Here is a 283,451-nt window from a genome sequence, read left to right on the forward strand (position 1 = left end):
GGTTATGCTGGAGTATAGAAAAACAATCTCTGTACTGTGCACTCTGCTTCATTTTGAACAAAAGTGCTGCAAATGCATCAGTTCTGTCTGATCAATCAGGATGGAGCTTCAACAGAGGTTGGAGGAAGTTGAAAGACCAAATACCATCACATGAGAGTTCAACATCGCATGAATTAAACTATGTTGCATGGAAATCAGCCAGTAGAGCAGCATCAGCTGAACTTTCAGCTGAGAATTTACTCTTGACTGAACTCTCTACAGAAACTTAATAACTGGAAAAAACTTTTTGAGCGCATCCTGAACGTCAGCCTTTTTCTTTCTGAGCGGGGATTGGCTTTCTTTGGTTCCAGTCAACATATTGGTGATCGTGCAAATGGAAACTTTCTTGACATAGTTGAGCTCCTCAGGAAATATGACCCGCTTTTATCAGAGCATGTTAAACGTGTTCAAGAATCGCAAGAGTCAAAAGCACATGCGAGTCCATTATCTCTCCACACGCATACAAAACGTGTCTATTGAGCTATGTGGGTCATTCGTACAAACAACAATTCTTGATGAGGTTCAAAATACCAAGTATTTTTCAATCATGGTTGATGCCACTCCAGATTGTTCTCACAAGGAACAGACTATGGTTATTTGATGTGTTAAGATTGTAGACAGCTCAAAATTTTCAGTTGAAGAAAGGTTTATTTTGTTTGATAATTTCACAAGAAAAACTGGAAAATAAATTGCTGTTCAAGTACTAGCAATTCTAGAAGGTTTTAAGTTAAATTTTCAAGTTTGCATTGGTCAAGCCTATGACAATGGATCTAATATGGCTGGGAAGTACAAAGGTATACAAGCAGTTCTGCTTGAGCATAATTCAAACTGTATTTTCTCCAGCTGTGGAAACGACACACTAAACCTTGTAGGTGTTGACTGTGCTGAATCATGCAAGGAGGCAATTACTTACTTTGAAACTGTTCAGCAAATGTACAATCTCTTCAGTAGCAGTCCACAAAGGTGGGACATTCTGAAGCAATATCTTCCTGTTTCACTGCATGGGATATCCAAAACTAGATGATCTGCATGGATTGATTGTGTTCAACCAGTTGCACAGCATTTGAATTCAGTGAGGAAGGCTTTAAATGAGCTTGAATCTCTCAATCTCACTGCACAGGCTTGAACTGAACTTCAGTCTGTTGAGAAGCACATGTCCAAATTTGAATGCATTCTGATGTCATCTTTGTGGATGAAGCTACTTACAGTTATCCACCAAACTAATTCAAGCACACAATGCTACACTTGATGTTGAGAGGGATAATATTGAAAGTCTTATCAGTGACATTCAACAAATTCATGAACAATGAGATGCGATCCTGACTGAATCCAAATTAGTAGCACAGAATATTGACATTCATCTGAGTTCTCCATCAATCGCAACTTACCTACTGAATCCGATGCCGAGCAGCATTATAGGGTCAATGTCTTCCTTGTCATCATTGACTCTATTCAATCAGGTCTTACACGTCGATTTGAGTCACTGTGACTAATTTGTACCCTTTGGGGGGTTTCTTTGGCAGTTCAACAGACTGAGTAATGAAGATCTACTTTCTGCAGCTGAACAATTCCAGCAACAGTACAACAAAGAAATCTCAAAAGATCTCAGTGACGAGATCATCTTCCTCAAAGGAATATATTCCACAAACTTTAAATTGGATTGCAAGCCAAAGGAATTGCTTCAAGAAATACTCAAACTTGGTCTCTTTGGGGTGTTTCCTAATATCATAATTGCATTGCGTATTTTTGTCAGTTTGCCTGAATCAGTGGCTTCAGGTGAACTCACTTTCAATGTGTTGAAGCAGGTAAAAAACTATCACCGTTCAACTACGGGACAAGAGCATTTGAATGGGCTCGCCATGCTTAATATCAACTGTGACATTGCACGAAAGCTAGATTTTTCCTCAATAATTAGTGCATTTGCACAGAAAAAGACTAGAAAATAAAAAAAATTCAAATTATGTCTCACTCTTTTTTTGGTGCCTTACTTTGTTTTCATGTGTCGTCATTTTTTATTTGCATTATGGCTAGGGGCCTCAAAAGCTGGAAGTGGCCCGGGCCTCTCTGGACCTCTGAGAGGGCCTGTCCAGATGAGTTCTCTAACCACTGGGTATAGGGTATTTGGGTGGTAATCTCGCCTCTTGAAGCTGTTCCACTTTTTATAAAATATTTAAATGTTCATTGGCGCAGGGCTGGGTCTCCCAGGAGAGTGTGGGAACCACTAGGCTTTAGGGCAGGGGTTCTCAAACTGGGGATCGGGACCCCTCAGGGGGTTGTGAGGTTATTACATGGGGGGGTCGCGAACTTTCAGCCTCCACCCCAAACCCTGCTTTGTCTCCAGCATTTATAGTGGTGTTAAATACATTAAAAAGTGTTTTTAATTTATAAGGGGGGGTCGCATTCAGAGGCTTGCAATGTGAAAGGGGTCACCAGTACAAAAGTTTGAGAACCACTGCTTTAGGGTGATTCTCCCTCTCTGGTCTCTACTCCAAACTAGGCTGAATCGGAGTTTTGACCTATACACTCCATGTGTTTTTCCGTAGGATTCATTTGTGAAATGGTCTGTGTGCTCACACAGGAACATGAGGGCATGGGCTACCCACTTCACGAATCACAGCACTGGTGAGAGACCAGTCACTTCCAGGCTTCTACCCAATTCTGGGTAGGAGTGGGTCAGCAGGGGTGAGGCGTGGGTATAGTCTTGGCACTGCCCACTGTGCCAGCCAGCACAGCTGAGCTGGCGCAGAGGGAGGAGTTAGTTGTGCCAGGAAAAGGGCTGGCATAGCTTATTTCCCTCATGGAGCAAGAGGGAAGAAGAGACCATGTTGTGACTCTCTGGATACCCTTACTGATGGCATATTGCAAGGTGCCAATCTAGCCCTTGGGGAATTTTTGTTTGTTTTTTCTTTGTTGTTGTTTTTCTTTTTAATAAATCTAAATCAACAGTCATTCTGACTGAAAATATGATGGAAGTATGGCTACACCTTATGTGTGGAAATGTATAAGATTGTTAAACCAAGATGGAGGCATCTGCCCTCGGTCTGATTGCACTGGACCTAACTGATGTCTAATGCTGGCAACTACCTAGTGTAAACTGAAATATTCTCCTTAAAGGTTGTCAGTAGAAATGGCAATAAAATCCTGCCCACTTGGCCTCTGATCTGGCTATTTGAACCAGCTTTTAGCAGTTTAGATAGACGGATCATAGAAAATCAGTTCACACAATTTATGTACGGTGGGGACAAGAAAGACCAGACAACTTTGATTTAACAAGGATCTTTATGACATAGGATCACAGAATTTAAAACAGAAAATACTTTAGATCGTCCCTGCCATAACAAAATTACTGCATAAACAAGATAGATGTCATTTAGGAGGTAATGTCCTGAAATGCCCTCATATGGAACAGATTGAAAATACACAAATCTGCACAAAAGAGCATTTTAGAATTTGAACTCCAAAGGGTACTTCCTTCCCCATGTGACTGTCAGATGTTGTACCTGGCAGCATCAGACAGGTAGTAAAGAGAGAACTCCTATCAAAAGTAGGATGGTTAAAAAAGAAAGACTGTCTTTTAATGTTTTTAAGGCATGTAAATTAGGATTAAGCTACACTGGGACAGAATCTTCTTGCAAGGTTTCCTTTCCATGCTGTTTGTATGGTATGACCTTTACAAAGAACAATACAAACCTTAAGTACAGTTCTGCTCTGAACAGTGACTGTAAAAATGCCATTGTGGGACACGATGTTTATTTTGTCAGTCATTCCAGATCAAGTGTGTTCAGTATGGGCTGTGATTCAATGCCCATTGCAGTCAGTGGAGGTCTTCCCATTGTCTGCAAAACAGATTTTACCCCAAGCCCTATTTTACTAACTTCCAGCTTTGCCCATGCAACCTGGGCTCTGAATCAAGCTGGGTTCTTTCTTTTTCATGCATCATCACCAGTATTAAAGATTCTACAGGCTAACTTATGCCCTTCTGTCACCTGTTCAGGCCCATTCAGTCGTCAGAGGTGGAAGCGATAGGAACTCAATAAACTGTTCTGTTGCTGATGCACAAGAAGACAATTCAGGTCTGGTAGCTATGTTGGTTGTGCAGAGCTTGCAGGAGACAAAAGTCGTAAAAAATGACATTTGGTCATTAAAATGAAGAGCTCTGACACACGGGGACCGGGCCTGTTGAGAGAGAAGGCGTCATGTTTACATTCACTCTTCAGCGCAGAACCGGATTTTAATGTAACAATCAATATTACGTTTGTATTATTCTTTTGGGTTTATAAATCTGTACACCTTAGAAATGGCAGAAGTGAAGCCAGGAGAAGTGGTCAAGACAGAGAAACCTTACAGACAAAAAATGCTGGAGGTGCCACAAAAGAGCCGTCCCCTTTGCATATCCGTTTGCCTTCTCACTCCTTTGTGATTGAAAAGCAGGCGACCTTCCCCTTTCTCTTCCCCAGCTGTGTCTCTCTGGCTAAATCTCAGTCTTTGTTTTAGTTAAGAACCTTCCTTTATGGCTGTGGGAGTCTTTCCACTGATTTTGGATCCGGCTCTCAAGACACATGAGGCAAATTTAATGCTCCAAAGCCTAAAAAAACAATTTGTGGAGTGCAGGGTTTGGGGGAGGGGGCTTCTGGTGATCCTCCAAGAGCAGCTTTTCCATTTGGGTAAAATTCACCCCTACACCAGGCATCACAAAGCCAATACATCATTTAAATCCCATTTGGGCCCCATATTGAATTGATAATAGGCTTGTGCTGACCCAGGGCACAGGAGTGAATCCAACCTTTTCTCATTAGTCCAGGAAACAGGGTGTTGGTCGCTCCACCCACTGTGAGCTATACTGGTTGTTGGTATGTCAAAAACTACAATTCGTGAATCCCCAGAGGCCCCAAGCAAAATTGGAATCACATGTGTTTGGCACTGTACATATAGAGTAAGAGACAGTCCCTGTCCCGAAGAGCTTACACTATAATTAGATAAGGCAGACAACAAGCAGGAAGAGAAACAGAGGCAGGTGAAGTTAATCACACCAGATTAACAGCCACAGGTGGGACTAGAACCCACATCCTCTAATTAGTAGATGAGGGCACTAACCACTAGACCACACAGCCTTATTGTCATAAAACAGAGAACTTGTGGTACATGACTTCCTGTTCGCTAGCTCTCTCTTTTTTAATTATAAGAATACGTTGATTGGAAAATGAGAGTGAAAGGGGGGAAGGGGCTGTTTAATTGCCCTCGTAGAAGAGTGATATAGAAGAGGTCTGTCTTGGCTGTTTGTTGGCAGACAAGCTTTCCAACAGCATGAATGGCACTTTATCAGGTGTAAGAAGGGCATTTCTGTATTATCTATTTGTATTGTAGCTTTCCTATACTGCATAATTAGGGCATTGTAAATAATAAATGCTATAATTATCATTCTCTTTTGACTCTTATTTAAGGAAGCATTTTCTCAAACTGTTTCTCAGAGGCATATTGCCCAAGAGAGAATTAGTCTATTGTGGACCGAACTATTCTCACCCGGTGAGCTGGCCCTACTTAGATTACCAAAAGGCTGGATATAGTGGTGAACAAATGAAATAATTCAGTGCAGACATACACACATGCACCCTCACAAACCTTTCTGTTTGCTCCGCATTCTCAGACTCCAGCATCTCTGGGAAGGTAAGCTGTACCCCTGTAAGCTGTGTATCAATATTAGCATGCAACCACGCATGATGCTTCATTTCACAGTTCCCATGCCAAGTAATGCCACAAGTTAAACCGAGTAAATATATGAGGACACATGACAAAATAGCACCAAGTTACCATTTCTTGACACACACACAAAAAATGCTTTAAAACCCCTCAAGTGCTCTTTGGAGAACCTTCTTGGTTCACATTTTAATGAAACTACTTTTGGCCTAGATTAAAAATTGTGCAGCTCTGTCTAACCCTGAGGCTCTCATCATTACCCATAGGCATCCTTTACCACACTCACTTGGATGGCAAAACAGAGGGATGACAGCAGCCTTTAACTATAAGTCAGTCCTTCAAATTAAGCACCAATATAGACCCTTGGTCTCTTATAACAGAGGCAGTGTTAATTCTAAATGGAGGATTATTGGGGAAGTGTAGCTGCATGGTTTTGTGCTATATTTACAACTGCTATATATTTGGGTAGCCATTTAAAACTAAGTATCCAGGTCATTACAATTGATGGGTAATTTTGCCTGCTCGGCTAGAACTGTGTGCTGCCCAATCAGACCTATACCCAGGTGTCCACAGCTGGGAAACCACTAATTCCCTACTCTGTCCCTAAAGACACCTAACCTGCATCCTGATGCCTTGTTTCCTAATTATGTAATTCATTATTAGAGAATATGTAGCTTGGAAACAAGTCCTCCAATACAACTGTGTGTTTTAAATTTCCCGCACAGGGGGTTAATCAGCACACATGGAGGCTGCAGGCAGGTCCAGGCTACGAGACATTATCCGTACAGTAGAAGTATTGCTTTTCAGTGTTCAGCATTGTTTTCCATCTGAGTTCAGAGTTCAGGGTTGTTAGTTTAGAAAGTTGATCCCAGGAGGCTCCAATTTAAAGATGTTCATGTTCTTGCTGTGCATTCACAGCAGGAGTGCTTTGATCTTATTATGTGCCACTGACCATTATGTCATCTGTGTCGTGTCCATTTGTATGAAAGTGTTCAGTCACCAGCTACATGGGCTTTTTTGTTGCTGGTGTTCTTTGTATTTCGTAATTATTTTCCTTTCTTCATTAAACATTTTAGTTCAGGTTAATCCCCCATGTAAAACTCAGACTTTGAACACTGAGTGTTGTTTGTTTAGTTTTTTTTTCCTGGGTGGGGTTTTATAATTATTTCATTGCTTTATTTTCATTTAGAAACAAAGCAAATTAGTTTAAATTAGCAGATATGGCTGAATAAAGGGTGGATAAATATCAATGGCAAAAATTAAAACAGACTGGTGATTAGCCTGAAAATTAAAGTGATACAAAAGTAAATGTAATTTGCTGGTGTATTGTAAGTTGTATTGATACTAAGTACTGAGAAAAACTGATCTTTTCCCATCTTTTGTGTGTATAGTTTTGTGTCCATTATATGTCTAAGAACATCACTAATTGACAACTACAGTGTTAGCACCTGATCCTGCAACCCACACTCACATGAGTACTCTTCGTTCCCAGGGACAGTCACAAATCAGTGAGACTCTTTAGACACCCAAGGATTATTCACAGGAGAAAAGAGCTGCAGACCTTTTGTATGTACTACTTCAATTTCATCATTTGCTCCAAAGCTGCAATTAGGAAATGTAAATCTCATTGTACATATAAATTATGTAGCATAATATTCATAGAGAAGAGAGAGACAAAGGGCTGTATAAGTGTATGCACACACACGGGTGTGTCTGTCTCTCTCTCTCTCTCTCTCTCTCACACTCACACACACACACACACACACACACACACACACACACACACACACACACACAATGTTTTAGTTTATTGCAATATGTGCATTGAAGTTTACTTTCCTGTTAACAGCTTTGAAATAAATGATAATGTTGAAGTAGAACAGGTAACACTTTTTTTTGTGGGAATAATCATTGCTCATGCAAATAGACCCATTCACTTTAATATAAATAAGAGCATGTGGAACATTTAAAACTACAGCATCTTACAGGGTTCAGTGGAGCCATTTCCACTTACACTGTCTGAGGATCTGACACTACATCTATGTCCATGTCAGTGTATTCAGGCTGAGAATCTGGTCCATAACATATAGGCTAAGGTCACTCTGAGGGAACAGTGCCACTGTATCACTGTAGGTGGCTAGAGACATGAAGTGAAACACTATTCCCATTTAAGGCGATGGGAGTTTTGCCGTTAACTTTAATGGAGCCAGCATTTCACCCATGATCTCTGATGTAGACATTTTACAGTAACCTTATGTGTTGATATTTCAACGCATGTGTGTTATTTTCATTACAAACAAAATCTTTCCAAAATGGAGACCTTTAAATATACCGCTTAGGCCAGAAGATCACATTAAAATATTATCCTGGTTTACTTGGGAAAATTCTAATAATACATCATTGAAATCTCTGGGGAAATGTTTCATGTGGACAAATCTCTATTTAGGTCATTTCCACAGAATGTACGGTAATCAGATGTATAGGGGAGGGTTTATTATTTTTGCAGAATGTGCATGCATTTGGAATTTGCCATACTCAGACTAAGAGACAAGATGTTCAGCTGTGTGTTTAGCTTTTGCAAAAGGCTTCTCTGTCTGCCCAGGCATGGGCACTGTGTAGCACAGACAGGAAGTATGCCAGACTGACTCTGCAGGAGGCTGCATAGAACACGTGCAGAAAGGAACAAGAAACTGCTTAATGATTAATCACTGTCAACCTTTGTTCTTGTTAAAGACTTGATTGTTGGACAAGGCTAGTAATGAGGCACTGTTTCTGTGTCTGTTGCTATGAGATTGTGCAAGTACTGAATCTGCTCTTCAGCCCATGCAAAAAAGGCAGTTCTGTCTTTGCCCAGGTTTTAATGAGCTAGAGTGAAAGCACTTTCATAGCAGCCCCTGCTAGTGGCTATACTGTCTTTCAGCATTTCACACATAAACCCCCATGTTCCTAGGTTGATAGCAAAAATAGATTTAAAAAAACAACACTGCAAGTGATGGCTCCAGTCACTAGAGGGTCTCTGGGGAAAGCTCTATAAAGGAAAAAATAGAAATTAGAAACAATAATATTTAGTACCTAGCCATATATGCTGCTTTACTTCCAATGGGAGAGGCAGGTGCTCAACTCCACTGAAAATCAGGGCACTTATTAAGGTACCTAACATTAGGCACCTGAGTTTGAAAAGGCTGGCCTAAGTGATTTGCCCAAAGTTGCACAGAAGCCTATGACAGTCTTTTATCTCAGTGGAGTTACACAGATTAATACATGGCCTGTAGAGGGCTACAGGCTACTTTGCAAGACTCCATGAGCTGCATTTTTCCCATTGGCCAACTCTGCCTAGCCATATCAAGTTGATTACATCAGTCCTGTGATTCTACGATCTACAGACACAATAAAGGCTACTTTGCACTGCTAGAGCAGTATGAAGGGGCCTTAATGTAAATGAGACTCAAGCCCTTAATGTGTTTTTACAGGTAAATAATGATCATTTCTTATAGATCTCTGTCATGCATACAAGGCACATTTAAAGCTGCTACTACTGGATGAACGTGCTAGGCTGAGATTTCTATAAGGTAGGGGAATGTCCTGTCATGTCCTATAAATGCATTTGAATCTCAAGGGTGGCATTAAGCCCAGCCCAGTGATAGGTGGCAATACAGAGGTGCACTAGCCCAATAGGTGCTCCTGATGCATTGTGCTTCAGACAAGCAAAGTGCCTCAGGGAGCCCCAAGTGTGGTTGCAAGACAAGACTTGTAAGGTATTTCCACACTACAGGGACTATACCTGCATAGCTGTGGCTATGCTGGCACAACCACGTAGTGTAGACACAGCCTTCACCAATGGAAGGGGTTTTTCCAGTAGGACCACCACTCCTCTCAACCACTCCTTTCCTAGGTCAATGGAAACATTCGTCAATAGATACAGCTGCGTCTGCACCAGGGGTAGGTCGCCATAGCGACATCAGTCAGGAGTGTGGATTTTTCAGTCTGCTGTCCAATGTAGCTATGTCAGCCTACATTTTAAGTATAGACCAGGCCAGAGCAGGGCCGCCCAGAGGGGGAGGCAAGTGGGGCAATTTGCCCCTGGCCCCGCAGGGGCCCCCACAAGAATATAGTATTCTATAGTATTGCAACTTTTTTTTATGGAAGGGGCCCCGAAATTGCTTTGTCCCAGGCCCCCTGAATCCTCTGGGTGGCCCTGGGCCAGAGCACCCATTCTGAGTCAGAACAGTGAGAAAACGTCACCAGAGAGGAGGGCAAAGAAAGAAGAATTCCAGGAACAAGTGGGTTTCAAGAAGGTGATTTGAAGAAGGAGTGGGAGGGATCTTGATGGAATGCAAGTAGGAGAATGTTCCACACACAGGGACCAGGATGATACAAGGCATGGAGCAAAGATGAGTGTGAAAGAACGGTGAAGGGATCAGAAATATGAAAGGCTGGAGAGTGCATTGTAAAATGTTTTGGGTCTTTGTGGTAGAAGTGCTCAGTTACTGCAGTGGTGACCACAATATAAAAGCCTAAACAAAAGAGAATAGAATATTTTATATAGAATATTTCAATATTGTATTACACGGTGAACAGAAGCCCAAGGTATGTCAGATTGTAGGCACCTTTTACCAATATAAAACAAAGGGTGAATTCTTGTGATGCTCAGGGCTCCAGATACCTAGGCAGCACAGTTCTGAATATAGCCAAACATAGAACATATGGAGAGGAGTATGTAAACAGTTTAATTACACAAGTAAAGGGTGACTGCGTAACCCATCTGGAGTGGAATAAAGCTGACCCATGAGTCAGCTGTGCATGGGTCATTGTTTTCTTCCATGTGTCAGTGTTTCCATTATTAACGCCTGTTTCAAGGATATGTAACTTGGCTGTAGAAATCTGGTCAGAATTCCTCACTTCTCAGTATATGTCGTCTCAGGCCAGGGTCACTTGGTGATTTTTAACACATTTTCATAACAATGATTGAGCTGCCTTTGAGTTATAGGTGATATCACCCGTATGGTGATATCAACAAATAATGGTGTTTAGAGCCCGGGGGTGGAGCTGGTTATGCGGTGGGTAGAACTAAATTAAGATCTTCGTCTGGCATTTTTGTTGCATTTTACACCTAATGTACCCATAAGAAACAAAGGAAAGTCTGTTTTCACATTTACGTGTGTATATTTGGAGCCAAATTCTCCCCCTCAATTATACTACTGCAACCCCCGGACCTAAACGGGGGGAGCAGCAGTAGAATGGAAAAGAAAATTTGATTCTGAATGTTTTGATTTTGGTGGTTACAAAAATGTGTTTAAAATTCCTCTTGGTTTTCATGAACAAACCCTGGGAGTATTACTTGCTTAGAGGATTTCTTGAGTTATTATCTAATCTATCCGTCTCTCTGTCTGTCTATCTTAGTGTTTTATACTGCTGCCCATCACTAGAGTAGCTGAGCCCCTTCCCCATAATAGCAATAGCCAAGTCTCTCGTGTACTTCATAGTCTCTGGTTCTTCACCCGTTGATTTGTTTTCGATTTTTTTCTATTTATTTGCTCATTCATTTTGAGGGGAAGTTGTTTGGAGGAAAGGGGTGTCTGTGTTGTGAATGCCATTCTTGCTATAGTGGAAATGTGTCTTTGGAGAGGAAGGTGTTACAACCTGGCCCTGTGCCCCTCTGCGTGATAGCAATCTGATGCAAGTGGACCCAATAGCTGGATCCAACGTGCTTCGGAAGGAAACTGAGTCTGGGTAGAGTCTAGTCACTGTTTCTAGCTCTGGAACCATAGGACACACTCTCAGGCTCAGACCTTTTGTCTGATGCCCTTATTTGGGAGATGGAACTCCGCAGTCCAGTTGCCTCAGACCCCAAAACCAGTGCTTCAGACCTCTGAGCCCCCCTAGTCTTTTTCATGTGCTCTCTCAGAGTCCCACCTAGGCTGTGGGCTCTCTGGGCTTCTAGTTTAACCCCTTTGGGGACAACGCGACAGGGAATCATGGAACACAGGCTTAGCATAGGAATTTGTTCACCACAGTCACTTTACTCTTCAAAGTACCCTCTCCTTGGTATGTTAATAGGTTTCAGAGGGGTAGCCATATTAGTCTGTATCAGCAAAAACAACGAGGAGTCCTTGTGGCACCTTAGAGACTAAATAAATTTGTTAGTCTCTAAGGTGCCACAAGGACTCCTTGTTTTTGTTTTTTTAGGTATGTTAGTATTTCAGGCTTGGCAAAGTCTGTCTTGCCCTCTAGTTCCTGCAAGCCTTTTAGTTTTGTGGTGATGGATGCTCCCCCAGCTCAGAGCAGCAAATTCAGGCCTTGGCTACATTTGCAGATGTACAGCACTGTGAGTTAAACCTGACTTCGTGCAGCTGAGTAGGGAAAGCGCTGCAGTCTGTCCACACTGACAGCTGCCCAGCGCACTGTCGTGGCCACATTTGCGGCAATTGCAGTGCTATTGGGAGCAGTGCATTATGGGCAGCTATCCCACAGAGCACCTTTTCCCATTCTGGCGCCGTGGGTTGTGGGAAGGGGGCGTGGGTGCGGGGCATTCTGGGTCCTGTCCCAATGCCCCGTGATGCATCGCTTCGCATCCCAGAAATCCCTTTGTTTCCGTCCACCTTTGGTGCCATCTTTCAACGGTTTCTGTGCAGTGCGATCTGTCTGCAGGAAATGGAGTCCGAACTGCTGAGGCGTATGCTGACGAGTCTCGCCAGCATGTCACATTTGGCTGTCGAACTATTCCTTAAGATCCAAAGTGACAGAGAGAGTGAGGGTGAGGAGTCCGACGATGCTATCGAGCCACGTAACGCGTACGACACGAAATTGCTTGTGGCATTCACGGACATGCTCAGCACCATGGAACGCCGCTTTTGGGCTCAGAAAACAAGCACCAAGTGGTGGGATCACATCGTCATGCAAGTCTGGGATGACGAGCAGTGGCTGCAGAACTTTCGGATGAGAAAAGCCACTTTCCTGGGACTGTGTGAGGAGCTCGCCCCCACCCTGCAGCGCAAGGACACGAGATTGAGAGCTGCCCTGCCAGTGGAGAAGCGGGTGGCTATTGCAATCTGGAAGCTGGCAACTCCAGACAGCTACCGGTCGGTCGCAAACCAGTTTGGAGTGGGAAAGTCGACCGTTGGAATTGTGTTGATACAAGTTTGCAAGGCCATTAATCACACCCTACTCAGAAGAATCGTGCCTCTGGGTAACGTGCAGGAAATAGTGGATGGCTTTGCACAAATGGGGTTCCCTAACTGTGGAGGGGCGATAGATGGGACGCACATTCCTATTCTGGCACCACCCCACCTAGGATCCGAATACGTTAATTGGAAGGGGTATTTCTCTATGGTTCTCCAGGCGCTTGTGGATCACCGTGGGCGTTTCATTGACATTAACACAGGTTGGCCCGGAAAGATGCATGACGCACGCATCTTTCGGAACACTTAGCTGTTCAGAAAGATGCAGGCCGGGACTTTTTTCCCAGAGCGGAAGATCACGGTAGGGGAAGTTGAAATGCCCATTGTGATCCTTGGAGATCCCGCTTACCCGTTAATGCCGTGGCTCATGAAACCCTACACAAGGAGCCTTGACAGCAGCAAGGAACGGTTCAACTACAGGCTGAGCTGGTGCCGAATGACTGTGGAGTGTGCCTTTGGCCGTTTAAAGGGCCGTTGGCGATCTCTGTATGGGAAGCTGGACTTGGCCGAAAACAGCATCCCCACAGTTATATCCACGTGCTGTGCCCTCCATAATATTTGTGAAGGGAAGGGAAAGCTTCACTCAGGCATAGACCTCTGAGGTTCAATACCTGGAAGCTGAATTTGCACAGCCAGAGAGCAGGGCTATTACAGGGGCCCAGCGCAGGGCTGCAAGGATTAGGGATGCCTTGAGGGAGCAATTTGAGGCTGAAAACCAGCAGTGATATCTGGTGCCCTGCACGGGAGTGAAGTGCAGTAGTTCCAATCTTTAGGAATCAGTGTCTGCTTAGCAGACAAGCAGACTTGCAGTGCCTGTTTATTTCCTGGGCTAAGGAGTCTTTTACCTTATGCAATAATAAAGAATGTTTTCAAAGCCAAAGAATCCATTTATTGAAAAGAAACAAGGGGGTGGAGTGGGGAATGGTACAATCACAGATTCGTGTATGTCCTGTCTGGTGTGCTGTGCAGTGAGTGCTGCACTTCAGGACAGCTATACTGCATGGGGATGGGGGTTGAGTGCAGAGGGTAAGGGTCGTGGTTTTCAGGGCTGGCTGTGAAGATACTGGTGTTGGAGGCAGCGGGTGGTGTGAAGAACAAGGAAGTTGGGGAAAGTGGGTTGGAGGTGACAGTGGGGCACAACAGAAAGAGTTTTGGGACAAGGGCTGTGGCGGGGGTGGTGTTTGCGGTACTGCTCCTCTTTCTGCATGGCTACCAGCTCCTGGATAGCATCTGCTTGGTGCTCCAGGATGCTTATGAGCCTATCAGTGCTTTGCCGCCTGTGCGCTGCGTTTTCCTGGCGGATCCTGCTTTCTCTCTCCCTCCAGTTCTGTGCTTTCTCATTCTCTTTAATAGATTGCCACATCACTTCTTGCAGCATGTCTTCTTTGCTTTTTCGCGGTCTCTTCCTGAGTCTTTGCAGTCTCTGAGCAGACGATAAGAGGGACGGCTGAGGTCTCAAGATTGATGCAGCTGTATAGGCAAAATGCAACATTTAACAGAGGCAGCATTATTTATACCAGACAGAGTAATGATTCCCCCCGCACTTAAGGAGTAGAAAACACACAGGGTCTATACAATAGCATAATTTTCCCATCTGAAACAGAGCACACATATCCCACGGGAGCCTCAAAATGGTGAGTAAGGGGGACTGATTGTTTCAGGGCTGCACTGTCCTCTGGGTTTCTGTGCCTTGGGGAGAGCCAACAGCTTCAGGGGGCACCTACACTGAACACTGTCCCAACATTTTCCACAGGAGTTCGTCCTGGACGATATCTCACTGCTGAGGGTGACTTGGGAAGCAAGGGAGGGTCTTCTACTGCAATGTGGCTTCTGCCCTGGCCCATATGCAGCTTGCCTGTGTGCAGCAATGGTCCCCCCGCCCCTCGCGGCACAGTGGCGCGGACACGTTAGCCTGGCTGGGACAAGGACCACGGTGGCTCTCCCGATAAACCTGCGCAAGCGCATTGCACACGTTCTGGATGAGACATTCGAGGAGATTACCGAGGCCGATTGCTGCGATGTGATAAACCACATCAATGCACTATTCTGCATCTAGGCATGCATGCTTAACCCTCCTCTCGCAAAGAGCCCGCACCGAAAAAATTCCTTCCCGAAAAAAAAAAACGCTTACCGGGAACCTGCTCTTCTGTTTGTCCTCCACCAAGTACCGGCCGCTGCGATTGGCTACCATCCTCCTGGCTCGAGAAGAGCTCCTGGCTGCATGGCTCCAGGGCTTCCGGGGTGTCTCCATCCGGCCCACCACCATCACTCCTGTTTTCCTCCTCCTCCTCCTCTTCCTTCCCCACCCCCCACACCGGCTCTGAAGTGTCCATGGTGGTGCTCGGAGTGGAGTGGGGGGTTAACCCCAAGTATTGCATCCAGCTCTTTGTAGAATCGGCAGGTCGCAGGGGGAGCACCCGAGCAGCCGTTTGCATCGCAGGCTTTGCGGTAGGCACTCCGCAGCTCCTTCACTTTAATCCTGCACTGCTGGGCGTCCCGGTCATGGCCCTTTTCCATCATGTCCTTTGATACCTTCCCGAAGGTATCGTAATTCCTACGGCTGGAGCACAGCTGGGACTGTACAGCTTCCTTCCCCCAAACACTGATGAGGTCCAGCAATTCGCCATTGCTCCATGCTGGGGCTCGCTTGGCACGTGGAGGCATGGTCACCTGGAAAGATTCGCTGATAGCACTCCACGCCACGCCGGGCTGAGCAAACAGGAAGGGGATTTTTAAAATTCCCGGGAATGTAAAGGGTCGGTCACATGGTTGGTTACCTGAGGCCCAGGGAAGTAGAGTTTGAACTGATGACCAGAGTGGCTAGAACAGGCATTGTGGGATACTGCCAAATAATTCTGGAGGCCATTCACAGCGCATTGGGCGGCCACACTGGCGCCGTGCGCTGCACTCGCTATTCCTCTCGGAGAGGTGGAGTACATGCAGCGCTGCAACCACGGAGATACAGCGCTGCAAATACCTTGCCAATGTGGACGGGGAGTGAGTTACAGCACTGGGGGAGCCTTTACAGCGCTGTAACTCACAAGTGTAGCCAAGGCCATAGTCTCTTTTTGCAATATGTTCTGCTGGAAAGCTTGTCCCTTTTTCCTTCAGATCCCTGAGTAGAAAGTCCATTGTTCCAGGAGGGGAGTGGTCCAGCCATTGACAGACCATCAAAGCTGATGGCCCTAGATTGCTTTCTTGATGGCTGCTCCATTATGATCCTTCAACAAGGTGTCAATCATCTTTCCCCGGCAAAGTGGCTATGTGGAATGCAATTCTATAGGCTTGCTTTGTGAAAGGTTAGATATGTTCAGCACATGATACAAGATTAAGGTGACCATATGTCCCATTTTGGCCAGCACAGTCCCCTTTTTAAGCCCTGTCCCGGACCTCCTGACTTTTTTTGGCAAAACTGGGCAATTGATCCTGTTTGCTCTTGCCAAATTGGCAAGAGCAAAGAGGGACAAATGCCCAGTTTTGCCAAAAAAGTGCGCCTCCATAGGGGGACAAGGAGGAACATTCGATAGGGCAAGCAGCGATTCTGGGCAGCGGGGCTCGGGTGGTCAGCCCCAGCCCCAGGCAGCAGGGCTTGGGTGGGTGGCAATGCCAGGGGCTCGGGCCAGACCGGCATGGGAACGAGAGGCCTCAGGCCAGCCCCATGTGCGGTGGGGGCTCAGATGAGCAATAACACCAGGTGGCTCAGGCGAGCCCCATGCGGGAGGAGTAGGAGGGCCTTGGGCCAGGCCTGCACGGTGTCCTGTTTTCACTTGGGGAAATATGGTCATCCTATACAAGATGGAGGTCCTAATAGAAAACAGAATTTACCATTTGATAATGACACATCCTGTTCTGTCCCAAGAAGGTTTGGCAGCATTTCCTAAAAGCCTGTCTGACTTTGGATTTGCCTAATTTCCGCAGGAAGTTCCTTCCACAGGCCAATCCCATCGAACATCAATTTCATCCTCCATTCTGGAAGACGAAATGGTCTAATGTTGCCCAGTATACTTGGTGTCTAGTTAAAAAGGAAAGACAATTCCAGTAAAATATTCGTTATTATTAGATATAAAACATATTGGGCCAAATTCTACTCTCAATTACAGCAGTGTAAATCCACTCAGGCCAGAATTTCTCACTGTATATGTATATTTAAAAAACCATATCTTGTTAGACAAAATCTGATCTCACTTGCACCTGTTTTACAGTGCTGCAGCTCTATGGACTCTTGATTTCTTTTGGTGGAAGTGAGAGGAGAATCAGGCCCAATAGCACCAGTTCTTTAAGGGTCAGTCTGCAGCACAACTAATCCTTTGCATCAAGTATGATTTATTAGGCAATTGCTCACATCACATCGCCTCCTCTGGAACACCAGCAAGTTGGACAAATAACACATTATCGATTCATAGACTAACACTCTCGTTTCATGGACAGCAAAGAAAAATAAAACAGCTCAAATTTCATGATTTACACTCCTCTTGCAGTGTCTTTTTCCCAAATGGCTATTTTTCGTGCCAACTGCTATTCTATATATGATTGTTAAAAATCATTTATTAGGTATCGAGAAGTGAATCTGTCAGCTTATCTGAAAATAAAACCCACAGTTACCTGAGCAGGGGGGGGATAAATCTACATATATTACCATGAATTTCAAAAGCATACATTGGGGAAGTCTGCATTTTCTGTGCAATGAGAAAACAGATGAATTCTATTAATGGATGTAACATGTGGGTTGGGTTTAAGCTAGAGTGTAGTTTGAATGTGGATGTCAAAGCCAATTTATTGTAACATATTTTTCCTTTCAAAATATTTGAAGACATACAAAAGTTTGCACAACATCTTGGCAAGCTGGTCTGTGGAAAGGAATACTTTCTGTCTCACAGCTAACATAAGGGCTGAAGAATGTGGTAGAGGCTGAGCAATTCTGGATTATTTCTTGAATTGAAAAGAATGTGTGCAAGACAGAATTGTGGAAAAGTCCATTAAATTTTCAGAGGTGCAATTGTAATGCTGCCCTGGAGGCTGCAGGTGGCTCCAAAAGAAAGTTGTGGGTTTTATGTCATATTTAGATTGTTAAACACTTTACTTATATGGCCCTGTCTGAATGCCGCAGAATTATTTTAAATTAGAAAGAACAATAACCATCCACAGAGAGACAAAGTGGGTGAGGTAAGATCTGTTGTTGGACCAACTTCTGTTGGTGAGAGAGACAAGCTTTCAGGAGCCACAAAGAAGAAAAAGAGCTCTGTGAAGCATGAAAGCTTTCCTCTTTCCCCACCAGTAGTTGGTCCAGTGAAAGGTATTACCTCACTGTCCCATATCCTGGGATCAACATGACTATAACAATACTGTAAACAGTGGCTGGCAATGTATTTTTTCCTTCCCAGTTGGTAGGAGAAGTAATTGGATTCATTTACAGTTTGTTTTTCATGTATGTTTTGGTTTGGTGGGTGTGTTTGTGTCTGTGTATGTGTGTGTAGAACTTGTTGAGGAAAAGCTAAGTGACAGAAATTAACGTTGCATGTAGTTCTCAAGGTAGCCATTCCTGTCTCTTGTGACAGTGAGTTCTATAGTCTAGGATTGGTGCCTGTGAAAGTTCTGACTCTGGCACTCATGAGTCTCTGCCATTGGTGAAGTATAATTATTCCAGGGGAATGTAGCTGTCATGGAAGATCATAGTCATGGAGGGAGAGGTGGTCTCTCAAGTAGCTAGAAGAATCCAGTGGACAGAATCCTGGACTTAGACTCTAATCACTGGGGGAGCCCGTGCAGACAGTAGAGCACCAGGGTGATGTGCTCTTGGACACCTATGGTGTGGAGCAGACAGTCTGCTGCATACTGTATCAGCTGGAGCTTTTTCAGATTGGGTGGCTTCATTTCTATGAGTTGTAATAATTGAGCCTAAAAGTCAGGAAAATGATGTCCCCATAATTTTAGCTAACTCCCCAGTAGCGCCCATCTGAGCTATAGCTGCGCAACTTTGTGCACGTGGCATTGGAGTGCTCCAGGTTTTTGTGTGATAATACTGGGGCAGAAGTGGCTCTTTTTCTATATTTATGGAAGGGTGGAGGTCTGTCTACTGGGGAAATGACTCAACAGAAAGCATGTTGCTGTCAGCAAAACCTTTTTTTCAGTCTAGTTTGTAACAAGAAAGTAAACAGAACACATATAGCTGAAAGAGGAGGAGCACGGGGTGAAGTCTCAGGGGAAGAGAAAGGGCCAGGGCAGGGCCACGGAGAAGGTGGTGCTCCTGCTTTTGCCTTTTGAAAAGATGTTCACCTTACTCTTACTCTCCGCACTCCAGTGTGGCCTTGTGTGGAAAACTACAGAGAGAAGCCAGACGGTTGGGCCAGAAGCAGCCAAAGCAGGGACCACTGGACATTCAGAGAACTTCAACAGTGTTGACTGGACTTGCTGTGCCTTGTGCTGATTGGCCGTTTGCTCCAATCTCCCCCGCCCTCCCCCCCCCCATCGTCTCTTCACCTCAGGTTCACTCCACACCTCCTTTACCTTCTGACCCCTTTTCCTCCCTCCCTTCTCCTTTCTTCCCAACTCCCCACCAAAAAAATATTCATGGCACTACCATGCTGTTTGCTGCCATCACATTGTTCCCTCTGCTTGTGTATTAGACCCCTCTCCCCACCCTGCATCTGTCTTGTCCCATTAGATTGTAAACGCTTTGCGGCAGGCACTGTCTCTTATTCTGTGTTTGTACAGTGCCTAGCACAAAGGGGTGCTTCTCTTTGTCGGCCCTTAGGCCAGAAGAGATTAAGGTTTCGTGGGGTCCTGGGCCAGAGCAACTGGGGGACCCCTCCCCATTCTGCCCCTTCTGCCTGCAGCACTGTCTGCAGCCCCACCCCATTTTGCTCCTTCCCTCTGTGGCCCTGCCTCTGTTCGACCCACAGTCCCGCCCCATTCCACCACCCCCTCACTGCAGATCCCGCAACCCGTTTGCTCCTTTCTGGTCCCACACCCCACTGTGGTCACAGGACCGGAGAAGCTCTGTCCCCCCCGCCAGGGCCCCAGGTCCGCAGCGAGGAGTGAGAACTCCCCCAGCCCTGAGGCCACGGCAGGAAGCCAGAGCTCCTCCAGGCCTGGGGCCACAACTGGGATCCAGACTCTGTGGCTTCCCCCGCTGCCCAGCGCTTCTACCAGAGAGAGGGATCACGGTGCTGGGGCTCCCCCGGCGCGTCTGCCAGGGAGCAGGGTCGGGGCCCGGGGGCTTCCCCTGCTGCCTGACACTTTTGCTGGGTAGCAGGATCGGGGCACGGGGGCTTCCCCCACCTCGCCCTTCCCACCTGGCGCTTCTGCCAGGGAGCAGGGTCAGGGTGCAGGGGTTTCTCCCACCCATCCAACGCTTCTGCCAGGGCTCCAGGCTTCTGCCGCCCTGCAGCAGCTGTCTGGTGGGGCCAGGGCTCCTGGGCTCGGGCCCCATTGGCTAATCCGCCACTGTCTTAGGCACTACTGGAAAAAACATGATCAATAATAATAACTGGAGATAATTCTGCAGCTCCAGAATTTACTCTTTTCTTTCACCCAGATTGTTCCTGGGGGAACATGAAGGAGCCAATGAAAAGGCACCAGTCATTGCACTGTGAAGTGACTACTAACCACTTTCTTGTTTTCTAACAAGGTTACAAATAACTGTCACTTCTAATAGAGAGTCTCAATATAATTGTTGTTCCTAACCAAATTTTAGGTGTCAGTAGATGCAGTGTTTGTTGCCATGTAATCATATGAATTGCCATGTGTTCTTATGGGAGTTCCCTGTAAAATTCCCAGGACAGCTCAGTTACTTCCTTTGAGGTTCCATAAACTCCTGTTAAAATGTCAAGGTTTCCCACGGAAACCACATGGTAGGTTTTCAAAGCTTTCCATACAGCATTAGAGTTACTTTCTCTGCTTGATTCTTTATATGAGGCTTTGTTGTCAGTCTCTTGTCCTGCAGTTTAAGGAGCAGCATCCCACACTTGATCTTTATTAATCTAAGTGTGTAAAAAGAGTCATTGCCTTTTCTTGATGATTTTTAATTTTATTTTATTCATTTTATCATTCATAAGATGTTTCTTCTTTTTCAGGATCAACACTCTGTGATAGGCCAAGGTGCAGGCCCCAGTCCAAGTTCCAGTACTTGCTCAAATCCAAACACTGGAAGTGGTTACATGAACTCATCCCAGCAATCAACGTTGAATCAGCAACTGATGGAAAAGAAACAAGCGTTGCAGAGGCAGATGATGGAGCAAAAGCAGCAGCTCCTTCTGCAGCAGCAGATGTTGGCAGAAACAGTAAAATTTCTTTCTAATTCCTATTTTATGTCTAATAAATTTTCATCAGATTCATAGAAATTAGAGATGGAAAAGATCGGTTAGGTCACTTTGTCCATCCACTGAACATTCATGATTGTTCCCTATAGAATATTCTTGATGGCTCTATTCAGCCTATTTTAAATTATTCAAGCACTGAAGATTCCACTACTCCCTTTGGGAGACTATTCCACAGTCTTAACTGTTCTCACCATTAGGAGATTTTTCCTGATATTGAGTCTAAATTTCCCTTAGCTCAGTTTCATTTTAATACTCCAGATTATGGCCCCAATCCAGCAAAGCACATGCTTAATTTTAAGCATGTGAGTGGCCCCAATGGACCTGATTCTCAATTATACTGAAGCCACTGTGACCACTCTGGCTATGTAGAAAGGCTTTAAAGCAGGGGTAGGCAACCTATGGCACACATGCTGAACGCAGCAGGCGAGCTGATTTTCAGTGGCACTCACACTGCTGGGGTCCTGGCCACCGGTCTGGAGCGCTCTGCGTTTTAATTTCATTTTAAATGAAGCTTCTTAAACATTTTAAAAACCTTATTTATTTTACATACAACAATACTTTAGTTATATATTATAGACCTATAGAAAGAGACCTTCTAAAAACGTTAAAATGTATTAGTCAAGTATCAGGGGGTAGCCGTGTTAGTCTGTATCTACAAAAACAACAAGGAGTCTGGTGGCACCTTAAAGACTAACAGATTTATTTGGGCATAAGCTTTCGTGGGTAAAAACCTCACTTCTTCGGATGCATGGAGTGAAAGTTACAGATGCAGGCATTATATACTGACACATGGGCGAAGTAACTCCCTGCTCTCCATTTGTCAGTATATAATGCCTGCATCTGTAACTTTCACTCCATGCATCCGAAGAAGTGAGGTTTTTACCCACGAAAGCTTATGCCCAAATAAATCTGTTAGTCTTTAAGGTGCCACCAGACTCCTTGTTGAAAATGTATTAGTGGCACGCGAAACCTTAAATCAGAGTGAATAAATGAAGACTTGGCACACCACTTCTGAAAGGTGGCCGACCCCTGCTTTAAAGTGATATAAGTTATGTTTACACCCACTTTAAGGCTTCTTTACATGGGCAGAGTGTTGTAAAGTGGTCTTGGTGTAAAGGGGAATCAGGAGCATTGACTTCAATGTCAGGTGCTTAAAGTTAAGCACTTAAGTGTTTTGCTGGCTCATGGGTTGGAAAAATCCCATTTCATGTTGTTGACACACCTTTAGATACTAGCAGCCAGTTATCATATTTCCCCGTCGATTTGAGGGAAAGCAGAGAGTTTCTCTTTGTGTGGCAGGATCATCATGTTATGAGATACAGGATGTGCACATGCTGCCTGATTTGTAGTTCTGAATCTTAAGGGCCCAATTCTTTGTTACCCTGTAGCTTGTGCAGCCATTGACACTATTGTAAAGTGGCTGTGAAATCATACCAGTTTGATTGGTAGCTCCTTATATCCACTTTGCACTGGTGTCGATTACTGTGCAAGGGGTGGAACAATGGACAATCAGGCCCTACATGCATCTTGAGAAGTGCTGAAAGGAACGTAAACGAAAGTTAAAGGGAAAATGAAAATAATAACTGCAGGGTGAATCCCTCTGTGGATCAGCTTGTGTTTGTTTTTGTTCTGCACTTGTTATACACACACAAGTGCACAGACATACACATAAAACAATCTCAGTTGCAATTTAAAGGAATTGCTGCAGACCAAGATTTTTATGGGAGCTAAAAGGTTCCTGTTCTTCACAAGGGTTCAGGTTGGACGGTTCATTAAGATGAGCCTGATAAATCTTAATCAGACCACAGGTTCCAAAACTGAAATATGGAAATGCCTGAATACCACAACAAAGAGTGTTCTCACATTGTTTATAACCATGGCTGGAAGCAGAAGAACCAGATTTCTCACAAGGTCTGTTTGTGTGAGATTTCAGGCAGAAGAGGTCGGAATAGTTCTGATTTCTGATCAGCTTCAGATAAACATCCAGAGCCTGATTCTTATTTACACCAAAGCCCCTTTTCACGTTCTGGCAGTGTAAAGAATCTTGAAAATAAATTGTAATTTACATCTGCTTTAATGCCCCTGGACATTGCCAGAGTGGTGTACAGGAGCCTTTGTGTAAATGAGAAACCTCCCTCCTCTTCCCCACCCCAAAGTTTTTGGATACTTAGGCCATGTCTACAGAGTTAAGTCGACTTAAGTTATGTTGATGATCATAAGCCGCTTTAATTACATCGGTTGTGCACATCCACACAGTACTCCTTGTGTCGGTGGAGCACTTCCCCAGTTGGTGCTCTTGCATCGACAGAGAGAGAACGTTGCATCGTAGGTAGCTATCCCTCTATGGAACTCGCCACCCTGTGCCACTGGGAGATCTGGGAACAGATCGCAATGCATGATGGGGGTATGCCCACTGTCCCTGATACAGCACTTTCTGTCCCATCATTCCATGGGCTTCCGATTTTGTTTTGCGCCATTTTTGAACAGCCCTTGTAAACTGTGCTTCTGCCATCTCTGCTTGAAAGCATGGATCCTGAACTGCTGACCAGTCTGGTGATGAGTGTTTTGAACACAATGCAGCTGAGCCTGCAGTATTTCATGAGCTGCGAAATAGAAAGTGAATCTGTGGTGCCTGCCCTGCTGTGTGCAATGGAAAGTAACAATTCAAGATTGCTGCTGGCATTCATGGAGCAGATGCATATGGTGGACCATTGGTTCTGGGCTTGGGAAACAAGCACTGAGTGCAGGATTGCATTGTGATGCATGTATAGGATGACAAGCAGTCACTGCAGAATTTTTGGATATGCAGAGCCACCTTCCTGGAACTATGTGCAGAGCTGGCCCTTGCCTTGTGGTGCAAGGACACCAAAATGACAGCTGCCCTCACAGTGGAAAAGTGAGTGGTGACTGAACACATTAACAGAAAGGGCTATTTCTCTGTGGTCTTGAAGGCACTGGTGGATCACTCTGTTTCACTGACATCAATGCGGGTTGATCAGGGAAGGTTCATGATGCACGCATCTTTACGAACACTGGAGTGTACAGAAAGCTGCACACTAGGGCTTTCTTTCCAGACCAGAAGATTCCAATAGGGGATGTTCAAATGCCCAGAGTGATCCTGGGAGACCCGGCCTATCCCTTGCTCCTGTGGTTCATGAAGCCTTACACCGGAAGCCTAGACAACAGCAAGGAGCACTTCAACAACAGGCTCAGCTAGTGCCAAATGATTGTTGAATGTGCCTTTGGCAGATTAAAAGGTCATTGGCGCTGCCTTTTTGGCAGGTTAGACCTCATTGAGGACAATATTCCGACGGTTATAGCAGCCTGCTGTTCTCTACATAACATTTGCAAAGTGAAGGGGGAAAAGTTTCCCCGGAGGTGAGGTGGGTCAGCTGACTGCTGATTTTGAGCAGCTAGATACCCAAGCAATTAGAGAGGCTCAGCAGGGTGGTATTTGAATCAGGAGGCTTTGAAGGAGTATTTTGATAGTGAGCCCCAGTAATGTGTCTTTATGTGATGCATTTGGCCAGGCAATGTTTACTTGCCACCTTGAGTGACCCCTGTAATGCTTGCTTCCTGAGCTTTAATTGTTCCTGAGCAAATGTTCCTGCCTATAGCAACTGTGCTTTAATTTTTACAGCAACTACCATGAGTCTTGCACAGAGGTGCTCAGACTGTAGTGCTCTGAGGAACTTGAGCATCTCTGTCTGACCCTCCAGTAGCTTTATCATCCACTCCTGTCCATCTGCCATCCACTCCTGCCCCTGCCTTCTCTCCAGGATATCCGGTCTGAGTTTTCATTAACTGGCTCCATCCACCCTCTTGTTTCTCTGTCTGCTGTATCTCTAGACTGCAGCGCTTTGCAAAACCGCCTCCTTACTCCTCTTGGTTCACCTCCTTGCCTGATGGAGGCGCTCTGCTGGTGTGTATGAGTTGGCCCTCAAGGGCATATCTGCAGAAACAAAAGAAACAGTGAATAGAGACAGTATTGTGAGTGAATCATAAAAGTTACATACTCCTCTTTCTCAGTGTCCCTTGGCTAGCACACAAGTCAGCGCAAGTCCCAAATATGGTGAGTTCAGAGGTGGGTGGTTGGGAAGGGGGAATGGGCAAGAGGGGATAATTGGTCTGGGTGGTTTGCGAAGAGGGCCTAGGGAGACTATTCTGAATATTGACACCCTTTTCCATAAACTGGGGTAATCAAACCCAATATCTCACTCCTGAAGGTAACCCAGGATGCAAGGGTGCATCTTCTGCATGCGTGTGATTTCAGACCAGGTCCATGTGCAGCTTACCTGTGTGATACTTTGGTCCCTGCAGAAATAATTGTCAGTTGGCATGGCAAAGTTTCCTACAGTGGGGGGAGAAACAAGGCAGATCTACCAAGGAGCCTTCGGCAGAGGATTGCAGAGTACCTACACGAAAGTTTCCTAGAGATCTCTGTGAAGGATTCCCGGGACATCCCAGTGTACATTACCAACCTTTTCCGCCAGGGCCCCACTGCGTAGCTGTATAGACTCTGTCATTAATTTCTATCCCTTATTCCTCCTCCACCATATAACAAAATAAATGAGACCTCAACCTCCTATCACTGTGCAGTATCAAAGCAAAATGCATGCTTACCAGAGCTTGCCTCTCCTGCTTCATGCACTCCACAACCGGAGTCAAAAACAGGTCCTGGCTCACCATGCCACCAGACGACCCTGTCGCATGTGCCACATCCTCCAACTCCACTTCCTCATCTACCAATTCATCCTCAGGGCTGACTCTGCGGGCTGCTGCCTCCCGTTCCCCCCGAAGTATCCACGGGGCTCTTGGCAGTGGAGGTGGGGTTGCTGCTGAGGATGGCGAGCAGCTCCTCGTAGAAGCGGCATGTCTTTGGCGCTGCACCAAAGCAATGGTTGGCCTCCCTTGCCTTCTGGAACACCTGCCTCAGCAACTTGATCTTAGCACAGCACTGCTGCGTGTCCCTTTTGTGTCTCTTCGCCTGCCTGCCACGAACAATCTGCCCGAGCAAAGCTGCGACTGCACAGCCTCCTCTCCCCACAGACCCAGCAGATCCAACAGCTCCAGGGTATTCCAGGCAGGAGTGCGAAAAGCCGGCATGGTCAGCTGGGAAGATGCTGTGTGAACGGTCCACGCTGAGCAAACAAGAAGAGGAATTTTAAAAGTTCTTTAAACGGGGGAGGGGTGCATGCCCGTGTACCTGCAGGGAAACGGAGTTCAAACTGCTGACCAGAGCGGTCAGGATGGGCATTATGGTCACCTCCTGGAGACCAACTAGGGCAACATAGGCCAAGGCAGTGTCTACGTTGCTCTAACTACGTCACAAAAAGCTCTATGCCGTTCGTCAAGGTGATTTAATTTTGTCGGCATACCGGGGGAGTTACATCGGTGGGAGGAGCATTTCAGTGTGTACACCTCCACAGACGAAAGCTGACTTTTGTCACCAAAACTGTGTAGCGGAGACAAGGCCTTAGTCTAACTGTGATTCTGAAATTTATGCCCTTTGAGGTTTGCAGATTACTACTTGCCACCTTCTTCAGCTCTGATCAGAAAATCTCTGCTTTTCCCCACCCCAAATACAGCTTATGTTTCAGATAAAGGAGAGAGTTTGGACAGACTTTGCTGGCAGATTGACAAAGAGAGCAGGTTGCAGAGCCTCAGAGCTATTTGGATAAGAGGATGTTCAGCTCCCCTTGCTAGCAGATGGTGGGAATCTTCAGAGACCACCCACATGTTGCCTCTGTGAACCTTCAGATGACACGTCCCCTGCTCACTGGTGTGCACGCTGGGTTGTTAGATGTGAGCAGATTCCTTCTGTCTGAAGTTTTGACGACTTATGGAGAGTGTCACAACTTGGGCTTCTGGTTTTTGGCATGTATTTGTTGGGGGCAAAAGGGGGAATATGCCTACCGCTTTTCACAAACGGAGCATTAAGCCAAGAGGCCCAGTTTTTGAGATTATTTTCCCAGCATTTTTTTTGGTGGAGGCTGCTCCTGCTCTGCCTGCCTCAGACCAAGGCCCACACTATTCCCAAGTATGAAACGCAAGTGCAGTGTTTAGCCTGCTGAGGAGAAAGGGTGAGGTTCAGGAGATAAGGGACAGTAAACACAATTCCAGGGACAACTCTGTGTAAATCAATACTGCCGATTTAGTAGTTTATTATTATATACAAATATTATAAACAAATAAAGGTGAAAGCCCAAATCCTTCCTCAGACTTGCCGACGCTGAGGCTCATTCCTGGGAGGAGTCATTGGTTGTGAGCTTATGAGTAACACTCTGGAGACATAGATTTTTGAGTCAAACAAGATTGTATTTGTTTACACACTCCAGGAGCAGTATTAGGCCTGGTCTTGTACCATTAAAATCAATGGGAGTTTTGCCACTGTGTTCAATGTGTGTCGGCTCAAGCCCTTAATGAGGACAACATGATTTGTGCTGTTGACATGGTCAGATTATGAATCTAGCACCTTGAACTTCATGCCTGCAAGGTGGTGGGCTCCCTCAGCAGCCCAGGAAGAATTTAGTGCTGTGGCCAAGTCTCTTTTCAGGCCTTTTCCTCAGGGGAAAAAACAAACAGAAGCTCTTCCCTTGGAGCAAACAGGCTGCATCTCTGGCCTTGTCTTCACTTACCGGAGGGTCCGGCGGCAGGCAATCGATGTTCTGGGATCGATCCCGGAAGTGCTCGCAGTCGGCGCCGGTACTCCAGCTCGCCGAGAGGAGTACGCGGCATCGACGGGGGGAGCCTTCCTGCCGCGTCTGGACTGCGGTAAGTTCGGACTAAGGTACTTCGAATTCAGCCAAGTTATTAACGTAGCTGAATTTGCGTACCTTAGTCCGAAGTAGGGACTCTGTGTCCCTGGAAAATGATACATCCCGCCCTTTACAGCCCAGCTGAATTATGTGACAAGCAGCCCTTAACCATGGCTGGCCGTTCCACCCTAGCAGCGCTCCTCTCTTCTCCCTCTGTCGCAGACATGGCCGCAGTGCGGAATCCTCTCCCCACCACAGGGTTTGGCTTCTTCAGCTCCAAAGACCATTTTCCTGCAGGAGCGGGCACTTCCTGCTACCAGCTTCTCTGCATCATCTCTTACAGCAGGGGCGGGCAAACTTTTTGGCCTGAGGGCTGCACTGGGTTTTGGAAATTGTATGGAGGGCCGGTTAGGGGAGGCTGTGCCTCCCCAAACAGCCAGGCATAGCCTGGCCCCCTCCTCCTATACCCCCCTGCTTCTTGCCCCCTGATGCCCCCCCCAGGACTCCTGCCCCATCCAACCCCCCCACTCCCTGTCCCCTGACCGCCCCAGAACCCCCGCCCCTGACTGCCCCCCATCACCCCATCCAACCCCTTCTTTCATTCCTGACTGCCCCCCCCCCCGGGACCCCTACCCCATCCAACCATCCCTTCTCTATCCAGCCACGCCACCGTGCAGCACAGAGCACAGGGTCAGGCCAGGCTCTGCAGCTGCGCTGCCCCAGGAGCTTGCAGCCCCGCCGCCCAGAGCGTTGCGCCGGTGGCGGGGCGAGCTGAGGTGTGCGGGAGGGGAAACAGCATTGAGCTCTTTGCTCCAGACTGCATGGAGTCAAGCCCATAGTGAGGTGGCCACATGCATCTGAGACATGAAGTTTCATGATCTGCACACCGTTCAGGACCTCTGTTTGCAGAATGCATGTTCTACAACATCCTAAGCCAAATGCAGACAGCTCCCATGAGAACAACAGGTGCACTTCTAATGCGTTGGCCATAAACCCCCTCATCTGTTTTTAGCTTGACAACTATAACTATCACCCTACATTATACTTTCATCTGGGGTAAGATTTAGAATCAGATTTTGTTCTTAGACCATCTCTTCAAACAGAGCAATCTCTCCACTTGGATCCTTATTTTAAACCATTGGTTCTTAAACAGCCAACCACTGGAGAATAAATTAATAAAGCAGATTGTTGGACTTTAAAGAGAGTAGCATGGGTCTGTAATGCTGTTTTCTCCCTTTAACTATATAACCATCCAAGAAGCGCCTGGGCATAAATAAGAGCAGAGCAAGGGACTTTTTACAGAGAGGGTTCTTGTCATTTGTTACATACAGTAAGTTATTAGTTATTTGTACAGCAGCAGTGCCAAAAGGGTCTAGTCAAGGATTGGACCCCCTTCTATTTGGCACTGTACACACACAGAGAGAGCGAAAAGACAGTGCCTGCCCCCAAAGAACTTGCAATCTAAGCATAAGATGAATGACAAGCAGATGCAACAAACTGATGGAGAAGCACAAGGCAATAGTGAGACAGTTTTAATTATCGTGACAAATAGCAGTCACAGCACACCAACTGCGTAGCCATGGTCAGGTTTTTTTGTAGGCACTGCAGCAAAGAGGAGTTTTAAGGAGAGATGTGAAGCGGGATAATGTAGTGGCTTTACGGATTTTTACAGGGAGCTCCTCCCAGCTATAAAGGGTTTCCTTGTCATGCTGTTGCTTGGACAACATAGAGGCTACTGAATACATTATGCGCCACCATGATGTTCTGTCCTGACTCAAATCTGGCACATTACCGTGTAGAATGCCTGTGAAGGATGGGTCTGTGTTGATAAGTATCAGGGGGTAGCCATATTAGTCTGTATCTACAAAAACAACAAGGAGTCTATGCATCCGAAGAAGTGAGGTTTTTACCCACGAAAGCTTATGCCCAAATAAATCTGTTAGTCTTTAAGGTGCCACCAGACTCCTTGTTGTTTCTGTGTTGATGCTGTCCAGCCATCATGTTTCAGGGCTTCCAGAGGGTCTTTTGCTTCCACTGAGTCAAAGTCGAAGATGATTCTCAGTGGGAAGTAGGTAGGCTTTCAGAGCAGATGACCATACCACTGTAGAGAGTGTTGGGCTACTGTTTGAGAGAGCGGGACCTGTTTAGTTAGAAAATGGATCTCTTCATTTGATGGGAATTTATAGCATTTAATGTTCTGATCATTTTGAGATGCTGCATCTGAATGGTGTCCAACTTCTTTCCAACCTTGACTGTGAGGGGCCATGTTTCAGTCCCACACATCAGAATACTGGCTACTGACGCATTATAGATCCTCCACTTCATCTCACCATTTCTCAGGCTGTCCTGGTCTTGATGAGGCATACCATTACTGACAACACATTTGCAGTGCAGGCTTCAAGTTCTTTCTCTATGCCGATGTATAAAGGAGTATATAGGAGAGAAAGCTCATTTAGATGATGAGTCAAAATCCCCATTGCCAAGTGGGCGCACTGAAGCTAATAGAGTTACACTCACTTATGCCGTGGGTGAATTGGACTGAGGCAGAGTTTTCAGAGTTAGTGGTACACAAAATAATGAAAAACAGATGACTAGACTGCTGGAGCTTGAACCAGCACACAGTGATTTTAATGGGAGTAGAACCAGACTCAAGCCCATTGAAATCAAAGGAAAGACTTCCACTGGCTTCAATAGATTGGGCCCCTAAAGAGCAATGTCAACACTTTGGTTAGCATTACCGCTGTGGCAGGGTGGGGCAAAGGGAAGGAACAGCTTCCACTCTGTAAGTGCGAGTAGAAAGTAGAAAGAAAATGAAGTAACATATTTCCATTTCTGCTCTAATTCTCTAGGAGAAAATTACTCCTCAAGATCAATTGAACAGACACTTGACAAGGCCACCACCAGATTACAAAGACCAGAGAAGGAATGTGGTCAGCATGCAACAAGCAAACCAGTATTCTGGTAAGCATACTTAACCAAAAAGAAAACCATGGTTATGAAGACCAGCCAGACAGCCCCGGCAAGATGGGCCTGATTCTCTGTGTAGTCACTTACATCAGTGCAAAAGCACCTGTGCCAAGTGGGTGTAAAATGCCACCACTCTGATGTGGCAACATTGTACACCCACCTTGCACTAGAGTAAATAACTGTACATGGAGTAATGGAGAATAATGTCTTGAAGGTTCCTCCACCCTCAGGAAATGTTCAGGGGGAACCGTTCGGATTGAAACACATCTCCCTCCGCAGGTCCTGCAGGTTGCTTCTATACTGTACATTTCTAAAACCTCAATATTATAGCTATGGCATTATTGAAAAATGCTGATTAATAATAATAATGGGAATTAGCCAGTGTTTCATACAGTCTAGTATCAAGTATCTGACATTGGCCAATACCAGCTGCTTCAGAGAAATAGGTAAGAAACCCCCTTAATGGAATCAGCAGTAGGCAGTTGGTTTATGTCCTGAAATCTGAGGGCCTATATCCCTAATTCATTGATTTTTATCCTATCTGATAAAATTGTGATAATTGTGGATGTTCTCAATAACCATTTAGCCATCTACTCCTTTTTTGAAGCTTTGGCCCCAATGATATATTGTAGCAATGAGTTCCACAGGTCAGTTGGTGTTGTGTAAAAAAAAAAAAAAAAAGTTCTTTTGATCCATTTTAAATTTGATGCCTTTCACTTTCATTGCCCAAACTGTCTAACAGAGATAATTAGCAATATTCCAGCAATATTCTAGAATAATCCCTTTGGGCCAAGTACTTTCTTCAGTGGGAGTTGTGCCTAAATAAGGACTAGAGATGGATGGATTTGGATTTTTATTCTGTTTTTGTCCCCACAGCAATGGAATAAGAAAGAGATACAGGGAGAGGAGGGCAGGATGTAAGGAAAATGCAGCAGAGAGATTAGAGTGGGATTTTATTCTGAAGAATGACCCTGCAAAAACAGGAGTGTGGGATTCTGTAGCATTTGCCTTTCACTGATTTCCATATCTACTGTGCTTAGTTCACAAGTAAAAAGGACTTTATTTTCTAACTGCCTGCCTTGTAAACTTAGTTTGGGATCTGATAGTCCAGCTGGGTTCTTTCCTTCCCATATGTCTACTTCAGTAACAAAGTTCTTCAGGTCAAGTTATGCCCTTAGTGACATTTGCTCAGATCTATTGTCTTCAGCAAGTTTTCACAGGTGTCAGTGACTCAAATTTAGCAAACACTTCTGTCACAGGGTGTACCTGCCCTTTAGTGCCCCCTGTTGGCCAAGTCTGGCGCTGTACGGGGAGGCTCCCTGCTTCAGTTTCCCTTGATGTAATCACTGAATTCACCAAGACTTTACATAGGGAACAATAACCTTTCTGAGGGATCTATTTTATTAACCAAAGACCCAATGAAAATACAAGCAAGTCTTCACCTAATGTCTTAGTGGGTTGACAAAGTCAGTCTCAGTTTATCCATTCCCACCCATATCCACCACTCCCCTCCAGAAGTGTTCTCTCCGTTTGGGTCCCTTCCCTAGAGCCAGGTCTCTTTCCACTATCTGAAAGAATCCTTCCCCAGAGCCAGGGGTCTGCAGAGATGTGTCAGCTGCAGCTCTTCTGTGGGGCAACCTGTAGTTCCTGGCTGGCTGGGCTTCCTGACACTATTTGGGAGTTTCCTGGCGCTAGGAGCACATCCTCTAGGCTCCTTGCTCTGGAGAGATCTCTTGCTCAGCTTTCCTGGGAGCGACTCTCTTCACGAGCATCCTCTAAGCACATAAGAATGGCAATATTGGGTCAGGCGAATGGTCCATCTAGCCCAGAATCCTGTCTTCCAACAGCAGTCAGTGCCAGATGCTTCAGAGAGAGTGAACAGGACAGAGCAATTGATTGAGTGATCTACCCCTCTTGTCCAGTCCAGCTCTCTGGGAACCACCCCAGTGGAGCCCTGGTAACCCTTTATCTGGCTCATTAGCTAATTAGCCCAACCAGCCATGTAGGGATTTAGTTGCTTCCAGGTGGGGCTGGGTTGACTTGTTCTCCCTTACAGGAGCCTGTCACAGGTGGGTTGGTCCCTGAAGGGCCAGCTCCCATGACAGTGACCCAGAAAGAATAGAACCCAGTTTGTCTGTGCTGTATTATCACCTGCAGTGCAACCAAGAGTGAAAACGCCATCAGTTCTTGCAATTTGATTGGGTATCTTGTGATATTTGTTTTTGTTTTTTCTTAAAGCCCCAACTCCTGGAGTCCCATGATTAACTGAGACTCTTTGCTTTTATTTAAAAAAGAATAACTTTCTAGCCCTCATAGTTGTGGAGAAAAGTTTGGACATGTGACCCAAATGCACCCTAAAACTCAAAAATCAGAAGACAAAAATAACCCAAATGTTTGGTTTTTTTAATCTCACAAATGTTATGCCAGCCTCATGACACTTTGGGGCCTGACTCCTTATTTTTGAAGGTTTGGACTTGGCAATACCAGAATCCTAGAAATGTAGAGCTGGAAAGGACCTCAAGAGGTCAGCAAGTCCATCCCCCCTATGCCAGAACAGGATTGAGTATACTGTTATTCTGTCCCTCAAGTCACTAGCAATGATTGAATATACACAGGGGGCAGAGCAGCTTTTCTGAGTACAACAGGAGACAGGGCTTTGCTACGAGCTTGCAGGGAAACCACCAGATGGACTGATTAGGAAACTGTTGCACAAGGGAGCAGCAGCTGGGAATCTGTTGCTTGTTTCTGGGAATAGCTGTGCTCAAGTAATGGAAGAAGGGAAACAGCTCAGAACAGCAAGAAGTTAAATGAAATACTGTGGAGACACCGAGAGACATTATTAAGCATTGCATTCCTGGGCTCTTTTCCTCTATAATACAATAAACCCCAGGACAATGGCAGGTGAACCCGGCAATAAATTCTCCTCAGTACCACTGTGTCCCTTGGTGTTTAAGCACTGGATATGTTGTCTGGACAACACTGTTATGAAAGAAATTTCTTCCCATCTGGAAGAAATTAGAGTGAAAAATATTTTGGTTTAAAATATAAAGATAAAAATAGTAACACAAAGAAAGAGCAAACTTTGTCTATTGGAGGAGATATGGAAGCAAGGTCCTGCGCACATCTGACTTGTAACAATCTCATAGGAAGGCACTTGAGTTGTGGGGTGGTAGTACTCGGGGTTGTTAAAGAGCTGGCATGTTCCACCCGAGGAATGGCTTCAGACCAGCAGTAAGTGAAGTGATTCTGTAAATGTATGAAGGCTCCTTTATTTAACCTGGTAACAGAGTCCCAATTCTCCTCTTACATTAATTCCATCTCTGGGTAATTCTATTGATTTCAGAGGAGCTATTCCTCATTTACACTGGTGCTAATGAGAAGAGAATCAGACCCCAGGTCGTCTTTGGTACTGTTGACAAATGTTACCATATTTCAAATAAACAGTAGGGAAGAAATGAATTGGTAGTGCAGTCAAAGTTGGAGATTAATTATTGAGGTTAGTGACTCAGCACTGATAGTTACTTTGGTTCCAAAAGTATAGTGCAGCCCAGTGGCCTATTGATAGCAGTCTTTGAGACTAGGTGCCCTGGTAGAACCAGGCCGAATTCTCCCAGTCTCTCATACTCCTAGGGCCGCTCCTGCTGTTGAAGTTCAGTCATGTTGGTTTGAAATATATAACTATATTATAAGGCCATGTCTAGGAACCAGACCAAGGGAAGGGGTTGAAAAATAGATGAAGATAATTAGTTTCTTGCTGATTGTGGCCCACTGCACAGATTGTGGCCCAGATACAGAGGCACAGGGATGGTGAGTATATATCCCTATTTTACATATAGAGAAACTCAGAATGGTTAAGTGACTTGACCAAAAAGTCACACAGGGAATCAGCGGCAGAATGAATAAGAAATCCAAAGTCCTGATCCCTGCTCTGCTGTGCTCTAATCACTTAAGTATACTGCCTCCCATACTTAGTGTTGTATCACCGTGCAAATACAGTAAATTCCTCTCTCCTCAGCAGTGGTTGTCAATTTTATTGTCAAGGACCTTTTTTTGGTGTTTCTAATGTTTGGAAGGAGAAGTATTGCAGACTACTGATACTGCAGTCAAGGACTATGGATCTGACCCAGCTCCCGCTTAAGTTAATGGAGAGACCACCACTGGCTTCAATGGAAGTTGGATCTGGTCTTTCTTTGGTTCATATGCATTTTGTAGACCTCGCCAACCGGTAACGTTTTCATCAGTCCACCAAGGGCAACATACACCATTTGAGAGCTTATGCTATAGGGAAACTAGATTTTTAACCCACTGTACATTTTAATGAAACAATTATCAATACAGACCTTTGTTTGTGTTTTCTTTTCGTTTCTAGGTGGTTCTCCAGCAGTGAGTATGAGCTCCAGTCTGTCTTTATCAAATCCTATTTCAACTCATAGCATTTTGTCACAGAATTCTAGCCTTTTGACAACTCCCCATGGAACCAGAATGCCTTCTATTTCAGCAGCCCGGAACATGGGCTGTTACGGAAACATTCCTTGCAATCCACCAAGCTCATACAACGTGACGTCAGGAATGAACCAAGTGCAGCAACACAGAAACCAAAACCAAATCATAACCAGTCAAAATAACCTCATGATGTCTCGCCAGCCAGCCCTGGCACAAGGAAACAACGTAACCGCTTTTGGGACTGGGTCAGCCGTTAACTCTCAGCAAGTGAGAGCAGGTTTAAACCACGGAGCGACAGGTATCCCAGCACAAAGACCATCGAATGTGATGATCGCTTCCAGTGCTGCTGCTCAGAACTGGGCCCCTCAAGAGGCAGCAACAAAGCAGCAGGATGCACTGAAACCTACAGGAGTTCGTTTCCCAGCGAGCGCTCCATATCCTAACCAGTCTCTGCAGCGCTCCATAGGCAACCCGCAGTTTCCTCAGCATGCTATGGCACCTCCAAACCAATTAACAACAGCAGCGCAAATGAGACCTCCTCTAAACCAAATGAACCAAACAATAAACGGACAACCTGTTGGGTCACTAAGAGGTTTAAGTGTAGGAGCTAACCAGATCAGAGCACAGACTGTGCCTAACTTGAATCACCCAGGAACAAGTATGACACCACCATCATCCCTGCCGTCAACCAGTTTTACATCTACCAACCAAAACTCTAGGGCTTACCAAGGAACTGACCATGGGAATGACTTAGCCTTTGACTTTCTTAACCATGGTGACAATATAGGGCCTGCACTCAACAGTGATTCAGACTTCATAGACTCTTTATTGAAAACAGAGCCTGGTAATGATGACTGGATGAAAGACATCAACCTTGACGAAATCTTGGGGAACCACTCATAAGTGACAATGCCGATGATAAAACATACATGCTCTAAGTTCTAAGAGGCAGGATTGACTTTAGCTCTCTCTTTAAAGTCCAACAATCTGCTTTATTAATTTACTCTCCAGTGGTTGGGCTGTTTAAGAACCAATGGTTTAAAATAAGGATCCAAGTGGAGAGATTGCTCTGTTTGAAGAGATGGTCTAAGAACAAAATCTGATTCTAAATCTTACCCCAGATGAAAGTATAATGTAGGGTGATAGTTATAGTTGTCAAGCTAAAAACAGATGAGGGGGTTTATGGCCAACGCATTAGAAGTGCACCTGTTGTTCTCATGGGAGCTGTCTGCATTTGGCTTAGGATGTTGTAGAACATGCATTCTGCAAACAGAGGTCCTGAACGGTGTGCAGATCATGAAACTTCATGTCTCAGATGCAAGTGGCCACCTCACTATGGGCTTGACTCCATGCAGTCCGGAGCAAAGAGCTCAGTGCTCTCCACTCTCATTGAGAGTACTCAGTGCCTCCCAAAATCAGGCCCTCTGTACAACTAATTCTTGTATGTTATAAAAATTGTTTACTTCTACATTGTAGAAACTCTCATTTTTCCTTTCGATTGATTTCATTTTAAACCACCTAACTTGTGTAGAAAAGGGCAAGTGGTTCCTTTCAAGGAAGGAGGAAAGCGGTTTGTGTGAGACACACCCAAGAGTGGTCGATAGCTTTTACTCTCTCTCCTGGGATTTGCTTTGTTGTAACAAGGGGAGGCTGTTTCTCCAATAGGTAACAAGTTCGGTGTAGTTTCTGGTATAAATATGCCATCAGCCATTCTAAAGTTCAAGGGCCAAATTCTACTCCTTTGCTTGCACAGATGGTGCCAGTGACTTGAATGGACAGCTTGAGTGAAATAGAGGTGGAAGATTTGGCCCCAAAAGAATACTTCCCCACTCCGTATCTGAGTTCCACATGTACCCAGCTATTTGCTTCATCCTTGCTCAAGCGCTGGGATATATGTGCGTATGGGAAGACTTCCATTGTGATTCAGTCTGACAACATGCAGCGTGACTCCTGTGGAGAATATCCGTAGCTCTCTCATTCACCAGGTCGAGGGAGTCAGAAGAGAGACACGCTTGAGCACTAAAAGTGCTGATGACGGTTTGATAGATACTCACTGTGGGCCAGATTCCGATCCCTTTACTCAGGTTGAGTCAACCCTTGCTCTCTGAGTTGTCCCTCTGAAACCCAGATGTATAGCTATGTATTGAAATAAATGGGACTACTTGCAGAGTGAGATACCCTTCAGCCAGAGTCAAGGTACCAGAATCCGGCCATACAAACTAGTTAATTCACAGCCTGGTTAAAATAATGAGGAGTCAGACTAACATGGCTACCCCTCTGAAACCTGACAGCCTGGTTACTCGCCCAGTCACTCTCCTAGCAGGAGGATGAGGGAAGGGATTCTGCCAGCAAGGTGAGAAAGATGTTGCTTGCGCTGATGTGGTGAGGATCCTTCAAGAGGTTGTCTGAGTCAGATAAGGCTAGGGAATATAGAGCCCATTTGCAGATGCCTGGAGATGACCAGAAACATATTGCTTCAAAAGGTATCACTATACCACCATTACAGGTTTTAATTGATCCATCATTTCTTTGTGGAGAAGTTCCTTCTTGAGGACTCCTGGCATATATACACACAAGAGCAGCAGCTTCAGCGCCCTTGGAAAGGGGGCAACATGTTCCCACAATGCACTTGCCCAGCTGTGCTGGCCGGGGCAGGTGGGGTCAGAGCCATGGTCCTATCCTGGCCTCTCCCCCTTTCAGACACCACGAAGGTGAAATGGAGGTGGGTGAGGAGGAAACTTCTCTACACCCTCCCTGCCTTATGTGCTTGGGCAGAGCTTAGCCAGGGTCTTACTCTGAGCAATCAGGTATGACTCCAAGAAGGAGAGCTGCTTTGGGATGGTGGAGAGGGGAAGACATGCATGGCACAAGAAGTGCTGATGTCTGGAGGGATTTATCTCCAAGGAGACTCAGATCAGCAGCCTCTTCACACCTTTAGAAAAGGGGCGTCAGCCTCCCAGTGCAGGGGGCCAGGGCTCTGACTACATTTCTAACCCGCCCAGACACTCCCTTTCTGGAATGCGCAGCACTGCCAGAACCAATAGCCGCTCTCCCCCAACCACACCCCTTGGGCTCAGGGAGCAGGGCTGCCTCCTCTATCCGATCACTAAGGAATGGAAGGGCAAATATTACTTAGCCCAAAAAAACAAAACAACTTTTCAGCACAAGTCACGTAACGTCCCACCTTGATTTAGAGAGAAGCGATATGGACATATGGGAGTAGAGCGATACCAGGGGTCTGAGCCTGCGCTGCCTGGCACCTGTAGCAATCAGGAGCAGTTCCATTTCTGCAATGGAGTTACACCAGTTTAAATCAGGTGTAGGATCAAAATCAGCCCACCTCTGTCACCCACACACAGGGTCAATGAGCTGGTCAGCAGCGATGCTAAAGCTCTTGCATGAGTGAGTGATTTCCTGTTCAACAGTGGCTGAGTATGCACTCCTCCTTCCTTGCTCTTATCACAAGCCCTGAGGAAGTGGGCTGGTAACCACCTAACACAGCATATGTACTCACGTGTCTCTGCTGTCCAATAGCAAGGAGCCCCCTACCACAGCCCTGACTCAGGCAAAACTTGCATTTTTTTCCTGAACATTGAAGACCAGATCCTCAGCTGGTGTAAATGGGAACAGCTGAGAATCTGCCCCAAACACTACAAGATTTGGCCCTCAGCCTAATCCAGCATCCGTTGAAGTTAATGGGAATCTTTCCATTGATGGCCAGCATTGGATAAGGCCCTTAATTGAGTCTAAATTCTGTCACAATTGTATTAAACAATATATATTTTAAATAAATTTAAACTCACATGCGGCAAAGGCCATTTACTGTCCTGTTAAGATATACACGTGACATTTTAAATGTGAGCTTATGAATGACTTTTGTGACCAAAACTTGAAACCAGTCTCAGTTCTTAAGAACCCCGGTCTCTTTAAAACAATCTCTCTTTCTGTAACAATGGCTGCATGCACTACCCTTATATTCTATTTTTCACCCTAGACCAGGAGCTCTTTGCAGTATTTGGTTGTAAATATAAAGATTTATTTGTTTTGTAAACTTTTGTAAAAACAAGAAATTAATAATAATATTTTGGTAGGAATAATAAAATCATATTCTTTGGGTTATATTTATATATATGTGAAATAAATATACTATCTACAAAGTTGTATTTTATACAAAAAGTAAATGGTTACCTTTTGTATTCTAATATACAAAGTTTTGTATGGTATGATTGCTTATTTTCATCCTCAGACTTAAACATTGGGTTGTGGGGGAGGACAGAATGGGACCTTTGGGATCTTTCCATTGATTTCAAGTGGCTTTGGATCAAGCCTTTAAAAATACTTCAGATACATTCAAATCTGAAGCTCTCCTGAAACCTCAATATGAAAACATTCCAGGTTTCAACACTTTTTTTATTGTAGCTTTTGGTTTTTTTTATATGTAACTGTCATGTCCTTGTTGCATGTATGTCTGCTTTATACTTTCTCATATTATAAAACAGTATTTCTCTATACAAACTGAAAGGAAAAATTGCTGTACATAAATGTTTGTGTTTTATGCATTTTTACATGTGGCTGTATATACCTCCTAGTACTATGCAGTGACACTTATTCGACTCCATTTATTTTTCACCTAAACATTAATAGTATGTTTTTTTCAATAGCTATCAAAATTCCACCAAGTAAATCAATCAAAATGTTCTGGATGTCTCTTTCCTTAATGTGAATTTCATCATTAATGTCTATTTATTCAGATATTCATTTGTTTCATTAAATTACAGGAATATTTTGATAAAATGCATCCTACAAATTCTGTTTGCTAAGACTGACCATTTGAGAGGAAGATTTGATTTTTCTACAGGTTGAGGCAATATCTTCATTATTATAAATACATTAAACTTTACTGTAGTAATTATCACAACATTTTAAAACCTGGGTCACACTTTATATGAAGGCTCCATTCATAAATAGATTATAAGGCACTTATTATTAAGAGTTAATAAATGATTAATAGACTTTTTAGTAAAGGGTAAATTTATTGTTACAGAACTTAGCTGGTCAATCATTTGCTTATGACCGTATATAATATCTTCCACTGGTGTGCTTATAACCATTTGTAAACACATACAACTCATGTTTATAACATACTTGTAGCATTTATTAATAATTTACTAATCCTTTATAAGCCTTTTATAAATGGAACCTTAATAGAAAGGTGTGACAAAAATCTGCATGTTTTGCGCTATTGGAATATGATTTGACATTTACATGAGTCAGAAATATCAGAGTACTAGAATATTTTAAATGGAACTAACATTTTTTCTCTTGAGTCTAAATTGTGTCTGTTAAGCAGTGATTCCCTTCTAGTTTGATTTAAATTCAGTATCCATGTATCATTACATGTTATCATAATCTCAAAGAATTTCAACATGTACAAGATTATTTTGTATTGTGTGTGATTTCACATGGTTTAAAATATTAATCGTATCCTGGCTATTTTTAGAAGTTCCACAAGTTCTGTGGAATTGATTTCTTGGCAATGACAAAATTTTCATGCACTTCAGCTACTGTTTTAGTCTCTTGGTGGGTTATGAATTAGTTCCCATAAAATCAAGGCTAGTGGGCACCTGTTCTAAGGGGAACTATTCAATGCCAGTTTCAGCAGAAGGATTTCTTGTGCCATTTCAGATTTAGGGATTAGTTAAGGCTTTCTGCCTCTTACCTACTACACTGCTGCCCAACATACCAGGCCTGTGGGTCAAGACACACAGGGTGAGTTTATCCACTTATACGCAAGGGCCAACACAAAGCATATTAACTTCTTGAGTCCCATTTACGGCCTCTACATGGGGTAAGTGGGACCGAAGTAGTTCATAAGTCTTGTCTCAGCACTGCCAAATGTCACGCACCTTGCACAGTACTCATGCATTTTCCTACCCTCCTACAGAGCAACCGTGATTGCATACACAGCCACGGAAAAGCACTATATTCAAGGGACATGATACTGGCCCTTTAAGGGCCCGAGGTGGGAGAGTAGCAGCTCATATTGCCCAGAAAGGAGCAGGCCAAGGAGTGAGAGCTGTCCCCAGCTAGTGAAGGCCCCCCTGACTGCTTCAGCCCAATCCTCCGACTCCCCTTCTCAGCCCTGCACCCCCACCACACTATTCCAGCCATTCTGACCCGACCCCCATGTCCCTGCCCCCAAACTCACCCCCACCCCTCCAGCTCCAGTCACGTGAGCTTCCATGCTTCTGCCTGCCCAATCCTCCAGCCCCCACACTGCTCCAGATACCTTGACCCCCATATTATTATTCCTGACCTTCCCTGCTCCTCCCACATTTTTGCACCACTCCCCTCTACTCCAGTTACTCAGTTGTGGGCTGCTGCCCCCCAAAAATTGCTCCTGCCCCCACTGCCTTAAAATTGCTACTGCTCTAATGTCCATCCCCTCCTAAGTCTAGGGGGATGGCCCAGTGGCCTTTCCATTCGCCCCTCTGGTGTGGTCTGGGAGTGATCGGCTGCTCCAGCCTCATTCTATAAGGGATTGCCCCTGGGGCTCGCTGCCCCCCAGTCTGTCGGGGAACACATCCCCTTGTGCTGGCTGTGCTAATCAGCTCCTGCACTTAGCTGGCTTGGGGAAGCCCTCTCCCTGCACCCACCCCAATAGGATGGGAATTCCTTTGGGGGACGCCCCGACACTGGAGGGAGGAGCCTTTCCCGGGCTCTACTTTGCATGGCAAAGACTGGGCCAACTCTCAGCCCCCTGCACATAGAGTTGGGAATCCCTGTCCCCCACCTCTGTCCATTGGGAGGGGCCCAGCCCTTCCTGCCCCCTCCACCCCCTACTGCTATTGAGCCCTCACCATCACCACCACTGCCCCAGGGACATACCTGTTGGCACAGGGAGGCTTTGCTTCCCCAATGGCTGTGCAGCCGGCCACAGAGTTCAAGGCATTCGTGCCCCAAGAGATCAGTCCCACCTCCACAGCCTCAAGCACCGTCTCCTCCGCTTGCAACCTTGTTCCACTCCAGAGCTGGCTTTCCAGCAGCTGCTCCATCTGGCCAGGGGGAAGTGACGATGGCAACACATTCCCAGTATTCCTGAAGTCTGGCCCAGGGCTCCCTGGTTGGCCCCCAGCAGACACAGCGGCAGGAGCATCAGGATGCACAGATGTTGGGGACACTCATTGACTTTTGGGGAGAGGGGTCGGTAGCTGCAATTGACTTTGTGGAGGGTGGGGGAGACTATGCAGCTACTTGTGACACATCTGGCTAATGCAAAACCATCACCCGCTAGGCCCAGCCCCAGCTGTGAGAGAAGGTGGGCGGGAGAAGGGGTCTCAGGAACAGCCTGGTCCCTGGCTAGCGGGACAGTGACCTTCTGGGGGAGTAGGGTGACCAGATGTCCTGTTTTTATAGGGACAGTCCCAATATTTGGTGCCTATGGCCCTCCACCGCCTATCCCGATTTTTCACACTTACTGTCTGGGGGAGATTGGTGATCTTTTATTCCTTGCAAGTAAAATCACTCACGGAGCTCCACAAAGGGCTGACCTTCATCCATGCAGCTGATTTGACTCGCAAGAACTGCTACTATTCCAGCACTTTAAAGAATGCCACCCTATCCCACTGTAATACTGACGCTACAGGGAAAAGCAACAAAGGGGGGAAAACTAGGATACTGTCAAAATAAAAGTCATATATGTTCTTAGCTTCCGTCCCTGTGTTACAAATAACATTGTGGATAATTAAAACTGAATGACTTTTAAAATTCTCAATTGCTTTACACTGTTTATGCAGTTTGTTTCCTTTTTTGTGAGTTTTGCTCAGTTCAAGCAATGAAACTACAGGTCTGTTTCAGTTTTGTTTCTAGTCAGTTTCATTTCCTGGGTCCCAGGCACTGCCACAAAGCTGTTGTTTCTAGGATCACAATTCTGAAAAGGGAATGTTTAAATCCCCCAATTTCTTTCTTCTTTGCATTTTTAAGAGTCTCATGAAAATAGTGTCATGTGCAGTGTAAAAACTGCAGTGTAAAAACCATCATCTTTTTTAAAAAAAAAAAAAATAAGAACCTGAATGTTTGGTGTAAGCCAAGTTGCTAGAGTCCCTATGATGCCAGCTCAATCAGACTCATAAACTTAAAGGCCAGAAGGGACCATCATGATCATCTAGTTTGACCTGTGAAGCCCAGGCCACATAACCTCACTCGCTCACTCATTCCTGTAATCGGACCATAACCTGTGGCTCAGTTACTGAAGTCCTCAAATCTTGATTTAAAGACTTCAAGTTACAGAGAATTTACTATTTACTCTAGTTCAAACCGGCTAGTGACTCATTCCCCACACTGCAGAGGAAGGCAAAAAAAAAAACCCAGGGTCTCTACCAGTCTGTTCTGTGGGGTAAATTCCTTCTCAACCCCAAATAGGGTGATCAGTTAGGGTATGTCTACACTACAAAATTAGGTCAAATTTATTTAAGTTGACATTTAACCTCCGATTTTACAAAGTCGATGCTGCACGTCCCCACTATGCACATTCCGTCAGCAGAGCGCATCCTCACTACCATGGCTAGCATCGACTCACGGAACGATGCAGTGTGGGCAGCTATCCCACAGTTCCTGCTGCCGATTGGAATTCTAGGTTAGGATCCCAATGCGACAAAAACATTTTTGCGGGTTGTTTTGGGTACATGTCAACAGCCTTCCATGATGCACTTGCTTCCTCCTTTCCTCCGTCCCTGAAAGCAATGCAGACAATCATTTTCATGCCTAAGCCTGGGTTACCCATGCAGATGCTATAGCACGGCAAGCATGGACCCCCCTCAGCTGTACACTGTTGTTGTGAGCGTCGGAAATAGCCGTGCTGGAAGCCATGGAATGGAGCAATTTGCACAGGCTGGCGGCGGCAGCTGGGTTTGTTGACACAGTGGAACGCCACTTTTGGGCCCGGGAAACAAGCACAGACTGTTGGGACCGCATAGTTATGCAGGTATGGGATGAGGAGCAGTGGCTGCATAACTTTCAAATGTGTAAGGCCACTTTCATGGTACTTTGCGAATTGCTTTCTCCAGCCCTGAAGTGCAGAAATACCAAAATGAAACCTGCTTTGACAGTTGAGAAGCAAGTGGTGATAGCCCTGTGGAAGCTTGCAACACCAGATTACTACCAGTCAGTCGGGAAACAGTTTGGAGTGGGTAAATCTACCGTTGGGGCTGCTGTGATCCAAGTAGCCAGGGTAATCAATTCACTTCTGCTAAGAAGGGTAGTGACTCTAGGAAACATGCAGTATATAGTGGATGGCTTTGCCACGATGGGGTTCCCTAACTGTGGTGGGGCGATAGACGGAACGCACATCCCTATCTTGGCACCAGACCACCTTGCCAAAGAGTACATAAACTGCCAGGGGTACTTCTCAATGGTGTTGCAAGCACTAGTGGATCACAAGGGCTATTTCACTGACATCAACATGGGATGGTCAGGAAAGGTACATGATTCGTGCATCTTTAGGAACTCCGGTCTCTTCAGAAAGCTGCAAGAAGGAACTTTCTTCCCAGACCAGAAAATTACTGTTGGTGACATTGAAATGCCAATAGTTATCCTTGGCTACCCAGCCTACCCCTTGCTCCCGTGGCTCATGAAGTCATACACAGACAGCCTGAACAGTAGTAAGGAGCAGTTCAAACATAGGCTAAGCAAGTGCAGAATGGTGGTAGAATGTGTCTTTGGACGTTTAAAGGGGGGCTGGTGCAGTTTACTCACTAGGTTAGACCTCAGTGAAACCAATATTCCCATTGTTGTTGCTGCTTGCTGTGTGCTCCATGATATCTGTGAAAGTAAGGGGGGAAAGTTTCTGGCGGGGTGGGGCCTTGAGTGAGATCACCTGGCTGCCAATTATGAGCAGCCAGACACCAGGGCAATAAGAAGAGTATATCGAGGTGCACTGCATCTCCGAGAGGCTTTGAAAGTCAGTTTAATGAATGACCCAACGCTGATGTGACAGTTCTGTGTGTTGTTCCTTACCAAGCTGCCCCCTTTTTTGCATGTACTGTCCTGTAAACTAAACACCCACCAATCACAGTGTGCACAATGAATAAAGAGCCTCTTGTCCTCAATCCATGCATTTTTATTATGCTAGCAAAAACTGAACAGAGACAGCAATGAATAGCAAAATAACCCGTGCCTAAGGGCCTGATAACACAAGGGGGAGGTGCAAGCACATGTAGCTTATTACAATTGCATTGTCTAGCAGTCAAAGCTGTGGGAATGAGAGCCTTCTGCTCCATGAACTATCCCCTGAAGCTGAGTTCAAGGGATAACAGAGCTTCCCCTTCTCCCCTCCCCCGCATTCTAGGACGTCTGGGGGAGAAGGATATGGAACTTGGTGAAGAGGGCAGCTGGTTCCAGGGCTGGCCTTACCATGAGGCGAACTGAGGCGGCCGCTTTAGATGCCAGACTGTGGGGAGGTTGCCACTAGGACCCAGAGTGTAGAAAATCATGGCTGCTGCTGGCGGATATGTATTCTCTCTGCTCTAGATGCACAGAGATGGTGGAGTGCTGTGCTGGAGGAAGGAGGGCACAAGAGACATAACAGGCAGGCAGGAGAAAAACTGAGAGGGAATAACAGAAAGCAGCAGGAGCTGCAGGGAGAGAGAGGAGGAGGAGCCTCTTTTGTACCTCTCTAGCACCTCCAGGAGCCTGGACTGATTAACACCAGCTTCTCAGGGAGCTTACTGTTTCCTGCTGCTTCTCTGAACCCACTTCAGGAGAACAGGCAGTCAACTGAAGTAGTAGGAGCCAGTTAGGCCCTTAAGACCCTGATATCTTCCCTCATTCAGGCCCTGCTACGAGCCTGCTTATTTGTCCCCTTGAATTGAGTGTTGAGAGCCACTATAGCTTGTACAGAACAGCAGTCATGAGTGAAAGAAGAAAACGCCCCTCTGGGGCAGCATTCAGAAAAAGAAAGAAAGCAAAGGAAGCTTTTCTATCTAAGCAGGAAGGAGCTCTCCTGAGATACATAGACACAAATGTTCACAGTGAGCTTTCTGGCCCCAGTGAGGATGTGAGTAGTGAGGAGATGCCTGATCTTCCAGTTAGTCAGAGTGCAGGTGACCTGGCAGCTACTGCAGCATCCATATCTCCATCTCAAATGGATGTAAGCATGCACGTTCCTGAAGAAAAGTGTAGATCAGAGAAGAGTGTGGTGGAGGCGCAAGAAACAGCTGTTGATGAGTTTAGTTCCTTAAGTCTAGATGATCCAGGACTGTGGACCCACTTGAGCAGTAGCCTAAGGGACTTCCTTGTACTGCATGGGCCACAGCAAGTGAAAAACTTCATGTTCCTCCAAGACAATGAAAATAGAAGTTTCCATCCAACACATTACTGGCGTGAAATCCCCAATCGTGACAAAGTGGAGAGGCCATGGCTTATGTACTCAGAAACCAAGAATGCTGCATACTGTTTCTGTTGCAAACTCTTCCAGTCTAATGTTCCAGCCACTTTGGATTCTACAGGAACAAAGGACTGGAAAAATCTGGCTAGAAATCTGGCATCAAGGGCAGTTTAGGTTGGACATTAAGAAAACCTTCCTAACTGTCAGGGTGGTTAAGCACTGGAATAAATTGCATAGGGAGGTGGTAGAATCTCCATCATTGGAGATTTTTAAGAGCAGGTTGGACAAACACCTCTCAGATATGGTCTAGATAATACTTAGTAATCTGCCATGAGTGCAGGGACTGGTCTAGATGACCTCTCGTCTGTTCCAGTCCTACATGTCTATGATCCTTCTGTTTGCTTAGTTTAGCATTTAGTGATGACTGAGAGTATGCAATAAAGAAGTGAAACCTACCTGTCCCTACCAAAAGCAAGACACTACATAGCCCTGCGTTCAGGTAGAAGATTAGTTCCAGAATTGCTACTTTACATTGTTTCCCAAGCATTCAACAGGTTATGCCTCCTCCCATCATATTATTAGAGCCTTTTATCACCAGAGCCAAGATTTTAAGAAAAGAGGAATCTAAAGTTAGGCGTCTAAGTCCATGCAGTTCAAAAGGGCACCATGTGGCCCCGAGTTATAACCTCAATATTTGGGTAGCAAAATATTCACCCTTCCTGTAATGAGACATTCTAGTGCAGACCTTGAGAAAAGCAAGGGCGATATGTCAAATAGTTTATGCTGTCCTTGCAAATATTAGCCCAAATGCCCCATTTGTGGGGTGGAACCTTAAAAAGAGGCTAACAGAGGGAGTTTGACTGGGATCTGTCCAAGAGGAGGTACGCTAAGTGCTGCATTAGGGGGGCTGTGTTGGTGAGTATCTGAGTGTCTGTTGCGAGGACAGTTTGTCAGTTTGACCATGTGCTTGATTGTTTGAAAAGTGTGAATTGGGAGTGCTTTATTCCAGATAGACCTTGAGTGGGCCTGACTGGTATAAAAAGGCGAACCAGCTGAGCGATGAACAGAGGGAGTTTGACTGGGAGTTCGCCTGGGTAGAGCCCACTGAGGCTTTCATCTTGCAGGCTTCTCTGAGTAGTTACTGCAACAGCTGAGGAAGCTCTTAGAAGGAAGGTAATATGGATGGTGAGCAATCAGCTGTTGTGACCTGCACAGGATGTGCCATGTTTGTCTTTCTTCCACAGGACAGAAGTGACTTTGTCTGTACAAAGTGCAAGCTGGTATCCATATTGGAAGAGACGGTTCAAGGTCTGGAGAAGCAAGTATCGACCCTGCGTTGCATAAGAGAAAATGAAGATTTCCTGGACAGACATCAGGATATACTTCTACGGGCACAACATAATCAGAGCAGGCTGTGCAGCGGGGACAGAAAGATGGTGAAGAAATTTGGCAGCATGTGACCGCCAGAAGAAGAAAGAGGAGTGTCCATGTACCAGCAATGCAGATACAGGTGAGCAACCGTGTTCATGTTCTCTCCACAGTACTAATGCGGAGAGTGGACTAGATGATACATATGAGGGAAGGGAGCAGAAGGAGACTCTACTGATTGGAAGGCATGAGATGCACTGTCCTAGGGATGGGGGTTCCACGATCACCGCTCTCAAGAGAAGGAGGCGGATGGTGGTGGTCGGGGACTCCCTCCTCAGGGGGACTGAGTCATCTATCTGCTGTCCCGACCGGGAAAACTGAGAAGTCTCCTGTTCGCCAGGAGCTAGGATTCATGATGTGACGGAGGGACTGCCGAGACTCATCAAGCCCTCGGATTGCTACCCCTTCCTGCTTCTCCACGTGGGCACCAATGATACTGCCAAGAATGACCTTGGATCACTGCAGACTACGTGGCTCTGGGAAAAAGGATAAAGGAGTTTGAGGTGCAAGTGGTGTTTTCATCCATCCTCCCTGTGGAAGGAAAAGGCCCGGGTAGAGACTGTCGAATCATGGGAGTCAACAAATGGCTACGCAGGTGGCGTCGGAGAGAAGACTTTGGATTCTTTGACCATGGGATGGTATTCCAAGAAGGAGGAGTGCTAGGCGGAGACGGGCTCCACTTAACAAAGAGAGGGAAGAGTATCTTTGCAAGCAGGCTGGCTAACCTAGTGAGGAGGTGTCATAACTATAAAGGGAAGGGTAATAGCTGTCCTGTGTACAGTACTATAAATCCCTCCTGGCCAGAGACTCCAAAATCCTTTTCCCTGTAAAGGGTTAAGAAGCTCAGGTAACCTGGCTGGCATCTGACCTAAAGGACCAATAAGAGGACAAGATACTTTCAAATCTTGGGGGGGGGAAGGCTTTTGTTTGTGTTCTTTGTTTGGGAGTGTGTTCGTTCTCGGGACTGAGAGGGACCAGACATCAATCCAGGTTCTCTACATCTTTCTAAACAAGTCTCTCCTATTTCAAACTTGTAAGTAAATAGCCAGGCAAGGCGTGTTAGTTTTTCTTTGTTTTTCTCAACTTGTAAATGTACCTTTTACTAGAGTGTTTATCTTTGTTTGCTGTACTTTGAACCTGAGACTAGAGGGGAGTCCTCTGAGCTCTTTAAGTTTGATTACCCTGTAAGGTTAATTTCCATACTGATTTTACAGAGATGATTTTTACCTTTTTCTTTAATTAAAAGTCTTCTTTTTAAGAACCTGATTGATTTTTCCTCGTTTTAAGATCCAAGGAGTTTGGATCTTGATTCACCAGGAGTTGGTGAGAGGAAGGAGGGGGATGGTTAATTTCTCCCTGTTGTAGATCCCAGGGGGGTTGGAACTGATTCACCAGGAGTTGGTGGGAGGAAGGAGGGGGAATGGTTAATTTCTCCTTGTTTTAAGATCCAAGGGGTTTGGATTTGTTTTCACCAGGGATTTGGTGAAGGTTTTTCAAGGTTTCCCAGGAAGGGAATCCATTGAAATGGTGGCAGCCGAACCAGAGCTAAGTGGTAGTTAAGCTTAGAAGTTTTCATGCAGGCCCCTACATTTGTACCCTAAAGTTCAAAGTGGGGATCCAGCCTTGACAGGAGGGCTTTAAACTAGGTTCACCGGGGGAAGGAGACGAAAGCCCTGAGGTAAGTGAGGAAGTGGGATGCTGGGAGGAAGCATGAGCAGAAGAGCACAAGAGGGGAGGACTTCTGCCTCATACTGAGAAAGCAGGATGATCAGTGAGTTATCTTAAGTGCCTATACACAAATGCAAGAAGCCTGGGAAACAAGCAGGGAGAACTTGAAGTTCTGGCACAGTCAAGGAATTATAATGTGATAGGAATAACAGAGACTTGGTGGGATAACTCACATGACTGGACTACTGTCATGGATGGATATAAACTGTTCAGGATGGACAGGCAGGGCAAAAAAGGTGGGGGAGTTGCATTGTATGTAAGAGAGCAGTATGACTGCTCAGAGCTCCGGTATGAAACTTCAGAAAAACCTGAGAGACTCTGGATTAAGTTTAGAATTGTAAGCAACAAGGGTGATGTCGTAGTGGGAGTCTGCTATAGACCACCATACCAGGGGGATGAGGTGGACGAGGCTTTCTTCCAGCAAGCAACTGAAGTTACTAGATCACAGACCCTGGTTCTCATGGAAGACTTCTATCACCCTGATATCTGCTGGGAGAGCACTACAACAGTGCACAGATAATCCAGGAAGTTTTTGGAAAGTGTAGCGGAAAATTTCCTGGTGCAATTAGGGGCAGAGCTCTTCTTCACCTGCTGCTCACAAACAGGGAAGAATCAGTAGGGGAAGCAAAAGTGGATGGGAACCTGGGAGGCAGTGACCATGAGATGGTCGAGTTCAGGATCCTGAGACAAAGAAGAAAGGAGAGCAGCAGAATACGGACCCTGGACTTCAGAAAAGCAGACTTTGACTCCCTCAGGGAACTGATGGGCAGGATCCCCTGGGAGAATAACATGAGGGGGAAAGGAGTCCAGGAGAGCTGGCTGTATTTTAAAGAATCCTTATTGAGGTTGCAGGAACATCCCGATGTGTAGAAAGAATAGTAAATATGGCAGGCAACCAGCTTGGCTTAACAGTGAAATCCTTGCTGATCTTAAACACAAAAAAGAAGCTTATAAGAAGTGGAAGATTGGACAAATGACCAGGGAGGAGTATAAAAATATTGCTCAGGCATGCAGGAGTGAAATCAGGAAGGCCAAATCACACTTGGAGTTGCAGCTAGTAAGAGATGTTAAGAGTAACAAGAAGGGTTTCTTCAGGTATGTTAGCAACAAGAAGAAAGTCAAGGAAAGTGTGGGCCCCTTACTGAATGAGGGAGGCAACCTACTGACAGAGGATGTGGAAAAAGCTAATGTACTCAATGCTTTTTTTGCCTCTGTCTTCACGAACAAGGGCAGCTCCCAGACTACTGCACTGGGCAGCACAGCATGGGGAGGAGGTGACCAGCCATCTGTGGAGAAATAAGTGGTTCAGGACTATTTAGAAAAGCTGGATGAGCACAAGTCCATGGGGCCAGATGCACTGCATCCGAGGGTGCTAAAGGAGTTGGTGGATGTGATTGCAGAGCCATTGGCCATTATCTTTGAAAACTCATGGCGATTGGGGGAGGTCCCGGATGACTGGAAAAAGGCTAATGTAGTGCCCATCTTTAAAAAAGGGAAGAAGGAGGATCCGGGGAACTACAGGCCAGTCAGCCTCACCTCAGTCCCTGGAAAAATCATGGAGCAGGTCCTCAAGGAATCAATTCTGAAGCACTTAGAGGAGAGGAAAGTGATCAGGAACAGTCAGCATGGATTCACCAAGGGTAATTCATGCCTGACTAACCTAATTGCCTTCTATGATGAGATAACTGGCTTGTGGATGAGAGGAAAGCAGTGGACATGTTATTCCTTCACTTTAGCAAAACTTTTGATATGATCTCCCACAGTATTCTTGCCAGCAAGTTAAAGAAGTATGGGCTGGATGAATGGACTATAAGGTGGACAGAAAACTGGCTAGATCATCGGGTTCAATGGGTAGTGATCAATGGCTCCATGTCTAGTTGGCAGCCGGTATCAAGCGGAGTGCCCCAAGGGTCGGTCCTGGGGCCAGTTTTGTTCAATATCTTCATTAATGATCTGGAGGATGGCATGGACTGCACCCTCAGAAAGTTTGCAGATGGCACTAAACTGGGAGGAGTGGTAGATATGCGGGAGGGTAGGGATAAGATACAGAGGAACCTAGACAAATTAGAGGATTGGGCCAAAAGAAATCTGATGAGGTTCAACAAGGACTAGTGCAGAGTCCTGCACTTAGGACGGAAGAATCCCATGCACTGCTACGGATTAGGGACCAAATGGCTAGGCAGCAGTTCTGCGGAAAAGGACCGAGGTGTTACAGTGGATGAAAAGCTGGATATGAGTGTGTGCCCTTTTTGCCAAGAAGGCTAACAGCATTTTGGGCTGTATAAGTAGGAGCATTGTCAGCAGATCGAGGGACGTAATTGTTCCCCTCTATTCGACATTGGTGAGGCCTTATCTGAAGTACTGTGTCCAGTTTTGGGCACCACATTACAAGAAGGATGTGGAAAAAACGTCCAGCAGAGGGCGACAAAAATGATTAGGGGGCTGGGGGACCTGACTTATGAGGAGAGAGTGAGGGAACTGGGATTGTTTAGTCTGCAGAAGAGAAGAATGGGGTGGGATTTGATAGCTGCTTTCAACTACATGAAAGGGGGTTCCAAAGAGGATGTATCTAGACTGTTCTCAGTGGTAGCAGATGACAGAACAAGGAGTAATGGTCTCAAGTTGCAGTGGGGAAGGTTTAGGTTGGATATTAGGAAAACCTTTTTCACTAGGAGAGTGATGAAGTACTGGAATGGGTTACCTAGGGAGGTGGTGGAATCTCCTTCCTTAGAGGTTTTTAAGGTCAGGCTTGACAAAGCCCTGGCTGGGATGATTTAGTTGGGGATTGGTCCTGCTTTGAGCAGGGGGTTGGACTATATGACCTCCTGAAGTCCCTTCCAACCCTGGTATTCTATGATTCTATGATTCTAAAAGCAGAATTGGACCCTAGCTACATCCTCTCTGGTGTTTACAACTTTTGTTTAGCAAAAATTAATATTTCAGTGTCACAGTTTTGGAGAAAAGACAGAGCAAGTAGATTCAGATTGAATCATAGAATCATTGGTGCAAGATGATTTTGTAATTTATGAACCATGTATAATAAGAAAGTCTTAAAACATTTTCCTTTGTTCATTGATGTCATAGTTTGAATGCAATCGTTCTACTTCCAAACTACAAAAATACTGCTGGAGTCATGAGCGCATTTGGTCCAGGCTGTTCTGCTGCTGACTTAGTTCTCTTCTTTATATACATATAAGATGAACATAAGAAAACTACTATTCATACCTTCGTGAAAAAGAGTTTTTTATTCAAAGTTTCCCCTTTGTGTTAAAGTGACCAAGGCACATTGGTTAATCATCGGTATGATCAGGAGGTCTGAGGGATGCCTAAATCCAGTCCTGAGCATGTCTAAATTGATGTCTTTGTTCATTTCACAAAACCAAACGAGTAGTTTGTGTGAGGATTAGATATCTGCAATTCAATCCAGATGACTGCTTTATTATGTAAAAAATATCCCACTCCATGCCTCCCAGAAAGATAGTCACCGCGGAAAGAAGTATTACAGGCTTCTGTTCAGATCTGATGAAGCTGCAAACCTAAAAGAAGAGTTAGAGGAAGACATACAGCTTCTAAAGAACCAGGCTTAAAAGTGTGTGAGTGCAATGTGCTTTTGTGGATATTTAAAAGATTAGTGAAGAATTAACTATTTGGCTTTCTTCGCTGTTCAATACAACTTCAAAGCTGTTGGATGATAGTAAAATAACTATTTTCCTTTTTAAATCCAGGATCTGGAAAGATTGAACCATTTTTAAAAAAAGACTCTTGGAAAATGCATACATGATCTGCAGATCTACACATGGATGTGTCAGACATTCCTTTTTGTATGTATTTAAAAAATCTCCATCATTTTATCTGAGCATGTGGGCTGGCAATGTACAACACTAATGAACAAACCCCACCATGGACAAAAAGCCAGCTCAAAGCTTCCCTCTGGAAAAGGTCAAGGAACACAGCAGTCTCCAAAAGAAACCTGAGTGGCTTTGTTGCTACTTTCTCAATAACCTTTTCTAAACAGGATGGCTAGAATCAGAACATTCTGATAGTGAGATTGTCAGCTCTGTCTTGAGTGAAGGCCTAACCAAAGGCCGCTTGAGCAAAGATAGTACCTTGGCCCACAAAGGAAAGAGTTGACAATCTCCAAAACACGGAGCCCCATACCTCTCAACAGATTTAACCAGCCCCGATAGCTGAGGGTCCAATTTGCAGGTCAGAAACGGTAGTTCTCCCAGCATATCTATAGCTTTAGCCTTTAACAAGCCAGACTGGTGGAAACTAAATCAGAAAAGACATTGGGTGAGCGTCCATGCTGTACCTCTAAGGTGGCTTTTAAGACATCTTTGTGCCCTCTCAATCCTACGGCTGCTCTGCAGAACTTAGACTAGCCCTGAGTCCTGGTCTAAGTTATGGCAGACTCCGTCCTGAGTCCCAGTCCCAGAGCTGCAGAGATTCCAGGCAGTGCCATATATATATATAAACACAGCCCCACCCTCAGCATGCCCCCTATACCAAGGGCTTCTGATGGGGTCACGTATGGCTGTTTGCTACAGTGTCTGCACGGGGAAATTCTCTCCCAGCCAGAACTGGGATTTTAGCGCACAATTACACCTTGTACTCAGTGAAAAAGAGGCAGTGTGTGTGTGAGACTCTCTCCCATTGTATTTCTTCCTCCTCTCCCCCTCCACAACCTCTCAAAAAGCTCTGCTACTACTGAAGCAGTCCGTTTGGTCTGGATCCAGTCGCTATTCCTAATGAAAAGATGGTCCCAGCCTGTTAGTGTTCTGGTCCTTCAACAGTGCCTTTTTGGGCTGAAGCAGTCCGTTTGGTCTGGATCCAGTCACTATTGTCCTCAAAGAAGAGAGAACATTCTTTGCAGCAAGGAATATTCAGCTGTCTGTCTGAGCAAAGGCAGCCCAGATTTTCCAAGCTATCCTTTGCCTGCACTGGTTGGGACTTCATAAGTGTTATGGTGGAGGAGAAAACTTGCTTCACCTCCACTACAGCCATGGTGTAAAACCTCTCAAAGTCGTTCTGTTCTGATCACCCAGCGCTGGAATACGGAGCACAGAATGCCGAGTAGCATTGAAAGATTGTCACAATAGGCCCTGGGCTAGGGTAAGTTTGTGATATTTATGCAATGATATTTTATTGCCAAAAGAGACTTTTTGTTTTTAAACACTTCCTTTGAAATATTATTTGATTCAAGATTTGACTTCAGAGATGCATGGACATGGAAGTGCCTACAGGGAGGGTGCAAGGATGTTTCGCGCCCTAGGCAAAACTTCCACCTGCGTGCCGCCTCCCCCCTTACTTGCTGCAGGCGGTCCTCCCCGCGCCCCCCTGCCCCAGCTCCCTCCGTCTAAATGCCGAAGACAACCGGGGCGGCTGAAGATCTGGCCGCCGCTGAAGGACCCGAAATGCCGCCCCCGAAATGCTAGCACCCTAGGTGACCGCCTAGGTCACCTAATGGGTTGCACCGGCCCTGAGTGCCTATATTAACGAAACATATGAGAGCACATCTTCATATTTCCTTTCCTTCATTTTTCTAAACCAGAATAAATGTAGATCTTAGGTGGGCGCTGACAGTGACCTCTGCATTTGGGTGGCCTAGCTCTTTCCATTGCAAAGTATTCTTGTGACCTTTTCTGAGAGAAGCCTTCACATCTCCATTGTTTGCAGCAGACCTTTGATACTGGGCAGGGGAAGTCTGCTCAGGCTAGAGAAATACCTTTTCTTTGTCCAGTGAAAAGCCATTCAGCTTTGGGTGAGTGTTTAACTCATCTTCATCGTTTCCCTTCTCTCACTTCCAGTGTGCAAGAAACGTTTGGCCACATGCCCAGTTCATTGACGATTCCAAGGCTGGGTTCATGCTGCTCCCACAGTGCACTGAGAATGTGTGTGAGCTGCCCCAAGCACCTGTAGCATGAGGGGGGTGGAGACAGCAAGCTAGCCTTCCCTCCAGAATCCCTCCCCATCACATGGAGCAGGAGTGCCCACAATGCCTGCAAGTGGCCAGAAGGACGGCTGGAGGAGAGGAACAGCAAGTGGCCAGGACAACTGGAGGAGAGGCGCAGCAAGTGGCCAGCAGGGCGGCTGGCGGAGAGGGCCAGAGCAGAGCCCTGCAGAGAGGCATGGAGCAATCGGCTGGCAGAGAGAGGTGGCGAGCGAGTGCCCAAGCAGTGGAGTGAGTAAGGCTTCCCTCCTCCCCCTCCCCCCGCTCCTCCCAGGCGGAAGGTGAACTCTGCAGATGCACCTCTGAACTCTGGGTCTGAGGTGACCAAGGACAGCAAATGTGAGTGGGGTGCAGAGACGGGATGGGCACCTTAAACGGACTTTTGGGTTGCTAGACTTAAGAACCTGAGGGGGAAAGGACTCTGTCCAACTTACTTTGGGGTGGGTCCTTTGCTCATGGTTTGTGTTTATGAACCCTGTTTGAGGTGTTTTCCAAAATTAATGCCGAGTTACTTCCCTCCTTTTATTAAAAGTTTCTTTTCTATACTCAGACTCTGCTTGTGAGAGGGGAAGTATTGCCTCTCAGAGGTGCCCAGTGGTGGTGTGTAATTTTCCCAGGTTACTGGGTGGGGGCTCAAGCCGGTTCTGTGTTATATCGATGGAAAGGAACCCCTAGATATTGAATCTGGCCTTGGTTGCTGCTGGCTTCACCTGGCAGAAGGGTTACAAATGTTTTTACCTTAGTCCTTTAGAAAAACGTAGGAAATCACACACAAAAACTATGCTGAAAGAATGTGATTTAGGTTGCAAAGTCAAGCACTCGAAAGTTAAGCAATGCCAGCTTTACAGCTGCATGCGTGACCTTAATTCAGCCCCCTTGTGGGTATGCATCATGATCTAGCCTTTAATTACATGATCACGTATTATATTTTCCACAGAACCCCAGCCTCATTCGAAGCCCAGGTTGGATGCACAAAGGGGGCTGAATGACAGTTCTGTGGGCAGCCATAAATCTGGTATTTCTTAACTTTCAAATGCTTGACTTTGCAACCTAAATCACATTATTTTACCATAGTTTTTGTATGTACAATGTATTATTTGACTGTGCACATAAAACACTTGGGGGTGCTACATAAACAGCCATAATAAGACTCCAAGAAGATGACTCAGTGAGGATAGACTGGGACCATGTACATATTATGCCTGCAAAGGAGCATGCATAATTCCTCCATGCTCACTGGTGGCCTCGCAGACAGCTGTAGAGCAGAAATTTTATGTGCTTCTTCCCAGTGCAGTTGCACACCCACTGGCCAGAGTGTGTTAGGAGTCATGACAGCTAGCACTGCCTCATCATGCCCCCGTATGCCCTTTTTGGGGTAGTCTGTGCTGCTAGAAGCACTGGCCAACTTCCTCATCTAGGTGCCTCAAGTTCACATGGCCAGTGGGAACACTGGGAGAATGGACTCCCTAAGTTCTGTCTTCCCAGCTCCCCCAAATATAATACAATTTGAATGGAATAAATTATCCCCCATGGCCATTTGTATCCTTGTTTTCGCTCCTCTTGTGCATGTTCTCAAGTCTGCAGGCCCTTTGTGCATGTGCTCCTCAGTTTCTTCTGCCTAGAAGTAAAAAAGGGTGTCAGATAACAAGAGAATTTGGCTACACTTCACAGTACTTTCCTGCTACATTATAAGAAAGAAAGAAAGAAAGAAAGAAAGAAAGAATCATAGATTCGTAGGACTGGAAGGGGCCTCAAGAGGTCATCTACTCCAGTCCCCTGCCCTCATGGCAGGACTAAGTATTATCTAGACCATCCCTTACACGTGTTTGTCTAACTTGTTCTTAATAAATTGCAGTAATGGAGATTCCACAACCTCCCTAGGCAATTTATTCCAGGCCTTAACCACCCTGACAGTTAGGAATTTTTTCCTAATGTCCAACCTAAACCTCCCTTGCTGCAATTTAAGCTCATTGCTTCTTGTCCTATCCTCAGAGGTTAAGAACATTTTTTCTCCCTCCTTCTTATAACAACCTTTTATGTACTTGAAAACTGTTATGTCCCCTCTCAGTCTTCTCTTCTCCAGACTAAATAAACCCAATTTTTTCAATCTTCCCTCAGAGGTCATGTTTTCTAGACCTTTAATCATTTTTGTTGCTCTTCTCTAGACTTTCTCCAATTTGTCCACATCTTTCCTGAAATGTGGTGCCCAAAACTGGACACAATTCTCCAGATGAGGCCTAATCAGTACAGAGTAGAGCAGAAGAACTATTTTTTATGTCTTGCTTGCAACACTCCTGCTAATACATCCCACAATGATGTTTAGGGGTTTTTTTTGCCACAGTGTTACACTGTTGACTCATATTCAGCTTGTGGTCCACTATGGCCCCCAGATCCCTTTCTGCAGTACTTCTTCCTAGGCAGTTATTTGCCATATTATATGTGTGCAACTGATCGTTCCTTCCTTAGTGGAGTACTTTGTACTTGTCCTTATTGACTTTTGACAGAAAGCTTAATTTCTTTCAGTATTCTAAGTTTGGCAAAACACCATCAAACAAATCAGTCCTTCTAGAGTCTAGAGCAGGGGTCGGCAACGTTTGGCACGCGGCTCGCTAGGGTAAGCACTCTGGTGGGCTGGGCCAGTTTATTTACCTGCTGACGCGGCAGGTTAGGCCGATCGCGGCCCCCACTGGCCGCGGTTTGCCGTCCTGGGCCAATGGGGGCGGCGGGAAGCCATGGCCAGCACATCCCTCGGCCTGCGCCACTTCCCGCCACCCCCATTGACCCAGGACAGCGAACTGCAGTGAGTGGGGGCCACGATTGGCCGAACCTGCTGCGTCAGCAGGTACATAAACTGGCCCAGCCCGCCAGGGTGCTTACCCTGGCGAGCCGCGTGCCGAACGTTGCTGACCCCTGGTCTAGAGTGTTTGCACCTGCTCTTAAGTTTATACCTCCTCATCCCGTTAATAACGAAATCTGCACACCTTATTGATTCTAAAACAAGTCAGGCAGCTTTGCAAGAACTGGTACCGTGAACCTGAAATCGTTCTGGCAAACGAAGGAGCAAAATGCATCCATTCCTACTTTATTCCTACATCCATCCTCCCCCGGGGGAGAGGATGAGAAAACAAACAACACGTGACAGATGAGTAGTTGCTTAATGCACTATTGGAAGGTGCTCAGGTACTATGTTGATGAAGTTTTAAGAACCTATATAGAATAGAATATTTGTTTTGTGTGTCCTATCTCTGTCTCTCCAGTTTTAAAATCACTTTCTGCAATTAACATCACCGTATGGTTTTGCTTCATGTGAATGTCATTTCCCTCAGAGGGACATGAACATAAGTGAAACAGAATTTATGCATGTTAATTATTTCAGTTGCAGTAGCACTTACATGCACCAGTTGTGGATCAGAGCCCCACTGTGCTAAGCACTATACACACATATAATAAGAAGACGGTCCCTGTCCCAAAGAGTCTGTGATCTCTATATACATTTTGGCTATTTATTTCTTTGAAAAATCAGCGTTTAGTTCTAGACTGTAAGACTCATTCTAAGGCCTCAGTTCTGTGACTCAAAAGCATACTGAATAATAACACTCACGTGGACTTCAGAGGAACTGTTCAATGTAAGGGTGGCAGAATGAGGGCCCAGCTTTTTAGGGATTCACCCATTCCTAATAATTGAGAATGGTACCTAGAATTTTCTTGCTCAAGCTTCTCACAAGCTCTCTGACTACTCTAAAAGTGGTCCTGCTGCAAAGGAACTGACAACACACTTCTAACAATGGTGGTTTAATTTTAATGGGCACATAACTGTGAAACCATGCACAGAATTTCAGTGGGATGTAATGACTATGGACCAAAGCCTACCGGCCTGGCTCATGTGAGAAATCCTTACATGAGCACTGTGATGGGTTGGAGGGGTTTCTCCCTTGGGAACTGCCAACTGATGTGCCAAGACTACTTCTGCCCCTGCTTTCCCTGCCAGCTTGGGACTCCAGCATCCTGTCTTGTTGAGCCAGAGACGCCAGTCTGCTCCAACACAGACCCAGGTTCTGAATCATGTGCCCCAAAGCTGCAGACTTAACTGAAAGCCCCACTTAAGAAGTGTTCCTGTCTTTAACACTCATGCTCAACTCCCATTGGGGTCCAAACCCCAAATAAATCCATTTTACCCTGTATAAAGCTTATACAGAGTAAACTCATAAATTGTTTGCCCTCTACATAGAGAGATATGCACATTAATGCATACTCTGGATTAATTAATAAGTAAAAAGTGATTTTATTAAATGCAGAAAGTAGGATTTAAGTGGTTCCAAGTAATAGCAGACAGAATGAAGTGAATTACCAAGCAAAATAAAATAGAACACGTAAGTCTATATCTAAGAAAACTGAATAGAGATAAAACCTCACCAGTTCCAGTAAGCTTCCTTTTACAGACTAGTCTCCTTCTAGTCTGGGTCCAGCAATCACTCACACCCCCTGTAGTTACTGTCCTTTGTTCCAGTTTCTTTCAGGTAACCTTGGGGGTGGAGAGGCTATCTCTTTAGCCAGCTGAAGACAAAATGGAGGGATCTCCCACAGGCTTAAATAGACTTTCTCTTGTGGGTGGAGACCCCCTCCTCTCTCCTATGCAAAGTCCAGCTCCAAGATAGAGTTTTGGAGTCACGTGGGCAAGTCACATGTCCATGCATGACTCAGTTTTTACAAGCAGCAGCCATTGCTTACCTGCTACCTTGAACGTCCTCATGTAGACTTCTTTTGTGGATTGGAGCCTTCCAAGATTCATTGTCCCTTAAGTGCTTAATTTGGGTACTTAATTTGCACATTCCTTTCTCAAGAAGCTGACCAAATACTTTACAAAAGCTATTTAAAAATCAAGCCAGTACACAGCCAATATTCATAACTTTGAATACAAAAATGATACATGCATACAAATAGGATTAATAGATTCAGTAGATCATAACCTTTACAGAGTTATGTTACATGGCATATGTAGCATAAAACATATTCCAGTTATGTCATATATACAGTCATAAAAATATTTCCATAAAGCCTTATGAGGAGCACTGTCACAAGCACAATTTGCTAGATCAGGCTCTATAGCTGGGGACTATCATGAAGATGGCCAAGTTGCGTTCTGAGCCCTGAGAAGGCCGAAGAGCTGCAGTGAAGTATTTAATCCTTCAGGAGGAACGGTGCTGTATTTTTATTCAAAGCAATACTAAAAGTTGATCTTCTAGTGGGTTGAAATTACATCTTTTAGCAGCATATTACGGTGGCTCTTCCACCTAGGGGCCTGAAGGGGAAATACAAGCTATAGTACCAGTTTCACAACTCAGAAGGTGCTAAGTCTGCAGAGAACTACAGCATGTGTGTGCAGGGGGTTAGAACAGTTAGGGAATTAGGACACCCTCCTCCCAAGCAAGGAAGCCTTGCACAGCCCAGGGCAGCTGGCAGCAAGCAGAATATCCTGCCTGCCAGAAATGTAATGTAAGCCGCTCACTGTAGGGTTACACTCAGAGTAGTGGTGCTTAGTCCTGCGCAGAATCAGCCCCATGGCGAATGCAAAAATCCAAATCTGTAACTGCTGTCATGGGTATGTATTTATTTATTAATCTGTGTAGCATCTGGATGCTGCAGTTACAAAGATGACAACATAAGCTACACACATCATGCAAAATAAATAAGGTGCTAAACATAGGTGTAGTTTGACTTCTATATTTGGGCACGCAGGGGCCAGTACTCTCAGTGCATCTTTCCACTCGTCTCCTGACCCGACCCTTCAGCGCAGCTCCAGGGCACACAGCCCTGTCCACTGGTCCTGGCCACTGGCTCTACCTGACAGAACCTGTGCAGGGTGTGACGGGTTAGATCACAGAAACCCCCTTGGGAGCTGCCAACTGATGTGCCAAGACTACCTCTGCTCCTGCTTTCCTGCCCTGTTAGCTTAGGACTTCAGTGCCCTGCCTGGTTTGAGCCAGACTCGCTGGCCTGCTGCAAACCCACCCCAGGTCTGAACCACATCCCCTAACAGCTGTAGGCCTGACTGAAAGCAGCTTACAGAAGTGTTCTTATCTTTAATACTCAGATGCCCAACTCCCAGTGGGGTCTAAACCCAAATAAATCCATTTTACCCTGTATAACGCTTATACAGATGTAAACTCATAAATTGTTCACCCTCTATAACACTGATAGAGAGATATGCACAGCTGTTTGTCCCCTCCCCCCCAGGTATTAATATATACTCTCAGTTAATTAATAAGTAAAAAGTAATTTGATTAAATACAGAAAGTAGGATTTAAGTGATTCCAAGTAGTAACAGACAGAACTAAGTGAATTACCAAGTAAAATGAAATAAAACACGCAAATCTAAGTCTAATACAGTAATACAAGCGAGTACAGATAAAAACCTCACCAGTAAGCTTCCTTTTACAGACTAGTCTCCTTCTAGTCTGGGTCCAGCAATCACTCACCTCCCCATGGTTATCGTTCTCTGTTCCAGTTTCTTTCAGATATCCTTGGAGTGGAGAAGCTCTCTCTTTAGCCAGCTGAAGACAAAATGGAGGGGTCTCCCACGGGCTTAAATAGACTTTCTCTTGTGGGTGGAGACCCCCTCCTCTCTCCAATGCAAAGTCCAGCTCCACAATGGAGTTCTGGAGTCACCTGGGCAAGTCACATGTCCATGCATGATTCACAGTTTTTACAGGCAGAAGGCATTGCCCACATGGTATCTTGAATGTCTCCAGGAAGACTTCTTATGTGGATTGGAGCATTCCAAGATGCATTGGTCCTTAAATATCAGAGGGGTAACCATTCTCACCCACGAAAGCTTATGCTCCAATACGTCTGTTAGTCTATAAGGTGCCACAGGACTCTTTGTTGCTTTTATTGTTCCTTAAGTGCTTCTTGATTGGGCACTTAACTTTGTGAATTCCTTTCTCCAGGAACTGACCAAATGCTCTACTAAGGTTATTTAGAAATCAAGCCAGTACACGGGTAATATTCATAACTTTGAATACAAAAATGATACATGCATACAAATAGGATTAATAGATTCAGTAGATCATAACCTTACATAGATATGTTACATGGCATATGTAGCACAGAACAGATTCCAGTTATGCCATATATATTCATAAGCATATTTCCATAAAGCCTTATGGGGAGCGCCATCACACAGGGAAAGCAGACATGGCCACGCTCAAGGGCTAGAGTCAGCAGGGGGCCCCGTCCAGCTGGGGGTCAGTACTCATGGGTGTGTCTTTCCACTCCCCTCCTGACCCTGACCTGTCAATGCTGTGGCCTGAGGGCAGATGCTACCCCTCATCCCCAAAGGCAGTGGACCCCACTGATGCCCAGCACCCCTTCCCTTGCAGAGCCAGGAGCAAAAGCTCTGACCTCACCCCCCAAATAGAGCTCCAGAACCCCCCCTTACCATAAGCAAGCTCCAGCTGGCCTCTGTCCCCCGGGGCCTCTTGTCGGGGGGAGGGCAGCTGAGGTCCCTTGGTGTTGCCCATCACACACATTCCTTTCGTCCCTGTGACTGGGTCTGCTGCAGCAGGCAAGGAGAGATTGGGAGGGGTGGGGGAGCAGAGAAAGGAGACAGAGCCTGTTACCCTAATCAGAGAAGAGGTTCAGCCCCAGAGAACTGGGGTAGAGGGTTGAGGGGGGTGACACAGAGACCAGTTTGGTCCAAGATGGAGAACACTGATGACAGATGGCTCATGGGGGGGTGGAGGAGGTGGGGTGGGCTGTGGCATATGAACAGTTAAGGGTGTTTCGGAAGGGGTGGGGCAGCCACATTGTAGGGGGAGTGATGGGAGGTGTGGAGTGGAGGAACCCCAAGTTTGGGACAGGGGAACCCTGGGTTTGTCAGGGGAGTGCCCAGTTGGCAAAACGGGTACGCCCGGCTGCCAGCAACAGGCTGAGGATGCTCCCGCTGGCAGCTTCATGCTCCATCCTGACAAGGGATGACTGGCTGGGGAGTGCACCGTGCGCAGCCTGCAATGGAGGGAGGGGTGGCTCCTAGCATGGACAGCGGAGATGGGAGGGGGGAAGGGGACAGGTCAGTGCCCTGGAGAGAGGGGTCCCTCGACCCCCCCACTGCAAAAGCGCACACCCACACCCTGCCGCTGGCAACTGAGATGGAGGTGACAGCTCAGTGCACGGGGGACGGGGAGTGTCCCCGATACTCTCCACTGCAAAATAGCAACTCCCCTCTCTCGCTGCCTGCAAGCCAGATGCTGAGGAAGGGAGGAGGAAACCTTCCAGTTGCACCTTTGCTGCCCCCCGGCCCCCAGTTCCCCCCCCCCCCCCGAAAAATCCCTCTTTTCCAGATCTCCCCCCCCACCCAAAACTCCTCCCTACACATGCTCTCCACCAAGGCTCTGTCAAGCAGGGCAAGTGGACAGGACTGTGTGCTCTGGAGCTGTGCTAAAGGCCAGGGTTGGGAGGGAAGTGGAAAGATGTAGTTTGAGGGGCAACACCCCTACCTGCCCCCCCAATCTCCACCCCTGGTGCTAAACAAATGAAATATCATACACTGAGGCCTAAAAGCCATTGTATTCTGCCTCTAGTGGACATGCACGGAATGCAAGGCAAAAGCACCATCAGGATGCTGTTAGGACCAAAAAGAACATCATGGTCTTCTCTGGATTTTAGCGTAACTAATCTGCCTCAGTTTGACCTCTTGTCCAGCAATTTTGGGGATGGGAAGACAATCTAAGTGCAGCCTTAGGCACCCATTGCTGGTTTTGACTGGCACCTATGCTGGCAACAAAAGCCATCATGCATGAGCAAGAATTGTTGCACATTCCCCATGACCATCTTGTAACAGGTGTTCCTGAAACCACCAGCAGCTATAATCCCACATTCAATACGTGGCAGCTTGTTCTTCGTCAGCCTCCCTGCGAGTTGTCAGGGCTCTCACTGCTCCTGCTCTGACCCTATATACTGCAATCAGTGATGTAGCTTGACAAAAACAACACATACCGCCTCCAGTGTGATTCAGGGACAATACATCCCTGCGTAGTCTAGCCAGTGACAATTCATCCTTTTTTTCTCAGCTGCCCACTGCCCTTAAACTGTGCAGCAGAGAGACAAGAAAATGTAATAAATCTGAGTGCCATTTTAATGAATCTAAGGGAGAAACCAGGGTGTCTCTGGCTGTGTGGTTTTAGAACAATTATTGGACTGAGTCATGCTGCAGATTTGTTGGAGCCTGATGCAGATACTATAGACGCAAGCACACTGTGTGAAACTGGCAGGGCCATGAACTATTTAATGAGTTGGCTAGAAAGATTCAGCAGTGACACAGGAATTTATGAGTAAGGAGAGGAAATATGGAGGCTTCTAAGAGCTCCAACAGACAGAACTGGTTTTAGGATTTTGCAGGACCCCACCAGTGAAGTTTTTCTTTGGCCATTTCCAACAGCGATCAGGACCCAGTGATGATTTATTTGTGTTGCAGAGAGTAGAGCCTATGAGTTCCAAGCATGGACCAGGGCTGTGTTGCCCTAAGAGAGAGTCCCTGCTCTGAAGCTCTTACGGTCTAAATAGACAGGACAAACATTATCTGAATTTTACAGATGGAAAACTGAGTCCCAGGGTTTGATTCTCCTCCCACTTATACCAGTTTTACACCAGCAAGAGGAGACCCAGACCCTATATGATTTGCTCAAGCTCACGTAGCAAGTAGGAACTGAACTAAGAACCGTTAAAGCCCAGGCTAATTCCCAAAATTCACAAGCCCACCCTTTCTTTTGATCTTTCAGCTAATGGCTGCCATAGGTGCTAAGCACCTCTGAAAGTCAGGTCAAATGTTTTTAAGCTCATAAAAGATGTTACAGATCAAGGGAGACTATGAAGCACAATTAACAATGGGATTTTTTAGGACATCTGACAGTCCTCCTTTTCGGATAGTAGTCTTAGTGAATTTTCTCAAGCAACTTTCTCTCTATCTCTGACTCTTGGGATTTCATTTAACTTACCTGTGTCAACTATAAATATTTAAAGATGAGCACATGATATTGTGTTACTTATTTGATGTGGTTTTAATTTTCTAATAATATTTTCTCTGTTTTGAGTCATTACATCACAGTTAGGCTGTCCTCTCATTAAAGGAACAGCTTCTAATGTGATTTGTAAGACAATAGTAAGGGATCTGGCAAGAAAAACTAGGCTAAGAGACTGAGCTCTGCTCATTTTACACCAGTTATAAAACTGTTCTGGGAATTGCCTTTAATTGGTTTTGGTTACGGTCGAGCCTTTCGTTAATTCTCTGGCGTTTGTAAGAGCCCTGAGGTAACTCACTTCACAGAGAGAAATTCTTGCTGACTTTAAAAAAGGGGTATTGCTGGGCAAAAAGACTCACTGTGCAGATTGTTAGTTGTTTTCAACAGCAGGACAGATCCAGGAGGTGATTAGCTTTGTTCTCATTTACTAAGCATCAGTGGGGATTTCTATAGGGTTTCACAGTCCCTGGGGATAAGGCCAAGAACAAAACAGGGAAGTGAAAAGCAAACAGAGCACTTCATCAATAAACTACTTAGCAATGCCACATCAATGGCAAATTAGGAAGAAAGGAAGGCACTTTAATACCTTCACATAGCAAAGGAGGAGGTATTTTTTGTAATTCCTACTTGACTTTTGTAACAATTGCACCACTATCAAACTATGGTCAACAAAGGCAGTAAAGGTAATATCTAAACATAGATAATTAAAGGCTCTGTATGAAAGTCTTGAGGACAGGAAAAAATTATTGTACATTGCCTTGTGCTAGTTATACAACACTAACTTGGACTCAGGGGTTAACCTTGGGAATTCAGTTCTGAGAAGGGCTGGCAAATGGGCTGTATCATCAGGAATGGGTAACATTTAATTTAATCTCCTACAAAGATGCAAGTTTTCTGCTGTTAGTGCACCCCCTGATGGCTGATTCATGAAGCAATATCAGCATTCACTTTGAAGGATATTTGCCTGTCTACCAAGTGTTCCACAATAGCAGCCTATAGTGGGAAAGGGTGAGTGGGAAAAGGAACAGAATGGGGAAAACAGGCATCACTGGAATGGGAGAAGGAAAATCCACTTCCTGCTGGATGAATTATTATCTGGAGATACTACTTCTACAGGTATCAGAGAAAACAAGAAATCTTGTGACTTAGCTCAAACCTATTAAAACAGGTGATTAGTCACACACATATTAGAGGGATACTGTACAGAAGCCCCGATAGAACAGATTATTATAGTGGTGACTGATCCTATTCTAAGCAGGGTTGGTGTATATTTAAATTTGCAAAAATGCTTCCCTATTCATAAATCCCTGCTATTGCTTGCTCATAAACACTGATATGTTTAGTCTGACATTTTCCATGGATCCTGCCTGACAAAGTTGTAATTTTTGCTAGAAACCTTTGTATGAGTTATGGGAAATATTTTCCCCATTTAAAAAAAAAATTTCTAAACAGACTTTTTTAAATGACAAGGTCACAGCAAGAATGGCTGAAATTAAAACAAAACTTGGCACAGTTTCCTCACTTAGAAGTGGTGTGTTTACTTGGTTTGAAAAGAGAATTGATTTGTTTGAAGGAAGTTATGAGTATGTGAAAACTGTCATTTTCAGCCTGCACAGAAGACAATCTATCAAGACACTAATAATCAGAATTTTGAAGTGCTCAGCACCCAGCAGTTTCTGCCATAAGGTGTAAACATCATAAGACATGAAGTACACCTGTGTAACACACTGGCCTGGTTAGGGTTGCCAACTTTGTAATATCTAAAAGCCGGACACTCCAGCAGGAGTGCTGGAACCTCTCCTTCCCCCTGAAAACCCTCTCCTGCCCCTTCCTTCTAGACCCTGGCCCTCAGGCCTCACTCCTGCCCTACCTCTTCCCCCTGAGGCCCCGCCCCCATTCTCTCCTTTTTCCCTGTCCCCTCATTGCTCACTGCTCTTCCCCTCTCTCGCCCATCTCTGCGCAGGTTGGGAGGGACTTGCCTGCAGAGCTGGGGCTGGGAACTGCAGCCGCCTGAGGCAGGTAGGAGGCAGCCCCTGGCTTAAGGAGGGGCTGGTGTGGGTGATGACTTGGCACCTTCCTGCCCTGCAGTAATCGGGACTTTGGGTGTCTGGTCAGTAGATCTGTCAGGTCCCCTTTCGGTCAAAAACCAGGCACCTGGCCGCCCTAGGCATGGTAAGTAAGGTCTGCATAAGAACCATACAGATTCTTACTTTCTCTTTACTGACAGAGGTTCTCATTTAGCTCAAATAGTAGAGTTAACAGAGCTTTTGCTGTAGAAGGTTGTGGGTTCTATTTGCCACTGATGACAATGAGGGTGTTACAAAGCAGTGACCTATTTGAATAAGCACCTGTGAGCACTGTGAGATGGCATGGCTGCAAACTCCAACTCCTGTTTACACCTACCACTGCAGGTCTTTTTGGTGCAATTTATACTCTGATGTTAATAACAGTGGGTGTTCTTCTGCCAGCAGACAGACATGGTTAGCGGGCCTTGCTGGATTCTTGTGCTGACTCTTTCTCAGTTCTTTGGCTTCTTTCTCTGCTTCACAGGGTCTCACTCTAAACAGTTTTGAATATAGAAGACTCCTTTCCTTGCTGTCATCCAGGATAACCCAAAGCTGCAACTCTGTTATCTTTGCAAATATTTTCTCTTGCATATTGAGGTGTTTCAAGAGGCTGAATATCAAGCTGCTTCTCACACAGAACTATCTAACTCTTGGTAGTGATCTTTTATTGTAGCACGTTCTCTGGCACCCAAAGTGACTTGTGGTCCATGTAAAAAAGCAACCGTTCAATCAGCTTCTTTTTTGTGCTGGGACTCAGACCTGACTCCCTACTTAGTCACATCATTTTGACCCACCATGTTCCATAATACCCATCCCATCTGGTTTTGGGATAACCTTGGAACAATTTTTGAGGTGAGGTATGTATGCCTAAATGTAAGCTTTTGGAGGAAGTGACTGTCTCTTACCATATGTATGGACAGCACTTAGCACAAGGGGGACCTAATCTGGGGGCTCTATCGACCGTGTAGTGTAATTGTTTTATGGAAATAATGTTTTATGGAAATATGCTTATGAGTGTGAATATAATGTAACTGGAATATGCTTCATGCAAAGGGTGTCTTGTAAGGTGCATTACAAAGCTTATAATCTACTGAGTGTGTTCATCCTATTTGTTTGCATGTATTATTTCTATGTCTGAAGTTAGGAAAATAAGATATAAACCTGTATTACTGATGTAAACCTATTAAGTGGAAGCAATTAAGGGTGCTTCAGAATCAATGACCTGTAAATGGCTCTTTACTTGCAAACCTTCCTGGGCATAGGCGCCAACTTTTCCCGGCGCCGGTGGGTGCTCACGCCCTCCCGCCCCTGGCCCTGCCCCCATTCCAACCCCTTCCCCAAAGTCCCCACCCCCTCCCTGCCCCTATTGGACCCCTCTCCAAATCCCCTCCCCGGCCCTGCCTCTTCCCCTGAGCACACCACGTTCCCCCTCCTCCCCCTCCCTCCCAGTGCTTGCCGCTGCGAAACAGTTGTTTCGCGGCACAAGCGCTGGGAGCTAGGGGGAAAAAGCAGACAGGCAGCGCACTCAGGGGAAGAGGCGGAGTGGAGGTGATCAGGGAGCTGCCGGTGGGTGCAGAGCACCCACCAATTTTTCCCCAAGGGTGCTCCAGCCCCGGAACACCCACGGAGTCGGCGCCTACGTTCCTGGGTATGTGTGGGCCAGCCCTGGAAGAATGGAGGCTGGGATCTCACAGGACATGTAAACATGTCACCTGATACTGGAATCCGTCTTAAACCTGGTGCTTTTCCATTTAGAAGGGAGGAGTGGGGACCCAGAGAGACAAAAGATTCCTGCCTTGTGCCAAAGCTATAAAAGGGGGTGGAACAGAACAAAGAGGGCTGCAGTCATGAGAAAGCCCCTGTTTTCCACCTAAGATGTCTGCTGGAACTAATAAGGACTGTACCAGGGAAGAGAATTGGGCCCGGACTAGGAAGGAGTCTAGTCTGTGAAAGAAGCTTATTGGAACATCTCTGAGGGTGAGATTTTATCTGTAAACAGTTTCTTAATGTCTCTCTGTTATTACTTGAAACCACTTAAATCCTACTTTTTATACCTAATAAAATCACTTTTGTTAATTAACCCAAAGTGATTAATACCTGGGGGATCAAACAGCTGTGCATATCTCTCTATCAATGTGATAGAGGGAGGACAATTTATGAGTTCACCCTGTATAAGCTTTATACAGAGTAAAATGGATTTATTTGGGGTTTGGATCCCATTGAAAACTGGGTGTCTGGATGTTGGAGATAGGTGACCTGCTCAGCAGTGTTTGGTTAAAGTCTGCAACTTTGGGGGTGTGGACCAGACCTGGGTCTGTGTTGGAGCAGGCTAGCATGTCTGGCTCAAAAAGGCAGGGTTCTGGAGTCCCAAGCTGACAGGGAAAACAGGTTCAAAGGTAATTCCAGCACGTAAGGTGACAGTCCCAAGGGGGTCTCTGTGACTAAACCCGTCACAGTAATATTACTGCTAACAGTCACCTCAGGGAGTTTTGTAGGCATAAACACTTCTAGGGAATAGCAGGAGAATTGGTGCAGCATTCCATGGCCTTTAGAAGCAGCTTGCATCTCCAAGGGCACTAGACAGGGGAGTTTGGGGATTACCATTGCACCTGACCTTGAGGAAGAGGCACATAGTGGAGTGGGGAAGGTTCCTTGTGAACTCCTGCCCAGCTCTCTGCAGTTGAATAAAGGCCAGGTACAATCTGGTTCTTTGCTATTACCAGTGATAGTTGTGTTTCAACAAGCTCTCTCCCACATGCCTAACTTGTGTGATCCCACAGAACAGTCACAGCCATGCATTTGTCACCTGCGGCTGCAGTCCTGTAACATGGAAATAAATATGCTGTCACTGCATCTGTAGGATGAAGTTGGGAGAGAGGCTGGGAAGAAGAAAAGCCCTTTTTGTTTAAATGTAAATACCTTTAGTGATTAGCACTGGAGAATATACTGTAGGGAGCAATCCTTCCTCCATAACCCTGCTCCCCCCTCCCCCCCCAAACACACACATGAACCCCTTAGGGGCCTGCTAAACAGGGTGTTTCCAGCTTTGCTCTCTATGATCTTATAATAGTTAACAAATGTGGAAGGCAAAAAATGATAGACAAGAATGAAACATGACTGGCTGTTAGGCTGGTGTGTTTTTTTTTTTTTTTTTTTAAGAGATCTGAATGTTTTCCTTGAGGTTAAAATCCTTCTTTAAGGTGTCAGCTGTCTAGTTCCTACTAAACAGATGCCCCCCTCACAACCTCTGCAGGAGGCTATAACACATCACAGATTAAATCCCCAAGAAATGCTTCTGACGGGTCCTTCCAGCAACTCCACTAAGCAGAAAATTACAGGCCTCCTGGGCCTAATTCCTTCTGCTTGTTACCACCATATCCATCCATCTTTTGTATCATCCCTGGGGCTCTCTCCTCTTTCTGCTCTGCTGGGCAGGGAATGATCTCCAGACTTGTGGCCCCCCTCCAGCAGCATCCTACCCATCCCCAGTTCCTGCTGTCATCACCAGCAATGTGTCTCTGTCCCCTGCGCCTTCTGTCTTGGCTGGGAGAGGGGAAAGGCCGGTGGACTCCAGCAACATGTTCATCCCACCCCCGCCTCTTAGCAACTTGATGGTGGCTGTTTATCACCCCCATGGGCCAAGTTAATCCCTTGACAGAACGCCTTTGGTATCAAAGGGTGGTGAAGCACTGGAATGGGTTACCTAGGGAGGTGGTGGAATCTCCAGCCTTAGAGGTTTTTAAGGCCGGGCTTGACAAAGCCCTGGCTGGGATGATTTAGTTGGTGTTGGTCCTGCTTTGAGCAGGGGTTGGACTAGATGACTTCCTGAGGTCTCTTCCAACCTTAATATTCTATGAAAGGCATCAGGGATGAATGGGGCCCCTTTTCCCTCCTCCTGCCTTTCTTCCTGGTCTGCCCTACACAGAAACTGTGATTTTGGGCTGAGGCTGGTCTGGCTCCAGCACTGCGCTGGTCCCACCCACCCTGCGACCACCGCTTCCTTAGCAGCATTATTTCCCCTGACCTCCCCTCGTCCTGCACTGCTGGCCAGGGGATGAGAAAGGGAGGGGGCGTCTTGCACGATCAGGCCTACCCCCACCCCGCTTAGCAGCAATCTCCCTCTGCTAAATCTCTGTTGCTGCCGGACCAGTCCCTTGCCTTGGGCATCTCCTCCGCCGTGCGGGCAATGGGAAAAGGAGGTTGTGGCTGCTCTCCAGCCTGCATTTCAGGCGTCCCGGGCCGGCCGGCCAGCCACCCTCCTCAGGGCCGGGATGGAGGGGCTCGCCCCCGCCCCCTCTCCCGGGGGCTAGCCGAGGGCACTGGGCAGGCGGCCCGGCGGGAGCCCGGCAGCCGGCACCCTGCGGAGGCTGCGTGGTCGGATGGTCCCAGCCTCCTAGCGGCGTCCCGCGGCCCGGCTCGGGGGGCGTCTCTCCTCCCCTTCCCCGCCGGCTGGACTGCGGGGCCGGGGGCTGGTTCTTCCCCCGCCCCCTCGCGCTGCACGCCGGGCGGACATGGCAGCCGCCCGGCCCCACCTCAGCCGCCCTGCTGCAGCCCGCGGGCAGCCAGCCGGCCCCGGGCCCCGAGCCTGAGCGGCTGCCGGCGGGACCCGCCCCTTCCCCATCTCCATCCCCCGCTCGCAGCCGCCGCCGCCCGCGATGGAGAAGAGCTCCAGCTACGAGAGCCTCGGCTCCAGGCCGGCTGCAGCCCGCCAGCCCAGCGTGGACTCGCTCTCCAGGTACCCCGGCTCCCCTGCAGCCACCGCCCGCGGCAGCGGGGCCGGGCTCTGGCTTTGGAGCGGCCGCCCGCGGGGCCTGCCTGGCCGGCGAAGGAAGCCACCCGGGGGGTGTCTCTGGCAATAACCCCCCACCCCCGCGTGTGAGCAGCTGGTGCTGCCGGGGCCGTTTCCTCCCCTGCCCGGGGATATTCCGCCCCTGCTTCGCTTGTGGGCGCCCGGTCTCTAGCAGTCACATCCCTGCCCCGGGGGCTGCTTCATTGGGGCTGAAGTTTCTTGGAGGTGGGGGTGGAAATCAGGTGTCTGGGTCCGTTTGGGGTGGCCCCCGTAAACAGCCCTTAGAAGAGGATATGGGTCCGGTGATTGATGGGTCTTTTTTAAAAAAAAAAAAATCCACTGCCAACAAAGCAAAGAAACGGCGGATAAAAGCGATGGGACTGGTGCAGTTTTTACCCAGCAGGGGAAAGGGATTGAGGTCCCATGTGGGGCAGGGCTCCGTGATTTGACATTTGCCCTTGGATGTGGGTTGAAGCATTCAGCCTGGGTTGATAGCTCACGCTGAAGCTGAAATTGGGGCTCAGGAATAGCATATGTATTTTTAATGTAGTGATTTGCAGTTGAATCTGTGTTGATTTAAAAAAAATGGACAAAGAAAAAGAAAATCCCCTAATAACTAGTTTGAAAACTTCCAATTGTTTTGTGATTACTTGATATTTTGTAAAGGTTTTTGCAAATGCATAATTTTCACTTGTTTTAAAACATAACATTTGCTTGAAAATCAGTAAGAACTCTAAGAATATTGTGTAATTATACAATTCAGCACTTCTTAAAAATCTGTCTGGTTTATCCATTGGATCCCATAAGAAGTGATTGTTTGTGTGTGTTTTGGTGTTTACAAAATTACACTCCTATTGTATAGTTATTGGTAATGATGCTTCTGGGATATGTTGATAGTGATGTTTGACCATTTATTAGTTAGCAGTTCCTAACTTTTGAGTGCTTGACTTTGTATCCTTAATAATTTGCTTACAGTGTTGTAGCTGTGTTGGTCCCAGGATATTAGCGAGACAAGGTGGGTGAGGTAATATCTTTTATTGGATCAACTTCATTGGAACTTCATTCCAACTTTTATTGGAAGTTGGCCCAATAAAAGATATTACCTCACCCACCTTGTCTCTGTAACAATCTTAATAATCTGTTGTTGTTTCTGTATAATTTCCTAGGTTTTCAAAAAAGCAAATAGAAAAAAACAGAATTTCTATCATATGGCATCATATTTACACTCACATGGGTCATCAGCAAGGTTGGAACCTTTAGATCAGTGGTTCTCAAACTTTTGTACTGGTGACCCCTTTCACATAATAAGCCTCTGAGTGCGACCCCCCCTTATAAATTAAAAACACATTTTAATATATTTAAACACCATTATAAATGCTGGAGGCAAAGCGGGGTTTGGGGTGGAGGCTGACAGCTCGTGACCCCCTCTGTGTAATAACCTCGTGACCCCCTGAGGGGTCCAACCTCCAGTTTGAGAACCCCTGCTTTAGATTCTCCCACAAGGACCGCTGCCACTTGAGCTAACTGAGTTACTGATAGAACTAGTAGGTTGTCATCCTCTATTGTGGACCAGCACTAAAAGGGAGTGGGACACTTTGCCAGTGGGTTTTACAGATGTTTGCTGACATCAGAGGAATGGTAAGACTCAGGAATCTTGGGCTCCATTCCAGTCCACCCAGTCTTGTTGCCCAGCCATTCCCAGTTCCCTCCTCCCAGGTCCTCATCTGATCTGTTTTTCCCACCCTGGCTTGAAGTCAACCCCCATGCTGAATCACAGAGCTTCCCCCTCCCCCCCAGCTCCTTGTCAAATCTCTCTCCTCTACCCTACTGGTTCTCAGTCCCAGTCCCCTTGCCCAGCCTGTCCCAGTTGCTCCAGCTCCTCATCTAATCTCCTGACCCCTACCCCAGCTCCCAGTTTACCCCTTGGTTTCTCTTCCTGGATCCCAGTCCCCCCCACCCCAACTCCCAGTTTCTCTCTACACCCCCCCATGCCAGCCTTCAGTGCCAGTTTTGGGCTCCCAGTCCCAATCTACTTCCCTTTCCCCTCCCATGGGTCCAGCTCTTCTCCCCTCTTCATTAAAATCAAGACGCTTTCTCCTCCACGCTGATCATTGAGGGTATGTCTACACTTTGAGCTGGGAGTTTGATTCCCATCTCATGGAGGCATACCAGCCCTAGGTCTGGTGAATTAGATGAAGGTTTCTAACCATCAGAGGAGTGAAGTTCTGGAACAGCCTCCCAAGGGGAGCAGTGCGGGCAAAAACACCTAACTTGTTTCAAGACTGAGCTTCTTAAGTTTATGGAGAGGATGGTATGACAAGACTGCCTACGATGGCATGTAGCTGAGGTGTGGCTGCTAGCAGCAAATCTAATGGTTGGTGATGGGATGCTAGATGGGGAGGGCTCTGAGTTACTACAGCAAATTATTTCCCCATTGTCTGGGTCTTGCCCACATGCTCAGTGTATAACTGATGGCCATATGTGGGGTTGGAAAGGAATTTTCCCTCAGGTTGGATTGGCAGATACCCTGGGTTTTTTCGTCTTCCTCTGCAGCATGGGTCACGGGTCACCTGCAGGTTTAAACTAGTGTAAATGGTGGATTCTCTGTAACTTGAAGTCTTTAAATCATGATTTGAAGACTTCAGTAACTCAGTCAGAGGTTAGGGGTCTATTTCAGCAGTGGGTGGGTGGGTGGGTAAAGTTCTGTGGCCTGCAATTTGCAGGAGGTCAGACTAGATGATGATCCCTTATGGCCTTAAAGTCTGTCTAGGAGTCTGATTGAGCTAGCATGCTAAAAATAAACTGTAGTTGCAGCAGCCTGAGCAGCAGGTGGCGCTAGCCATCCCAAGTATGTACCCATCGGAGAAGCTAGGTGCACATACAGGGCAACTTGCCCCTTCCGCTGGTGGCACTACCTTGGCTGAAGTCTATATTTAGCTGGCCAGCTCAATCAAACCTAGCGTTGGTATGTCTCTTTGAGCTGGGAATCACACCCCCAGTTCGAAGTGTAGATGTACCCTGAAAGCTCAGGAGTGACAGCCTCCCCACTCTCAGTTCAGGTGACCAGACCTAGCATGGTCCAGAGCTGCGGTCCTTGGGCTGGAGCATGCCCTGTGTGGATGGAATCTTTGGGATTTAGCTGCTAAAATCTAAGAAGTCTCTACTAAGCATGTGTAAACTGTGGTCTCCCCCCACACCCTCAAGGCTTATCTCTGAGCCAAATTTGGGTGGATTTTCACGGGGATGGCAAAAATCACATTCCTGACACAAAGGCTATTCCCCATACAAATTTCAAGTCCCTGCTCCGAAGGTCACCAGAATTTTTTAACATGAGCATAACAATATATTTTTCCTTAGCCTTGTTCTTAGCAATGGCTGAACTGCTTTAGGTGGAATTTTCCATTAAAATTCAGCCGAGTCAGACCCCTTGCATTGAAAATTTCATCCCAAGCTGTTAAAGTTTGGCAAAGTTATAAGCAACTGAAAACAGGGTGTTCTAATGGGAAGTGTTAGGAAACTTGCATAATATATGGTAGTACCATCCCCTCCTGTAATTCTAGTGATTCGGTTGCAGAAGGAAATAGTTTTCCTATGGACTAAACAACAGATTTTCTGTTTGCCTGTCTCTCTCACACAGGGTTATTTATTAATTAAGGCTCCAGTCCTGTGAAGATGTGAGCATATATGTAATTTTATGCACATGAGTAGTGCCATTGAATTCAGTTGAATTACTTATGCATAAAGTTACACACACTTAAATTTTGCAGGATTGGGGCCTAGTTTGTAACACCTTTCCTGGAGACAGTTGTGATTTACTTCTTTAAGTCTTACTTATAATAGTTTGATCTGCTAGACTACAGTAATGTTGAGTTGTTACAGTGTGATTGTAGTGATGTGTTACAGTTGCAGTATATCTGCTTGCTAAAAAAAAAAAAAATCTTACATTTTTATGGGGATGGTGTGGGGAGTACAGTGTACTGTGCAGGTGCCATAATTAGTTTTATAAATCTGGCTTTCTTATTTAATAGTAATAATCACCTTCTGAATATAGATATAATTCATTCAAAATTCACAACTCTTACCTATGTAAACATGAAACCTTGTTGGGTTATAGGAGCATGAATATCCATTTTAAATGACACTAAAAAAACTGGAAAAGTGAACGGTTTCAGAGTAGCAGCCGTGTTAGTCTGTATCCACAAAAAGAAGAACAGGAGTACTTGTGGCACCTTAGAGACTAACAAATTTATTAGAGCATAAGCTTTCGTGGACTACAGCCCACTTCTTCGGATGCCTCCTGTTCTTCTTTTTGTGGAAAAGTGAAAGATGACTTGACAGATATGATGCATTTATACCCCACCCTGACATAATTTTATCGTGCAGCTTTCTTAGATCTGATTGCGAAGTTAGGTCAGTTGTGTATGCCTGTAAGTACATAAGATGTGTTTCTGGAAAAACACGTGCATACCCTAGAACTCACATAAGTAAAGGTACTTGCATGAGAAAGTGCTCTCAGGCTGATACTGTAGTTTTTTGGGAGTTAGTTTTTTCTTTGTAGTGAAATGTGTGGGATATATCAGCAATGGTATTTGACATTTTATATACTTTAAAATGGAAGGATGGTCTAGTGGTTAGGGCACTAGCCTAGGACTTGGGAGGTCTAGGTTCAGTTCCTTGCTCTGTCACAGACATCCTGTCTGATCTTGTGCTTCAGTTCTCCATCTCTAAAAATGAGGATAATAAAACTTCCTATCTCACAGGGGTGTTTGTAGGACAAATGCATTAAAGATTGTGAAATGCTTTGATATCTACCGATGAAAAGCACTGTATAAGAGCTAGGTGATCTTATTATTAATAGAACCTGGTATGTGTGCATTTCATGAGTAACATGCAGAAATAACTCTTCATGGGACTAAACAAACTGTTGCCCATTTTCTACCCCAACCTAGAAGAACATTTGAGAACCAGTTTGCCCTCTGTTGCACGCAGAAGGCGATGATGAGCTTGGCCATAAAAACTGATTCCCTTTTGCAGTGTATGAGGTTGAATCTTTGTCAACAGCACAGATAAGGAGTTAGTGATTTTTCTCTCTGTTATGGAGGAGTCTTTCTCCCGTGTCTTCTCCCATGATGATATGTCACTGAATTTGGCTGCTTTCACTTACCACCACTTGTCAATCAGCTGGCTTAGGCACTGATATTTCTCCATTCATTACTCAGCACAACTGACTTTGTCATTGAACAGAAAATGAACACCATCCATCCATAGAGTTTTTAGCTTTGGCTTTAAAAGACAATGCAAAATATTTCCCCCTTGCCTATAAACTTACATTTAACAATCACAGTATAGAGCCTTGGGGTAGAATTTTCAAAGATGACTTAAAGTCCATTGGCTTTCAGTAAAACTTAGGCTCTTAAGTTCCTAAGGGCTAGACTTTTAAAAAAAGTATTTAGACACCTGAAGATGCAGATATGCACCTATAGGAATTAGGCAGTTAATGGGATTTTCAAAAGTATCCATCTGCATCTTCAGGTGCCTAAATACTTTAAAAAAATCTGTCCTTAAGTGCCTGACACTACTGAAAATGGGACTTAGGCTAAGTCATGTCAATGCTTTTGAAAAATTTACTTATGGTAAAATATTGATGGGTTTCTCTTTAGTGTATTAAAAAAAAGTAATAGCCTATTTGAACATCAGAATTTAGATTTCCTCAAGCAATTAAAGATGTCTGACAAAGAAAGCAGATTATAAAGGAATGCAAATCATATATATCTGATGTAGCACACAGTATTTTTAAAAGGTATTTGGAATAGATCTCCAGCTCTGGGTTCTGTTGTTGTGCCAGATGGATGGGGGTGAGACTAGCAACTAATGAGAGGTGGAGTAGGGAGAGGAAGTGTTCAACTATCTCCCACCAAAGAGCATTCACGTGCCTTGGGGAATCATACCAGCTAGCAACCTCCATCAATTCCTTTATTCTAGAGCTCTGTATCTACAGCGTTCAAGTTATTCTTTGCCCTGCTTCTGAGAAGTGATACTTTAAATTCTTAGCTCTTTCCTTTTGGTGGTTCTGCTTTCTTTTCATGTCAATCTGTTTTACTACTTCTTCATGTAAGCTAGCTTACCTGCAAAAGGAAAGATAACTTTAGAACTCGGAACATCTCATTTTTGTGGATGTTGTCTTGAACTGTAAAGACTAGATAGTTTGCATTTAACCTTTTAAAAAAATCTCCTGATTCCTTCTATAAATCCATTTTGTTGTAATAAAAGGCCTTTGAGGCACAGTCCAAAAATGTTGGATGGCCTAGCACAGGTGGAAAGGTTTATTGCTCACTCAAGAACCCTGATCGTTTTAATGGTATTGAAATGTATATATCAACTGAGAAAGTTAGGTCTCATGCTCCCAACAGTGTCTGAGCTCACCATGGAATGTCTTCAGGACGCTGGAATCTGTAGTTTACAATGACCTTGTATCTGAAGTTTTGACTTCAGGAGAATTACTTGACAACTTTAACTCAGAAATAAACTGAATTTGGCTTAACCTTTGTTAAAACAATCGGTTTCTAAAATTAAGAGAGAAAGCCACCAACGAGTGATGTTCATTTTGAAATCAAGCTACATAACCACACAGGTGATGTGAACACACCCCACAGTGAGGATTTATAAAGTTTGTTGTCCCATTGGGTAGCAGTAGTCCAATGCAATACTCAAGCAACAGTCTGTTCTGTCTACTAAGAAACAGATTCAAAGTGCCTGTGGGAATTATGGAGGCAGTTGAATACTAAACAAACCATATTATGGGAAAAGAGGTAACAATTAATGTTTTAACCCTATTTTATGAAGAATACAACTAGTTCTAACAGCAATCGTTTAGCTCAGGGGTTCTTAAAGTAGGGATTGTAATCTCTGGAGAGTCACAATCATGCTCCCTTTTCTTCTCTTTCTTAAAATAATTATACCACTTACTGTTATGATTCCATTGATAACTTTGATAACATGAATTGAGCATAAACAGATGCAGTGATGCCTGTCTTAATCTGCAGACAGGCTGAAACAATAGCTGTAAGTGGTGTGAAGGGCCCCGTTCATCTTGATTATGGCCCTGTGGATACCTGCTCGGACGGCAATTTAAGGTCCTATTTGAAAAATTTTTCCCCAAGGACAAGGCTAACATTGGAAGGAGATGGATTGGGAATCCCTTTAGGGGCTTTCTCTCTGAATTTTAGACACCAAAACCACATTGCTGCCAGATATGTCACATTGGTGGATTGAGTTGCCTTGTGATGACTCATTGACGTTACAGTTTGAAAGAGAAGATTTTTTTTTTTGCCGGTTTTGGTGATCAGTGAAGCACAAATATCCATCACTTTTTTCAAAGGCTGTGAGAATGCTTCTTCCTTTTGATTCCTCATATATATGTGAGGCAGGATTTTCAGGAATGGGTGCCATTAGAAATAAGTACAGTCGGTGGCTGAGTGTTGAGAATGAGCGACTTTTGTGTCTGAGAAACTTCACGCTGTGTCTAGAACCTGTTAACGACTCCAGACAGGCTCATCCATTCTTAATAATCATTAATGTTAATATGTGAAAGACAAATTATTACACTTAATTGAAACAGAAATACATTTGGGTGCAAATTTGTACAACTGTACATTTTTGTGTATGTTGCTAACATAATGAATGGATTATAAAGCCTTATAATTCATTTGTATCATAGGGAAAGTCCATTTTCAGGGGCTGAGGATTTTGGGAATTGTGAAAATACTAGTAGCCTAAAAGGGGTGACAGTTTTGAAAAGTTTAGGAATCACTGACTGAGAAAAAATATAATCTTCCAGGAGCTGTCAAAATAACAATCTTCAACCTACTTTGGTACTCTCTACTTTTAGCTAATGTAGGTTCTAAACATCCTTGGCTGCTCTGACAATTCGCCTCGGCATTTTTTTTGTCAAAGGCATATTTTGCCCAATGATGGTAATTCATACTAAGAACTCTTGGGTTTTGGTCAACATTATCCTTCTATCTTCTGTTTAGTCAGACACCATAAGGGTATCTGTCTTCTATCATCTCAACTATATGTCCACTTCACAGAAGTAGTTGCTTACGTCATTTCTTCCCTTTAACTTATTGTCCTGTTAGCTATGCTCCTTTAATTATGTATAACTTTTACTTCTACTGTTTTCTTATCACTGTTCTTCTTTTTTAAATTCATTTATAGCCTCTGTACAAAGACAGGAACTGATTCTGAAAAATAAGGAAAAGCCAAACACACCCTCTCAGCCTAATCAGCAGGATCTATAAGCTCCTGGCTTCTCCTTCATGATCCTTTTTCTCTTGACCTACGTTGCTGCTATTGTTTATTCAGTGCTTATAGTGTGTCCGGTGCTGTATAAAGAGGCATGAAAAAGATTTGAGGGATGGTGGTGGATAGTCAGCTGAACATGAGTTCCCAACGCAACACACTGGGCAAAAGAGCTGAAGCGGTGCTTGGATGCATAAACAGGAGAATCTCAAGTAGAAGTAGGTGGTTTAGGAAGAGCACAGGAAGTGAGAGGGGAAGTGGGAATAAATGAAATGAGGAATCCTATTACAGTTAAGTTTCACTCCCAATAATCAGTAGTGCATTGTAAGACAGTTAAAAGTGAAAGCTGGGTCTGTTTTTAGCTGCTCTAACTATCACTACACTTCTGCAAGGGTTGGTTGAAAAAATGCAACAAGACCCAGAAAAAAATTCAGTGGAATTTTTCGTGTTCTTGTTCCCCCTTTTGTCTACTACCTCTATTTTATTTTGGCAGATAGTTTTTAGTCCCACCGTTACATGACTAGATAACTTTTTCCTACTTTTCTCTGGTCTTTTACACTCCATTAATTATTTTCCATTCCTTTCCAACTTCCCACCTACCTTATGGAGCGAAAGAGCTAGTGGTTCTCTAATCCACACCCCCAGATGCAGTAAATAACATTTGAAGTGCTGTTCTAGTCAATAAAGTGATTATGTAAAAATGTCACCATTTTACAGATCTCTATATACTCAGTCATCTGTTGACTTCGATGAGAAAAATAAATCCTCATTCCTTTGTATGCATGTTAGTCCTGTAGAGCCAACACAGCTGAGAGAGAGGGAGCTGGATTCTACTCCATCATGTGGCTCATAAACAGACTTATTTATTATGTTTTAGTCAGTTACACCTGACTAAACCAATTGAAGACAAATAGAGGTTGCCCAGGTGGTATTGAGCACATAAGTTAAAGCCAATGCGGTTGCATGGATGTAATTGAACTCTTCTTACTAGAGACGATCTGTGAGATAAAAAGAACCTTGCTTAACCCTCATGTTGTGTTAGCTGGGTTGACAGTTGAAAAAATGCAAACAAACCCAAAGGTCATCTTCTTACTTGTAAACTGAACACATTTGATCCAGAACCTCTGCAATGTCTTTTTAACAAAGTCACTCTTCAGAGTAAGCTGAGATTTGAAATTCAGGCTGTCCTTATAACTGAAAACGGGAGTCCCACTGCCTTATTGAGAAGGAATGATCTCAGCTCCTTGGACAGTTATTGTGACCCCAGTTACTGGGAGCACCTTACATCAATGAACGGAAGCTCAAAGGCCCAGATCCTCAAAGGTATTTAGGCTCTTCACTCCCATTGATTTCAGTGGAAGGTAGGAACCTAAATACCTCTGTGGATTTGGGCCACAGTAACTATTTAAGTATAAGCTTTATTGGAGATGTATTCCTAGAGCATCACTAACCTCTGAAAGTCATGGCCCAGCATGCAATGGGCTGTGTAAAACCTCAGAAGAATTTTCAGAGGAGGGAGCCCCACAGTGGGAGGGGCAGGCAATCTCTTCTGTGGTTGTTCCAAAGCCCCAATCAGGAATTTGGAGGGGATGTTCCCAGGACCGTGTGATGCTGGATGAGCCATTCTTGAGAGGAGGAAAATGTAGCAGAGTTTCCTACTGGATGCCATCACTTATGAGCTAATATCTGCTGTCAAGCAGCTGATCAGCTGTGACCCATTACTTATGTGATTACATAAGAACGGCCATACTGGGTCAGACCAAAGGTCTATCTAGCCCAGTATCCTGTCTTCCGACAGTGGCCAATGCCAGTTGCTTCAGAGGGAATGAACAGAACAGGTAACCATCAAGTGTTCCATCCCATGTTGCCTATTCCCACCTTCAGGCTAGGGACAGCATTAGCAACATCAATATAGCTTCTGGTGATCTGGTGGGGGCAGGATCATAACCATCTTCTTCATTGGTTGCAATAGGACAGCTACACTCCAGTGCAGTAGATGGATGTATTTCTAGGTTAATATGTTCTGATTCCAGACCATGACTCCAAGTGGTCTCAAGCAAGGAAAAGCAGATACCCTATTGCTACATTGCTAAAAAGTTACCTCCACTCAGCAGAAGAGGTGCCCTGGCCTTAGATTTTTCCCTCCTCTTTTAGGAGGGGAGGAACTATTTAAATGCCTTTTTTTTTCTTACTTAGGAGTTTAAATCCATTGGCAGCTCAGGAAAGATGAGTAGTTATTTTCTTTAGCAGAATAAATTCTTTTCTGGGTGGGACAAACATAACTTCCATTATTTATGGAGATAACAGCCTTTACTGTTAGATGAGCAATCTTGCAAGATTATCCTCAGTATATAGATGTGACAATTGATATATAGAGAGGTTGGGGACTCACCTTTTCAAAAGTGATCACTCATTTTGGATGTCTCCATTTTTGATGCTCAGCTTGAGACAGACAGAACCAGATTTTCCAAACACCATTTAGACACCTTCAGAAGTGGCGAGTATGTCAAGTGCTAAACTCTTTTGAAATCCTGGCCATGCGTCACAATGGGAGCTGCTGGCCGCTGAGCTCTTTTAAAAAAAATCTTATTTAGGTACCTATGGGATTTGGGCTTTTTTAGAAATCTGGTCCTAGTTGTGGGTGCTGAACACTTGGAAATCTCGACTGTGGGGTCTGATTTTCAGAAATGCTGAGAACCCACATCTCCAGTAGATGTTGATTTACCTAGGGACACGTAACAGTTCAGTGACTGACCTGGGATTAGAAAGTAGGCTTCTGATCCCTATTCCAGGCTTCGTCTGCAGTCAGAGCACACTGCATCTCAACATCTGACTGCTAGAGAATATCTAGGTATCCGTTGGAGGATTTCTACTGGATAATAGGTGACTCTCCAAATGGGGGCGTATTTATGTGCTGTATTCAAAAATACATTTTCTTCTTTCTTTTAATTAATCCCAGTCTGGAATTACAAATGTCAATGATTAGTCATTTGCTGGTATTCTTAGTAACTAATTTTTTAATGAAAGATAAACAGCATGTTTGACAGTACAAGTTATTTTCTTATGCAAGTATTTAAAAATAGAGAAAGGAATGCAACAGAATAAGGACTGAGTTATGGTAGGTATACAGACTTACTGTTAAATCGGTGTGTACAGCAGCTAGCATAATAGGGTCCTGTTCCGTGACTGAAACTTCTAGGTACTACTGCATTACAAATAAGTTATTTTATCTGTTCATCCTATTTGGGCTATCTTTCTTTGGTGTCCTACCAACAAGTACAAAGTTTTCCGGTCTTTTTCTTGATCCAGTTCTTGCAAGTTTTGTTACCCTAATTATCATTTGGTAAAGATTTAAGATCATCAATTAGTTTCAGTTTCTGATTTTTTTTTCCTTGCACGCATTGGACTGATCTAACGTGCTGACTAGTAAGGGCCCCTAACAAACTATTCTCTGGGGAATCACTGGAATACATCAACATTTTGGCCATGGCTTCATCCTTATCCCTGCTCTTCAGAGAAACTGTGCAACATAGTACAATCTCTCTCTCTTTTTTTTATAGGCTGTGTTTGTTTCTTGACTCTGAAATACTACCTCCACTTTCTTTTCTCAGGGGGAACCTTCTTCATTCAGAGTTCAGTCCTGCTCTCTGCCGTGTTGCACCTTTGGAAAGCACTGAGTAGGCCTGGTAGATTTTCCGACCTTCACAGTACTCTCCTGCCCCATCTTTTAGCAATGGCCCACTGTGTGTGAGAGGGCTGAACTGAGTAGACCCTTAGCAGGCAATGTTGTTTGACAGTAACCTACGAGGACTCTAATTTAGGTTACATACCCAGTTTACATTTTTGAACCTCCACCCTTTAAATGTAATTTATTTATTTTTTATTTTAAGTGAAGTTTTAGTGATTAGAAATGGGACCAGATTGGATACCCTATAAACAGAAAACCTCAGAGTGCACAACAGGCCCAACTTAGGTTTCCCTACACTGACACACAGGACCGGCTCTAGGCACCAGCAAACCAAGCACGTGCTTGGGTGGCACAATTCCAGGGGCGGCATTCCGGCCCCCCTTTTTTTGCTTCGGCAGTTGTGCTCTCGGAGTTGTTGTTTTTTTTGCTTGGGGCGGCAAAAAACCTAGAGCCGGACCTGCTGACACAACAGTGTGCCTCAATCTTTATTGGGGTGTCAGGGAGAATTATTTGGCTTGCCCTCATCATAATATCCGAGCACCTTACCATCTTTAATATATTTATCCTCACAAAATCCCTGTGAGGTTGGGATCATTATTCCCATTTACACATAGGCAACAGTGGCGCAGAGAGACTAAGGCCCAATTTCTTAAAGGCATTTACGTGTCTAACTCCCATTGATTTGAATGAGAATTAGGCACCCAAATAACTTTGAGGGGCTAGACTGTAGGGCCTAAATCCTAATGATTTCAGTGAGACCTAGGCTCCTAAGTTCCTAAGTCACTTTTCAAAATGGGCCTGATGTGTCTAAGTCACCTGGGCCACACACCGCTAAGCGGAGCAACTCCTAAATACCTTTACAAATATGAGTCTGAGTGACTTGCCTGAGGTCACACAGGAAGTTTGTGGCGGAGCAGGGAATTGGACCTGGGTCTCCCAAGTACTAGGAGAGTGCCTTAACTATCCAACAATCCTTCTCACTCTTCCTTCTGGGGAGTGGTGATTCATTTGCCCTGCCCATCAGTCACTGTTATTGCTACTAAGTCTGCAACCGAAATGACCAGTGATGGTGGTGGTTTTTGCAATGCGGACAGTGATCCAGAAGGAACTGGACTAGGACCAGCTAAGTCACTTCACATGGGTTATCCGTCTGCTTTCAGATAGTAAGAAATTTTGATCCCTCCTGACATGGACTGAATTTCAACTGATGATGCAGAGGTAAAATGTGGTGTATTCCCAGTACTCCTCTAAAATCTTTTGGATAAGAATATTATTTTGGCTTTTCCTTTGCAGCTGAGTGCCATCCTGCACCAGCCTGGAGCCTGTTACTAGGCGGATTCCTCTTTTGTTTCTCTCATGAATACAGATCATGATGTCGTCGTCTTCCATGTGATGTTTTTGATTTGGGCCTATGTCACTTGTATTCTTCCGGTTTTACCTTCTGGGCTGTTTGACTCAGGAAAGCGGGATACCGAGGGCTGCTTGTTGTTATTAATTATGTGCTGCTTTTCAGTTAGGCTTTGGGTGTTGGCTTTCTATCCTTGGAACCTTGCTAATATCTCAGACAATTGGCCTGTTGTTTAGCCATTGCTGCAGGCCTTTTGTGAATTTTGGTTAAAAAAAATAATAAAAGAATGACTAATTGAGCATGAGCAATGCTGGTGAGACTGTAGTCCATTGTGTAACTATTGAGAGCAAAATTTGCATTCCTAGAAAAGCTTGTTCACGGTCAAAATATAGGGCACTCTCTTTATTGCTCATGGGAAAACATGTACTATATATTCAGCTCAGGATGCTATTTAAAAGAATCAACTTTATAGAAAGTGACATTTTCTTTGCTTGGAACACTGAAGTCAGATTGAAACCCTGGTTTGCTTGGCAACAGAAGTGAATCTTTCTTATTCAGGCAAGTATCGCGGGGGCTATTTTAAGTCTGTCAAGCACACGCACAATGATTTGTGTGCTGAAGTGGCTTCTTTTAAGATTGTTTAGCACTGTGACATGGCCAAATCTTTTGAAGGGGAAGGCTACAGTCCTATGTTATATAACTATCTGCCTCTTCTGAGTGCCAGAGAGCACCCGCCAATTGTTTCTCTCTTATTTCAAAAATATATTTGTCTGTGGCTTTTTTCTTGAGATGTGTAAGTCAAGCAGAAGATAAAGTAGGTATCTAACAATGTTCAGAGAAATCATGACTTCTAGGTAACTCTTAAATGTAGTCAGTTGTATACTGAGTACATGTACCGTATAAATACAGTATGCTGAGATTTTGCATGTGTGCACGTTTTATATAAACGTATAATAGATTAAGTTGCTCTCTGTATGTGCATTCTGTTGTAGGTAGGATAATCTGTTTTTTTGGTCTATTTTGGTGTGAAGATTCAAGTCTGACTCATCGATGAATGGGGGATAATGGTTCCTTTGTCCATCTTCTCTGTTTAGACCAGTGTTTCTCAAATGCAGCCCCTGTGGCTGCATGCGGCCACCGGGGGTTTTCTTACGGCCACAGCCTCCTGGGCAGTGATTAGGGGGGGGGTGCGGACGCAAAGCAGCGGCCCCTCCCCAGGGGCTACCAGGAGTGGTTTGGCCCTGCCCCCCCTTTGGAGAGACACAAGCTGGAGGAACTGGCAGCCGGTGAGTTCCCCACCTTCCCAGGGGCAGTGGGATCGGGCTTCAGCCCTCGGATGGCAGGCTCCAGCCACGGGGCTTCGGGCTCTGTCTCCTGGGCATTGGGCTTTGGGCTCCAGCCCCAAGCTCGTTCCCCCATCACCTTTGCCCCCCACTGCCTCCCACAGTGCCCCATCACCCCTGGCCCCTGCTGCTTCTGTACCTACCTCCCTATCCAAGCCTTAACTTGTCCCTGGGCTTGCCGGGGCTGAGTAAGTCTGTTGTGAAAAGTATGTTTTCATATTTGTATGTTTGTTAATGTAACTTTTCACAGCACACTTAATAGCTAGCAAGTCTTTAAAAAACAACAACCAAAAAAAGCAACAGAAACAATAAGAAAAATGACAAGAATGGTCAAAGCACTTTATTTGTGTTTCTATTCTGTTTACATCCAATAAAGAATAGAGACAACTGTACACTATTTTTATTATTGAGTCTGTTTAAAAAAAAAACAAAAAAAACCACCCTACATAGATAGATTACAATGATTTGGACATGTACCCGTGCAAATTTATTTCTTTTTTCTAAAGTTAATCAAGTATTTTAGGAAAAATTGTCACAGCGAGCGTTGGTGGCAGCACTCTGAGGCCACGAAAAAATTTGTTTTGAGAACCCCTAGTTTAGACTAAGGCTAGGCCTACACGGGGGGGGGGGAGGGGAATCGATTTAAGATGAGCAAATTCAGCTATGCGAATAGCGTAGGTGAATTCGACGTATCCAATCCGACTTACCCCGCTGTGAGGATGGCGGCAAATCGACCGCCGCGGCTCCCCCGTCGACTTACTCCTACCTGGGCTGGTGGAGTACACGCGTCGATTTGGGGATCAATTGTCGCGTCCCGACGAGACGCTATAATTCAATCCCCGAGAGATCGATTTCTACCCGCCGATCCAGGCGGGTAGTGAAGACAAGCCCAAAGAGAGTTCTTCGGGGCCCATACTGACTGTCTGCACTGTGTATGTACAGTGCCTAGCACAGTGGGGCCCAAATCTCAATTGTGGCTTTTAGGTGTTAGTGTCATACAAATCAATTAAAATAGTAATTTTTAAATGTTGTAGTTTGGGATCCTATTCTGCAACCCTTACACAGGCACAAGCACTCTACTCCTGCCGATAGGCAAAGGAAGCATCTGTTTAAGTACTTTGCAGAATTGTGCCATTAAGGGGCTACTGCGAAGTCACTGGGATCCTTGCGTGAATGAGGGTTTAGGCCAGAGGTGGGCAAACTATGGTCCACGGGCCACATCTGGCCCGCGGGACCCTCCTGCCCGGCCCCTGAGCTCCTGGCCTGGGAGGCTACCCCCAGCCCTTCCCCAGCTGTTCTCCCTGTCCTGCAGCCTCAGCTTGCTCCGCTGCCAGCGCAATGCTCTGGGCGGTGGGGCTGTGAGCCTCTGGGGCAGCGCAGCTGCAGAGCCCGGCCTGACCCAGTGCTCTGTGCTGCACGGTGGCAACGGCGTGGCTGGCTCCAGCCGGGCGGCGCGGCTGTAGCGCCGCCAGCCACCAGTGCTCTAGGCAGCGCAGTAAGGGGGCAGGAAGCGGGGGGTGGGGGGTGGATAGAGGGCAGGGGAGTTCAGGGTGGTGGTCAGGGGGTGGGGGTGTGGATAGGGGTCAGGGTGGTCAGAGGGCGGGGAACAGGGGGTTGAATGGGGCAAGGGTCCCAGGGGAGCAGTCAGGAAGGGGGGAGGGTTGGATGGGGCGGCGGGGGGCAGTCAGGGGCAGGGGTTCTGAGGGCAGTCAGGGGACAGGGAGAAGGGATGGTTGGATGGGGCAGGGGTCCCGGGGGGGGGGGCCGTCAGGAAAGGGGGGGGGTTGGATGGGGCGGGGCAGTCAGGGGCAGGGATTCCAGGGGCGGTCAGGGGACAGGGAGCGGTGTGTGTGTGTGTGGATGGGGCAGGGGTCCCGGGCGGGAGGGGTGGGAGGGTGGCACGACCCCCTCCCCTAACCGGCCCTCCATACAATTTCCGAAACCCGATGCAGCTCTCAGGCCAAAAAGTTTGCCCACCTCTGGTTTAGGCCCTTAGTAAACTGCTAAATGGGAAACATGGATTGAATAGCAAGGTGGACTTCTTGTCTTCAGGCCAGCACTGGCTGGGTGGAACAGAGTAGAGGAATGGGGTTCTGTTCTGATATGACCCAAACTTTCTTCAATATTTCTTTTTCCTTCTGTGAAGGAGAGAGGAGCAGGGAAGAGTGTTGAAAGGGAAGTGTTGCCATCTTGGATGTTGAAAATGAGCAGGGAGTGCTCAATAACTCTGTTTATTTCTGCTTTAAAAGAAAGTACGCGAGGTACTAGAAGTGCTCCTATGCATGGTCCGACTACAAAATTCAAACCAATTGGATGCCAGTTTTCTGGCATCTGGAATTTTCAAATTAAATTGTTTTTGCCACTAGTCATGATTAATTTGCAGTTTTCACCTTGCATTTTCAGGATTGCACATAAAGAGAAACTTTGAGGAAAAACAGGAAGAGAGGAAATGGAAAGTATATTCTGCAGTGCTTCTCTCTTTTATGACCTCTGCAGCTGAAACAACATAGCACAGTGCTGCATTTTATCACCTGTTTTCCATATCAGCTCAGTGGCTGAGCAGCTTATACCAATTAGTATCCGAGCAGCTGGCACGCCTCTGCAAGCAAAAAGCAGCTACTTGTTGCAGCACCATGCAGGAACATTCATAAAGAAAGCATTGGAGAATCAATCTGGCATCCTATGAGGTTATTTTGCTTGCTTTCCCCAGGAGAATGAGCCTGGCAAAGATTTTCAAGCTTGGGTACCAAATTTAGTGTCCTAACATATTATTCAGTCACCCTAAATGAAAGTGGCCCTATTTTCAGAAGTGCTGACCACCTCCACCCATCCCATTGAGTTCACTAGAAATTGAAGATGCTCAACACCTTTGAAAATCAGGTCAAACTTATATTTAGGGGAGCATAAATAAGGATTTAAGGGACTAATTTTAGGCTCGCAAGTTTGAAAAATTTGGCCATTATTTTTTCTTGCAGAGAGACAGAGGCATCTGTTCCACTTTCACCCTTCAGAGGTTGAACAAGTATAGCAGAAAAATAAAGTTTTGGACGGTTTCCTTGGGAAACATTCCTTGGGATGCCAAGCGGCACAGGATTGGTTGAGGCTATTGGTCTGCCACATGTATGCTTTCCTGTGTTTCTGCTGATCAAGAGGTGGAAACAATTAAGATGCTGCTTAGCAAATTACCATTAGCGTAATTACAAGTCCTGATGGCTGATTCATCTTACACAGTTTCTCACAGGGACAAAGTAGTGTTATGACTTTACTCTAAATTCTTGCCAAAAGTTGTTACAGTGCTTGAGCTTCATATAAATCGGTAAAATTTGTTTCCACAACTTTATTTTCAAAACCTGTGACCTACGAGGAAAGGTTATGTTGTATACTTGGGATGTGAAAAAAAAACCATAGGTTTTATTTTCACAGAAGAAACCTTTCTGAAATTCCCCTAGGATATCTGTTTCCTTTGGAGAAAAATCTAAATTTCAGACTATTTAAGTACAAAAGATATCCAAATAGATCAATTTGCCTGCTACAGGAGAAGGCTAGGTACTATATGGGGTGAGATTTCATTACGGCTTAAACCAAAGGCGGCTCGCGAGCTGATTTTTCAGTGGCACTCACACTGCCTGGGTCCTGGCCACTGGTCCAGGGGGCTCTGCATTTTAATTTAATTTTAAATGAAGCTTCTTAAACATTTTAAAAACCTTATTTACTTTACATACAATAGTTTAGTTATATATTATAGACTTATAGAAAGAGAACTTCTAAAAATGTTAAAATATATTCCTGGCACGCAAAACCTTAAATTAGAGTGAATAAATGAAGACTCGGCACACCACTTCTGAAAGGTTGCCGACCCCTGGCTTAAACAGTGTGGCAATCTGCATCAAGTTTAAATTTTCTTTTTTCACCTTCAAGGTCCTTCATAATTTGACTAACTTCAGCTTCTATGTCCTTCCTTCCTTATCTGCTCTTATTCCTTATTGCATCTTCCCATCTTCACACTGCCAGATTGTATGCTTCTTCCAAACAGTATCGATGCTTTCTTCCGCACATGGAATGCCCTTACTGAACGAGTCTGGAGGGCCCAAACCCCCTCCTCCTTCCAATCCCTTCTACAAGAATGTGAACTAATAACGGGCAAATAAATGGGCAAAGCAAATAATTAATTAATGGAGATAGGCTATCTCCTAGAACTGGAAGGGACCTTGAAAGGTCATCGAGTCCAGCCCCCTGCCTTCACTAGCAGGACCAAGTACTGATTTTGCCCCAGAACCCTAAGTGGCCCCCTCAAGGATTGAACTCACAACTCTGGGTTTAGCAGGCCAATGCTCAAACCACTAAAAATCACTATATGTTTTATTTCTGCCTTCACCGTTTGTGTGTGGCTTGCTTTTTTAGATTGTGAGCTCTTTGGAGCAGGGACTGCATCTTATTATGTTTGGAAAGCATCTAGCCTCTTATGGGTAATCCTAGTAATGATCAGCACCCTACCAACAGCTGAGCCACTGAATTTAGTTCTCATTATAACTCCCTTATTAATTGCATATATCTGCTCCCCATAGCCCAGGGCTCAATAATGAGGGTAAATATTAAAAGAGGGCATTGCGGACTCTGTCCTTTGGACAAATCTTGGTCTAATTTATAGTTAAAAACCTGGCCTTTAGAAATGCATTTAACTGTTCTGCCAATGTAAAATATAATTATCAGGATGAGGAGTAGATTGTACATCGGTGGTAGGCAGGGAAAAATTAGGATTGAAATAGCAAGAATACCCTGAAAAGTCATTCTTGGTCATTTCCCCAACAGTGCCTTTGAATTACTGCGGGGATCTCTGTTCCCGTTTAATAGTGGTAGCAAAAAGGAAGTAGGCAGAGCAGCTGGGTTTTGGAGCTTGGGGTGAGCAGAGGTTAGGAGGTACTTGGGAGACTGAGGTGCATTCTAAAGGATCAGTAATATAATATTTAGCACTTCCAAAGAGCTCCAGGTATTTTGAAAACATTAGTGAATGTAGCTGCACAGCATCCTTCAGAGGGGTCAGAAATCTAATTATTCCCATTTCACAGGTTTATTTATATGGGGCCAGATCCTCACATGGTGACGTAGCCCCGTTGACTACAGTGGAGCTGTGCTGATTTACACCTGCTGAGGTCTAGCTGTTAGAGTTCTCACATATACATGGCCATCCCATTTTTTGGGTGCCCCTTCCAATTTTCAAAACCAGCAATTACACAGAACCATTAAAATCCACAGCCACCCATCCGTACGCTCACAATTCACCCCCATCCCATATTGCCATTATTCCCCAGGTAACAAATTCCTCCCTGACATCCTCATCTCAGCCTCCCCCCCCCCATAAAATAAACATAAAATGGACAGTTTTACAGTGGGTCTGGAAGGCTAACAAATCCCTGGGAGTGAAGGCGCATTGCAGAATCTAAGGGCCCTCAGAGAGAGTGCCCGGGCAGCAGCTCTCTCTGTTCTATATTAAGGAATCTCTACCTCGAGTGCCTCCACTGATTGTAATTGCAGTAGTGTGGAGCAAGAAAAGAGGGGGTCTGCTGGGTAGCCTAGACCCATGTTATTTAATGGTTCAAACAAACATCTTGAACTCAACCCAGATGCCCACAGACTGCCAGTGCAGCTCCCAGAACACTGGTATAATGTGCTCCCGGTGCAAAACACCACATACCAGGCAGGGCTGGATTTACACCTTATGCGCCACTAGGCACAGCATCTTCTTCAGCGTCTCCTCCCTCTTCTCCCCCCCCCCCCCGGCCTACAGCTGACCTTTGTGCTTTCTGTAAAAAATGAAATGAAAAGAAATATAAACACAGCCTCCCCAGGAAGGCACAAGACCCTCGGCCATGCATGGTGCTCCCTGCCTGAGCTGGGGCGCAGCCCACCTGTCCCAGGCGAGATGCAAGGGGGGACTGTACCTCTCCACAAAGCGAATGGTCCCTGGGTGCCTTCCATCCCTCCTGCAGCCCGATGCAGCAGCCGTGTTCTGGCTTTGCCTGTGCAGGTGAACGGGGTGCTGGCCACGCTCCTCCCTCTCTCTTCCCTGCATGGGGCAGAGGCAGCGGGTGGGCGAGATTGGGAAAGGGCTGGGATGCTCCCAGCTCCTTCAGCAGCTGCCCTGACCGTCCGCGGCTCACAGCGCGGGCTGACTCAGACGCTCATCCTGCTCCAGCCCCACATGCTGGGCAGCCACCAGCCCGTGCCAGGAACCTGGCTGCCCACAGGGGAGCTGTATGTATTAACTTTTAGGCACCCCTAAAATGCTGGTGCCCCTAGGCACATGCCTACTGTACCTAATTGGAAATCCAGCCCTGATAGGCAATTTGCCATGTTCCAGCCTAAGCGCAACTTCTGAATGGGCCCAAGCAGAGTGCCGTACAGTGGTCTAATCTCAGGGTGGCAAAGACTTTGATACGCTGGAGAGACGACAACACAGAGAGGTTAAATAATTTGTCCAAATCACACACAACGTCTGTGGCAGACCTAAGAACAGATCTCAGTTCTTCTCATTCCTGGTCTGTGTGTTAGCCGCAAAACTATCTTTCCCTTCAACGAGTATTAGGCCACATGGCTTCAGTTTTTTTTTTTTTTTTGCCACATAGGAGAACTCCGGGTTAGCTAAACCACTGAAGGTAATAAATGTGGTGTGTAAAGGGACATCAGGTTAATTAGTTTGCTCAGTGAAGCCATGTCAACCCAAACCTGACTGATACTGATAGGAGGAAGAATGTCGTGAGCCAACTGAGTTTAAGTTCTTTGTTAAGTCCGTGTTTTTTCCTTAGCTTCATTTCAGTTCAGTATTAATGACTGATGAGGAGAATAGAGGCACTGAGCCAAACACATGCAACATATGTATACTCTTCAGAGCTGCCTAATCCAGCTATGTCATAAGTGTTGTTTGTTGTGTATGCAGGGTAGGTTTTTCAAAAGTGCTCTGCTGTCACTGATGTTAGGCCAATGATAGATTGGCACTTTTGAAAATTTTGCTTAGAATGTACAAACATTTACCTGCATTAAAAACCATTTGGGACTAAGCATGATCAACAAATATGAAATGCTCTTACAACTGAATGTCCACTGCCTTGTCCCTTAGGTAGTCATTTCTCCCTGTGCAAAATGAGCCTAAAACTCTACCAGCCAGATTTGGTAGCATTTTACTTACACTTTGCATCAGTGGACACAAAATGCAAGGCAGTGGAGAATCTGGCCCCTACCATATAGGTCTGGACTCAAATGCAAGGAACTGAAGAAAGGAGAACTGGAAGTGATATTAATGATGGGGAACTTTTGCATATAAGTGACACTTTTGGGGATGACTCCCATAACTGAAATGTTGATGCTGATGGGAAGGAGTCTGTGATAGGTGGTGGGAGAGGAGAGTTAGAAGAGGTGGCATTGTGTGCCCAAGATGCGTACAGTGCCAGTGAGCTGATGTCTGTATAAAGACCTGATCCTGTGAACCTTTACTCAGGATTTGTCCACACACAAAGTCGCACCAGATGAACTAAAGGTCTGATTATTATTTTTTTTTTAAGCCAAATTAGTTAAACCTTTGTATATCCCTGGAAGGCGCAAGCCAAACTGACATAAACCAGGCTTAAACTGATTTAAGAGGGTCCATCAAGGGGTTTGCACTGGTTTAACTAAAGGGGGTTTTGTATATCCCTGGAAGGCGCAAGCCAAACTGACATAAACCAGGCTTAAACTGATTTAAGAGGGTCCATCAAGGGGTTTTAACTGGTATAAGCCAATCAGTGCACGCTGTGTAGACAAGGCCTTGCACAAGTAAGGCCATGCCTACGTGAGGGAATGTTGTGGGATTGGGCTTTACATTATTTTTTTTTCCAGGACTTTGCTTCATTTACTGTCTGTGAAGCACTGGATATACAAGTGGTTCTATGATGACATCCAAAATACAGCATTGCCTTAGTGTATATTAATTCCCAGAACTAAGTAGTTTGGAAATGAAGTGATTGGCAGTCCAATGGTGTACAGTAAATAAACCACATTGAATTGTGTCTTAAATTCTTATTTTAAATAATTTATTCTTGAGTCCATTTCTGAAACTTCAAATGAAAATAATTATTCATCACCTGGTGGTAGGATAAAAAGTTACCATTGCATTTTTATCCTTGTAGCCAAAGTATTTACTCCTAGCCAGAGCCACATTTGCTGTAGTAATCCCTCGCTTTTTTTTTTAATGTCACCAGTGTAGGATTTCCCCAGACTTGAAAGCAGGGAAATTGAATGTTTTTTGTAATTTGATATTTGTTTGTTTTACCAGTGAAAGAGTCAAGTAGCAGGGGAAAAAAAACAACCTGTGAGACAGGTCTCCAGACCTATCTGAAAGCCTACACCTAGATGTTTCCAGCATGGGATGTCACGTGCTCAACTAATACAACAGTTGATGGTGACATTAAGGCTGGACTTTGGCCCTTGGCCGAAGCTAGGCTTGACCCCTGCAAGTTGTGTGTGCAAGTTCTTTCTCCCTACACAGAGCCCCGCTGAAGTCAGTGGGGCTCTACGTGGACACAAGGTTCCACCCATACGGAGTTCATTGTTGCATTGGGACCTTTTGCTACAGTTGCACAGCATTTCAGGAGTGCTAATGCTAGGTGTAAGCTGTTAAGGTTATAGGGAACGTTGCAGCGTGAATATACAGTGCAACAGTACTAATTTTATTTATGCACAGCCATACTGGAGGGGCAATATAGAAAAACAGGATGATGCCATGATGTTATAGTTTGTCAAATAGTGCTACATGTCACCAGGGATGTACGAGGATCTAGGGGAAGAGGCTGTTGTAGTGCATGAGAGTTACACTAAAACCCAAAGGGACAAAGTTACAATTGATGGAAGAAACTTTTAGTTTGTTCTGCTTTCATTTTTACTGCTTCCATGGTAAATCTGTGGTCAGGCCGGGGGTGTCTTGCACTCAGGATCCTGCCTGGTTTTTATCCCATAGTAACACAGTAACCTCTCTTATATAAATGTTTGAAATTGAGGCTTTTCGCTTTAGTTAGACTCAGAAATGCACAAGTCTGACGTGTATTTGTCTCTTTGTAGTGCTTCCACCTCTCACTCGGACCAGTCAGTGCATACAAAATCTGCTTCGGTTGTGTCATCGGATTCTGTCTCCACCTCCACAGACAACTTTTCTCCAGATTTGAGGGTACGTATTCCCTTTTTTGAGGCTACAGTGAGATCCCCAGTACATTGTTTGGTGGTGGCATAAGACTTCAGCCTCCAGATTAATAACACAGTTTATTTAGCAGGAGCTGGGGAGGGACGCAGAACCCAACAGCTGACATAGGAGTTAGTTTGATCTCTACACCATTGCTTCCTTTGTTACTGAAAAAACAGTCTTGTAAGTGGTCCCACATTTGGGACCAGACTTTCAAAAGAGTTCAGCTTCCAAGAGTTCAGTCCACCTAAATAAGGGCTGGATTCAGCACCCAGCTGCTCTCACAGCACCTTATTTTGGTGCCTAGATGGAAGCTGATCCTCTGAAAATCTGGCCCCATTTGTGAGCATTGAACTCTTGAAATATCTGGCTGTTAACATCTGTCTTAAAATAGTTTGCACTGGAATGATCACTGACAAATACTAGCTGGTACTCCCAGTAATATAGACTTCTCCTCCAATAAAGACCTCTTAAATCAAAATGTCAAACTTGGGTACCTAGAGCCAGGCAACTAAATCCATAACTGGACACCTAAATATGTGGTCTGATGGCCTGGATGCTGAAATGTACCTGCAGTTCATACTGAAGCCAGTGGGATTTGTGGGAATATCCAGACCAATGAGGGGCTGTGTCACCACTTGCCCTGCAACTTGGGGTGCCTCACAATACTTTGCAGCTGTAGCTTCCACCTGGGCCACTCACAAACAGCCTGCCAGCATGCAGGTCACACCCCAAGTATGTGTATGGCTACAGCTCTGGTCCAGCAACTCTGACCCCAGCTGCCTGACAGCAAACACCAGCCACACTCTGGCTTCCACCAGCCTTGGTAATTTAATTACCGGGTGATCCAAACATACTCCCAGTCTCCAATTTTCCCTCAAATCTGTGTGTTCTGCACTGTCCAGCCTTCTCCTGGACAACCCAGAAATATTAGGTCCATTGCCTCTCTACGGGGATCAACATACAACAGTTTGCTACCTTAAATGAAATTATGCAAACATTTCACAACACTGGATTAATTTTAATAAAACAAATGCATTTAACTACAAGGAGATATGTTTTAATTGAGTAAAAATATAAGCCATAAAGTCAGAAATGGTTACAAGAGAAATAAAGATAAAATGTTTCCTAGTACTAAACTTAACAAATTAGATTTTGTTCAAGGTGAAGTCCCTTACCACGTTTTTCCATTAACATTGCTGACCCAACTCTCAGGCCAAGATCTGCTCCCAAACTCCAACGGCTGTTTCTTTTGTCGTCTTAAGTGAAAAAGAGAGATGGATAGGGAGAGAGAACTTGGTGTGTTTTTGCCCCTCACTTTTATAGTTCAGTCACACTTTGAAATGCATTTTCCTGAGGGTTACCTTACCCCTAGTTAAAGTTCATTCCAAGGGTAAAGAAGACGACGGTGAAAGAGGACGCACACTGTTTCTTCTCACCTCAGTTTGCTGAAAAGCAGATCTTTCTTGTCTCCTGTCTTCCCCCTCTTGATATCTGAGGACCCTGTTCACAACTTATATGTAAACTGAGGTAAACACACATTTCTGTGTTTAAGACTGGCTTGACCAGTCCTAGTTGGGGCTACGTGGGTTTGAACCTGTGCTACCAACATTATTCAGGGGGAATTCCTGACTTTACATATAATGTTGCTACACACATTTCATCATGGTATTATTGACCAGTGAGTTATTAGTTTGCAAATGATACCTCACAAGGCGTATTTTGTAAAAGATTATTGCAATGGGTACTCAGCACTTTTGAAAATCAGACCATTTATTTCGGTACTTAAAATTGGTTACACATTTGTTTAAAGTGTGTACTGGTTTGAGATAGATTTTCATGTACCTATAATGGGGGATATTGGTAGAACCATTAATAGCTTTCAAAGTGTGGCCACTATTTTGTAGTTAAGTTAATATCATTTTCATTATTTTTAGTATTTATTATTTATATGACAATAGCATCCAGATGCCTCAGTCAAGATCATGGGCCTATTGTGTGAGATGCTCTGAGAACCTGTATGAAGACATAGTCTCTGCCCAAAGAAGAGCTTAAAGTATTGCCAAAAGTATTTAAAAAAAATCATGCATCTTCCTTAAAAACCATAGGATTTTTAAAAAATAGGGATTCACTTATTTTCCTTCTAGTTTCTTTTCTATTCAGCGTTCATGTTCTCAAGCTTGTCTGCAAATATAAGGTCTAGAAACTTCTTTTTTTTTTTTTTTTTTTAATGAAAGCTGAGATTCTCATCATCAACAAAACTCCAGGAACTGGGGCTATAAAACAAACACCATATGCTCACAATAAAATTGTAAGAGTTGGCAAAAGCAATACAGGCCTTTTTCGTTTTTATACTGTGGCTTGTGTTAAGTTTAGTCTCAGTGCTGTTTTGGCGAGTGTAATTTTTTCCACGACTGGTATCTTTCCACAGCTAACAGAAAATCCCCTAGTTTTACTATTACAAGGACTTGATTGTTTCCATTTGAAGAAGGTACTTGACTCTTTGAGGCTTCTCAGCCATTTGTACTTAAACATCAGGCTGCCGTTTGAAAATTAAACATATGTTCCTATTTTCTGATGATAATTTTCATGTCTTTAGTATCTTCCATCTGAGGGTCCCCATCTGCAACACGAGCACTCATGAATTCATCCTCACAACAACCCGATAAGGCAGATAAATATGTAAATCTATAGCTTCCCCCACTGCAAAATAGGGATGTTGAAATAAGGAAGTTAAGTGATTTATTCATTTTCAGAACTGGGATCAGATCACAAGACATTCTGATTCCTCGTCTCATTGCTTAGACCATGCCGAAGATTGGAAGCTCTATTACAACTTTAACTGCAATTATATCAAATTCTTATTCATTCCCTCAATTCAGACCATGCAACTCCCACTTAAATTAACCAATGTTTGATTTGTATGTGTGCATGCCGGTGTGTGTGTGTATGTATGTATTGTGACGTTGCACTCTATATGATTTTATGAAAATATGCTAATAAGTGTAAATATAATGTAACTGGAATATGCTTCATGCAAAAGGTTTCTTGTAAGGTATTATTACAAAGCTTATAATCTACTGAGTGTGGTCATCCTATTTGTATGAATGTATCACTCTTGTATCTGAAACGAGAAATATGAAATGTAACTGAGGTCCTATTGTAGTTATGCAAAGTGTAGGCCATTAATGGTGGTTTGGAATCTAGATGGCTTCCATCAACGAGGACAATTGACTGTGGATGGCTCTGTTTGCTTGCAGGTCTTCCTGTGAGTCAGGCTGGGAGGAATGAGGGTTTGAAGTCTTACAGTGACATGTGATCATGTCACCTGAACTGGAATCCATCTTTAACCTGGTGCTTTTCCATTTAGAAGGAGGGGTGGGAACCCAGAGAGGGACAAAGGAGTCCTGCCTTGTGCAAAAGATATATAAGGGGGTGGAACAGAACAAAGGGGGTTGCAGTCATGAGAAATCCCCTAGCTACCACCTGAGCTGGAACAAGGGCTGTACCAGGGGAAAGGATTGTGCCTAGACTAGGAAGGCGTCCAGTCTGTGTTAGAAGCTTATTAAAACATCTCGGAGGGTGAGATTTTCATCTGTAATTACTTTCTTACTGTATTAGGCTTAGACTTGCGTGTTTTATTTTATTTTGCTTGGTAATTCACTTTGTTCTGTCTGTTATTACTTTAAACCACCTAAATCCTACTTTTTGTATTTAATAAAATCACTTTTTACTTATTAATTAACCCAGAGTATGTATTAATACCGGGGGACAGCTGTGCATATCTCTCTATCAGTGTTATAGAGGGCGAACAATTTATGAGTTTATCCTGTATAAGCTTTATACAGGGTAAAATGGATTTATTTGAGGTTTGGACCCCATTGGGAGTTGGGCATCTGAGTATTGGAGACAGGAACACTTCTTAAGCTGTTTTTAGTTAAGCCTGCAGCTTTTGGGGGACGTTGTTCAGACCTGGGTCTGTGTTTGTAGCAGGCTAGCGTGTCTGGCCCAAACCAGGCAGGGCATTGAAGTCCCAAGCTGGCAGGAAGAATGGGTTCAGCAGTAGTCTCAACGGCAGTCCCAAAGGGGATTTCTGTGATCCAATCAGTCACATGTATGTATGTATGTATGTATGAATGTATGTAATCATTCATTCTTGGGCTAAAACTACACAGATGATTGAGAGATGAGTGGAAAAAGCAGTAATGGACATGAAAAAGAAATTTCTATTGACCTCTTTTCCTCAACTGAAAGAATTCTCTTTAAATCGTTACTCTACTTTTCTGTCCTAATGCACAAGTTTAATGGAGATCAGCAAGTACTGTTGCCATTGAAAATGCTGTAAACACCTACTGTTATCTTGGAGATTATCTTCCACAAATGGAAAATCAAGCAGTACTTAACAGATTACTAAATACTGCTCTTTTAGGATCCAATCCTCTAAAGTGCCTGGTGTTTTTACCTTCCATTCACTGAATTGGATGCTGAGGTCACTCAGCACCTTAGAGAAGGGGGCCCATCAGTGGTACCGCTTTAACGAAGCCCGTGTCATGAAAGGAGGAATTATCAGTAAGTTTACTAAACAGCCAATTTTATTTTCATTAATACCACTTTTGATCCCTTGTGTTTTGATTGCACCAGAGAATGTATTTTCCCAATATTTCCCTCTTGAGCAATTATCATGATGGAAGGAATTCTGCATCTGTGTCTAAATCTGAGATTGTGAAATCTGGTTTGTGTGCTGGTACTTTTCCATCTCTTGGACCTTACTAGCTGACCTTTTGATTTCCAGCTTCTCTTCTTACCAGAAGTGGTGTGGTGTTACCTTATTTTAGTGACAACATTGGCAGCTGTCTTGGCAGATATGTCCTCTCAAGTTTCATACATCTGTAGGTTTTTTTTGGTTTGTTTTTATTTTTTGCTGACCACAAAAAAGACGGAAGAGTTTGCTCAATGGCTCAGTTAATTAAATCAGAACCAGCAGGCAAAGGGGTTGAATATGCCACCCCTCTTAGGTTTTTGGCCAGTAAGAGTGAGCATATTTTCAAAGAACCCAGCCTTGTTCTAGATTTTCTTTTTTTCTTTAGTGCATAGTGGTTTCTGCTGCAATAGCTAGTACTTAACTGCATGCTTTTGTGTTTCTATAAAAAAAATAAATAGATTCTCCCCTCCCCCCATAAAATGCAACATTAGGGATGGGTATTTAAACACACACATTCAAAAATAAAGTCACCATGGCAGCATCACCTCAGCTACATTATATATACTTCAGCCAAAATTTACAGACTTATTTAGAAGTATGGGGGAGGGAGGAAGGTGGCTTTTAAAATCTAAATAATCTTTACAATCCTCACACTATATCACAAGCACGCAGTCCTCACACTATATCACAAGCACGCAGTCCTCACACTATATCACACGCACGCAGTCCTCACACTATATCACACGCACACAATCCTCACACTATATCACACGCACACTTCAATTCCTAATTTCCCCCAAATGCCACTTCTCCTACTGTAGCCCAAGGGCAGGGAGTAAGAGAGTTAGGCTTGCCTACACTACAGAGTTTTTGTCGACAAAAGTCAGCTGTCATCGACAAAACAGTAGAGGTGTACACGTTACAAAGGTCCTCCTGCCAACAAACTTTCTCACTTTGCCGACAAAGTAAAACCACCTTAATGAGAGGCATAGAGCTTTTTGCAGCAAAGTTACATTGACAAAGTGTCAGTGTAGACACTGGTTGGTTATGTTGCTGTAAATGGCCTCCAGGAGGCGTCCCACAATGCCCATCCTGACTGCTCTGGTCAGCAGTTTGAACTCCGCTGCCCTGCACCCAGGTACACAGGCTTCTGTCCCTCCCCCTTTAAAGGCCCGGGAATTTTTAAAATTCCACTTCCTGCTTGCTCAGTGTGGACAGCTCACATCGCATCTTCCCAGCTGACCATGGCAGATTCACAAAGCAAACACTCTCCTGCTTAGAGCACACCTGAGTTGTTGGATCTGCTGGTACTGTGCGGAGAAGAGGCTGTTCAGCCCCAGCTCTGCTCCAGCCATAGGAACTTAGATACCTACGGTCAGATTTCTCCTGGCATGTTGGATAAGGGCTACAAACAAGACACACATCAGTGCCCTGTGAAGATAAAGGAGCTGAGGCAGGCGTACTGTTAGGATATCGATATTCAGGCCTGTCTGCAAAGGCCTATACTTTAAGAATTTAGGTGTATTCTTATCACTTAGCTAATTATAGAGGTATAAAAGAAAGAATCAAAATTACTGTCTGCTGGTGTAAGGGCCTTTTTGTACTGTGACAGGCTGAGGCCCTGTTCTTAGGCTAAGGCCTTTGGCGAAGCAGCAGAGGCAGCCATAAACTGGGAAGTGTATGGTCACATCCTCACATCCCAAACTAGTCACATTGAAATAAGGTGCTATTGGCTGTTAGGAATATCAGGACAGGATTGTATTCCTATCACCTCCAGAGAAAGGGAAGAGCCTAGAAGATGTAAAAGGAAACTTGGTTTGATAGCATCCTGTCTGGCAAGAACTCACTTATCAATAGCTGGGATGTGAAATCCTCATTTCTGTATTGTTCTATTCCTGTAGTCTCCACTTCCCTATTGTTTGTCTGTATAATCTCTGTCTGGTTCTGTGATTGTTTCTGTCTGCTGTATAATTAATTTTGTTGGGTGTAAACCAGTTAAGGTGATGGAATATAATTGGTTAAATAATCATGTTACAATATGTTAGGATTGGTTAGTTAAATTTCAATAAAATGATTGGTTAAGGTATAGCTAAGCAGAACTCAAGTTTTACTATATAGTCTGCAGTCAATCAGGAACTAAGGGGGGAATGGGAACAGGGAATGGGGGCAGGGGAATTGGAATCATGTTTCACTAAGGGGGAGGGGAGAATGGGAAAAGGGAGTGGGAACAGGGACACAGGCAAGGCTCCGTGGTGTCAGAGCTGGGAAGGGGAACACTGAGGAAGGAAACTAGAATTATGCTTGCTGGAAGTTCACCCCGATAAACATCAAATTGTTTGCACCTTCGGACTTTGGGTATTGTTGCTCTCTGTTCATGCGAGAAGGACCAGGGAAGTGAGAGGGTGAAGGAATAAGCCCCCTAACACCTACCAGAAGGCAAGGGAGTCAAACCGTTGATCTGGTGCTGTGGCGAAGACCTGCTGCTTCTATAAGGAGCTGGACACCATCCTCAGTGGCAAGCGCACCTCTGCCACCAAGAGCCCTCTGAATACTTTGGCAGGGCTGGAGACCGCGGACAGTGGACTCAACCCCGAGGACAAAGTTGTGGATGAGAAGGTCGAGTTGGAGGATGATATGGAGTACACGGCAAGGTCGTCTGGTGGTGCAGTGAGTCAGAACCTTTTTTTCCCCACTCTGGAGGGGTCCAGTCAGTCCCAGCAGTCCGTCTCTGGTGCTGAGGCAGGAGAGGAGAGTCTGGTAAGTGATCTTTTGATGCTGCTCGGTTACATGAGGTAGAACTGTCCTTTGCTCTATATATTCTAGAAGAGGGTGAAGGGATAGGAATGTACAAGACTAGCTGTATTTGTGTGCTTTCACATTCCCCTGTGCAGCTAAGGAGTGCGGTGGAACAGTGTGTTAATGCACACTGAGATTTCAGAGGAATCTTCCAGAGATCTCTAGGAAACTTTCCTGGAGGTACTCGCCAATCTCCTTCTGGAGGTTCCTTGGCAGAGCTTCCTTGTTCCTTCCCCACATCGTAGAAAACTTTCCCATGCCATTCGGCAATCACTTGTGCAGGGACCAACGCGGCACACAGGCAAGCGGCATAGGGACCTTGTCTGATGCCACGCGCATGCAGGAGATGCACCCTTGCTTACCCTCAGGAGTGACATATCAGCTTCAATGACCCCTGCCTGTGGAAAATGGTGTCAGAATTTACAATATTGTCCCTCGTCGCCTGCAGTGGTCCCCTTAAAAAAACACAGAGATCCTTTGCCCCATCTTCAGTGCTCTCCGCTCCCCCCGGGCTGAACTCACCATGTTCAAGGTGTTCGCCGAGCTGTGTGCTTGCCAACGGACAGTGAGAAACTGATTCATATTTTTAAAATAGGTGCATTTTACTATAATGATTCAATGCTGTGCGTGCACTAACAATCATGCTTCTGTTGATTGTTTCTTGTACTTCTGCAGATGTGGCCTTCATAGGAACCCTACACACCAGGGGAGCACCTCCGCCAGTTAAGGAAGGGACCAAGGAGGAGCAAGGAGGACATGTTTCGAGAGGTGCTCCAATCCTCAGAGGCCAAAAAACTGGAACGCGGGGCGTAGAGAGAAACTTTAAAAGAAAATGATAGAATAGTACAGAAAGGAGGAGCAAACTGAGATGTTGAAGTCTCTAATCAAGCTGCAGGTTGAATTCATGCGTGCTCATGCCCTCCCTCCCCCTGCAGCTGATACAGAACTACTTTCCATGCCATCCCCAAACTCCTCCCACACATTCCTTGCAACATCCCAGCCTGTCTCAGTACCTTGTTCACTCTACTCCTTCGGACAGATTCCAAAATGATAGCTGGACTTACATGCAGCTATAAGAGCCCACACTGCCCTTCATTGTTATCTCCCTTCCCACCAAGCCTTTTGTGTGTGTTGTTAATTGGTATTTAATAAAAAAATACTCTCTGAAAGATAACCAATCTTTATTTGTCTCCTACACACGGTAGTTGCTGCTGGAATTAATACACAATGGCAATTTGATCATTTGCTGAGTACAAATCCTGGTCAGGAATCAACATTTTCATGCAAGGCAGCAAGTTAACAAATCATGGCAGAGTGTCAAAATGGTGCCTCAAAGCCTCCCTAATTCGAATAGCCCACCATTGTGCTCCTCTAATAGCCCTAGTGTCTGGCTGCTCAAAATCAGCCACCAGGTGATCTACCTCCATGCTCTACCCCAGGCGCAACTTTTCACCCCTAGCCTCACAAATATTATGGCGTGCACAGCAGGTTGCTATGACCATGGGAATATTTTCCTCATTTAGATCTAACCTGTTGTAAAGGCAGTGCCACCGTGTTTTTAATCTGCCAAAGGCACATTCTACGGTCATCCGGTACCTGCTCAGCCTATTGTTCAAGCGCTCCTTGCTGCTGTCCACATTTCCCATGTAAGGTTTCATGAACCATGGGAGTAAGGGGGACGCTGGATCTCCCAGGATCACTATGGGCATTTCAACATCCCCCACTGGAATCTTCTGGTCTGGAAACAAACCCCCTGCTTGCAGCTTTTCATACAGGCCCGCATTCCTGAAGATACGTATGTCATGCACCTTCCTGGATCACCCCACATTGATGTCAATGAAACAGCCACAGTGATCTGCAATACCATAGAGAAGTATCCCTTTCTATTGATGTACTTGGTCGCAAGATGGTCCAGGGCTAAAATTGGAATATGCATCCCATCTATCGCCTCACCACAATTGTGGTATCCCATGCTGCAAAGCCATCCACCATTTCACACACATTGCCAAGAGTCACAGTCCTTCGTGGCAGGATGTGATTAATGGCTCTGCACATTTGTGTTAACGCAGTCTGAACGGTGGACTTCCCAACTACAAATTGATTCGTTACTGACTGGTAGCAGTCTGGAGTTGCCAGCTTCCACACAGTGATTGCCATGCACTCCTCCATTGAGAGAGCAGCTCTTATTTTGGTGTCTTTGCACCACAGTGCTGGGGTGAGCTCTGCGCACAGTTCCAGGTGTCTTTCTGCATCTGAAAGTTCTGCAGTCACTGCTCATCATCCCAGACCTGCATAAAGATGCAATCCCACCACTCACTGCATGTTTCTCTAGTCCAAAAGCGATGGTCCACCATGTGCAGCTGCTCTGAATGCCAAAAGTAACCTGGTGTTGTTTCTTTCCCTGGCTATTGATTCCTGTTCAGATTGGGTGCTCATGATGTACTATATGGCCAGTCATGATGCATTCATAAGAGTGACAACAATAGTGGAGAGCAGTGGGACAGACATGGTGGGCACTCAGTAAACAGGTCATTGAAAAATGCTGTGAAATGCAGTTGGAAGCCCATGGAAAGTTGGGACAGAAAAAAATGCATCATGGGACGTTGAACGCATGGTTCTGATACACTGCGATCCGCTTCACCTTCCCACAATTCCTAGCTGCAGAAACTCACTGTGGCGAGTAGCACAGTGGATAGCTACCCACAGTACACTGCTCTCTTTGTCAATGCTAGAGCACCAACTGTGGACGCGCTTTGCTGACAGGTGGAGTGTTGTGTGAACATGCACAAGCAATGTAATTATACTGGTTTTTGATTGTCGGCATAACTTGCGTCGACAAAACTGTAGTGTAGACAAGGCATTAGAAGCCACAGATACCAATCTCTGCACACCTTTAAAACTGGTGAAAATGCTCTGGAAACCTATAATAGGTGGTTCTTCCCTGTTCAGGATGGGGGGTGGGGCTCAGTCCTTCCCACAGCCGGAAGGTTGGGTAGGACATTCTGCATGGCTGTCTAGCCCCTGCTGTGCGAGCAGCTCTTGTCATTTCTGCCAGCAAATGAGGACATGTTTCACAGTGGTCCCAAGTGTCCCAAGGGATGGTCCAGTTCAGGAGCTATCAAATGGCTCATGGAGTCTATTAATTTAGTTACTTTAGATACAGAGTGTTCACATAGACATTAGGAAGGTCCATCTCAATCACCGGCTCCAAATGGAACAGAAGTAGCTTTAGTAGTAAATAGGATGCCTCGATGTAGCTTTATAACTTGTCTTGAGTTCCCAAGATGTCAAGAGAAGTATACACGATACCTTCTCGCTACAGCATTTACAGGACATTTCTTGTTACCATTACCTTTTCCCCTTTATGTTCTCAGTTTCTATAAGCAGCCCGAGTAGCATAGGACTATAGAATAAATAGTGCTAACCCTCCATTATTTGTCGATTTTAGAATGATGAGCTACGAGAGATCAAAATATGAATGCAGCTATTTTTATTGCTTGAATCTGGGGGTCTCCTAAAACAGAAAAGCTTCTGTTCATGGCTACAGATTTTTTTCTATCTGTTATAAAAGGAAGAGTTTTTGTTGCTATTTTTACTTTAATAGATTTTTTTTTTTTTTTTTTTTTTTTTTTTTTTCTGATGTGCTTGGAGTCTCAGTTGCAGCCATCTTTATAATACACACACAAGGCCCTTTTTTCCCTTTCCACGACATGGACATATCTTCTGTGGAAGGTGAGAGGATGATCTCCATGGCATTATTCCCCCTCTGCTTTGCCTGACCACTTGACAGTCTCTTTGGGGGGGATTCCTGGTGCTTGGGCTCCATGCCCGGAGAGGAGACCATAAGGGTCGGGACTGTGGGAGAAGAGGAGACTGCTGCTCTCTGACATCATTCACTCTTCTCATTGCATCCCACCAAAAAGATCTTATCGTTTTACTTGTGTGCCTTCCCCATCTGTGTTGCGGAACCACGTCCCAGCCTGATATTTCTCCATACGGCAGGTTCAGGGGGAAAACATGTAGCAGGGGAGTACCCAGTGTCATGTCCTCTGAAGCCAAAGGGAGCCAGGTGGGGGTCAGAAGCACTGGTACATAGGAATTGCCATACTGGATCAAAATCAAAGCCCCATCTCATCTGGTATCTTGTCTCTGATAGCGGCCAGTGCCAGATGCTGTAAGCAGTGGTTTTCAAACTTTTTGTATTGGTGACCCCTTTCACACTGCAAGCCTCTGAGTGTAACTCACACCCCTTACAAATTAAAAATGGGGGAGGGTTAATTTAATGTAATGGGGGCTCGGAGCCGTCAGCCCCATGGAGTTGACAGCTCCTGATCCCCATGTAATCACCTTGCGACCCCCGGAGAGGTCACGACCCCCAGTTTGAGAACCCCTGTGTAGAGGAGAAGGTGTAAGGATGGGAGTAGATCACTACACAGTAAGCAGAGGAGGGGTAATCTGCTGCCATCCTTATCACCAATAGTTAGAGACTGACGTAAGCCCTGAAGCAGTAGTTTTAATTTCCTTTCCACAAAATTTGTTATCCTTGATCATTCTGGATGTTCTTGATATCCACATAAATGCTCAGCCCCTTATGGAATCTTGTTAAGGTCTTAGCCTCCGTGACTTTCTGTGGCGATGAGTTTAATCACACATTGTGTGTGGGGAAAAATGTATTTCCTTTAGTGGTTTTGAATTTCCCACCTTTTAATTTTACCACGTGTCCCCTTGTGATTGCGTTATGAGACAGAACAGAAGCTCCTGATCTCCATTTTCTAGACCATTGAATATAGTTTTATCATGTCCCCTCTTATTCATCTCCTTTCTAAGGTAGACAATCCCAGTCTTTTCAAACTGTGTTCATATGAGAATTTTTCCAGGCCTTGGTCATACTTGTCATCCTCTGAACCCGCTCCAGTGCTGCAATAGCCTTTTTGAGATGGGGTGACCAATGCTGCACACAGTATTCTGGATCAGGCTGCACTATTGACTTTTATAAAGGCATTCAAAAATTATCTGTACCATTTTTTTTCACATCCTAACCTCTTCTTTGCTGTTTTGGCCACATCTGTGCACTGTCACACAAGCCAGAGTAGATGCACAGGGCTTCCACCTAGATGGGCCTGACATCTGAAGAGAACTTGAGGGAGCATCTTATTTATTTTCTATTCTGAAAATCTTCTGTCTCTGTGTGGAATCGCTTATGTGGGAGACAATAGACACAAAATGCTTGGGGCCTGTGATGTCTTATAAAGAAGGTGCCTTGTAGGAGCATTTAAAAAAAGCATCTTTCAGATTTTGAAGTGATTCTGCTAATCACTGAAAATGCACTTGTGGTGTGTAACTAAAGCATCACTGCTAGAATAAGCTGCTACATGGATCTATCACTCCTATCTCTGCTTGATCTCTTGCTCTGCGTATGAGTCAGCTCAATTCTAGAAATTAAATCTCTGTGGCAATGGAAAAACACTCTATTGTAGCTTCAGCAAGGCAATTTGCACTAGTGCTTTCTGTGGGGAATTTTTAGCAGAATTGTAGGAGTCCACAGGGGGGAACAAAAATCTTTTCTCTAGTGTCTCTGTGCCTGCAGACTTCCTCTGGGCAACAATGTTGTGTGTGTGTGTGTGTGTGTGTGTGTGTGTCTTGGGGGGTGACAAGAGAGGCTATTACTAGTGATTCCTACAATGTGCGTTTTCAGTATTCTTAAGTCTTTGACGCATCTCATAATAACTTATATAAAGCTTTTTATAGTAAACATTTTGATACCTGGATCTAAGATTAAATCCACCCTTCACTGCAATTTACAAAATTTTTCACTTCATAAATCCAACATTAAGTAATATTTAGCTGCTACAATCAGCAGTATTAAGCTTCAGGCATTGTTGGATTGTCTCCTGACTAAAGAAGCTTAGAATCTGATGTAGGGAATGCACTTCCCCCCCCGCCACATGTATTAGCATAAGCCATCAACCTGCTACCAGACAGGAACAGAATTAATTCAAAGCGAAAATCCCTTGGAAAACCCATGATGTTTTGTATAGTTAGGGTGAGATTTTAAAAGGCCCCAAAGTGACTTAGGAGCATAATGGGAATCATGCTCCTAAATCCCTTAGATGCTTTGGAAAATCCCCCTAACTGCTTACAATCATGTATTGTACATCTCACTAGTCATTTTGTAACTAGTGCTCTGTCATCCTTATGGGATACAGTCCTAGAGGTTGCCACCTCGACTTAGTTCTTCACTCATAGGAAAATGCCTGGTTTACTACATTCAAACTTTGGAGTAGTTCTTGGTAAAAGGATCGAATTCACTCCCAACGTACCACCTGCAGGTAGAAAGCAGTGGATAAGGCGGTATGGAAATTGTCAGCAATCTCCTCTGAATAGTAGAATGTTTGACCTTAATCTCCATTAAGGCCTATGTGTTCCTTTATGGACTATAAAACTGGGAGGAACAGAGCCGTTTTTTATGGGCAGAGAATAGGACCCATAACTATGTTGCTGGGAAGTGGAAGAGGAATTGTTTACTGGTAGTATAGCCAATATTAACCTCCCAATGAAACCTCATGAAGTAGGGGATTGCTCGCTGGAGCTATGCCATCAGCGATGAAGGCTTGTCCGAAATACCGCCTTGGTTATTATGCAAGGTAGACAGATTTAACGTGAACTCTGAAAATGATGGCTAACACAGGCTGCAGGGCAGCAGCTGCACCTAGCTACCTGAGGCGAAGGAAGTTGCTGAGAAAGACTCAACGGCTCGGGTCACACAGCGTGAAGCCAGTACTGGTAGAAAAGAGGAAAAACAGGAAAAGAGTTGCGTTACTGCACCTCTGTCTCATCCCAGTGGGGCGAAGTATTTGCCGGGATAATCGTTCGCTCTGGGTTTTTTTGGACCATGAATAGCCTAGTACTCAGCACCAGAGTTAAAGCCCCTGCCTTACTTTCAACCGTAGATGCCTTGTTGGTGCTGTCTCCCCACAGTGCAAACGTGACGGGTTTGTGCCAAAGCCCCTCCGGGGATGTGCATTCTCTGATGTCGGCAGGCACTGTGACAATGCATCCAATTGTATCTGGGATCTCCAATAGTCCACCAAAATTGCAAGTTGGAATGTTGCAGCTCTTCACAGGCCTGGTCATCAGGTTGCTGTCTCACGCGAAATGGACCGGCTTGGTATATCGATTGCAGGACTAACAGAAGCAAGACTGATAGATCACGGACGTCACAAGGTGGAAGATTCTTTACTTCTGCATTCTGGCAGCCCCGGCCATCTATATGGGGTAGCACCACTGCTACAACGTGAGGCCAAGTCCTCCCTGACAACCTGGACTCCTGTGTCTCCTCGTTTACTTACTGCACGTCTTAAACATCGGCATGGTTCCTCACTGTCATAGTAGTCTATGCGCCGACAGAGGAATCTGTTGACTCAGTTAAAGATCATTTCTATGATCAATTGGAACATTTAGTATGCACAGTCCCTCCACATGATAATCTCGTGATCCTGGATGACCTAAATGCAGTTACTAGCTCCCTGCAAACTGGGTTTGAACAGGTCATTGGTCATTATTGTTCAGGCACACCCAATGATAACTCTCGCCACTTGCTTACATTCTGTGCCTCCCAGAATCTTTCCATTCTTGGGTCATGGTTCAAGTGGCAATGCATACACCAGATGTCATGGATCTCTCATGATGGTGTCACTCAGAAGGAGTTGGACCACATCATTACACAGGATAGGCGTCTCGTCGCCTCTTGTAGAGTATATCGTGGTGTGGAATGCGTGGAGAACACAGATCACCATCTAGTGATCACCTGTATGGTGTTGATGCTCCAACGAGCACATAAGCCCTCTGCAATGATGAAGAAATTTGACATGGACACACTCCGTGTGCCAGTTTAGCCAACAGGTTTTGTACTGATGTCAGCAACAGATTCTCAGCTCTAACTAATTTGCCAGACGACGTGGAGGTTGCCTGGTCCCTGATCAGTTCTACCCTTAACCAATCTGCTGAGCAGACGATTGTCTATAGGCATCCAGCACGCTGACCTTGGCTATCAGAGGAGGCCTTCCAGATAATTAATCTAAAGGCTGCAGCCCACAAATTTGGTGATAAGCACACTCATAATCAACTGAAGCGAAAATTTAACACCCTGGCACTCCGCGATCGTGAGGCATATTATAACCAATTGGTGGATGATGTTGAATTTTGCTTAGCCAGAGGCGACTTGAAGCCAGCATTCCGTGCCATTCACAACCTCAGCAGTCAAGAGGTAGTCACTACAAACAGCATCCTGAATGACAGCCAAGGCCATCCATATAAATCAGATGATGACATTCTCTCACACTGGGTGGAACATTATCACAATGTCTTGAACCATCCTCCAGCTGCCGCTTGTTCAGAGCTGGATGATCTGGCAGTCACGGCGGTTCTGGATCCAGACATTTGTACTGATGCACCAACATTGGGTGAAGTGAAGTGTGCCATCTCTAAACTGAAAAATTGATGCACAGCCAGTGCTGATGGCATCCTCTCAGAGCTGTTAAAATGTGCTATTGATCTTGTTGCAGAATCACTTCTGGCCATCTTTCGTTTGGTGTGGAGAACTAGAACCCTGCCAACCGCCTGGAAGGACAGTATTGTGATCTCACTCTATAAGGTCAAGGGACCACACAGTGAATGTAAGAGCTACAGGCCGATCGCCTTGCTCTCCATTCCAGGGAAGGTGTTTGTGCATGTTTTGCTGGCACGCCCGGCGCCTTTGCTACATTGGAAGCGTCGTCCCCAACAGTCAGGCTTTACTAGACAGGACCACATTAGATGCCATTTTGGTCCTTTGCTTGTTGTCAGAGATACATCGCAAGTTCAGGAAGCCCCTGCACTTAGCATATGTTGATCTTAAGGCTGCATTTGATTCAGTAGACCATATTGCGTTATGGAAGGCCTTAAAGGGCGTAGGTGTCCCTACCACTCTGCTGGACTTGATTAGAAAGCTTCATAATGGAATCACTGCCTGTGTTCGTCTGGGGAACTGGATGTCAGCGCGTATTAAATCAATATCTGGTGTTAGGTAGGGTTGCATTCTGGCCCCTGCACTCTTTTGTCGGGCAATGGATTTCATAATGCAGCATTCCGTCAGGTCCATAGGCACTGAGATCGGTGATCTCTTGCTCGCAGACCTTGACTACGCTGATGACGTTGTTCTTTTAAAGGATATTACCTCACCTGCCTTTCCTCTTTAATGTAGGCAAGGCCTTTGGGAAATAGCCAGTCACAGCAGTTGTTTTGTTTTTTCTCTTGCTCCTCTTTTTCTGCTTCCTAAATAGAAGATAAAGTTGGTCAAATGGGACGGGCATTCCCCCCACCAAACTGTGTCCTGCATCTGGCAGGAGAACAGGCTGGAGTGGGAACTGGACTTGCTTTCTTCTCTAGAACAATAAGCTATCGATGAACAGAGATGCAAAGGACTGAGTGGTTACAGAGACTGAATTATGCTCTTGTCCCTAGGCACACTCATTTCTGGAATGGCACGCTGGTGATGAGTGAGCAGCCCCTGCCTATGCAATAGTGTATTTGCTGAGATAGGCCTCAAGTCTCCAGGGCTATAAATATGGAATATTTCAAGAGAGTCGCCATCTCTTTTTTTCAGCTGCCTTGTGATGGGGAAGATTTTGCTTGTTTGAGCAGGATTATCCTTTTCATGTCTTTCCCACCCTCTTTTTATACCTCCATCATTATACACCAGCCAAACTTCAGGTTGCAGGATATTGACTTAATGCAAATTAGATGGGGGAGAAAAAGCCAGACGGGGTCAATTTTCTGTCTCTGTTAGGTGAAAATAATATCCCCTGAGCACTCATCTGGTCAGAAGACAGCAGAAGTGGCTAACATTAATATACCTGAACATTTTAATATAAACTAATGTAAAATAAAGAAAAAACTCTGGAATCATTTATGATTGTCATCCATAAGGAATGGAAACCTAAAGAGAATAAGCAAATGGCCTTCAGATATTTCTGCTGATTTTTTCTTAGCTGCAAAGTTCCTGAATTCTCCTTTCTGCGGAGTAGAACTAGAGAAGGGGTTATGGTTTTTCCAGATAAATATTCAGTAGGCTGGAGTAAGAAGCCAACAGGAGTGCAGTACTGTACTCTTATTAGAGTCTTCATAAGGGTGATTGCATTCAATTCTTTGCTAAGATTTGATTATCTGTGGGTTTAGTTGTTTTTGCACTAAGAGAGCTATTTTTTCCTCCTCTTTTTGCAAGTGGTACATGATTGTAGACAAATAGTTGTCATTTCACATCTGGAACTTCTACTTTACTCAGCACTATTTCCTAAGTGAAATTAGTACCTTGATCTGAAAGCCAATTTTCTATGATTTGGCGTAGTTAGCAGAGTTTATCACAAATGTGAAAAACTCTGCTCAATCAACTAGAGCATTGATTTTTACTTTTAATTTTATGTTACTTACCAGCTCATTCACAAAAGTTAAACTTATCTGCCGCAGACTGGAGCTTTGAACTTCATTAATGTGCATTTTTTAGGATTAGTTTATTTCTTTCATTGGGAGCTTTAACAGTTTAACCTATGACTCTAGGAATCTGTTTAACAAATGGAAAATAATTAAAAAGTGGATGCAGACAGGCCACTGCACTGTCAAAAGATATTGGATAGCCGTTGTTCATGAATAGAACAGTTGTCTCCCAAGACACCATTGGCGCTGAAGAAAGCTCTCTATTAAAAATCTTGAACTTGTTTGAATAGATATTTTCTGTGATATTCTGTGCCGGGGAGGCTGACATGTTGAGTAGGTGATGGCTTGCTCTAGGAGCCTATTGAGACAATTTTTGGAAGCACCAAGCCACATAAACTTGCAGAGAAACAGGAGACCATTCAGCTCCCATTTGGTGGCCCTCAACAATGAATTCCTTTTGAATTTCTAACTCTCAGCTCACATTCACATGTCAGTTTGAAGGGCTGAGAAATTACAACAGCCCAAGAAATGACTGAAGTGCCCTGCACTGCTGGGACTGGGGGTGGGTGGGTAGGGAGGTTAGTCATGAAAAACAAAACAAAAATAAACCAGGAAAACACTGCTGTGAGACTTATATTCCCCTCCACTGGAAACCATCTTCATTTCCTTGGTGGTCTTAGTTATTTAAAAAAAATCTTCTGGCCATAAACCTTTTTAAAGCTCTTCAAGCCAGTGGCAAGTAGGTAAGTGGATTTTTCAAGCCTTGTTATACTTACATGAAACATACAAGACGCAACGGCAGGTGAATTTTATTTAGTTTGCTTGCTTGCTTGCTTGCTTGTGTTTGTTCAAGGCTTGGAAAGCTATCACTGGAAGGCACTTGCATTGTACATTTTATCAGATGGTGGTTCTCCAGAATAGAGAAAGGCACAACCTAATATTCTCTGGCTTAATTATAATTGGAATGGGAGTTTTGTTATCTTAAAGCAAGTTGAGAGACTGTCTTCAGCCTGATGTTCTGTTCTAAACTGAATGGAATGCTGTGAGATAATTCCTGTGGGCAGATTGGCCATTGTACAGAATGTTGAATCCCTTGGATGTACCATTTTGAAGTGATCCATATGCCTTTGGTGTTTTGTTCAATTCCCATTTTCACTTTGTAACAGCCAAAAGATTCAGACACAGGCATTTCCATGGGATTAATGACATGCTGGGCTGAATGGCTGTATTCAGCCTATCTGGTCATTAATCGCCAGAAAAGGCCCTACGGCTCAGTCCTGCAGTTGTCCTGCCATTATGCTCCATAGATAGTCTGGTCATGGTATCCCCAGTGATTCTAAAGTAATCAACAAAAGCCCGTTTATAATTTATTACATTTTCAGTAAGAAACATAGCACAAAAATCCTTCCAAAGTGCCGTTGAAATAGTCCTAAATGACAGCAGAAAATCTCTCCGAAGATGTACAATATTTGCAGAGCACAGTGGGATTTATCTAGTAAACATAATTACTGTTTTATAGTTGATCTAATTTTGCATGAAGGAAACAGAAACATCTTGCTTGCAAAATTCCAGAAAAACGATGCCCTCAAAATCTGCTCTGTCTCTGTAGGAAATGTTTTGATTAGTGGAGAAATTAATGCACCAGTGATCGATTATTTTGTTTTTAAATTAGCATCAAGGGCTTGATTCTGCAACTATTTGAGTGAGTGAAGAGCTCCCATTGACTTCAGTGGTGCAGAATTGGGCCTCCGTTATTTATTGTTGTGAATGCAAGGAGACTCCCACTTCCATTCCCCTCCCCCCCTCCCCCCCGAGATCCTTTAATACCCATTTTACAGTATCCTGGGCTAAGAATGGATTTTGGTACATACACCATGGTAATGTCTACAGAGTTTCACTCAAACGATTAAATGCCAACTACACAAGGCAGTGGAGAACTGTAAATTCAGGAGGCGAGACTAACTTTGAGCAAAGGTAGCAGATAGATCAAGGAGGAAGATAGGGGAGGAGGCTGTGATACTCTCTTGGAGTGCCCAGAACTGTAAGCCCCTGTGTTACCCCCTGCCTCAGCAAGAGAGAGCTTTGCTGAAGTTTAAACTCTGTGTGTCAGCTCCCTGCCACACCAGTCTGTCCACTGCCCCAGCAAACTCCTTGAGACTCTGTCAGTCTTAACCTTGTCTTGCAGGTAACGTTCCGTGAACCCCAGTTCCCGAGCACCCTGGAAGAGCATTCCTCTGCAGTCTCCAGCCCCATCATAGAAATTGCCAAGTCTGCTAACTCCAAAGATACATGCTACACGCCAGAGGATGCACACCTTACTTTAATATAATAGCACTGAGATGGATTTATTATAAAACAAGAATAAGATTATTAATAAAGACCAGCAAATTAAGTGATACTTAGCAGAGAGAATAGAAACAGAAAATAGTTATATATAAAACATGCTTCCTAGTGTCTAAAATTTAACAGATTACAATCCTGGTCTCAGGCAATTTTGCACCTACAGTCATTTCTCAGCGTCCACAACCCACGTGGTTGGGGGATCCTCCTGTCACAGATTCCAAGAGCGCAGCCCCTTTTGTCCCTTAAGTGATAGATAACAAAGGAGTCCCTTTCTTCCCAAAATCTTTGAAATGTATTCTTTGATGGGTAAATCCAGACAAAGTTTCTCTTCCCTGCTGCTTGTTCTTCGGGGTGCAGGTGCCCAGCCCCACCTTCATCCTCTGGTCACTTTGCTTTCTCAATTAACTTGACCACTCTGTTTACCTTAGATGCAAATATATTTTCATTGTCCTTCACTTGTAATCAATGCTATTTGATGCATGCTATTTTCTTATCCGCCTGTCAGCTTGATCCATGTGGGCAGGTAAATCCACATTCCTTTGTCTAGGGAAGGCTTGTTCATCAGCTGGGTTCAAAACGTATTTCCAGCCCATATACACAACTCTATATATACAACCCATACATGCATCCTGCAGTGATATTTGTGACCAGTGTGTCACCTTACAAGACATTGTTTGGCTAGATAGCCTGACAACAGTGTGTTGGGTGTGCCCTTTGTCAGTTGACATACGGGGGCTCTTAAGGTCACAGAGGTCTTAGACTCTATCAGGAGAATGTCTTTAGATACCTTGGTATAAGAGCATGTTGCTTTTTACATTCGGGGGGGAGGGGTGTTAAAGAACATCACAGATGCAAAAAGAAAACTCTGTATTATTATGTACATTACAGTAGTGTCCAGAAAATTGGGGCCTTGTGTCACTAGGCACTGCACAGATACACAGTACGAGACAGTCCCTGTCCTGACAGCTTACGATATAAGGCCCTGATTCAGGGAAGGATATTTATTTGGGAAAGAATTGAAGTATGCACTTATGCTCAGAAAAACTGCATTTTTTTCACAAAAGTTTTGGATATAATATTCAGGAATGTTTTCCTTTTATAACCCATTAAAGTAATCAATTAGATAAAGAGTTTACTGAGGGAGCTTAAAGGGTTACTGCCCTTTTGGTACTAGATTTTGAATCCATGGATGTTTTATCAGCAAATAAATTGTTAGCTGGAAGATAAATTTTTTTAATCCATTTTTAGCCCAGTCCCTTCTTTGCTCACCCCACTGCTCCCACACACATACTGTCTCAGCTGTCAGTGACGTGCCATTGGCTAATGTAAAATTGACAGGGAGCTCTGAAAAATGAATGGGTGAGAGTTCAGACATTGGGAATGCAAAAGGGATTATTACTATTTATAATGTCTGTTCTGGTATGCTGAGGAGCCAACTGAGACTGGCAGCCACAGGGTGGGGGAAATGGGTATAATGTGTAAGCACAGTGAACAGAGCGATGGTTTGCCAATGCCTTGTTAGTGCCACCATTTTGGTCCTTTTTGGTGTGGTGTTATTTAAAACCTTTTGGGTGGGGGCTTAGTGAGGAGGGGATTAGCTGGACGGGAAAACCAACAAAAAGGTCAAGTTTGGCTTTGTAAGAGGAGGCTGTTAATCCTGACCGTAATGTTGGCAGTAACCATTAAATAGCCAGGGCCGGTTCTAGGCACCAGCATCCCAAGCATGTGCGTGGGGCGGCACTTTTCAAGGGGCGGCATTTTTTTTTTTTTTTTTGCTTTGGTGGCGGCACACCGGCTTTTTTTTGCTTGAGGCGGCAAAAAAACTGGAGCCAGCCCTGTAAATCGCAGTTTCATATGGGAACCTTTAGCCTCCCCTTACGTTGCATAACACAAGGAGATGACTGTTGGAGTCAGGACCCAAGTGCACAGGCCAGATTAGACCATGTGACCTTGGGTTTCATTTCTTGATGGCTTACTGTGCAGATTTTGCTGCTCAGAAGTCAGGTAGAAACAACACAAAAAATAATTTCAGTAAATTATGTATATAAACAACTGAGATTTCCCCCCTTTGTCTCCTCCCACTGCCAGCTTCCTAACTGCTTTCTGCCCCAATGCTTCTTTTTCCTGTGTACTAAGCCCTCTTCCGTTTTCTCCAGCAATGTCCTGTTTAGAACCCACTTCTTTTGGGTGACTTCCTTACATGGGGCTCATTGCCAAGTTCTGGGGTTGTGAAGTGCTCTCCCCAGCTTCATGTTTGTTTTTGCTGGTATTACGGCCCATTACTGCTCACTCTTACTACTAGGCACTGCCCTGTTAATGTCAATGGGAGAATAGTAAGCATTGCCTCTGGTAGAAGTATTTTTCATGCATGCGTAAATCTCTTGTGAGAAAATCCTGAAACATCCTTTTTTTTCTGTGTGTTATTTTCCAGAATGCAGGGAAGTTATTTTTCCTGAAGTTCTGCCATTGGCTGATCCTACATGAAAGTTGACCACAGACTTGTGAGGTTCCAGAGCACAATTTCAGGCAGGCTTGTTGAATTGCCTTGACAGGGATTTCCTGATCTCAAATAAAAACAGCTCTTTCTCTTTTCTGTTTGAGCAAACAAACACAAGTCTTCCTCCTGCCTTATCCTGTCCCCCTGCTATGTGTGTGTCTCTCTCCTGTCAGTATAGCTGATATGCAGTTGTGTTGTAGCCATATCGGTCCCAGGATATTAGAGACACAGGGTGGGTCAGGTAATATCTTTTATTGGACCAACTTCTGTTGGTGAGAGAGACAAGCTTGCAGTTCTGAGGGTATATAAAAACAAAATGCAGTTCTTCTGAGGGTAAGTCCATACTTCAGATATTTCCTGAATAAAGATACCCATAAGGAGTCATGCTTGTCTCTCTCACCAACAGAAGTTGGTCCAGTAAAAGATATTACCTCACCTATCTTGTCTCTGTGTCAGTGGTTCTCAAACTTTTGTACTGGTGACCCCTTTCACATAGCAAGCCTCTGAGTGCAACCCCCCTAATAAATTAAAAACACATTTTAATATATTTAATACCATTATAAATGCTGGAGGCAAAGCGGGGTTTGGGGTGGAGGCTGACAGCTCGCGACCCCCCCATGTAATAGCCTTGTGACCCCCTGAGGGGTCCTAACCCCCAGTTTGAGAACCCCTGCTCTATGTCATTCAGGGAGATGGATTAGCTATGCTGGACTCTCTCCACTAGGGGCCTGTACCAGCATAGGCATTTGTAGATAAGCTCCTTTTGTAGAAAGAACAGGAGTACTTGCGGATACAGACTAACACGACTGCATCTCTGAAACCTGTCCTTTTGTAGAGGCAGTTATACCAGTGTAAGGTGCTTTATACTGGTATAGCTTATTTCGCTTTAGCTGAACCAGAATACCGATATACCTGTGTCTACATTGGGGGAGGGGGAGAGGGTTCCACTTTAACTATGCTGGTGTAGCTAGAAGTGTGACAAGGCGTTTGTAACAAGTGTTCACACTGAGCCAGATCAGGCATTTCTTGTAGACTTAAGCCCATTGTCTTCAGTGGGAGTTCTAATTCAGCTCCCACTTACAGCAGTATAAATTAGAAGTGACTCCATTAACCCGATAGCATTGGACTGGAATAAAATCAGTTTAAGAAAAGAATTTGGTCCATTTGATCATGTTTATAGATGAAATAAATGGTGGTAGAAATCACGTGTTGGTAAAGGGTTTGATTTGGTGTAATATATACACCAGGAGGAGCAGGGTGATGGCATGAAAAACAGATGGGGGGCGGGGCTGGCTTAAACACAATTTCTGTCACAATCACCACCGCTTAAATCATTTCTGGACTGGGCCCACTAGGTGTGCAAGAGAAGCAGGAGTGGATTGAGATTTCTGAAGTGCTTGGTCACACTTCAGACGGGGGAGATTAGTCAGTTTCTCTCCGCTGCTGGAACACTCAGTGTGGAGTTGAGTGATACTACTCAGGAACTAAAAAGAGGTGTTAAAGTGGAATGCATAAAAGGGAGCAGGACCTGGAGAGAGGAGGGTAATGAATGGGTAGGCGCATGGGCTGTCAAAACTGTGTCTCGAGCAAGGAAAAGGAAATTCTGTACTAGCAGGTCATCTTGATATATAAGCCCTTCTACAAGTGTATTTAAAAGGTGGAAAACTGGCATCTGTAGACAGCTAGTATCTATCAAATGCCTCTAAAGCAGATAGCTTGGTACTGTTGTACTTTTCCTTTCTGATCACTGCCAGCAAGAAAATTCTTTTCCAGGAAAGGGAATGTAAACGTTTCCGTCCACTCTCTTGTGCCACTTGCAGTATGGCTGCTCGTTAACAGTATGTCGTCCTCCTGCCTGCTAATGGATCTCACTTGTGCTAAAGTTTACTTACTCACAAGAGGTTGCATAGCCACATCAACCACCCCTCACGCTGCAGTAGTGAGCTTTAATGCATATTGTCTTAACAAAACTTTTCAGATGACAAGATCTGTCCTGGTTCAGATGCCACAAGCATCAGTGCGTGATGGTGACGTCATACCGAGCCAAGTGTCCTTTCCCTGTTGAAAGGGAAATGGTCAAAAGCATGCACACCCCACATCTGCTGGAAAGTAATTAAGGAATGTTGGGCCAGGACCTGAGCTTTCACTCTGTTTCCTTTGTGTGCCTCCCACAGTGCCCAAGGGGAGGGAGAGTTGGTAGATGGGGATTCTCCTGTGCAGGGGGAATCCCCAGGTGGCATAAAGTGATGTAGACAGTTCTCTGCCATTCACTCCTGGGCTCCAACCCCCTGACATAGCAAGGACTGGGAGTTGCAAACTCGGATCTTGTCCTGGCTGGTCAAGTCACTTGGTCAAAACCTGCCTTTGCCATGATGCCTACAAAAAAATTGACAGCAGTTAGGCAGCTGGTGAGCCATGAACACTGCCTTTTATGTTGACCAGTATTGTCTCATTGTTTTCTTGCGCTCCCCTGTTGGTCTGTCTGTGGTCTCATGTCTTATACTGTAAACTCTGGGTTAAAGATGGTCTTTTTGTTCTGTGTTTGTACAGTGCCTAGCACAATGGGGGTCCTGGTCCAGGACTGTGACTCCTAGGCACTGTGACAGTACAAATAAATAACAACAGGGTGGGATTTTCAATAACTGCCTAAGTGACCTAGAAACACAAGTCCTATTGAAAGTGGCGCATGTGCTCCCAAGTCACTTAGGTACTTTGTAAAATCCCACCATTAATCTCTGTGCCTCAGTTTCCTCTTTTATACAGTGAGAATAATCATAGTTATCATAGGAATTTCATGAGGCTTCTCAGTTCATATTTGAGAAGCACCTTGAGACCTACAGGTGGAAGGTCCTATCAGAGTGCTGAGGGTTTATTTCTGTTGATATTATTGACCAATTGCATTACATCAAAAGGGTGAGCTTTTGATATATGAAAATTTGATTTAATTCATTTTTTTTCTGGGGCATTTTTGTGTAGGTCCTGAGGGAGTCTAATAAATTGGCTGAAATGGAAGAACCTCCTTTGTTGCCAGGAGAAACCATTAAAGACATGGGTATGTGAACATGGCTCTAATTGCTTTTTTTATTGATTAGACAGAATTCCCATAATCCCTAGTATCTATTGAATAGATTCATTGTCACCCACAGGCATGGGCAAGGCTAACTAACTACCATCTGCCCAGTAGTCAAATTTGTCCTGCAAGTCGATGTCTAGACCTTTCTGTGTTTCTTTTTACAGAGACAACTGGAAAGTTTGCAAGCTTAGGGTTCTTGGGTTTGGTTTTGTTCTGGCTTTTTTCATTCAGGCTCTTTGATGTGATTGAGTGCAGTGGGTTTGCTGGTGAATTCCATGGAATGAAATTCTAATCAAACCTCTCATGCTTTGATTTGTCTCGGGGGTTCTAAAATGGGACATCTCATAAATAACAGCATTGGATAGTTGACCTGCCATGCTAGTCTTTTCCCTCGCCTCATTCCCTTCCCCTAAAAAATGACCTTATGTAGTCTTCGAAGAATAGATCATTGCTGAAAAGCTCGTGTCCTTCCCCAAAAAACTTCAAACATTCAGTAATAATCAGGCCCTGGAGACTGACATTTAAACGTGCCCCACAGTTGCATGTTATTTCTCACATGTGGATAGTTGTTAAATATCTTTAGCTATTAAGGGGTTGCAGACATTTCCCAGGAAATCTAAGGACAACAACTTAGATTTCTTGGCTGAGTAGACATGCTCTGGAGAGCTCCTGGGGAGCAATTTAAATATATAGAGTCACTAGTATTTGTATCTGTTTGTAGAAGATACTGCTGAATATATAGGTTCTAAAAACAAAATATAGAAAGATGGCACATGCTATAGGTTATAATAGGGAATTACAGAATTTTTAAACCAATCTATAGGATTCCATAGCTGAGATACCTTTTCCCATTAAATGCTATTGAGTTTTAGAGTCCTTTCTGTAGACCCCTATAGGTTTCATTCTGATTCCATTGTATAGGACAGGGATCGGCAATCTTTGGCATGCAGCTCGCCAGGGTAAGCACCCTGGCGGGCCAGGACGGTTTGTTTACCTGCCGCGTCCGAGGGATGTGCAGGCCGCCACTTCTCACAGCCCCCATTGGCCTGGAGTGGCGAACCATGGCCAGTGGGAGCCGTGATCAGCCGAACCTGCGGATGCGGCAAGTAAACAAACCGGCCTGACCTGCCAGGGTGCTTACCCTGGTGAGCCGCATGCCAAAGGTTGCCAATCCCCGGTATAGGAGTTTTCCATAGGGGTAGATTTTACTTACTTTTGAAAATGTTTTTTGCCCTGTAAATGGTTTAGATTAGCTTCACTATTTTAAAAAGCAACAGAGGGTCCTGTTCAAGCTTCACTTGCATCTGAAGAAGTGAGGTTCTGACCCACGAAAGCTTATGCTCCCAGTACTTCTGTTAGTCTCAAAGGTGCCACAGGACCCTCTGTTGCTTTTTAGAGATTCAGACTAACACGGCTACCCCTCTGATACTTCACTATTTTAGAAACTCTACCGAGAGTTTTTCCTCCCCATTATTTGGATTCAAATATTTCCTTTTCTTTGTAAAATGCCATTGGGATCTGTAGATGAAAAACACTCTGTAAGAACTAAATATTTATTATTTTAATTAGAACTGGTCAAAAATATTCAGAATTTGCAAACTTAACAAAATGGTCGATCAGAGTTTCAGTGAGAAAATAGGTTGCAACTTTCAACAATTTTTTTTCCCCATAAAAAATTCTCTGCTCCCTCCTTTACTCCAACCCCTGCCTCCACCCTCTGTAAGAACCCTCAAGTAACCAATCAGGACTCTGTCTAGCCTGTCAGTATAGGAACCTATCTGTGTAATTCCTGACTTGGTTCAAAGGGGTCAGTAATGAGCAACACAAACTGCTTCAGCCCACCCCCGTGTCCTGCCCCATCAACCCCTGAGCTTAGTGCACTTATTCCACCCGGCATCCAACACTGGCAACCTGGGGAACCCAGTGATCCCCACGCTCTTGTCACCAAACTGCCAGGCAAGCTCTCCCACTGACTTCACCGGGAGTCACGTGCTGTGACAAATGGGTCCGGTAGGGTTTCTAAAGGAGGTCTGTTCTTTGCGAGCTGCTTGGATTTGGCAGCTGTAGTCAATAAGCCTTTTCTGAAAAGATGGTTTGTGCCTCTGACGGTGAGGGAGTGCTGTACCTCTCGTTGCAGAGTGCTGCAAGCTGGTGCCGTTGCACAGAGCCTGCAGAGTGTTTTAGTGACACGAGATGTGGCGTGGCACCGACTGAAGGTGGGGAGCGGGTAAAAAGTCACTTAACTGTTGGCATTTTTAACTGACATGAAACAGAAGGGTTGTTAGGGGAAGTGTTCCCTGTAGAGTGCCAGCAGCACCTCTTGCCTAGAATGAATGAGAAGCATTGACCGCCTTTTCAGAAGGGGACTGTTTTGAGTATTCATCACTCAAACCAAAGAATAATCATGTGTGGCAGATTGATTTTATTGCTTAATTAAAGATTAAAATCATTGGCAAATGAACTCCTTCAGTCAGATCCACAGCTGGTGTAAACTGGTGTAGCTCCATTGGCTTCAATGGAGCTATGATTATTTGTACCGGTCAGATGCAGAAGGTCACTATCTGAGAGTTAATTGAAGGATCAGGACCTACTCATGCTAAAAGCAGCCATGGGAAAAGTGGCTTCTTGCATTTATGATGGTATCTGAATTGGTATCACAGCACTGACCAGGATCCATGCTTAGTTTGATGCTGTTTTTTTACACAACGTTAACTATTTGCCCTTCAGGGCAGTGATGATCTCTTTTCTATGTTTGTGTCACGTCCAACACAAGGGGGCCCCCAGTCCTCATTAGGGTGTTTAATAAACTTTAATAGTAATAGGTTTTTTTAATGAATCAACTGTGTAACCATATGCAACTTCTGGTTTCTTCTCTTTGTGAACTGTTGTTTTATTTTGTTTTCCCCCCGTCTTTTTTCTAGTTATAGAATTTACAACACATTTCATCCATCTCATCATGTGCACCCATACAAAGATCAAAGGATTGATTTTTTTTTTTTTGATGTGCTAGTAGTAAAACAAATATCTCTTAAAATTGCACAGTTGTTCCATAAGGTTTCTATTGGTGTTAGTGTGGTGCGTGATTTGTGCTAAAACTTAGAGGCTCTTTCCTTTGCGAACTTCTACCTTATTTCTGGATAAGCATTGACTAGACAGTGATATTGAAAGCAATGTGTGTAACCTAGAGATGTGCTTATGTGGTGGTATTTGTATGCAGGTTCAGTTTTGTACCGGAGCACAAATAGCCTTTACTTTGAACCCTTACTTCAGGGGTCCCCAACGCGGTGTCCGCGGGTGCCACAGCACCTGCCGGGGCGTGTAAGTGCGCCCGCGTCCTGGCGGGTGGACGAGCATCCGCCGAAATGCCGCCGAGAAGCAGCATCATCCAGAGGCGTCGCTGCTGAAATGCCACCGATTTTCGGCGGCGACGCCTCTGGATGCTGCTGCTTGTCGGCGGTGACGCCTATTGACGTTGCTGCTTGTCGGCGGCATTTCGGCGGATGCTTCTCCACCGCCACGTCCTCCGTGGCTCGTCGTCTGGCGCCCGCTGGACGAAAAAGGTTGGGGACCACTGCCTTACTTTATAACAGTAATGGAAATTGCATTTATAATTCCGGGCAGGATTGTGCAACCCTTGATCATACCTGGGAGCACCTGCTCATGCAAGTCGTGCCATTGATTTCAGTGGGGCTTCCCATGTGAGTAAGAGTCGCAAAACTGTAAATGTAAGTTACTACTATTAGGTTTTTGCTCCCATAGATTAACCTTAAACTTGCACTAGCTGCTTTTCTCTTTCTTTCACTTATTAGCCAAAGATGTGACTTACATCTGCCCGTTCACTGGAGCTGTAAGAGGAACCCTGACTGTTACAAACTATAGACTATATTTCAAAAGCATGGAAAGGGTAAGCTTTGTAACCATTTAATTCCTTGGTCTACTGTATGTTCTGAAGCGCAGGGCCCTCCGTTATGACTCTGTATAAATAGCGGTTATATGTTTTGGTGGTTGGTTCATTTGTTTTTTCCTTTTAAACTAACAAATTTCAACTGTCTCCAGGACCCACCATTTGTCCTAGATGCTTCTTTAGGTGTGATCAACAGAGTGGAGAAAATTGGAGGTGCTTCCAGCCGTGGTGAGAATTCTTATGGACTGGAGATTGTATGCAAGGTAAGTGGGCCTGGGGAAAAGATTTCTTTTTAAAGAAGGTGTCCCGCTGCCTGGTATGGGACACAGGTAAGAGCACCAAGCTCAGACTGCCAGAAAACAGGGCATGTTCCCCAAACTGGTGGACACCCTATAATAAGATTTCAGCAAGCCTGTGACAAATGTATGCTTCCAAAATACTATACTAGTCATTATGGAGCCACAGACAGTTCCCTTCAGGCCCTCTAGCCCCTTATGCACCACCGAGACTAACCAGACTTCTGTGATAAATGATTATTAAAACTAGAAATCACATATATTAGGTTTGTCCAGTTCCAAAGAACCAGACACCCACCCCAGGTCAGATCTTATCCAAAACCACACTGGTAGCTAATCCTTTAGAAAACTAAAGATTTATTAATACAAAAAAAGGGAAGAGAGTTATTAAATGCTTAAAGTGAATCATATACATCATAGTTGATTTCAGAGTTTGTAGACCAGGATAATAGCAGTGATGTTAAATCTGCTATTTTGCAATAAGTCTCTCTGCATCACCCAAAAGATTGGGGGTCCTCAGTCCATTGTTCAAAGCTTCCCTTTGTTAGAAATCATAATCCAGAAAGGTGGAGCAGGAAAGAGGCAAAGAGGTGGTGTCACAGTCTCCATTTATATCCTCAGCCAATGTGTATGGAAAGTTACTGTCTCAAACATGGAATCAAGGATCACATGTTCTACGTGCCCTGCTGAGTCACTGGGCCTCCATTGTCCATTGCTCTCTGAGGCATTCTCAGGAGGGGCTCACTGAAACAGCTCTTACAGGGGAGATTGTGTGTGTGAGAGAGAGAAACTGACTCTGTAGGCCAATCCCGTGGGATGTGGGCGATCCAGGTTCAAGTAGCTCCACTGAGTCGGGGTATTATGGGATGGGTTTTGACCCGAAATTCCATCCTGGACCCAAAAAACTTTCCTGATGAAAGTTTTATCAAAACCAATATATTTCCATGAAAAGTTTTGGTGTCAATGACTCAGCATTTTCCAACAAAAAAATGATTAGTTGAAAAATTCCCTACCAGCCCTAGAGAGCACACGAATCTCCTTCCAGATCATTAACCAGTCTTCACCTCTTGTACATAGTCCATGGCAAGGGAAGGACAAGGGGATCCAGGGCCTTTGTTGAATGATTTATTTATTCATTTATTTCAATTTAATAAATTCAAAAGAATACCCGTCCAGCAATCTTGGATCAATTAACTGTACAATCTTAATACAACCAGCATATCATCCTCTTAACATCTAGGCACTACTTAACCAGTCCATAAATAAATAAATAAATAAATAAACCCCCTACCTAACCCCGGTCAGCCACCATAAATGATTGCACACAACGGCAGATGTTGTTTCGTGCCCAGAAGATCATCAAAGCTGGGCTATGTCAGACCAAGGTAGGGAAGGGGAAAAATGAATTCCAAAGGCAACACCGTAGCTGTAGTTCCTTCCCTTATACAGCAGGGGAGCTCGGGCTCAGGCACCCCTGTTGGCCAAAGCAGTGGTCGTATTGTATGGGGAGAAAGGCGGTTTCTGAAGTAAACTGAACTCAGGCCTTTAGGACAAGGCCCAAGTCCAAGAGGAAAGGGTACTACAGCCTCCTGGACAAATGATTGGAAAAAAGGCAGTCCTGGTCTCTGCTACTGTTTGAGCAGCTGGGATTCTATCGAGACTCCCAAACTGTGAACATGCTTAGTTGAGGGAATTGGATATAATCTGAGACAAATCCTCTAGTTGCTTCCTCAATGCACCATAGTTGTTGTCTTCTCTGGACACTATGTCTCCTGAAATTTACTCTGCGTGAGAAGCAGGATCCAGATCCAGGCAAGGCAGCCGTCTATTTTCTGTAGCTGTTTCTCTCGTTTTTTCTTTTGGCCTGACTCCTCATACATGAAAGAGGGATATTCATGTATATGAACACTTCTAGTGTGACCACCATTTTCCATTGGTTACTAAAGGCTCTTAAATTGTTTACTACAAATCTCTGTGTTTTGGGTGAGGAGTTTCTCCCTTTTGGGTAAAATGTAGTGAACCTGGCTTCTTCTAGCTTCAGAATTTTGGTTTTGTAGGAGAGTACAATATCATAGAATCATAGAATATCAGGGTTGGAAGGGACCTCAAGAGGTCATCTAGTCCAACCCCCTGCTCAAAGCAGGACCAATTCCCAACTAAATCATCCCAGCCAGGGCTTTGTCAAGCCGGGCCTTAAAAACCTCCAAGGAAGGAGACTCCACCACCTCCCTAGGTAACCCATTCTAGTGCTTCACCACCCTCCTAGTGAAATAGTGTTTCCTAATATCCAACCTGGACCTCCCCCACTGCAACTTGAGACCATTGCTCCTTGTTCTGTCATCTGCCACCACTGAGAACAGCCGAGCTCCATCCTCTTTGGAACCCCCCTTCAGGTAGACCAATATATTGGTCTTCGTGATCTAGCCGGACTATTGACCTTGTTCATAGAAACTGTTCAGATGTAGAAACCCGGGTTACAATTCTGTATTTCAATTCTCCTTGGATTCCTCGGAATCACTATGCACATTCAAGTTGTATTTAAGATAATAACAGTTTGATGTCATGGATTGTTTAACTTTTCTAGGACATTCGAAACTTACGGTTTGCTCATAAACCTGAGGGACGAACTAGGCGATCCATATTTGAGAACTTAATGAAATACGCTTTTCCAGTTTCCAATAATTTGGTAAGTATTTCTCCTGTTGTTACTGGAAGATGCAGAATGTTGGTGCACAGCTTTGTTCAGATAATGCACTATTTTTATGGGGCGATTTTATTTGTGAGCGGAGAAATGCTGATCTTAAATCCTTTCTGGGTATGTCTACCCTGTGCCAGCTGACTTGGGCTAAGGGGCTCAGGCTAAGAGGGTGTTTAATTGCCGTGTAGACGTTTGGGCTTGGGCTGCAGCCAGAGCTCTGGGACCCTCCCATCTCTCAGGGTCCTAGAACCTGAACATCTACAGTGCAATTCAACAGCCCCTTAGCCCGAGTCAGCTGGCACAGGCCTGCCGCAGGTTTTTAATTGCAGCGTAGACATACCCTGTGTGGACAAAACGCTGCTTAGAAGGAGGTCTTCTGGAATTCCAGGTGTGTTGAAAAGACAGGAGGTCTGGTCTGGTGATTAAAGCACAAGATCAGGAGTCCTAAGGTTGGATTCTGTTCCTGTATCTGTCAGTGATGTCCAAGATGACCTTGGGCAAGTCACTTTTTTGTCTCATTTCTAAAATAATAATACTAAATTGCTTACTCCCCAGGAGTGCTGAGACTTTATTAATTAATATATGTAAAGCATTGCCATGTTAAATGGAAAGTATTCTGTAAGTGTAAATGATTGATTATTTATTAATAGTTATTAAATGCCTGTACAGCCTCAAAGCCTGATCCAACTCTACTAAAGTCAACGGGAGTCTTTTCATTGACTTTATGGGAGTGAGAGCAGCAGTTTGTCACATTTTACATGAAATTGTTTGAGCAAAGGGAGAATGCATGGTTCATAAATTCCCCAATCCTGCAACTTTGTGTGCATGTGCATTCCGTGCCTGCACCAGGGAGACCCGCTGATGTGAGCATCAGCAAGAGAACTCACCTGTGCCACGCTTGAGTGGGACCTACTTATTTCAGTGGGGCTCTGTACAGACAGATTGGTGGGTGCGTCCACATGCAAGCAGTTGCAGGAACATGCCATATTTTGTAACTGAAATATAGTATAGTATATTCTTCTTCATGTGTAAAGGAAATGCAACTCCTCTGTGTCACTGTACAATTATTTGAGAAGCCTGGGCGGGGAGTTTTCTCACTGATGCTCACTTGCTTGTAATGGAGCAAAATGTTCAGGATACAATTAAATCTGTCAAGTATCAGAGGGGTAGCCGTGTTAGTCTGAATCTGTAAAAAGCAACAGAGGGTCCTGTGGCACCTTTAAGACTAACAGAAGTATTGGAGCATAAGCTTTCGTGGGTGAATGCCATGAATGGTCTGATGAAGTGGGCATTCACCCACGAAAGCTTATGCTCCAATACTTCTGTTAGTCTTAAAGGTGCCACAGGACCCTCTGTTGCCTTTTAAATCTGTCAGAGGTTCACAGTCAATATTTGGCTGACTACTCTCACGTCTGCAGAACAGCTGGTCCATTCAAGGATGTGATGACCATGCAGTTGTTGTTCTAGATCAGGGATTCTCAAACTGGGGGTCAGGACCCCTCAGGAGGTTGCAAGGTTATTATACGGGGGGTCATGAGCTGTCAGCCTCCACCTCAAACCCCGCTTAGCCTCCAGCATTTATAATGGTGTGAAATATATAAAAAAGTGTTTTTAATTTATAAGGGAGGCCGCACTCAGAGGCTTGCTATGTGAAAGGGGTCACCAGTACAAAAGTTTGAGAACCACTGCTTTAGATGCTGGTGGGTAAAGGATGTACTTCTACATAATGTGTGAGAGGAGCCTTCTTGCCACACAAGTCATTTTCTTTTAATAATAAACACGTTTTGTCCCTGTGATGTAGGAGGTAATGGATCAGTGTGATAATGAACATGGAAGAATGTACATTAGTGTGTTAATTACACTGTAGAAAGGGAGTGTCAATTACTTTACAAAGGCTTAAAGAAAAGTAGTGTAGTAGAAACAAAAGAAGAGTCGCAGGTTATTATCTGAGATGTCAGATAGCATGAAAAATGAACTTTGAGTATTTAATGCTAAATGTTCTTTCTCTCAGCCCCTTTTTGCATTTGAATACAGAGAGGTTTTCCCTGAAAATGGCTGGAAGGTGTATGATCCTATTTTGGAATACAGAAGACAGGTAGGTGCTTGTTTCACATCCTTGCTCCTGTACGTTATTCTTCGAAAGTTAAGGTCTTTGCTGGAATATAATTACTGATTGTATGTAAGGAGGAATAACCCGACTCAGAAGTGTCTGCAGGATCAGGGCATTGGTCAGCATGTTTCAGTAACTGATAGCAGAGGTACAGCTGCACAAGCAGTAACAACACCTTAAACATTAGCGTAAATGGGATTCAGGTTGCCGGCTGTTTTCAGGATAATGTGGTAAAAACGCCTGTGGCCCTGTCTACACTATCGGCTACACGGTTGCTGGCGGCTGCTGAAATGAGTGCTAATTTTGCTAGTGGAGACACAAGCCCATTGAACTTTCTAGGGTATGTCTAGAAAACCACTACCAGGTTCTCCTATCGCTGTAGTTAATTCACCTGCCCGAGAGGTGGTAGCTAGGTCGATGGAAGAATTCTTCTGGCAGACTAGCACTGTCTACACCAGGGGTAAGAGGATTTTTACATCCTGAGAGACATAGCTCTACCAATGTAAGTTTTCAGTGTAAATCAGCCCCTATTCAGTGATGGGTTACGGTTTTTCCATCGTGCTTTAATTAGTTTGAATCCTTTTTCTATACATTTACAGTTTCCTCAGGGTTTTTCTTTTTAAATAAAAAAATGTTTCTTTAAAGAGTATTTTTAAATGATTTAAGTAGGAAGTTAGAAGGAGAAAATCCATATAAAGGATGAAATAGATACTGTATGTTGTCTTGGGGGCTATTTTAAGGGATCAGCCTAGGCAGGGTAAGGTACAAATGTTCGTAGTCTGGAACAAAGGTTTGGAGTGTATCCAGACTGGCCTTTACAAAGCTGTTAATTACTTTGAGTTAATTGGCAATCAGTTAACTTGAGGTAACGAACTCTAGGGGTACGTCTACACTGCAATAAAAGACCCATGGCCCTGGGTCAGCTGACTTGGGGTTGTGGGGCTTCGGCTGCCAGGCTATAAAATTGCAGTGTAGACTTTCAGGGCGCAGGGTGGGGGAACCCTACCAACTTCTTCCTAGTGTAAATACTGCCTCGGATTATGTCTTCTCTGCAAGAAAAGTGGGTTATTTGCACTGAGATAACTCTCTCAGTGTAAAATCAGAGGGGAGACAACGCTCAGGTATATATATAGTTGAGATCAACCATCTTTCTTCCCCCACCCCATCCCTCAAGCCTAGGGTTTACCTTGACTAGTTACATTAAGGTAAAAATTACAAAGCCTTGTCTCCTCTAGGATGTTACATCGAGCCAGCTATCTCGGTGTGAAAACACACCTGGGTTTTGCAGTGAAGACAAGGCATGATCTGAATTCTGACTGTGATGGAACATAGTCATTACCATACCAGATAATAATAATTATTATTATTATTATTAATGGAGATATCCCATCTCCTAGAACTGGAAGGGACCCTGAAAGGTCATCGAGTCCAGCTCCCTGCCTTCACTAGCAGGAACAAGTACTGATTTTGCCCCAGTTCCCCAAGTGGCCCCCTCAAGGATTGAACTCACAACCCTGGATTTAGCAGGCCAATGCTCAAACCACTGAGCTATCCCCCCCCCTCTCCAACATCCATCTTGTCTTCAAAAATGGTTGGTACCAGCTGCTAAAGAGCAAGACACAAGCAACCCTTCAATAGGCAGTTATGGTATGACCTGGCCCCCTTTAATTAGAGGTTTGCTTAGGTCCTGAATCATGAGGGTATATGTCCCTTGCCAAACTTTGGGGTATTTCAATTTATTTATTTATTTATTGCTGTTTGTAACTCTGGATGTTCTCATTGTCTGGGTCTGTGTAAGTGTCTAATCCTTGTTTTGACTCTTTACTTGAATCTTATTGAATACATTGGATAATGTGTAAATAATATAATATTCTTGATAAAATAATAACTGTCCATTAATAAATCAGTATTGTGTTCCTGGCATGGTACTGGGATTTGTGCATATTGTAACAAAACTGGGATAATATAGCAAATTTGATAATGAGATTACCTGTCTGTGACCATATAAAGTGTGAACAGAAATCACAGAGGCAAAATGTATGTGTTATCTAGAGAACCTCTGGAATGGATTTAAAAAATTCTGAGAGCTGGTCTTGGCACAAGCAGTGCACTGATTCTATGGGGACCCATGGTCTTACATGTTAATTGGCATCTCACAGACCAAGTGAATCTTCTCCCACTGGGTGCAGGAGGGAGGGATAGCTCAGTGGTTTGAGCAGTGGCCTGCTAAACCCAGGATTGTGAGTTCAGTCCTTGAGGGGGTCACTTAGGGATCTGGGACAAAATCAGTACTTGGTCCTGCTAGTGAAGGCAGGGGGCTGGCCTTGATGACCTTTCAAGGTCCCTTCCAGTTTTAGGAGATGGGATATCTCCATTAATTTTTCTTTAATTTAATTTAATTTAGTAGAGGGCAACAAGTAGAATCCAGCTGTCAGGCATTCAGAAAAGGCCTGACTTCAGGAGGAGGATAGGGTTGCCAATGCCAGATGTGTTTGAAACCATGGATGTGATGTGATCTCTTCAGATTTGTATAAATGATCTAGAGGACATTGCTACAACAGAGATCCTGGAGATTAGGAAGGATGTTTAGTGAACCCAAAACGACTCTGTAAATGTCCCTGAGAAAAGAGAGAAAATGTGTAACTTATTAAAAATTATTGGTCACATAAAATGACGGAGAATAATAAACAACGTGTAGAGAACAAAAGGACCTCAGAGAGGCTTGGGTCTGAGTTGGTAATTGAGATCATATGTGGAAAATTAAATTTCAAACTGAAATTGCTCCCTGATTTTTATTACACACTGACTGGCAAAATATGAAACAGAACTGCCAAACAAATAAAATTCAGCTAAACCCAAAAGGCTTCTAGATTATTTAGGAATAACGTAAAGCTTTCAATTTCAAACAAGGTGGGGAGCAATTGGAAAATCTTACAAGGGGTTCTGAAGCTTGAAATGTGAGATGTTTCCCTAAGGAAGGCGTGCTGGAATGATATTATGCTCTGGTTAGATGCGTGGTGGAACCACAGCATGCAGGTTTCAGAACAAACAAATAGGAAAAGGTACTTGCAGTGGTGCTGTAGAGGGAAGAGCATCAATGCTTACCCAGAAGCAGAAAGGTAGAGAAAGAGAACAGATTTTTAAAGGGGAACATTTCCTAGGAAAGGAAAACAGGAATTGATCGGAAATGTTTCAAAACCAGGCTTAGTGTAGAATCTGCCCTCAATTAGACTCTGATCCAGTAAAGCAGTTAAGCTCATGCTTAACTTTAAGCATGAGACTAGTCAGTGGAAAGTAATTATGCTCAGTGATGAGCTCCCAAAATCCTAATAACCGGTTCCCTACTGGGTCCTCGGCGGCACTTCGGCAGCAGGGGGGTCTTCACTCGCTCCGGGTTTTCGCTGGCATTTCGACGGCGGGTTCTTCACCCCCGCCGCCAAAGACCTGGTACGGAACCGCACGGTGAGTACAAGCCCCACTTTCCTGTCTCCTCTCCCCACATCTGACCCCAACCCAACCCACGTCCTGCCCCCCTCAAAACCTGCAACCCATCAACCCCTCCCCACTCCTTGTCCCCTAACCACCCCCTCCCGAGACCAGGGGTGAAAGTAAGTCCAGTGACTTACCAGTACGCTGGGGCCAGCTCTAGCCCCCAGAAGGGGCGGGGCCTAGGGCGGAAGGGGCGTGGCTGAGGGAGTCAGAGCCAGCCCCAGCCTACCCTGTAAGGTAAGCGCCCCCTCCCCACCGGGGTAGCAGCAGCAGCCCGAGACTCCAGGGGCTATTTAAAGGGCCCGGGGCTCCCTGCTTCTACTGCCCCAGTCCTGTAAATAGCCGTGGGAGCCCTGGGGAAGCGACGGGGCTCCCATGGCTATTTAAAGGGCCGGCGCAGTAGAAGGAGCCGGAGCCCTGGACTTTTTAAATAGCCTCCAGAGCCCCGCAGCCCTACCCCAGGGCTCCAGCAGCGGGGCTCTGGTGGCAATTTAAAGGGCCTGGGACAGGACGGTCCCACAGGCTGGATGTGGCCCACGGACCAGAGCTTGTCCATCCGCTGGCCCCTTTAATAACGGCTTCTAAATTTAATAACCGGTTCTTGAGAACCGGTGCGAATCGGCTCCAGCTCACCACTGCTTATACTTAACTTTAAGCACATGTGCTTTATGGGATTGTGGCTATCATACCCAGTCTGATTCAATGTCTGCACTTTCACCATGTGACCAGCAGGGGGAGTGATTCAGTTGAATAAAAGTTTATATGCTGCATGTTTAGATGATGTAAATGTAAGTAAGTGATTAAAGAATAGTGTGAGTCAATACTATGAGGCAGATTGTGTCTGGCCCCTGAATGGAGGGGGCATACGTTGCTTTCCTCCCTGTGCCCTCACGCAGGGACTATGCACAGATGCAACTTTTGATGCTCCTGAGTTCAGGGACTGTAAGTGGTGCTAGCCTACCGGAGAAGATAAACCATCTCCCTACCAGGCATCCATACCTCTCTGTGTGTGTCAGCTTGTCTCCCTGTCAGATCTCACTGACTGCTGCTCCCTGCTTCCGGGAGTGTCACTTTAAATCTTACTCAGTCCTTTAATCACCTCCCTTCACAGGAATCCAGTCCCTTTGTAACTGTTTATAGCCCTTTGATCTGCTAATGCCCCGCTCAGGGCTGGCTCTACTGTTTTTGCCGCCCCAAGCAGACAGAAGCCACCGAATTGCCACCGCGGGCAGCTGAACATAGAAGCTGCCGCCGAATTGCCGCCGCCGTGGAAACGCGCGTTCCACCCTAACAGCACACAGACTATCCCCGCGAATTCGGCGCGCTGCTTTGGGCGGCAAAAACACATGGACTGCCGCCCCTTGCAGATTGCCGCCCCAAGCACCTGCTTGGAATGCTGGTGCCTGGAGCCGGCTCTGGCCCCGCTTTAGCAAAACAAGGCGTGCAGCTTGACAGAGACAGGAGGTAGGAAGAATCCTTGCAACTCATAGCCTCCCTCATTCTCTTCCAAGTGTGCCAGGATGTTCTCATCTGGCAAGCCATTGTGTTGCCTTCCTGCTCAGCCCCCATTGAATTCAAGCTTTACAGGCATATAATAAACACTCCACTGCTCCCAATACAAGTTAGATCAGTACAGTCATACAGGAAATTCTAATAACCTACCGTAGTTATACAGTAGCCTCACCTCGCTGACCAGGCCCCTTTCAGTGTTCATAAAACTCTTCCATCTCCGTATTCTTAGATTATTACATACTAGTTCCACAACTGCCACACTGGGCGCTATAGGAAAAAGTGCTTCTGGATCCCAGAATTCACAGGTGCAGCCACATGCCAAAACAGTTGTCAAAACAGAATTGGTGTGTGGACACCCTAAACCAGAGCTGCTCAGTTCCTTATGAACTTGGCTCGGTGGACTGGTTGATGGGAACCCTGTGTCCTCTGAACCATGTCCTGACGCAGCTGCTAACATTGCACCTTTATTTTCTCTCTCGTTTTTCCATTATCTGTTCTCCCCTCACCCCTTCTCTTTTCCATGTGCTTTACTGACCCTTCTCCCTTCTGGTCTCCCCTTCACCTTGTCTGGTGGCTCCCATCCCCACTCTCCCACTCACCAAAAAGGCGAGCATCACTGGGGCACCATCCAAGGTTGGGCTGAGCAACAGAGAAGAAGAGAAGCTTGGGCTAGCCAGCGTCTATCCTGTGCTCTATAGTCATGAACTGTTCCTCCAGCTTGTTACGTTAGGGGCCACAATGGGAGCAGGGACAAAGTTGCTCTCAAAGCATTGCTTCACAGTATATTTTCCATGAGTGTGATTTTGGGTCTTGTAGTTTTACCCACCTTCCCTCATATTCTCCACTGCTCTGTCTCCATGAACTAAATCACTGTCCCTCTTGCAGGGGAGCACTTTACCAACTCATCACAAAGACAAGGGAGGTAACCGGCCATTTCATACAATCTGCGTTGCTGCCATAAGTTTCCTTCCTTAATACAGACTCGATTGTTTGTGCCCTTGAATTTGAATTCTTAGAAGTGACGGCAAAGTCCACTGGTCTCTTTTCCTTGGGTTGGGGACCCTGTAGTAGTTTATTTTCTAAACTAGTGTTGTTTCATATGCAGGGAATTCCCAATGAAAGCTGGAGAATAACCAAGATTAACGAGCGCTACGAGCTGTGTGATACATATCCTGCCATTCTAGTCGTGCCCGTGAATATTCCAGATGAAGAATTAAAGAGAGTGGCATCTTTCAGATCAAGGGGTCGCATACCAGTGAGTATGACAAAGGAAGACACTTTGATGTGGTTTTATAAAGACCTTTGTACCATAAATAATGCAATGATCAGACAAAGAGGATGCCATGGAGCAAACCCAAATGATTGATGGATAATAAAAGCAACGGGGAGACCTCTGCAAGGAGTTTGAAGGCAGCATTTTCTGTGGAATTAGTGTCATGAAAGAGACATAGACTAAACTGAAGTGCTAAGAAGATAAGAAAATTGAACTAAATCCAGACTTAATTTTCTAGGATACAAAATTAGCCCTGTTAATTATTCAGAATTTTCTGCCTTTTCTGATTTTTTGGGGGGAGGTGTAACTGAATACTTTTTTTCTGAAGTCCTTTATTACTGTTAAAGAAGACTCTTATTTAACATCAAGTTGTAAATAAGGAATGTCATAATCATTACCTTTATTTCAGAAGCAGCCAATATTATGCTATTTGCTTCACAGATATATAAAAAGACAAGTCCCTGCCCAAAAGAGCTTACAGTTTAAATGAGGAACACTAAAACAAAATTCAGCACAATGGGCATGCGTGAAAAGGGGTCTGTCTTACTCAGCTCATAACTGAATGGCAGGAGAATTAGCTGTACTCCATTTAAAAGTCAGGTTTAAGCATATTCATACATTTGTAAGTGGGTTCCAGCTTTGGGAACGTACTGAAGTGAAAGAACAAAATACAGGACAGTGCTGTCACTTTAATTCAGTCACGACTTAATTTGATCCAATCCTCTGGAACCAAATCAATACAAGGAATGGATCCAATGGAATCGGCTACAGGTAAATCATTTCACTGTCCTACTGAATTTGTCTCCATTTTTTCCCCCTGTGTATTGTTAAAGGTTTTGTCATGGATTCATCCCGAAAGCCAAGCTACGATCACGCGCTGTAGCCAGCCGATGGTTGGAGTGAGCGGAAAGCGAAGCAAAGAGGATGAAAAGTATCTTCAGTCCATCATGGATTCCAATGCTCAGTCCCATAAAATCTTCATCTTTGACGCGCGGCCTAGCGTTAATGCTGTAGCCAATAAGGTTAGATGTGCTCTCCTCTCTCAGTGGCAGGGGATGTTGCAATTCAGAGCTAGCCTACCACCCTCCTTTAATGGATGAAGGTGCGGTTGCCATGATAGAATTGTTGCATTGACAATGGCTCCAATCCTGCAGCTAGATCCGCGCAGGTAGAGCCGTGCCACCTGCACCGAGTCCTGCTGATGTCAGTGGAACTCCACCTGCACGAATCCAGTTGCAGGATCAGGGCCTCAAACTGTAGAGGAAGAAAAGACCACTGAGCCAGCCACAGAGGGTTTAAGACCAGGCTTTGTTCAGGGTGTTTTGCTCAGCAGTTCAGAACAGAGATTCTGGCACCTTGAATCTTGGATGCTTCTGTTTCTCTGTGCTTGGGCCTGATTCCCTCTGCGCATGTTGCCTTTAACAGGACCTGTGGATGTTCAGGACCATTGAAAATAGGGCCTGAGATGCCTCAAGCTGAGCACCTGACATCCATGGTTGTTTTTGAAAATGTGATGGCCTGTCGTGTGATTTCTCCGCGCCAGACAGAGATTCAATGGAATGACTAGGAAGGCAGCCCAGGCCCAGACCCGTGCGTTAATGTTATGTAGCATACAATAGCTATCGAGCTTTGTTTACATGCGAGAATCCCTTTGCTGCCTACGCTCTGGATTTTCTCTATGTTCATCACCCCTTACAGGCAATTACCTGTGGGGAAAATGCAGCCTTTCCCATAGGATCCCAAAGTGGGACTGCCAGACTGCAATATAGTGAGTCTGATGAATTTGTAACTTTAGGGGTGGTAACTCATAATTTTCAAAAAGAAAAATTAACACCTGTACATGATATTCAGCAGTTTAACATAGGTGAAAATTACCGTATTAAGGAAAAACCATTTCTGCAGGAAAATTCTATTAAGAGTATGTACAGGAATAGCCTTGTCCCCATTTGTAAAATGAATACAATGCATAGGTCTGTTTCCTGCTTTCTTTCATCATGATTTTGATAGCCAATTTGTAATTGTTTTGATAATACATATCAAATAATATCTGTCCTGTAAATGCTACTGGGTTGAAAGACCAAACACATTTTTGTTAATGATTTCCTATGGGTTTGTTTTTATTTCCCAGGCTAAAGGAGGGGGTTATGAAAGTGAGGATGCCTATCAGAATGCTGAATTAGTTTTCTTGGACATTCACAATATTCATGTTATGAGAGAATCATTGAGAAAACTGAAGGAGATTGTATATCCTAACATTGAGGAGACTCATTGGCTGTCCAATTTGGAATCAACTCATTGGCTGGAACATATCAAGGTGTGCATGTGTGTTAGTATCCGTGATGTATGTATCTGTCTGAAAGCAGAAGTGTCTGTCTACTCCTGGGACAGTTGCAAGGCAGCTGCTACTTCGTGTTTAATTTCAGACTCAGAATATTACAGAATAAGATCCTGATCCTGCAAAGACTTACACATCTGCTTAACTTCATGCACTCTCCGGAGTTCCATTGTGCTCAATGGGAAGTTCATTGGGACTCATGATAGTGAGTAAAGTTAAGCACATGCATATAGCTAAGCACGTGTGTAAGTCTTTGCAGGATTGGGGCCAAAGTCCAAGTGTTCTCTCTCACAGAAACTTCATATTAATTCTTTCTTTCACTCTTGTTTTTCTTACTCTTCTATAAAAGTAATCTGCACTGAAAAGATATGTTTTTCACGTCGTATGGGAGAAAATATAATGGCACCAGATGAATTATTAAGTCATTTTCATCCCCCGGAGGGAAATCTTTTCAAATAAGATGCTCTATAATCCTGATAAACCAAGAGAGAGAAAAAAAATGAGGGACTTATTTGTGTAAAGTGCTGAGTACCATCAGCTTCCCCTGCTTTAGATGGGTATTAAGGGCTCCCAGTTGCAAACAGCCCTAGAGAGAGAGAAAAAAAGCCATTTACTTATAAATAAGAAGCTTCCAGCTGCCGCATTAACATAGATTTTTACTAGATTTGGCCTATGATTTTTATCATATGTTGTCATTTCTCTGAAAATCAGTGAAGGTTTCTCCTCTCCAAAATGTAAACTTTGTATGTGGGTTCATACTACACAGGTGTCCCAGGGAAAGCCAGCAGTTTCAAGCCTAAAAGTAGGAGATAGCAAGCCAAATCTTTGGGAAGAGTAGTACCCTATGTTGTTTGTCCTGCACTGTTCCTTATAGCTGAGTAGTTTGATGTCAGCTGTTCAGTTGGCAGAAAATATTTAGCCAAATTAAATCAGTATTCCACGGGTGCCTGTGTTCATAGATAGATAATTTTTGGGGTGAATAACCTATTAATGTAAAAATGTGTAATGCACTAACACTTGGAACAAGGGCTTGTCTACATGGGGAAATTGACCAGTTTAGCTACAGTGGGAATAATTATTCCTCTATAGTTATACCAGCCAATTTCCCTATGTACACACACCCCAAGTCTCACTCATCTGACAAAATTAGAGTACCTGGATTTGCAGGGTTGGCACATAAAGGTCAACTCCCTGAAATTATGCATTTACACGAAAAAAAAAAGGATAGTACAGAGCTGCTTTTGGAAAAGCAGGCTTGCCAGTTTCTTCCTTCGGCAAAATATAACCAATCTAGTTTTCCCATGTACACTACTGCTGTAGCTGAGACAAGGGACTTGGTTACAGCAACACTGTTCCCTGACATGGTTAAAACAGGCTTAAAATTGTAGTGTAGATGGGATTTAATTGTGTCCAGGTAACTGGGTTTAAATCCTGGACTGTCCAAGTATTTAATCTGGCTACTGGGACACTTCCAGAGTCATGTCTGCCCTACAACTTGTAACCTCTCTGGGGCATAACCAGCCTGTAACCAAGCCCCTGTCTCAGTTATAATTGTGACGCAGACATGGCCCTTGTCTTGTCTAGAGGTGTCACAGGCAATTCTCCAATTGTAGTTCATATTCTATGGAGAAACTTCACTAATGCCCTGTCTGTGTCGCAGCTAATTCTTGCCGGCGCTCTTCGGATTGCTGATAAGGTGGAGTCGGGGAAAACCTCCGTGGTTGTGCACTGCAGCGATGGCTGGGACCGAACAGCTCAGCTCACTTCTCTGTCCATGCTCATTCTCGATGGCTACTATCGAACAATAAGGGGGTTCGAGGTGCTTGTGGAGAAGGAATGGCTGAGCTTTGGGCACAGATTTCAGCTGGTGAGTCAATAGCCTTTTGAGCCGATTCAATTGCTGGGTGTTGAACAAAGAGCATCTCACTGGATTAGTTACATAGTTCTATATGTGCCTTTAATCAGCATTACTTGATCACAGCTGAGCTCACAGAGTAAAGGTGAATGCCACTGATACGCATTCTGGCACATTATATTCTTTGTTGATTTTTGCTCATTGTCCTTAGACTGCAGTCAGTTGATGTTGGTTAAGGTTATCTGATATAATACTGTATCTAATAATTACCTAAGGCACTGATTTCATTGTGTGATTTTGGGTGGTCACTTAACAGTTTTTCCATCTGCATACTTGTGATATTATCCCCCATTTTACATGTGGGGAAACTGAGGTAGTTGAGTGATTGAGAGCCCAATCCAGCAAAACAGTAAACCAGGTGCTTAAACTGTAAGGAGATGATTAGTCCCATCTATAAAATGGAGATGATGATGCTGATCTTCTTTGTAAAGCACTTTGAGCTCTACATATGAAAAGTATTCTATAAGAGAGAGGTATTATTATTACTTACATGCTTAAGCCCAGAAGAGTGGCTATACTGGGTCAGACCAATGGTCCATCTGGCCCACTATTCAGTGGCCAATGTCAAGTGCTTCAGGGGGAATGATCAAAACAGGGCAGTTATTGAGTGGTCCATCCCCTGTCGTCCAGTCCTAGCTTCTGGCTAACAGAGGTTTAGGGACAACCGGAGGATAGGATTGTGTCCCTGACCATCTTGGCTAATAGCCATTGAACTTATCTAATTCTTTTTTTTGAACCCAGCTACACTTTTGGCTTTCACAATATCTCCTGGCAATGAGTTCCATAGGTTTGCTGTGCATTGTATGAAGAAGTACTTCCTTTTGTTTGTTTTAAACCTGCTGCCTGTTAATTTCATGGGGTGACCCCTGGTTCTTGTGTTATATGAAGGGGTAACTAACACTTCTCTATTCACTCTCACCACACCTTTTATAGACCTATTCTGTCATTCCTATATATTTTGTACTCTGGTATTACTGTGTCCCATTGATTATCATTCCACCAAGTTTCTGTGAGGGCTGTTATATCAGTATACTCATTTAATACCAGGCAGTCAAGTTCACCCATTTTAGGATTTAGACTTCAGCATTTGTATCCAAGCACTTATAAAATTTGTCAATATTAAGTTGTCTGCCTTCATGGGATGTAACTGAATGGGACTCTTTTTCATCTAATTTTTTTCTTGAGTTCCTACCTGTACTTTGTCAATTTTCTATCCTCTCCTCTTTAGTAGGATATAGATTATCCCCTTTAATAAATCCTCCCCAATGGATATCTCGGTCCAAACCGTGTGGTCCTCCATACCTTTTAGCCTTCCCCCAGCCTTTAGTTTAAAAACTCTTCTACGACCTCTACGGCTTTAGTGCTTTGCTGAATTGGGACCTTAAGTGATTTGCCCAAGGCCACACAGCAAGGTCAGTGTCAGAGGCCTACTTCTTAGGGACACTTTCGTAACTACCTCTCATGGGGTGGTGAGGATGAGCTAGTGTTTGTACAGAGCTTGGCAGCTAGGAAGTGCTATGTTATAATTATCATTAGGTGCTGTGTTTCTGTGCAACTCTTGGATCCATTATACTGTACTACTGAATGAAGATGATGATAATATATATAATTTAAAGGAACAAAAGTTTAAACTTTTTCTAGTCTTTTGAACGCTAGCTGTTAAATGAAGTCAGTGCCAGAATAACATCTGGAGCTTCTATTTAGATCACTTTTGTTTTTAGTTCTTTCTTAAGTGCACTTAACAAGTCCCTGAGAAAGGAACTCACTTCAAAGACTAGAGGAATAGCTGTCCAGAACTTCTGCACTTACTAATATAAACACAGCAAAATCAGGACACTTTTAGACCATCTTACTGCTATTGCGGGCTGCTGCATTGGTAACCCAGGCACACAGAATCCAAGCTATTTCATTGTGAAGTACTGTACTAGTTCATGTTTTTTTTTTGTTTTGTATCAGAGAGTTGGCCATGGTGATAAAAATCATGCAGATGCAGACAGATCTCCCGTTTTTCTCCAGTTCATTGATTGTGTCTGGCAAATGACAAGACAGGTAAATTTCTAAGCTGCTAACTTGCTTTATGCAGGACTTAGATGGGTGCGTCTGGCTAGTGATCTTGCTGCTCAACTTTGAAATTAAAATACAGCATCTTTTGTGTGGCTTTTTTGTTCTTTTCTGTTTTCATTTGGGTACAATTGTCAAAAGTATCTGAGTGAGTTAGGAGCCTGTCATTGAATGCATATGGGATTTAGGAGCCTAAGGGCCTAAGACACTTTTGAAAATAGGACTGAGGCTCCTTAGTCATTTAGTGGCTTTTGAAAATTTTATTTTCCCTGAGTGGCATTAATTGTGTGAGGGGAGAAGGGATTGAAGACAGTTGGGTTTTGTTTCACTTTAACCTCTTCTAAAAGTGAATGCATTGCTCTTAAATTGTGCATGGTTATCAACATTGGAGTGTCTTCTTTACCCACAGACCAGGTACTGTATGAGCAGGGCCACTTAAATTCCTCTGCTCTGGAGGGAACATCTCTAGCGGCTTAGAGTGAGAGCCATGCCGCTGTGTCCACTCTGCATTTGGCCTCTGCGCCAGGGCCTGTAGGTTGTATTTTTATCCTTTTGACAAAGGTGCCTAGCCACCATTGAAAAAACCAACCTATGATAAAAATGGTGCAGTGGAATGCCATTTTAGATGGTACTTTTCAGTCGCCAAACAGGAGAGGTGGCAGCATGTCCCTTTCTTGGATGTTGCTAAAGCATCCTTTACAGTGGTCTTCGTAACCCTTCTCCCATCAAGTTCCTTGGGAGGAGTAGGTGTTTGGGATGGACTGAACGGCAGCCGATGACATAGAGTCTTAGGCATCAGAGATGGGAAAGACCTGTTATATCATCTGGCCTTGGGAATAGGGCTCTGAAGTCAGGGAGGACAGGATGGTAAGGGTTACAGAACAAGATTTCTTGCTGTCCCCTTGTGTTTCCCCACCACCACATGGTTTCAAATCACCCCACCCCCACACTTCCCTCTGGCCCTGCTCTGAGACTTCCTCTCCCCCACTCTCCCCCTCCATCCACACACACCATAACTCCAGATCTGGCCATGTTCCTTACTGCATAGCTCTGCCCCGACTCGAAAAAAAAGTGGACAGTTTTCACAACTCTCCCCACACAGGTTTTCCACTCTATATAGAGGGAGTCAGAATTATTCAATATTCAGAAAAGTTCTGATGAAATTTTGAAAAACTATTTTTAAAACAAAAGAGGGAAAAAAGTTGTTAAGTTTTGTAACTGTTTTCCAAGCAGCTCAGATGGTTGTTATACATTTGTATTACAGTACACCTAGAGGCTTCAGCCAATGTTAAGGCCTTGCATGTGATGGCAATTCCTAGGTTCCCACGACCTATTCCCAACATGTGAACTAGTTTCATGGCCTTCTGCTGCAGCCTCATGGAAAACTCTCAATTGGATGCGTGAATTGTTTCCATTTAACTAGATGGAGCTTTCATTCCTACTTAGAGTTTGTTTATTTTATATCTGCTGCACCCTTTTGTTCATAACCTCTTTACAGTTCTGGCATTAGAGCCTGTGCAAGCTCCAGTTTAAGCAGCTCTGGGTGTATATAAATACAGTGATCAGACCCTTCAGGCCTCTGGCTTTTGCTCAGAATTCCTTACTGCACATGTAAAGCAGATTTTTGAGTGAAGCGTGTGCTCTGAGAAAGTAGTAGTATGATTTTGGAGACAGAGGCAGCCAAATAACACAAACGAATCCTGCATTAGAAATGCATAGGGGACATATTCAGCTCATTAACTAACACGATTGGCTGTTACAGTGGGATGTGTGTTCATTAGCAACAAGCAATGTACTAAGAAAAATAAACACGCAATATTCCTGGTTGTGTTTGAAGTTTCCTACAGCATTTGAATTCAATGACTGTTTCCTGATGATCATTCTGGACCACCTGTACAGCTGCTTGTTTGGGACATTCCTGTGTAGCAGTGAGCAGCAGAGGGTGAAGGAGGTAAGGCCTCGCCTCTTTCCAAGATGAATGCAATTCTCAGTGTTCCGAAAATGGGCGAATGATGCTGATGGGATTGTTCCCATTCCCGGTGACTCCCACGGGAGCAAGTTTGGGCCCTAACAGATCTTCCAGCTGAACAGCTGGCATTCAGAATTCTTCCCCCTGTAAACTGGTGTGAACTACTCAGAGCTTAATTGCTATACTTCAGACTTGTGTACATTTCAGTGTATTCAGAATCTCTAAAGGCACCTTCAACCATTAGCCTCTGTCTTAACAGCTATCAGTTGCCTAGGAGATGTTTATCTAAAGTTCAAACAAAATCATACTTGCAACAACCTGCCCAGTAATACTAGAAAGTGAGCTGATTGTATAAACTAAAATGTGTGCACAGTCATACCATACATCCAGCTGACAACATGGAAGTAACAGGGTGCCAGATGCGCCCTTTTCCCTGGAGAGAATGGACCTGCTAGCTATTAGGAGGAATGTGGCTGTAGTGCGTTACATTGGATAGTTCCGTACTCTAGCCTGGCCTACCTTGGCAGAGCTTAAAGCAGTTACAAGACCCAAAGTGCAAGAGGAGGAATGTTGTGTACGTTTGCATGACTTAAAACACTAATCCAATGTTACATGTACAACCCCAACCTGAAATCAAAAGGAAAATGAATGGCGCTCGCTCAGTCTCTGCTTGTTAAAGCTGGAAGCACCATTTAGTTACACAAAGGTTGCATCTACACTAGGAAAAATGGCATCTGTAATTCTCCACTGGGGATGGCAACAGTGGAGGCTGTAGTCTAGTCAGGGCTATGTTTTTTTATCACTGTGTTGCATAGACATGCACTTAGCTGAATTTAACAGCACAGTGGTCAAAATCGCTATTAAAACCACATTGCTGGTGAATTGTTTGTCCCAATTTTCCCAGTGTACATGAGGCTTGAATATTTGTCATTCCAAAGAAGCAAACACATGCTCTGTTTGCTGTCTCTGTAAGGACCATCAGTCTAGCAAAGCACTTAGGCATATATGTAGTCTCAGGATTTCACTAGGACTACTCACATACTTAAACTATTTTGCTAGATTGAGGCCTAGAACACATGCTTTTTCCTTGCAATTAAATACACTGGGCCCTCTTTTGGGAGCATTTGAAAGATGGGAAGCGTAACAAAAATAATGGTCATGTACATGGCCAGCCAGCCCTTCCTCCTGTCCTTTAAAGCTTCAGAAAACCCCATCTCCTCTCCGGGCAGCCTTCCCCTTTTTGTGCCAATGGTGATTCCCTTGATTGTGCTGCAGGTTGAGTTGGGAATAAGGGATGTTTGCATGCCGCGGTGTATACGTAGATGCCTGCCTGCATGTGTTTATATTCTAGAAAAAAAGCATAAAATGTATTTTTTAGTTATGAAAACGCAGCCAGATTTTTATTAATATGTATATGCAGATGCATGCATTTTAAACATATGTATATGCTGGTATAAATACTCATAAAGCTGTGTAGATAAATACTAGTGTTCATATGGCTGGGTATGTAAAACAGCTTTTATTTTTTCCTTAAAGGGCCTTCCAAAAAAGACTCTGTCACTGTGGTCTTACATCAATAGCCAACTTGAAGACTTCACTAATCCCTTGTATGTGTGCTACGCCAACCATGTCTTGTATCCTGTGGCCAGCATGCGCCACCTAGAGCTTTGGGTGGGATATTACATCAGATGGAATCCAAGGATGAAACCACAGGTGACCATTTTGTTTCTAAAATACTGTGTTTGTCAAAAATCTTGTCTCTGATGTTCCTAAGGAACCAGTCACCTTGGCCTCTGGGAGCTGCACAACAGTAAGCAGTACTTTCCAAGCCCAAACTGCCACAGCTTAAGTTTAAAAACAAAACTTAATTGCAAGCACCGTACCTGCAACATGTGTAACTGAACTGGGTGCCTAACTTTAGTTTTAAAAATATCAGCCACGATTCTAAAAACTGGGTGTCTGACTTTAGACTTCCAAGTAAGTGGATTGGAAATCCCTGGGGGCTGTAGGTGCTCAGCACTTTGAGAAATCAAATCACTTGAGCAGGCGTCAAAAGCGCCAGGTCCCACTTGCAGGAGGGACTCAAGCGCCCGAGCCTCATTGAACGTCAGTGGAACTTAATCATGTAGGCACTTTTGAAATATTTACCCTAGATGCCTAAATACAGACTTTGGGGCCTACCTTTAGTCATTCACTTCTGAAAATCCTGGTTACTAGAAATAAGAAGTGTTTTTAAACACTAGACCGTTGAACATTTAAGACAAGTTAGAAATACTTAGAAGAATCTCCAAAGTGCCCTTATTCTATATCTACTTAATTATCAACAGTATCGAGATGCCAAGGGGATAGGTGACCGAGAGATCTGCAGGTCTCAGCTTTTACAATTCACAGTGCTTATGTTGTTAACCTGTTAGTTTGTCTCATTCCCAAATCAGCTTTGTAAATAAAATATAGTAGACAATAAGCATCAGGGCTCTGGAACTAGCAGGCTGCAAGAGTGCAGGTGACAGATAAGTGGCAAGGTATGTGGAAGTCAGAACAGCTCATTCATTTGCTTCATTCCCTCAGCTGTACGTTCTTTTGCATTGCAGGAACCTGTCCACAGTCGATACAAGGAACTTCTTGCCAAACGGGCTGAGTTGCAGAAGAAAGTGGAGGAGCTCCAGAGAGAGATTACCAACCGATCGACCTCATCCTCGGAGAGAGCTGGCTCTCCTGCACAGTGTGTCACTCCTGTACAGACAGTTGTATAATATGGACTTCTATTAAGCATTTCCCAGGACCACCTTAAAAGGGCAGCTCTAGTAGGAAACCCTTTGAATTTAGATCTTGGTGTCTTGGAGGCACCAACTACCTTATTTATTACATTTCTCTCCAGGGTAATTTATTAGTACTGTAGCACTAGAGGAAGCTTAAGCTAAAAAAAGGGCAGACCCCTATGCAATCTTTTTGGTAGCTAGATGATGCTAAAACTAATTGCACTTGCCATCTAAAAACAAAACCTAGCGCTCTCACTGATTTAGCTGTTAGAAATCATTTTGCTTTGAATGAGCGACTAGAGCATGGCAGGAAGTATTCTGTAAGGAAAGTATCTATAGAGGAGGAGGAGGAGGACTCTGAAAATTCTCCACTTTGCTAAAAGGAAACAAAAAGACTGAAGTAAGAAATCAGTTTGCAGAATTCATATCTGATTCAAATGTTTAGAACATAGCCATTGAATAGTTTGACTTATCACTGTCAGTATAGATATAACTGTCAGTTGAATTGTTTTGCCAACGTCTCACTGAAAGACAGAAGCTGATAGGACCCGATAGAATGCTTTTTACTATTTAGATTGGCTCTTTCCTATCACTTTGATATACATCGGAGGAAGCTAGGCCAAGTTCTGCGACTTTACTTCTGTCATGGAGGTGGAACTTAAAAAACAATGAAGTCTGTTTCTTTTAGGTATATACCCAATACTGCAAAGTGATGCCTTATTTACAGGAAGGGCAGCTTCTACCTATAGGACATGGTAGTGGATGAGCCCCTCGTATCCCTCAGCTTGTCCTTTTTGGGACCAAGTTTACCTCCATCCCCCTCACCTGGAATCATCACTTATTTTCATCCAATTCAGTACTATGAAGTAAATGTTAATTACTGAGGGGGTGGGAAACAGATCCCCCAGTAGTTTCTGCAGCTTTTGAGGGGGGGGGGGGGGCTTATATGCAAGAGCTGGCAAAGTAAATTATATAAAACATGGCAAGTGCAACACTTGCTGGGATCAACTCAATTTAATTTTGCTTAGGTAAGTGTCAACCATTATTTCCATATTTCAGTGTGGGATCGTGATGATGTACTTAAAATTCAAACTATTTTACTTCTCTGCTGTTGACAGTAAGTGTATTGACCAAAGAAAGCTTTCTGCATGTATTACAATCGCAATGTAAAAGTAGTGGTCAGTTGATGGAGTTGTGTAGTCTGCTAGCATAATATTTCAGCACTAGCTTAATACTTGTTACTCTGTCAGAGAAGAGAATACAGTGTACTTGGAGTAAAGAATCATTGTCATTGACACAATGATCAATTAAACTTTATCCAAAATCAATTTTAATAACTTTATTGTAGAAATCAGGGTGAAAACAGTCAATTTTCTGGCGATTATTTTTGTTGAACTAATTTTTTCATTTTAATTGTCTTTCTAAATACATGCATATGCACTTGAATGAGAAGGTTGGGGGTGTAGCAAAAGTCAAAATATTTATAAGGGCTTTTTAGCTTTGCCTCTGGATCTCATTTCTATATGCAGATGTATGTTTTGATCAGAGTAGTTTAGCTGATTTTTGTGCAGTCAGCATATGTATATTGCCTTTGAGGGGCTGCATTCCCTCTAAGATAGTGGAATTTCCTTGGAAAGCTACTTGTGGTTTACTGTGTGCCTCCTTCTTTCTCCTGCAGCTATGTCAGTCCATTAGGGTGAAGTCTTCTCTCTTATGGATGGCCTAGCATTAAGATGAAGTGTAAACATCACTGCATTTGTTAGGGTAACATGATCCTTAATGAGACTTCAAAAAAAAAAAAAAAAAAAAAATCAGGTTGTGGTGATTCTTTGCACCATATGATGTATGGGGTGTACAACTTGCTTTAAGTTTTTGTGTGTGTGTGTGTGTGTGTGTGTGTGTGTGTGTGTGTGTGTGTGTGTGAGAGAGAGAGACACTCAGACCGTTGGCCTCTCCTCCTTAGATTCCGTCACTATATAAAATATGTCTGTCTTAGGTTCTCAGATACTACAGTGTAGTATAAGAACCTCTATGGACTAGTCATTTACCTTTTTACCCTCACTTTGGCCATTTCACTAGGTATGCATTATTGTCTCTTTAGTATTTTGTTTCCTTATGGTTAATATTGATTGGTGAGTGGCTGTGGTCTTTTCTCCTTGGGCCCTGCTCTCACTCCTAACAATATTTATTTGTTCTTTATATATAAAAAAAAAAACCCATCTGAATGTTGACGAGTCAGTCGTATCACTGAAAAGTAACCATTTCAGGAGTCAAAGTAAAGTGGAGGAAAGATGAGAAGTCTGTATGGCATTCTCAGTAAGCAACGTGGTTTTGTTGATATTCTAACTTTGTAGTTGTAGAATTACTGTAACATAATTGCTTTGTATACAACCAGAGCAACTTCCTGCTCAAAGGGAGTGTTTTCTTTTGGCTACTGTCCCAGTAACAATCCCTAGGTAGTTTATGAATTTTCCCATTATCTCAAATAATTTTGAGCTGGCAAATATTTAACATGAGCACCTCATACTTAATATCTAGCCTCACAGTACCCCTTGGAGGTAGGGAAACAAACACAGAGTGAAGGAGTTACCTGAGGCTACAAAGGATTCCTGTGGCAGAGCAGGAAATTTAACCCACATCTTCCAAGTGCCAGACTCCCATCTTCACTACTTACCTTATCCTTCCTCTCTACTCGTGCCACCTAACACCTTTGCTCAGGCAATGCTTGAGGTGAGTTTTAGTGCGGCAGGATTTTTTAAACAACAGTCTGATACAGGTCTGTCGCATCTTACGCGCATTTAACATGCGCGATTTCAACTTTATGCGGTCGGCAAAAACAAAACAAAAAACAGAAAAACAACACTTTTAATACTATACCTGTAGTGCGGGCGATTTCACCTGCCATTGAACTCAATGGGGTTTTGACTATGCGCGGTTTTTGCTTTACGCACAACCCGCGGAACGGAACCCCCGCGTAAGATGAGACAGACCTGTATTCAATTCAAAGAGTAAATTGTATCAGTGTCTTATGAGGAGTAACAAGTCACAGCTAGATAATTCGAAAGTATTAAAGAGAAATTTCAACTTACCTCAATCAGATTTGCAAGTTAATTTTATTGGTTTCCAATTATAAAAAAACTTTATAGACACAGGTAATTTGAATCTGTCTTCTGTACATGCCATTACTACGAAATTCTTTACATTATTAATATAATAAATAACATTCACTTAGGTGTGCGAGTCATTTAGCACTCATACCTGCACCACTAAAAAAGCAGATATCCAACCCAAAATGAATAATAATTCAAGTTAAAATTAAGCAAGCTGCCAGCACTGAATAGCATGATTGAGGCACTTGCAAATTAAAAATGTCTGCGCTTTACCCCTCCAGCCAAAGTGCACTAGTAAATGATAGATTTTATCCCAATGTTCCACATCAGAAGACTTTTCACTTAAGTGTGAAGGCACATTTCTCTCTCCAGTTTTAAGACATCATTACTATTAAAGGAGAATCAATTGGTAAGAAAAACTAGTCCAAAAGATAATTACTTTGTTCTTTCTTTGAGTGAGTTGAAGTGTCCACTGCAATTAATATTGGCTAATGGAAGGTAGCAGACCTGGAACTAGATAGTTAAACAAAACACTTATGAGGTTCACCTGCTTTTTCTTATGTTCTCAAAGGCTGTGCTGACAGCAACTGTGTATACATCCAGCAACTGATAACACCTTGTAGACTCGTGACTAAAGCTTCATTTTCGAATGGTGATATCCCTTTAAGCAGCCCCATGCAGAAGAGTTCAACAGCAAGAGTTGTGAAACCACACCTACCTTTTAGGCAAGCCACCCATGTGAACAATGAAATAAAACATCCTGCGGCAGGCGTGGAGGAAGGATACAGCTGCAAAGGGGTGGATAATGGAGGGTGGCATATAGACTCAGTAGTTCGATACATTACAAATGAGGCTTGCTTTCTCCAATCTGTGTTGTGCATGGATTAGAACCATAATAAATCAGACCTACAGCTGCAAAATGGGGGGTTTACATTTAAAAAGTGCACTTCGTATACAGTAGTCTCTTTCACACAGTAGGAAAGGCATCTCTTTTAGACCTGGAATGTGAGAAGTAAAGTTCAGACTGGTGGAGTTTAAGGAAAATACCAACCAGTACAGAAATCAGTAGTCCCAGCTGACGTCATCTTTCTGAAGGGAAGTCTGTATACTCTGCATGTCCCGCAACAATTGAAGGTTTTTCCGGCTTTTCTCTCCAGGTTTCACTTTGATGGGGCCAGCATCCTTTCCCCTGGTTGTCACGGTGGTTGTTACTTTCACTTCACTAACTCCACTCCGGCAGTCTCGTGTTTCTTCAGCACGAGACTTTTTGGACTTGCATTCTTTCTTGAGTTTCTCTAGCTGAAAGGAAAGCCCAAAGAGAAACATTAAGAGCAGCCCGGCTTCAGTTTACTTATTTCTCCCAATGGAATTAAAATCTCCCCTTTCACTCATGCCTGTGACTCAAATAGAAAGTTGAGCATCTATTACCAGGACAGCCAATCTCCTGGAATACTTAAGAAACTTCTCCTATACAGCGTATATATTTACTACTATAGCCAAGTGAATAATGTAAATCTTTAAGAACATGGAGATAAAATCTCTGATTCCAGTGCAGTGTGTGTTCTGAATTACTGTTAGCTATTTTAGAAATCACACATCTAACAGATTCTAGGGGAGTTTCCCCAATCGTGAGGACATGTGGATAAGAACTGACTTAAGTCTCCAATCCACACAGCCACTGCCCAACTTTCCCCAGAGATTACTGAAAAATTAAGTTTTCCATTTACCTACGGCAGATTGTATAGGCCACTCACTGTCCTTAGAAAGCAGCTACCTGAGGTGGTATGAAGAACTGGCATCAGCTGTAAAGATGTGTAAATAGGACAGTATGCGACTCAATTCTACAGTGGTGCAGGAAAATTTTTACTAGTCGGGCATACAGGATTCATGCAGAACCATGCAAATTGCCATATAATGTCAGCAATGCTACACCTGCCGGTCTGCAACAACTGTTTCAGTTTCTTGACAGGAGTAACTAATAAATTGTCTTCCTCCACTGGCCCAGACATTCCTCTGCAGAATAGGTTAAGGGCTATGAATTCTTCAGTCATCTGATTGGAAATCTAGTGCAGTGGTTCTCAACCAGGGGCCTGGGGCCCCCTAGGGGTCCTCAAACAGTTTTCAGGGAGGCCTCCAAGCAGGGCCAGCCTTAGACTCACTAGGGCCCAGGGCAGAAGGGGGCTGAAGCCTAGGTCCCTGAGCCTCACCTGGGGCTGAAGCCTTAGCAATGTAGCTTCATGGGGGCCCCAGGCAATTGCCCTACTTGCTGCCCCTGGCTTTTATATGCAGGAGTTTTTAGAGCATTTTTTGGGGGGGTGGGGGGGTCAGAAAGAAAAAGGTCGAGAGCCTCTGATCTAGTGAATGTGTGGGAAACATGCTCAACTGCCTTTGATTTCAGATGACATCTGCAGTTTAAGTCTTCAACACTTTGACTTTAGGCAGATGAAGTTTCTGACTCTAGAGCACACGCAGTGTCAAAGCTGGAGATGAGGAGGTTGAAAACTGCACTAAGATATGCTTCACAGCAATGTAAACTGAACAGGCTTGCCACACTGTATTTGATCTTTGGGGCAAAACAAACTTCAGTAAGATGAAGGAAGACTGGAGAAAGAAGAATCAGATATGGGATTGAAGTCTTTGATCAAAGTAGCTATCTTTAACTTTCTCTCCGATATTTGTGAAATGTGAATTATAAAGCAAGACCAGATAGATCAGCATATGCAAAGCAGAGGAGGACCGTCCAAAAATTTCGAGTAACAGTGAAAATAGATCCTGGGAACCCAAACCTTTTCCCGAGTAAAGTGTGGGTGACCAAAACCAAAAACACAACTAACTTGTTTTCCTCAATGTATGTTAAAGTCTTTTGACAACTTGTAAAATGTCTTTGTGGGATTTCCCCCATGTACAAATGGTTCTTTCTCCTGTGACCACAAAAGGCAGGTCATGTCTGCTTCTTCCAAATTCAGTTATAGCAGCATTTCAGACAGTGAAAAATTCCTCAAAATAATCATTTTACAGAAGCGCAACTGCAGACAACTGACTTACCCGTGTCCGATGTTTCCGGACTTTACTTATTTGGTCTGCCTTTGCCTCCATTCTTCTCACCAATGCCTCAAGTTCCCGCTCCAGGTCTTCCCTCAGGCCAACAGTTGGTGTTTCGTGGATTAGCTTTGCTAGCTGCTGGTGATCACTTATACATAATGACAGAAAAAAAGCTTGGGTGTGATTTTTCTCAACTTTACATTGTTTGCCCACTTGCCTGAGAAATGACATCTCTAGGGAGGCATATTATTAGTAACCAGAAACTGTCTCAATATATTTAATCTATTATTGCATAACAGTAGTCTGTAATGTTCTTGCTGGTGAGCACTGTCAATGTGGAATGCGTACACGGGCCACTGCTGCTGCACTAGATAACTGATCAAATTAGTTAGGCCTAAATATTACTAATTTAAGATTTACAGGGGTGGCCTCCTTTAGCCATATAGTCTTAGCGCTCAGTCAGTTCTGAGGAGAGAGTCCAATTTCCCATTCTGCATTTCCTTGGTTCATTTGCATTAGCTGCTATTTCAGGTCCATGCTCCTACTATGAATGATATGGGAGATTAGCAAAGCTGTTTAGATCCTGATAACTAGATGACTATTTTAGCAGAAAGAATAGCAAGGCAGCCCTCACAAAAGGGTAGTCCCATTTACCCACTTGTCTGATGCGTTATGAATGAACTCAGAGGTGCGTCTCTTGGAACTGCTGCTTGTAAATAGTGCAGGGCTCTTTGTATTAGTATGTTGTAATAACCAAAGTTGAATGTTGATCAACATTACAGGGGAAAAAGGCTGCCATGATTGGATAGAACTAAATCCTGATCCACCTCTGCCTAAAAGCATGCATCATCTTTGGATAAGGGACTGCATAACCCCCCTCCCTCCAGAAAACTCCCAACACCAAACCAAAATCACTGGCAGTATCAAACATTCACATTTGTCATTTAATCATGGGACTCACAAACTCATCTGCCCAAATTCATCCTGCAAAGTCAGCAACACTTCAGAAAGCTCTTCCTGGGATGCAGAGGAGCCTGTCGAGAGAGAGGACTTTCTGCCTTTGCTGGTGTGAGATGCGTTGCCAGTCGGCTTAGGTGGTGGAACATCACTGATCACACGATCGTTACACAGAGCTTTAGAGTGTTGTTTCATTAGATGCAACACATGTTGTACATTGGCTCCAACAGAATGGCTGGGACTAGTAGACTGAAGGGGAAAAGTAAAGTAGATGTGAATAGATCTCTTAACCTAGAGCAGGAAAGAGATTTTAGGACATTTTATTTAGAAATAATTCTACTTGTGTTTTTCCTTTTGATTTGCTGCTACTGACTTTTTTTAAGAAGAAATTTGTGTATGAGTGAATCCGTGCTTGTGAAAAGTACTTGACTAGCAGCCCTGAGAGCAGGGGAGACATTTCTGAGCATGCCAGCTTGGTGTTACAGAAGACCGAACAAAGCATTGCAGGAAAGGCAGGAGGGAAAATTAAAAGTTAAAGGAAAATAGAACTGTTAAGTAGTCTGACCACTAGGTGTCATGAAAGCACCAAACAAGATGCTAAACCTGTGGAAAAAACGCAGAAATTGGGCTTGTTTTTGACTTAAATGGCTTGAGTGTTGCTTGTTGGGTAGTTTTTGGCTTGTAGCTTCTTTTTTGATTGGCTCCCAGCAAGCAGGGGCGGGGGTGAGGGTGCACAGAGGGCCCACCACAGTCCCAGACTGCACGCCGGGGGATCTAGTCACATAGTGTTGGGGTTCTTAGGGATTGGCTTGTTTTCGCCTTGTTTTGAAATGGGATTAGCTTGATCGTTGGCTTACTGTGCAAGTCGGGGTGCTTATTTACTGTGTGAAAGTTGGCAACCGGGACCTGGAGCCCCGTCTTCTGAACTAACTTCGTACTCAAAGTGTAAAATTCTCCACAGCTTGCTATTTGTAGGCATTCAGAATTAACCCCACTCACCTTTCCAGCGACAAATGGCACATCACCCAGACACAGCCTGTAGTGGGGCTGTGCATGGAAATGTCTCGTAAGAGGGCGTTTCTAAGAAGAGAGAAACTGTCATTAGACGTGACCCTGCCAAACCCCTACCCCTCTGCTTCCTAGTAAAAAGGAGCCAGCTACCTGATCTCTCCCTCTCACCCACCCACTTCATCCTCCTTCCTTCCCAATGCAATTTACAATAACAGCATGCTACCTTGTCTGGCTGCTTGGCTTTCTTCTTTGTTTTCCTTGGCTTTGGGGGAACTGATGGCGTTCCTGCCCGCAACAGGAGTCGGTTAGTCTCCAGTCCTGTCTGAAGCTGTGAATGGAGTTAATAGTGGGAATTATGATTTTTTTGAAAAAAAAGGAAGGTGTTAAAAAAACAAAACAAAACAATCAAACCCTGAAGTCTGGGACTGGCCAGCCAAGGAGCAATTTTTAGACAGTAAACTCTTGGCAGCAGGGTCTGTCCTTTACTGTAGGTCTTGTACTGCCTAGAACAACAGTATGCCCATGTGATTAAGGCCTCTAGGTATTATTGCAATGTTAAACAACAGTAGTGACACTGAGTACAATAGATAATCTACAGAAATTACTTAAAAAAAAAAAAAAAACACACCCTTGAATTCAGTAGGAAAAAAAAAAAAATATTTTCTATCCATCCTAAAACAGGCCTAGAGTTCTTTCCTAAATGACCTAGGATGGGTCAAAAACCTCTAGGAAGTCAATCATTTTCTATTCAACTTTTCAGAGCAGAACCAAACAAAGCTAACTCAGCTGAGTCCTGTGATGTGGTCTCTACCAACCACGAGTGCTTTGGGACTTATAGTTCAGTAACCTTGGGAATAGCAGGCTGTCAAAGCATGCTTGGTACAAAAAGGCCTGTTTTCCTCAGTCTGGGGAGGAGAGGGTAGCAAATGTTTGCCTATGTGAAGGCTCAGGAAGGGCAGCAGTCTAATCTTTCCTAGGGCAAAAAGGGCTTGAGGAAGAAGCATGTAAAAGCATGTGAGGAAGCTTTGGAAAGGAACGGGATAATAGACCATTTGGAAGCCTCGAATGAAGAGAAGCTCCATGCAGCTTAGGGTGAGGGGCTATATATAGGCCAGGGAGTTTGATTTAGCTGGAGTTGAAACCATCCAGTTAACTGGGTGCACTGGCCAGATCTGGTAATGGTAAGCTGCATCCTCATCATCCTAGCTGGAGATGATCTGAAGGAAACACCAGACTAAGTTTGTGTTTTTATAGTAAAATATAACTTACTGGACACCCTCTTCTTGACAGGACTGGGGAAGTCACAAAATGTCACCCTTCCCAATTCCCAGTCCTGCCAGAGAAAGTTTTCCACCATTGCATGCAAAAGAACAGAAAAAGAGAAAATGGTGCCTTTGGTATTCTTGGACTCCATCACCAGCCAGACTGCAACGAGCTCTTTGTTACATTGCACATGAGAGATCCTATCAGTGAAAAGTTTAATGAGAGGGCGAGCTACTTGCAACACACAATAAAGCAGCAGAAAAGATTACTTGCTGGTTACCTCAGCTGCCTTCTCCTGCACAAGCTTCCTTGCATGTTCCTCCTCTTGGAGCTTCTGTTCCAGTTCTTTCATTTTTTTCTAATTGAAGTTCAATAAGAAAAATGTTACTGGTGGAATGCCTGGTTCCTTTTTTCTGAAGTCTTAAAATAGGAACTTGAACAAAATTAAAACTAATAGTTCAATGCATTGTTTTAGACCGAAGACTCCCTTCAGATTCAGAACAACTGTTGATGAGTCTCATCTGTCTTTAACAAGTACAAGCAGGCCTGAATATTTAAAATTGAACACACTGGATTTTCCCATGTTTAGTTCAATAAGACATTAATTACAATGCCTGAAAGGCTACAGCAAGTTAGTGAAGGGTGTAACCTACAAAGAAGAAAAAATGAGGTTTCTTTAAAAATACATAAAAGGCCTAAAAATGGTTTAACTAACTTTTTTTTTTTTTTTTTTTTTTAACATTAAAATTTAGGTCTTGTCGTGTGTCAGGCTAAAAAGACAGCTAAAGAACTAGCAAATTTTTTATGTCAGATACTATGCAAGTTGGAATAGAGACCTGAAACATATTTTGGGTTTATTTTTAACATCTGTAACTAAAATGCCTCAAACATTTGCGACAACGGAGGTCTTTGAACATCCTGACCGTAAGTTAACGACAGAGGTCAACAATCCATAAGAGACATCCAAGTGGTCTTCTAGCAAAGCCAGAGAAGACTGACTTCACATTCCTGATATTTCTAAGTAAAATACAAGGCAAAAAAATATAAAGAAGTACCCTTTGAAAAATCCTTCCAGGGATTCTTTATACAGCATGAAGCAGCAAAAAAGCACACATTTTCCTCTTCGCAAATCACTCCTAAGATGAAAACCTTGGCTTATGGAGATGAAGTCACAGCTTTGTGATGAGCATGACAGGTATAAACTCAGAACCTTAGAATGGACAGTAAAAAAAGCCCAGGGCTCTAGAACATGGCCTAACCTTCACACTGAAGATTAAACATTGCACCCTAATATAATCCAAAATCAAGCTGTCATCAGGAAAAAAAAAACACTGTATTCCAATTACTATGTATATAAATGGAAGCATATTTGTTAGTTTTTAGGGCAAAATGTAATATTAAAAAAAAAAAAACAGTTAAGTGCATTACTAAGTCTATGCAGTATTGTTGTAGCTGTGGTAGTCCCAGATACTAGAGAAACAAGGTGTGGGAGTGTGATCTTTTACTGGATCAACTTCCGTTGGTGAGAGAGACACGCTTTCGAGCTTACACAGAGCTCTTTTTCAGGTCTGGGAAAGGTACTCCCCCAGTGTCACAGCTAAAGACAAGGTGGGACAGGTTGTTTAGCATCCCGCCAGACATAGGGGGAAAGAAATGGAAGAGAAGGTGCTGGGAGGAAGGGAGGTTTGTAAATGGGTTAGAGATTGTTGTAATAAACCATACATTCAGTTTCTCTACGCAAGACGCTAAAAATCATAGATTGAGAAGTCATTGGAAAACTAAGAGCCTGTTTTATGCTGGTGTAACTACACTAAAGTCAATAAAGTTTCACACTCCCTAGCTGACATAGTTATGCTGGCAAAGCCCTGTTGCAAACACAACTACGCTATAGAAGAGTGCCTCTGTCCACTTGGCTAGTGTTGTTTACGGAGGTAGTGTAATGACGCCGGCAAAAGAACTCCAGTCTGACATAGCATCTCCACCAGGGGCTATCCCAGTACTGCTATACCAGCAAAGGCTCTGTAGTCTAGACAACGCCTTAGTCACAAGAGTTGATCGAAACTTCCTGGCTCAGATTTTCCACGGGGAAAAAAAACGAAATTTGATTTTGCCCCAAAATATCCAAGTTCTTCATGAAAACAAATATTTTATTTTTGGGTCACTTGGACCTGAATCAGAATATTGTATTGTGTTCAACTGACCCAAAATATTTAGTTTCAAATAGGGAACCAGTTTATTTTATGGAACTATCAGTATGTTGCCTTCTGGGCACTGTAGTTCAAGCCCCCAATCTCTCCTATGAGCCAAGCTCCCTGGCTGGACTACATCTTCCATAATGCAATTAAGATTTGCCTCTGACAACACTGTATGTGGTGCAGAGGGTTACCACTTTTGAAATGATGGGTCCCCAACAAGGCCATCCCACCGCAACCCCAAACTCCAACCACAAGGCAACATCCCCCCGCTTCCCCAACAGCCATTTATAGTATCTAAAGAGAGAACACATATAGATAAGATTGATATCACATGTCTCCTCACTCTCACACGTGCACGTGATGTACTTGCGTGCTGGTGGGCAGAAAGCTGCTGTATTTTCAACAGTTTTGATCTGTTATCGCGTAAACTGCGGAAGTGGGAACACTGCAGCATCTTTAACTGAACACAAACTTTTAACATTAGATATCCCAGTGCATTGTGATGATAATGCAAATCTTTAGACGCACATAAAAAAAACTGGCATATTAAATTATTTTTCTGGCAAATCCATAAAAAAACTGGCCAAGCTGGTCAAATACCAGCCAGATGGTAACCCTAGTGGTGCATCATGGTAGATGTAGTCCAGCAAGGGAGTCTGGTCAGTGAGCGAATGGATACAGCAGGTTCCCAAACTACAACTCCTATAAAGCAACATGCCCCAGTAAGAAAATGCAGTTTAATGTTGAAATGACTATAAATGAAGAGTTTGGGGTCTTTTAAACAAGCCAAAATGAAACCTCTCAATTTTGGGAATGTTTAAATGTTTCATTTCGATTGAAAACGTTGAAACAATTCAGAATTTGTTCCATACAAAAAATTCAACTTTACATCCTGATTTGGGTCAAAAATGTTAAAAATATCAGAATTTCCTGCAGGACGCACATTCAGCTCTATTAGTGATCTTTTTGGCAGAGGACCAAAACATGCTCAATACTCATGACCAAGACAAATCTGATTTAGTGTGCAAGAGGAATGACGGACCTCTGCTAGAGACTGCATTGCAGTTAGTTTGGTGTATTCTTGTTCCAGCAAATCCAGCTTTTCCAATTTAGATTGAACATGAGATTGATCTAGAAGTCGGTCTCTCTCTAAAGTGACCTACAAAGAGAAAAGGAAAAAGCAAAAAACTGTTAGAAATGCACCACCACAAAAGCCTCCACAATCATCCAAACCTTGAGTTTGAGAACATGCAGAGGCATCACATAATGCAAGGAGGAAACCAGGATAAGTCTCTACAAATGTTTTAAGGATGTAAACATCTGAGGGGGGGAAAGAATTATTTATAGACAAGGAGTTTGGGGGGGTTGCAGGCAGGGCCAAGCACTGTCCTAGAGGTATGGATTTGTCATTGGAGGGAACTAACAGACTCAGGATTTATTCATACTGTGAGAGCACATCTACTGACTTCAACAAGAGATGTGTTCATAAGGAGAAAGCAAAATATCAGTGTTGAAATAGGACTGGCAGATATGAGCAGAGAACTTTATTCTTAATTTATTTAGATTAAAGATAGGTTAAAGCAGCATAGAGAATCACATTTAAAGGTGCCAGAATTACAATGATTGCTCAACATCATGCCTTAATTCATTAACTTCTCTAGTACAACTAGCAGGTAAACTTGGATTGGGTGAAACTTACCTGTTTTTCCAAGACACTTGTCTTTTCATTTTCTGCATGCTTTATCATATTCCTCATATATTCCAGCTGCTTCTCTAAAAGCCTGCAACGAGATTCAGCAGCTGCCAGCTGAGAAGACAGTTCTAAGATAGAGAAAGTGGAAATGTGAAATCAGTCAGTTAATTCACTTCCGGTAGCATTCCCAACGTGCTAAGTGCTGCTCCAAAACAAAGGAACAGTCTCTGCCCCAAAGAGCTCACAGTTTAAAAATCCTCCCATGACACCAATCATGCAGTAGAGCAGAGCCTGGCAACGGGACTGGGATTCTGCGTGTCCCACAGGACCCACTGCCGTAATAGTGAGAGTGGGTAAAACATATTTTGTTATGGGCAAGATTGGGTGGGCAAAAAAAATCAGACTATGGTAATCTGCAAGAAAATACTTTAAAACAAAAAACAACACCTTTTAATACTTAAATTTAAGCGAAAAAAGATTTGATGTCTATTATTACAGTTAAAGTACATTTTTACATGGTTTAAGCAAGATTTGTTTTATTCTTGTAGTGATAAAAATTGTATCTGAATTCCATTTATACTTATATTAACCGACTTTTTGTAGCACGGGGGAAATCGGACTCTCATACAGGATCTAAGGTTTTGTGGATGGGAGCAGGATAAAAATGTAAGAAACAATACAAGAGTGGGTGGGAGAGAGAGAGTGGGTATTGCAGAGCGATATGGGACCAGGATTTAAAAAAAATAAATAAATAACTGTCCTGCACAGGGCTCTACAATAGAGTAAAATCTGTAGGAAGCTTTCATGTGAACTAGGACATCACTCCCTCCTCCATAGCTTAACAGAAAAAGTAAGCTGTGATTTAAAAAGAAAAAAGTCTTCAAAACAGTTCTCTAGTTCAGTGGCACAACCAACACATCTTTTCCTACTCTGAGGAAATCAGTCTGGCCACTTTGCCTGAAAAATCCTGGTGCTAATTGCTGGAATATCTGTAAATTTTCTCACACTCACAATGTACAGTCTCTACAACTAGGCAAGTAATCAGAATCCTGCAAATCCTGCTCAGTGACAAACAAGATATGGTAACAGGAACTGTTACGCATGTATCACAGACCACTAGCTTCATTTGAGCACCACTGGAATTATTCCATTTGTTTTTCAGAGAGTGACTTCACTTCTTCATCTCCAATCCTGCTGAACACAGTACAAGGCTACACTCATAACAAGATCAAAACGTGCCACCGTTGGCAGCCCTTCCAGAGCTCTAATAATGCAGAAAAATGTAACTTTTCCCAGTGTAGACAAGGTCTAATGCATTAAAGGAGCGTATATATGGCTAGGTCTACAGCCTGGATCGAGGCTCTGAGATTGATCCACTAGCAGTCGTTTTAGCAGGTTTAGTGAAGACCCGCCAAATCGAAAGCAGATCGCTCTCCAGTCAACCCCTGTACTCTATCCCCAATGAGAAGAGTAAGGCAAGTCAACGGGAGAGTTTCTCCCGTCAACCTCCGGCGATGTAGACCCCCATGATAACTTGACCTAAGACACGTCGACTCCAACTACGTTATTCATGTAGCTGGAGTTGCGTAGCATAGGTTGACTTATCGCGGTAGCATAGACATAGCCTATGAGTAAATTACTCCAGAATAATATAGGGTGTAATTTTAAAGCGCAATAGCTATTCTGGAATAACTCCCCAGGTGGACACTCTTATTCTTGAATCAGAGTGTCCACACAGGGAGCTATTCCAGAATAGTTTATTCTGCAATAGCCATTCCAGTCAATTTCCTTGTGTAGACAAGCCCTAAAGCCTGGCCTATGCTAGAAAATTAAGTCGGTTTAACTATATCAGTCGGGGTGTGAAAAATCCACCCCCCTGAGCAATGCTGTTAAGCCTACCTAAGTCCATGGGTATGCAGCACTAGGTCACTGGAAGAATTCTTCCATCAACCTAGCTACCACTTCTAGGGGAAGTGGATACTGATGGGAGAACCCCTCCCATCAGGGTAGGTAGGTTGTGTCTATGCCAAAGTGCTACAGCGGTGAAGTTGCAGTGGCGCAGCTGTGCCACTTTTAAGTGTAGACAAGCCCTAAGTCTCTGTGGGCGCAACACACAAACAGTTTATTCCTGGCAGAATGTTCCCACACAATACACTAAAGCCAGTCAGCTACCGTGGGTGGAGTTTGTATTGTTACACCCTGACCACGCAAAGGCTACATGTGAACAAACCTTGATTTTGCTTGGACACCTCCGTCTTGGAGTGCTCCCTCTGTTGTATTTGCTCATTTAGCACTTTCTTATAGTCAGATGTTTCTTTACTCAGGTGTTTCACATTCTCCTCTGCCTGAATCCGTTCCAGCTCTAGTCGGCGAATTTTCTCCTGAAGATTCTTCAGAGCAGAAAATATTGCTGTAATTGAATTAGACATCCTCGTTACACGCCAGTAAGAGACAGCGCCTCAAGTTGCCACTTGAATATTAAACGTTTCTTTTTAAATGTGGCATTTGTTAATATATTAACAACCACTCCCTCCACATGCCAAGGTCCATGCAACACCCATGTCCCTTAAGTCTGGTCAATACAGGGGAAATTTCCCCCAAGGTCCTAACTGATTTTTAAAGAGTCTCAGCTGAATAGAGTTTCAAAGTGCGTGAGGTATTGGGTAAACCAGACTGCATTGGCCTGAACAAACTTGCTTCAGTTGATCCAGTTTTGAAATCAGTTAGCCGTTTGGGGGCAACTTCTACAGCACAGCCCCTACTGCCAGGCCCCTTTACCCACAAGTTGATTTTGGCCCTTGACAACATCAGAAGAGTCACTGGCTATCTTTGCTGGGCTCCCTCCTTCAACTCTACCTGCACTGAAGACATACTGGACAAGTGGAGCTAGTGCTCAGTGACAAGATAAATTGCCTTTAAATTAATATAATCAACAACAGATTTCCTGACTGCATCTCTCATTCTATCATATAGGTAGAAGAAGACTGGCACTGAAGCGGTAGTAAGGTGCAAGACTGATACCCCACTATAAGCTCAATGGGATATATAAACCAGGGGTGGGCAAACTTTTTGGCTGAGGGCCACATCTGGGTGGGGAAATTGCATGCAGGGCCATGAATGTAGGGCTGGGGCAGGGTGTAGGAGGGGGTGCAGTGTGCAGGAACGGGCTCAGGGCAAGGGGCTGGGGTGCCGGAGGGGTACGGGATGCAGGAGGGGACTCAGGGCAGGGGGTTGGGGTGCAGGAGGGGTGCGGCAGGGGATTAGGGGCTCAGGCCAGGGGGTTGGGGCGCAGGAGGAGTTCGGGGTGCGGGCGCTTACCTCAAGTGGCTCCAGGGTGCAGGCTCCCTACCTGCCCTGGCCCCGCGCCACTCCTGGAAGTTAGCAGCATGTCCAGCAGTGGCTCCTGGGGGTGGGGCGGGGTAGGTGGCTCTGCCTAGCACTGCCCTCACCTGTGGGTACTCCCATTGGCTGCGGTTTCCCGTTCCCGGCCAATGGGAGCTGCGGGGGACAGTGCCTGCAGGCGAGGGCAGCGCACTGAGGCCTCTTCCCCCCTCTCCTCCAGGGGCTGCAAGGATGTGGTGCCAGCCGCTTCCGAGAGCGGTGCGGGCAGGGTAGGCAGGGAACCTGCCTGAGCCACACTGTGCCATGGAGCTGGCAATCCCGCAGGCCAGATTGAGAGCCCTGACGGGCCGGATCTGGCCTGCGGGCCATAGTTTGCCCTCCCTTGATATAAACAATTACTCGCTAGCATTTCAGTGTGGCTACAGACTCAACCAGTGCATTAGTGTACACTGTGAATACTCACTGAAACCAGGGAGGTGAACGTGAGTCAGAAGAGATGCAAAAATCCTCTTCTCCACAGTGTTGCTCTATTTTCCTCCTAAGCTGCCCTTCTGGGTGCCACTTTTGTATCCTTCTCCCATTGCTGTTTTTTTCCCTTTTTCCCCTTTGATTTGGAATTCCCTCCCCACTTCACTTGCACCCTTCTCTTAATTCAAATTCCTCCTTTAACCACCAATTATCCCACAGAATCTTTAGACAGTCAACTACCACAAAAAAAGAAACTGCATCATCTTGAGCTGAAACCTTATGCTGGTCATCTAAGGTATTATGGATCTACACTGTATTGTCTAATACAGGCCCCAATTCTGCAAAAGGACCCTTACTCCCATGTGAAGTCCCATTAAAGCAGAATACATCTATACAGAGACCACATCTGCAGATTAGTATTGTTAAAGTCACATTAACATGACACCTCTGTACTGAAACCCACACTGAAGGTAACAAAGCAGGTGCATTTATTAAAAAGATTAATACATGCAAGGGTGGATATTGACGTCTTGATATAAGATCAAGAAAGGGAAAGAACAGTTACTACAGTATAGTGGGCAAATTCTGAAGCAAAGACATCAAACTCAATTGTAGAGTGGTAGACAGACAAAAACCACTGTTACTCTTAAAGTAACTAATTAATAAATAATAATAATATATAAATGAATGATAAGTGCATGGGTGTACATTTTTATACGTTACAGCTATAGAAACTGTAGCATTTAAAAGTATGGACACAAACAGTCAGTGGAAAGTAGCTAAATATTTGGATGAGCTCAGGCAGACAGGGTTATAGACAGCATGACTGTTCCCAATGCGACAGCAAGAGACTGGATTTTTGTTTGTTTGTTTTTTAATTGCGGTACAGATCACACAGCACCATTTTTGAATTAAGAAAACTCTCTCACATTTTTGCTACCAGACTATTTTACAAGTCAATGTTCTGGTGTTAACAGGTCTTCAGCGCTGAACAATGAAAACCAGCTGCACACCGTGGCTTCAGTTTACCACTAGGCAACATATGAAAATACACCTTCATCAATAATTTGCAGGAGAGCTCTTCCTGCACTAATGAATACTTCTATGTTTCAGCCACAGTGCTCCTTTAATTATGTATCAACAGCACTCTCAGGACAGAAAGCAGTTTACGTGCCAGAGTGCATGTTACATTTAAGAGGCAGTCTGTGCTAGTTTACTACACTGGCCATTAAGGACCAGGCCTTCCCCAAGTCAGACTGCCCTACAACATGCATTACAACAGCCACTCCAACCACGTTATACTACTTTTATAACTTAGAGTTTGAATCCAGTGGTTTAGGTTCAGCTTAATCCTTCCCTTTCTTCCATCTCTTCCCCCCCCCGGAATCTCAAACTCTTCACAAATCCACCCCTCCATACAACTCCGCTCTCATTTCATTTCATACCCCCTCATGGGTAGTGCTTTTCCATGTCCTCTAAATGTTCCTCTGGCAATTCTTCCCCTTCTACCTTTTGTATCCTGCCCCTTCCCCTACACCGAGTGCCTCCCCTCTCCTTCAAACCCACTTCTGAGCTCAAATTAAAGCCCTAATCACTGGGGGAGTTGGGAAGGCAGGACCACATGTCAGTCATAGGCTACCTTATAAAGTCAATAGCCAGCTACCCATCCATCCAGGGAATTGCACTGTTTTCAGTGCAGCTTGACTGGCTCAAAAATCAGACTTTTAGGCACAGGAGGTAGAAGATTCTCAGCCATGGGACTCCAGCTATGGCAGGGGTTCTCAACTGGGGGTTGGGGTCACAAGGTCATTAAGTGGGGAGTTTGCAAGCTGTCCGCCTCCACCCCAAACCTCACTTCACCTCCAGCAATTATAATAGTGCTTAATTAAAAAAGTGTTTTTAATTTATAAGGGCGGGGGAGGAGTCTCATTCAGAGGTTTGCTGTGTGAAAGGGGTCACCAATACAAGCGAACCACTGAGCTATGGAGTGAATATTGCTCTGGGCTGTACTAGATAGTGTTTAGATCCAAATAAAAGAAACACCTCTTTGATTAGACCTTTCCCTGGGAGCAGTATCACCCTCAGACAGATCCATAATGGGACAGTGAGGAGGGCAAAACAGGAGGAACTAAGGAAAGAGAAATTACATGAAAGAGAGGAGAGATTAAACTACACCTCCCCTGAGTAAAAGCAGGAGAGACAGTGAGATTACAGCCCTTTGTGGGCATACTCTATGCTTGTTACATGGCACCCAGATCCCACAGCAATAGATGCAGGACTGAAATATTACCTCTGCTGTTACTTTCTGGATATGGAATTACTGGTTTCTCAGGGGAGCGCTGCAAATCAGAATTAATGAAGGGTTTGTATTTCGGATAATCTACAAATGACGCTGCAGAGAGTCCATCTGTGATGGATGCAGATTTACAACTTCCACGTAGAGTACCCTGAAAAATGAAACAAAGTTGTTACTTGCAATTCTCATTTTCCAGTCACTAATTGCAACGAGCAGGGAGAATCAGATGTATATGGTGGTCATTATGCGATCAGGTTCTGCTACAAAAGTATGGGGGGAGGCGAATGGATGCCCTCTGAAGAGCCTGGGAAGGGGAGCTGGCAAATTACTCCAGCCTATGGTACACGTTTCTCCTCCCCAGCTCCTCCTAATTACTGATGGAGTGCTCAGATGCATTTTGATTTTCATGAGCACTGCAAGAGATTAATAATATAATTACATTGCAAAGGCCAGATTTCCTGCCCCACCATCTGGGACTATGAGCTTCATTTTCACCCTAACTCATATCAACAGGGTCTGATGTAAATAAGAAAAAAAAAATTATTTTGTTCTATTCCTTTGTTTCACTATACTTGCCCTAGCACCAGACTTTTATCCCTTTACTCCCCACAACTGAAGGGGACAGGCTGGGTGCATACTGGGACCTAGCATATATACAACACATCTTCAAGATTCAGAAAAACATGTTTGCATGGAAAAGCCTAGGGACATATAATCAACTGCGGTTTTCTTTCTTTGCTTAAGTGGCACCTAGCCACCACCATGCATTTTTTTTTTCCCAGAGAGTCTATTTAAACACTTGGACATAAAATTTCATAAAGCAAAATAAATATTTGCCCCTTTTACTTATTTGCATTTCCCTTGAGAACAATCTGGCTACAAGTATGTTCATTCAGTTACTCTCTGTTTGAATGTTGCAACGAAGAGTCAATATAACCATCCACTTTGGATCAATGTTGACAACCCCCATTTTAAAGTATTAACTATTGTATAGTTCAGACAAACATTTCTTGCCACAGTCCAAATAATATCATGCTTTCAAGTACATTTCACTTATGAATGTGGCCAAGCAACAGTTTCATAGGCTACTCCACAAACTGGGACAGGACTGAACTGTTCCAGATGTTCTGTAACTTACTGAAAGATAATGAGCTTTACAGAGACTTGGATATTTGAATTTTAAAAGGTTCAAGAACAGCTTAGAGAGCACTCATCACCCCAATAAAATCACAACCTCACCAACTCAAACGTCATGACAGACCCCCCCTAACCCCCACAAAAACCCCATGAGATTGGCTTAATTCTTTTTGTAACATTATTTCTTTTTAATCTTTTTTTCCCCCCCGATTTTGGAACTCTTATGGGAAGGACCCCCTTTGTATGTGATGTTTCAGGAAATGCAACCTGAAATGTACAAAAATTAACATGAAAATGGAGGGACCTCCATCAAGGTCAGTCTAACTTATGGGCCATATTCACCAACCACAGTTTCTGTTCCCTCTCCTGGGCGTTACCCCCGTGACATAAGTTGCGCCAACAAAAGCGCGGTGTGGACAGCACTATGTTGGCAGAGAGTGTCTCCCGATGCATAGCTACCACTGCTCGTTGGGGGTGGTTTAATTATGTCAGCAGGAGAGCATAGAGCGGCTACACAGACCTACAACGGTGCAGCTGCAGCGGTACAGCTGTAAGGTCCATAGTGTGGACACAGCATAAATAATACTCTTAGACTTAACAGGAGAAAAATTAAGAGGTACAAGCAAGGGAGCAAACACCTTTTTAGATTAGATTTGTACAGGCTGTACAAAAGTTAGATGAGATTATAAAGAACTGGAGAACCCAGGAGGCAGAAAGGCAAAGGAGGGTTCTTCCAGATACACCTCTACCCCGATATAACGCGACCCGATATAACACAAATTTGGATATAACGCGGTAAAGCAGCGCTCCAGTAGATCAAAACAAGTTCAATATAATACGGTTTCACCTATAACGCGGTAAGATTTTTTGGCTCCCGAGGACAGCATTATATCGGGGCAGAGGTGTAGTAACTGTAGTAAACTTGCAGAAAGGCAGCAAGAGGGAGGTGGGTGCGCAAGATGAAGAGAGTCAGCAGGGAGGCAAGTGGAGTGGGAGAGGATTCCTGAGATTTTGAATTTGGATCCAGGCATGACTGGGGAAAGTGGGTGGAGTCTGAAGCTGAAGATGACAGCAGGTACTAGCACCCAACTCCTTTACATTCCTACCAGGCAAAGCTGCCTAGGAATTTTGCAGTTGAGTTTTTCTGCCGGCAGTACCCTTTTAGAGGAAAGGAATAGCAATTTGATTGTCTTATGCTGGGTGACACAAATGCAGGGTGGGACAGATTCACATAGATAATAGTCAGACCCTGATCTTCAGCCTAGATATCAAGAGAGAGGACATTACATTGTCTTGGACAGACCATCACCTCACCAAAGCCAATGGCTCAGGCAATAGAAAAGACCAGTCATCCTGATTTGACCACGAAGGCTCATGAACTCCAACCAATTCCAAAGCCTGCTAAATGGCAGCAGCATTCCAGTCATAGGATGAGGAGTCAAGGTTACCTGTGGAATAATCACCATTCTGCACTGGCCTCTGCCATTGACATGCTGTCTTACAAATGAACCCTTCCTCCCCATCACCAACACAGACACCCTTCGGTTTTTGACACCTTGTGTTAGATGAAGGAAGGGGGCAGCAACTCAAGTACTTATGCAGAAAACAAAGGCTGATTCAGACAGGAAGAAACATAATTAATCCCTCAAAGCCTATGCTGAGGCTGTATTACAGGTAAGGCTGCATGTCCGTGACCTCCGTGACTTCTGCAGCGGCTGGTGCTGGCTCGGGCTGTCTGAACCAGGCAGTCCCTGGGCTAGAAGCAGTTTGGGTGTGTGGGAGGGGGCTCAGGGTTGGGGTAGAGGGTTGGGATGTGGGGCAGCACTTACCGGGGGGAGCGGGGGCTCCCTGGCTCCCACCAGCGTGTCCCTGCAGCTCCTAGGTGGAGGGGCAAGGAGGCTCTGTACACTGCTGCGGTTCCCAGCCAATGGGAGCTGTGGAGCTGGCGCTTGTGGCGAGAGCAGTGCGTGGAGACCCTTGGCCGCCCCTCCCCTAGGAGCTGCAGGGACAGGCTGGTCAGAGCCAGGTAGTGAGCCTGCCAGCCCCGCCAACCCTCTTCCCCACTCCCAGCACTAGCAGGGGTCCTGATCTGCATGCCGCCCACCCCCAGCAGGGTCCCAGGCCGCACGCTGCCACCCACACACATACACCCCCACCAACGGGGGTCCCAAGCCGCACGCCACCGTACGCCTCCCCCCAGCACCAGCAGGGGTCCTGGGCCACCCCCCGCCATACTTGCAGCACCCCAGACTGCCCCCTCACCCCAGAGCACCCACGTCCCCTGGCCCATGTTTTAGTTAGGGGTATATAGTAAAAGTCATGGACAGGTCATGGGCCATGAATATTTGTTTACTGACGGTGACCTGTCCATGACTTTTACTAAAAATACCCGTGCCAAATCCCTCCCCAAGGAGCTTTCTACCTGCCTGCATTTCCCAACGTTCAATACGTTCACTCATCAAGAAGTTCTTGACACCATAAAGGAGTCCTGATGCAAGACTTGTAAATCCAACCCATGCCCTTCCGGGCTTGGGGAAGAGAATCATGAACAACTGGTGCCATTCCTGACCAAAACACCTCATTCAAAGACTGAATCTTCCCTTCTTCCTTCACACACACGGAAGTCCAACCAACACTGAAGAAACCCACCCTGGATACTTCAGTCTTAGCCATCCATTGCCCAGTGTCAAACCTGCGCAAGCTCATAGAGAAGCCAGCCAAAGGTCAACTACAAGCTCATGTAACTGAAGCCAACATTCAGATAGACCCAGTATAATCAGAAGTAAAACTGCCTTAGTGTGGCACTTGCTATTCCAAAGTATGAAGAGCTGGCATTGTCACTTTTCACTCCACCAACATTTAGAATTCTAACAGAGCCGGTACAGTAAACCCCCAACTGAGGATGGATTTCACTTTTAAAAGCCCACATCTTAACAGTATATTTGAGATTACATTTATTATTCAATCCTCTCTCTGATTTGAGGCCAAGACTGTTGCTCTGACTTCTGTCCCATCTGAAGAAATAACATTCAGAATGCCCACCTAGGGACTATGCCGAGAGGACTACAAGCATCCCTACATCCCACTCCCCTCCCCTATACACTCTGACTGCTGCAGGTGGAAAGCTGGGGCCACAGGAGTGGAGCAAGCTTAGTGAGACAAAATTGAGGAAGCTAAGCAGGGTTAGGCCATGTCTACACTACAGGTGCTGCAACAGCACAACTACAGTACTATAGCCAAACCGCTGTAGCAGCACAGTGTAGAGCAGGGATCGGCAACCTTTGGCACATGGCCCGCCAAGGAAAGCTGCTGGCGGGCCGGGCCAGTTTGTTTACCTGCAGCGTCTGCAGGTTCAGCCGATCGCAGCTCCTACTGGCCGCGGTTCACCGCTCCAGGCCAATGGGGGCTCTGGAAAGCAGTACGGGCCGAGGGATGTGCTGGCCACCCTTCCCGCAGCCCCTATTGGCCTGGGACAGCAAACCGTGGCCAGTGAGAGCCATGATCGGCCAAACCCACGGACGCGGCGGTAAACAAACCGGCCCGGCCCGCCAGAGGCTTTCCCTGATGGGCCGCATGCCAGAGGTTCCCTGATGTAGAGGTCTCCTCCAGCAACAGAAGTTTTTCCATCACTGTAGGAACTCCACCTCCCCAGTCAACAGTAGCTAGGTCAAAAGAAGCATTCTTCCATGAGCCTAACTGTGCCTACTCCAGGGGTTAGGTCAGCATTGCTCCGGCACTCAGCATGTGGATTTTTCACACCCCTGAGCACTGTAGCTATGTCAACTTAACTTTTAAGCGTAGCCCAGTCTTCAGTCATAGCGGGCAGCTATTTCTAACCTGTGGCCCAGGAAGTGAGAATAGTGCTTTCAGCTAATGATTTATGGCCCGTTGCCAGAAGTTCTCAGAAGTCAGGCTCATGCACCATGCCCTCCCAGCAGTTGCACCTCCTCTCACAAACAGAGTTGCTAGCAAAACGAGCAGACTTCACTTGAGGGCCATGAATGTCAGGTGAAGGCAGCAGACCAGGAAAGTGTGGGGAAACCACATTCTCGTGGCAATTCTAGCTTCACTGTCCAGGTAATTCTCTAGGATCATCTGCCTGGTAGCCTACAGACCAGTACAGCAGCCTCAATTGTATCCTATTGTGCTTCCCACAACAGTCATGCTTTCTTCTCTCCCCTTCCCATGGAAGTTAGAGAGAGAGAGAGGGTGCCACTGTGCTTTCCTGAGCTAGGCTTCTTGGGAAAGATGCATGTGGGGACATTTGAGGTAAGTCTACACTGCAGCCTCCCAGCCTTGGTAGCCAGACTCAAGCTAGCACAATAAAAATAACAGTGTAAACATTGCAGCTCAGCCTGGCACTCCCAAGTTCAGAGCCAGGGGGCCAGGAAAGCTTGAAAGCCTGAGTTACAATGTCTACATCACTATTTTTAGAGCATTAGCTTGAGCTGAGCTAGCATAAGTCCGCCTACCGAGCATGGGAGGCTCTCTCCCAGCTTCAGTGAAGACATACCTTTCTGGTCCCTAGATTGTGATTCTTTGGGCTTTTAGGCCTTGATTTTGCTTAAGAACGCTGCTAATGCTTAATTTTAAGCCTGAGTAGTGCTGAATTGAGCCTATGAGGCGTCCTAGAGCAGACATCATCAAACCAACAACCCTGGCAGACACCAGAAAGTGCTGGAAAATACAAATAAACTATTACAACGTTCTATTTCTTTTGTATAGAAAAGTCCTTTAGATGGGAATTTACCCTCCTCACTATACCAGAGTTTGAGGTGACAGCAACTCTTTTAAAAGGGCAGCCTTTTAACAGCTGAAGCATTTTCAGAAGATCTGTCATAGAAATGCACCACTAGACTGAAGACATTTAAAATTCCAAATTTCACTTGCGCTTGCAAACATATTTTTCAGATGTTCAATATCTTTTAGTAATTTATTCTGCTTGGATTAGGTTTTGTCTTCAGCTTCTAGTAACGTAAACACCTCTTCTTAGCAAACTGTGTTGGTCTCCACTATTTCTCTGGTGGCCACAGATACCACCAGACTGTGCTGTGCAATACAGAGACTCCCATGTAGTACTGCTGAGAGGTTTTACACTCAGAGATTTGTATATTTTTCTGCATCACACACACAAAATATTATAAGTTTTCTTAATAGACATTTGAAGCCCTTTGTAAGTAAACATGTGCCATTAGCTTATTAGATTCCATGCAGCATCACCATGATGTTACCCATCCAGAATTCTTTAGCCAGCTCCAAGCTGCTGAGGGATGGTAAGAAACAGCTGGAGACCTAGAGATGTATAAAAGCTATGCATATTATTTATTTGCATTACGGTAGTGCCCAGAAGTTTCAAATCATGGAGGTGCTCGGGGGCACCGTCTCCCATCTCCAACCAACCCAGGTCAGTGCTCAGGGGGGTGGGCAGAATTCCCACCAAGATCTGGGGAGAGGAGGTGTGCTCCTTGAGGGGGTCTTTCCCCACCAGGAACTGTGCTGGAGGAGGGAATTGATTCTAGCAGACTTTCCCAGCCAGGTCTGTGCTTCGGAACAGAACAGGGCGGAATTTGGGTGTCTTTGCTCAGGAGGGGGGATTCTCACCAGGATCCGGGCGGGGGGTGGAGGGGGCGAGCCAGAGGGGGCCTTTGCTGGGGCGGGGAGTCCCCGCCAGAATCCGTGTTAGGGGGGATGAGAGGGGGATCCAGGCTGAGGGGGAGTGATCGGGGGTCTTTCCGAGCCAGCTCCGTGCTGTGGGGGTGACCGGGGGATCCCCACCAGGATCCGCGCTGGGGGAGCCTCAGGTGATCCGGGGGGGAATCCTGCCCCCCTCCCCGGGGCTAGGCTGACAGGAGCTTCCCCCCCGGCTCATACCGGTGGACAGGGGAGGGCCCCCACCCCGTCGCCATTTCTCACCATGTGCTGGGGGTCACCAGCCGCCGCCATGTCCCCAAAGGGCGGGCACAGCAGGTGCGGGCCCCTTTAAGGCCGCGACGCCCATACAGCCGCCACCCCCACTCCAGTCCCAGAGGCGCCTCTACGCCAACAAGGTAGTGCTTGACTGACATGGCAATTGACCAATGAGGAGGAGGGAGCGGGGTTGCCCAGTCTAGATCCCACCCCTTACGAAATACAACGTCTGTGCGTCACAAGCCGATATTTGATTGACATGTCAGCTGTCCAATCAAACGATAAAGATAGCAGTTTGCCCAATAAAAGGGGAAGGTTTGGCGGAAGGGGCGTAGCCCCGTTCTCAATCGCTTGACCTGACCAACCGAATCGGAGAAGAGTAGTGACGTCAAGGTTTGTTGTTGAAATAAGGTATTTCTTGCTCAGGCGCATCTCGCGGGCGGCGGAAGAGGACGGTCTTTGTCAGAATGCTCGCGTGTCCTCTTAGCCAATGAGAAATCAGAACAGTCCCTGAGCAGGCCAATCGGAGCAGCCAGTGAGGAAGGGAGAAAGCGATCCAATCGATGGCAACCGCAGGACGTGAATCCAAGCTTTGATTGGCTTCTGCAGGAGCGGGCGGGGTTTGCCATTGGGTTACAAGGTTTGAAGGTTGGCTTGGCGCGCGGCGTTGATTGGCTGGGGTGCGTGTGGGCGGGGCTGGCAGCGGAGCGACGCCGATGCCGACACAAGGAAGCGGCTTCGCGGCCCAGGCTCTGCGCGGGGCCTAGCGGTGCAGCGGGCGCGGCTGGAGGCCGCGGGCGAAGGGTTATTGGCGCGCTTGAGTCGTTGGCGTCGGCCCCGCCTCCCTCCTTCCCTCCCCTCGCCCGGCTCCCTCCCCGCAGCTCGCGCCCTCCCTGTCGGCGGCGGCGCGGATGGCTGCGGCGGCGGCCCCGGCTCTGTACGCCTGCACCAAGTGCAACCAGCGCTACCCCTTCGAGGAGCTCTCCCAGGGCCAGCAGCTCTGCAAGGTCCGCCAGGGGCCGGGCCGAGCGCGGGGCTGCGGGAAGCGGGTTCCTCCCGCCCGGGGGGTGGCGGGTGCGCCTGGGGGCCGAGGCGGGAGGGGTAGGTTTGAGGGGTGGCTGGGGAGAGGGCTGGGGGTGCTGAGGTGGGGGGCAGCTGAGAGGAAGGAGGGGGAGCAGGAGGGGCCCAGAGGAGAGGTTGTGGGGGAGCCGGGGAGGGGGGGCCCGAGCGGGGGCTGAGGGGGGCTGTTACTGGGCACAGGGTTTCTGTCGCTCCCTGTCTGCGATGTTCAGGCTGCACCTTGTTCAGGACAGGAAGTCCCCCAGCTTCGGATGTTGCCCGAAGGGACCTTTTTGCCCTGGTGAAGGGATGAGCCAATGCGAGCTCTCGCACCACTTTACAAAACCAGTTGCACTCACAGCATCAGGCTCTGCTCACCGGCCTTGCCTGGAGCTACACCCTGAGTGAGCCAGGATGCAATACCATTTGGGGCTGGCCAGGGGTAGGGTCACTTCTGGGCTATGGTTAAATACTAGCACTTACCTTCACCCTCACACCAGTGTTGAGCATTAGTTACGCTAATCCTCTGCTTAGCTCTACCTGGAAGAAAATGATAATAGTGGGTTTTAAACATCCCTACTTCAAAAATCGTTTTGTGTTTTATGATAAACGTCATAGCCTCTTCACACTTTCTGCATTCTGCTTCCTGTGGGGGGGAAAAAGGGTTTTGTTCTTTATTAAATCTGTTACATGGGACAGTTGCTGCAAAACTAGATGGTGGAGAGCAAGTTGGATAACTTGTAGGTGTAGGATAAACTATTGCGTGTGTAGATTTTTTAATCACTCAAGCATGAATGTACAGTGCATAGTGGATGTATAAAATAACTATATAAAAGCTTATGTGAAGAGGTCAGATGAGATCAACTTGTAACGTCATGGTTGTTTGCTTTGATAAATAGTTACTGATGGTTTTTCTTTCAGGAATGTCGAATTGCACATCCCATGGTAAAATGTACTTACTGCCGATCAGAATTCCAACAAGAGAGGTATGTATGTGTTCTGAAACTATTTCAGCCTTCAGAAAGGAGTATTAAATTGGCACCAAACCCTTCCTTCCTGTGTGTGGCTAAAATCTCAAATCCACAAACATTGCTTTGGATTATCAATAATATCTGCAGCGAAAAGCTGTGTCTTAAATCATGTGTTGCAATAATGCAAATAATTATCAGTGAAAATATTAGGCTTTTGGAAGTGAATTCCGTGAGTTGGCATTAAACACAGTCACAATAACTTGCTTTCTGTAGTGCCCCAAATGTACTATATAAACATAAAAGAAAGCAGACTCCCTCCATACCTGGTTTGCTTTAACTAGACATTGGGTGTAGCTTATGTTTGCATGCATATTATATAGTAATTGCATATGGGAAAGAATTTGAAAGTTTTTGTTTGTTGTTAAAGTAAACTTTGCAAAATCTTCTCTCTAGCAAAACTAACACAATATGCAAGAAATGTGCCCAAAACGTGAAGCAGTTTGGAACGGTGAGTTGGCAGTTCATTGTCAAAAGATGTTGCAAAGAATAGCATGTATCTTGGTATTATAAGCTTATTTAAATTGTCACTAGTTAAGATTGTAAAATATTTTCAGTTATAGACATTTTTACACACACACACACACACACACCCCTTCCTGAAAAATTAATCTTTTGGAATGAAAGTTTCTGTGCTTACTCTCTGACCTAAGAAAAATCCTCTGAAAAGCTTAAGGAAAAAGCTCTCAACTATTTGCGTTTTTTCCCCACTTACAAAAATTGACATACTTTTCCACAAAATTTTAAAAATGGTTCAGTTTGAAACGATTCATTCAGGGCAATTCATAACCAAGTTTCATAGTTATGAATCATTGAAACTTGTTCATCCTGCACATGTAGTGGAAATTAAAGTCTGTGTGCATTTTATATGTACACAGTAAATCCCTGCGTGTTTTCATAAATGCTCACTTGACAAGATATGCTGCTATCTATCTGAGAGGCTTAGTGTCCCCTTGGTATTTTTTTAATGAACGACTCAATGTTAAAATGTGGTTATGCAGTATGAAGGTTCCATTATTAACATAATACAAAAATGAAGGTTCCGAAGGAATGTTGACTCCACGTGCTGTCAAGCGTACCATCAAATTCTGCTCGTGTAATGTGGCCTGGTTAATATTACTGTAGGAATGATTTATATTTCCTCATCTTTAGTTGTAACTTAGTGCTGTGTTATAAAAAGTTTTGCATGTAATAGTTGAGTCCATATTCATGAACAGTATTTATGTTAAATTGCACTGTATGCTTTTTAGAGAAGGCATTGTTGGTAATGCATAGCAATTTCTCATGTGAACAGAAGCACTTAAATCTTGTAAACTATGCCCTTAGATTAACACATTTTTACATGAGATTCAATTTATTGTACTAGTTCAGTGTAAAAATTACCAGCATGTAATTTACCCAGCTCTTTGTAAACTTAAACTGGATAAAGTAGGATCTCTTTTGGAAGTTCTAAAGGGTTGTAATACATCTCACCAAGCATAATATAGATGCACCAACATTTGGGGCAATACTTTATCAAAAAAGGAAACCGCCTCAAAGCAAAATAAGGTCATATATGAACTAGAAGGGCATTTTTTAGAAACTGATTACCATAATTTTAGTTTCTAATTGCATGTCTTTATTGGCTTAATTTTACAGTAAAGGTTAAACTCAATTAACTGACTGTTAGTTAGCTGAAGGTTTGTTTTACTCCACATAGGGATGTAGGAGCAGGCATTTTATCTGAAGCCTGTGCCTTCAGTGCTTCGAAGTTCTGCAATGCTCAAGTCCCTTGGGTATCTGAAGGGTCTTCATGGTTCTCAGAAACCTTCAGAGAAGTGCAAATGATCTAATTACTCTTTTTAGGTTTAGGTAGATTTCTTGACAGAAAAAATGTTTGACCTGGTAAATTGGAGAAGGCAACATCCAAAAAACGTGTGCACTTCTTTCACAGAGCATGTACGCAAGTTTGTGTGCAAAACACTGTTTATTTTTGTCTCAGTTGAGCTAGCATCACTTTAAAAGAAAACAAAACAAAACTAGGGCCATCGTTGATTTAAATATCAAACTTTTCTACTGTTCTTACCCTCAAGTTCTAAAGACTAGTTTAGAAGCATGATTTATTTTAATAATTGTAATTTGTTAAGCATTTTTAATGTACTAATTTCTAATTCTCCATTATTTTTCAGCCCAAGCCTTGTCAGTACTGTAATATTATTGCAGCATTTATTGGCACTAAATGCCAGCGTTGCACAAATTCAGAAAAGAAATATGGACCGCCTCAGACGTGTGAACAGTGCAAGCAGCAATGTGCTTTTGATCGCAAAGAGGAGGGAAGAAGGAAGGTATGCTTTGTTGTGGTGGTACTGTAAAGGCTGGGTCTGAAAACAAAAGATACAATTTGAAATATTTCCCTCTTTAAAAAAAATAACAGGATTTAATTTCACAAGTAGCAACAGGGTATAAAGAGAATTGCATTAGGCTTTCTAAAGATCTGACATAGCATTTTGTATTAAACTTTTGAGTCATGGCGATTCAATGCTTCTCTACTGACTTATTCTGGAATAAATTCATTCTCTTTTTATAAACCAAAAATAATCTGACCATGGCAGTTGAGTAGTCTGTTTTTTCCCCCTCCCCCTAACCTTCAACACTACAAATTTCCTTAGCTTGGATCTGTCACTTCCACCTTCTCCTATCCTTCAGTTTGCAAGAGTTCCTTTTAACCATAGAATATGACTGAAAAGAGGAAAGAGACTGCTCTCGGCAGACCCGTGTATTTTAATTTCTTAGAGGGGCACTTGCCAAAACTATTTGTCCAGAAAGTGGTGGTGAAATGACATGGGTGATCACGCTTTTTAATTGAACCCCAGAACAGTGCTGTCAACAAGAGACTTCTTTTCTCCTTAACTGCTAAAAAATAATTTACTTGGTTTGTATTGCAGCTGGTCTAGGCAGTCTGATGCTGCCCTGAGTAAAGAAGACTTGAGTGGCTGCATGATGCCTAAAGTAAAAATTTACTTAGGAGTAGGGATTTTCCTCTTTTTTGGGGGGGGGGGGGGGGGAGCAGGGGGGAGTGTTGGCATTGGGGGAGGAATATTTGACATATGTCCAACACATGTTATATAGCCACTTTTACAAGGCAACTAAAATGCTGAAGAGAGAATTCACTTTTCAGAAGTGTAACTTAACTAGAAAAGATGATGCAGTATATTGAGTTAACTTCATTGGTGTCATTTATTGTAGAAGGTAACTACTGGCCTTCATTGCCACGTCCCACAGTGTATAGTAAATAAGAAAATTGCGGCACAAATATGGACTGTTACTATGTATATTTCTAACTTTTTTGTGTATATTAAAGAATAAAATCCATATTCTGGAGTCCCAGTAGTGGTATTTGGTTGTGAAGGTTTAGCCAAAAGAGTCAAAGGGCTGGTCCACACTAACCCCCCAGTTCGAACTAAGATACGCAACTTCAGCTACGTGAATAACGTAGCTGAAGTCGAAGTACCTTAGGTCGAACTTAAAGGTACTTACCAAAGGTCCACACGCGGCAGGCAGGCTTCCCCGTTGACTCCGTGTACTCCTCTCGCGGAGCAGGAGTACCGGCGTCGACAGCGACCACTTCCGGGATCAATCCAGGATCGATTTATCGCGTCTAGACAAGACGCGATAAATCAATCCCAGAAGATCGATTGCTTACTGCCGAACCCGGAGGTAAGTATAGACGTACCCTTAATTGGTTTGGTTAGAATTATCTATTATCCCTGTGCAAGTCAGAGTAAGAGTTTTTCCTCTAGAGTTATCTTTCTCCTAGCACTAAGTACAGTTGCCTACTTTTTGTCAATTTTTTCCTAAAAGGTTGATGGGAAGCTGTTGTGTTGGCTTTGTACACTGTCCTACAAGAGAGTACTGCAGAAGACAAAGGAACAGAGGAAGAGCCTAGGGTCTTCACATTCTAATTCGTCATCCTCGTCTCTTGCTGAGAAAGACCAGCATCATTCAAAACACCATCATCACCACCACCACCATCATCGTCACAGCAGCAGTCATCACAAGTAAGTACTCTGAAACTTTATGGAACTTGAAAAATCTTGTAACTTTTATGTGACAGGATTAGTAGTGAAATGAAAGTAGCTGTTTACATTACTGAATTGAAAATAGGAATAACATTTTGTGAATTTATTTCACAAATCTAGCAGAGTTTCAGTATTGCTATAAATGGAATGGACTAGAATTGATTTAGTAGAAAGGAAAACCTTTTGGCAGTCTGATTACCAGCTGATGTTGAAACTGCCCATAAGTCTAGAAATGCTAATGGGGTTACTTATCTGAGAAGTAGATAAATGATGTCATGGCACCATCTTTGGGCTAGAAGCATTTCACCTCTGATTTTTCCCCAATTATTATAATAAATGTAATTCTTGCCAGAATATCCAATGGTGACGGACATTCATGGTGTTACCCGCACACTCTAAGGCACCCCACCTTTATCCTTCCATGGGCTCAAGGCGTAACCCAGTTAATTTAGGCACCTGCACGCTTTCCTAGGGCCAAAGGCACCTACCCTTACCCAGTTCCTAGGGTTCAGGGAGTAATCTTCTACAGGTTTGCAAGGCCTTTTACCAGTGAAAGAGCCTTACACAGTAATATTCTTAATCTCTTTATTAACAGTTACCAAAACAAAATACACACACAAAGCATTCAGTGCTCACCACTCCCAATAAGGCAGATGAACTTTTCCTCGTGGCCAATCAAGATCAGGTCATCTGGGGCTCCTCCAACTTCTGCACAACATGGTTGACAGGGTATTGAGGTCTGGCAGCTCTGATCTTGGGCTGTGTCCTGGAGTTGGTTCCAAAGAACTTCCTTTTGGACCCCCAGTTTATATAGTTAAACTTGAGTCCTGCTTAACTATATCTAGGGCCTTACGAAATTCACAGCCATGAAAAATGCATCACGGACCTTGAAATCTGGTCTTTTCTGTGCTTTTATTCTTTACTATACAGATTTCATGGGGGAGACCAGTGTTTCTGAAATGGGATCCTGACCCAAAAGTTGGCTGCGGGGGGTAGGAGGGCTGCAATATTGCCACCCTTACTTCTGCGCTGCCTTTGGAGCTGGGCAGCCAGAGAGGGGCAGCTGCTCTAAAGGCAGTAGTGCAGGAGTAAGGGTGGCAATACCATACCATACCATGCCATCCTTATTCTGTGCTGCTGCTGTGGGTTGTTCTGCCTTCAGAGCTGGGCTCCTGGCCAGCAGCCACCTCTCTCTGGCCAGCCAGCTTTGAAGGCAGCACTGACACCACCAGCAGCACAGACATAGGGGTAGACCCTACAATGGGTGGCTGTCATGTCAGTAGCAGGGCAATGCTATTGTCATTTTAATTCTTACTTTTAAACTTCCCACTCGAATCATGCTTCAGAGTGTTTGCAGCTATCTGGCTGTGGGTTAAACAGTGTACCAATTTCTTTTGTCATGTAGCTCTAGTTTAGTCCACTTGTAAACACTTACCAGTCTTTGTAGGCAGCTGCTTCCAAGGATTTAGTGTTTGTTTTACCATTCTGTTAAAAGGACACTGGTGTAGGAATCATACAGATGTTAAGTGTAGGCTTGAAGTAGTTTTACTTTAGCACCTCTTTATAACATTGTTTAATCTGAGAAATACAAAATGAAAAATTATAGGTGGAGTGCATAGATTCCTAAGGCCACCCTAAACATTTTCATTACAAACTTCATTTTTCAGTTGCTAAAGACATTCTTACTAACTTCTAAGCTTAAACTTTTGCAGGTCTGATCTAACTAAAAATTACTTTTTTAAAAAAGCTTAAGGGGGAAATTGGTTCAACTGCTCTTGAAAATGAAGACCGGGGAGGGGAAATAAATTGCAATTTTCCCATTATACCTCTCAGTCAGAAGAAGAAAGTGACTTTTGGCAAGCAGATTAATATTCGGAAGGATAGGTGCCTTACAATGTCTGATGAAAATCCATTTTGACTTACCCAAGATATAACTGGTCAAATCTTATTTCATGAGGGCGTGGCAAATATCTAATAAATAAAACATTTTCAAATAACTTCTTGGTGTCATAAAGAAAAGAACTTCAGTGTGTATACATGTATTTGCTTATATTTATTAAAATGCACAATTCCAAACTTAAACAGAGTTGACAGCTCCAATCGACAGGCACCTTCCTGTGTAAACCGCCTCTGTGGTTTCCCATCAACTTGCCCTGTCCAGTTTTATTAATATTGTTGGTAGAGCAGTGCACATGGAGGTTTAAAGTGTGTAATGAATTAAATTGGGCTCTACAGGAGATCAGTTTCATCCAATGCAGTCTTCTAAGTTGCACATATGTTGAGCGTAACCATTTCACTTGTGCTCTCTGGTCAGCTTACCTTGGAAATGAATGAAGATACAACTTATACTTAAAAAAAAAAAAAAAAAAAATCAAGTTCTGTTCAAAATTGTCAAATATTAAAATAATATAAAGTTGGCAGAAGTAGGAAATACTAAAACTGAGGCTGAATTGTCAACCCTAACTCTGCCCCTTGTGCCTTATGATAGCATGCAGTAGTTTAAAGACTGTTTTCAAATGAGCCTGGCCTTGATGAGGAGTAATCCCAAATGTTCTTACTAGGTGCCTTGCTAATTAGCCATCCAATTACAAATGTATAAACTGAGCTGCTTTGCTGCACAAAACGTAGATATGGATGCTTTTTCAGTTACAGACAGTGGTAATGGAAGTTGACCTGTTGCTGAATGTGTATTAATTACATGTATTTCAGAATCAGCAATCTGAGTCCAGAACAAGATCAGGGAATGTGGAAACAGAGGTAATTACACTGCCCGTTTCTGAATTTTTTTTAGCAAATGAATCTTGTATTCTTTATTTGAAAGCTAATTTTTTTTTCATACTTGCATCTCTGATTGTTCAAGACTAATCTGTATGTGTGAGTCATTTTATATGTAAATAGTAGTAGGTTGGTTGTTTCTGCAGTCTGAGACCGTTCTACTGCTTTTGATTTAGAATATTTGTTGTTTAATTTCAGCCATAAATCCTCTGCAGCTATTCAGAATGAAACTCCAAAGAAAAAACCCAAACTGGAATCCAAGCCATCCAATGGAGATAGGTAAAATTATATTCTACAGCTGAGATAGTTCTACCAAGTAGACCATCGGTTTGCTGCCAGTTGCTGTTTTTGTTTGGCAGATTAGAAAGGCGAAAAACTACACTTTCATCCTAATAACTTTTAGGGTTTTATGGCAGAGTGCTGTCAGTCTGTTGAATGTTTATCAATAGAAAGCTGGCACTGTCCCTATTTTTTTCGCTGCTTTGGGAAAAGGGAAGCAAAAGTAGAGCATAAGGCCATGGTTACCAAACAAAGAATATTCTGACATCAGTGATTTTTCAAAAGGACACAGATTTTGAATCTGGTGCTTGAAACTGATGTGGTATCTAGAAATGTCTTTGGGCCTAAATGTGTGAGACTGAACAACTTATTCTGTCTCTGATCAATAGTTGGAATAAATGTACAAAGAGGCTGCTTCACTTAAGAAGAATTTGACCCCCTCAAAGCTAATACTCAATTATATTTCTGCAGGTGTATGTAATGTGTGCCATTAGTAAGGTAATTTGCCAGTTGCATCCATTTCTGTCAGGTACATACTTTTTTTGCATTAGTCCTTAAGGATGTTTGTGGAATTGTTAATTAAGCAATTTGAACTTTGAAAAATGTGTTATTCTGTTGATGTTACAAGTAACAGGCATTTTTTTTTTTTTAATTTTAGTAGCTCTATAAATCAGTCAACAGACAGTGGGGGAACTGACAACTTTGTCCTCATAAGTCAGTTGAAAGAAGAAGTGATGTCACTCAAACGTCTTTTGCAGCAAAGAGATCAGACTATCTTAGAAAAAGATAAAAAGGTAAAGGCTACAGCTGCTTAAGACCTTATTAAATTTTTTCTTGTATCTTGCAGACTCAAGGAGCTGTCAACCTTACAATTGTTTGAATGTTAAAACAAAATTAATACCAAAAATTTGTTTTGTGAATAGAGATTATAACATTACCAAATTGTCCTTTTAAAAGGTTAAGTAGCAGACTTACACTGCTTGGATGTATTTTAGCTGTAAGGCAACTCTCCCTGAACGTAATGTATACAAGAGACCCACCTTTCAGGCAGCGTACTGTCTTAAAAACAGTCCCAAATATTTTCATTTTGCTAAACCTTTATTAGAAGCTCATCTCTTGAGCAACTGACTTGTTGGCCAGTTTAAGGTTGTGTCTTTGGTGTAAATGGGTACTGTTAGGACAGCAATGTTAGGTTCTTGTATTGGTATATTGAATCTTTGAGGCTAAACGAATTAATCTGGACCACTTTTAGAATGCTTAGAAAGTCCTTATCTCTAGCTATTCAGTGGCTAAAGTGAAATGAATTGGGCAGTCCAATTCATAATACAAAAGCTACCATTACCTTTTCTGGTAGTCCCTTAATGCTTGCCCTCTGAAGAGTCTTGTCAAATTCCCATTGAAGTCAGTGGGAGGCCATAAATCAGTATGGAAACTGAAACTACATTTTGACTCTTTAAATTTGATCTAGGTGAAACACAAAAAGGGCAGTGTGAGGAAGCTTAGATGAACAGTAGGATTGGGCACACAGTAACATGCATTTGTGCCCTTTTTACAAGCCAAACACTAAACTGAATTTTGTTGCTCTGTTTTTATATTCTGGAGTCATTGGTCTTTGCGCATAGTTTCTCCCTGCAGTACAATTTGAATTAAATAACTGTTTCACTGAAAGCTAATGCAGTACTTAATCTAGCTGGTCCCATTTATTAACATTAATGTTCATATGTCCCCCCCTTTGATTTCACTTCATGTACTCTTAACTTGGTGGTGATTTGAGTTCCAAGCATTTATCAGAACACTTCTCTTTAATTCTAGAATAGTGATCGTTGGTGCAATTACCCCTTTTACATAAGCCCTATAATCAGTAAAAGATGACCCGTGAGTAGATATTGTAGCTAAACATTTACAGAGTGTGTGTATATATAATACTATGAGCTGTTTTAATACAGTTCTTCACTGGTCCAATTTTCTCCATTACTCACCAAGAAGATATTTGATATTAGCTAGGAGGTCCAGTTTGGTGTAGATTAGAACAGACAAAATGCAGTTCACAATTGGAATGATTGACAAGGCAGAGGACAATGCTTGTGTTAGAGGCAGTGATTAGGCTCATGCTACATTTTATTTGTCACTTGATGTTGTAATTGCAAAATCCTTGTTTCAGAATTGCTAGCTGAACCATTTTAAATATGGCTATTCATGACTTTAAGTTTCAGGCGCAGAGGGTGTATTATAGAATATATTCTACTTTTGAAAATGTAAATTCACTTTCCTCTGTGGAGGATTCTCCTCCTGGGTCTCAGCTTCTTAATGCAAAATAGCTGGAACTCCCCAAGGTTTAGGTCAGCAGTAGTAAATAGTAGCACAAGTAGTCCTCAGCTAGTGGTGGTATGATATCCCGTGCCTTAACCACTGCTTTCAGAACCTTCCAGTTTCTTTTTGATATTGATAGCTCTCCACAGGAGCTGCACCTCTTCAGCTCTTAAACACTCAGTACCTAACTGTTATGAATATATTTTTGTCTTCAAATTTTTTCTTACCCTGTGGCCTCTGTTTCCCTAGGAGCATTGATAAGGTTGCCAGTCTCTGGGGATCATAGAGAAACTTCTGTTTGGCCTGAGTTTTTGTTTTGACAACTTGTGCTTCAGCGCCTTAGTATTGCTGTTGTTAGAACCTTTTTCTTGGCATCTCATAGTTCTCTGAACTTCAAAGCTTTTTGAGGTATTAATTTCTTTCAGAATAACATGCATTTCCTCAGCACCTGGGTGGGAAGGAAGACCAGTATCTGTCTGGCTGAAAGGTCCATTATAAATGATCATATTCACAGAATCCTCAGCCTGGGAATTAGTAATTCAAAGCAGTGGGACAATATGTGCAGGGCTTTCAGATGTTTACCCTGTGCATCCAAGCACTGTGAGAAATTTCTTTAAGCCCTCCTTAAGGCACTCCCCAGAGACGTCCAGCATGTGGCCAGCCTGGTAAACTCTGAAGAGAAAAAAATAGAAATACAAGCCTTAATCAGCCTCTGACCACCTGGACTGTATGCCTGCAGTGCCCATGTCTGTGCAGACCTTGCTTCCCTCTAAGCCCAGCAAACTAGTTCCCTTGGGGGGAAAAAATTCTGTTTCATCCCATCCAAATCCAAGGACTCTACCACAAATCAAGGTCTCAGTGCTCAATGTCTATGGTACTGACTTCTGGCGCATCAGACTAGGAATTTTCTTTCAAAGGAATAATTAGCAGGAGACACTAGAAGAGAGCTACCTGCCCTTCAACTCGTCACTTCCAAGACTTCGGGCAGCTTCACATCATAGACCACGGCATCTTCTCTTCACATTGGTTCAGGACTGGGAAGACTGCTTTGGGGGGCCTCCATGGTGTCTTCAGCAGCCTAGCCATGTCCCCCCTGGTGATTTCGTACAGTGTAGTGCCATCACTTTGATCCTTCATCCAGATAAGCCTGAGTTTGATACCTGTACCCCAGGATTAGCTCCTTCAACGAACAAAGTACTGGCCTTTAATAGCAGTACACAAACCCCACAGCTCCTGTGCTGGGGGTCTGGGCACAGCCATTGTTGATGCCTTTTGAGATAGTTAATGTGCCAAAGTGCCCCTTTGGCTCACTACTTTGCTGCCTTAGTAGAAGCATGATGTTGGTCAGGGATACAATTTCTGCCTCCTGGATGCAGAACAGATTAACTGAAGGAGTAACAAGACATGCTCTATAAGGATTTGACTTCTTCTAATGCATAAAGTTGGTGGGATCTGGATTAGCACCCATCCAGGAATTTACAAGGGCCACAATTAGTACGTACATGGAACAAGAGCATCCATCCAGTAGGGTGGCCATATCCTTTCATCCTATTTTGGACCACTTAGCAAAGGTGTGTTCGACAACTCACAATGCTTCTTTTGCGTCAAACATTGCTGAGAAGTACATACTGCCCAGGACTCTACCAGCAATGTCTCCCATCCCAGTGAAAAGCTTGGTGGTCAAGACAACCATGGCTAGAGAAAATATCAGACAATTATCCTTCACATCAGAAACTGCCAGGCTTTCATGGCCTAATGACATATTAAATACTGGGGAACTGACAATGTAGTCCACAGGACAGATACCAGGAACTCAAAGATGGTGGATAAAAGTGTGGGGCTGAGCCAGTACTGGGTGCATGTGTTCTTTTATATGCAAGTGACAAGGTACCAAGAGCTGTTGCTTCAGAAATGGATGTTTTTTCAGGTCTCCTTGCCTGCAAGTATCTGGGTTCCACAAGAAGATTTAGAAAAATTTCTGTTCTGAGAATATTACATAGCTGGTGTCAGAAGATGAAAAATTACTTGTAGTTCTGCATCCCTGAAGATGTCATCTTGCAGGATTTTCACTTTCCCAGCTCCATTCGGAGTGGAGGGGAATCTTTGTGAGGTTACTGCTTTTTCAACCTTTTTGTTATGACTGGCTTATTTGCCTCTGGGAGGCGTCACTTCCTGATAAATCAAACTTGACTAGAAGGGTTCAAGGGTGGCACTACAGGTCTTAGATGGCTTGTGCTTCTGCCGACTGCCTTTGGGGATCAATACGCCACTAAAGCACGTATTTCTCCGTTTCATGCTTGGTATCTGAGACCCAGGGTCCAGAAACCTGTAAGGTAGTCTTCAGAAGAGAATTAAAAGATAAGTAACTTTTCTATATAAACTTCACTTGTGATTTAATTCTCCTATCAGTGCAGTGTTTGCAGTGGAAATGATAGATCTCTTGGAATTTACACTCCATTTAGGAATGAGATATAATAGAAAGACTTATTCTTCAGAATCATTTTATTACATCTCTGTAGATATTTGCCATGTAAATTATAGCTTTATGCTGATTAACTGTTACCATAGTCCGTCTTGGCCAGTATCCTGTATCTAACAATGGCCTGTAGTCGGGCTTTGGGGGAGTTTACAAAACAGGGCAATTAAGCAGTAATTCACCCATCTTCCACACCAGCTTCTGGTAGTCAGAGGTTGAGGGACGTCCTGAGCTTGTGATTGTGCTCTGGCCATCTTGGCTAATAGCCATTGATGGACCTATGCTCCATGAATTTATCCATTTCTTATTTGAACCTTGTTATACTTTTGACCATCACAATGAGTTCCACAGGTTACTCGTGCACTGTGTGAAAAAAGTACTTCCTCTTGTTTAAAGCTATTAATTTCCTTGTGTGACCCTTGGTTTTGTAGTGTGTGAAAGAGTAAATAACACTTTTCTATTCACTTTTCCAACCATTCTTGGTTTTTATAGATTTAGTCATCTCTTTTCTAAGCTGAACAGTCTTACTCTTTTTAGTCTCTCTCCTTGTAGCGAAGCCATTCCATACCTTTGGTCATCTTTGTTGTCCTTCTTTGAACTTTGCACTATGTCCTTTTTTGAGATGGGGTAACCAGCACTTGGCAGAGTATTTGAGGTGTGGGGGCACCATGGATTTATAGTGGCATTATGATATTTTAACTGTCCCTTTCCTAATAGTTCCTAACATACGTTAGACTTTTTGACTGCTGCTGTGCATTGAGAGAAGTTTTCCGAGCGCTATCCCCAGTGACTCAAAGGCCTATCTTGGGTGGTGACGTTTAATTTAGAACCCGTCGTTGTATATGTATAGTAAGGTTTATTTTTTCCGGTGCATTACTTTGCACGAATCAATGTCAAATGTTATCTGCTGTTTTGTTGCCCAGTCATCGAATCATAGGAATGGAAGAGACCTCCAGAGGTCATCTAGTCCAGTCCCCTGTGCTCATGGCAGGATTAAGTGTTAACTCAGTCAACCAGTTTTGTGAAATTCCTCCAACTTCTCGCAGTCCGCTTTGGACTTATTAGCATGAATAATTTTGTATCATCTGCTAACTTTGCCACTTAACTGTTTACCTCTTTTTTCCAGATCATTAATGAATATGTTGAACAGCATGGGTCCCTGTGCAGGTCCGCTGTTCACCTCTCCATTTTGAAAACTGATCATTTATTCCGATCATGTTTCCTGTCTTTCAACCACTTACTGATCCATGAGAGGACCATTCCTCTTATCCCTTGGCTACTTAGTTTCCTTGAAAGCCTTTGGTGATAGACCTTGTCAAAAGCATTCTGAAAGTCCAGGCACACTGTATCAACAGGATCACCCTTATCAACATGCTTGTTGACTCTCTTAAAGAATTCTAGTAGATTGGTGAGGCATGATTTCCCTTTATAAATGCCACATTGACTATTCCCCAACAAATCCTGTTTATGTATGATAATTCTGTTCTTTACTAGAGTTTCTGCCAGTTTGCCTGGTATTGAAGTTAGGCTCACTGACCTGTAATTGCCAGGATCTCTTCTGGAGCCCTTTTTAAAAATTGGTGTTATAGTAGCTACCTTCCAGTCATCTGTGACAGAGGCTGATTTCAGTGACAGGTTCCATACAATAGTTAGTAGTTCTGCAGTTTCATATTTCAGTTCATTCAGAATTCTTGAATGAATACCACCTGAGCCTGGTGACTTATAACTGTTTAACTTATCAATTTGTTCTAAAACCTCTTCTACTGGCACATCAATTTTGGACTGTACTTCAGATTTGTTGCCCAAAAAACAGCTTTGTGCCAGTGTCATAGCTAAAGCCTGTCAGACGAGTCTCATGGCTGAAAATAAAGCTGAGTATTGTAAATCAGTGTGATCCAATGTCTGAAAATACTTTGAAGGACTAGTCTTCCATATCCAGTTCCCAAATGGGACTTTCACATGTAAAAGAGATATTTGACTTGTGCTGTGAGATATTTTTAACCATGTCAACACAAGAAGCAGGAAATAAAGAAAGTAGTCAGTGTCCCCTAGAGACTCTTTTATGCCTCAAAAATTATTTAATGGATCTAAGAGTTGGTTAAAAATACATATGAGGTTGGCTTCCAAAATATCCTCATAGAAGTTGTTTTTCTTAGTTGACAGAGTTGAAGGCAGACTTTCAGTACCAGGAGTCTAATTTAAGGACAAAAATGAACAGTATGGAAAAAGCTCACAAGGAAACAGTGGAACAACTGCAGGTAAATACTTAAAAATAGTTTTAATAGAGTGGGTGTCAAAATATTTTGTATATTTGCTTTGAGAAATGAAATAGTTTAAATAGAACCATTGTGCACTGTCATCCTTGCATGAGTTACCAGTCATTGAAATGGATGAGTCAGTTTCCATCTCTGACCTGTTTCAGGCTCGCATGCTCGCTCGCGCTCTCTCTCTCTCTCTCTCTCTCTCTCTGTTACACCTGCATTATCTTCAGTTTTCTTTTCAGGCGTAACCACTTGATAGATACTTTCTTAGAGCAATTGAGGCACATCCTCTCCCCCCCCAGGTAGTTCCTCATGCCCCCCTTCTCAAGGGGCATACCTCATACTTTAAGAAACACTGGTATACCTGTTCTAGGTGATATAATGACCTAGCATAACTGCACAATTTTATTGCAGTGCAAGAAGCTAATCTTGCAATGATGTAACCCACATTGTACAACTGTTTAAGCAGCAGGAAAACCTGAAACGATTTATAAATTTTAGAATGAACAGAAATATCTATCTACCATGCAGTAGATATATTGATTTTGCAAATCCGTGTGAGGGATTTGGCTTTATATCTTCTTTATATCTTCCTTTATAAAACTAGTGGAAGATGTGGAGCTTAAATACCTGTGCTGTGCTGAAAACTTCTGCCATTATGTTGATTGATTCTCAGGTATAGAAGTTTTACGCGGGGGTGGCTTCATAACTTCAGCAAGACAGTTGTGCATGGCATTGTTGAATAATTGCTCCCTCTTATTCAAGAAGCTTATTGATCTCTTTCTGCAATGTATCACTGATGGATATAGTACTGGAATTAAGAGTAACTATTAGGACTTTTGAACAGTGTTTCTGTTATGTTTAAACAGAAGAGAAAGTGTTTCTATAAATCTTTCTTTTTATCTATATTACAGGCCAAAAACAGAGAACTACTCAAACAGGTTGCCGCATTGTCAAAGGGTAAAAAGTTTGATAAAAGTGGAAGTATACTAACATCTCCATGAGGAACTGGTTACTTACATGAGGATTACTACTCAATGTAAATTTGAGTAATTCTGTGAAGCCCTTAAAATCCTGTGTAGTGGAAAAATATTTTTGCACACAAGATTACTTGGCATGTTTCCTACACATTTTTATAACTAATATGCAGCTTTTTAGTTAAACTGTTCAGATAAAGTACTTCAACTGGCTTGAAGAAATTTTTTATTTTATTTTTTTTATATTGGGAACTTTTTTGCCAGCAATAGTATTTAACAATTGCAGAGGGGGTAATACAGCAGTGCTCTCTTTAAAACACATCATGCAATAACAAAATAGGTGTACTTTCTACAGAATTCAAAGCAGCAGCTGAATCCCTTAAACTATGCTAACTTTGGCCAAAAGTTCAATTTAGAGTTTATAAATCTGCAAGGACAACGCTTTTTGGAATAGGAATATGGACACTGGGTTCTGGCAACTGTTCTTTTGCTTTGTATTAAAATATAGGACATTTAGGATGGAAATCATGGTGCTCTTAAATGAAACTCAAAAGATATATACATATGTGTAAATACAATTGTAACAGTTATATTCTTAGTGATAACAAGTGAGTAACTAGTGTTTTACATTCTTGTGATAGGAATTTATTGAAAGATTATCTATTGTACAGTACCAGAGGCAAAGTGGTTTTTTTTGTAAGATTTACTGTAGACTTTTTTCTTGCAAGTGCCTTTCTCCAACTGTTTATTTATAGGAATGTTGGTATTTTGTACATAACGTTTTTGTTTTAAGATCATGTTTAATAAATGTTTGTGTATATATAAATGTGTGTACAGAGGAATCAAAAACAAAGATCAAAGTTGCTAGGTGCAGTGCTTGAAGCAGCATTAAGAACTAATTGATGGACAGTGTGTATTGACTTTTTTAACCTTATTAGATTGTATCTGTGGGGTTTGTTGAGTCTGGTTAGTGCTTATTATGCCAAACACTTCCTAAATAAACAATTTGTATGTTTTTTGCCACACTAGACTATAATGCTTTATGTATTTTTCCTGTTGGCCCAGTGCTAACTTTTTTTTTTTAATTTCATAGCAAGCATTGTACTCCCACTGTTATATCCTGAATTAGCAGTATAGTTAATACTCACTACTTTATTTTTAAAACTTGCATATTCAGTTTGTCTTGGTTTTAACTGTACTTAGTTGTAACTTATGGTCACTTTTTAAAAATTAAGTAATTAGATTGACACGTACTTAGTTTAGTAAAGATACACATCGAGAAAACCGTAGCCAAAACTGTAATGGTCAGTACATAAATAAAGGGAATGGATGTGGTGTCAAATGAAAGCTTATTGTTCAACCTTTTGAATGGAATCTTCTGTTTTTATATTCAGTTAGTTCCGTTTTAGCTCTGCTCCTAATGGACATCAGTACAAGTGTCTTAGTAGGATGAAACAACTTCGCGTAACTGGGGGTACACTGTTTAGGAAAGCAAGTTCTAAACCAGCATAACTTGGAGTAGTCCGTTGTCTGTCAGATGGTAGCTCTAGTTCAGATGTGGATGTTGATTTGGTGACTTGGGAGCTGCTTGCACTTCAGCTAGCTTTATTGTCTGATCTCTTGCTGCTTGGAGGACTAGAATCTAAAGTCCTCTGGCTGTCTACCCAGATGCTACTGAATTGGGAACAACTTCAGCAGTTTAGAGAAGACTTAGTCTATGGCATAATTATAATTTGGAAAAATCAAGCTACCTTGTTTCCTACAGTGAAGATGTATTTGATTTCTTTTTTTGTACATGAAGATCAACTTTGTAAATTTATAAAAACTGTTCTTTAAACTTACTAATACAGCTAGGATAGAAAATGCTGCTGCTATCCTATTGGGATGTTAGTTGTATTGAGAGATTTAAAAAAAAAAAAATTAGGACTTTTTCTGACTTTCATTAGTTCAGAATAATATTTTGATACCGGGGGCTTTTCTCTCCAGTTTACTGGCCACCAGTCCATGGTGCGTGTGGATTTTAAAATCCAATTCAGAACCATGCACATCAAATTGATGAATTATCCCATTAAGTGATTCTTATTCAAACCTCCTTGAGCTGCAATACAAATTGTCTTTTTTTAAGGAAAAGTTCAATATTATACTTGAGCTTTATAGATCCCAATGCTAAAAACATTTAGGGGCTTCACAGTATTTAGTTACAATTAAATACTTGATCTCTTTATTCTGTAACCTAACTTTTAACTTTAATTTTTAAAGTTTGTAAACTAGCAAATTGAATCCCAGTCCTGAGGAATGCGATCCTGGAGCTGTAGTGAGTTGACATAATGAGCTGATGTTCTTTTAATGTTGATCTGGAAAGAGAGATGTTGTACTGTAATGTGCTTTTTAGCCTGTTTTTAGTTGTCAATTAACATTGACAGGTGATTGCCACTTTGGCTCAAGTTATTTATGTATTTTAAGTCTGTGAATATTGCAGTCCCTTTTTAGATAGTATGTCTAAATATGCATCCTGCAGTGAAGCTATTCAGCTGTCCACATGTATAGACTATTGAAATACTGTATTGACACACATCTGATTGACATTTTGTACCTTTTTCTAAATCCAATATTTCACAATAAAAGCTTGTCAAAACGTTTAGTTGCCTTTTTTATATTACTCAGAAAGTCGTAATTTTGTTTTAAACATCTGTAGTGCCAAACATTAACCAGAGCTCAACATCAGTCGCGCTTTTGAGGGGAATCATGAAGGATCTGTTCAAAGACTTAAGCTGCCACAGAAATTACGTACATGGAGCATTCTTCAAATTGCAACAAGTGATAGTTTTGGAATAATTACCTACTTTAGTGACTCAATATAGTAAATTATTGCTATACTGTTACAATGTACAGAGTGATAATGTATGGAACTGCTTCAGGGCAGTGACTATATGTGTAACTCAAGAGAAATAGGCCTAGTATAGACCTAAAACGTGGGCCAACTTAGCTGCATTCGCTCAAAATTTCACACTCTGATGTAGTTAAGCTGACCTAACCTCCATTGTAGATGCAGCTATGCTGACAGAAGAATTGTTCCTTTGACCTAGCTACTGTCTCAAGAGGGTGAATTTACCACAGCAATGGGAAAAACCCCTTTTGTTGCTGAAGTGTCTGCACTTCAATGGCTCTAGCTCCCGCCCTGCACTTGCGCCACAGTAATGCTTGTAGTGTAGACCTACCCTGAGTGAGACTTCCTAAGCATTCAACAAAAACTTAGATGCTGTAAAATTGGGAAAGTTTAACTGAAAGATTCTCTTCCAAATTGACAGAATTTCCTCATTTAGTTTTGATAGAGCTGGTTCATTAAACTGCAGGCCATTTCTCTATTCCACATGCTTCACCTTCAAAAAGCTGGTTCCTTCATTTTTCTTATGTTCTGGCTGGAGAGAACAAGATATCTTACTGGAGTTTACTTTGCCCTTAACATCAGCCTTCCAAAATAGTGTTTCCATGATTTTCTTAAAGCCTGCTTCACATTAAACTCTTTTACATATATGAACCATCCACAACACCATTCTAGGATATGCGTTGGATGGGCTTATTAACATATGGCATCTTGGAATTAATGTGAGGTCATATCCTGTGAATTTTGAAACTGCTTAAACTGACCCGCATTCCATTATTGGAAGAACTCCGATATTAATCTCACAATCTTCAGTATGTTTACTTGGCTTGGCTCAGCTCAGGCACCAGCCACTGCTATTACAAATCCTGTCATTGCTACAATGAAACCAGTCTCAACAGAACAAGGCTCTTAGGCCAGTGCAAACTTGGGTCAGGCCCAGAGCTGAAGCAGAGCTCTGTGTAGTTCACAAGCTCGTCTCACCAACAGAAGTTGGTCCAGTAAAAAAAATATTACCTCACCCACCTTGTGTCTCTAATTATATGATTTTTTAAAGCTGAGTGAGTTGCATGTGTGGACATGACTCATTTTAAACCTGGCTTAGATAAGTAAACTTGAGTCATAGGATGAATCAATAAATCCAATTAAGAGTGCCTGCACAGGGTTTTGTATTGTTTAATGAAATCTGATTTTAAATTGGTGCAAGTTGTATATGAACAAGATCTCTGTTCTTGGCAGTCTGCAGCACCTCCAAGAAGCACTGAATGTACACTTCTTTTTAAAACAAGTTGTAGTGAATGCCAATTGTCATATCTGTTATCTTTAGCAGAGTAAAAAGTTGTGTACAGAATCCTTATTGTGTATACATGTCCCTTTTTATTGTGTTCTTGAAGTTTGACCAGTCTGTAATAGTTTGACTAGCGTAATAGAATAACAGTGGAGAATGCAGCATTTTACCTTAAGCTTTTCTACCAAGGAGCCCAACATTTGTAGCTGTTGGCAGAGTAAATGTGGCTTGTGTATCCTAAAGAACAAGCACTGCTACAAAGGTGCATCATGCAAAAGAGGTATTTTTAAAAAACAAAACTAACTCTTTAGTTTGTATGTACAGAAGAAACTGGGTGGAAAATATAAATGTTCACTTGAAAAGAGAGCACTCTATCCCACTGACCCACTTGAGGCATGACAAGAGTTTCTGTTTACCTTACAAGAGACTTGACTTCACTTTGTCTACCTGCATTCTTATGCAGTGGCCAGCAAATGTTCTTCAAAATAAGATACTAGCTGTATCATTGTAGTTATAGAATTTTAAGGCTAGAGGGGACAACTAGATCCTATAGTCTGACCTCAAGTATATCACAGGCCACCAATACCATCCAGCACCCACCCACTAACCCCCACAACCAGAATTAGACCAAAATATTAGACTATTGTGTGCTGCAGGCAGAGAATAGGAGGGACTGAGGTGCACCAGTCCTCGAGGCCCTTGCAATGGCAGGAAAGTGAGATATACCCAGATAATCCTGGCGAGTGACCTGCACCTCATGCTGAAGAGACAGATGAATAAAATAAAAATAAAATTAATGGAGATATCCTAGAAGTGGAAGGGACCTTGAAAGGTCATTGAGTCCAGCCCCCGGCCTTCACTAGCAAGACCAAGTACTGATTTTCCCCCAGATCCCTAAGTGGTCCTCTCAAGGATTGAGCTTACAATCCTGCGTTTAGCAGGCCAATGCTCAAATCACTGAGCTATCCCTCCCCCCTCCAAAACCACTAAGACAAAATCCAATCTGACCAAAATTCCTTACCAACCCCACATATGGTGATCCGTTACAAACAGCATGTGAGCAAAAACCAGCCAGACAAGCACCTGAGAGAATGCTTGGTACCACCTCAGAGTCCTGGTCCTCCCTGTCCAATGTCCCATCTCCAGCTGTGGCCATCCCTAATGCTTCAGAGGAGATCAAACTAAAATACAGTGGGAGGAAATCGATGCCATTTTCATTGAGACAGAATGGGAGAATACCTCCAATATTTATAATAGAGTTAAATTTAAATAAATGTGGTTTTTAATTTATAAGGGGGGGGGTTACACTCAGAGGCTTGCTGTGTAAAAGGAGTCACCAATAAAAAAGTTTGAGAACTACTGAAGAGCAAGCTGTGCTTGGTGAACTTGATTTAGTAGTTTGAGATAAGCTATCTCAGGCAAGTACTTGCATAAGTTTAACATTTCACAGGATTGATAGATTTCCCCTCTTGCATTCATGCACTCAAAATTTCACACTACCACAAAAAAGGCTAGAGTTAAATTTCTCCAATTCCTGGTCCTCTTCCAGTCTGACACATTTAGGCTTAGTCTTCCCTTTAAAGTTTTACTAATACAACTGTTTTGCTTAGGGGTGTGATTTTCCCCCTGAAATTGTTTTATCCTTCTTGATGGTATAAGCTTCTAACATTACAAGCATAGTTTTACCAGTATAATCATGTCTAGGGGGGTTGTATCACTTAATTATATTCTATAGTTAAAGAGGTACAGCTTTCTAGTGTAGACAAAGGCCTACCAGGAAGGGACCACGTACTAAGGCTTGTCCACAGTAGAAAAACTTTTGGAAATCTTTCCCACCACACCTCTCACTGGGTCAGAAAAATCAGTAGCAGCAATAGTGAATTCCTTAACTTACCTTAGTATCTCCCAACAATTTGTTAGGGGTGAAATAGTGATATCCACAAATCCAGAGAGAGTGTGCTCACCCAAACCCTCTGCCTGGGAAGATGTGACCACTTCCTGTGTAAGAAGCTTTCTTCTGGAAGTGCCGATTGCAAAAGAGCGTGACTCAACCAATATAAATCAATGAATTTCCCTTGCTGTTTTTGGTTAAAGAAATCTTGTTCCTTCAGGTAACAGACTGCTCCTGTTTGTGGAGTATGACTCTTAATATCACTTGTTGCACTTTTTCAGCCATTGTGTATTGAAGATAGTGAGTGTGATGCTGTGAGCCAAGTGCCAGCTGTAGCCAAGGTGTAGGTGTCATAAATATAAAGGGAAGTGTAACAACCTTATGTATGCAGTAACATAAAATCCCTCCAGGCCAGAGGTACAGAATCACTTTACCTGTAAGGGGTTAAGAAGCTCAAATAACCTGGTTGGCACCTGACCAAAAGGACCAATAAGGAAAGAAGATCCTTTCAAATCGGGGGGGGGGGGGGTAGAGAGGTTTTTGTGCTCTCTTTGTTCCCCTCTCAGGACAGAGAGAGAGACCAAGCAGGTAAATCATCTCCTGAAAAGATACCTGAAATGATACATCTAAAATTACAGAAATTGTAAGTAAAGGCAAGGAAATGCATTAGATTATCTTTTGTTTTAGCTTGTGAATTTTCCCTATTCTAAGAGGGAGTTTTATTCCTGCTTTTTGTAACTTTGAAGCTGAGCCTAGAGGGGAATCCTCTGTGTTTTAAATCTTTTTATTTACCCTGTAAAGTCACCTTCCATCCTGATTTTGCAGGTGTGATTCTTTTACTTTTTTTTTTAATAAAATTATTCTTTTAAGAACCTGATTGATTTTCAGTGTCCTAAAAACCCAGAGGTTTGGTCTGTGCTCACTTTGTAACCAATTTGGTTAGTATACTGCAGACCCTTGCTAGAACGTGCATCTTTATAGCGCGAATTTGGTTATAGTGCGGGACCACGCATGGATCCCAAATTTAATTACCTTCATTGGAATCCATGGTAACGTGGTCCCTGTGTTAATACGGGACCGTGCATGGATCCAAAACCCCACTTCTAGCAGGGGTCCGGTGTATTATTCTCAAGCCTCCCTAGGAAAGGGGGTAATGGGGGAATATTTTGGGGGAAACAGGGACTCCAAGTGGCCCCTTTTCCTGGATTTTTGTCAAAATCACTTGGTGGTGGCAACAATACCGTCCAAGGACAAGGAAAGGATTTGTGCCTTGGGGAAGTTTTAACCTAAGCTGGTAGAAATAAGCTTAGGGGGTCTTTCATGCGGATCCCCACACCTGTACCCCAGAGTTCAGAGTGGGGAGGGAACCCTGACAGCAGGCATCAGCAAAAAACTGACAAACTTGCAGCTGGAAGCCAGGCCAATTCACTTGTGTATTAATATAGATGAAAGTGGTTGTTGAATGTGTTAGGAACGTGTTTGGTGTTTAAACCTCATGAAAACGAATGGGATGTTGCATGAATTGTATTCACTTATCTGTATCCTGTTAGAATGAAATAGCAAACATTTATATTGTATATACCTTATACCTAAGTGACTGATCAAACATAAGGAAACCATGTATAATTCAAACTATAACAGGAAGGTGCTAATTCCTGCACATTTCTAAGCAAGTGGTCATTGTGTGTGATGATCAGAGATCAAAGACTCTAAATGCATTCCCCACTCCATCATCAAAGAGCCCACATGGGTAGCTGTACTGTCAACTTGTTCTTCTGTGAAAAGAAGCTATAAGTGTGGACACAAGGAACAAATTCTTCAATTCTGGACTGTTTGGATTCTAACTGAATGAGAAGATGGAGATCCCCAGAGTTAAGACTTTTGGAAAGCTGGCAGATTACTACATCTGTGCTACCTTTTGAAATTATAGACTGTGACTCACCTGTACATATATATTTACCTGCTTTAGCCTCTCAAGAACTCTCATTCCTTTTGCTTAGCTAACAAACCTTTAGTTAGGTTTCAGGGTAGCAGCCGTGTTAGTCTGTATCCTCAAAAAGAACCTTTAGTTAGTTTACTATAGAATTGGCTACCAGTGTTGTCTTTGGTGTGATGTCTAGGATGCAAATCGACCTGGGTGAGAAACTGGTCTCTTGAGACTGGGTGTAATCTGAATATTATTGTGATTTTTGGTGTAAATGACCATTTATCACAGAGTTCAGCTTGCCTGGATGACAAGATAGAGCAGAGTGTCTAAGGGGATTGTCTGTGACTCCATTATAAGACTACTGTAGTGCTTTGGGAGTTCACATTTACTCCTGGGTTGGTGAAATCTAATAACAGAACATATCACCAGTTTGGGGTATCCACCCTGTTTTTGACAGTTTGGCCATACGGAGGCACTCAGAGTTGTGAGCCACTCCAGACAGTGTAACAGTGAGTGCATGTCCACAGAAAGTTTTGTTTATAGCAAACTCTCCTTTAAATGTTGATTATAGAAAGCATATTGTGGCGTTTACCCAAGTCCTTGCCCTTATTACCTGAACACTGAATTTTAAAAATGAGCCTTGAGCTGAATGTGAATGGCTGCTTGTTCAGTATTAACCACTAGATGTTGCTTAAACCACATACTTTCTCCAAAGCATGTGCTGTACAATGTATTGCTGCACACATCCAGCAGCGACACAAGAGATTTCATTGGAGAGCTAGGAATTCTCTGTCCTTCCAAAGTCACCAAAATGAAAACTCCTTGGCTGCTTAAATTGCCATATTCTCTAGATCTGTTTTAGTAGATCTGTAAAGTGAAAATACGAAAGCTATTTTGGATAACAAACTAAAAATCTTTTTAGTAATTCAATAACCCTTGTCACTTAAATTGTGATTTTTTTCAGCCATAGATCTTAAATCATAGAAAAATATATCCCCATGTTATGAGGCCCAGAGGTAACTTGTTCACTGTCAAGCAGTAATGCAATGGTAGAACCGGGAATTGGATCTAGGTCTCCTGATGCCCAGGCTATGGCATTTAGCCACTGGATGGTGCTGTCAGTTTCTATATAAGTTAACAGGGAAATAAATAATTTTGGAATTTAAATGATATATTCCCAGGTTCAGTATATATAGGCAAAAGCAGTACCCCTTTGGCACTAAATCTAATTAGGCTTGACTGTTTTCCTCTTTCTTTCTCCCTTTCACAAAATTCTGATCCAGATATCTTCCAGGCAAACTGATTATAGTAGCAAAAATATTTGAGATCATGTGGACTTGCCAACAAAGGATATAATTCAGGTAATCATTTAAGAACTCAGGGGTCTACTTGAATTGAGTCCTGAAGCTTTAAGGGCATAATAACTTCAATTCTGATAAAAAGATTATTAAACAACCAAGCCTTTTCATCAGCAGCTCCACATGTTGTGCAGGGCATTTTTGTATACTGTGTATGTGTGTTTTGAGACCAGGAAGACCTGATACTGGAACTTACACATGGTAAATGAAAAATTAATAGTGTTAGTTCATGTGGACCATTAAAATATGTGCTTGTATTGTGGAAGAATTGCTATCTAGCCTAAGTTTTGATGTTTCTGATTGAGTGTTGTCAGGAATTACTTCCATACTCATACAATTTTAAACCTTCTGCTCCTTGTTTTCAGTTCTGTTATATGAAAGAATCAAGAGACAGTAATTTTTGCATTAACAATCTAGTAAGAAAAATGTCATATAGGAGTTAGTTTTAATTTGAAGTAGAGAATTGGAAAGTAATCCTCTAGCTATAGTCTGCTGAGCTTGTAATCGGAACGTTTCTGCATGAAGAAGCATTTTCAAGAGCTATTTTGGGAAGAAAGCTTCAAGTACACAGGGCACAAAGCAGTGACCTCTCACCTACTTCTTCCTTGCTAATCTGTTAACAATGTGAGATAATTTTCATACTATGAAAATGCAGAGAAAAGTCTGACAATGTTTATTGTACCTTATTTCCTTGTTTTTTAAGACAGCTGTTGGGTAAAATTCTCAAGAGCACCTAGGTCCCATTTTCAAATGTGACTTAAGTCTGGATCCACAAATGGACTTAAGTGTTGCAACACTGAGCAAAGCCTAACTTTTAGGCACCTAGAAAATTACAGGAACAACACTGCGAAACACAAAGCCTGAATTCGGTGCCTAGGCTCCCCGTACAATGAGTGGGGAGAGGCAGGCCCCTTAGAAAAGGACCCACAAAGCCAGCATGCTAGGTGAGGAGCTGTCTAAATTAGCCAATGGGAGATACCAAGGAGAAGGGTGTATCTTAAGCCCCTCCCCTCTCATGGAGATAGGCACCGAAGTCTAGGCTGCAGTGAGGCACTTACCTCTGCTAGAAATCCACAACTGGGAATCCCTCTCCTGAAGCCAGGTGCCTTAGGCGCCTAAGTTGTTTCTTGTGAGCATGATTGAGGCAGGGGCTCCATATAAAGCTGAGGTGGAGGAAAAGGAGGTGCTGCTGCCACGTTTCACCTCATAACTTTAAAGCCAGTGGTGGTTAGTGCACTCATCTGGGACGTGGGAAATTCAAGTTCAGTTCCCCCCCCCAGCTGAGGGGATTGAATAGGGGTCTCCCACCTCGCAGGAGAGTGCACTAACCACTGAGCTATGCGATATTCTGATGTGGGGTTTGTGACAGGTTGGATCACAGAAACCCCCTTGGGAGCTGCCAACTAATGTTTTCCCTGCCAGCTCAGGACTCCAGCACCCTGTCTTGCTGAGCCAGACACTCCCGTCTGCTCCAACACAGACCCAGGGTCTGAATCACTTGCCCCAAAGCTGCAGGTTTACCTGAAAACAGCTCACAGAAGTGTGCTTGTCTATAGCACTCAGATGCCCAACTCCCAATGGGGTCTAAACCCAAATAAATCCGTTTTACCCTGTATAAAGCTTATGCAGGGTAAACTAATAAATTGTTCACCCTCTATTACACTGATAGAGAGATATGCACAGTTGTTTGCTCCCCCAGGTATTAATACATACTCTGAGTTAATTAATAAGTAAAAAGTTATTTTATTAAATACAGAAAGTAGGATTTAAGTGGTTCCAAGTAGTAACAGACAGAAAAAAGTAAGTCACCAAGCAAAATAAAATAAAATGCACAAATCTATATCTAATCAAACTGAATACAGATAATCTCACCCTCAGAGATGCTTCAGTAAGTTATTTTTCTCAGACTGGACACCTTCCAGGCCTGGGTACAATTCTTTCCCCTGGTACAGGTCTTGTTCCAGCTCAGGTGGTAGCTAGGGGATTCTTCATGATGGCTCCTCTCTCTCCCTTTGTTCTATTCCACCCCTTTATATATCTTTTGCATAAGGCGGGAACCCTTTGTCCCTCTGGGTTTCCACTCCCCCTCACTGGAAAAGCACCAGGTTAAAGATGGATTCCAGTTCAGGTGACATGATCACATGTCACTGCAAGACTTCATTACCCATTTGCCAGCAAACACATATACAGAAAGACTCACAGGTAAAACACAGCCATCTGCAGACAATGGTCCTTGTTAATGGGAGTCATCAAGATTCCAAACCATCATTAATGGCCCACACTTTGCATAATTACAATAGGCCCTCAGAGTTATATTTTATATTTCTAGTTTTAGATACAACAGTGGTACATTTATACGAATAGGATGATCACACTCAGTAGATTATAAACTTTGTAATGATACCTTACAAGAGACCTTTTGCATGAAGCATATTCCAGTTACATTATATTCACTTATTATCATATTTTTATAAAAAACATATAGACTGCACAACGTCACAGGGTTCCCTCAGTTTCTCCTATTAAAGTTGTTCCACTTTGGATAAATACTTAAAGAGTCACGGGGCCAGAGAGAGAACGATACTAGTATACTAATGAATATTGAGCAAAGAAAATTAATTTGTCTCCAGACTAATAGCGTGACTAATAGTGAGTAGTGGCTAATAAAAATGCCACGAGAGTGTCTACACACTTGATTCTTTGGCTGGAAATGTAACCACACTGCACTGACACAGGCACACAAGTTGTATAAGAAACTAAATGGAAATGAATGAATATGGAGGAGCATTACATTTTGCAAAATTTCCAAACTAAACTAGAATTAGAATGAAAGCAATTGCCATACTAGTTCAAACCAATAGTCCAAATATCTCGGAGAGTGTCCTGAATCTGCTATTTCAGTGGAAGGTGTAAGAAGCCCTGCAGTAGGCAGTTATGAAATTACATGTCCATAGGGAGGTTGCTTCCTAAGCCCCATTAATTGGAAGTTATCTCATACCCCAAACCCTAATGATTTATATTCCTCATTACCACAATGGTATCTTGTGGCAGTGAGTTCCATAGACTAACTGTTGATTGCACAGTGGCTCTTTCTCAGTTTAATCCAAATTTTAGCTTAGATTTTATAGGCTTTAGCTCTGGCCTCCAGAATTAAAGTAGTCATACAAGAAGTTAGTATTTTTGTTCACCTAAACTACTTTACATTTGTGTGTACTTCTCGGCACCATAACCCTTCCATTCTTAGAGTCGGAGCTGTCCCTCCAGAAATACATCATATGCATTTTCCCCAGAGTGACCAGATAGCACGTGTGAAAAATCGGGATGGGGTGGGGGGTAATAGGCGCCTGTATAGGACAAAGCCCTGAATATCAGGACTGTCCCTCTAAAATCGGGACACCTAGTCACCCTAATTTTCCCAGAGCTGCTAGGTTTAGTTTTTCTGTATACCAAAGTGTCTGCCTTTGCCCCAATGTGAAATAAGTTTTCTGTCTGCTTGAGCAGTGGAAAGTTCTAGTGACACTTCCCCCTGCTGTTTTTCCTGATGGGCGGGCCCTGTGGCAACCAGCCAAGCCCAGCGCTTGAGAGAAGTCTTGGCTATTAACCATTGGTGGCATATCTAAGGAGAAATGCTATTGCCCCATGGCTGCTGTGGCCTACCCAGGGCGATGACTCTGCTCCCCTAGCCCCCACCCCACAATTTGGGTTGCTTTCACACACAATGGGCTAAATTCTACTCTTCCAACTCATTCACGCAGTTCCCACTCAGACCAATTGCAGTGGCACACATTTGTCTGAGGTTTGGTTACCACCTCCCAGTTCTATTCCATTTTGGTGTTTCATACACACCCTAAATGGTATTTTAAAAGTCAGAAATTGATTATTGTGACATGCAAGCAGAGCGAGAGCGATAGCTTGTGCATTCTGTTTCCCATGCTGATGTAGGGATGGGCGGGTGTGTGGGCTCGTCACTCGTGTAGTGATTGTGGGTGACACGGTGCACTAGAGAGAACAGTCTAGCTGACTGAGCACAGGATTGGGAACTGCTAGATCCTAGTGCTGACTCTGACACTCTCTATGGCCTTGGGCATGTCACCTAGACTAAAATTTTCAAAGTTGACCTCGGATTTGGATGCCTGAGTTCTTAGGTGCAAGCTTGAGACACCTGCAGGCAGATGTTTAAAGGTGCTGAGAACCCAGCCACCACACATAGCAGCCTTTCCCCCCAGCTAGCCAAAGAGCTGGCTCTGCCAGAATGTGTCCTGGCCAAGTGACTCTCCCTTCATAGAGACGGGTTTACCTTTGAAGGTCAGGAGTCAGTTCACCATTTACTTCACCCTCTGGTCAATCCATAAATATTAGTAGGATTTCCTTTGACCTGGGTTTTGTTTTCAGCTTGAAACAAATGTCAGTATATTTTTTCCTGGCTCACACATACCTAACTCTCAGGTAATGTTTTCTCTAAATACCCATTTCACAGTGGGATACTTTTCCAATACAAACTTCCCTCCCAAGGAGGTGTCACTGCTCTTCCCATCAAGTATTGCCAGCTCTCCATTTCCCCCTCCACACCAACAGGTCTCACATTAATGGCATCAGCCACTCGACCATTCCAAAAAAATCCCCTTGAGAGGCCTCACTTGGGTAGTGTATTAATTGGGCAGAGCTGTAGAACTGACTTCTCAACCCCTAGGGTGAAGATTATTTAACTAAAGGTAAAAATTATGTCCAGAAAAGATATCAGATAGAAGTAGAAACTCCACAAGTTGGATTTACTGAACAGTCAATCACCATTCAGTAGTAATTTCAATGAGCATCAACCAATCCAGGAGCAGTACAAGACACAAAGTGAGACAGTCCTTTCCCTAATTAGCTAGTTACCTAAAAGAGAAGACAGGACAGAGCCACAATGGAGAATCACTTGGGAATGTACTTAAGTTTCATTTCCTGTGTACCAAAGGCAAATAGCTTTCTAGCCAACTCGTGCATCCTTTGCTTTTAACAGAAAATTTACAGAATGTGGTTTATTGAACTGTTTTTTCCCTTTGTCTGGTTCCCCTTATACTTCTGCAAACTCTCTGTGAGCCAAATTCTTAATATGACCTCTTTTTTTTTTCCAGAAAGAATGGAAAATTTTGTTACTGGGGGGATGCAGTGCTTCTGAAGCTACATGACTCAGCATCACAACCAATAACTAGTAACTGAACTGCCGTATTTTAGACAATTCCTGCTTTCTGCTATAGACTACCAAACATCATATGTGTTTAGCAGTAGTAGCATATTTCCAACCATCTGCATTTGCCTCCCACTCACATACACTTAGTCACTGCATACAAACATACACCTTCTGCTGAACTTTAGAATTATGTTCTTCTCTACTAAAACTCATTAAGTTTTTAGCAGTATGGTATTCTACAAAGCCTTTTCTGGCAACCTTTAGAGCCCAATAATCTGGATTTATTGCCAAGGCGTACAAAGTACATAATTTAACCCAATCATTATTGTAACTTTGCTTTTGCATGCATTCAATAACACTTTGATAAAGTTTTACTAGAAAACCCTCTTGTTTCATTGGTTAAGTTGCACCAGGGGAAAGTATACATGGCACTGTAGAAATAATCCTATAGAATTTAATTAATAGGGATGGAACCAGTATAGTTCTATAGAAAACACTCTCAAAACAACAGGATTCAATAGAATATTATCCTTCCCAAAGAATTTTTTAATCTGCCACATCCAAGTCTTATACAGCCCCCAACACTGTCAAAGTGCTTCTCAAAATTATAGAGAGCACAAGGAACTGGACCTAGTCAATTTGTTTATTTTTCAGTGTGGATTTATGGTGGGAAAACTCAACCAAGAAAGTGGGATTTGCACTTTGCTCTGAAAGTGTTAAGTTCAGGGTTATTCTGGTCTCTCAGGAGAGTGAGTTCCAGATTTGTGGTCCTGGCTGCTGTCCTTGCAAATTTCACTCTACAGTTTGTTTGTTCCACTGGAACATAGCTCTCCTGGGAGGTCACAATTACTGAGGGAGAGGCAATCTCTCAGGTAACTTGGGTTAGTGCTAGGAAGGGCTTTGAAGATGAGAACCAAAACCTTGACATCTCACCCAGTATTCCACAGGGAACTGGTGAAGAGAGTGAAGCACAGGTTTGATGTGCTCTCGGCAGCCTGTTGGGTTGCTGGGAACTAGGATTTTTAGGGTTGGTGAGTTCATTCCTAAGCATGGAAAATTGTAATATGCGAGGCTGGGGATCATGGATCACTGTGAATAAGGCTGAATCCAAAAGAAAGAGGCACCGTCACCTTGATAGCCAGAGTTGGTAAAGGGCATTTTTCATGGCTGTGGCTATTTGCGAATCCAGCAGACATGAACATGAAGAATGTAGATGGACACCAAGGCTGTAGACCGGCTTAACAATTTTAGGGCCATCTGCTTCGATGGAGGGTGATGCCATGGAGGTGGTGCATTCTTCAAGGTGCTTCCCTCTCTCCACCAGTATCATCCTACTATTTCCAGATTCTGTCAGCTCATCTACATCCAGTTGCTGATCTTAGACAAGCCCTTGGGGTGTCATCGGCTTATGGTTGGCATTCAAGTCCATACAGTTCCAGAATCTCCACTACTGGCTGCATGGAGGTGTTGGAGAGCATGATTCTGTGTTACTCAGATGAGAGCTCTGGAGATGGAGGAGCAGGGTCCCAACATGCCACTCTGGGTGCAGTCTGAGAGAAATGGTCAAAGCCATCTCCACATGAGCCTGCTCTCCCTCCCCACCTCTGGGACGGGACACCAGAAGTCTTTGGTCGGCCAGTCGAATGCTGTGGAGAGGTCCCACATAAGTAGGGATCTTTGGCTCTTGGCACTGATAGAATCATAGGACTGGAAGAAACCTCAAGAGGTCTTCTAGTCCAGTCCCCTGCACTCAAGGCAGGACTAAGTATTATCTAGACCTGACAGGTGTTTGTCTAACGTGCTCTTAAAAATCTCCAATGAAGGAGATTCCACAACCTCCCTAGGCAATTTATTCCATGATGAGCTCCTCTTAGCCATGGACAACAGCACCATGCCTAGTCCATGTTCATGTTCTGGTCTGAAACCTGAGTGGGAAGGGTCCAGGATGTTGTCAGGATCTAGGTGGAGTTGGCGAGCTATTCAGTTAGCTGCCTAGACACTGATTTCCATGGCAGTTAGGTGCCCCAGTACCTTTGTGAATCTGGGTCCTAGAACTGAGTAATTTTAGAGCAGGGATATCATTGTCTCTTACTTGCTATAGGCTGGTTTACACTTTCTATGGAAAGCTTATCAACTGTTATTAAATTAGACCCATTCCATAAGGATATGTCTTAGATGCTGTTTCACGCAACAACCCTAGTATTGGGCATTCATGAGAAAACATAAGCCAGTCAAATCTTTACTGTAAAATTCTTCAGTACATTCAGTTGCTAACATAATTTTTAGCATAAAGGTCAATAGTTAATACCGCACAACACTTATATAACAAGATGAATATAATTAGAAGTACATTAAATAGCCTAGTGACAGGTTTCAGAGTAACAGCCGTGTTAGTCTGTATCCGCAAAAAGAAGAACAGGAGTACTTGTGGCACCTTAGAGACTAACAAATTTATTAGAGCATAAGCTTTCGTGGACTACAGCCCACTTCTTCGGATGCATATAGAATGGAACATATATTGAGGAGATATATATACACACATACAGAGAGCATAAACAGGTGGGAGTTGTCTTACCAACTCTGAGAGGCCAATTAATTAAGAGAAAAAAAACTTTTGAAGTGATAATCAAGCTAGCCGAGTACAGACAGTTTGATAATAAGTGTGAGAGTACTTACAAGGGGAGATAGAGTCAATGTTTGTAATGGCTCAGCCATTCCCAGTCCTTATTCAAACCGGAGTTGATTGTGTCTAGTTTGCATATCAATTCTAGCTCACCAGTCTCTCTTTGGAGTCTGTTTTTGAAGTTTTTCTGTTGTAATATAGCCACCCGCAGGTCTGTCACTGAATGACCAGACAGGTTAAAGTGTTCTCCCACTGGTTTTTGAGTATTTTGATTCCTGATGTCAGATTTGTGTCCATTAATTCTTTTGTGTAGAGACTGTCCGGTTTGGCCAATGTACATGGCAGAGGGGCATTGCTGGCACATGATGGCATATATCACATTGGTAGATGTGCAGGTGAACGAGCCCCTGATGGTATGGCTGATGTGATTAGGTCCTATGATGATGTCACTTGAATAGATATGTGGACAGAGTTGGCATCGGGGTTTGTTACAAGGATAGGTTCCTGGGTTAGTGGTTTTGTTCAGTGATGTGTGGTTGCTGGTGAGTATTTGCTTTAGGTTGGGGGGTTGTCTGTAAGCGAGGACAGGTCTGTCTCCCAAGATCTGTGAGAGTAAAGGATCATCTTTCAGGATAGGTTGTAGATCTCTGATGATGCGCTGGAGAGGTTTTAGTTGGGGGCTGAAGGTGACAGCTAGTGGTGTTCTGTTATTTTCTTTGTTGGGCCTATTAAATAGCCTAATTCAGCAAAGCACATGCTTAAATCCCACTGACTTCACTGACTTTCAGCATGTGCCTAAAGTTAAGCTTGCACTTAAGTGCTATGCCAATTTGAGGCCAATTGTGGCTAGAAAGGAAAGATGGGCTGTTGGTTTGGGCACTAGCTTGGGAACTTGGAGACCCATGTTCCATTTCCTGCTCTGTCACAAAGCTCCTGGATGACCATGTGTAAGTCACTTAGATTCTCTTGTGCCTCAATTCTTCATCTTCAACTTGCTAAAATAAAGAGGTTTCTGGATTCATTTGCAAAGTAAACTGAGAGGAAATCAATGGGATAAAGCAGCTGTAAAGGAGTAAGAAGAACTAGGTGGTGAACACAAAACATGTAGTGCAACACAATTCCCCAGAGAGTCTCCCATGGCACCTCTCAGCCTTTGTACTTGTGAATTACGTCACTACCAGAGCACCTTGGCAGATGCCTGTTTGACCTTGCTGCTTGCACACAGTGTGAATAAAAGAGCACACAGAATCGAGGCCATTGAAAGAGGCCATCAAAAACATACCTTTTGGTGCCAGCGTATAGTTCTGGATCTGGGGAAATGTGAATGAGCTGTTTGAAATACACAGGAGGAGAGAAAAAAAACAGAGATATCGATAGAGACGGACATCTTTCTCCCTTTCATTTCAGTGGGGAAAATCATTTAACAGAGCAGATGGAAAATCACTGCTTTGACATTTAACACCTGCAGTGTGTTTGCAAAGAAGAAGAAATATCTCCAACAGCCAGAAATGGGACACTAGATAGGGGAGGGTCCTGGGTTACTACTGAGAATTCTGTCCCAGGTGTCCGGCTGGTGGGTCTTGGCCACATGCTCTGGTCGAACTGATCACCATATTTGGGGTTAGGAAGGAATTTTCTCCCAGGTCTGATTTTTTTTTTTTTTTTGCCTCTTCTGCAGCATGGGGCATGGGTCACATGCTGGCCTAAACTAGAGGAAATGGTGGAGTCTCTGTAACTTGAAGTCTTTAAATCATGATTTGAGGCTTCAATAACTCAGCCAGAGATTATGGGTCTATTACAGGAGTGGGTGGGTGAGGTTCCATATCTGCAATGAGCAGGAGGTCAAACTAGATAATCACAATGGTCCCTTCTGGCCTTAAAGTCTAAGAAGAGCGAGAAGAAGGAAGGAATTTCAAAGTTAGACCAGACATTTCACTTGCCAATTCCAATTCTGCAGTTTCTCGTTTGAGTCTGTTTTTGAAGCTTTTTTGTTGGAATATTGAGATCTGTAATTGAGTGACCAGCGAGGTTGAAGTGTTCTCCGACTGGTTTTTGAATGTTATAATTCTTGACGTCTGATTTGTGTCCACTTGAATTGGAATTAATTTGCAAACTGGACACCATTAAATTAGGCTTGAATAAAGACTGGGAGTGGGTGGGTCATTACACAAAGTAAAACTGTTTTCCCATGCTAATATTTTCCCCTACTGTTACTCACACCTTCTTGTCAATGGTTGGAAATGGGCCATCCTGATTATCATTATAAAAGTTTTTTTTTCTTCTGCTGATAATAGCTCACCTAATAGCTCACCTTAATTAATTACCCTCGTTACAGTTGATATGGCAACACCCACTTTTTCATGTTCTCTGTGTATATATATTTTCCTACTGTATCTTCCACTACACGCATCCGATAAAGTGGGTTTTAGGCCATGAAAGCTTATGCTCAAATAAATTTGTTAGTCTATAAGGTGCCACAAATACTCCTCGTTCTTTTTGCTGATACAGACTAACACGGCTACCCCTCTGAAATCAGCCATCACAGGGCTCCTCTCACTCTTTTCCCTTTCAGAAGAAATGATGGGCTGCCACTCTTCCTGGCACCAGGATAGTTTCCTAACGTATCTTGGCATAGAGGTATTTACAAGCTTGATTTTTACTGGGTATGAATTTTGGATATCAGTTACATTACCTGTATCAATTCCAGCCAAGATCAAGTCCTCAGTAATAGCTTAGAGTTTCCAGCATTTCAAAGTGTGTTCCACAGGACAATTTTTTCTACTAAGCTGTAGGTCTGAGTGCTTCTGTGCCCCTAAGGCACTGGAGGCTTTGATGTGCATCCTGGAAAAATGTAGGTTATTTTCTCCTTAGAAGGCAAGATAAAAGACAGAAAATAATCTAAAACCCACCAGAAATGTGCAGAAAACCTCTGACCCAGAAACTTGTTTAAAAAACAATAACAGCTCTTGATTATTTCAACTCTACTCCTTCTACCCTGGTCCTGTCTTCTCTGCCTAGCCTTGGGTTAAGCACCCTTGGTGAAAGACACCCCATGCAGAGGGGCCATCACATGACCTATGTACCACCCATGGGCAGTGGTGAACCACGGACTCAGGGAGGCTAGCCCCCAGCCTGGCCTACCCCTTCTGCCTGAGGCCCCGCCCCCTCTTCCTCCCCAAGCCCAGAGGCCCCCCCCCTACAGCCGCCAGCCTCCCCACAACCCCGGGTCACCCGAATGCCTCCAGCCCCAGCATGCCCGGTGGGCGGCGCGCAGACCCCCCAGCCCTGGAGCGCTGGACGGGCAGGCGGCACACGGCTTCCCTCCCTTCCCCCCCAGACCTGGAGCACTTGGCAGCATGGCCCCAGTGCTGGGACCCCCACAGTGCTGGGAGGCCCCAGCCACCCCAAGTCCCAGCTGCCCTACCCCCAGCCCCAGCAGGCTTCCCTTCCTGGAAGAGGAGCAGCATGCCTGGGCTGGGGCCAACTAGCAGCCGGAGGGGGCCTCAAGGTGGAGTGTGGGCAGGGCCACGCGGGGCTGTTTGGGGAGGCACAGCCTTCCCCAGCCTATTATATGTGCTGCCCATGGTACCATCTCAAAATAGGCTCTTTGAACAGCGGTGAATTTCATCTAGTAATGGCTCGTGCTTCTTCTCACTGTGAGCCAATAAATCCCACATACAAACAGATCCCTCTAACAGATATTTATAAACTCTTTCACATCCACCCTTTCAATCGGTATAATGGTTTGTTCTCCCAGCTCCTGTGGATGGTCATTTTCCACACTTGATGATCTGTGCATCAATTTGCTGAACAAATTGCCTTAAACCTTCCAGTGATGCAACAGGGCGGATACTGACAGCCTTTGAATTTGCAGACATGTGAAGTGCATGTCCAAATGTTGCCTTCCTGCTTGGCAAGCACAGTAACTTTGGCCTTTGTGAGGAATGGGTAAAGAAAATCCTACCAGGATAGCCTTTGTCCTCCAATTCCAGGTCCAATAGCTGTCTGGAAGTTCAGGGTTATATTTAGTCTCTAGCTCTTACTTGATTTTGAACTTGGCATTTGTCTAGTGTCTTGTAATCTGTTTTGAATCATATTAACCAGTGTAGAAGCTTACAGCAGTTTCTGGTGCAGGACTTTTGAGTCATGCGCCTTTTTTTTTCAACATTTAGACTATTGTTGTTGTTCATTTCCTGCTTTTATTGGAGTTACAACCTAACCTTACATTTTCCAAAATTCTCTTATTTCCCAGCTATCACAATTTGCAATCAATCACTAATTACTAACCTAATGCAGATTTTAATATATACTTTTCATATGCACTTAATGGCACTGTCTGGTAATGGTAGCTTCTTGTGTTTTGCCCGTAAACAGCAGTGTGTGGGACCGATTCTGATCTCAGTTACAACCTCAATTACAGAAGTCAAAAGAGTTACTCTGTCTCTACACTGGTGTGCCTAGGATCTGGACTGCAACAGTATCCTTCATTCTTGGCGTTGTGAAATCCACTTCCAACAAAACGGAGCATGAGCATGAGCTCCTATGTCCAATAACAGCAAACACATTTGAAGAAAAGCAGGTCTCCCCCACTTGCCATGAAATTTTCCAGAGGTGACAGCCTGTCTCCAATTCTTGCACTCTTCAGAAAGCAAATCTTCCAAAGGGAGCCTAGCGTAGCAGGAACTTTGTTAGTGAAAAAAATGCATAACTGGAAATGTTTACTCAACACAGTATGCTCATGTTAGTATATTATGGACTCTTGCTGAGAGTCTTCACATTGTGCTGTCGAACACTAAGGAGTAGATATAAGTTAGCAATGGACGGAAGAAGAAATATTTCCTTCCACAGAAAAGTAAAAATAAAAGCACAAATAGTTTCTGATTTCATTACCATTTTTCTTGCAATGTCCCATTAGCGAAATAGAGGAATCTACCTACCTACTCATGTATTTACTCATGTGGGCCCCATCACTGTGGTATCTGAGTGTGTCAAGCTTCAGGGAATTACAGTCATTTCTCTGCCAAATGAAAGTACTGCAAGTTAAGCCTTCCTTGGAATACTTTCAGCTGTCAGTGCCTGAATTCCAATCTTTTCTTTGGAAATGCTGCAAAAAAGCACTTTGAAAATCATATTTCAGGGCAGGCTGGTGGAAGGCTCAGGAGCCTGTTTTGGAACAGTCTGTGGATAGCTCAGCATGAGGGAGAAAGCAGGAAGTAGGAGAAAGCACGTAGCTGCAAAAAGCAAAATAGCAATGAGACAAGGGAAGGGGAAGAAGGGGAGGGTGGAATGGACCGGAGCCAAGTTTTTCTGACTCTCTGTTTACTTTAGAATATAGAATGTGTACATTGAGCCATACGTATCGCAGATTAACTCTATAGAGTTACACCAGGGATGCATTGTGGACCATTATCCTTAGTTCTTCAATATTTCACATTCTCCTCCTCCTCTGCTGCTTCAGGGTCCATGTCCTTGCCTTCAAAGCCCTGCATAATATATCTTCCCCTACCCTGTCCATCCAGGTCTCAGTCACTTCGCTCCACGTGTCCCCTCCACTCTGCTAATGCTGCCAGCCTTGACATGCCATCTGTCTGCTTCTCCCACAACACACCTCTGCATTTCCTTCCACATCACCCCCTACATCTTGCCAACCTCATCCACAAACCCACTACTCATTCCTTTTTCCAATCCCTCTGGAACAGCTGCTTCTACCATGATGCCTACAAGCTGATATTGATTAGGAGATAGGGTAACTTGGGACAGTCTATACAACTTATCTTTAAAAGACTTCCAACAAAATCCATACGCCATTATGCGATTCAGACTTCGTATTATCGGAATGGAGCCAATTGCCATGTGGTCACCTTAGTTAGTTGTTCCCATCCATTTCTCTGTTCAGCTTGGTCTTTTTAGAGCATAAACACTTTGAGACAGGAACTGTGCCTTTATTTAGGGGGAGGAATAGCTCAGTGGTTTGAGCATTGGCCTGCTAAACCCAGGGTTGTGAATTCAATCCTTGAGGGGGCCACTTAGGGATCTGGGGCAAAATCAGTACTTGGTCCTGCTAGTGAAGGCAGGGGGCTGAACTCAATGACCTTTCAGGGTCAGTTCTAGGAGATAGGTATATCTCCATATATTAAAATATTATTAAATTTTAGTACAGCACCTGAGCCTTGATTCAGCAAAGCACATGTGCTAACTATAAGTCCCATGGACATGCTTATGTGCTTTGCTGAACAGGCCTGAACTTACATGTGCTTAAAGTTAAGCAAGTGCTTGTGTCCTTTGCTGAAAACTTTGCCTAGCACATTCTGTTGGAAACCAATACAATAATAATATGCTAATAATCCCAAATTACACTGTCCTCTGCTCATTTTGATAATTTGATGTATGTCTGTATGTATTTTTCTAAGTGATATTTGCTTTTTTTTTTTTATCAGACTTTCACTATGGCATCTTTTTGTGGACGTTCATAGCAGGGATTCATTTGTCATTGGGAATAGCCGTGTACGTGATGAGTTAGTAATCCTGGCAAGTTATTTCTTGAATAACTGCTAGGTTTTCAATGATTTCAAAAGGATCATAAGAATAAATTGTGGGAGGGAGGGAACCACCAATCAAGGAGCAATAGCAAGCCTGATTCTCCTCTCACATGAACTGATGTGAATCAGGAGCAACTCCACTTCAGTCCATGGCTTTACACCAGTGTACAACCAATCTAACTGAGAGGAAAGTTGTTATTAAAAAGCTTACATTTCAAGCTTGTTATGATGCGGAGTGGGTTACAACATTCCTGTTACTTAGTATGAGAAGGTTTTAGCAAGTACAAAAAGCCTGTGAAACTGTCTGCTAGAAAATTGATCTATGTGTCTGCATATGGGTTACCCGGATCTTGGGATGCAGCACACAGGAGTAACATGCTCACCCACTTACCCTTCCCCTGGAGCAGGTCAGTGAGGAAATGGGTGAAGCCTTGACCATGCCCCTATGTGCCAGCTAGCAGAACAGAGCAGATGCTGTGGGAGTGGTGGTGGTGGTTCGTAGGCTCATAGATTCCAAGGCCAGAAGGGGCCATTGTGATCATCTGCTCTGACCTCCTGGACAGTACAGGCCATAGAATGTCCCCAAACTAATTCATAGAACAGAACTTTTACAAAAACATCAACCTGGATCTAAACATTGTCAGTGGTGAAGAATCCATTGTGACCCTTGGTAAATTGTTCCAATGGGTAATTACCCTCACTGTTAAAAACTATGCCTTATTTCCAGTCTGAATTTGTCTCTCTTCAACTTCCAGACATAGGGTCATGTTCTACCTTTCTCTGCTAGATTGAAGAGCCCATTATCAAATATTTGTTCCTCATTTAGGTACTTATAGACTGTAATCGAGTCACCCCTTACCCTTCTCTTTGTTAAGCTAAATAGCTTGAGTTCCTTAAAAACTCCCTCTTGTTGTCCTTAACTCTGCTGGCCATAGATTTCTCCTTGTGTCCGTTTGCTTCCCTTATCAATTTGCTACTATTCCTAGCTTCTGATTTATATGGTAGATGTGGGTGTTATAATTTTCTGCCAGTGTAGGCCAGCAGCCTGTTGCTACCCTCTTGGAGCAAGGGGGAAGCAGGAAAGGAATTGTGCCTCAGATGGGTGACTGTAAGGTACAATGCCTCCCTAGGCCACTCCTGAGATGATGTGACTTGGACAATGTCCTTTGCCCTCCTGAAGGCACAATCTAGCCCAAAGTTGCTTTTTGCAGAAGGTGACATTCATTCCAACAAGTACTGACCTGGAAATGGGTTTCATGCAAAACACCTGTTCTGAGGCTGTGTCCTCTAATATGTCTTGGTGCAGAAACTAGTAGAAGGATAAAAGTAAAGGTCAATGAGAGTATTCGATTAATCTGAAATAACTGATTGAAATATGAAGCTATTGAACAAATGGGGTTGGTGAGCCAAAGGCTAACTGCAGAAAAAAAGAAAAAAAGAAACTGCAGTATTATTAAAGGAAAGTTTTCCATGGTGGTTGTTACCTAGTGCACTACGCAGGTAGGCAGTGATAGTGGTGCTTAGTAACCAGTTTGTGAAAGGCGATGTGATGAGTCACTCGGTACATCAGTGAAGTCAGACCCTAAAGGGAACATGTGGGCAGAAAAATAACTCTGGATGTCTGCATGATAGTCCCTGTAAAGCATCATTTATCTCTACAGGGTTCTTTCAATTGGGTGTGGCGAAAATATGAGAAAATTCAGAAGCAAAACACCTTGCACCAGAGAAACTAACAAGCCAGCTGCTTGCAGACACCTTGAGAAGGACCTTAGGGAAGGGCAGATGAAGTGGTGAAAGTCAGCATTTGTACAGGATTCAGCATTTGAGCTGGGAAAGGGAGAATTTCTGCATGTAGCAAGACCTACCCTGTAACTCTTTAAAGCCTCCAATCAGCAGTCCCCCCCGGGCTGCAGAGCTTTGCTGAACAGGGATGGATTCAAACAGATGCTTAAATGTGAGAGTGAACTAAGACCTAAGTTTGTTCCAGCACATCTCCCCTCTCTTAACCCTAGAAACCTCCTTTCCAAACCATGGCCATTTATGCTTTATATAACCTCTACTTCTGCCATATCTGTGTATTGAAAAGCCCTAGGAAGTCTAACTCTAAAATTTATCTGGAGTGTAGGGTAAGACTATCTGTCTGGAATTGTCTCTGGTTAGAAGTGGCTCTTAGCCTGTTCTTCCTCATTCAGCAGCCTGTCTATGAATGCACCCGGCTGCTTTCCTCTCTGGAGCTTCACTTTCTATCCTTTAACCTTAGGGTTGGCCTTTTTCCCTTCTCTGAGTGATTTATTTTTGGTTTTGTTTGTTTCTTTGACAGATTTCCACTTTCTCCAGCTCAGGGGACCCCTAAGGGGCTAATTCGCAGTTGAGTATTGCTTAACTCAACTAGACTGCGCTGTAGTTTTCAGATTTGTCAGTAGCATCTCCGCAGCTCTTGTCGCTGCCTCAGACGCGTGATGTTGGGGGTCTGTGGGAAAGGAAGCTCATTCTTATGGACTTTGAGTGACAGCATTTCTCAAGCCCTCCAATGAGCTGGACTGTTTTAAACCAAAGATGGAACCCAAATATTTGCTGGGAGTCCTCCCATTTTTGTCCAGCCAATGGACTCACTTAGCTTTCTCTGGTCACAAGTTCCATCCTCTTTGAGGCTTTCAGATTTTCTGCTGAATTTGCTATGGAGCTATGGTTATAGGACTAGGTTTTCAAAGGTGCGCACCCAACAATTCCCATTGAGAAAAACCTGTTCATGTCGGTGCCTACCCAGAAGCTGAGACCTTTGGAAGGTGGTTGCAGAGAAATAAGATGTTGACCATAACACTGAGTCAGTGGAGACAGAAACAAGTTGTATTCATGATTGTGGGGCAGATTCTGCACTACACTTTCTGAGGGACCCAGGGATGCTGTGGGCAAAGATGACTTTAAGCCACTGCTGTGCCACCCAGATTCTGGACTGCTGTGTGAGCCAATATGGCTTCCAGTGTAAGTTAGAGCAGCCCCAGGAGCTACTTTACTTTCTGACAGCCTCCTCTGGGCTACCTACGGGCTCGGCTGCAGCCCGAATCCCTGTAGCACTGAGTGTCACAGGCACATCTCCTCCCACCCGTGTGCCCATTTCTGACCTGTCACACCACCTGCACTGGGGCCTGCGAGGTTGGGGGACTGACTGCAAAGTCATAATTAGCATCATGTTAGTTAGTATCACTCCTAAAGGGGGTGTTCTAACTTGCTGGGGTTTTCTAGTGCAGACAAGCCCTTGGTTGAGCTTTGTTAGCAAAGTCAGTTCCCGGGGGTGAGGAGGACACCCAAGCCCCCACTATTGAAGAGTTTCTTTATTATTTTCTATTTATTCTGTCCTCTCTCTGGAAGTGGGATCCAGCCAATACTGGCACCATGTGGTACAGACAGGAGCAGGAAGCACAGAGCTGCTGGTATAGGTGCAACAGAGGTAAGTGCTTGATTAGTAATAATGAAGTGAGAAGGAGCAGCACTGCTTCTGGGTGTGCTGAGACCTACTGTATTAACTCCCTAGGTCAGAGGTCCCCAAATTGTGGGGCGTGCGGCCCTAGAGGGTGCAGAGGAATATCTGAGGGGGCATGGTGGGGCCTGAGCCAACCCATATGGGGGGCAGGGAGGGAGCATCACCCAGCCCCTCCCCACCCCCAGTTCTGCTCCAGTCCCGCCCCTAGCCATGTCCCCAGCTCCTGGACCTGCATCTGGCCCCAGCTCTGGGGGCGGGGACCAGACACAGGTAGGGGGGGTGTGACCCTCAAAAGTTTAGGGACCACTGCTCTAGGTGCCTTCCTGCATTGGTCAGTGTTGTGTGCATATGCAAAGTAATAACAGCTGAGGACATGGGGAACCCAATTCCGCATTAATGGGAGTGCTGCTGCATGTCTGCAGTTTGTGGAAGGTCAATAGGCCTGATGCTCAACTCACAGAAGTCAGTGAGAATCTTTCCCTTGACTTCCACCATCTTTGGATCAGCCTTGAAAGGAGGAGAGCATCTGTTACTAAGCACCTTGTGAGCTTTGGATGAGGATCATCCGTAAGCCCCTGTCAGACATTCCCATTCTCTGCTTACACCCCACCTCTTTTTCCCCTCTGTGTATTTGTGAGTAAGGGATTGAGTGCAGAGGGTGTGTGGAGATTCATTCCATCTAGTTTTACCGAACCTCACACATAGCCTCCGCTTGTCCTGGAGCACAACAGACTTGCACACCTGGCTGTGCATTGTGCAAACACTTGCAAGATCAAGGTCCTTATGGGTGGCCACAAAGCAAAATGGAAAATACGGTGTTGAAGAAAGATTTTCTATAGCGACTTCTCCGGAAAGTTGCTGAAGTGGAAAGATGAAGCTAAAGCCCTTTAGTAACCCAGTCACCAGAACACAATCCTTGCTGCTGATACTTACTATGCAAATGTATTTGAAGATGGAAAAAATATAGCATTTATTTTTTCCTCTCGCTTAGCACAACTCTTAGAAGCTGAAAGCCATCATTTCCAAATGAGTCACTGGAAGCATTTGGATTTCAAAGGAGCCACTGTGAAGGTTGCAGCAGGTGGAGAAAGACTGCGGGGGGTGGGGAGCAGTCAAGGCATCTTTTCCAGCATAACTCTTTCAGCATTTTTAAGCCAGTCATGCAGTGGTTAGAAAAGGGAACTGGGAACTAGGAGACTTGAGGTCCATATCTGGGTTCTAACCATCTATTCTCTCTCTCTCTGCAGTCATATCCCATTTTTAAAGTATATTTCTTCTTTGAAGCCTACAGATATAGATAGGCTTGGAAGGAGTAGATGTATATTGGTTAAAGGTTGGTAAATGTCAATTTCACCATACGCATCCAAACCAATGAAAACATGTTTATACTGATAATAATCAAAATGTACAGCTGGGCAAATTAATAAGTTCTCAATGAGCATTTTTCTTAGAGTTTGGTTTAAGGATATTTACTTGGTTTTGACATGTGATGTTGACAATTTGTGTTTAACTGTTGTAAAGCTTTAACTTTTTGAATCTCAAAGTCTACTATCGTTAAATAATTATTGCCTGACCTGCCCATAATTTCCCACAACTGTGAAAACTTAAATAGATACAAATTGATAAAAATGCTTAAAAATAAACATCTCTATTGGCCGAAATTTTATAAAAAAAAATAAAAATTGAATTCTGTCAAGTCTAGATATAAACCTGCTTCATCAAAATACTGGAAATCCCCCATTTCCAAGCTAGACAAATTCAAACTGGAAACAAGCTGCAATTTTTGAACAGTGAAGTTAATTAACCATTGGAACAGATCACCACTGGATGTGGTGGAGCCTCCCTTACTCGAAGTCTTTAAATCAAAATGGAATGTTTTCCTGGAAAGCAGGCTCGAGCTCAACCACACTGAGCTAAATGCAGGAATCACTGAGTGACACTCTTAGCCCTGTATCATACTGCAACTCAGACTAGACGATCACAATGGTGCTTTCTGGCATTAAAATCGGAGAATCTATACATTAGAATTTGGTTTTAATTGTCAGCCCATTTGAGACCTGATCCAACACTCACTGAAATCAACAGGAGAGATTCCCAATAATTTGGGATCTGGTCCTAAGACTATAAACTCCTGAGACCATGTCTTCTTCTGTGTTTTTTACAGTGCCAAGCACACCATCAGTGCATTACAAATAATAAACAACAGCAATAATATTCCCTGCACTGACTCCAGCTGTGTTGGGGCGTTGAGAAGGTCACAGATGCTCTGGATCTCAGTTTGCCCATCTGTGAAATGGAGCTAGGAATACCCACCTTGGTAATGTGCTTTGAGAGCCTCAATGAAAGGTACTAAGTATTGTTTTTACGATGACTGTTATTAAAAGCTTACGCACAAAGTTATGGTGATTAAGCTGATTGCTGTTCAGCTTGAGGCATTTGGTATGAGGAGAGCCAAAGACACCCTCATTAGTGGATACAGCCAGCTCTAGCAGCGATCCCTTTAGTCATTAACAGAGATCCCCAGGAGACGTACTGAAGAGACCTTTGTAAAGGCTAGCTATTCTGTCAAGTCAACACTACAGGGAAACAAGGTTTATATTTGCTACCCAAAAGGCCAAATAGAGTTCACAGATTATTCTTTACACAGATAAGCTGGACCTTGTATAAACACTCATCACTGGAAAGTATGTGATGTTTGTTTTCCAAACTTGAAACATGTGGTTAGTGCCAGCAAAGAGAATGAAATGAAGATGGCTTTTTAATAATAAACAAAAGCAGTATTTTCAAAGGTCCTTGGGTGGGGTTAAGGCAATCATTGCTATTTATACCAGGCCTGGTCTACACTAGTCTGTTATTTCGGAATTAGCCAAGTTAATTCGAGAAAAAAAAAAAAGATTCCGTCCACACGACCAAACCGTTTTATTAAATTTAAAGGGCTCTTTAATCCGATTTCTGTACTCCACCTGGGCAAGTGGAGTTAGCGCTTAAATTGAGATCGCAATCCCGGGTTAAAGGTATTGTGGACACAATTTGACATTATTGGCTTCCGGGAGCTATCCCAGAATGCTCCCTTGTGACTCTCTTACATACAGTGCAACTCTTCCAGGTTTTCTTCCCCGCCTATCCTTCCTGAACAGTTTATACCCATCCATGACAGTGCTCCAGTCATGTGAGTTACCCCACCAAGTCTCTGTTATTCCAATCATGTTGTTTAAGTAGTCATCCCAGAAGCATAAAAATAAGATATGGAGTCTTCCTTTGCTGGATTGATCCCACCACTATGTTTGATTGCCTTGTCACGTTGTGGGACAAATGTGTTCATGTGAGCGGTGTTGAGGGAGTAGGTTTCCACCCATATGTTGTACAAGCCATTGTCATATTATGACCAGTTACATGGTGTGGCATTTTCATTCTATCTAGCATGCCAGTTGCCATGTTATCTAGGTACCAAATACCTTAGCATTTCCATATCATCCTGGTGAGATGAATGCCTGAGCTCTTCCCTTGATGGGTTTTATTGTGTGGGTCTTCTTTAGAGAGAGCCATCTATGGGAGGAAGAACCTGTTATTGTTCCCAAAAATGTGTCGTTTATAGTGCCCTTTAAGAGGCAAGATATGAACTCATGTCACTCTCCTGGGGTAGAGAATTTCATTGCTCTTCTGGAGTTCTATTGGGGGTGTGGCCGAATAGCTTTAGTCTAACATACAGAGAATGTATATTAGGGAAAAAAAGAGATGCTTTCACGGACACTCTCTGTACTTGCTGATGGAAGCTCACTGTCTGAGAGATTTAAAAGTGGACTGGACAAAGCCCCAGAAAACACACAATAAGGGACAAAGCTGCTGGCGCAGGGGGGGTACAGCTGTGACACAGCTGCACTTTTCCATATATAATTTGTGTGATTCTATGAGCATTTAGGCTACTTTGTTTTCCCTCCACAGAGTGTGCTAGGCATTGTGGCTGGGAATTTCAAAGAGAGCAAGGACCCCAACTCCCTTGGGCTTCTTTGAAAATCCCGGCTTGGCTGCACTGATTCCAGGGGGCTTGTGGGATCAGCTCCCTATTCATTTATGGTCGAGCAGATTGCGCTCAGGCGGGGAATCAGAATCCCCCTATGTTCTGATATTGACTGTGCCACTGACTCACTTTGTCAGTGGAAACTGGCTTCTCAGCTCCACTGACTCAGCCCATTTTAACTGAGTGGGAAATGGGAAGTGCAGGAACTCACCTGCTCTGAAAATCACCCCACCCAGAGCTGCCTCACTCTGGGGTTAGAGCCCTACAAGAAGGCAGCTATATTTGAAAATTTTGATCTTAACCAATTTGTCCCACTTTCCCATCTGTGAAATGGGGATAATAAAACTTCCCTTTGCCACAATGGCAGTGTGAGGATTAGGTTGGGTGGGGGGAGAGCTATAAGCCAAGTTTTGGGCTCAATTTCATAGTAGGGAGCCTACTAGCCTTTCTTGTCAATTTCACAGCTCCAGCTGTGAGCCATCTGCTGCAGAGTGGAGCTGTGAAATTGACAAGAATGACAGCTAACAGCTGATGTAAGTAACACAATGTTTAAATGGACACTAGGTCACCCTAACTATACTGACATAAGCGCTATGCCTCTTGTGGAGGTGGAGTTATTATGTCGGTGTAGTGGGGCACTTACATCGGTGGGAGCAAGGCTGTAGTATGGACACTGACATAATTAGGTCGACATAAGCTGCCTTATGTCGATGTAACGTTGACAGAGCCTGGTCGTTGGCGGGCGGGATCGAACCTGAGGCCTCTGGAGCTTAGTGCATAAAGCTTAGCTTAGCTAAGGCTGTAGGAGCAGACTCATTTTACTTCTCTCTCTAAGTGGTCTCAGTGCCACTAGAGGGGACAGAACACCACACCCAGGAGGTGTGTGGGTTACACTAACTCTGTAGTGTAGACCAGGCCTCAATTACCAATGCTTAGCAGATAGTAGGGTGCTATTCATCCATGGATCTCTGTCAAGGCGGGGCTGCTCTGTAGCACCCCCTGCAGGGCCAAGCATGATACTGCAGGCACTCCCTGCCTAAGTCCACAAGTTGTGGCTGCCTGCTTAGAGTAGGATAGCATGTGCTGTAAGCTCGGCGCCAGTCTCTACCCAGTTAAATAAAAATAAACTCAGACTGTGGTTGTCTGAGCCTTTAAACAAGAAAACAAAACCTCAATGGCAAGTGCTTAGTTGCAGTGCTTGAAGGCCAGGCCTTGACCTGGTGCTGGGGTTCTGGGCTGGCACTGAGGATCTCCCCCTCTGTCCCACTCTCACTGAGCATTGCTCCTGAGAGAAAGCAAGCAAGTCTTCTTAACTGGTCTGTTGGCTCCTGATTGGTCAGTGTCTCCTCCTGGCCATCTAGACCTCTGGAGGACTAAGTCTTGTTGGTAGTTTAGCCTGAGCAAGGGGATATCAGAGTGCAGATGCCATCAGCATGGAGCAGAGAAGGCCTGATGGAGCCCGTCACAATCTCAAAGCATTTTAAAAAGGTTAGTGAGTACCATTATCCCAATTTTCAGATAGGGAAAACTGAGGAACAGATGACAAAGAGTCCTGTGGCACCTTCTAGGCTATAACAGACGTATTGGAGCATAAACTTTCGTGGTGAATACCCACTTCGTCAGATGCAATGGGTATTCACCCATGAAAGGTTATGCTCCAATACGTCTGTTAGTCTATAAGGTGCCACAGGACTCTTTGTCACTCTTTACAGCTCCAGACTGACACGGCGACCCCTCTGATACATGAGGAACAGAGAGGGAAATTGACCAATGTCCCACAACCAGTGTTTTGCAAAATACCTTGAAGATGTACAGTGAAGTTATGTAAGTGCTAAGTATCCTTATTGAAAGGCAGTCTGCACTGAGTTCTGATCTCATTAACTGGTTTTTACAGCAGTGTAGCTCAATCAACAACGTCAGTGGAGTTACTGCTGAGTTACGGTGATGTAAATGAGGTCAGAATAAAGCCCTTAATTTCTGAATTTCCTAAAACAGCTCTGGCATTAGAAGCAGACTTTTTCCAGAGTAAATACCATAATGTTGTAGGTAAACAATAAATAACATTATTGGATAAACAAATAACATTGGGGAGAACTATGTGAAGAATTTGTCCCTCCACCTCACTGAGGGTGGAATCAATTATAGCTCAGTGTTTGTTTGTTCTGTATTTAATTTGCCACCAATTGTTATTCTTTAAGACTCTTTTGTGGTATGTACTGCTGGAATATATTTGCAAAGCAAAATTAGCAAACAGAACACAGATGTTGCTCTGTATCCCCTTTTTAGCCATACAAATGATAAACTATGTCTCCTTATGTCAAGATAGTGTTTTCAGGCTAATATTGGTTTCAGAACTGAGTCTTTCAGTATTTTAGCTGTTTATAGCAGCCCATCTGGTTTAATATCCTCACTACTGTACTTATTCGGAGGTGTAATAAAGGTATGCTCAAGTTCTGACCAGATATCTAAAATCCATATGAATATTATTCAACTGGCACAAGACTAGATGGAGCTTTACAGACCTAGAGGTTACCAGTTGCATAGTGACCAAGGGCTATACTGACAAAAGTTGTTAACAGCCAGACAGTGGCTTATGCAGAAGGAATTAGGAAGCAGCTGTCTCTAGCCCAAAGTACCATCACCACTGAGACCCTAGCTGGTATGGAAAGTCCAAGGACTGATAATCATGGACAAGAATAATACTCTCAGAAAAGTTTCAGAGTAACAGCCGTGTTAGTCTGTATCCGCAAAAAGAAGAACAGGAGTACTTGTGGCACCTTAGAGACTAACAAATTTATTAGAGCATAAGCTTTCGTGGACTACAGCCATCCGAAGAATTCTTTGGATGCATCCGAAGAAGTGGGCTGTAGTCCACGAAAGCTTATGCTCTAATAAATTTGTTAGTCTCTAAGGTGCCACAAGTACTCCTGTTCTTCTTTTTACTCTCAGAAAACTTTATTACAAAGCAGTAGCATGGCCGGTAGTTTTCTGTTCAAGTCCAAAAGAAAGCCATCCACCAATGCCAGCAGAACCATCTTCTTGCTGTGTTCTGGTGTGAAGGAGTCATGATTCACAAAGGTTTGTCTGTGTCCTGCCTATTTTACGGAGTTTGGGGTGGTGATCTGCTAGTAAGAAAGAACTGTTTAGGTACGGTGACCAGGGGCGGCTCCAGGCACCAGTACAGCAAGCGCCTGCCTGGGGCGGCAAGCCGCGGGGTGCAGTCTGCTGGTCGCCCTGAGGTCGGCAGTCAGGCTGCCTTCGGCGGCATGCCTGCTGGAGGTCCCCCGGTCCTGAGAGGCGCCCCTGCTCTTACACACCCCAAATACTCTGTCCAGCACCTCCCAAATACCATCTCCCAGTACACACACACCCCTCCAGCACCTCGAAATACCCCCTCGAGCTCACCCCCCCGCAGCAGTGGTCTCTATTAGGGAACGTGAAATACAGGTGGGGTCACCCCAGATACAGTTGAATTTTAAAGGCAGGTGTTTCTGTTCTCCCTCATGGTGTGACCGCAACGGGGCCAGGCTCTGGAAGAGAGAGGCACTTTTTATAAATGTATTATTTTTTCTATTTTTTATTCTACTTTATGTGAATCATCTACTCTGTTGTCCAGTCATTTGGGCTCCTATCTTCTCTCACTCCAGTGAGGATCTTTAGCCTCTCCAACCCATCAAGGTAATCATGCGCCGCCCCAGCCAAGTCTCTTTGTCCCCTGACTCCAGCCAGACCCTCCACCATCACCATTCCGATTGGCGGTAATTCGGCGGCGGGTCCCTCAGTCCCTCTCGGAGCGAAGGACCTGCCACCGAAGAGTGGAATGGTGCGATCGCGCAACTGCGCCTTTTTTTTTGTTTGTTTTTTTTTGCTGCTTGGGGCGGTTGAAAACCTGGAGCCGGCCCTGCCCATGTGGACAGGGCTAGACAGCAGTCTCACTCCGGCCATGCGGCCACCCCAGCCTGGGAGTGAGGGGCGGCGCCCTCCCAGGCTTCTGGACCCACAGACAAAGCCCGGGGGGAACCACTCCCATTTATACTTGCTGGACACAAGGCTCTTGCTCGTGTTGTACAGGAGGCTAAGCGACCCCCCTGTTACACACTGAGCAATGAGGGCTCCCTCCGTGTGGGGCAGAGGCGAGACTCTGCGCTCCAGGGACGAGGTAGCTGGTGGACAGACCCCGCCGGAGCGGGGAATGTCGGCAGGCGCCACTCTGCCTTGGACGGAGTCATCTCCACTTGAGCAAGCGAGACTCCCCGCAACCGCCAGGCACCTCTTCCGTCAGTGGACGGTGACACTGACTCCAGGAGAGACCCCCGGGAGAGCGAGAGAGAGACGAGGTGTCTCTCGATTGGGCCCCCTGGGGCGAGATTCAGCCCAGCCGCAGCGGGGTACACAAGGTACTAGGTGGAGAGGGGAAGGAGAGAGAGCCAGGCTGGAGGCCTCCGGGCTCTGCTCCCCTCTCTGCACCAGCCTGAGTGGGGGGCCTCAGGGCTTTTCCTAGCGTGTACCCAGCTCACACAACCGTGACATGGGTCCGGGCCAAGCCTTCGGAATGAGGGGAGAGAAAAGGGCAACGCTGCCTCTGCCCGGGCTATGCAGGGAATCACCCCGCCCTCCTGGAACTGTCCTCTGGGGTCCCAGCTGGGATTGTAGCTCATTGAGACTTCCAGAGCCTGTCCCCGTTGTGGTCACACCATGAGGGAGAACAGAAACACCTGCTTTTAAAATTCAACTGTATCTGGGGTGACCCCACCTGTATTTCAAGTTCCCTAATAGAGGCCACTGCTGCGGGGGGGTGAGCTCAAGGGGGTATTTTGAGGTGCTGGAGGGGTGTGTGTGTACTGGGAGATGGTATTTGGGAGGTGCTGGACAAAGTATTTGGGGTGTGTAAGAGCAGGGGCGCCTCTCGGGACCGGGGGACCTCCCGCAGGCATGCCGCCGAAGGCAGCCTGACTGCCGCCCTCAGGGCGACCGGCAGACGGCACCCCACGGCTTGCCGCCCCAGGCAGGCGCTTGCTGCGCTGGTGCCTGGAGCCGCCCCTGCACATGGGGGGCAGAGAGGGGGATACGGGGGCACACACCAGAGCTCCTCACCTATGATATGGGAGCACAAGCCCCATGGACTCTCGCCCTCGGTTTTACAATTGTACTTCTTTTTTCTTTCTTTTTGTGTGTGTTTTTTCTTAATAGTTATATTTTTACCTTTTTAATATATTTTACTTGTATTTCCTTTTTGATTTTATTGTTGTTTATATATATATTTTAAGTTTCATTTTATTTTATTTCCCCTTTTATGGTTTTTATGTATTTTACAATTCTTTTATTTTTCAGTTTTTATTATTTTACTTTTTTTAAGTCTGTTAATATTTTTGTATTTTATTCATTATTACTATTTTAAATTTATTTTGCACTTTTTATAAATGTATTATTTTTTCTATTTTTTATTCTACTTTATGTGAATCGTCTACTCTGTTGTCCAGTCATTTGGGCTCCTATCTTCTCTCACTCCAGTGAGGGTCTTCAGCTTCTCCAAGCCATCATGGTAGTCATGCGCCGCCCCAGCCAAGTCTCTTTGTCCCCTGACTCCAGCCAGACCCTCCACCACCACCACCATTCCGATTGGCGGTAATTCGGCGGCGGGTCCCTCAGTCCCTCTCGGAGCGAAGGATCTGCCACCGAAGAGTGGAATTGTGCGATCGCGCTGCTGCGTCTGTTTGTTTTTTGTTTTTTTTCCCACTTGGGGCCACAGAAAACCTGGAGCCGGCCCTGATGGTGACCATATGATTGAAAGCAAAAACTGGGTCATTTTTGTGGTGACATTTTTTGAAGATTCTGAAATACTCCCACAAAAGTACATTCTTAAAAAATGCTTGTGAGTATCACTACTGGCAGCTTCTGACTCAGTGGCAACCGCTGCACATTTCTCAGAGAGGAAGGTTTTCCCCCGTAGTCTTGCATCGGGGTGAGTTTATTATGACACACTGAACATATGTTTTTGAGCGAAAGTACAGATCGGACAACATCTACATTCATTCGACTCTCTCTTCACTCCAAACATTGTCCATTACTGAACCCTAGTTCCATTGGACTGTTAGTTCCTGGAAATACAAAGCAAATTCTTCAAAATATATCTTGAAGAAACTATAGCTATTAAAAAAAAAAGGTCTGATTGTTGAAATGCAAAACTGGGACATTTCAAATGTCCTGGAAGAAGTTCCTTAGACAATGGAACATTAGATGAAAAACTGAGACTAGCCCCATTGTTTACTTTATATTTTGGGAACAGGATACTGTTGTGAGTTCAAATCCAGATTTTCCAGCAACTTGTATGTTGCATGCCTAGGTTTCTGTCTAGAGATTTAAGTAGCATTTGGATTTTGGTGGGTAGTGGTGGGGGGGCGGGGTTGGCTCTGTTCTTCTGAGGGTTAGTATTGTTGAGTCTGAAAATGCAGCTGTAGACTGGAGTCATTTGGGGCTTGTTTCATTTTGTGTTTGGTTCTTTAGTAATGGCAGAGGAAAATGATACTGCTCCATATGTATCGCGTTATGGTACTTCAGTGAGTAATCAGAGCCTTCGGGGCTGATAATCTGACACCTTTTGTCAGCAATAAATTCACCTAATAAAATAAAGCTGCTGGGTGAGAGGTGAGGGAATAAGGAGTGGCTCAATATTTAATGACACAAATTGAACGACTTGCAAAGGTGACCATGTTATTTGGGAAAGAACAAATAAACTGTGAGCGATCCCCTTTCATAATTTCTAGTCTCCTCCCAGGGGCACCAAAGCACTTGATGTGGGCTGGGACTGGATCTGACAGCTCAGTGATATTTGTATAATTCTCAGGAGCTGCAGGACATACAAACATGACTGATCTCTGCTCACGCATTTCAGGGAACAGAACCCATCAGGCACTAAAATGGGTACTAAAAAGATAGGTAAATCCTGCTGTCATAAGTGGGCCTCATTTTCTCTCCCTCCCACTGGAACGTTTGGTCCAAGTGCATCTTTGTCTCCCTCTGCAGTTCTATGGAGAGGTCTTTCCTGCTTTTTATTTTCCTGGCCCTGTGGCTCATCAGCCATTTCCCCCAGTCCATTCACCTGCCCTCAGGCCTACTTTGGGACATCCATGGAAGTGATTTACTGGCCCATGCAATGAAGAATAAGACGTGACAGATCATTAGCATAGTGACGGTGTGGCAATCCCTTGGAGTACCCCAGGCATGTAATAAAAGGGGGAATGAGTCTCCGATGGACGGACGCAAGCCTTGTCATGCCACACATCCCATGCTGGTGGATTCATTGGGCAACAGCAAGTTAAATGAATCCATATGCACTTTTTTAGGTTGGAGATCAAGCAAGCATGTTGCTGATACTGCAGGGAAGGCAGTCTGAGGTGGGGATTTAAAACAGGAAGTGTGTTGAGATGGAGTAACCCCAGCCTCCTCCCTAAAGTGTAGTAGGAAGATCTGATTCCTGCTGAATGTTCCTTCTAGATTGTTTGATGATACTACCTTTTAGATGGTCCTAATTCTAGGCTCTAAATTTCACACCTCACTTCGATGAGGAGATAAGGCCCAACTTGACAAAGCCCTGGCTGGGATGATTTAGTTGGGATTGGTCCTGCTTTGAGCAGGGGGTTGGACTAGATGACCTCCTAAGGTCTCTTCCAACCCAAATCTTCTATGATTCTATGAGTCATGCTGGGAGTTCACATCTTTTGTGCATCTAGTGGCTGGTGACAGATTACTCAGTTAACAAGCAAAGAGCTCAGAAAAGTGCAGAGCGAGAAGATTAGCATGTCTACCATTAGGGCGGGGGAAGGCTGGACATTTTCCAAAAACAAAGTTAGGTTATGTTAAAAATGGCAAAAATGAGGGACTCTGATCGAAGGCCCCAATCCTGCAAACTGCCTCCAACACACTCCTGTGTCCATGCAGAGCCCCTTGCCCTCAATAGGGCCCTGCCTGCATGGAGCAGTTTGCAGGAGCAGACTCCATATTTTTCGTTTATGGTCATAATTTCTCTACGAGTCTTATGTCCACAGTTCTTCTCCAGTGCAGTCCTGTGAGATCACTAACACATTTTTGAATAGGCTTTCATCAAAACAAACCCTGTAGACTCTGATTGCCACACCCTGTTATAGGGACAAAGTGTGTTGGTGGAGAGGTCAGAAGGCTAAAGCCATGTTTAGAACAGCAGCTCCCAGTACTGGTGAGGGTATTACTTGTGCTGCATGATGTGCTACGTAATAAAGAACCCCTTAGGTCAGCTGCCTCCTAAATACAAAATGGCTTCCGATTTGGATTAAAATTCAAACAAAATTGATAGTTTTATTACTGCCTGCACCCCAGTCCACTTATTCATCTTGTCAACCTGGTATTCAGGGGTGCTGGAACAGTCTACATAGTGAGGGTGCTGAGAGCCATTGAACTAAACTGTAAACCCTGAATATAATGGAAACCACTTCAAGCTAGGGGGTGCAGCAGCACCCCTAGTTCCAGCACCTATGGCCACTGGTATGTGTTGTCTTTTAGATCCATCTACAGTAGGAACCTAATGGGAAGGATGCTTTGGTGGCTAGAGTGCTGTCCTGAGCCTTGGGAGACCTGGACTCCATTTCCTCCTCCACCACAGATTTCGTTTGTGATCTGAGCAAGTCACTTAGTCTCTGGGTGCTTCAGTTCCCCATATATAAAATGAGAACAGTAGCACGTCCCTACCCCACATGCGAGGATAAATACATCCTACGTTGAGAGGTGCTCACATACTATGACAATGTGGGGGCGCATATGTACATACAATGGATGGTTAATGAATAAGAACAGCAGCCTAATAACTGAGCACCAAGATGGCCATCTCTTTGACCTGGGACTGACACTTACTATATGTTTGTACAGCACCTTTGGCCTCTAGCTGCGGTTGAATATATAATCGTTAAAACCACTGACCCCTCTTCCCTTTATGGAAGTCTCCATGCCTGTTCGATTCTTAGCCTCACTGCTGATGCTAATCCAACCAATCAGGTTGCCAAACAATAGTCCTTTTCGGGGTGTAGTGTGGCCACCTCTCCACTAATGACTAAACTAGCCTGTGGTATAGTGACAGGCACAACAGCAAAGTAGCCCATATCCCAACAGCATGTGCTACTCTAATTCTCCATACAGTACAGGATCATTTTCCCAGCATGCCTTTCTGGGACTGGCTCTTTAAATTTGGCTGAGCCAAGAGCTGCAGCCCAAAAGTGGCCATTTTGCAACTGACAGCTGCATCTCTCTCTCTTCCAGCTGGGAAGTACCTCCTTAACGTTCCGTTCTTATTGCTGAGGAGGTGACACGTTGTCACTCATCACGTTTTACAAGTGCCATTGGACAGCCATCAGGTGGCAGCGCCTTCCAGCCCCTACTGTTCTGGCTTTAATCTGAACAGGTGGTGAAAGGTTCATGCCATTACTAGTTCCTCTTTAAAGCAGCCTGTTAAAAAATCCTAATTCCAGCCACAACTTTTCCGCTTGCTTTTTTAAAGTGCCATTTGATTTCTCTCTTTGTGAGATTTTTTGCATAGCCCTCTGTATATGTTACAGAAGTTGGAAGGATTCCAAGTGTCTTATCTTTGCTGTAATTAATCCTTCCCCAATCTCCATATATATCATCCCCACCCTCTTTCACTTCTAGTTGCTTTTAAACTGTCATCCCTATGTGTCCCTCCTGCTAGCTGTTGTGCCGTCACACTCTGTCCAAACACTAGGAAGGGAATGGATTGGTAGAAGATGATATTGAGAGCAGCAGAACAGCAAAGAGTTTGCCAGCTTTTCTTCACAGCACTTGATACTCCTTTCCCTCATAACCAGAAGAGTGGGCAGTCATCGTGGGATGCTCTTTGCGGTGCTAGAGGGAACCAGCAGTTGTACTGTCTTTCTGCCCAATAATATGACCAACTATTCTATTCACTCAAATGCTTAGTACAGTTTTTTAGCTTTAGGAGTTAATTAAAATGTACTGAGAGAAATGATGGCACTGAAGAGGGACTCGGGTTCAGGTCCTCACTCTATCATGAACTTCGTATGTGTCCTTGCGAGATGGACCAAGAAGGGGCCGGATTCAAAGCCCACTGGGAGTCTTTAATGGTTTCAATGAGATTTGGAGTGAAATCCTGGCCTCTGAAGCAAATGGCAAAACTTCCACTGACTTTGATGGGGGCCACCCCCTATTAATGCATGCCTCAATTCCCCATCTGGAAAATAGGGGATCCCTTCTCCCATCCTTCTTTTGTCTGTTTAGATTACAAGCTCTTCAGGGCAAGGATAGTCTCTTACTACCCCTATGCCCTGCGCCTCGCACAACGAGGTTCCAGTCTCATGCAGGGCCTCTCGGCAGCACTGTAATAATCATCACCTACATACCATGGTGAGGGGAACCCCCTAGATGTGTAATAATAATGCATATGTAATAATGGACAGACTGATATTTTAATTGGATGGTTGTAGCTCCACCAAGCAGTTGCTTTTCAGTGGCAAGCAAGGCCTTGCTTATCCCCACAGGTGTTGTACAGCTTAATTAATGACTGTTTAAAAAGAGCTTTCCGCTGTGAGCTTGAATGATACTAGAACCGCAGATTGTTGTAATATTGTTACTGGATCTTGCTGGGGGAGTGATGGTGGGGGGAGGGTGAGTAGAAATGGGCTACTGAGATAAGCCAAAGCATTTGGAGTTACAGATGAGACCAAGTGCCTGGTTGTCCTCTTGCTTACTCTGCGTAAGTGGGTCCCTACATGTGTAATTGAGGCTGCAGGATACAGAAGAATCTATAATTATGGCGTAGAGAAGGATGATTCATAGATTCTAGGACTGGAAGGGACCTCGAGAGGTCATCGAGTACAGTCCCCTGCCCGCATGGCAGGACCAAATACTGTCTACACCATCCCTGATAGACATTTATCTAACCTACTCTTAAATATCTCCAGAGATGGAGATTCCACAACCTCCCTAGGCAATTTATTCCAGTGTTTAACCACCCTGACAGTTAGGAACTTTTTCCTAATGTCCAACCTAGGCCGCCCTTGCTGCAGTTTAAGCCCATTGCTTCTTGTTCTAGCCTTAGAGGCTAAGGTGAACAAGTTTTCTCCCTCCTCCTTATGACACCCTTTTAGATACCTGAAAACTGCTATCATGTCCCCTCTCAGTCTTCTCTTTTCCAAACTAAACAAACCCAATTCTTTCAGCCTTCCTTCAGAGGTCATGTTCTCAAGACCTTTAATCATTCTTGTTGCTCTTCTCTGGACCCTTTCCAATTTCTCCACATCTTTCTTTAAATGCGGTGCTCAGAACTGGACACAATACTCCAGTTGAGGGCTAACCAGAGCAGAGTAGAGCGGAAGAATGACTTCTCGTGTCTTGCTCACAACACACCTGTTAATACATCCCAGAATCATGTTTGCTTTTTTTGCAACAGCATCACACTGTTGACTCATATTTAGCTTGTGGTCCACTATAACCCCTAGATCCCTTTCTGCCGTACTCCTTCCTAGACAGTCTCTTCCCATTCTGTATGTGTGAAACTGATTTTTTTTTCCTAAGTGGAGCACTTTGCATTTGTCTTTGTTAAACTTCATCCTGTTGACCTCAGACCATTTCTCCAATGTAATCTGTAATCTGTCCTAGTTTCCATTTTTTATATGACTCCTTTTTATTTTTTAGATCATGCAAGATCTCGTGGTTAAGCCAAGGTGGTCTTTTGCCACATTTTCTATCTTTCATAACCAGCGGAATAGCTTGTTTTGGGCCCTTAATAGTGTCCCTTTGAAAAACTGCCAACTCTCCTCAGTTGTTTTTCCCCTCAGTCTTGATTCCCATGGGACCTTACCTATCAGCTCTCTGAGCTTACCAAAATCCGCCTTCCTGAAATGCATTGTCTCTATTTGGCTGTTCTCCCTTCTACCCTTCCTTAGAATTGCAAACTCTATGATTTCATGATCACTTTCACCCAAGCTGCCTTCTACTTTCAAATTCTCAACAACTTCCTCCCTATTTGTATAATATCAAGTCTAGAACAGCTTCCCCCCTAGTAGCTTTTTCAACCTTCTGAAATAAAAAATTGTCTGCAATGCAGTCCAAGAATTTGTTGGATAGTCTGTGCCCCGCTGTGTTATTTTCCAAACATATATCCGGATAGTTGAAGTCCCCCATCACCACCAAATCTTGGGCTTTGGATGATTTTGTTATTTATTTTAAAAAAGCCTCATCCACCTCTTCCACCTGGTTAGGTGGCCTGTAGTAGACTCCTAGCATGACATCACCCTTGTTTTTTACCCCTTTTAGCCTAACCCAGAGACTCTCAACACTTCCGTCTCCTATGTCCATCTGTACCTTAGTCCAAGTGTGTACATTTTTAATATATAAGGCAACACCTCCTCCCTTTTTCCCCTGTCTATCCTTCCTGAGCAAGCTGTACCCATCCACACCAACATTCCAATCGTGTGTATTATCCCACCAAGTTTCAGTGATGCCAACAATATCATAGTTGTATTTATTTATTAGCACTTCCAGTTCTTCCTGCTTATTACCCATACTTCTCGCATTTGTATATAGGCATCTAAGATACTGGTTTGATCTTTCCTCCCAGTTTTGTCCTGACCCTCCTTTCCCTCTGCCAATATAGCCCACACTCCCTCTCATTTCCGACCCATCTCCCAGGTCTCCATGTTCCCCACTTACCTGTGGGCTTTGCTCACCTGTCCCCGTCGAACCTAGTTTAAAGCCCTCCTCACTAGGTTAGCCAGTCTGTGTCCAAATAGGGTCTTTCCCCTCCTCGAAAGGTGAACGCCATCTCTGCCTAGCAGTCCTGCCTCGAATAGCATCCCGTGGTCTAGGAAGCCAAAGCCCTCCTGGCGACACCATCTTCACAGCCAGGCATTCACCTCCATGATGCATCTGTCTCTGCCCGGGCCCCTACCTCTGACAGGAAGAATCGAAGAGAATACTACCTGCGCTCCAAACTCCTTCACCCGTACTCCCAGAGCCCTGTAGTTACTCTTGATCCGATCAGTGTCACACCGTGCAGTATCATTTGTGCCCACATGGATGAGTAGCATGGGGTAGTAGTCAGAGGGCTGGATAATCCTCGACAATGCCTCCGTAACGTCTCGGATACGGGCTCCCGGCAGGCAGCATACCTCCCGGGATGAAATGTCAGGGCGACACCTGGGCGCCTCCGTCCCCCTCAGCAGAGAGTCTCCGACCACCACTACCCTACGTTTCCTATTCGCAGTGGTGGCAGCAGACCTCCCAGCCTTAGGGGTACGAGGCTTCTCCTCCTTTACTGTAGGGGGTGATGCCTTCTTTCCTGTATCAAGAAGAGCATAACAGTTACCTATTACCACAGCGGGAGGGTTCGGAGCAGGGGTGGAGCACTGCCTGCTGCCAGAAGTAACCAGCTGCCAGTGTCCACCCTGAGCCATCTCCTCCTCCACCAGTGATGTATCAGCAGTCCTGTGTACTGGGACAGCTACCTCAGCTGTCTCCACATGGACACTGTCCAGGAATTGCTCGTGGATTCGGATGCTCCTCAACCTAGCCACCTCCTCCTGTAGCTCTCCCACCTGCGGCCAGAGAGATTCCACCACAGGCACCTTTCACATTGGATGGTCCCCCCAGCCTGGAGATCAGTAAGTGGAAATTGCAAGTTACAGTCTCTGCAAAACGACACCAGGATCCGGGTAGAAGCATCCTTGCTCAGGCGCTCTGTCTGGCTACAGGCACAGGTGGAGGAGACAGAAGCAGTGCTGGCACAGGTGTTGCGGGTCTTCCTAACCATCGTAAGCCTCCCTCTGTCAAATTCACGTCTGTAGCCCCCTGCCCGCTGAAAGGGTTGTTTAAGCAAGAAGTTTTAGGTTTTAAGGGGAAGAAAGGGAAAACAGATAGAACCGACAAGGGACCCTCGCCCCTTCCCACTCCCCTTCCAAACTCCCTTGCGAAACTCCCTGTTAGCAAAAGCTCCCTGGTCGCTTGTGTGCTGCTTTATAAAGCCCTGGCCTGTATGAATGCCCCGCCCACTGATTAAGGCTCAGCCACTTACCGGAGGCTTCTAGCTTTCAAACCTTCCTTTGAAGCTCACAGCTTCCAGCTACCAGCCACAGCACACAGTCCTTCAACCAACCAACCAGACTGACAAACACAAGCTCAGCACACAGCAAGTAACCCCCAAACACAAACACACACTACAGACAGTCACTTACCCCAAAAGGGTGCTGTATTGCTCCTCCTTCACCGGGAGAACTCCCTTGCAAAACTCCCTGTTAGCAGCCCATGTTCGCAAAAGGGAAACCCAAAAGGGCAATATTATGTTTTTCCTACACAAAGACTAACCATGTACTTCAGGCCAGATCAACAACTGGCATAAATTGGCATAGCCCCATTTACTTCAGCCTACAACAGCTGGGGATCTGGTCCTAAGAGAGCCATCAAGCAAGGAAGAATGAATGTAAAGGCTGCATGAGAGAGAGCATAGTGCAAGCAGCCTCTATAACAGGCACCATCAAAACCAAACACAAAATGGAAGCTGTCTCCAGCAGACTCCTAGAAATTTAAAGGCACAGTTCAACTGACAACAAAATCTTAAAGACATAGTTACATACACTCCAGGGAGCAAACCAGGAGTCCTCTCTTGCCTTCCCATGGCTACAGGGCATGGCACAGAGACAGCAGATGACATGGGGATGACCGACGCCATTAGTGTTGGCTGGAATTCAGTGAGGGAAACCCTACTCTCTGCCTGCTTTTAATGCTATAAATAATAAACATTTGTATGGTGTCCGAACCGCCTACTCATTTTTGCTTCAGCAATCATCTCCACATGGAATTTCTTTACCATATCCCCAGCCCATTTTAATGGGAACAGTCATGTCGGAGGTATAGATGGGGAAGAGGAAAACAGGTCTTCAAAGCCTGGTCAGGGTATTCTAAAATTCAATAATCACTTTCAATTAAAAGTGATTTGGACTGCATTTTTCTTTTGGCTCAGCTATTGTGTTGGTAAAGTAATTACTGTATTACCTCAGCCTTGGCTCTCAGCCCTGTGTTATCATGCTGAGCAAGTTTTTGGGAACATCTTTAGCGGGCTAAATGGTTACAGCTTTGCAGTAGTCACTAACTGAAATAGTCACTGAAAATTTGTTTTATAGTTTTGAAAACCATCTTGTACTCCTCAGCTTTTATCTGTTGAGCCAGGAAACTGCCATGAAGGATTTTTTTTTGGTGAAGAAAGGAAAAAGTCTGAACTGAGTATGCACTGTATAGAAAGAGATTATTCCTGGAGAGATGGCTTGCATAGTAGAAAAGGGTTAACACACCACAGAAGATGCATTAATGTAGCTATGACTTTTGGTGTGGACATAAGTAGCACATTTATTTTTTGCTACGAGCTAAATCATTTTAATTATGTTTACTGCTTTTGGGGACGCACTGTACGATCTTGCACAACTTGGCTTTCCTGTTGTTTTAGATCTCTCACTATCTTCTTGTTCGAAAACAAGTCTACAACCTGCCTCTTTGTTCTCGTTCCCGGAATGATGCCAAGTACAGTGTTTGCTTTGCCCATTAGTGTCCTTAGAGACCACAAGTCTGGCTCCTTGCTCAACACAAACAAAGTTTTAAGTGAACCTCAAGCAGATGGTGGAATCCCACGAGCCGTGCAGAGAAGATTCTGCTGAGTAAAATAACTCCTGGCTCTGACAGCTCATGACCCGTGTTAGTTTCCATCATAGCCAAGCATATAGGATTCTTCGTTTACACCAATGAGACCATGCTGTTCAGTAAAGGTAGGCATGTTGTGAAGAATGCAGCAGTTGCTCCAAAATTGGAATTTCATACTGCCAGCACATGACACAAGTGCTCCAAGTTCTGCCCAGGCTGCCTAGCATGTCATCAGGTCATATTGACCTATAAAGCCCTAAATAGCCTAGATTTGCCTACCTGAGAGACAGCATCTCCCTGTGCGATCCTGCTGCAACTGAGATCACCAGAGACACTAGAGCCGGAGGCCTCTTAGAACTTAAGAGAGGGAACTACCCTGCCAGGATGTTCTCCATGGGGGAGCATAGCCCAGTTTTGGAATTTGCTCTCCCTTTGGTTTGAAATCACCCATATCTATGAGCTTGAGGGCACACTGCAAATCCCATCTCTTTTCATAGACTTTTGGGGAGGGACGTGCTGAATGCTGGGATTGTGGCTGGGGTGGGGTTTTCTCACCCCTTCCAGGTTTCGGGGAGGCTGCTGCAATTATCTGATGTATTCACTGTATTTTGAGTAACATGACAAAGGCACCTGGGACCCTGGATGGGTGCTTTTAAACGTACTATATATATCTAAATACATAACTATCGATATATGCCGAAGTTAGGCATTTCCTTCTAATGTGTCTTTGTAACATCCCCAACAGCTATAACACAACCGGAGGAACTGACAGCAGCACTCACAGTTTTTGTATCAATAATATAAGGCATGGGACTTAAAAAGAAGTATGAGTCTAATAATAAATTCTATTAAATGGTCTAGATCAGTAGTTCTCAAACTTTTCTACTGGTGACCCCTTTCACATAGCAAGCCTCTGAGTGTGACCCCCCCCTTATAAATTAAAAATACTTTTAAATATATTTAACACCATTATAAGTGCTGGATGCAAAGCAGGGCTTGGGGTGGAGGCTGACAGCTTGTGACCCACCATGTAATAACCTCATGACCCCCTGGGGAATCCCGACCCCCAGTTTGAGAACCTCTGGTCTAGCTACTTAGTCCTGCCTTGAGTGCAGGACTGGACTAGATGACCTCTTGAGGTCCCTTCCAGCCCAATGTTTCTATGATTCTAATCTCAGAAGCACAATAGTGAATTTGTTCTTGAGGTAAGAACTGAGGTGGGACATAGACCCGTGATTATAATCTCGTCTAAAATAGGTTTTTCTGCCATTTCATGAACTGGATCAGCTTATTTACATTTTTATTTTACTCCACAACAGACTCATAGAAATGTAAGGCCGGAAGGGATTTCCAATGGTCATCTAGTCCAGGCTGCTGCGCTGAGAAAGGATTAAGTATGCCTAGACCATCCCTGACAAGTGATCTAGGGTGGTCCAACTGGCGGCCTGTGGGCTGGATCTGGCCTTCAGGACAATTCTGTCCAGCTCCTGAACGTGTCTGGCTCTGCACCATTTTGCTCTACAAAATGGCATCCTGCACACAGTGTGACCTCACACATATGGTGTGCGCAAGGTCACACTGTGCGGATGCTTTCAAAATGGCTCTCTCAGCACAGCATGACCTTGCAAGCACCGTATGTGTGAGGTCATCCCACATGGAAGATGCCATTTTGCTTCTGAATGTTGCCCCTTGAGGTACTGCACAACTATGCATGCAGCCCATGTCGCTGAAAAGCTGTTCTTAAAAACGTCCAGTGATGGGGATTCCACAACTTCCCTAAGTAACCTAATCTAGTATGTAGCTACCCTTGCAGTTCGGGAGTTTTTCTTAATATCGAACCTAAATCTCCCTTGCTGCAGATTAAGCTGATCACTTCTTGTTCTACCTTCTGTGGACAGGGAAGACAACTGATCACCATAACAGCCCTTAACATATTTGAAGACTGGTATCAGGTTCTCCCCCACCCGCCCCCTGCCCCAGTCTTCTTTTCTCAAGACTAAACATGCCCAGTTTTTCAACCTTTCCTCATAGATCAGGTTTTCTAAACCTATCATTTTTTATGCTTTCCTCTAGACTCACTCCCATCTTTCCTACAATGTGGCACCCCAAAGTGGATTATGTCTCCATGTGGACCACAGAGGCACTTTGTTAGATTTTTTTAAGAGGTCACAGTGACAAGATGGGTGAAGTAATATCTTTTATTAAGCAACTTCTGGTCCAATAAAAGATATTACTTCACCCACCTTGTCTCTCTAATATCCTGAGACTCACCACGGCTGCAACAACACTGCATACAAAGAGGTCACAGGTATTTAAGCAAGCAGCTTAGAGATGGATAAAACTAGTTGAACCTCAGCTGCATATTAGCTGGCTCTTGAGAGGAAGTCCAGCAGTTAGGGTTTTAACGTGGGTCTTGGGAGATCCAGGTTTAATTCCTTGCACAATGTGACCTTGGATAAGTCAATTATTCTCTCTATGCCTCAATTCCCCAGCTGCAAAATGGGAATAATAGCATGTCCCTACCTCACAGGGATGCTGGGAAGGTAAAGTCATTAAAGACTGCAAGGAGCTTACATGAGTATCTAGAATGATCTTGATGTACTATGTTGATGTATTGATACTACTGAATACTGGAAATAAAAAATGTCAGCTAACATTTAATACTGCTGAAGAAATGCCCATGGGTCATACTTAAAGCTCCTCCTTTACATTTTATTTGATTCACCTAATTATTTTTATAGATTCATAGATTCTAGGACTGGAAGGGACCTCGAGAGGTCATCGAGTCCAGTCCCCTGCCTGCATGGCAGGACCAAATACTGTCTAGACCATCCCTGACAGACATTTATCTAACCTATTCTTAAATATCTCCAGAGATGGAGATTCCACAACCTTCCTAGGCAATTTATTCCAGTGTTTAACCACCCTGACGGTTAGGAACTTTTTCCTAACATCCAACCTAAACCTCCCTTGCTGCAGTTTAAGCCCATTTCTTCTTGCTCTATCCTTAGAGGCTAAGGTGAACAAGTTTTCTCCCTCCTCCTTATGACACCCTTTTAGATACCTGAAAACTGCTATCATGTCCCCTCTCAGTCTTCTCTTTTCCAAACTAAACAAACCCAATTCTTTCAGCCTTCCTTCAGAGGTCATGTTCTCAAGACCTTTAATCATTCTTGTTGCTCTTCTCTGGACCCTCTCCAATTTCTCCACATCTTTCTTGAAATGCGGGGCCCAGAACTGGACACAATACTCCAGTTGAGACCTAACCATTGCAGAGAAGAGCGGAAGAATGACTTCTCGTGTCTTGCTCACAACACACCTGTTAATGCATCCCAGAATCATGTTTGCCTTTTTTTGCAACAGCATCACACTGTTGACTCATATTTAGCTTGTGGTCCACTATAACCCCTAGATCCCTTTCTGCCATACTCCTTCCTAGAGAGTCTCTTCCCATTCTGTATGTGTGAAACTGATTGTTCCTTCCTAAGTGGAGCACTTTGCATTTGTCTTTGTTAAACTTCATCCTGTTGACCTCAGACCATTTCTCCAATTTGTCCAGATCATTTTGAATTATGACCCTATTCTCCAAACCAGTTGCAATCCCTCCCAGTTTAGTATCATCTGCAAACTTAATAAGCATACTTTCTATGCCAATATCTAAGTCGTTGATGAAGATATTGAACAGAGCCGGTCCCAAAATAGACCCCTGCGGAACCCCACTTGTTATACCTGTCCAGCAGGATTGGGAACCATTAATAACAACTCTCTGAGTATGGTTATCCAGCCAGTTATGCACCCACCTTATAGTAGCCCCATCTAAGTTGTATTTTGTATCCATGTTTTTATTGATCAAAATGTGTGTGTAAGGATGGTGAGGGGGCGGGGAGGAAGGGACTGGAAAATACATTTTAAGTTGAAATATTTTCACAGAAGTGGGGGGATAACATGGTCAGAGCAACAGGCCAGGAAGATGATTGTGGAAGCCGCATTTTGAGTGGACCTGAGAAGGGGTGAACTGAGCACCGGGGAAGTCAGAAAGGACCTCGGGGTTGAGCAATATAGACTGAAAGAAAAAGGCAGAGTGTGGAAATGCTATGGAGCAAGAAGTGGCAGCATTTGGACACAGCGTGGTCATGTGGGGCGAGGGAGACGGAGGAGTCAAATGACTCAGATTACAGGCCTGAACAACAGGGAGGTGGGTGGCAGGAATGGGGGTCGTGGGAGGAAAGATACGTTATTTCACTACTTTCTAACTGGTCTTCTTCTCTGAAATGGGCAACGGTAGCTTTGCATTTGTTGTCATAAATAGACAATGTAAATTTTTCCTTTATGCTTTAAATCCAGCCCAGGTAATCACAAGGGGTTGGAATTTCAAAGGTGCCTGGGGCAGTTAGGTGGATTTTCAAAGGGAACTGGGCATCCAACTCTAAGGTGCCTTTGAAAATCTTACCCAATATCTTAATAACATCCCACCACAACTAAAATATCCCCTCCAGTGGTAGAAAAGGGCTCTCTGGCAGCAGGCTGGGACACTGGGTCAATGCTGACTCAGAGAGAAGAGCACCTCCTACTGAATCACCAGCACCATGTCCAGAAACAAGCTGGTGTTTCTTGGAACCCTCCCATTCTATGCTGGTCCTATGTTGCATAGTTTGGGAGAACTGACAGGATCACAGCTGGGCCAAGCTAACTGCAGGTATTGATCTCAGTAGATCAGTGCGATACAGCATGGTAAAAAGCAAAGTACTTTTCAAACAAACATTTAATTTAGTTCTTTTTAGATGAATTACAGGATAAAATTCAGAGCAAAACAACAAGGAAGACACAAGGCTGAGTGACAATGGAAATACACAACAGAAAATGAACTGTCTGTCTTTCAGAGGGATGGAGAACAGCCGAAGTGGGAGGGGGTTCAGACATGTAGAGAAAATGAGAACAGAAGGTTACATCCATGAGTGGTCACAAAAGTGGAGAAATCCTTTATTAACGTAGTAGTTTTGTCAGCAGTTTTTCACTGAGAGTACGTCTATACTTACCTCTGGGTTCGGTGGCAAGCAATCGATCTTCTGGGGTCGATTTATCGCGTCTTGTCTAGACGCGATAAATCAATCCCGGAAGTGCTCGCCGTCGACGCCAGTACTCCTGCTCTGCAAGAGGAGTAGGCGGAGTCGATGGGGGAGCCTGCCTGCCGCGTGTGGACCCGCGGTAAGTACCTTGTAGTTTGAAGTAAGGTACTTCGACTTCAGCTACATTATTCACGTAGCTGAAGTTGTGTATCTTAGTTCGAACTGGGGGGTTAGTGTGGACCAGCCCCTAGACTGATATTCATTTCAGAAGCAGAGAACCTAGCTAGTTTCTCTTGCCCCTAGATCAGAGTGGAAGGGGGGGGGATTTATAGGAGTGGCTAACAGGGGAGTTTTGCGAGGGAGTGTAGAGGGAGAGTATGTGTGTGTGTGTGGGGAGGCTACATACACTTAACATTCTTTAAGCTTAAAGCCCAAAACACCCCGTGATAAAAACAAAACGTCAATAAAGGAACGAGCTGCAGGAGTAAAAAGAGAGTGCAGGCAGAAGTCCAGCAAGAGAGTGGGGGCTATCCAGTTTATTGCACCCAATGCAGCATGGATGATTACCTGCCCTACGGGCAGATGGCGTATGTGTGCATTTGGTGCAAGGAGCTCCTGGCCATCAGAGACCACGTATGGGCTTTGGAGACCAGAGTGGCTGAACTGGAGAAGCTAAGGGAGACAGAGAGGAAGATAGATGAAACTTTCTTGGACACAATAGAACGGGCCCAGTTCCGGTCTGACAGCTTCTGTCCTGTTGAGGAGGATGAAAGGCTCAGGGAAGGAGAACATCCAACTGGAGCAGAGGGAAACGATACCATAGTTTCAGAGTAGTAGTCATGTTAGTCTGTATCTGCAAAAAGAAACGGAGTACTTGTGGCACCTTAGAGACTAACAAATTTATTTGAGCATAAGTTTTCATGGACTACAGCCCACTTTATCGTATATATGTTCCATTCTATGCATCCGATGAAGTGGGCTGTAACCCACGAAAGCTTATGCTCAAATAAATTTGTTAGTCTTTAAGATACCATAGTTGGGACCCTCCTTCCAGATGATGTTGTGGTATCCTCTCGCACTGAGGATACCTCTCCCAGGGAGGGGACTCCAGTTATTAGGAAGAGACAGGTAATAGTTATTGGGGATTCAATCACTGGAAACATAGGTAGCTGGGTTTGTGATGACCAGGAGAACCACATAGTGACTTGCCTGTCTGGTGCAAATATAGGAGAGAGGTCTTGGATGCCAAATTTAGGCTGCTAGGTAAGAGATTGAAGTCCAGGACCTCCATGGTAGCATTCTCTGAAATGCTTCCAGTTCCATTCACAGGGCCAGTTAGACAGGCAGAACTGCAGGGTCTCAACTCATGGATGGTGTAGGGAGGAGGGGTTTAGATTTATTAGGAACTGGGGAACCTTTTTGGAAAGAGGGAGCATATACAGGAAGGATGGGCTCCATCTAAATCAAAATGGAACCAGATTGCTGGCACTTAAAATTGAAAAGGTCATTGAGCAGTTTTTAAACTAAGAGCTGGGGGAAAGCCGAAAGGTGCGGAGGAGCACGTGGTTCGGACAGAGGCATCCCTTAGGAGAGGATCTATTAATGGAGATTCTCTATGTCCTAGTAAGGAGGAGAGGATGGAAGATGATAAAATACAGGTAGGATCTGATGTGAAACAGTCCAATGAAAAAGAGTCCCATTCAATTACATCATGTAATGACAGACAGCTAAAAAATGACAAGTTTTTAAAGTGCTTATATACAAATGCTAGAAGTCTAAATAATAAGATGGATAAACTAGAGTGTCTCATATTCAATGAGGATATTGATATAATATGCATCACAGAAACTTGGTGGAATGAGGATAATCAACGGGACACAGTAATACCAGGGTACCAAATATATCAGGACAGAACAGGCTGTACTGGAAGGGGAGTGGCACTATATGTGAAAGAAAGCATAGAATCAAATGAAGTAAAAATCTTAAATGAGCCAAATTGTACAATAGAACCTCTATGGATAGTAATTCCATGCTCTAATAATAAGAATATAGCAGTACTAGGGATATATTACCGACCACCTGACCAGGATGATGATAGTGACTGTGAAATTCTCAGGGAGATGATTGAGGCTATAAAAATAAAAAACTCAGTAATAATGGGGGTGTAGACGTCCGGGGTGGGGCTCGTTCCTTGCAGGGGCGAGTGGGAGCCAGGCCGCCTCACTCCACGAGGCTGGGGCACTGGTCAGTCTCGCAGGTCCAAGCCCTAAGTCGGGGCGGGGTCGCGAGCAATCAGTAGTCCCGGGCTCAGGCCCTCAGGCAGGGGCTGAGCAAACAAACAGTGAGTTCAGGGGGCTCAGGGTCTCAGGCAGGGGCTGAGCAATGAAACAGTTAGTTCAGGGGCTCAGACCCTCAGGCAGGGGCTGAGCGAACAAACAATAGTTCAGGGGCTCAGGCCCTCAGGCAGGGAGGAGGAGAGACTGCCACCCGGCGGGAGGTGGCACGGGGGAACACAGGCCCACCCACTCCACTGTGTTCCAGCCCGGGGCCCTGTCAGCAGCAATCCATCTGCTGCTGGGTCAGTGGGGATCCTGACCGCAACACACTGACATAGGTTCGGGGTCTGCTATGCCTGGGCCACTTCCCATCTCCTCCTCCATGGGTACCTGCACGTCCTGAGCCTTGTCCGCCGTGTCCCAGATCATGGGCTCCTCAAAGCAGCGAGTGCTGGGTAGATTGGGCGGCTCCTCTGGACCCTCGGTGAGGGGAAGTTCAGTTCGCTCCTCCGGATACCGGGCTCGGGGCAGGCTCGGCCAGTCTTCCTCAGGATACCGGGCTCGGGGCAGGCGCGGCCAGTCCTCCTCAGGATACCGGGCTCGGGGCAGGCGCGGCCAGTCTTCCTCAGGATACCGGGCTCGGGGCAGGCGCGGCCAGTCTTCCTCAGGATACCGGGCTAGGGGCAGGCGCGGCCAGTCCTCCTCAGGATACCGGGCTCGGGACAGGCGCGGCCAGTCCTCCTCAGGATACCGGGCTCGGGGCAGGCGCGGCCAGTCCTCCTCAGGATACCGGGCTCGGGACAGGTGCGGCCAGTCCTCCTCAGGATACCGGGCCTGGGGCAGGATCGGTCCAGCAGGAGCTCAGGCACCAGCGTCTGCCCTCTCCCGTGGTCGGTCCGCCACTGAGCGCTGGGGCCGGGCCTTTATACTTCCTGTCCCGCCCCTTGACTTCTGGGGGGCGGTGACAGGCGGCGGTGACTCCGCCCACTCCGGCAGCTGTTCTGGCTCATCCCTCGCAGGGGCGAGTGGGAGCCAGGCCGCCTCACTATAGGGGTATTTCAACTATCCCTATATTGACTGGGTACATGTCACCTCAGGACAGGAGGCAGAAATAAAGTTTCTTGACACCTTAAATGACTGCTTCTTGGAGCAGCTAGTCCTAGAACCCACAAGAGGAGAGGCAATTCTTTATTTAATCCTAAATGCAGCACAGGACGTGGTTCAAGGGGTGAATATAGCTGGACTGGTTGGTAATACTAATAGACCATAATATAATTAAATTTAACATCACTGTGGTGGGGAAAACACCACAGCAGCCCAACACTGTAGCATTTAATTTCAGAAAGCGGGATTACACAAAAATGAGGAAGTTAGTTAAACAGAAATTAAAAGGTCCAGCGCAAATAGCGGAAGCCCTGCAAACTGCATGGGAACTTTTTAAAGACACCATAACAGAGGCTCAATATCCCAAATTAAAAAACGTAAGAGAACCAAAAAAAGTGCCACTGTGGCTAAACAACAAAGTAAAAGAAGCAGTGAGAGACAAAAAGGCATCCTTTAAAAAGTGGAAGTTAAATCCTAGTGAGGAAAACAGAAAGGAGCATAAACTCTGGCAAATGAAGTATAAAAATATAATTAGGAAGGCCAAAAGAATTTGAAGAACAGTTAGCCAAAGACTTAAAAAGTAATAGCAAAAATTTTTTTAAGTACATCAGAAGCAGGAAGCCTGCTAAACAACCAGTGGGGCCACTGGATAATCGAGATGTTAAAGGAGCACTCAAGGATGATAAGGCCAATGTGGAGAAACTAAATGAATTCTTTACATTGGTCTTCATGGCTGAGGAGGTGAGAGAAATTCCCAAACCTGAGCCATTCTTTTTAGGTGACAAATCTGAAGAATTGTCGCAGATTGAGGTTTTGGAACAAATTGATAAACTAAACAGTAATAAGTCACCAGGACCAGATGGATTCACCCAAGAGTTCTAAAGGAACTCAAATGTGAAACTGCAGAACTACTAGCTGTAGTTTGTAACCTATCATTTAAATAAGCTTCTGTACCAAATGACTGGAGGATAGCTAATGAGACACCATTTTTTAAAAAGGGCTCCAGAGATGATCCTGGCAATTACAGGCCAATAAGCCTGACTTCAGTACCGGGCAAACTGGTTGAAACTGTAATAAAGAATACAATTGTCAGACATATAGATGAACATAATTTGTTGCGGGAAGAGTCAACATGATTTTTGTAAAGGGAAGTCATGCCTCACCAATCTACTAGAATTCTTTGAGGGGGACAAGCATATGGACAAGGGGGATCCAGAGGATATAGTGTACTTAAATTTTCAGAAAGTCTTTGACAAGGTCCCTCAACAGTGACTATTAAGCAAAGTAAGCTGTCGTGGGATAAGAAAGAAGGTCCTCTTATGGATTGGTAACTGGTTAAAAGATAGGAAAGAAAGGGTAGAAATAAATGGTCAGTTTTCAGAATGGAGAGAGTAAATAGTGGTGTCTCCCAGGTGTCTGTACTGGGACCAGTCCTATTCAACATATTCATAAATGATTTGGAAAAAGGGGTAAACAGTGAGGTGTCAAAATTTGCAGATGATACAAAACTACTCAAGATAATTAAGTCCCAAGCAGACTGCTAAGAGCTACAAAAGGATCCCTCAGAACTGGATGACTCGGCAACAAAATGGCAGATGAAATTCAATGTTGATAAATGCAAAGTAATGCACACTGAAAACAAAATCCCAACTTTACATATAAAATGATGGGGTCTAAATTAGCTGTTACCACTCAAGAAAGAGATCTTGGAGTCATTGTGGATAGTCCTCTGAAAACTCACTCAATGTGCAGCGGCAGTCAAAAAAAGCGAACAGAATGTTGGGAATCATTAAGAAAAGGATAGATAATAAGACAGAAAATATCATATTGCCTCTATATAAATCCTGGTACACCCACATCTTGAATACTGTATGCAGATGTGGTCGCCCCCATCTCAAAAAAGATATATTGGAATTGGAAAAGGTTTAGAAAAGGGCAACAAAAATTATTAGGGGAATGGACTGGCTTCCATATGAGGAGCGATTAATTAGACTGGGACTTTTCAGCTTGGAAAAGAGATGACTAAGGGGGGGATATGATTGAGGGCTATAAAATCATGACTGGTGTGGAGAAAGTCAATAAAGAAGTGTTATTTACTCCTTCTCATAACACAGGAGCTAGGGGTCACCAAATGAAATTAATAGGCAGCAGGTTTAAAACAAACTAAAGGAAGTATTTCTTCACACAATGCACAGTCAACCTGTGGAACTCCTTGCCAGAGGATGTTGTGAAGGCCAAGACTATAACAGGGTTCAAAAAAGAACTAGATAAGTTCATGGAGGATAGGTCCATCAATGGCTATTAGCCAGGGTGGGCAGGTATGGTGTTCCTACCCTCTGTTTGCCAGAAGCTGGGAATGGGTGATGGAATGGATCACTTGATGATTATGTGGTCTGTTCATTCCTTATGGGGCACCTGGCATTGGCCACTGTCAGAAGACAGGATACTGGGCTAGATGGACCTTTGGTCTGATCCAATATGGCCGTTCTTATGTTCTTCTTATGCTACACGCTGTACAGCCAACGTACCCCTGGAAATGTTTATATTAATATTATTTGTATTACAATAGCATCTGGGGCCCAAGCCAGGATCAGAACCCCATTGTGCATTGTATGCACTTGTGTGAACACACATAGCATGAGACAATCCTTACCCCAAAGATCTTACAATCTAAATAGACAGGAACCCAGACAGATTAAGGGTGGGGTTTTCAAAAGGACCTGTGTGATTTAGGAGCACAAATCCCATTGATTTTCAATGGGACTTCCCCCCCCCCCCCCAAGTTACTTAGATATTTTTGAAAATCCCACCCTAAGTGATTTACCCACAGTCACAGGGCAGGTCTATCATAGAATCCAGGTCTTCCAGTACCAAATCCATAGCCCTATCCACTAGACCATGCTACTAGCTATGCCCTGGGTGCTAATCTGGGGAGAGATACATTTAAGAGACGACCATGGCATTGGAAGTCATTTAGCCCTCACTGAGTAACCACATCAGCTAATTCAGTGGTTCTCAACTTTCCAGACTACTGCAATCCTTTCAGGAGTCTGATTTGTCTTGTGTACCCCCAAGTTACATCTCACCTCCTTACAAAATCAGACATAAAAATTTGAAAGTGTCACAGCACACTATTACTGAAAGATTGGTTAATTTCTCATTTTTACCATATAATTATAAAATAAATCAAACGGAATATAAATATTGTACTTACATTTCAGTGTATAGTATATAAAGCAGTATAAACAAATCATTGTTTGTATGAAATTTTAGTTTGTACTGACTTCGCTAGTGCTTTTTATGTAGCCTGTTGTAAAACTAGGTAAATATCTAGATGAGTTGATGTACCTCTGAAAGACCTCTGCATACCCCAAGGGGTACATGTACCCTTGGTTGAGAACCACTGATCTATTTGATGTAACACCTCTTCCCACCCCCATCGGAGCTAAACTGAGGACTGGTCCAAGAGGGTGTAGTTTCATGTGCATGCCCCAGCTCTGAAATTGACCCTCAGACTCTAGTCAGTTCTTTGTCTACCTGTGCACCGCTTAGTTAATTTATTTTAATGAAACTTGACCAGAATTACAATATCAAATATTTTTCTGATTTATGTCATACAGAATCCTTTGCCTCCCACGATTTGAATGAGGTGACTCAGGTGAAATTGTCATGTATGCAGGCTGTAGAAAGGCAGGGTCAAAAAAACAACTGAGAAATTGTTACAAAGAACTGAGCAAAACAATCCAAGTTGTCTGTTGTCCTGGGCTTCTGTGGATGCTCTTCTGTCACAATCAAAAGTAACTCCATGTGTGGAAAATCAGGAACAAGTCCATGTCTAGACAAGCCCTATAAACCCTTCTTGGGGGTGAAAGATAGGAATCAACTGCCAAAGTTTAAACTTAACATTACCTCCAGTTATGTGCATGACCAGAACTTGTGTAGCATATTATCATAGGCCTTGATGACCTTGACAGTTGTGACCCTGGGTGCCTGGGGTAGCCCTCACTGGAAATGCCAAGGTCAGGGCAGGCTGCAAAAGGGAGAGCAGATACTTCCAAGACTGATGGGTAACATTGAAGTAAAACTCCCCAATCAGTCATAAACTGCTTCTGATCCCCCACATTGGTTATCAAGAAGCAAAAAAGAAATCACACAGCCCCCTTTATTGCATTCCAGTTCTCTGGCTCCCAATCAGCACCTAGGTCGAGTATAGTGAGAAGTTATTTAAAAAACTCTGCTCACATATTCAAAATATTCTTCTGACCCCAAGGGTCAGCCACATTACCAGGTCAGTATAGGTTTGAATCTTATCCAAAATACCACGCTGCCAGCCAATCCTTTAGTGTCTAACACTAAAGGTTTCTTATAAAGAAAAAGAAAGAACAAAAGAAGAGATGTTAAATGGTAAAGCAGTCTCATACATACAAAGACTTCAAAGTCCATATATCAGATTCTTAGCAGTACTGGTGAGTTTGCTGGCTTGAAAGTCCCTCTGGAGGACATCCACAGCTTGGATGTATCATTCAATCCTTTGTTCAGAGCTTCAGTTTGTAGCAAAGTTCCTCCAGAGGTAAGAAACGGGATTGAAGACATAATGGAGAAGATGCAGCTGCCTTTTATAGTCTATTGCCATGCAGCCAGCACTTCCTTTGTCCCAAACACAAGCTGCCCAGCACATGGCTTGGAAAACTTAGAGCTCTGTCCATCCATAAGCATGCCCCCACATGCCTTGCTGAGTCATAAGGTGTATCCCTTACCTTCTCTCAATGGGTCAGTTGTATAGCTGATGGTCCTTAATGGGCCATGAAGCAGGCTAGGCAGTGCTGATGGCAAACTGTCTGGGGGTATCACCCAGACAGGGGTGGTAGGTTTGTATAATTTTTGGTGGTGCCCAGAACAGGTCCAAGTCCTGTCCAGCTTCCCCCCTACTCCCTGCCTTGTAAGCCCATATATATATTTTTAAAATAATGTAAAAATGGACTGGAAACAATAAGCATTTAACAGTTTCCCTATATTGCACAAAATCACTATCATAAGAAAAATATATTTAACTAAGAGTATCAACTTTATTAATACTCTTTTGAATACGGAAACAACCAAGCACTCTTGGATCAATAACTCTCAAAAGCGAATACTTTCTAAAATGAAAACAAAATGTAGCCCCTTCTTTTGTGATGTTCTTCAGGAGGCAGCAAACACTTTTCGTCGTTGTTCGGTGGGGGGGGTGCCCCTTGCCCAGCATGGGGCAGGAGCCGTGACTGCGGGCGGCGGGGGCCAGGGTGTCACGAGTCCGACACTCACCCAAGCCCCAGCTGCTCAGGTCTAGACTCCAGGAAGCCCCGTTGGAGTTGGAGTCATCTCCTGGTGGATGCCGTGGGGGGGGAGGGGGGGCTGCCATCATGTGTGCGCCTCCTCCCTCTGCAGGCGCAGCAGTAGCCTCACCCTGCCACAGGTGCTGCTCCCTTTGTTGTAGCCAGCAGCAGTTGGTGAGGGAGTGCAGCGTGGAGCGGCAGGGCAGCTGCCCACGGCGCAGGCAGGGACGCTCTGGGGGAGGCAGGAGGGGCTGGGGGAGAGACCCGGCCCCGAACATTGGTGGATCCGGGCCCCCATGCCCTGAATATTTACAGGAGCACGGGCCCCACAGGCCCATATAACTCACCTCCCCTGCACCCAGAAACATAGCACAAGTTTGAATACAGACATACATACCTATAACTCATAATACAAAGGTGATACAAACAATAAGACAGATGATCATATCTGGCAAATTATAACATTTTTGCAGATATCTTATATGACATATCTGGCATAACTCATGGCAATTTTACAATATTGGTATTCATAATATCCAAAAGTGTCCCCCAGATTCCATATAGCGTAACAGCAGGATTAAAGAAATCACAGCTTTACGCAGATGAACTCTTGTGTCCTAAAACTGACTAGAATGATTTCATCAGTGTGGCAGGAACAAGCACGCCCTGAAGGAAGGAGATGGCGGTGCTCAGGAAACTCCATACAAGCCTGGGCCCGAGCATCAGGCTGTTTCTCCCTCTGGATCCCTGGGCTCTTGGGGGGGAGAGGATGCAGGTATCTGGGCTGGGGGACCCCACAGCTGCACTCTGGGGGCAGAGGGGTTGTGGGTGTGTGGCCCCCTGGCTGGGCTCTGGGGGGCAGAGAAGCAGTAACTGGGTTGTCATAGGGGTTTCTTTAACTCTCTACTCCTGGGGGAATTTGTGTGGGTCTGTATTGTTACAGACATACTTGCTGACAGGTATTTTGAAATAACTCACCAAAATAATTGAAACTGGCGCGATTATGTAGTGTTATTTTGACAAATAAAATTTGCAGAATTCTAGAATACTGTGTGCAGAATTTTTATTTTTTTGGTGCAGAATATTATGTTTTGGTGCAGAATTCCCCAGGAGTAAAGTATGTAGTTACTAAAACTTGTGCTGCTTCCCATCTATGGTTGAAAGAAGTCACTCTATAAGCCTAGTGCGAGCCCCATGAGCTTGAGTCAGTTGAGCTGGGCTCTGAGACTTGCTGCTGTGGTATTCTTTTTCCTGTGTAGACTTAATGGCACAATCTCGCCCAACTTCATTAGGTTAATGTGTATTTCAAATGCAAGTCTCAGAAAAGAACGATTAACCTGCCCCTCCCTCCTTTTGTGCTGTGATAAACTTCCAAGCCTCTGAGAGGTGAAAAGGGGATTTTAATGGTTTCCCCACCCTCCATTATCTAGAGATTTTATTTTAAAAATAAAATGTAGCTGGAGCCACAACATTGGGATCTGGGCCGGATTTAGAGACTCTCTTCCCCCACCTCCCCAGTCTAGGGATGCTGAGATTAGGCGTTTAGTAGGGTTACCATGTGTCTGGGTTTTCCTCAGACATGACCTCTTTTCTTGGTCCTCTGATCTCCATCTGGAGGGGTTTTTGATATATGAACAAATGTCCATGATTTTTCCTTCCTTGTCCTTTTTCCAACATGGACTCTGGTAAAACTGTCATTCCCGGAGTGCCCTAATAGCAGCATGCGTGTTTACTGGTTTGCCACCCTTACTTCTGCACTGATGCTGGCCATGGCACTGCCTTCAGAGCTGGGTGCCAGAGAGCAGTGTCTGTTGGCCGGCTGCCCAGCTCTGAATGCAGCCCCACCAGCAGCAGTGCAGAAGTAAGGGTGGCCTGGTATTGCCTATTGAATCACTGAAAGGGATCCTGCTTGTACAGTACAACTTCAGACACACATCTTGCAAAGGACTTTCATGGCTACTTGATGAGCAATCAACCACTGCTGAGAAAGATACGCTCTACAGAGAAATATGCATGGGCACAACAGGAAGAAGCACAGTAGGAAAGGACTGAATGCATGTAAAAAGGTACATTTAAATTTCATTTACATTTATTTTTGAGGCTATTACACTTGTTATCTATAAATGTTAGATATTCAAAGTAGCAAGAAACTGTGCAGTAGAAACGATACCTCTTCTCCCCCTCCAATTACCCCTCCCCTTGGCACAGCTGGCATTAGGTAAAATTGTGCCCTAGGCAAACTTGTATTTACCACTCTAGCCTCCGTTTCCTCTTAAGCCAGCAGTGAAGTCTAAGTCCTATGTTGATGACATCATCTGCAATATTTGTGACATTACATAGTGTGTATTGTTATGTCACTGCAGCATCTGTGGTGCTAAGAGCAGACCTTGGGAAGAGGAGAACCTGGGATTAAAAAATAATCTGCATGTTTTTGACGCTAAAAGAAAAGCAAATTGCTTTGAGAAAGGAAGAAAAATGGTCAATAGTTTTAGGTTTGAAATAAGATGGCTCCAAAACACTTTCCCAGTAGGAAAGCCCCTGCATAAAGATTTCCCACCCTCAAAAGGCTTTGTCAAAAGTTAATGTTGCTGGCTCCTTACAAACCAGTTTGTTTGGGAGCCAACAATATGGCACTGGTGGCACTGCTGGAAAATGTTGCAAGAATATGCAAATAAGGCCTGAGGAGGCAGAGGGCTGCTGGGAAGCAGTACCTAACTATAAAAGGGCTTTGTTTATCAAAAAACAAAATTGCTTCCCCATCCACCCCCTTAAGTTTGGGAGACTCAACAAGTTTTTTGTTACCTTTAGGGAAACAGTGAAAATGTCAGTCATGCACCACAACTGTAAAGAAACATCCGCTCAAAAAGGGAATAGCTGGAAAAGTTCAGCTCTTGTAAACAAGAAGAATTTAGCATTGGTGTTTGTTGCATCATCATTAGGGACTTAAAGGCAGTTCATTGTGGTTATAATGAATTAAGCAATCCTCACTCTGAGCTCTGCTGACCTTTGAGTTTTAGAAGTCAGAAATGGAAAAGACCCATTAAATCATCTGGTCTAGTGAGGGCTTGTTCTTTGTTTTTTAGTGCTTTGGAAAAGTTTGTTTTAAATGTCTCAAGTAATGGGACTAGCAATATAAGCACATCACACGAGATCACGTATCTTGTATGGGAGACTGGAGAATGGTTATAAAATCTTATTTGGGGGAATTATCTTTTTAATCACATGGTAAATGCCTTGTAATTAATGTTTGAAATTAAGTTATGTTTACATGGGTCTAGATTGTGCCTGCACAAGGGAATAAGAATTACCCTTCACAGCTACCTGGACTTTGGATCTGGGGACACAGAAATAAGTGGGCAATGTACCTGCTTAAGTGGGGTGGAGCCCTGGGTCCCCCACCCCTATATGCTGGCCAGTGCCGCTGAACAGGAACAAGGGCTTCGGCCCTGAGTGGTGGGGCTCGGGCTTCGGTCCCAGACCCCAGTAAGTCTAATGCCATCTCTAGTGATCCCATTAAAACAGGCTTGCAACCCACTTTGGGGTCCCAACCCACAGTTTGAGAACTACTGCTCTAGTAGTACCATACCCTCTTTGTCAACTGACCGCTGCATGTTATATCTAGCATATATAGTTATGGTTTTGTCCCTTTTTGTGCACTGCCGCTTTAAGTTTCCAAGCAAACTGCTGTTAGGCCCTCTATTTTGGAAAGTACTTCGAAGTGTCTACTGGCGCAGAGTGACTCACGCTTGCTGGGCTCTCACTTGCAGACTCAGCATTTGTTCTTTCTTCTTTTATTACAAAAATGCTCTATTGGAGCTTGGTATTGTTTCAGGCTGGGTGTATATGGCTGCTCTTTATTTCTGGAAAATCATAACACAAATCTGTGTGCAGCTCACCACGGTATCCAGCCATCATATGCAAGAGTTAAAAGTTCTCAGTGTAGTTCAGGCATGACCATCTCTGCTCTTCCCTCAGTGGAGGTTTTATGATGAGCCAGAGGAGTCTGTATTTCATTCCCATGCATCTTTTGTGTGTGTAGCCCATTGATTCTGCCTGTGTGCTAATTTCTGGGATTTGGCCACATGAAAGTACATTAATCACTTAAGTAGATGTGCAAGAACCTGTATGATATGGTCACAAGACCCAGTTAGTGATGTACAATTACGGTAGCTAAGCAATGCAAGTAAACATCAAATGAGCTTTTAAATGCTGAAAGCACTTTTAGGATCCTAGCCATTATCTTCTTCTGATCTTTGTGCATATTTTGCTATATAATGGGAGTTCCTTATAGAGAAGGAGACTGCAATATTGCCCTGGGTGTAAAGAAATTTTAACCGTTTAAGGGTTTGGCAGGTGTCTGGTACATTCATGTATTTGGCATGCAGTTACATTTTAAGGATATGAAACAACTGTGTGCTTATATACTGTAGTTACTGTATTTATCCAGCACTATATTTCCTATTATAGTTTATTAGACACTCACTATAAAATGTCACTGATTTTTCATTTGTGAATGGATTGGACAATAGTTTATCACAGAAAAGGCCCCCACTAAAAAACTGTTGATGGCAGGTGCATATATTGCACCCATGTATTTGCATCCATGAATGGGCAGTCACATTCTCCACAGACAACTGTGAATATGGATAATCAGTTAAGTGTGCTATTATCTGTTCTCGGTCACCTGTTTGCATGACTGGTCAAGGAACGGGACAAGTTCAGGAGATATGAGTTCTACTTGTTTTGTGACCTTAGGCAAGTCACTTACCCCTTTCCTGCCACACGGCTCCATTTAGAAAATGGGGAAAATAATACTTAATTATCATATAGGGCTTTAATTGATTTATGGAACATAGTGTTCTTTGTAGTTGATCAGATCTAATTCTGTCTAGTCTAGTGTCCTGTCTCCTGGTACCAGATGTTTCAGAGGAAAGTGCAGTATAACCTGCTCCCAGGGAAAGTTCCTTCCTAATCCTCATCAATCAGAAGTTGGTTTAAGCCCTGAAGTTTGAGTTTCTAAACTCCTGGGGATTTTGTTCTTTAAATCCTAACTACTAAAACTCTGGATATTCTTATGAGTGAGTGCAGCTCTGCATAGAAGGGCACAACTGATGTGTGAAGTATTATAATAGTTACTTGATTAGGTTTATTGGCTCCTTTCATGAGCTTTGAATTCATCACACACAGAATCCACTAAGGGCAGTGCTACCCTGCATCTAGGAGCAAGCCCAGAGCTGCAGACTTCTGCTAGTGTAGGATTACCATGTTTCAAGTGCCCAAATAGAGGACACTGCCGAGGGAAGGGGGAATTGGAGGGGGAGGGCAGGTACAGTTTCTTTTTACTTTGAATGTCTAACATTTATAAATAACAAGTGTAATGGCCTCAAAAATAAATGTAAATGAAATTTAAATGTACCTTTTTACATGCATTCAGTTCTTTCCTACTGCGCTTCTCCCTGTTGTGCCTATGTATATTTCTCTGTCGAGTGTGATTGCTCATCAAGTAGCTATGGAAGTCTTTGCAAGATGTGTGTCTGAAGTTGTACTGTACATACAGGATCCCTTTCAGAAACTCAACAGTCAATACCTTGCCAGCCTTACTTCTGCACTGCTGCTGGTGTCAGGGCTGCCTTCAGAGCTGGGCACCCAGCCAGCAGCCGCCGCTCTCCGGCCTCCCAGCTCTGAAGAGCAGTGCTGCTGCCAGCAGCAGCATAGAAGTATTGAATCCCATGATGGTACCACTTTAATAGTTCAGAGAGAGAGTGAAGTTTCCCTTGTCAGTACTCTACAGTGAGAAGGGTCTCCACCCATATCAATGGGTTTTAATAACCATTTTTAACGGCTTAAGCTGTGTGTAAAAAAAAAAAAGTGTTTCCACTATCAGCAAATCAAGGCTGTTGGATTTTCCCAGGCTTGACATGCCTTCAGCAAATGGAGAAACTAAAGCCAAGAACTGGATAGTTCACTCAGGGGGGAGGAGTTCCCATCCAGCACAGGGTAAGCACGCTGCACATCTGACTTACAGCTGTGATGGGTCTTGATGAAGTAACCTGGAAAATAGATGAAACTTAAAAGTGCGAGAGGCTCAGGTTTTATTTGTTCCTTTTTCATTTTAAATAGTACTGCCTGTGGCTTTACAGCTTCATGCAAAGCGAGGCAGACTGAAGTATGAAAAGGCCCTTATTAAAACACAACATACATTATGTATGAATATGAACTTGGCCTGACCTCTAGTCCTGGATCTGCCCCAATCCCCCAATCATGAACAGCTTGGACCAGATTTCTTGATGCTGTACTAAATGACTTGAACAAAGATCACAAGCTGTGTTGTCAAGATGCCTATATTCCCATTAAAGAAATCTTCTCAGGATCTCATGTATCTCAAAGCTCCATGACTCAAAAATATGACTAAACGTAAACAGTTATCTGTTGTTAGAACTGGGTCACAATATTTCTTCATACCTATTATTAGCAAAGTGTACTTAGATTTACAAATGCATAATTAGAATTAGGGCTGGTAGAATTATTCACTGTAAATCAGTTATCTGACACATCTAGCCCTCTTTTGGTTCACACCACTTGTTTGTGAACTGTGCCTGAGTTAGCTAGTCACTGGTATTTGCTGAATTGTGTATGGACCAATTTCAGTCCAGTGGGTTATTTGCAAACTCTGCACTTTAGCTGTTTGCTATTTGTGGTGGATGACTCATCACATAAGTTAGATGGTATTGTTCTACTCCCGGACTGGAGGGCTGAAGCTTTTTATGCAAATGAGTAGTGATAATAGTGAACACTCTCGTTTGTATACATAACACCTTAGCCAGTACAGTGAGTCACAAAAGTACTTAGGCGTTTAGGCACTTAAGTCCCAGTTTTAGGCTCCATTGCAAGTCACAAAACTCCTGCTGAACCCTGTAGTTGCCTAAATTCACTCGGCACCCTAGTTTTTGGAGTAAAAAGTTCCCTAAGCACCTATATTTTCTAACTCTGTGCACTTGCTCTGCTGGCGCTCTCTAGGTGTCCAGATGCCTAACTCCCACCTGAGCCCCAGAAGGATTCACAAACCAGGGGAAGATAGGCCTTCAGCCACCTGACTCACATGCAGGGCCCGCTCTGATAGGTGTGTTCAGAGACGGCCTACCAAATTGGGCTCTGTAGGGGAGTTCACACAAAACAAGTAGGGGTGAAGGAAGCCTAGTGGTGAGGTACTCACTGGAACTGGGGGCCTCCCACAGCCTAATTGCCCCCCATCATCTGATTAGAAGAAGAGATTTGAACTGGGATCTGCCAGCTCTCAGGTGAGTGCCCTAAGCAGTGGGCTAGGGGGTATTCTGATGGTAGGAGAGGGCCCTCATTCTCTCAGGTTGAAGGTGATGCACTTTGGCTCAATAATTAGCCACTGGGGTAAAGGGAAGTGGTTCCTGCCTGAGTGCTCTAACCACCAGGCTCACTCTCACACTTGTGCTTCATCCCTCTCCCTCTGGCCCAAATGACCATTTATTTATCCACAGTGGAGCAGCTTCTCTTTTGTTGGCAGCACACATCTCTTTTGTTGGCAGCCCCCCTGCCTAGCATGTGGACTTTTGTGAATCACAGTCTAAGTTGCTTGTCTCTGCCTATTCATTGTATAAGGTGCCTAGGTTAGGGTGACCATCTTTTCAAAAGGGAACAGGAGGACCCATGCAGGAGCCCCACTCCCCTCTGTACCCCCCTGCCCCTTCTCTTCCCCCCAAAGCCCTGCCGTCTGCCCCTTCTCTTCCTCCTGCCCTCCAGATCCCCACCTCCTGGCCATGCCAGAAGCCAGGGTCAGGCTGTGGTAAGAGCTGCCCAGGAAGCCTGGGCTGCTGTGGGGAGCCCTGGACCATCCACCTGCCCTGGGCAGGGGACGGGGTGTCAGAGCAGCCCCTGACCTGGGTCCTTGCCCCTCCCAGGGCACACCACCAAGGGCAGGTGGAGGATCCAGCGCTCCCCACAGTGACTTGAGCTCCTCAGGCAGCTCTTACTACTGTCCAGCCCCAGGTTCTGGCCTGGCCAGGGGACGGGGCCTCAGTGGGAGAGAACAGGCAAGGGGAGGGGTCTTTTGGCAAGTGGGGCTAAGGCCCACCTCAGTCTCCCTCATTGGGAAGAGGCTGGCGCTGCCCCTGAACCTCAGGCAGGCATGGAGCGGTGCAGCGAATCCAGTACAAATGCTGTCCCGGAGTCATTCAGGTGGGACTTGAACTCTGCATTTCAGGATGTTCCACCCAATTCAGGATGAGTGGTCACCACAGTCTAGGTGCCTAACTCAGGCTTTGTGAATTGCAGTGGTGTTCCCGTCATTTTCTATGTACCTAAAAGTTAGGCATTGTGACTCACAGCCTCACAACACCTACATAACTCTGTGCGAACCTAGGCCTATGTGAATAGGGTTAGTGATATAGGGCCTAATGCTGCAATCCTGAGTTGTTCTGAGAGGTGCTCAGAGCGCTCGAATCCCACTGAGCCTTGATTCTCCACCACCTCGCACCTGGCGCAGTCATCTACATCCCTGCCAAGTGGGTATAAAAATGTTAATATTTGGAGTTTAATATGCTGTTTGTACAGGAGGGTTATGTAGGGTGCAGGATAGTGGACAATCAGGCTCACAGACTTTCGTGGGTGTTGAAGGTACTGACCACCACTTGGAAATGCTCAGCCCTTGCACAGGATCAGTCCCATAAAGGAACAACTGGCCTCCAAATATTCATGTGAATGCAAACCCCTAAATGTCAACGTTTCTGAATAATGTCCCTTAGATTTATTTGCATTATCATTAAGGTGCTATCACCAGCTCATAAATGGTTTGGTTTTGACATTTAAAACAGCAGTGATGATGTGGAATATTAGCTATAGAAAAGCATTTGTTTTTAATCTGCATATTATAACAGTAAATTAGCAAATGACAGAATCTGAATGCATGTTACCCAAAATAACATATCATTCCAATTATCTTATTTCTTGTTGCTAATTGTGGTTACTGCACAGTTCAGCCACGAACGAAGCACATGCTTAACTTCATTCCTATTCAGCAAAGAATGTAAGCATGCTTAAATTCCATTAGACTCATAGACAGTTAAGTCTGGAAGGCACCTCAAAAGGTATTTAGTCCAGCCCCGTGAACTGAGTCAGAACCTATATCTAGCCATCCCTGAAAGGTGTTTGTCTAACCTGTTCTTAAAAGCCTCCAATGATGGAGATTCCACAGCTTTCTTTGATAACCTGTTCCAGTTCTTAGCTATCCTTATAGTTAGAAAGTTTTCCCTAATATCTAACCTGAGTCTCCCTTGCTGCAGATTAAGCCCCTTACTTCTTGTCCTACCTTCAGAAGACATGAAGAACAATTGATCACTGTCTTCTTTAGAACAGACGTTAACATATTTGAAGACTTATCAGGTGCCCCCTCAGTCTTCTTTTCTCAAGACTAAACATACTCCATTTTTTTAACCTGTCCTGGTGGTGTTTTCTAAAGGATTTATCATTTTTGTTGCTCTCCTTTGGACTCGCTCCAAGTTGTGCACATCTTTCTTAAGTGTAGTGTCCAAAACTGGACATAGTACTCCAGCTGAGGCCTCACCAGTGCTGAATGGAGTGGGACAATTGCCTCCCATGTTTTACATATGAGATTCCTGTTAATATACCCCTGAATTATATTAGACTGTTTCACACCACCACCATATTATTGGCTCATATTCAATTTGTGATCCACAATAACCCTCAGATCCTTTCATTAAAATTAATGTGTGAGATCCTGGCCTCATTGAAGTCATGAGGAGATTTGCTACTGACTTCACTAGGGCCAGGAGTTCACCTCATGAGACTTAAAAACAGGCTTAAATGCTTCGCAGAATAGTGATGTTTACTGAATCAGGGCCTAAGAAAACCTGAATAAGGAAGGGAGAGATTGAGATTGATTCTGTGGGTGGTTTTATGGCAAACATCTGGAAAGGGACCTCCCTAGTGGACAACTAACTTGGGAGTGAGGCAATAATATCACCAGTGGAAAAGCATTTGCTTCATACCTCAGCCCTCCAAAAGGGAGAAGGCAGTGACCCCCCCAACGAAAGAAGAACTAGCTATATTGTGTTATGTGGAGTAAACAACCCTAGAGGAGACCGCATTTTGTTTGCAAGCTCACGTTAGCTGGAGGGATTCTAAATGTAGAAATCATTTTGTAAAATGTAACTGGAGACTATTTTGCAAGTTTTAAACATCTGAGATATTGATTGATCTTCATGAGATTTTTTTTTTTAATAAATGCAAAACATTTCAGTGGTGAGTGGGAAGAAGGAAATTTATGAACCTGTGTGTCATAAAAATTGCAGTCTGTAAAACCAAAATATAAAGTTTCTTTTGGAAGTAACTACTTGACCTTTAATAGTTGCTGGCAATGGATATAACTTTTAAAATGGTAATAGATATGAAACTTTATGTATGACTGATTTGATTTTGCATTCACCTCTCTCAATCAGGGCCCAACTGATTTAATCAGGGCTCATATTCTCTTGTTAATATGAAGCAATTTGTTGAATGCATGCGGGAAGAGAACAGCAGGGAGTGGGTGTTCTTTGTTTAAATATTTAAACATTGGAGCCCATATTACAGTCTCCGAGAGCAGCACAAAGATGTTTTCATTTTGCTGTACTACACTTTAAAACCAGATAAACTACTTTTTCCTTTCACTGACACAACCCAAGCGCCCTAGAATGTTCCTATAGCACTCAGACGTATATTTTCTTCCCTGCACTTATTAGCAAGAAACTAAAACAAACATCCATCTCTCATTTCTTTTCTTATAGAATTTGGCCCTGATTCACCATTGTAATACTCAATTTTTATGCAGGTGTAGCTCCATCAGTTTTAAGAAGGGGCCAGTTTTGTTTTGCCTTCACTGTGGTAGGCAGGCTTCACCAGACAACTGGGCCAGCGCCCTTCTGAGGAAAACCCTAATAATTTCATTTCTAGTTCTGACTAGCTCTTCAGCCCAATGATCTGGCTGGGTAAATTCCAGCTGTGTGCCGGGGCTGTGTTTGTCTTTTGAGTAGTTTTCCCCCTAGGCTCTGCTTCCCATTCTGAAGCATTTGCAGCAGCTGGTGAGCTGCAGCCGCTCAGGGAAGAAAACAGACCAAGAAAACGAAGGGCAAAAGGCAAGAGTCCATATCTCCTACTTTGCCCTTCCTTGCTGAATGTCTCAGAGAATTCAGCCTTCTCCATTGGTAGAATAGTTTCCCCCTTACAGCCCCATCAAGAGTGGGGTCTCCTCAAAAACCCCTCGCTCAGGCAGGCTTAGGGAGGCCAGCTTTGGTGGGTAAAATGCAGGCACTGTCTCAGTAGCCCACTCAGGGCGGGGTTGGCTCTGAGGAGCAAGATGCAGACACTGTCTCAGTAGTTTAGTCCAGGCTGGGGTCACCTTGGCTCCCCTTGCCTGGGCAGAAAGGAGCCAGGCAGGATTGGAAAAGCCAGCAGCAAGCAACTCCCTGGAGTCCCTATTATCCCTGAGGGAAGCAATGCCATAAAGAGCATGCCACATGGAGGACTGCATCCAAGTCCTAGAGCCCGCACCAGCAGCCACTGCTCCAGATTGCAGAGCTCAGGCACTTCCATGACCTGTCTCCCCCCTCGGGCCTGAGGCCCCACATAGAGGTCACTGGACAAAGCATAGTCAATGACAGAATGCAGTGAGGAGCTTTGGGCCTGGCTCCCGCCCAGCTGCTGTCACCTTTGTACAGGGCTCCCTAGGGTTCCCTACTGATATCCCAGGCTGGGGCATCCAGGGGGGAAACAGATCCAACTCGGCCCCATGTGGCCTTAAGAGCCAGAGCACAAACAAAACATCCAGCTCCTTTGAGGAGAGTCAAAATCACCTGAAATATTGTTAGAGCAAACCCTTAGCCTGATTTTGCACCTCCCTCTGAAGCCAGCGTAGAGAGACAAATGCCCACAAGGGAAAGAAAGGATAAAAGGATTTCTTCCCCCTAAGGAGACACACCTCTGAAGTCACTGGGTCAGTGACTTTTCTCAGTCTGAGAAAGAGCAACGTCAGCTCAGAAAATCCTCAGTGGTGGCAGTAAAGCCAGCTGAGTGAGGGAAATGAGCTAACAGCATCAAGTTCTTGTCAAACACGGCGAGGTTCTCACCCATCCCTACAGGGAGATGGCAAGAAGCAGTGTGGAGAATTGACTTAGAAGTGCTGTTCTGAATAGATATACATGGTTTATATATGCACATGCATATGGCCTACAAGAATGTCAGCCTTGGGATCAGTATGGTTTTCATCAACAAAAAACAAAGACATGTGAACAGCTACTGGCATTTGGCCAGTACTATTTCCCCCCTCCGCCCCCTGTATATTTTTCACTGTCATTTTGACTATGCCCTGTTTGTTTTACCATATAAGGGAAAGGGTCTAATTCCAGTCTGGTTTGTACTGATGCCTTTAGTTTTGAAGACATAAAAACTGCTGCCTGGATGCACTTATAGAGAAGGAGCTAAGTTTGGCCTTATTCTGGATCTACATGGGATAAGAGGAGGTAAAAACATTTCCCTTGCTCATAGGGAGGAGTGCTGGAAACAGTGGTCACCATTTACTAATCAACATTTGCTAACAGATACCACACAGTTATTTGCTATTTCAAGTATAGGGGGAAAGTGCAATATGATTTATTAATGGTGACCACTCTACAACCAGTCATGGGAGGCTACCTGTTGCTCTTTGCCACTGAAGTTTAGAAGATATAGTTTACAGCATTGGTTCTCTCTAAGTGGCACATGGAGCATTTCTAGGGAGTTTGTACAGCAATTTCTGTCACAGTGGTAGGAATCCATCCCTCCTGACACAACAATGAAAGAAAGGGACCTAGGGGTTACAGTGGATGAGAAGCTGGATGTGAGTCAACAGTGTGCCCTTGTTGTCAAGAAGGCTAATGGTATTTTAGGTTGTATAAGTCTTGAGGTCCCTTCCAGTCCTATGATTCCATGATTCATCCTGGTTCTTTGTTCCTTTAAGGTTTTTCCTTGAATGATCCATATTGACAAATGCTGCTATTTCATAAATTCCCCTGAAGGAACACTGATTTCATGCCTCTTATGTATAAAAAAAAATCTGCTATATAAAGGGTCTAACTGGCTGAAAAAAGAATACATGTATAAAACTGGTAACAGAAAACTAAACTGTATGGCAAATGTAAATCCCACGCTCTACCAGACTCTGAAGACTCTTTAATTTATTACTTATCATCAAAAACATTATTCCTAAAGTATTATTGGACAAAAAACGATGTTCATCTTCTTATGAACCTGAAGGAAAAGAATAGAATAAACATACATTTTGTTGGGGCGATCCCAATGCTTTAGTTTGTATATCAATCGATATAATTTACAAGTAGGTCTGGGAGAATTCAATTTTTACTTTTTTATAATTTGCTGGATAAAATCTATTTTTATTTGTAAGTATTTTTTCAATTTTTGTCTATTTAAATTTTCACAGTCGTGGCAACGTATTGGGGGGAGGGTCAGGCAATAATTATGTAATGACATTGAGATATAAAAAGTTAAAGCTTTATAACTGTTATAACACAGACAACATCACATGTCAAAATAGACACAGTAAGTAACTTCTTCAAATTCCCTGCAGCAGCCAAGAGCTGAGATTGCAGGGAAAATCCTGCTCAGCCTTGGTCTGGAGCATACCTACCGCAGACAAAATTTTCAAGGAGTCTAGCTGCGAAGCTCTAGCAAGTCTCTACTGAGCATGTGCAAACTGTGACACCCTGCCCCCCCCCCCCTCACCCGAAGGCTTATAATTTGGGTGAATTTTCACAAAGATGGCAAAAGGCAGATCCCTGACACAAAGGCCACCCCCTGTCACATTTCACGTCCCTGCTTGTGGGGATGCTGGAGCTTCTTAAAGAAAAGGTTGCCAAATTTTTTCAACAGGGTCAAAACAATGTAATTTTCTGCAGCCTCATTCTCTGAACCTACTGAACTGTTTTTATGTAAAATGTTCATAAAAAAAATCATGCAGGCTGACACTCGGGATAGAAAATATCAGCCTAAACAGTTAAAGTTTGGCGAAGTTATAAACAACTTAAATCAGGGTCCTACAATGGAGTGTTGAGAAACCTTAATAAAAGATAGTGCTACCAACCCTGCCTGTAATAATCTCACCCAAAGCAGCTATGTGATAGATAGGCACCCAGTTGGAGCACTTTTACATCTTGCCACAGCTACATTGGCTTGCAGGCCAGACCGTGATCACACCTGATCTAGCAGATCAAGGGAAGATTATACTAGCCCAAACTTTAGAAAGCTGAACCTCTCCTTTGGGATGATTTAATTGGGGGTTGGTCCTGCTTGGAGCAGGGGGTTGGACTAGATGACTTCCTGAGGTCCCTTCCAACCCTGATATTCTATGATTCTATGACTGATTTAAGAACAAAATAAACAGTTGCAAGAAGGTTGGCATTTTGCCAAGAGAACCTGTATTTAAAAAATCAGTGATAAATAACAATTGCTGAGAGCAATTTTATGACACACTAGAAGCCTCGTACAGAAATGATCATTTACTGAGCAAGTTATAAAATCAGCTTAATGCCTAAGAAAAAGTAACAGCTGCAGGAGAAAAAAAATGTACAAAATTTCTTTTATTCCAGACTGGCAACCTCTGCCAAGCTGTAGCAAGGGGACTATTCGCTTGAGTAAAGTGATTCACCTCTGTAAATGTTTGCAGCATCCATCTTAGGGAATAACTGGAATTTTAATGGGATATATCAGCACACTCGGAATTCAGAGCCTAAAGGCACTAAGGGCACCCACTTGCCCCTTTTCCTTCTCCCTTTTTCTGACCATTGCAGTTTTGTGCTGTTATATCCAGTTATTTGACAGGGGGAAGAAGAGAGAGAAAGACTGGAAAAAGCTGCTGTGTATGTATAACAAGACCATCCATGACACCCTTGCAGGCTGGAACTGAAAATATATGGTGCCTTGGGAGCAGGCTTGTTTCTTTTTTTAGGCCCTTTGTGCCCTTCTGAAAATGTCAAGGCACTAACGAAAATGTCAAGCACTGCAATATGCTTACACCAGAGAACTCGTGTTGGTGATGTGTTTACAATGCCTTGGGAGTTTTCAACTACCCCGGGCAAAACAGCAACTTAACAAAAGGCCAGGAGCGTCCATTTACAAGGTTGTCTGTCTGCTAAAAAGCCTCCTCTTCACTGGCAAGGCTCAGCGGAGGGTGGTCAAAGACCGAGTGGGTATGGAACCGCCCCCAGACAGAATCCCTTGTGGCTCAGCGAGTTAGCAGAGGCTTTTATGGGGAAGCTTGTCTTGCCACTGTTGCTGCTGCTGCCCTGTCTCTATGGATGAATAAAAACACCCTCTCTTGCTGGTGTGGTCAGTCCAGCGCTGTTCGTCTGCATGAGATTCAAAGTTTAAAAAGCAGGACAAACACATTGACAAACAAAATGATAGCCTTGGATTTACCCATCCCACATAGCTTAAAAAGCCTGCCAGATGCCTCATGGAAAACACTGAGAATCTTGTTTAGAGATCCTCCGGGTGCATTTCACAGGTACCGTACATGTATGACATTGAAAGGCAGCCCGGTCCATTCGTTAAGGCATTGGACTGGGGCTCTGGGTCCTGGCTCTAGTCTCAGTTGAATTATTGTGTGACCCTGAGCAAACCATTTCACTTTTCTGTGCCTCTTTTTCTCCTCCCGACCTTTGTCTGCCTTGTCTGTTCAGACTGTATGCTCTTTAGGGCAAGGGCTGTCTCTTACTGTCTTTTGTACAGCACCTAGCACAATGGTCCGATCTCATTTGGGGCTTAATGCAAATAATAAAACCAATAAAATACTGTGGGAGTTGACACCCCTTCTCAGCAGAGATCCTGCATGTGTCAATGGGCAGCAACTGATTGGCTAAGAAGAAAGTAACCCTCTCTTCCATGATATTGTCCACTATGATATTTCATAGGAGCCAGCAGCGATATCACAAATGGTGGATTACATCTTCAGATGCCCGCTCCTGAGTCCTAAGAAATTAAAACAAAGAAAAAAGTCAAAAAGAAACCAGCCAAGAAAGATATAAAGAAAGCAGCTGACATAGGAGCAGAATTGTCTCAAATATGACAATTGCTCAAGCCAGGTAGTTTGCATTCAAATCTGGTTCCAAAATAGGAATATCTCCTTAAAAGTTTGGTGATCCTCAGACTCAGGTTCCAGTTCAGCCCATTGGAGAAAAGTCCACCACAAAATTTGATCCTAACCTCTGTAGTGTTTGGGAGGCTGCATCTGGGGCTCTCTCTTCAGCCCAGATCTACTCTGTTCAGAATGTGTGTGAATGTTTTTCATGGAGGGCAGGCCCCTCAACTTGCCAACCTGCATGAAAACCTGGGAATTCACAGCTGTTTCCCTAATTTTTGGATGGCTCTCAGATTCTCCCATGAGACCCACCCCTGTACACATTCCCCTTCGAGCCACTGCAGGGGAATCACACTTATGGTGCTGAGCTGGCTCAAGGCAGACAGAGCCACCCCGAGCACCACTGCGATAATCAGGGAGTGCCTCTTCACCCTGCCAGCTGACACTACAGAACACTTCTCTCTGCAGCACTGGCTGCAGTCTGTGCGGTTTCCAGACAGAGCTGCAGCGCAGGCAAGAGGCGCATAAACATGAGGCTACTGGAGCTGAGTGACATTCTTTCTTCTAAACCGTTTTTAGGGCATTTTTGAAGGAAAAAACCTTGAACATTTATTGGCTTTGGTTAAAAAAAATTGAGGGTTTTTTGGGTAAAAAATTTCCACTGAAAACTGCAGCATTTTAGGAGTTTCATTTTTTTCATAAAGAAAGAAAAATGTTTGCAGGAAATTTAAAAAGAAAAACCACTGAAATTTCTCATGAAAATAATTGGAACTTTTCAACCAGTTCTAGTTGCTACAGATGGGCCTGAAGGGAAGATACAGTACCTGCTAGCAGACTGTCAAGGAGAAGGGGGAGAGAGACACTACTTTTTTCTTATACAGCACTTTTCATCAGTAGATCTCAAAGCAGTATTGTTATTCCCATTCTACAGATGGGGAAACTGAGGCACAGAGCAGGAAGTGATTTGTCCAAGATCACCCAGCAGGCTAATGGCAGAGCCAGGAATAGAATTCTGGTTTTCTAAGGCCCAGACTAATACAATAGACTCTAGGCCAAAGGGCCAGCAAAAGTACAGGGAAGGGGGGGCCTGAGGTTGAGATGTAGGGCAGGAGGTGTAAACGAGAAGACAGAGAATGGGAAGGTAAAGAGCTGGGCAGTTTGCAAGAGGGGCTAGGTGAGAAGAAAGGACATATGGGTGAGTGCTGAAAGTGGAAAAGAGAGAGAGCACTCCTTAGCAGGGAGAGAGTTGGCTGGGAGTAGTTTGCCAGAGCTGAGAGAAGAGAATAATAAGATAAATAAGAATGCATGGAGGAAGGGAATCTAAAGGGGAAAAAAAGGAGAACAAAGCGGGAGGGGACAGAAATATGATACTGAAGGGGAAATAGGGAATCACAGGAGAAAAACTATATTAAAAATTACTGGTAAACATTTTAATATGGGCAAAGTACAGAAAATTCAAGCAGACGTCCCTTTGCCAGAAGAAATGCTCTCTGCTTCTCTTCCATTTGTGCGTTTGTCCCAAGCCAACGGTAACAACAGACACAGACAGATGCAGAAATCCCTTCTACTTATGTGCAATGTGTTATGCTTTGACTCAGGCAGCCTGGATTCAAATTGATCCTCTGAAGTTGGGGGAGAGAAGGGAGGAGAGTGTGAAGGAGAGAAAGGGTCTGAAGAGAATCAGTGGAGAGATGAGGAGAGGGAAAGAAAGAAGCAAGCACTGTTTGAAAAGCAGTCAGTGCTTTGGTATTGCTTATATTTATATGGGCCTCCAGAGTCACCTTACGTAGCATAAACATTTATAGGGAATATAAACCCTCATGCTTCCCACCACAAGGCAGCTAATAATCCCCTCCCCCCTGGGCTGCAGGCAAAATTGTTCATTATGGGGTTTCTTGCATCTGCTTCTGGAGCATTTGCTACTAGCTCCTGTCAGAGACAGGCTGCCATGCTCAATGGGTCGCTGATCTGGCAACGCCGAGCACTTGCTGGTTGTTAATGTGGGGCTTCACTCTTTCCTTTTAATTTTAAAAGCTTTGAATACGTTAAGTGCCCCTGACAGGTGCTGGGTGCTTACTGACAGCATAGAAACTAGTGCTGCTCGGAAAGTGTCCAAGAAAATGGAGATACAGTCTTTAGCTATTGTTGTACCCCAGCTCCCATGTTTCTGGTCAGTGCTGCTAGAAACCTAGATCTTCTGTTTATGCATGCAGCAATGCAACTTGTGCATCACCACTTGTGGATAAGAGGGTAGTTCCATTGCACATCCAGGCCACCACCTCTGTTAAAATTCCTAACACATGTGGTCAGTTGTGGTGATGGCCTGTGTACTAGGAAAAGAAATTAGCCCACCAGCTCAGGGCCTGTATGGTCCAGACAATAGTGCACGAGTCAGGAGGTGTACGTTTTTATTCCTGGCTTTGCCATTGACTTGAGCCCTAATTCTGCAGCTGGATTCCCATTGGCAGACCTGTGCATCCAGACAGAACCTTTCTGAACTGGAGTTCCTTGCCGGTGAATCCAATTTCAGGGGTGGTATGTAAGCTAGGACAGGTCACCTAGGGTAACATTTTCAAAAGTGCCCAGGTCCCATTTTCAAAACCTTTTTCAAAAATAACTTAGGCACTTTGGAGGTTTTTGGTGAGACAAAGGGCTTGTCTACATGTACATTTTGCTCACGGCAAAATCTACCTCGCACTTGCCTGCCATGCTCCAACTGTCCATGTGGAGCTTGCTGACAGGCATTAACAGTTCGGTTATGCACTGGGATCTACTCCTGTTTCAAAGGGGACTAGAGCAAAGCTCATGACTGAACTGTTAATGTGGATTAGCAGAGTCCTCATCGACAGTTGAAGCACGGCAGGCTAGCGCAGGGCAGATTCATGCTCCAGCTTGCTGCGAACTAAATGTTTGTGTAGACAAGCCCTTAGTCTCACTGAAAACCTCCAAAGTGCCTAAGTCATTTTTGAAAAAGGATTGAGTCTCCTAATGCACTTTTGAAAATTTCCCTTAACCTTTCTATATTTTATTTCCCCCATCTGTAAATTGGAGATAACTACACTTTACCCCCTTTGTAAAACACTTTGCGATCTGACACTGAAAAGCACTAAACAAATGCCTTATATCACTATCATAATTATTAACATATTTCACAGACACTAGTGAACACCCATCAGACATAAAGCACTTGGTCTCAACCTTGGACAAATGTTAATTTCATAGATGTAGGTTCTAGAGCCCATTACCAACCCCCCATGCTGCATAGCTTTCCTCTTATTTAAAAAGCTTATTCAGGAATTTTTAGTTCACCACTGAACTTTTCAAATAAAAAGTCAAAGTCAACAGCAGCAGTGGGTATGAACTGAGCGCTGTGGGGAGGAAGGGATAAGTTAATATTTCACAGGCACAATACACAGCCGTGAAATGTGATCACGACTGGGAAATATGTGGGTTTATGTTTTTTCTACGTTGAAATAAAAACAAGGCTGTAGCGCCAACAAAATACTGAGCCAGGACGTTGTGTTGCAGCTTTACATGAAAATTGAAGTTTCACTTGAACACTAATTAAATATTTTGCTGTTCTATGAGAGAACGCATCAGCCATGAGCCTCTGTCTCTGCCTTCGGAGCTTTTGATGTGTTTCCGTTTTTGAAAGGAGAACTGAGAGTAGCTTTTACAATGTTTCGTTTCCCCATCCTGGCCTGAAAGAAACACAGTGCCTAAAAAGTAGTGACAAGCAGAATAGTTTCCATGGGGTCCCGACTCCTGCAGAGACTCCAGCCTGTCTTCAGTTATACCTGGGCAAGACCATTTTGTGGCATCTAGCATCAGCAAATAGATAGATCAAAGATATTAGTTGCTGACAGCTGGCAAGGTAGAGTTGTTTTGAAAGGATCTCAATTTACTTTCACTAGAAAAGAACATATGGACAATGTAACTTGGGGAGTCACTGCTTTTGAAGATCCAGTTCCTGCACCATTGAAGTGGAAACTTTAGCCATCGACTTTAATGGAAACCCGCAGCAAACCCAGAGTTAGGATTTACTGGGAACACTGTGCATGGCAATCCTGGCTGATAATAAAAGGAAACTTTGTTTACTGGGAAGAAAACACATTCTGAACAAATTCTGACACACCCTAAACCAACTTGCTTTTGAAAGCAAGTTAGGATTTTATTAAGCTTGGATTTAGAAAGTGAAATTAAAATGCATCTGTGGGAACTTGCTTGAATTATTAAAGATTAGTTACGCTAAGGGGAAAAATGAGGACACACATTATGCTGGGCTCCCCTCGCTTCTCACCGAGTCAGCGGCATCAGGCTGGGTCAGTGTTCTTCCCATTCATCAGCCTGGCATCTGACTGCCTGATGGTTGGCATGTTGGAAATACCTGGAGTTGTGGAGTACTTGGAACAGTGTTGGTGATTCAGTAGGTGGAACACTTCCCTTTGAAACAGTATTTGCCTGTATCCCAAGCATAGTTTATATTCATTCTTAGATTCATAGAATGAAACCCTAGCCCCATTAAGGTTAATGAGAAAAATCCCAGTGATTTCACCCTTAGATTTTAAGGCTAGAAGGGACCATTATGCTCATCAAATCTGACAACATAAAGGTAGGGAAAATATTTCCTAATGGTTTATGGTATTAAAGAGCCCATGGAACATTCCACAAGAGCAAGGGTGTTGGTCACAGGCTTCTGGCAAAGTTGGGCGATCACATTCTATGTCCGTAGGTGCCTCCCTGCACTTTCAATTGGAAATGGTCTTCTTCTTCACTTCCTGTCCTAAACTTGTGTAAGTAGCTTTACTGTCCCACCTGTGGTGCCAATTCAGAATTTCTTGGAGGGATTGTGGCAGAGTGCTGAGAGCTAACAGCTGTCCCAGCACATTGGTCACTTAAACTCTGATTAGTTCCCCCCAGAGAAGAATTGAGGAATGGATTGAGGAATTGATTGAGGAATGGATTACTTAATTACCTAGACAGACTGTGGGATAGGGGCACTAAGGAGCTAATTGTCCCATCAGCTGGGAGGGTAGTTACAAAGCACAGGGAGGCAGTACAGAGGAGAAAAGGCTAGTAGAGCTGAGGGACAAGGGATTTCAGGGGGGTGAGAGCTCTCTCTGCCCCGGAGAAAGGGCTGACATCTGAAGAATGTTATAGGTAGAACTGCTGCACTGGATTGTGATGGTGGTGAAAATAGTAATAAATCCCGTAGGGGTGTTAACAAACAAGAAGTCTACAAGACTGTTTGTGTGGGATTGCAGGGCAGGAGTGGAACCTGCCCTGTGACAAGACCCTCATTCCAGTCCCTGCTTCCCCCCTTCCTGGACCCAGGGCCTCCCTCTTTCTTACTCACACAGTGCATGGGTCGGTGCTGCCAGGAGTCGAGTGCTCTGCAGATTCCCCTGTGCACTGCTGTACAAGAACAGATACCCCCCATGCCAGGTCGCAACACTGTTTGGCCTGGCTGCCCCTCTGTCTGTGCTGAGGGGTGGCCAAGTCAGATTTCAGTGGTGTACTGACCACACACCCAATGCTCTGCACTGCTCCACCAGCATCTGTACTGATTTAGTATGGGACCACTGCTTAACAGTGGCTGGGGACTTTGAGCAAGTGCAAAAACCTTGGAGGGAGGGGCATTCAGCCCCCAGCCCCTTCTAATTGGCACCATTGTGTCCCACCCTTGTGGTGGCTGTGCTTTGTCGGTGATAAAGCATTCCCCATGCACAGTATGTAAAATGCTTGGAGATCTTTCAGGATTGAAGGTGCTATCTAAATGTACGGTGCTCCTGTGGGCGACACAGATAACTACAAACTATCTCTGCCTGGCGTTGGGGTTTTTTTGTTCTGATTTTTTTGGAAGTGAAGAGGAAGGACAACTGCTGATGTGGGTGAGAAACAAATAAAATTGCTGTAGCTTCTGTCATATTTGTTGTGTGTGTGTGTTTTTTAAGGGGTTGCAAAGCACAACAACTGTCTCTGTAGCAGGAGCTTGCTAACTATTCCCAGTGTCAGCAGTCTGTCAATCCTCAATTTGAGTATTTAATATACTGTATGCTGACTGCAGCTAGTGTTTCTATTGACAGCCGCTGCTGGGCTTGGCCTCTCTTGGGAGAAATCTCTTGATACAATCGTGCATGCCATCAAGACATTATGATGCAGAATAGTGAGCAGCTCGGCAATAACACCACCAACTTCATTCCCTGCGCCCTGGCAAAAAGCCTTAGACAAAGGGTATCTGTGCCCCCCGGTACAGTGTTTTAACCTGCATTGTTTTAGCTTTACAAAATACACACAATGTCGAAGGTCTGAGCATCCACAAATCTTACTGACATCCGTGGTAGCTGTAGGTGCAGAACACCTTTGAAAATCAGGCCAAATGTCAAGCATGAATGGTAGCTAACAGTAAACAAGTCCCTTTCTTTCCTCAACTTTTTTATTTTTTGGAATCATGAAAATACAAAAGGTTGCTCCACCCAAGTGCAGGGCACTGGCCATGTGTACTGCCATGAAAAGACGAACCAACATATAATTTACAGAGGGAAAGGCAACAAAAGCTCTAAGCTATACTTTATGTTTTTGTTCAAGTCTGTTCTCATTGTTATTGTGGAGTGGTTGAGTGATTCCCTAAGAACAGGGGGTCAGAACCTCCACTGATGTCTATCAACATTGCTCCATTGATTTCAACAGGTCTACACTGATTTACCTACAGAGAAGATCTAGTTTCAGGTGTTCAGACACAAATAAAGAAAGTAGAGATGGGCATGACACAAAACCCTGGATCTGAACATCATAACCTTTGAGGAACTTGAAAGTTCCTCTATCTGACCTTCATGACTAGTCTTTATTTCCTTAATGAGCTGACTCACAACTCCAGTTGCAAACAAATCCCCACACCCGAGAATTTTTCTGTCTGTCTAGTTTCTTCTCTGGCCTTCATCATTTGCAGTACCAGTATTGTAAGCTGCAATATTTGTCACTGTTATTGTAACATTTTTACAAGGTTTAGTAGAGACAGAGCTGGTAGATTTTTCTCCTGCAGTTTCTTTTCCATTAATTTTCAGCTGTTTAATTTAGTCTTTGCCAACCCTAGAATTGTTTATACTTGCAGTGAATGCTCTAGGGGTCTGATTCACCCCTTGGGTTCTGCCAGCTTATGCTAGGGGACCCAGAGCTAGCCAGCTGGCACACCCCCAGAAGTAGATGGGCTGGCCTATGTGGGGGCTGATGCCTGGCTGGCTGGGAGAGGTGTTGATTTATCGTCGGTTCTGGGCTGTCTACAGTGGTGGGACTCAGAGAGCCTTGGACAGACTTTAAAGCGTCCACTGCAAGAAACCCAAAAGAGCTCTGAGCATAATCACTGCCTATTGAAAATTGATCAAAGGTTTGAGAAACTGGTCCAGATGTTCTTCTGTTGAAGTCAAATGCAAAACTCCCATTGACTTCAAAGGGAGCAGAGTTGTGCCCATTTGTTTTTGCACCGAGACCAAACAAATGCCCTTGCCCCAGCTACTTTTTTTACTTCTGCTCTAGTTTTACAGTAGATGTTCAGGATGAGTTCCATGTAAAACATTGCTGATCAAACATTTTTTTCAATTTCTCTTTTTTGGTGTGATTAATAATGACTGTAACCCTTCTGCCCGTCTGAGTTGGCAGCAACAAGGGCCGGGTTCAGTATCTAGGGGTTCCGTTTCAATAACACAATGCAAAACCATCTCAAGCCCCCACCCAGTGACCTGGGACAATTACATACCACCCCCTGGGCACCTCTAAGAAGCAATACTTACCCTCTCGCAGGCACGGAGTCTGAGTGTAGCAAATCCTTTTAATAAAGGAGAGAAACAATGCAGCATTATGTTGGGGGAAACACCACAAACAGGATTCATAACACAAACCATGAGCAAAAGACCCACCCCCAAGTAAATCTGGCAGTATCCTTTTCCCCTCAGGGTCTTAAGTCCAACACCCCAAAAGTCTCTTGAGTCCAGCAACCCCAAAACCACCCAAAAGTCCAACAACCCAAAAGTCTCTGTCCCTGGTCAGTGCAGCCCCAGAGTTCAAAAGTTTATCTGCAGAGTCTTACCCCCTCTCCCCCCGGGGTGGAAATGGGGGGGGGAAGGGGCGTACGGGGTGTTAAGGGGCACCTTATGTGGTCTGAGGCCGACTGCCCCTCCTCTCCATGGGGTTCTGCTGCAGCCTTCATCACAAGCCACTCCACTCCACCAGCTTCCCATGAGCTGCTTCAGCCGTCCCGCAAACTGCTCAGCTTCGCTCCAATCCACTCCACTCTCTGTCCTGTGGGCCGCTCCAACCGTCCCGCAAACTGCTCAGCTCCGCTCTGCTTCGCTTCGCTGCACTCACCATCCCGTGGGCCACTCCAACCATCCCACAAACTGCTCCACTCTGCCAGCCGCTTAGCAATATATTTTCAGGCACCCCCATTAGTTAACCCAGCACTCAGTGATCTCAGCTCTTAGTAATTTTAGCTTATCGTAGGGGAGCCCCAGTGCTGGTGCACCATTGACCCACAGTGAATTCAGCATAGCAGCCTGTAACTAGACTCTTAATGGAATCAAAATTAGCTCTGCTATTCAACAATGGAGGTAGCACAATTGGTGTTTTAAGCCCTCAAAATAAGACCATCCCATCAGGTACAAATACCTGTCCCCAACCTCTTTCAATTCACTGGGTTTTGGAACCCATGTCCCTTGTCTAGAGAGTGATACTTAGTTGATGGTGAGTCCCTCTATCATAAAACAGTTCCACTGGCCTTGATTCACATAATCAGGGTAACAACACTTTATTCTTCCTGCCCCAATAACAGAGAAACTGGAGATCCCACAGCAGACAAAGTGACCATCTGGGTGGCTGTGGGCTCATGCTAGGCGGGGTGGGTGTGCCTTTGCAAACAAGACCAGCCCCTGAAGTTCTTTTCCACAAGTCGCCACAATTCACCACCAGATGTCAGGGTAGAGCTCATCCTGACTCTGCTTACATGACAAAGATCTAGTATGGGATGAATTGCAGCCCAAGCAATGTCACGTTAAAATGCCTATAAGTTACGTAATACACTAGAGAAGCTCGGCCATTGGAATAAATCCTGACCGTGCTCGCTCAATGCAGAGGCCCCAGACTACCGTGCAAGGGGGACAGGACATGGCTACCCCATGCCTGGAGTGCACGACCACATAGAACATAATATATCCATGACTATGCAGATCCATCAGACAAATCCCTCTGTAAGGTGGGGAGGATGCAGGAGTGTGGATGCTTCTGTAGTTCTGAGGCTGCAGTAGCAGCCATGGAGCAATTGCAGAAGGAGGGCTCTGGTCCTCCACTCCAGTCATCACAGGACCCCCTCCACCAGAGCATTTGCTTGCGCTCAGCACAAGGGGCAGGATTTGTCCCAGTCGTCCCAGGGGAGTATGCTTAATGGCGAATGCATTTTTCTTTCCAGATTTTGGGCCTGATTCTGCTTCTGCTGAAGTCATCAGCAAAATCCCCATTGACCTCAATAGGAGCCAGATCAGCCCTTAATCATGGTGTATTCCACCCCCCTCTCCCCGCCCAGATTTGCTGGCAAGAATAAATCTGTTGCTTTCATCTCTGGTTCCTATCCTCTACTAACCACTCACTCCACTCCTCCAGTTCTGACCTTCCCTACCACACACTGCAGAATCAGATGCTCTTTCTCTGATGCTGTCTCACCTCTCTGGGACTCCTTCCTTTCCTTGAGCTCCTTCCTCTCTTTAAATCTCACCTCTAAACCAACCTGCCTTCTGCTTCACTTACCACTGCTTGGTTCTATACAGTGCTTGCTGATGCTACGCTACAAAAATAAATTGTATTTTGTGGGCAGAGTAAAATAGCCCCTCACAGTAGGTGAGCAAGACAATTTCCTAGATCCTGCCTTTGATGGTTTTCATCTGACAGTGTAATTAAATTAAGTCTAAGGACTGGCAGGAGCAAGAGGCAATCTGTACTTCTGAATCTTTAGCGCTTGCTCTCCTCGGGCTTATGTCTGCATGTGGAGGAAGGCGCTGAGCCACAAGCAACAACTCTCTTGCCATCTGACTGCAGGTTTGTCAACGCCACACAGGGCTCATCGGCTTTCCCAAAGGAATAATTACAGTCTGAGTCCTCTCTTGCATCCCAAGCAGCCAATCGTGGTGCAGGGAATTATGCCAGGACTGTAGTAGGCCCTGCTGCTCCTTCAGCCCCATCTGTCACGGGACAATAGGTAGCAGAGCCACTGATAATGCCCACATTCCTACCCTGCCCCCCAAATATGGGCATGCAGGACTTCCCAAATCCTGCTCCATCCGCAATGCAGTGCAATGGCATTGGTTACACTGGGTCTGGAGCTGGAGCAAGGGAGCAGAAATGGCCCTCAAGTGCATATGAAATAAGAGCCACTACTGTCCAGTGTGTCAGTGCCCTGCAGCACACTTATCTCAGGAACAGGAAGTCAGCTCTCATCCACCATCCCAAAGTACATTCAGACAAACTGGCTGGTAAATTAGAGATTGTTACTGGGCTAACTCCTATCATCCATAGCCATGCAAAACTCCCACTGACGTCAAGTGAAGTGCACTGATTTGAAGTCAATGGAGTTACTCTAGGCTGACATCAGCGCAATTGAAATTAGAATCTGACCTTCCGTGTCTACAATTTTAAAGTGGCCTCTTCTCTCTTCCTTTTAGAATATCCAGTTACATTGTCGGCAAGGATTCAATGCTCTTTTTCTCCCTCACTCTCCCCTTCATGGAAGCCCCTTGTACTATTAATAACAGTGCATCTTTGCAAGTTATTTGATCTCTATCAATATCTCAGGAAAAGTATGTATCTGATTACCTTGCACACCACTGGCCTTTTCCATATTTCCTTCTCACCTGAGCCCTTCAACCCTACATCAGTATTATCTATGAATCTTTTCCTGTTAATAATAAAATCACTATTCTATATATACTCCACCTCTTGGCTCTCTCATGTGATCTTCATCTTCTCTCTTCTGGCTTTCGCACTAATAAAACTAATTTCCTGGGTTGTTAGGAGCAAGCATCCTTGTTTGCTACCTATTACCACTCAGTCCCTACTTAAAACTCACTTCTTCACTGGTGCTGATGGGAAGTCTTCTTCAGTCGTATGACAGGCTATCCCCACTTGACTTAATGATGGTATCTCCATTAGCACTGTATGTCACAGCTGCCATATAAATGGTAACAAATTATTGAATTTACTCCAGGTCCTCACCATGTTTGCACCTAATATTTATTATAATTTTGAAATTTAGATAGTTCACAGGATGTAGGGGTGCTTGTGAATGTCTTAATAAGTGCATTTTCCTCCATCGGCATTTGCCAAGAAGATACTAGTCTTTTCTTCCGGATGAGGTCTTCATGACCATCACCTGTGACTTTTTCATCTCCAGACTGGAATATCGCTCCACTTAGGGCTGTCCTTGAAGACCACACTGGAACTTTAGCTAGTGCCGAATGCTGTTACCTATTTATTTAGCAGAGTTTCTTGCTGGGAGCGTATTACACCTGTGCAACATAGATTCATAGACATTAAAGCCAGAAAGGACCATCTAGTCTGACCTCCCGCACATTGCTGGCCACAGAACTTCACCCACCCACTCCTAAAATAGACCCCTAACCTCTGGCTGAATTACTGAAGTCCTCAAATCATGATTTAAAGACTTAAAGTTACAGAGAATCCACCATTTACACTAGTTTAAAACTGCAACTGACCTGTGCCCCATGCTGCAGACAAAGGTGAAAACCCCCCAGGGAAATCTGACCCAAAGGAAAATTCCTTCCCAACCCCAAATATGGTGGTCAGTTAGACTATGAACATGTGGGCAAGACACACCAAACAGACATCTGGGAAAGAATTCTTTGTAGTAACTCTGAGCCCTCCCTATCTAGTGTCCCATCACCGGCCACTGGAGATATTTGCTGCTAGCAGACATGGATCAGCTACATGCCATTGTAGGCAATTTCATCATACCATCCCCTCTATGAATTTATCAAGCTCAGTTTTGAAGCCAGTTAGGTTTTTTGTCCCCACTTCTCCCCTTGAAAGGCTAATCCAGAACTTCACTCCTCTGATGGTTAGAAACCTTTGTCTAATTTCAAGCCTAAACTTGTTGATGGCCAGTTTATATCCATTTGTTCTTGTGTCAACACTGGTGCTTAACGTATTCTTCTGTGGCACTCAGTTCATTTCTGGGTGAAATTCAGCACGCTGCTTGAATGGTTTGAGTCTTTACTACTTCTAAGCTCTTCTCTCTACTTGTGCTAACCACAACAATTGAGATCAGCTAAGGAACTCAAGCTAACATCCCTGTCCTCTTGGAAACAAGAAGGGTCTAGAATTCTGAGGGATTATCTACTTTTGAATCAGCTACCTTCAAATTTGTTCTTCCTGCTGATATGTTACAGCCTGAATTGTTGACTTTCAGAACAGTTGGAAGGCCCATCTTAAGCAGAGGCATTCTTTGATAAGACAGGTTTCTCGTATGGTATGCTGAATGGTAGGAGTGTTATATGTTTTGTATGTATTTTTTAATGTATCTTAAATTAGTTGAATATACAACCTGAGATCGAGGATATGAATTTTAAAATTCTAAAATTACTAATGAGATTATATATTATTTCTAGACCTATAGGATGTACTGTCAACAGAACAAGTAGCTGCCCGAGACCACAAAAAGGCTAGTGTCTTTGACTGAATAATTCGTAGCGTATAATTTATTTTTTAAATTTCACCTCCAATTTTTAGGCATCAACACATCATGAGATTCTCAAATGTACCAGTTATTTGAAAATAGTCCCATATTTTTTTCACATTTTTTCCCTCGTGGGTGAAATTAACAACTGCAGAAAGTTCACACGAGGTGTATGCACTGTCCAACTTAAACACTCAAAATAGTGTTAAGCAATGCATAGGCCTGGTGTAGACTCTCTGCTCTGAGGAGATGTTCACCCTCTACAAACAGCTGTCAGACAGTTCACTGGGGATACTCAGTATCTGAACTTCAAAGTTCACACTGTGTTGGTTGATACGCAAAATCACATCGTATTAATTCTGTTCCCTGACTGGATGGCAGTGAAAATTCAAATGTAACTGAATGTATTCTAGCTGATGACTATTTGAATCCAAAATCGATTTTTCCTCAAGTATTGACACTTTGCTCAACTTCTTGGATGTTTGAGGAGGGTAAAACACAATGCCCACAAACACGACTGAATTGATATTTGTTTTGGAATTTGTCACAGATACACAGGATCAGTGCCATGGCCCCAGCTTTGGAACAGCTTCTAGGAAGAAACCCCCTTCAGTGTCTCAGACCCCCAAGGGATCTCACACTTCTTCCCAGGATAAGCCACGTGGCTTCCCTGCCTCCTTAGACTTAGACCTCTGGGCCTGCAGAACTCCTGCTTTGCATTGTGAGCTCCGTTCAGTGAGTCCAACTGAGACAGACCCCAGTGGAGACTTGTACGCTCGTCAGGGACTAATGCCCCTCGCCAAGCACGTGCAGTGACACTCACACAGCATTGTCAAAACAGGAGGGTTTATTAGTCATCTGTAACACAGCATAGGGAGTCCACAGGTTAGTATAGAGGAATGAAGGTTAAGGCACAGTCCATTCTGGGTAGCCCAGCGCCGAGCCAAGCTGTAGTGAACCCTATTGTACAAGCTCTGTCTCTCCATCCATCTGACTTCCTTGCTCTGGATCCCAGGTTAGAAGCCCCGCCCCCAACTACCTCCAGCAGCCAACTCTTATTCCCCCATTTCACACCTCTCCAGGCCCTTGTCCCCGAGCTGGGGAGATGCAGCTCAGCCCCCCTGCTGAGAAGCAGGGAAGTCCATATTTCTCTGGGTCGTTGGTTGCTAGGTATCAATGTCCCGGCAATTGGATTTGCCATTGTCTTCTCAGATGCTCCACTGGTATGGGGACCAAGTCCCGTACAGTTAGACGACACCCATATCTATGGCTCTTCACCTGCCCTGAAAGTAAACAGCCCTTTTCCGTCCCTTAGGTAACAACACAGCACACAGGGGAAACTGAGGCACACACAGGCTTCATAAAAATATTATAAGAAATCCCCACTTCATCACAGAATTCAAATGAATATTCATGTGAAAAGGTTTTCACTAGGTGCTCAGCTACACTG

The 283,451-nt window shown here is 44.1% G+C and overlaps 4 protein-coding genes across 5 annotated transcripts in view; 3 read left to right on the forward strand and 1 right to left on the reverse strand.

The window, feature by feature from the left end:
• MAML2 (mastermind like transcriptional coactivator 2) overlaps window positions 1-43,142 on the forward strand; it is a 292,112-nt gene extending 248,970 nt beyond the window's left edge. For both annotated transcript variants that reach the window (XM_034758913.1, XM_034758914.1), the window contains exons 4-6: window positions 20,984-21,190; window positions 30,837-30,948; window positions 35,324-43,142. In XM_034758913.1, coding sequence (XP_034614804.1) covers window positions 20,984-21,190; window positions 30,837-30,948; window positions 35,324-36,300 — 1,296 coding nt within the window. In that variant the 3' untranslated portion in view covers window positions 36,301-43,142. The remainder of the gene's footprint in view (window positions 1-20,983; window positions 21,191-30,836; window positions 30,949-35,323) is intronic.
• A 29,379-nt stretch (window positions 43,143-72,521) lies between these two features.
• On the forward strand, window positions 72,522-150,172 carry MTMR2 (myotubularin related protein 2). The gene is made up of 15 exons (XM_034758915.1): window positions 72,522-72,703; window positions 96,525-96,630; window positions 122,427-122,502; window positions 126,333-126,427; window positions 126,580-126,690; window positions 129,308-129,409; window positions 131,433-131,516; window positions 137,638-137,787; window positions 138,639-138,827; window positions 139,934-140,119; window positions 141,801-142,007; window positions 144,012-144,104; window positions 145,954-146,067; window positions 147,622-147,798; window positions 148,677-150,172. The coding sequence occupies exons 1-15, from the start codon at window positions 72,624-72,626 to the stop codon at window positions 148,836-148,838; spliced, it is 1,932 nt and encodes a 643-aa protein (XP_034614806.1). The 5' UTR covers window positions 72,522-72,623; the 3' UTR covers window positions 148,839-150,172.
• Window positions 150,173-151,798: 1,626 nt separating this feature from the next.
• Window positions 151,799-175,428, reverse strand: CEP57 (centrosomal protein 57). The gene is made up of 11 exons (XM_034758916.1): window positions 175,272-175,428; window positions 168,216-168,372; window positions 164,346-164,525; window positions 162,122-162,243; window positions 161,465-161,581; window positions 158,508-158,585; window positions 157,188-157,292; window positions 156,953-157,033; window positions 155,958-156,202; window positions 155,000-155,144; window positions 151,799-153,253 (listed from the first exon to the last, which is right to left on the reverse strand). The coding sequence occupies exons 1-11, from the start codon at window positions 175,299-175,301 to the stop codon at window positions 153,017-153,019; spliced, it is 1,497 nt and encodes a 498-aa protein (XP_034614807.1). The 5' UTR covers window positions 175,302-175,428; the 3' UTR covers window positions 151,799-153,016.
• Window positions 175,429-175,960: 532 nt separating this feature from the next.
• Window positions 175,961-195,129, forward strand: FAM76B (family with sequence similarity 76 member B). The gene is made up of 10 exons (XM_034758917.1): window positions 175,961-176,272; window positions 177,246-177,310; window positions 177,749-177,803; window positions 179,521-179,676; window positions 181,193-181,389; window positions 184,120-184,167; window positions 184,384-184,464; window positions 185,123-185,258; window positions 191,407-191,508; window positions 192,426-195,129. The coding sequence occupies exons 1-10, from the start codon at window positions 176,177-176,179 to the stop codon at window positions 192,513-192,515; spliced, it is 1,026 nt and encodes a 341-aa protein (XP_034614808.1). The 5' UTR covers window positions 175,961-176,176; the 3' UTR covers window positions 192,516-195,129.
• The last annotated feature ends 88,322 nt before the right edge of the window (window positions 195,130-283,451 follow it).

The sequence above is a fragment of the Trachemys scripta genome, chromosome 1 (assembly GCF_013100865.1).
Source record: "Trachemys scripta elegans isolate TJP31775 chromosome 1, CAS_Tse_1.0, whole genome shotgun sequence".
Classification (NCBI taxonomy): domain Eukaryota; kingdom Metazoa; phylum Chordata; order Testudines; family Emydidae; genus Trachemys; species Trachemys scripta.

What these genes read in the sequence shown, in the direction of transcription:
- CEP57 (XM_034758916.1), bottom strand. Translation starts at nt 175,301, where the DNA reads ATGGCGGCGGCTGGTGACCCCCAGCACATG. An exon ending in GGTGTCCAAGCAAAATCAAG is followed by an intron (nt 162,244 to 164,345) that starts GTTTGTTCACAT and finishes TCTCTATCTTAG; the next exon opens with AACTGTCTTCTCAGCTGGCA. An exon ending in TCCGGAAACATCGGACACGG is followed by an intron (nt 153,254 to 154,999) that starts GTAAGTCAGTTG and finishes CTTTCCTTTCAG; the next exon opens with CTAGAGAAACTCAAGAAAGA.
- MTMR2 (XM_034758915.1), top strand. Translation starts at nt 72,624, where the DNA reads ATGGAGAAGAGCTCCAGCTACGAGAGCCTCGGCTCCAGGCCGGCTGCA. An exon ending in TTAATGCTGTAGCCAATAAG is followed by an intron (nt 138,828 to 139,933) that starts GTTAGATGTGCT and finishes TTTATTTCCCAG; the next exon opens with GCTAAAGGAGGGGGTTATGA. An exon ending in ATCCAAGGATGAAACCACAG is followed by an intron (nt 147,799 to 148,676) that starts GTGACCATTTTG and finishes TTTGCATTGCAG; the next exon opens with GAACCTGTCCACAGTCGATA.
- FAM76B (XM_034758917.1), top strand. Translation starts at nt 176,177, where the DNA reads ATGGCTGCGGCGGCGGCCCCGGCTCTGTACGCCTGCACCAAGTGCAAC. An exon ending in CAGGGAATGTGGAAACAGAG is followed by an intron (nt 184,168 to 184,383) that starts GTAATTACACTG and finishes GTTTAATTTCAG; the next exon opens with CCATAAATCCTCTGCAGCTA. An exon ending in AAGCCATCCAATGGAGATAG is followed by an intron (nt 184,465 to 185,122) that starts GTAAAATTATAT and finishes TTTTAATTTTAG; the next exon opens with TAGCTCTATAAATCAGTCAA.